Here is a 288358-nt window from a genome sequence, read left to right as displayed (position 1 = left end):
TGTGAGTTGTCACGGGTGCTCATTCTTCTGTATACATGCATCCAGGAAGTATTTACTCAGCGATGCTTCATTTTTCCACATTTTATGAATACATTTATTTACCCCCCAAAATTCTTCACACAACACCCCATAATCATGGAAAAAGTGACCAAAAGTGACCAAACTGCCCTAGGATACATGTGCCAAAAAGACTTTTAAATGAGAAAAGGCTATGAATATTTTGTTTTAAATATTTAATAAAATCTAATAATACATTTAAAGCGGAAGTCAACCCAAGCATATTTTTTTCACAAATATGTTCCCCAGCAGGCCCACTAGTTGAAACACAGCATTCTGATTCATTTTGCGTTTGCGGAATATAAGTTAAGTAGCAAAGTGCGCTTGTTTTTAGCCATCTCCGGGGGTGGCCATTTTGTCTTCTGTCGACTGAAAATGACATCACAACTGTTTACAACGACCAATCACAGCTGACCTGTTCTCTGAATCTGAGCCGTGATTGGTCGTTGTGAGCAGTTGTGATGCCATTTTCAGTCGACAGAAGACAAAATGGCCTCCCCCGGAGATGGCTAAAAACGAGTGGATTAACACAGAATGCCCTGTTTCAACTAGTGGGCTTGCATAAAACATATTCTTGAAAAAAAATATGTTTGCGTTGACTTCAGCTTTAATAAATTGTAAAATTTCCCATAGTCGTTATGGGACGTTGTGTTCAGAATTTTCAGCTGTAACCAAATGTGGAAAAAGCAAAACACCTCGCATATTTTCGGGATACCATGAACGTCCTCAAATTTTAGTGTTGTGTTTTCACGTGATTGAGTTCTGAAAACATTCGATCCACTTCTTGTTATTGCAACTGTTTATTTCACAGCAAATAGAGCCGCTATCTACGTATCAATTTATGTTTTGATTCCCATGCTGCTGTTTGACCTCTGATGTGTTCAAATTTCAACACAGGACCGTTGCCATGAGCACGGTGGACTTGATTCACTGCCAATCTATGCGGCTCCTCTCGTTCCCTTTGAAATCGGCGCGCGAGAGGCCTTGACATGGCGGAAAGAGAACCCGGTGCCGTGCAGGAGGTCGACACACGCAAAGTACGTTTAGAAGAAACTGCAAGCTCAAATCTACTCCCCACCCCTACATTGACACATTTTTAGCTGCTTTGTACAAACACTGCAGCTCTGCTTACCGTTTGGCTTTGACCTGATAGTGTTACCGTGTCATGCAGGCTGCACTTGGAATCTCAAATTCAGACCGTCAAGCTGCCAAGTCATGGGCAAGAAGTCATGTGCGGCTTGAGAGACATTTCGGTTGAATTGCAAACCGTACGACCGTTTGACCAATCATGGCTCAGCTTCAGAAAACAGACCAGCCGCGATTGGTCCTTACCTGATCCCTGAGTAGTTGTGGTGTCATTTTCAGTCAAGTGACAAAATGGCCGCCCCCAGAGATGGCTAAAAGCGGGTGGATTAACTCTTATTCCACAAACGCAATATTTATCAGGATGCCTTGTTTCAATTAGTGGGCTTGCATCGAACATATTCTTGAAAAAAATATGTTTGGGTCGACTCCCCCTTTAAGAAATCTATCTGGATTTAGATGATTATATTTTGTGCAACCACTCGACGAAATGAAATTGAGTAAATTCAACAAAAAGTGTCGAGGTACCACAAACAACGATCCCAAAACACTTTAACATTGTGTCAGATACTGTAAATGGAGGAGATGAATTTGTGATTTGCGAACCGTTCACCGTTCCCAACTTTTCAATTGATCTTGGACGTGCTTAAAATGATGCAACGATTCGAAATAAGCCTTCATGTTTTGCAAAGTCTTTCGCTCGGGAGGCCGGAAATCTCGAAAGGGAGCTGCGATTTTGCCGCTCGCATTCCAAAGGCAAACTTGCTCGATCCGTTCGTTAGTCGACTCTAAATTAGAAACACACAAGTGACATAAATCAGTCCTCTGAGAGAGATAAGACCAAGCATACAGTTGTGGAAATCCGCACAAACAACATTCCATGTTGTCCATGACTCGCACAACACGCGAGGTAACGCGTGGTGGTTCTTTGAAAAAAAAAAAAAAAAAAACACTCGCTGATTGAGATTATTTATTTTCCTCTCGTCTCCTTGCGGGAGACTTTCGACATGTGTTGAATGCCTACAAGTCCTTTCAACACAAGAGTGGAGGGAAAAAGTGATGATAGGATGCGTGCGTTCGCCAAGTGGGGAGGGAGTCTGGAATGCACACTGTAAAAAGTGTTATTTGAAAGTCACACACTACCCACAGTGGAGGGGGCCGTGTAATTATAAAAACTCTCATCTGGACAGCGGATTATGCTTTGATGAGATTGAATTGAGATGTGGGTTGAATTTATATCCAGATCCATATTAAGATTTGAAATAATAAGTGTCTTTGTTGTTGGGTTTTGTAAGCATTTGTGATGCAAATGAGAGCAAAAGAAACTATTTCGAAACTTCAAATTGCCCCACAAGTGTTTTGGAGATTTTGCTGTGGTCCGATGAAACCGAGGTTGAACTTTTCAGACATAATTCCAAAAGGTATGTTTGTGGCAAACACCAAAAGAACACCCCTACACTGCAAAAAAAAAATGATAGTTGAATTTACTCAATTATATTTAGTCAGGTGATTGCACAAAGTAATATAATCTGGATCCAGATACATTTTAAGTAGATGTATAGTCTACTTAAAAAATGGGCCTTGTGTTTCTTCATCTTAGACAACATCCTAGGAATTATGAACAGTTCAAATTAGCAGTTAGTGTTAGCACAGAAAATCAGAGGAAGGAACTTTAAATGCTGTCAGGTGTGTGCCGACTTCCACGTAACATGCGTGTACTGCCACGTGTGTGATTCTGAACACACACATTCCCAATTAAGAGGGTGTGCATACTTGTGCACTTGCTCATATTTACATCCCCTCTCAAAAAGATTTTTACATAAATGTCACTTGAGTTGGACAGGTTACAAGTCACATCGATAGTGGAAAAAGTTTCGATTTTTTTTTTTTCTAGTTCACAAAATCAGCATTTGAACATTGGGTGTGTATTGCAGACTTATATATTTGACATAATTTTCAATGTTTTCAGCTGTAATGGCGGCACGGTAAAGACAAATTCATACCAGAGTTGTTCCTTTTTATTGATTAGTTAGCATAAAAGCGAACACATGAGCAAAAACTAACATGAACATTGTTTTGCAACCTTGTTGCTGTAGTCTGAGTAATAGTAAAATAGAGATAAAATAGTACAATTAAATTAGTACTCAAACATAATTGAACTTGCAATATATATATATTTTTTGTTTTTCTTGAAATAAAATGGTCAACAATTGGAGCCTAAATAGTGCCCCAGTTCTGGAAAGATCAATAAACTACATGACACAGCTCCTGTATTGAGTCTCGGTACTCATTTTGGGGGCGTGCTTGTGGATTTTTTTTTTTTTTTTTTTTTTTTTTTTTTACAGCGCGTCAACCTTAACGCTCTCCCGGTGTGAAATATGATTCGGGTTGGGAGGCTCCACAGCTTCAGAAGCACAGAAGCAGCTCGGCGGTCTCCCGTCTCTCTCCTCGCCGCTCTCCACAGCACCTTATACGGATCGCCGGGACACGCAACCCTCCTATACCGAGGCACCCTCACGCCCTCCCACAATGCCCCGCGGCTGAGCCGACGAGCACCCTCGGACCCCTCAGTCCCACTCAGACGATGGGCAGCTCCGGCAGCAACGGCAGCGTCCTCCAGAACGGCTCGGACCCGTTCGCGCGCAACGAGGAGGTCGCCCAGATGGAGATCCTGGTCCTGAGCGTCACCTTCGTGGTGGCCGTCGTGGGCAACGTGAGCGTCCTGCTGGCCATGCACAACACCAAGAGGAAGATGTCGCGCATGCACCTCTTCATCCGCCACTTGAGCTTGGCCGACCTGGTGGTGGCTTTCTTCCAGGTGCTGCCTCAGCTGTGCTGGGACATCACGTTCCGCTTCTACGGGCCGGACTTCCTGTGCCGGATCGTCAAGCACCTGCAGGTGACCGGCATGTTCGCCTCCACTTACATGATGGTGATGATGACCGTGGACCGCTACATCGCCATCTGCCACCCGCTCAAGACGCTGCAGCAGCCCACGCGGCGCTCGTGCGTTATGATCGTGTCGACGTGGACGTGCAGCCTGGTGCTGAGCGTGCCGCAGGTGTTCATCTTCTCCCTGAGCGAGATCCAGAACGGTACCGGCGTGGAGGACTGCTGGGCGCACTTCGTCAAGCCGTGGGGCGCGCGCGCCTACATCACCTGGATCACCGCGGGCATCTTCCTGGTGCCCGTGGTCATCCTGGTGGTGTGCTACGGCTTCATCTGCCACAGCATCTGGAAGAACATCAAGTATAAGAAGAGGAAGAGCGCGGGAAACAAGGACGGGCTCATCGGTAAGAACTCTGTGAGCAGCATCACCACCATCTCCAGGGCCAAGCTGAGAACCGTCAAGATGACGTTCGTCATCGTCTTGGCCTACATCGTGTGCTGGGCGCCCTTCTTCACCGTGCAGATGTGGTCCGTGTGGGATGACAAGTTCCAGTTCACCGGTGAGCGAGCGCCTCGTTTTTGTTTTGATTGGATTTTTTTTCATCTTTAGGCCTCTCGGCGTGCGTTGGAGGCAGTCGTGCATGCGCGCTTTGGCTTACGCGCGGCTTTTACGCGTCTGCGTGTAGTTTCAGAAGAGCGCCCAAAGTGCACAAACCACAAAGTGTCATCATTTGTCACACGAGTTCAACGACAATCTACATTCCAAATGCGCTCATTTCGATGAAAAGGAACAAAATGTAGATTGATAGCACGTACGCACGACTAAAACCATAATCTGAGGATGTCTAAATTAGAATAAAAAAATACATAAAAAAAAAAACTATACGGCTGTTCATGTTCCCTGATCTTTCCATAAGTTACAATTGATTTGGAGGTGAATGGAAAACAAGCAGGATGTGTTTTTATGATGAAAAGCAAAACTCGAGTTACGCATATTTTCAAAGCGTTTCACCAAAATCAAATATTGGTTGAAATTACATACATATTTGGCAAAGAGATTATTTTGAAATATAGATTAATGATGTTCACTAATGTTATGGTTGTTTTTTTTAAACAGATTTTTACATTTTTATGACAATCAATGCTGTGAATATCCTGACCTAAAAATTAAAGGGGGACTAAAAACCTGATTTAACATTTGCATTTCAAGCAGCGTCACACAAATGTACTTTGTACAAATTAGGCCAGGGCTTCTCAATTATGTTCTCTTATACCCCCAACAAAGAAGAAAATATTTTACACCCCCCAACTCTCCGCCACGACTATACTGATAGTATCATTTGTCTAAAAAATTGTTATAAGTACACCTCTGCACAACAACGTATCCTAGTTATTAAAGAAAGCCAAAAAGAGAAATATACAGTCGTTGAACTTACACAAAGAATAACCTTACTAACAGTGTTTTTTAGTCTCTCCACCTTTCTTTACATCCCTTATAATATTGACTGTCACTGAAATGTTTGTTCACTGCACTTCATATCTGCTACTCTGTGCTGTGTGTGTGTGTGAAAAAAAAAATGCAATTCAAGATAATAGTCCCTGCGCACACTGACAATGAGAGTGCCACTACCACCTACTGTGGTGGATGTGCAATTACACTTTATTCTAGTCCAAAAAAAAAAATCATGTTCCCTGTGGTCACTCGTGCCCGCCTGGCTTTGCACTATATGAGCAGAGCCGAATTAGGCTAATCGTGGATCATCAGTGGGGTGTCAAACTAGCAGAGTACAATCATGTAAATGTTCAATATTATGTCAACAATTTCTTTTCTTCCAGATTCCGAGAACACGGCGGTGACGCTGACGGCGCTGCTGGCCTGCCTGAACAGCTGCTGCAACCCCTGGATCTACATGATCTTCAGCGGCCACCTCCTGCACGACTTTGTGCACTGCCTGCCCTGCTGCCAGCGAATGAAGGCCGACTTCCGCAAGGAGGACTCGGACAGCAGCCTGCGCAGGACCACGCTGCTCACCAAAACCACCAACCGGAGCCCCACCGGCAGCTCCGGCAACTGTAGGGAGTTGGACAACTACCCCAAATCTTCCGCTCACGCCGAATGAACGCGCTGCCTGGCAACTGTTTACTGGCCTGTGGAATGGAAAATGGAAGGTACACAAACATTGTAAGCACACCCAACCAACGGGAGTGGAAATAAGGACGCTCTATAAAAAAAAAAAAAAAATGATGTTCCGGCTGGATTGTGTGTGCTTACATTTGTCTCAAAGGATTTTTGAGGCAATCGTGTGGGGGGGGTGGGGGGGGGGAATTATACGAAAGGCAGATGAGTGACTATTGTACCGAGGTGACAGACTGAATCTTCACAGGGCTGTCACTTTTTACATTGTTCCGCTGAATCTGTTTGTGTCACATGAAAGTTCGAGGGCGCGTGTTAGAAAACGGAGTCAGCGCCTCGGCGTTGGGGGAACGCCGCGAATGATCGGCACTCCCAGTCATGTTGTTGTGTGTGAAAAGAAACGGAATTTTCTTATTTTGGGCCGAATGCTGAGAGATGTCAACCCCCGCGGACTGAGTGAAAATTGTCTGTAGTTGACACCCGCACCCAAAAGGGGTTGGCAACTGTCTATAGATGCCACAAGATAGCGGCAGAGCACTTCAAGTGGAGAGGATCATAAAACATCAACGCCATGCTTCTTGCAACGTTACATAAACAACTGTCTTCAATCAAATGATTCATCGCATACAAACCACCTCCGCGTGAATAACGGAGCACAAAGTGACATGACACCACACGTGGGCAAACAAATATGCACACTAGAAGTTTACATAGACAGAATGACGTCTTTAAAGTCATCCTTTTGGAATTCATACACAATAGTAAATGTTGGAGGATACAGGCGGATTGTCGGTAAAGTAGACGACACGGGCTAGTGGCTGTATTAGAAAATAGGTGGTGCTGTCAAGCGATTCAAATTGCTTAACTAATTAATCACCAGCATTTCCATAATTGATCGCGGTTCATCTATTTTTCAACTACAATTTTTTTGTTTATTTACGAAGCTTGGAACGGTTGTTTACTTGAGTAAAATCTTGGAATTCAAATAAATGTGGAAGAAAATATATATTTCCATTCAAAGACTGTTCCAATAGCTTCCTTTGATCCTTGAACACGATTCTTTTCTCGTAGAATGCAACAGTTGAACAATACGCCAAAGACGTTCAACTAATATGGCATTTGAATTTGGCGTTGCAAAGCGCGCAAATTATTTGGGATTTCTCCAATGATCCGTCGAGCAACTTTTCGACACATGCAAAACTATGTAAAAGTCCGTCTTTGTGACTTTCCTCTAAATTTGGCTGCACAGTGAGCAGAGGTCGGCTGCCACAGGAAGCAAAAAAAACGGAGTTAACTGAGTTATTTTTTTTTTTTTTGTGTGTTATTGAATTTAAATTCATTTCCATAGTTAATGCTTTAGCTCTGACAGCCCTAAAAATAAGTCAATCATCCTGTCAGTTTCACTTTTCACTAAAACGGATGGAAAGTGAATTAAACCTAACCGTAACACCAAGATTCCACCAGGTGGTGGCGCCAAATCATTTTTTACACAATAAGTAGCTATAATGCTAAGCGCTAACCGTTTTACCTTCCATCCGTCCATTTCTACTTCCGCTTATGCTCGTTAAGATTGCGAAGTGAGCTGAAGCCTATCCCAGCTGACTTTGGAGACAACACACGCAAGCAGAGACAACATTCAAAATCTACGAAGGAAAGCCGCAGGCGAGATTCGAACGCGCAACCTTAGAACTGTGAAGAAGCCGTGCGAAGCCTGAGTTACTTAATGACGTAGTTGTTGCTATTTATCAGATTTTTTTTATTATTGAAGTGACGTGGATTTAAAGTAGTGATGGGAAAATGAAGCTTCAAATTTGCTTCATGAACCAGTTGTTCCAGTATTTTTTTGACTCCTCTAGATGGCACTGTCGGTTCGAATAAAGGAGTTTAAGAAATGGAAAATCGGTGTACTTTCAGCTTAATGTTGAACAGAGAGCGCCATCTAGAGGAGTCAAAAAAGTGCAACAACTGGTTCATGAAGCAAATTTAAAGCTTCGTTTCCCCATCACTAGTTTAAAGTCAGTCAAGCAAGAACATTTGTGGTTTGTTCCAATCCATGTGTCATTTGTTCCCCATGTTCAGAGAAATTCCGGACATTTTCGAACTGATGTGTTTGTGCTGAGTAAACAAATAGCTCACATGTTCCACCAAAATATGTGTCATTCGCTCTTAACATTTTCATGTGGTGATTGAAAATCAAAAGATGACAAAAGTCACACATTTGTTTTTTAAGCCAATTCTTCATAATTCAAGTTTAGGCTCAGGTCAAAAATAGAAAAATATTCAAACGGCACAATGGGCTGGTTTGCATTTTTGACCTGGACTTTTCAAAACGAGCCCTCAGTGATTAGCTTGTTACCCGCTGGTCACTTTTTCAATTTTTGACTTTCAAATGCCACGTGAAACTGGAAACAATGAACGATACGCCGATTTGTTCCGAACGTGCGAGATAATACATGACTTGGCCCAAACACGTTGTTGTTGTTGTTGCGATTTTCAACTTGCCCCCCCCTGTAGTGACCACAGTGAGTCACTCTCATGATTTGTTTGGCACAGCTATTCAGTATCATGCAAAAACATTTTTTTTTTCTTCTTTATCTCACTCACTGCCAAGGACATATTTATTTGTCTTTTCACAGTCCAGCCATTCAATCCCAGGAATTTATTTAAATATTTTACAATATTTTTCAAACGTTAAACGGTAAAAGAGGGCCTGGCGCCCGAATGAGTTAATAAGATTAAAGGTGAGATTGTGTCAAGGCAGTGGCAATGATGTCATGGCATCACTTGAAGCACTTTGGCACTCGCAGATTGCTTCGTTTGGCGATTTAGCTCTGTGACATCATCTCAGCATTCACACGCGACTTCCGAGAGGATAGCATACTCTGTTTTTCTTGTAGATAGTTGAATTCCAATGATTTCTTTAGGTGGTGATGATTATTTCTCAAAGCAGTGCAGGGCAACCCAACCCCCTTTTTTTCCTGTCAAAGTGTTTACAAAGATAAAACCTCCACGCCGGCACGAGTTGTTGAAAAAGAACATTTGGACTTTGCGGCCAAAAAGCCGTCCTCTTTTTATTTTTGTTTTTTTTTTGTTTTTCTGTTTAAGTCCAGCATATGAAGACATCCCCTTTGACTGATGTCGGCTTTTGATCTACACTCGGGCCACATTTTTGGACATTTGCTCAAGGTCCCGTTTCATGTTGCGCGGTGGGGGCACTCGTTTGCGCGGCTCCCGCAACGACGGTTCTCATCTGGCTTCAAGCGTCTGGAAGCCCTTTGAAAATGGCCAACGTTTGTCAAGATGATTTGATGCGCGGAGATGGGCCGTCGTTCGGAGGAGCCGGCACACCTCCTGACCCCCGCGCATCCCTCCCGTGGCCTCCTCGGTACAGGCTCGCACATTCCTCGCACACCACGTCAGCTTTATTCTCTTCTGGCATCCTGCGCTGATGAGTGGCTGAGTGTTGGGAAAGGAGGGGGGGGGGGGGCGGGGGGGGGGGGGGGTGTACCCAATTTCCTGTGGCCTGTAACGCTGTATATATGCCGAGCGTTGGGATACTTTTCGACATGTGTACAGTACTGTGCAAAAGTCTTAAGAGCATAATTAGCTGTGCTATTTTTTTCAGTGTTATAATGATTAATTAATTCTGCTCAATGTGCTCACCCTCGCCTCGGCGTTTGAGACAAATAACAATTCCCACGCACATACACGACTATGGGAATTCAGATTCTTCAATTATCAGTACCGATAGAAAAGAGGCGCAAGCATGTGGAGGAAGTGAGATTCAAAGTCAATCGGGAGGAGTGGCCGACAAGATTACATTTGTATAGAATAGCGACGAATGTTATTCGTTTGTTTTCACAATACAGTCCCGAGTTTTGATTTTGATTTTTGAGCTCTGTACAATAAATGTGCTGAAAATTGCTGAACAGTAGATCTCATCTTTTTTTTTTTTTAATCAATTTAGCTTTGCTAAAGGATCATACAACCTATTCAGAAATGCTACATTTGAAAAAAACAAGTTTGAAATTGCCCCTACTGAAAATATTGTGAAAATAACAAAGAAAAATACAGTTTGCTGCTATTCATGATGTGAATTTAAGAAATAAAAAATGACGATTATATAGAAAAGGAAACCAATTGTTCGATTGCTTTATTGTGATATTTTTATTGTTTAATAAAACCCTTGGGGTTAAATGACCTGCTAAAAATTGCTCCTCAAAATTAGAAAGCTGCTCCTCAAACGAAAGCATTGATTCACAAAAGTGCTCAACCCTAACCCTAACCCTAACCCTAACCCCTAACCCTAACCCACAAAATAAAACACATTGTATTAACTAAACAATGATAGCTATTATTAATCTATACCTTTTAATCATGAGTGACTCACAGTCTACATCTTCACTTCGACACCAGCCAAGTACTTTTGTTCACAAACGTTTGTAAATAACGACTCTGGCTGTGGGATCATTAAAAACAAATTAAGAGACCTACACTGAAATAAAACCAGTAACCGCGCTAAATGTTAAGCAACATATATTCTCAGTAACCGTGTATCTACGGTCAGACTATTCCATCGTTGCCATAGTGATCAAAGCAAAGCCTGCATCCGCACCTTTGTATATAGGTCATCACAAAGTGGAACGATTTGAATATTTTGGGACCAACCTGTCACTCTCTTGCCATTTGCTGTATGTCAAAAAAGCTGCTTTTGGCGACACAAGACTTATACACGCCACTGTCCACACCCGTTGCATGAATCGCACTTGTTGAAACTGTAAATAGCAGTAATATATGTAAATATATGCCTCTGTAATGCACACGCAAATATCTCGCAAATATATGTCAAACACACACAGACGGCCCGGCCTCTTGCTTTCACATTCGAGTCGCGGACGGCAATCGTGGCGCAAATTTCTCGGCGCCTCTGAGCAAGTCCCAAATGTTAACTCTGGCTAGTGAGCGCATAATCAACGGCGGTATGTTATTATGACACACTTTGACCTTTGAGTGCACATTGTTGCGGAAGGCACTGGAGACTGGAGAGGCTGGACATGCTGGTAGTTTTCAACAAGTGCGCTCTCATTTGTTAAAACGGACCGTCACTGCTGTCTTGGGCAATAATGACACGGTGATATTTTTCCCCAAGTGGATTGACGATTGCCAAACACCGTACCGTGTCACAATGGTGTAACGTGAGAGCACATTAGGTGGGGGATTGTCCAATTTCACTCATTTTACTTCAAATTACGTATACTTCAGTATACTACGGAGCCCCTAAGGTGACATGGAAGTTAAAAAAAATAATAATAATGATAGTTTGCGTTCCCTCGCAAAAATTGCGAGATAACGCACATTTTTTTTTTTTTTTTGCGAGGGAAGGCATTTTTCATTAAATGCGTGTTTATGTACTTACGGGTCATTTTCCCGGTAAACATAAGCAACAAGGGGAGCGTTTTCAGCCGTGGGCGTGTTTAATTGAATTGCTTTGAAATTCGCTTGAAAGGAGCGTTCCAAGTCCTCCTCCATTATTCTTGCCGGCCGTCTACGACGTACTGTCGTCCCTCAAACAGCCGTGCATTCGAGGCTAGGCTAGGCTAGCTGCCAAACTGACCCGGAAGTACATAAACACGCATTTAAAACAAAATGCGTTCCCTCGCAAAAAACTTTGCGTTATCTCGCAAGTTTTGCAAGGGAACGCAACGTTTTTTTTTGTTGTTTTTTTTTTACCTCCATGTCACCTTAGGGGCTCCGTAGTACACAGTGTATGAGGCGTTTGTGTTTTGCTATGACATGAGATAATGTTAAATATGTTGGTAAACGCTATCAATGGCACGCAATTGCCTTTCTATATTCTAACACGCTCGGTAGTTTGGTAGCTGAGGTTTGCAGGCTCGTCCAATGTCGTGGGGGAAGTGGGTGTTACGCCTGTTGCCTAGCAACACCCCCCCAACAGTTTTCATCAAAGCATTCATCGGGAAGCTTTACACGTCTTGATGACTTACTCTGTGGACAAGTTGTGCTTATCCCTGAGTATTGATTCGCAGCCTTGACGCTAAGCTAAAGCGGGGTACGCGCAAAACGACAATCGGGCCCAATTGGAGCATTTTCGACCCAAGTAGCGAGAGTCTCAGCGAGCACGTAGATGATCATTTTTTTTTTTTTTTCCATTTCAATTGGTTTCATGTGATTTCATGTTTAAAAATCAGTTAAAATATTCAATATGATGTGTTTACCTGAACATAACTTTTGGGTCTTGGTCTTGTGAATGTTATTCAGTCATTCCCCACAGGGTAAAATGCACACTATGAATACATAAATATTTATTGTCATACGCTGGCCATAGACTAAATTGTTTTTCCTGCCATTTTCTTGCAGCGGATTGAGGCACCGCAAAAACAAAAAGCACAACAGGTAGGACAACGTGAAAACGTTTGTTTTTCTTTGATTTGGAGGATATACGTACCTGTTTTCTTTGCCTAATAGAAATGTGACTCTAAGTAATAATACTGTCTGCGTGTGGTGGCAAAAACTTTTCTTTTTTTTTCAAATGCATCTATCCTGGTGAAAATGTATATATTTTAGGGGTCACCAACTCGACTCACTCAGTAGGCAGACCCCCATTTTGTGTGCGTGTTGTTTTTTTCACTTTTGGGCTACCAGAGCTCAGACTCGTGACATCTTTCAGTGAAACGTAATTCTGAAGTGACAGCAAGTGGAAATAAAAGATATCCTGTCATCCAGTCTCAGTCACTTTCTTTTCCAAAACTTGCCGTGAAGAGAAAGGTTGGTGATGAGAACAGCCAATTTCAAGAGTAACAGGAACCAGAATGCTTTTTTTTTTTTTTTTTTTTTTTTTTTTTTTGGAACGCCACCATTCAATTGCAGGGCACATACACACAAACAAGATTTACACTGAGGCCCCTATTTTCTTGCACAACACAAGTCTTGCACACAGGGTCAGGGGTTGAGTTTTCTTTCTTTCTTTTGGTATTTTCGCATTTGAGCACAGTTGGAAATGGGCCTTTGCGCCGTTGTGGGTGTGACCACAGCCGACTAGGAAGGTAGTACTTGGTATTTTTACAAGTTGGGGTCCCTGGTTCACCGTGTTCTCATTTGCAAATGCAGACTTTCAGACGCAAATGTTGCCTTGTTGTTTTGAGCAGTCATTCCCAACCACTCTTTCACTTAACGCCTCCAAAAATGACCATTCATTTACTACAAATGGACCTTGATTCAACTCTCTATGTTAGCGACATAGTGACCGACAAAACAATGAAATGTTTTTCCACTATTTGACATTTAATCTGTGTATCCACCTGTTGCCATTCATACAACAGAATAACCCGCTTGAATTTTAGACTGATTACGTACATTTCTGAGCAAAGCGAAACAAAGCCATTAATGCTGTTTACTCTGTATCCCTTTGGTGACATGCGGAGATTTTTCTCAAGTAAAGGCTTGGCTCAATAAAAGCTGGGAAGCACTGGGCTAAGCTCTGCTCCAGACCTTCAAGCAACCCATCAGTTCCTCACTAAAAACAGACCATTTCTGCTAAATAGCATCATGGCACATCAGTTTGCTGCAATCAATTTGCTCTTGGCGGGTCGCGCAGCACTTTCATCGCCTCTGATCCTCATCTTCAGCCATCTGGCTGCACAACACACGGCGAGAGCCTGCCGAGTGCGCCGCACGAGCGCCGCGGGGGTAGCCCTATAGGGGATGAGGATTCAATCTTCAGAAGGAAGGGGAACATTACGAGCCTCCCGGTAAGCAAAAGTGCTCATTGAGAGCTGTAAAACAATCACCGGGCCTGCTATCGGGGATCATGTGGCTACTCCGGGCATTAGGGAAGGCGGGTGTCTGGAAGCTTGATGGACATATCTGGAATTCCCAGCCTAGCGGGCGCTGAGCATCTCGTTTGGCATGCTAGTCATTAAGTAGGAGCGCGCCGGCCGCGCTAACGTGATGCGGGCTCAGGTCATCAGTCAACGTCTAGACTGAGCTAATAACTCAGAAATCCGCAATGGAGCTCCTCCGCAGGGGAAATAACAGTGAGTCCTCGGGGGGACGCTTGGAAAAATATACAAGGAAGCCATAATAGTGTTGCGTTTACTCGAGGTGTTAAGTACAGAGCTCTCTGGCTAGTGCTGCGCTAACACCAGTGTTTACCAACCTTTGAGTCAAGGCTATTACTTTCGAAAGATAGCACATCTACCCGCCAAACAAAAATCTCACATTAAGTGCATCTAGACTGAAATAGTGAAAGAACGAGAGCACGTATACATGCTACCAAAATGGCTGAGAAGCTAGGTGGGTAACTCCGGAATTGAGCCGCTGCTCCTCTGGATCGAGCACTCTAAAAACAGTTGGGTTAAAAATAACACCATTTGGGGTCACAAATTGGGTCAATTTGACCCACCTTCTTGCGTTGTTTTGTACAAAACAGACCAGTTTGTGGGGTTGTTTTGTGCAAAACTACCCAATTTCGCGGTTGGTTTAGAAAGTTGGGTCAAATTGACCCAAGTAGTGGATTGGTCCTTTTTTGACCCCAAATTGTGTTATTTTTAACTCAACTGTTTTTAGAGTGAGATGAGGTGGTTCGGGCATCTGGTTCGGATGCTTCATGGACATCTGCCTTGTGAGGTGTTCTGCGCACGACTCAATGGGAGGAGCCACGGGGATGTTCTAGAGACACTTGAGAGATTGTGTCTCCGTGCTAGCCTGGGAACGTCTCGGCATGCTGGCCAGGAAGAGCCGAATGAAGTGGCTGGGGGGCAGGGTCATTGTGGGCTTTCTTTGCGACCCGACTCTGAATAAGTGAAAGAAAATGGATGGATGATGATGATCTCGTCTTAAAGTGTGTCAAGAGGCATCAAGGCCACATTTTGGACCCACCGGCTGACACAACATAAATAGAGCAATCAAATTTATTGAATTAAGGGAGCGATGAGAAACAAGAGGAACCAAACTACAGTTCATGATCGTAAATGAATGACGAGAAAAAAGGTCGACGTGAACAAACAACTGTCAGAACACAAAGCTGAACTCAAAAAAAAAAATGAAATTGGCCAAATTGTGACAGCTGATATGTCGAATGGATGAACAAATGGGAAGCGCGACCTGTCCAACACAAGACTGACAAAGTACCAAAATCAGGAAAGGATACGAAAACGACAAAACAAGTGAGGATGATGAGCGATACAATTGCCGACTCCGCCCACCAATGCTTACTCGTCAGAAAGTGCATCCGGCGACTGTGGCTCTCCTTGCCCACTTTCGAGGGCATTGCGATACTTTAATAGTGACATTTTCTTTTTTTTTCATTTCATTCGAACGTATCCGAAGCTGGCTGAAACTTTCGGCTCAAAAAAGTGACACTCACAACTCCAAAAATGTAATCAAGGCACCGCTTTATCCACATGTATTGTGGTCACAATTAAAAACAGGTTTCTGTTTTTGTTTGTTTGTTGTTGTTTTTTTGCTTGGTGTCCTAAAAACTCCCCGCCGCTTTCCTCGTCTCTTTCTATTTTTGTACCTTGACTGAATCCCTGCATAGCAGGCCAAATCAATCCCGCACAGGCAAGACGCGGCCCAGAAGAGGAAACGTGTCGCCGTCCTCGTCTGCCGAGAGCTCCCTGCTTGTTCTGATCTCGCTGAGTGTTTTTCTCTCCATGCCGAGGGGGGGCGGGGAGAGGACGCGGAGGGCTTGAACAAAGACGCACAATTGATCCAAAGTCAGCGAACAGCATGTGAACAAGAGCGCGGGGCGGCTCAGGCAAATAAAGATGTCTTCCTTCGTAGCGTTTGGTCTCGACAAAACGCCCCGCTGGGCAACATACGCTCACTAAAAAAGAATTTGACGAGTTTTACATCGAATGCTGCAGACAAAATAAATAGGGAGGTGGGTACCCGTTGGGATGGGTGCCAAACGTTGGGGGTGCCTTGGAGCAGGATACTGAACACTGTTTATGCTCTCTAAACATCTCACTGAGACTCAATGTGGTTTTGTTACCTCTGCCAAGCACAAAAGCAACAGGGTTTGATTTGATCGCCATTTGGGAGTTATTTATTTGCAAAGATTTTTTTTTTTCCCCAGTTTTTGGGGGAGGGCGATGGGGTGTAAGACCCCGTTTATTTGGGTCTGAAACGCACATTGGAGTTTTATGCCCGTTTTTTTGGGAAGATTTTGGGGGAGGTTGAAAAATAATGTTTTTTTCATTTTCCCCCCAATGCAGTTCAATGCGAGTCAATTAGATTTTTATGATGATTAAAACTAAAATCCGCACGCCGATTCCAAAATTGCAGTCGTTTTTTTTCTCCACCGCTTACCCTCCAGATAAGCAAAATTGCACTGCTTAGCTGTCGTAAGACTGTTGTAAGAACAGCTGATCCATTATGATTGGACTCGTCTACAGATACGTGGCAACTTGTTTGCGCAGTCACAATTAAGACGGTGAGAGGTGTGTGCGGCTCCCAAGTACGGTAGCATAGTAGGAATTTAGAGGATTAGCTCCCTTTTCTAGCCCTTTTCTCTTAAACTTGCAACCACGGGCATTATAAGTTTCGTTTTGTGCATTTTTTTTTGTTTTTAAATCTTATAACTATTCCATATTAGTGTTTTATTTGCATCCGGAAAAAAAAAACAAATACAAAAACGGGGATGCTATAGCTCAAATCTTGACGTGATTGAGAAAGACTGAGATCAGGTTGGGATTGTGCAACCCCAAAATTTGTTAAAAACTGTCAGACCTAGGTCAACAAAAAAAGTGTGTTCCCCAACTGTTTGATCCGTTCAACTGATGATGTAGACCAGGGATGGCAAAAATTAAGATTTAGAGCCAATGTTAATAATTAAGAATACCAGAAAATTACCGTAACTTCATGCTTTCGATTTTTAAAAGGTTTTATTATTATTGTTCTTACTCAAAGTGATAGTAGTTGCGTGTTGTTGTCGGTTTCAAATAATCCTCCCCTCTTAAACGGGTGCCAGACTGCTGAGCGAGGCGTGGCAGAATCAACAAATAACAAAAACAAGAGCACTTAAAGAACTTCCCTGTATTTCCTCACGGGAAGTTCGGACAATTGTGGCTGCAGCTGGCACTCCTTGACCGTCTGTTCTTCATACGTTCTGTTCTTTGGCTAAGCTGTGTGTTGTTTTTATTAGACTAAATAAGACTAATCGCTTCTGTGGAGTCACTACATGTGGAAGTCATTTTTTAGCAGATGAGGATTGAATGTGCTGCTCCATGACATGCAACCCCCCCCCCCTTTTCCTTCCCCCGCCATTGTTCTCTTCTCACGTTCCAATCAGCAGACATTTCTTTGTAACTATTGAATAACTGTCGGATAAAAGTACAAAAAGGAGTACATTTGCTTAATTAATCAAATGGGAATCATCGTGTAGTTTGCAACCTTGTGATGTTTTAAAATGGGGATCCCGTTTTGAAATTCCTCATTCCGATTCCAAATGTGAAAATGTCAAGAGATTACTGAAATAACCACAGCGTACATAACAAATAAATCATTTAAATAAATTCAAATGAAAAAAAAAAAAAATCCTTACCATGAATATTCCATCATAAAGCCGATTTGTCAAATTGAAAATCTAAATCTAAAAGCAAAACATAAACAGTAAATTTACTTTTGCCATTGTATGTGGGACATTTCATGTAAGTAGATGATCAGCTTCTGTCTTCGTTTTGGATAAAAGTCTTTTTTTTTGTTTTTTGGTCTCCAGTGGCAAAATTAAGATTTGTGCCATAACAATGAAACTAGGACGAAGAAAAACTACGTATCAGACATGTGGCAATGACTCTATGTAGCTACCCCTGACAACCCAGGCTAAACTTAGCTCCTCCCCAACATACCAAGATGTCAGTCTCAGTTGAGATGTATCACTTTGAAATACTTCCTTGACATCCATTACTACTTTCCTACCAGCCAGTACTTTGACACCATTTTTTGGACATCTTACAGCAGGGATGAATAAATGAAGAGGGGGGTGGGGGAGGGGGATCATTGTAGGGCACATTTTTTCATCAATGAAAAAGGGGTCCACGTAGAGGTGGACCAAACACTTCTTAACCAAGATGTATGAGAAAAATGCCATTTGAAAAATGGCCCGCGAACAGCAAAAAAATTAGCATATAATTTGACACTCACTGAAATGCATATGAGGGGGGCGACTACAAATGAACATTTTTGCAAAGTTCTGTATCAGTAGGCCTTTATAGCATAAGTAAGTGTCGCATTGTCAATAAAGTACACTTAAATTATAATAAAGGGTCATTCTTCAATTTTACGTATCCCTCATTATGTTGTGGAATGCTAACGTGAGACAAGCCGTCGCTGTTACCGTTCAGCTCAATTTCGCGTTGATCGGTTGATCGGGAAGGTGGACGTAAGGGCTGCAGCTTTATCCTGATCATGTAACGGAGTGCCACTCGCCTCTGTTGGTGATGATAGCGCAACATTATCCATCCTTCAAAGAAAACGTAAAAAGGGCATAGATTAAAATGCTGGACTAGCATCCCGTGCCTGGGGAAGCTCATTTCCTTAGATGTTCAGCCACAACGACGTTTGATTTACGGGCTTTTGCCACGCTTTATAAAAGATTAAACGTCACATCAAAACATAATAAATCACGCATTTGCTTTGCCTTTGCTGGGTGATGTCATGCTGTGAACAGATGATAGATTCTCGGAAAGTGTAGCCTACGAATCAGGTGTGTCTCGGAGGAAGAGGCGAGCTGGGGCGTTTGTTTATGTCAGTATTCCTCCTATGGAAAGCAAGCACATCAAAAAGGTTAGCTCTGTAGATACGTTTGTTTATAATTCAACAACACATTCCGTGGGAGGGGGAAGCAAAAGCAATTAGGGGTCCACCAGGGCTCTATTTTAGGAGCATTATCTTTAGCCAGCGAGCGCATGTTTACATATGCCTACAAGTGAGGGAAACCATACAACCAAATCATATTTTCTTCCACTGATTTCCAAACTCTGCCCACATACTGTATTGCGACGTAATATGTATTAATCACGATCCGTGTTCGTGCTTATCTGGTAAATGTCTTTAGTTTTCTTTTCAGCCCGTTGCCGAGGAGTACTTTTATAAGTGTCCTCCTTAGCCTTACATTTGTTCAAACTGCAATTAATTGCCCAGTCTTTGACTGCACATTATTAACGTGGGGAATTCCACTGGATCGGTGCCATTTTGCTTGTTGTTCTACTCCCCCAAAAATACATTTATATTCCTGTCTTTTTTTCAACTCTAACTCTGAAAATGTATGTATTGAATTTCTCAAATTTGGAACCAGCCCATCATAGGCAAGCTCTAATTTTGTCATCATTTTATTTTGCTGAAACTTCTCGTTTGAGGAACAGGACTGAAAGTGACAGGAGTGAGTTTTTAGCACAGAAGTAGACGGTGAGTCGGCAACAACAACAAAATCAATCTTGAAAATAAACAAATAACAAGTAAATAATAATAATTCAGGTAAAAGGACTGTGTCACGATTTGAACCTCTCTCCCGAGTCACCGTTGAAATACCTTTACATGTATAGAAAAGTAAACGAGTGGAATTTTCCAAAGAACCAGCTCATTTTTTAATGTTACGTTGGTGACGATATTTCTGCCACGCCGCCTCCTTTTCCGAACATTCATGTCTCAATGCGAGACTGCCATTGTGTCCGATTTGTTGGAAAAGAAAGGAGCCACTTCCATCGGCGATGAATCGAGCCGGCTGTGTTCACGCCCACGCCGGCGCAAACCGCCCTTTTTACGTACGCTGGTTTGCACACGTCCGCGCAAGTCCAGCACGCCTCCGTGCATATTGACGCCGCTCACCGCGCCGAAATTGAGGCAGGGCGACGAGTCCAAGCTCAGCCGGGATAGGCTCCAACTGAACCACGACCCTAAAGAGGTCAAGCTCTGTATAGAAAATCCAATGGATGGCTTATTTTTTACTTTGGCTTTGCACAAGTTGAATTGTTTGTTTGAAGGCAGGGATACAACTTTAGCCCCCCTTTTATCCACTTCAGTTACCATTGGTAGATGCATTTGTCAACAGCTTCCAATAACGCTGGTCCTCCACTGATTCGTTTGGTTTTTCAACACAGAATTTGTCCCATAGGAAATAATGGAAACGGCATGATGGAGTCGACCACACTGGCAAGATTTGATAAATATATATATCTATTTTTTTTTGTATTATTAGACTACAAGATACAGAAGTAAAGGTGCGGGTTTAAATTGTTTTATCTTTTTGAGATTATAGTTGTAATATTATGGGAATAATGAGATATTTTTGCAAGGGAAAGTGAAGTAGTGGTTTTAGAGGAGTAGTTGATTGCCTGGTTAAAAACAAAAAAGTTAAAAATACTTGGGAGGGAAATGAAATAATTAGTTCTCATTTTAAATTGTACTATCACTAACTTTATAATTACACGTATTCAATATAATCATTGAATACAACTTGTATAGAAAATGTAAAAATGTTTATTTTGCAAATGTTTTTGTTTGATTTTAATTATTTGCAAAAAGAAATGAATTGGCAGCATTTATCAGGAGATAAATCAGAAAAGGATAAAAAAAATAAAAATTGCCAAAGAAACTCAGTAAATATCAATGGAGCCTTGACGAGATTAAAAAATACAGCTGGCCATGCATTGCCCACATTTACTTTAGATGTTCCCCTGTATATTATCGTATTGATATATCTAGTTATTTTCTTCAACTCAAAGAGTTTACTGATAAAACGTGTACTTTGAATCAGAACGATTTATTCGCAGTGCATATTTTTAATATTTCAGTGCAACCAAGCACAGCCACAAAAAAAAAAAAAAAAAGAGGTCACAGTAGCACCTGTTGCCTGGAAACCAAGCACAAGTTACCTTTCCTCCGTGGGCAATCATTAATCACACTTCCCGTAATTGTTTACCCCTTTCATCTCTGCATCAAGCAAAATTAACCCTTTCAAAATAAGACGCGCTAATTTGAGGCTACCCGCCCCTCGCTATCAAGGGCCGAGGGCGTTTTAATCCACGCCGCCTGCTTTGTTCTGGCATCTCACAGCTGTTACCGTCTAAAATATGTAAATGAGCCCTTACATATGAGGCTTATTGTACGCTGATATGATTAAATGTCAAGCCCAAAAGTGTTAGCTTCGTATGACATTGTGCTGTGCATGGGAAGAACAGAACACACATGTCAAGTAGACCACCACCAGAGCCTCTGTAAGGTCCTCTCTGTCAGCCTAAACACTATCACAAGCGCCAACTGAAATGCTAATATTTGTTTCATCACTTCCCCACAGACTATTCTCTTCATTTTGTAGTGTTCCTTTTTTTTTTTTTTTTTTTTTTTTTTGGTCCAATCTGATTTCAGTTTCTATGTCCCGAGATGTCAAGCTAATCCGCGAACAACCTTTCCGATTACAAATGCTGGCCGGTTCGTTCGGATTTCAAATTCGGCCTCACAGGACCAAAGCGCCGGCCCTTGATGATGTCAGCATTTTTCTGTCCTCTGATTGGTTGCTCAGAGCAAAACTTGCTACGGCCAACTTTTGACAAGCAGAACACGCCTGTGGTGATGTGCACGCATTATTGAACGATTAGCAACACTGGTGAGTATGATATATTTTATTTAAATGATTACCACGTTAGTAGATCACTGCATGCTGCTCTTTTTTTTTTTCTAAGACTCCCTCCCCAGCAAGAAGAAAATATTTTGCGCCCCCCGAACTCTCCATGGCAACTGTACAGTAAATAGTATCATTTGTCTATAAAATTGTTGTAAGTACACCTCTACGGAGGAGCAAATGCACCTGCACACTCTGACAATGAGAGCGACACGTTTTTATGTTCAAAGGAAAAGTTCAAATCAATAAAAAAAGCATATGCACAAATAAAGGCCTGCTCCACCAATAGATATCTCTCCCATCTGCAGTAAATAAACAGCCCCGACTTCTATGCGGAAGAACAATCATAAATCATTTTTATTCAATAAAATGAATAGCAAAGACAATCAGAGTTCCAATCACAACTTTAGAACTTTATTTTTAAACTGTGCATGTCAAACCCTTCCACTGTTTTTATGGACACCTACTGTATATGACTGTGACTGAGTGTGCAGATGCAAGACTTTTTGTCTGCCCTTTTTGCAGGGAGAGCCCTCAATAAAGTTTATGGGGATGAAGGTGTTGTGTGCTACAAAATCCGGAAGAGGCAATAGCAAAGACAAACGGCGGGCGCCGGCTTGCTTCTGTGGAGCAGCAGACCAACATGGACCAGCCCAGCGCGAACCTTCTGACGGGACCCTTCAGCACCTGTATTTGAACAGGCGTGTCTATGGCACCTAAGTATTCAACACTTATGCATATTTTGTTACTTTACAGGCTTTTTCTAAAATGGATCAAATTGGGGGTGTTGTGTTGTTGGTGGTTGATCATCCACATTTGGGTCAGTAATACTATATGTCTTTTTTTGTTGTATTTTGGGGAAAATAGAATATCTAAAAATAAGTTCTTTCATTTTGGCATACAGAGGTGACGTTACCATATCAAAATGTGGAGGATGTGGAAGCAGTACATGCCTTTTTATTTTTTCTGTGTACACGGATGACACCTGCTGGTCAAAATATAAATGACAACTCAGCACACCACAGCAGGTCCTCGCTTTGCGTGGTTACGAACACGTCTTACCAAAACTCCCGAACGGCTGCGCTTTGAAGAAGAATTCGTCGTCACGTGGCACAATAAGGCACGCTCAGTGACCGTCGTTCTTACGGGTTTTCGTTTGTTTGACATTTATGACCTAGAAGTGATTTTCATACAAATATTTACAAATTGTGTTTATGGCCTATAGTGCTTTCCGACTTACGTGCGCGTTCATCTAGTGTTGTGCCTCATGTGCACTACTCTTAAGACTCTCACTGGAATTCTTTAGCAACAGATGCATTCCAGGACACACACAGACACGCACGCGCACACACACTAGCTTTTTGGTAATTAGGTCAGTAGAGCCCTGGCTAAGCCATGAATTATTGATTAGACACGCTGTTGTCTGCCAGTTTGGAATTTCCTCATTCACACATTCCCACTGCGAGTGCAAGTGAAAATGACAATATTCATTAGTTTTAATTACTTATTAAGACAAAAATATGAAATATGAATAATTTTCCTTTTTTTTGTTCCTGTTTTAACTGATTTGGTTACGTTAAACTGCTCGGTACTGTTTCCATTATACATTTTTAGGCGAGAAGATGTCTACAATTTACCACATTTACAGTTGTTCATATTATTTTGTCATTCCCAGTCGCACATGAAGGCAACATGAGAGCAGGGAGACGCTTATAATGAGATTCAACAACAAAAAGCTACTTCCAAATTCAAAGGCCAGTGTCACAGGAAAATACACACCTCTACTAAGGAAAACAAGTGACGCACCTTGTGCTTATTTTTTTGTCAGCATGCAGACTACTTCCTTGATCATCAAGGACAAACAGACAAACAAACAAACTACCTACCTACCTACCTACCTACCTACCTACCTACCTACCTAACTAACTAACTAACTAACTGACTAACTAACTACTCTAGCTTAATTTTTGTTCATGTATTTCTGCCTGTGACAGGGACAAGCAGAACAGTTACATGCTCTTCCTCTAGATGGCAGAAGATACAATTAAGTTGTATACTCACCAGTCGCCATTCATCGAACATAATATTCAGTAATAACAGCTTTGTTTCAACTAAATTGCCCCATATTTAATATTATGTACATTTGTGAGTAAATTGAAACTATAATCATTATCATTTCACAATCTAAATTTGGGGGGTTGACATTTTTGTATGGTGGCATGCAGTGAGATGTTCCTAATGTAAGATATGTGACATGGCCCAATAAAGTGGGTGCAGTGTGTACATTTTTATATATTTATTATAGAAAATCCCGACGAGTGAGTGAAAAAAAAACCAGGATCATCATATTATTTCCACAACACACAGCCCTCGATCAATATTCAACTTTGACCCCCCTAAAGCATCCCGCCTTTTCGAAGACAGCGCGTGTGAGTAGCCGGTTGGTCACGTGACCTGACTCTGTGCGCGGGCTTGTACGAATACGTGCGCGCGCGCGCGAAAGTGTGCGTGCGCCTAGTGAAATGTATTTCCGGGTTCGGTGAGGCGAGCCCACACGGCGTGAAGTGTGTTGTCCGTGTTGCGACATCTCTCCCCTACTCAACGCCCACGGACACACTCACCACGACCCTCGCCGCGGCGGACCCACGCTGCCCAGCCGCCATGCTCACTCGGGTGAAATCGGCAGTGGCCACCTTTATGGGGGGCGTGATAACCTCCGGCAGCGGCGGTGGCGGCGGCGGCGGCGGCGACCGCGACCGCGACCCATCCGGCGCCTCTGAGGTGGCTCCCAAATTTCCGTATGGTAGACCGGAGTTCCTGGCACTGTCGCCGGACGAGATGGAGTCCTCGGCGGATCACTCGGCGAGGCCCATCGTCATGGTGAAGGAGAGCAAGCGGCTGCCCTGGTCTACCGGCTATGCGGAGTGAGTAACCTGTTTGCTCCATCTTTCGCTTTCCTCTTCATCTTTTATTGGGTGAATGCTGAAGAGTGTTTTACTCATTCCCACGTTTCTCAACTGATTCAAATGTTCAAATACTGACAAAATGCAGGCCATTTGCGGAACTGTTGTCCAAATTCCCATTTTCCCAACAATTCTGCATGTTCCACACAAATAAGTCCAATTTAAGCGAATTAAATGCGCAACGTCAAAGTTCCTCATTGTTCATATTTTTACTTCATCTTATTCAGGATTCAGCTCTTGGGGACTCTTTTACATTCCCCAAATTCCCCCAAGTTTTCAATACATTCATATTGATTATTTACACATTATTCGCATTTTCCATTTCCGTGACATTACAAAATGAACACTGATATTTTAAATATTTATACCCACTTTCCACATTTGATGACCTGTCCAAACATTACCATTTTAAATCTGTTCTGCTCACATCAAGACATCTTGGGAACTATTTTTCACCCCAACTTTTCACCTTTCCCCACATTTTCCATGACAATATTCCAAAATGAATGAGGACATTTTAAACATTCACCTCCTCCCTCAAATTTCTCGATGTACTCAAACCATTTCAACTTCAGACTTTTCAGCTCGTTCAGGAAATCTCGGGGACTATTTTTCACATGACCACATTTCCGTGACAGCGTTCCCACCAAATTTCCACATTTTCAAACAATTCCAACATTAGAGATTTTACACATTTACCCCCTTCCGCAATTCTTGACTGATCCAAACCATTCATCCTCAGCTCTTCGGCATTCGAATGCACTTTGAACAGAAATTGCGTTCTCTAATTATTCTAGTATTTTTTTTTTTTTTTTTCATCCGCTTCACAATTTATGATGCTGCAATTAAGGAAAGTGGCTCGTTTCATTTAAATTCCACAATATTAAAATAGGATAGTCCTTCGAGTAGATACGGTACAACTGAGGTCCAATACAAGACTTGTATCAACAACGATTAAGTGCAAAAATAGTGGCAAGTCAAAACTCGGCGGCATTGTCTTAATTGACAAATGTTATATTGGATCTACCCTAATACTGTGGCTGGTGAGTTGTTGTCATATAGTCAACAGTGAATGTGACCTCCAAAGTTACGTAATCCTCATTTAGTCCATGAGGCCAGCCATCAAATCCAGAGGAGCGAGTTTGGAATGTTTGCTCATTCAATGTTTACTTTGTCACTCGCTCTCCTCATGCTGGTTCTCTTTAAAAAAAAAAAAAAAAAAAAAAAAAAATCATCTGCTGCACTCCTGGTGTCATTTCTTATTGCGCAAATGTTGTGGCCTGTGTTGTGGATACCATCGCTCCTGCAGATAAGTAAGAAGTGTGTGCACTATCTGCAACAGTCTGAAGAAGTGCCAGCGAGGGAAAGACTGCGGTCACGCTAATGAGTCCTTGAGGCAATCCTTCCACACTCGACAACGCAGCACATTATCAAGTCACAAAGAGAGGCTCGTCCTTTGCGTCATTCGCCGTGACACCGAGTCTTATCTTCCTGCTAGTGGTAGGGACTATTTGCCGAAGCGACGTTGTTTCACGGTACAGCAACACTCAAGTGACAAAAGTTGCCACTTTTTGTCACATTCTTGTAACGGGGCACTCTTTTCATAATTTTAAAATCGTTTTGCTTTCGGTGTTGCTGTGTTACTCCGTTGCGGTTCATTTTAGTGACATTAATCCGCCACCCGATAGTTGGACGTTATCTAGGGGAATTACAATTAATTAGCTTGCTTGTTTCGCCGCATGAAAAAAAAAAAAAAGTACTGATTTCGTTAGATAATAAAAATGTCATTTCTTAAGCCTGTTAAATATCGCAATAATATAAATATCGCGATAGTCAACAACCATATCGCATATCGTACGTTTTTCCCAGCCGACGCTACACTCTCATTGGCTTACGACCATGTCACTCACCAGGTTTGCCCCCACCTTTTTAAAACCATCCATCCGTCCGTCCATTATCCAAACCGCTCAAACTCACGAGGGTCCAAACACACACAAAGTCACGGTCATTATAATGTGCAACGTGAAAATGGCGACCCCAAGTGGACAACGGTAACGATTCCTCCTCAACCGCATATTTTGTTCTTTAGCAATGCAACATCCGTTTTCCTTTATTTCCTATGCAAAGATTGTTCGGGTCAGAACTCGACCAGCAAGTAAATAACACTAATGAGGAGTCAAACATGCATGCTGCCGAGCTGACCGTCTGGCAGAGTAGTTAATCCCTACTAGATTTGAGGACAGCGTCTCTTGGCCGAATCACAATTTTCTGGGGTCACGAATCAAGTGCGGCTATAAGGGAATTTTGGTCAAGATTAGATACAAATGCTCCAAATATTTCAACACGACGATGACGTTTGTGGAAAGTAGTAATAGAAGATCGCAAGGGACCGAGGGGATGACAAAAAGTGTGCGATCACACGGGATGAAGCGCACAGCTGTACTCTGCGGGAGACTTTTTCGCCTGTCTGCTTAAACAAGTAAGCAAGTAGGCCGCGCCGATCCCAGCGGGGACGGGACCAGCGGTTCAGCTTCACCAGGAGGATTTTTCAGAGATCTCTCCGAATGGACCAGTGAGTCTTGCTCCTTCAAGACATCTTTCATTGAAAGTCGCATCCTACATGAACAGATGAGAGTTTTCATCAACAACTTGACTGTTTTTGGAATGTGAGAGGAACCCAAAGTGGAGAGTATTCAAACGCCACACGGGAACGATAGAGTCAAGATTCAAACCCAGAACCTTACAACTGCGAGTCAGATGTGCTCACCGCTAGCTTACCGTGCTACTGCATAATCAATTCACCAAAGATTTTGTGGCGAAATCCCCCTTTTCAACTTTTGAAAGTTTGGATGATAATCGGATGTCCCCGTCCGATCACGTTATCGAAATCGGTGTCGATGACCTTATTTTTAGCCTAACCAGGTAAAAAGATTCCGTTTTTTTTCATTTTAGGAAATGTATCTGCACTCTAAAAACAGTTGGGTTAAAAATAGAGATGGGCCGATATGTTTTTTTCAGCACCGATGACGATTATTAGTAGTCAATAACCGATATTTGGAGCCGATATTCATTTTCGGTAAAAAGGAAAATGTTGGCATCAAAAAATAAAACAAATTAAAACTCTTAACTTTGTTGAAATGCCTTTACGCATGTTTGTTGAAATTTTTTTTTCAGATTTGCATAATGTTGATGTTTTTTATTATCATACATTTTTGGCAATATGCATCTTTGTGGTAAAATTCTAACAAAGTCCAGGGAGCTCCCAGGCTCATCAGCACGTCTTCAAAAGTTGCATGAAAACTCAAACAATAGCTCCCTATAGTTTTCGACAACATTTCAAAATGACAGAAATGTTAAAATTTCACTTATCTTTGTTTTGATATCAAACAAAACCAAAAGGTGCCGAGTGTTCCCAGGGTCAGTACAATCTCTAATAAAGTTTACTGAAAATTTACACAAACAGTTTTAAGTTGATTTATTATCAGCCATCAGACTTTTAAAAAAAGGCCGATACCGATATATCAAAATGCCGAATATTGGCGCCGATAATCGGCCCGGCCGGTAATCGGTCTATCCCTAGTTAAAAATAACACAATTTTGAGTCAAAAATGGACCAATCCGCAAATTGGGTCAATTTGACTCCCCTTCTTGCGTTGTTCTGTACAAAACAGTCCAGTTTTTGAAGTTGTTTTGTACAAAACGAGCCGTTTTTGTGGTTGTTTTTGCAGAAAAAAAAACAGACATAAACCAGACATAATCGTGATGCGCTTTCTCTGAGGAAGAAGCATTTAATGCGCACATGCCGCCTCAGTACTAGATCCCAACGTGAATGAAGCGTGTGTGCTTCTGCGTATGTCGGCTCGCCGTGACGCAGGAAAGTACGTCACGCTATCTGTTCAGCGTTTGCCACGCAGCGTGTAAGAGGTGCTTGTCGGAACAACGGCGGTCACGCACTGCGGCTATCACATCACCGAATCGTCCGCAAGGTCTCCGTTGGGCTGTGAGAAATTTGATATTGCAGCAGCAGCGTTCTGTTGCACAATAACTGGGAAGAGAAAAAAAAAGGCAACAATAAAGCAAAACATTACAGCGGAACCTCCAATGGTAAAGACCATGTACATTTCTTAACCCGTTGCGGTTACATCGATTCTACTATTCGTTGTGGATTTTTTCTTTTTCTTTTTTTTTTTTTTTACACAATAAAAAATTACAGGCAAACTGTAACGATAAAGTGGATTTCAAGTACCGCCAAAAAGTTAACCAGTGTTAGAGCCAAGTACTGCACTGAAGCAGGACAATATTAATAGGGGTCAAACTATAAAACGCTTTCATGCAGAATGAGGATGGTGTCACGGAATCGATCTTGCGGATACTCATTTGACGTTTTTTTTTTTTTTTTTTTTAACATCCCGTTTAAAATTCAGTAAATCACAACAAATGGAACGGAGCGTTTTTGTCACTTCCTATTGGCCGAGACGTCTGTGCGTTAAATAGGCAATGTGCAAAAAATAAAGAGCGTGAACATGAATGTCACACAGAAAATGAGTGAAAAGAAATGAAAGGCATGAAGGGAAAGTGACGTATTTTTCCTTTTTTTTTTTTTTTTTTTTTTTTTCTTTTGTTCCCGTCGCTGTGATTTGGAGTATCTCATGTCACACTTGAAGCCTCTGACAGGGTAATTTGGGCCACGTCATTGTCCCGAATGTGAAAGGAGGTAAGCGAATATGACAGCCTGGGTGTTAGAGGCTGTCGTCGCTGTAGGGCAACAAGTACTGTAACGCTAAAACCCTCCTGGCCCTTTTCTCCTACTTTGAAAAGACTGGAAAGGCCAAGCGTCATTGTAGTAGTGAAATTGCACGCTCAAACAACTGCTGTCACACACGATTACAAAGTTGGCATGATCGTAAAAAAACGATGATTAATATTCATTCATCGCCAATGCACTCTGTTTACACAAGGAAATCATGCTTGAATGTCTATATTTATTTATTTGTCTTGATATTTTTTACATTAAACATTGTCTTGTTTTGTACCCCAAAATAATTGATCGTTTGAATAATCGTGATTAGGGATGGACCGATTATTATCGGACGGGCCGATTATTGGCACCGATATTTGGCTTCTTGACGAATATCGGCATCGGCCTTTTTTAAAACACTGCTGGCCGATAATAAATCAATTTAAAACTGGAAATCAAAACGAGGATATGTGAAAGTTGAACATTTCTGTCATTTTGAAATTTAGAAATGTTCATTTACTGTAGAAAACTGCATGGAGCTATTGTTTAAGTTTTCATTTATCCTTTTTAAGACATGCTGACAACCCTGGGTGTTCCCTGAACTTTTTGTTACAATTTTATAACAGAGATGTACACTGTCAAAAAATTTCTTGTAATAATGATTTTTTTTTTTTTTTTTTTAAATCAACATTATGCAAACCTGAAACATTGATCAATAAACATCCCTAAAGACGTTACAACAAAGTTAAGAGTAAATTTTTCTTTAGATTTTGAAGCCAATATTTTCCTTTGTACAGAAGATTAATATCGGCTCCAAATATCGGTTATCGGCCTCCTTGCCTACTAATAATCGTATCAGTAGCGAAAGTAAATCCAAAATGACTTGGACGGTTATTTTTATGAGGTCTAACAGATATCCAATTTGATGTGATTGCGTAATCGGGAGTGAATGGGTCGTGTGTTGTTTGCGCGGTACTCGCTCATTTGTGTTGGCATTTGTATGAAGATCAGCTTTCCGTCACGCTCTTTAACACAAGTGGGTTTGTGGGGCCTGCAACAGTCATAAGGACGTCACATGGTCGCACAAGATGCATGCGTCTGAACGATGGCATTTGATCTGCTTGAAATAATTATTTCCCAAGGCTTTTTTTTTTCTTTCTTTTTTTTAATCGTACATGTCTTAAAAGTGTCTTCTGCCTTCCTGTTTTTGTCCCGCTGTCTTTTTTTTTTTTTACAGGGTGATCAATGCAGGAAAGAGCACTTTGAATGAGGATCAGGCCTGCTGTGAGGTGCTGGTGGTCAAGCGAAAACTGCCAGGAAGCTCCGCCCCTTCCAACTGGGGCCCCGTGGCCCGAAGGAGGTCGTCCCTGCCGAACGGGGAGGGACTGGGCCTGAGGGACAACCCGGTATGAGCCGACCATCGTGCTTCTTTAATCCTTGCATGTGGTTCATTCTCAATGCACACATAGTAAAGGTGTAACGGTACAGTAAATCGCATTTCGGTTCGGTTGTTTTTTTTGGAAACTTCGGTTCGGTATATTTTCGGTACAAAAAAATGTTTGTTTTTTTTTGTTTTTTTTTAAGATATGTTTATTTCGAAAAGATGACAAGTAAATGGTACATTTTTCTGAAAAAAATAAAATAAAAGCGAACCATTCGGGTGATATTCTAAGGAATTACACCAGAATAAAGATCTCTTAATTTTGTACAATTTTCAAGACACTGAAATCATTAAATACTCAGCAGAAACCGCCAGTTGTCATTACAGTACATATATAGATTTTTGTGATGGAAAAAAAAAAATAAAAATACATACAAGAACAGTTACAATTATTGCTAACTATATTAAAACTCTTTTTATAATGAAAAAAAAAATACAGTAATTTTAAAACGTCTTTCTGAAATTGTATACACTTTTTAGACATTGAAATCTTTGAGTGTTCAACAGCATATTGGAATGAATTGGGTTAGCTGCGTTGCGGTCGGATTTGTGTGTTGCTGAGTTGCGATGTTTCCGAGGTTCACGAATGCACCGTACGGCAAGCGCGAGCAGTTGTACTTGGATGAATGAAAACGTGATCATTAAACTACATCTGACGGCGCGTTCCTGGAAGTCGCTTCAATATCATTTAATGTGGACCGAACCGAACATGCCACACCGAAACGTATTAATACACCCGTGTAACGTTGCACCCCTAACACATAGTATTTTTTAAAAGGCGCCACGTAGCCCCAAGGACAACTTGAATAGCCTGTGGGACATTGCGATTTTCTAGGAATGCTATATACATTTTTTTTTTTCCAAACCCCTACTGTGCCCCTCCCTTATAGGAGCATAGTTTGGGACTCGTTTGTTTTCCTCTCCACCTTCTATAGGTTTGTCTTTTCCCATCTAAGAAAACCGGGGTGCCGTCCGGCGTCCCGACAGGCTTGCCGTCATCTGTCGGTCATTTTTTTTTTTTGTCTCTCGGACGGGTTGTAACTGCTCGGTGAATTTCATTGCTCTGTACCCAGGACACGTGCAATGAAAATAAAGTCAGTTCCATTTGAAAATGTAAACAATGGAAGCGATTTATAGAATTAACGTGTTGCATATTGGTATTTATCGATTTCCTAATTGTGTGAAATAACGATCATGATCGGTGTCATAAATGAATGTCATTAGGAACTAGGGCTGTCACCAACAAATCTTTTTGGAAGGATCATATCGATTATTCCGTCAAGTACTCGGCTAATCGCCCCGCCTCTTGTTTCAAGGCAGAATGTTTTTTTTTGTTTGTTTGTTTTTGTTGGTCATCTCATAATAATCTGTGATTAAACGTAATTCGAGCAAATCTGTTATTTCAGACGCGTACATCAAACTGGTAAGCCTTGGCCCAAATCTGCTGCCAAAAAGTAGACCCGCAAATCTATGGCTTACACGAGCTGATAAATCTAAAATCCATTTTAGTAGGAACAACATTTCAAGTCATTCATTTCATTTCGGGGTCACTTTTTTGGAAAAAATTAATGATGTTAAGGGTTCGTTGATTGCCCGTCAAAACAGGTCAATTTGGAGCCAAACATTATGTAAGAGTTCAAGATTACGTTATCAAGGTATTGACGTTACAGCAGAAAAGAACAAAGTATGAACAGATAGCTAGCCCAGCTGATAACCAAATAGCGTAAGAGTTGAAATAGGCTCGACGCTGTTGATTTTTTAGCTAACAAGTCGGTGAAAAATAACGTCTTGCTTTGAGCCGCTCTTAACACGTTCCTTGTCTCGTTCTTTCTAATGTTAGACGTGGCTCTCAGCAACATGTCTTGAAATTGTTGATAAGTGAGCACGAATCGGCTTGGCAGCAAGTGCGGTCGGCCGTTTGTGTCGTGGCAAATGTAAGCCGCTCTAAAGTTGTGCTAACATGCTGCATTAGTTCCTCTTTGGTTTGCTGAAGATGCCACACACAGACGCGGGGATTGATTTGTTTTTTTTCCCCCAAACATACTCAAGAAAACCTTTTTTTTTCCACACTCATATTCATCAGAGATGCGGGTGAACTGAGCCCCATTTAAAAAAAAAAAAAAATAAAATAAAAAAAAAAGATTAAAAAAATAAAAACTGTTTTTAAAGCAGCACGGGGCGGGCATTTATTGTTTTTATTGGCACTAAGCAACTTTGAGGAGGATGGGAGCTACCCTGGCACACAAAAAAAATACAAATGTCCCAAATTGCTTTACGACATACTCACTTCCTCCTTTCGCTATAAGGACGGAAGTCGATTCGAACGTCTACGCGCAATTACTGCTGCCATGGCAGAAGCCCTAAAACAAAAGTAGCGTTTAAACAAAATTAGATTCCTAACAACATTCGTAGCAAAGTTACCCAAAAAAGAAGAAAATAATTTTACACAAAAATTCAAGTCAAGAAGCCATTTTAATCCACGTTTAGTTTTTGGATTTGGGAAAAAAAAGTGCTGATAAAGGAATTTGTTTCCACTTGCCAGCATACCTCAGCACTGCAAGGAGAACTGTGATCAGCGGTACATTGCTACCACCTAGTGGACACAGCTCCGCACTGCACTTTTACAAAATGGACGACTGTACACAAATGTGTTTGTTCGTGTACTAGGCCAACTCCGACGACCTGACTTTCCACTACTGGGGCCTGTTCGACGGTCACGCCGGCTGCGGGGCGGCCGTGGTGGCGTCGCGTCTCCTCCAGCACCACATCGCGCTGCACCTTCAGGAGGTGATGGACATCCTGTGCACGCCGGACCTCCAGCCGCCCACCTGCCTGAGCGAGGAGCCCGTCCGCTGGCACCAGCAGCACCTCAATCCGACAGCCAACTCTCGCGCCGTCACCAGGGCCGCGTCCCTGCGGGGGGCCGCCGGCGCCCCCGCCTCGCCGAGCGCCCCGCCCACGCGCTTCTTCGCGGAGAAGAGAGTGTCGCACGAGAGCCTGGTCGTCGGCGCCATCGAGAACGCGTTCAAAGACATGGTAATCCTGCCGCTTGTTGTCTGGTTTGTTCCTTCCAGCTTGTCTCCCTCTTACTGCAGCGGTTCTCAAACTTTTCACACCACGTGCCCTCTAATAATATAATAAATAAATAGTTGGCTCTCCTCAAAATAAAGATTCATTTAAATTATATGCACATAAAATACATTTTAAAAAACGCACCGAATGAAAGTTCAAAAACAAACTTTTTTTTAACGATTAAAAAATTGAAATACTTAACTAAACTGTATTTAGAAAATTATTATTTTATGTACCACTTAGGAGGAGCTCTCGTACCAGCAGGACGTTGGCATGAGAACCACAGTCATCGATAATCGGGACAGAGACCTGTCGCAAATAGCGAAAAACTGCGAGTCAATGACGCCCCGCATGAAAATGTTTACAACTGACTAGATTCGTAGTTTACACTTGGGGTGTCGAAACTTTCAAAAGTCAAACAGTTTGGGTTTTTTTCCCAACATATTCATGAGAACAGCAAAATCCTGGTTGAAAAGACTGCAATGAATATTGAACATTTTAATACAAAATAATCAAATGATATTCAACTTTGTTGATTAGTAAGATAATTGCACAGACATATATTTAAGAATTTTTTTGCATAGAGTTGAGTGTCGATAAATTGCTCAATAAAAAAGAATATACAGTGTTCCCTCACTTTTCGCAGGTGATGCATTGCTTTCGGTAACACATTTTAATCATTTAATGTTTAGAATTTCAGAACTTCTTGTGCCACGGCATGATACTACAGTAACAAAACGCGACATTTCAGTCGTAAAAATTGACAGTCAACTGAAGGAATAAGATGTGTAGGCATCTTGTAGCCTCTCTTCTTGAGCACTAGGTGGCAGCATTTAACCAAACTGGATTGTCAAGGAATTTTCATGAATATTTTTTTTCCCTTTTCATAGTGGCCTAGCAACTGTACGTGTTAAAAACGCAACTATTGTTTTTTTTAAAAATATTTATTTATTTAATAAATGACTAAAATGGATTGTCCATTTTATTTATTTATTTATTTTTTAAAGGGTGTTATGACAACGTCGGCAACACAAGCCTGTGCATCCATTCGAGCGGTACCTTTAATTTCAGCCAAGGAAGCCACTTGTCATTTTAAATTACTTAATAGCAGTGTGTGAACAATAAAGGAATATTGGTAGGTTTAATTGCTGCGTTCATCAACATTGTCCCACTGATCAGACGCTGTTAGATATATGTATACATTTTAAAATTGCTAGATTTATGTCTCTGTGGGGTGTATGGTTTTTCTACAGCTGGAGTCTTCCCGGTGGAGCTGGGGAGGAAGAAGGTGTGGATGATGTTTATGCAGATCTTTCCATTATTAAAGACTTTGCCTGCGGGATGTGGCTCATGCAGCCAGGATAAATATGTATGGCGGGCTAAGGTTTTCATAATTCATCCAGGGCGAAGGACACATTTACACATCCTCCCCCTGGCATAAAGAGCACACAGAAGCTAGACCAGCATCCATCATCTTGACTCCTTCCACAAAGAAAAGAACACGATTATCTTTGCAGGGGCAGCTTTTTGATACATTGCGTTAGCGTTTACCAACCTTGATTGACTGCTTAATTTTGCCAAGGCACAGCACACAACTAAACAAAAATGCCACAGAGTACATTTCCTCCAGTAATGATGATCTTGTCTCAATTTTCTGACAAAATTAACTCTGCATGATCTTAATATCACTGTAAGTCGCTTGCAGGGAAAGATGAACGAAGATAATTTGTTGTGTACATAATCTTCACACCTCTTACGTGAAATTGGATCATTGTAACGGCACAGTGGTTAGGTGAGGGCCGGGGTACCTAATGAAATGGACAGTGGGTGGATGCAACGTTGAGTGCAGAAAAATCTCACAGATTTAACAGAGCAACACCCAGAGACTATCACTGAGTTAAACCGCATGTTTCTGATATTTTTTTTTAATCAATTCATTGACAGCTTAATTACTATTGTAATTAAAGAACATGTAGCCAGAGTATTTTTTGGGGGGTTTAATTAGCACCAAATGAATCTAGGCTAATTAACTGGCAGTAATAGCCAGCGTCCTATCCGAACTTCCAGCGCCATCCCGATGGTTTGATTCTATTTTATTCCTCCTTGATGAATGGACTCATTGTGGTGCTATAATTATAATTCTTAATGGCATCGTAGTGTTTTTTGGGGGGTGCTGTCCGTCTGCTAATGTAGCTACTTTTTTGATAGCAGGATCGCTAGCTACATAGCACGCTGAGTATGTAGCTAGCGAGTCAAAGATCGATAGATAGAGCGATAGCGAATTTCAAGCATTTTTTTTTTTTTATAGCGAGTTGACTATCTTAACGGCAGTTATGATGGATGTCGTTAACATTTTTTGTTAGTAATTCTAACATGTAACCGCCTAGCGCCGTGACAGTCGGCTAAGGGTGGGAAGGCTAAACGCATTACTACTGTAATGCCAAAACAATATCAGAAGCACTGAATTACATTGACAACCTAAATTCGAATAGTTTATCCATCAATATGGTTTTGTTTTTGTTCCTTTTTTAGGATGTCCAAATAGAAAAGGAGCGGGCGGTCTACAACACGTCCGGAGGCTGCACCGCTTTGGTGGTGCTCTACATGCTCGGGAAGCTCTACGTGGGCAACGCCGGCGACAGCAGGTGACGCAAGGCGCACTCTCGATATACATAAATACATTTAATTATCTTCTAATGTTCTAATGTTATTGGTTCTTTTGCATTAAAAAAAAAAAGTTAGTATTTAACACACACTGATACAAGCTGGTCTCAACTCAACTTGCATTTAGCAGGGACTCGACCTGACTTGCTTGCCTTTTGCCATGGTAACTTGGGACTTTGCTTCAAACCTGAAGGTTACCTTAGGACTTATTCTTGTTAAAATGTCTTTCTGATAACAGACGGGCACTAGAATCTGCCGTCCTGTCCTGGTTAGAATGAGCCCAAGATGCCATGTCTGCTCTCCCCCTCAGAGCTGTCATCGTCCGGGGAGGCGAGGTCATCCCAATGTCAAGAGAGTTCACGCCGGAGTCGGAGAGGCAGCGACTGCAGTTCCTGGTAGGAAGTGCAATCCCCCCCCCCCCCCCCCCCCCCCCCTAGCACAGCTGTCACGTATTCGCATCGCTGACCTCTCCTCTCCTCTCCTCTCCCCTGTTGACGCGCCGCTTCGTCTCTCCGCACCATATTATTATTATTGTTATACGATGATGTTGTTGTTGTTTTTTTTCTTTTCTCACCAAAGGCCTACATGCAGCCTCACTTATTAGGAAATGAGTTTACGCATCTGGAGTTCCCGAGGAGAGTGCAGAGGAAGGAGGTTGGGAAGCGGATGCTGTACCGCGACTTCACTATGTCAGGATGGTGGGTTTAATCTGCTCAGTCACTTTTTTGCCCATTACTCATATTTGGAAGTACCAGGCCCCGCCTGTTACAGGCATATCGCTAACACACAAATACTCAAATACTATACATTTTATGTCTATTATATGTTTGCTATCATATGGACTCTTGATAACGCAAATTTTTGCCTATTGCGTTTGGTATTTCAAGTGGAAATCGACCCAAACATAGTTTTTTCAAGAATATGTTCTATGCACGCCCACTAGTTGAAACAAGGCATTCTGATAAATATTGCCTTTGTGGAATACGAGTTAATCCACTCGGTTTTTAGCCGTCTCTGGGGGCCGGCCATTTTGTCACTTCTGTCGCCTGAAAATGACATCACAACTACCCATCAAGTAACAACCAATCACGGCTCAGCTTTAGAAAACAGTCATGCTGTGATTGGTCGTTCCCTAAGCCCTAGTTGTGATGTCATTTTCAGTCGACAGAAATGACAAAATGGCCGCCCCCAGAGATGGCTATAAACGAGTGGATTTACTCTCATTCCACAAACGCAATATTCCGTGTTTCAACTACTGTGCCTGCTGGGAAAATATTCTTGGACAAAAATATGTTTGGGTTGATTTCCCTTGTAAAGAAAATATGCAGCTTTTCTACTCTTCTGGGAAAACTTTCGACGACGTGTCTGAAAGCGCCTGTTAGTGTGAATGTAAATCTTCCAAAGGAGGATCTTGGATCCACGAGGTGATCTCAGGTCAGGGTTTTAATCTCAGGCAATGTGGCGGTACGACTTGACGTCATGATGTACGGTTCGATGCGGGCGGGCGCGTTATCGGCGCCACAGCTTCCTGTCTGTGCGTGCGTGGGCGTGCGCAAGCATCCCACTCCCCTCAAAGGCATCCACGATCAAGGCCACGCTGCACTGAGTGAGTACAAGCCTGGAGCCCACCTCTCGCTGTTTCCATCCCTCCGCCATTCCCCGTCGGACGACGAGTGCGAGCTTGCTTTGAATGCTGATTGCAGTCAGTGGTTGGGCAATGTGCCGTCTTGTCGAGCCAAACGTCCCGAGAGCCCCGGCAGCTAGCTCAAGGCCAAGCCTGAGCCCGAGAGCGCCATCGCAATATTCAGATTGAGAAATAGCAGGCACTGGGGATGTGACGATTCATCGAAAATCTATTTAAAATGCCATTCGCCCCGACTAATCAATTCGATTAATCGCAAAAATCCAGTTGATTAGATTAATCTAGAAAATGATGTCTTGAAACGTTTTTTTTTTTTTATTCCGGATGCATAGCACATTTTGAACGTGTAGATCAAATTATGCTTTTGCGGCAAACATCATTGCGTATTGCGTTTGGGGATGGCTGCAGAACCACACGAGTGCACAGAGACAACCATGGTAGCAATTTTTAAAAAATCGAATCGAAAATTGGGAGCTGAAAATTGAAAATCGAATCAAATCAGGGCTTGAGTGAATCGTTACTTCCCAGGCACTCAAATGGTTTGACCTTAGGACCTGTCTGACCTGCATAAAAATGACACGCAAAGTAGGGACACGGGACCATGAGAATCAATTTGTGAAAAAAATGAATTTGACCTATTTGGACTTCAGAGAGAGAGAGAGAAATAATAACAAAACATACATCAATTAAAAACGATTTTAAAATTAAAAACAAATGTGGAAATAAATATAAACTTAACTATATATCAATAATTAAAGATCAATTTATTAAATTTTTTCAATTATATATTTTTTACATTTGTTTTTATTTTCACTTATTTTTGATTTTGTCAGTTTTGGTCCTCCATATGCCCCCCGCCGTCTGTCTGTTTGTTTCTCCACCTACCTACGAGTGTGTCTGCCTTTGGCGTCCATGCCTCTTGGGCTTTTTGCCTCGAAGACCGACTGTATGACTCCAGCCATGATTGCCTCTTGCCCCCCCCCCCCCCCCCCCCCAAACAACCCCCCACCAAATGCTGAAATGTGACCATGCTCAGTGTGTTTATCGCCTGTCTTCCATTGTACGTGCCATTTCCCCAAAGTGAAGAACAGGTACCCTAACCGGATTAGAGCGCATGTAAGTCACTCCGCTGTTATCGCTGGTCTGACAGGCCCGTAAAAAAAAAACAAAAAAAACTGCCAGTCTGGAATTAGAGTGCCCGGGACAGCTAACCCTGGGGATGTCTTGGAATTAATGACAGAGAAGCTTCATGCTGTAAACATTTATAGCCAAATGTCTTGAATTTGCTTCGCTTTGAACAGATAGGATTCAATTAGTGCTCTTTTTCCAAACTTTATTCAACCTCTTCATGGGCAGAAAAGGTGGTGAAAAATACCGCATGGTTTGACACGTATTCAACGCATACTACGGTGTATTCCTCACGCTGCAGCTGCTCTGAAGACGCTCAATTATTCATCAGTTGGGCGCACTGTGGAGTACTTCTGCATCTTATTCAGACTGCACACCTCTTCGTCAATTAAACGTCGGGCAACATGCCTAAATCCCTCCTGACTCTTAAAATCTTCTAGAAGCTTCTCAAACAAGACCATACAAGGGATTGGTTACCTGCTATTGCACCATTTTTTTTGTGTGGTTTTTTTTTTTTTTTTAACTGACAAAAATGCACTGGAATTTATCATCGTCTGTAAATTAGCATTTAGCGCGAGACCTGTTAACGTGTCATGTCTGCTATTTACAGGGCTTATAAAACCATTGAGGACGACGACCTGAAGTTTCCTCTCATCTACGGCGAAGGCAAAAAGGTAAGTGAGACTTTTAGTTCGGTGGGTCGCACATGTTGCCTGTCCAAAAAAATCAATTAAAAAAAAACAATGTTCTCCATGACGTACGAAAACTCGAGGCTGCCCGAAGCCTGTTTTTTAGTGGAAATTTACAGTGTTTTTTCCCCCATCGAAAAAAATAATAATTATAAGTCAATTTATAATTACATTAAATTTTTAAAAAATTAAAATGAGATTCAAGTGTTTTGGGATCATATGTGTGGTTATATTAACTACTGTATTAAGTCAAACCATTTTTTGGTCAATTACTCAGGACTCACTCTCCCCCGGGAATTTGCTGCAGTGTCGTGTGAAGTGCAGTTTTTAGATATCGGTGGTGCCGCTCCCACGTTTTGACACGTGAGCGCGTCCAGTGATTGCACGTGCGCTGCCTAAATTGCCGGCGGCCACAACACGCCCAGTACCGATCCACGATCGGTACTGTCATGTGTTGTCTTTCCTCGTGTCACACTTGAGCAAATTCAATCAAGCCCGCTCTGTGCCAGCAGGCGTTTTTTTTTTTCCCACGGGCCTCGAAGCGAACCGATTCAGCAGTTTAAAAAATGAGCACGTGTAGCCGGGGCGGGGGTGGGGTGGGGGGGGGGGGATGGTCGTTAAGCAGCGCGCGCCCCAAGGCAGAAGGTGCTGACGCTGAGATTGCGTGTTGATTTGCCTAAATGCCGCTCATCCATCCACATGAAGACCAAACGGCAGTGGAAGGCTACGAACCCGTCGTGCCGGATATTCTAAAAGCCTCGAAATTCAGCATACTGAACGGAACATTGACCTTTTTATTTTGTATCTCAAAATCATCTACCGAAATGAATGGAAATGCCATTAATCTGTTTCAGCCTTACGGAAAAGAAGTTGTAATGTGTTTAGGGGTGAAAGGTAACACTCTATAATATTTTAATTCGTGAAGTAATATATCGTCGCTGTCCTGTGAAAAACACGCATGTCCATTTTTTTTTTTCTTCTCATTTGTCTTATTTTTACGTGAATGGCGTTTCCATTACATCGCATTAATGTGAGGATTAAAACAATTTCCAAAATTGGACATGCGTGTTTTCACAGGACAGCGACGATATGCAAAAATGAACCAATTTATGCTGCAATTGAGGGGTCATTGTGATGTTCCTTCTGTGTGTGTGAACCTTGGCCACCAAAATGGCCCACTAGCTGCCAAACTGCTACTTGTTGTGAAGTGAATTGAGTTCACTGCCACTGTGCGGCGCTCGTATACGGTGGCGCGTATACGTATACGGTGGCGCGTATACGTGTACGGTGGCGCGTATACGTGTACGGTGGCGCGTATACGTATACGGTGGCGCGTATACGTATACGGTGGCGCGTATACGTATACGGTGGCGCGTATACGTATACGGTGGCGCGTATACGTATACGGTGGCGCGTATACGTATACGGTGGCCCGTATCTTAAGGTTGGATCACTTGCATTTCGAGGCACCGCATATTAGTAGAGGGTGAAATACGGTATTTGGCAGTTTCCGCTTGTTTATTTCTTTAATGATCTCCTCAGGCTCGTGTGCTAGCGACCATCGGCGTCACCAGAGGTCTCGGTGACCACAATCTCAAAGTGCACGACTCCAACATCTACATCAAGCCTTTCCTCTCCTGCTGTCCTGAGGTACGGAGCATCTAAACAACCCCACCAGGATTTCACTTCCTTTTTTTTTTTTTTTTTTTTTTTTTTTTTTTTGTGGTTCTTGTGGCTTAAACTGCCTGAATTGTGACATCTTATCGCCCCCCTTCAAAAAAAACTATGATTCCCCTTGCACTTGGAAGTCTTCATTTTGGGGGATCCTCATACTATGTAACGATCTTGGTCATCAGGTCAAAGTTTACCCGTTGGTGGAGTACGAACACGGCGCAGATGACGTCCTGGTCGTGGGAACCGACGGCCTGTGGGACGTCCTCTCCAACCAGGAAATGGCGGAGGCCGTCACCTGCTTCCTGGCCAACTGCGACCCCGACGACCAGCACAGGCCAGTGGAACTTTCCATCACATCCAGCCTGCTTTTTCTAAACCTAAATTTAGTTTTTGACACGCTAGCTTTAGCAAGTTAGCATATTAACCTAATTACTAAGCTAACAACTTGAAAGCCAGAATTGAAACAAGTTAGCATATTAGCATTAGCATGCACACACTCGGATTAAACGGCCACTATAAGAAAAAGATGCTTAAATGTCCACGATGATTCATTTGAAAAGGCGTAAAAAGAGTTTCTGTGTTGACTGTGTTTGTGTTTGCGTGATGTCAGGTACACTCTGGCTGCCCAGGACTTGGTCATGCGTGCTCGCGGCGTGCTCAAGGATGGAAGCTGGAGGATCTCCGGGGACAGGCTGGGCTCCGGAGACGACATTTCCGCCTACGTCATCCCTCTGGCACACCGCGACGCCCTCTACTAGTGAGCGCAAAGCACGTCAAGCCACCATGATGTGACCGTGACATGACAGGAGTTTTGGACTTCATCCGAGGTTTTGCACCACACTTTTTTGCCAGACTGTTTTAATAATTCTTGGAAGCGATTATGAACTGAACAGGTGAAAATGTATGTGGACTCTCATACAATTGAGATTGTCTTTGAGGGTTTGATAGTTTTTCCAGAAACTTGTACAGTGGAATCGAGCCAATAGTTCCATTTCTTTTATTTTTTATTTTTTTATTAATATAATTTCTTAAACAAGAAGCACAGCTGGACCTTGAAGGTCAACCCCCACAACAATAGAAGACATCGGTTCCATGTGTTTTGACTGGACAGACAATTTTTTTTTTTTGCTGTTTATTTGGTTTCCTGAAAAGGGGTGGTGTGACACCTCCGGTAGGTTAACTGAAGGGGGAAGAAATGTACACTGTCCAATTTGCTAAAACTGCTTTCAAGGTCAAAGTGTATTTTTGAATGAATATTATGTTTGTAGAACGGACTGTGAACACTAAATTTGTTAAAATGATGTACATGTATTACTAATTTCTGGTTTTCCATCACTTTCATTTTCTACCTAGCATTTTTCATGCCATGTAAATAATAGTTGAGAACGTCTTTATGTAACTGTGAATTTTGTACGTCAATTTTATTTGTAAGGGGTGAGTTTTCCCCCATTTTCCAAGAATGACAAATGTTGCTCTTTCTGACCTTGTGACATTTTAATCGTAATTGACAAACAGGTAGGCCAGTTTCCAAGCAGGGCAGGTTTGCATCTTGATTTAGTCTAAAATGCTGGAGACCGCTTATTCAAAGGTGTTTAAAAAAAGGTTTGTTTCAAAAGAGTCCATTTGAACATAAACTGGCCGCTTCATTCTGCATACCTGCATAATCTATCCTTTTTCTGTTTCGTCCTTTGAAAAGCATCCGTTTCATAATCTAACATGCGTATTTTTGGAATGTTGGGGTAAATTGAAGTATTTGAACAAAATAATTTTTAAAAAATCCACAAAAGCACAATAACATTCTAATCCGTATTGGAGGTCAGACAATTCAAACCCTGAGCCTCAGAACTATGAAGCAGAGGTGCTAGTCCACTTTGCATCCCAAAAAAAGTACGAACAAAATTGTGCCTTTATCAAGATTTTGTTGATATTTAATGTTTGGTTACCTGTTGAATCTTTTTTTTTTTTAATGTTTATGAGAACTTGAGAACCAACAAGGGCCAAAAATAAATTCAATTGTCATCACAAGGTCTAATGGTTGTCTGTTGTAACACGTTTGTGTGTTTTTTCCCCCCCTTAACAGGCGGGAAGGATTCGACAATCCACAATGTGCAGCAGGCCAATGAGATGTGGTATCGTTGCTCGGGCCGTAATAACGCAGACTGGAATTGGCCATAAAAGAGGAAATTCCGCACCTGCGGTGTACTTGTCAGTATCAGCCATAGCGACACCCCACGACTTGGAGTAGAACTGCAACACATTTTCAAAACGACGTGTGTAGGTTGCGCGCGAGTTTATAAAGGCAAACCGCGCGGCATTGCAGCAGTGAGGTGTTCGCAGACGTTGCCGTTGGAGTACAAAGAAGCCTATCAAAACTTGTTGCCATTGCTAACATTGTGAAAAATGCTCAAATGAGCAATTGACTACTGAAAACGCAAGTCAAAAATGTTTTGACAAAGTAAGGAGTAGAAAGAGGAAGAACTGAGAGGAACTTAATCAGAAAAATACTAAAAAAAAATAATAATAATAATAATAATGAATCTACTTAAGTAAATATCTGCTCGGCAACATTTTGAGTTTTTTTTATTTATTTGCACTACCTTATTTAGCTCAATGACAAGGTCAAAATATTGTGAACAGCTCCCAGTATGTTGCAGCAGGACAGCTGTTGCAAGCATAACAATCTATGTATTGTTCCACGTACGCGACGAGACATGGCGCGGCCATGTCAAGCAAGTGTTGTGCAGGGCTACCAAATCAAGTGATCATGATGATGGCGTGTTCCTTCGCGGGAGCTGGAGGGCCATCTGGTCGCTGCACGTCGCCACCGCGTCCACCTCCGGTCACGTCAGTGCTTGGTCGGCCCCGACGCGCCTCCTCTTCTTTCCTCTGCACGTGTGGTCCAGATTGGACGACGATGATGATGATGATGATGATGATGACATGGCGTCAACCCCCGTGGGCGGCCGATTGCTTCCAAGGTCACAGCAAGTGGGTGGATGAAGTGACTACTGAGTACCACTGCTTAATAGCGTGCGACTTTGCAGAACAAGTCGACCGGGTTACGAGCCTACACTTGAGCATTTTTTGTCTTGTGTTGCGAGACAAAAATTCAAGATACGGAAAAATCTTATTTTGAGGGATTTTTGGGGGGGGGGAATTAAAATCTGAAAGCCATTCAGGATCATATTTTGTGGTTAAAAAAAACAACAGGGGATAGCAATTAGACCGCCCAGTTGCTTTGCATGCCCTGAAATAATTGTAATTTAAAATTCAAAATTTAACAAACATTTCGTGGATGGATGTGCCACTCACATTTGGCAATTTAGGGATATTTTTTTGTCAGGAACTGCTTCAGTAATTAAATCTTAACAGCAATTTCTTTACAATTTTACCCTTGTGTGTGGGAAGTCAAATGCTTTTTTTATTTCAAATTTCCGCTTGTATCATCCCTCAGCTGATTATTTCCAACAACCATTTTGGACGTTAACATTGAAAATCTCCACTAGACATAAACGCCATGTATTAAACTCTTTGTGCATTAGCCTATTGATGCTACAAGATGGAAGAAAAAGCACTTCTATTAGACAAAGCTACGACCCAAATGGCACAATTAGCAATTTTTAAGAGGGCATAGGGAACCACACCCCGAAAACAGGCCAATTACAAAAAGTTATTTTTTAAATAAACACTCTACAGTATTATACTTCATAAAAACTCCAATGAACAAAGAATGAAAGTTTGTGCAACATCATTCAATGGGCATTGTACCGCTCATTCTGGTGTGTGATTTGACCACCAGGGGGAAGTGTAGGTTGGAGGAACAGAAAACCAGCTCATCTAAGCTGCATTATCGGTAGTAATATTTTTCCCACAGAGGATAAATAATATATGTCTGATTGTAGTTTTATGCGCCATCAAATATAAATATAGTCGTTTGAATGCTTAGTAGAGATGTCAAGATTAATCGAAAATCGCTTTAAACTGCTTAAAATATCAATGAAAAAAAATATATATATATAGAATAATCGATCCAAGTCACGCAAAATGTTGCGTTTATGAATTCTGACATCTTAGCACTCACAAGCCCTAAACAGCAACACCTAACAAAAGACATGACATACCTTAGGTCTGTTTGATGTAAACAGAGTGATAAAAAAGTATGTCCTACTACTATTTACATTTTTTCCATTGCAGAAGCGTGCCACATTTTGAACGTGTAGATCAAATTATGGGCCCGCCAAATATCGTTGAATATTGCGTTTGTGCATGGCTGCAGTGCCACTAGCGCAGACACAATCAGGGTAGCATTTAAAAAAAAAAAAAAAAAAGAATAAAATCAAAAATCAGGAAGTGAAAACCGAATCGAAGCTTGAGTGAATGGCTAGCCCATCTATGCCACTTTGTACAGAGATTTAGCATCAAGCTAGCAGACTTTCATGAAACAGTTAATGTGCTTTTGTTAAAATGCTCATGTACAAAAAACAGCATATTGTGACAAACAGCTTGAGGCAAACATTTGGTCTCTTGAAGAATTGTCCGCTAGCTGCCAAGCGACGGCTTAAAAAGGCGCTACTGTAACTGGTTCACTAAAAACTGTCCTTCTCAAAGTAATCTTTAAAAAAAAAAAAGGAGTGCCAAACCGCAAACGCACGAGCGTCCCCCCTTCCCGTGCGTCAAGCATTCTTAACGCGAGTACTCTTGCCTCTTATCAGCCCAAATTTTGCGCTATCAGCACAGACGTCCGCGGCTCTCTCGGCACACTCAAGCGTGCGAAACATTCCACATCAATCTCGTGGGAAGGTCAAACGCGCCATCCAGTTTGGAGTGAGCGGCGTGCTCTCATCTGAGGGGGTGGGAAGAGCTCATCATCCATTCCGCGGACCGCCCATATGACTGCGCCGTGAGATTGCCAGATGCTGGCGGGCCGGCCGGCGGAAGGAACGAAGGAAGGAAGGACGCATTCCAACACACCTGGCAACCTCCGTCACGGCCTCGAGTGGGGACGCGGCGGGCCGCGGCAGCGTCGCGCGCCTCGTTCGGCCAAGCGCTAGCGTCGAGGCGGTCCAGATTTAACATAATAATCGGATGATTACGACAACAGCTGCACGCATGCTCCGTCTGGCGGTCTGCCCTTGCTTGACTGCAGCGAGAGGTTGCGTGAGGAATCGCCAACTCATTGCCCTCTCACCGTATCGGGATTTTTTTTATTTTTTTATTTTGGCGTCGGACATATACAGTCAGTGCACTCAGTCGTTGGAAAGATGGCGTTAATTACATCGCCGCTGTTGTATATGTTACAAAAATATCTAATTTATTACACAAATGTTTTGGTTTTATAGGTTAGGGGTACACTAGAATCAAGGCAAATGAACCCTGAATTCATAAGAAAGAGTTAAATTACTGGACAATTTCGACTTTCATTTCTCATTTATTTGCTTTAATAATAACAAATACACAAAAGGAAAACATTTCATGTGTACAAGAAGCCAAATAGCCCACATGCATCAACAAAAGGTGATCAAGCAAAAGATTTGCAAAAAAAAAAAAAAAAAGTTCACAAGGACAACTTGACAAAATTCTACCAAACAAGTTTAGCGTAAACAGAAGTCAGTAAATCACAAATCAGATTCCAAAATAAAGAAAACAAATTAGTGGCTTTATCACATCAACTTTTTATGTTTCATGACAATGATTATATAAACATGAACTCTTAAGCACGAAACATATATAGACACTATATAAATAAATATATAAAACCCATATTTGTTGTTCTTATAACATACCGGACCAAAACCAATTCATTGGTTAAGGACAGTTCAGTTGTCTTTAACTTTAAGCAAAATGCATCTGCACTTAATCTTTAAAAAATGCCTTCAAACTTTTTTTTTTTTTTAATTCAATTTAACTTAATTCTATTTTCCACTACAGTGGTGCCTTCAGGTATGAGTTTCATTGGTTACGTGCCCACGCTTGTAATTCAAAACACTTGTATCTGAAATCTTTCTCCATTAAAATAAACGGAAATGGAGTAAACGCCACTCTTTAATATGATGCAGTTTTGTGCTCACACCTACTATAAATGACTCAGTAATCTGTGGTCAAAGGGACAGGATAGAGATTATGCCTGTAAGCATTGTTAAAGTCTGTACAGATGTGTTGCTTCACCCTTTATGTTCAAATGTCCGCTCCTCAAAGCTTTCTCACATCACCCCAGAGATGCTACTTGTTAGCTTGCCTGTGACCTTTCCCATCATGTGTTAGCGTATACGCTTCAGGAGTTCAAACGAAAAGCTATGATCTTATGTTTCAATAAACATGCAATTCTTTGTTTTATATTTAGTTTAATAGTTAACTTCAACTACGAGTTGCTTGAAACCTCTTTTTTGAAGACACGATCACAGGACCAAACTCCCGCTTGCTGTAACATGAGCTGTGCCCCGACGACCACACAAGACGCATCTCAAACGTCGGCCAAATGACAGTTCGTATCCCACAAACTTGCTAAGTCGGGTAACTCGCATCTCAAGACACCACTGACAAACACTTAGGCCTACTACATTACTGTACTTTCATGTTGGTCATTATGGTGGTACTTTGAGAGCAAAGTATTTTTTTTTTTTCCAGGTGGTAAAAACCTGATATTACACATTCAAAGCACTGCATGCAATATGGCAACGTGATTGAGGTGGGATTTTGAACATGACCCGCGTGTAAGTGAGGCACGACATGGATGAAAGGACGCGAAGCAGGTCCGTGAAGGCAGCAAGCTGTAACGTGGGATACCTTTGTGGGCAGCGGGAGCCACGTCACTCGTCTCCACATAGCAACAGCGCCGTTGACCTACATGCCTTCTGCCACGCTAGACACACTGTGGCGTGTTGCATAAATTACACACACGCCACTCGAGACCCCCCCCCCCCATTGGTACAGCACTTTTTTCCCCCTTACAACACGAGCCACATTTTAAGGGTCTGACAGTTCTGAAGCAAACACGGAAGTAGTTATTTTTCCCACGGTCAGTGAACTACTTTATTTCGTCAAACGTGATACAGTGCCATTTCGTACTAAAATACAAAAGGCGAAGAGTCATTTCGGATTCAAGTGAAATCCTAACACAATACATAAATATCTTAGCAAAAGAGAAGTTTACATTTTTGAATATGCATTTACCTGGAAATGGCGTCAAAAGGCGGCGAGGAAGGGCACGCGGCGGCTTCTTTCCCCGGCGAGGAGCGCGAGGCTAGCACTAGCAAGGCAGTAGCTTGCGCAGTCATCTCCATAGCGGGCACAGTCACAACCCAAACAACAGCACAAACTACTACCTCAGCCAGTACACGGCCAACAACACGAGAAAAGAAAAACACACACAAGAGAAGGCGCGTGGGGAACGGTGGCGTCAAAGTAGACAAAAGGAGCGCAGCAGGCTCCATTTTGTCCTTCCGCCGCGATGTAGCGCGCCTGTGGGGCTTTCGCGCTCGTGCGTGGACTTGAAATAAAAGAGCGAAGCCCCGCCCACGCGTAGCTGCTCCCTCCCCGCCCTCCCCCCGTCCACCTCGTATGACCCACACTTCAGGGTGCGCGCGCAATGATGCTGAAGTGGGTTGATAGTTGGACACAGAAATAGACAGATGGACGAATACATGCATGAAAAGATGGCTGAATAAATAGAAAGGGAGACTTTGTAAATAGAAAGCAAAATGAACGGAAGGACGGACAGCTGGCTAGATGGATGAATAGTCTGGGGACACTTCAAATCCCCAGCAAATCAATAAATGCGGTTTTTACAGAATAAAGCAAACCTTGCAGATCAGATTATCGTGCGACTAACAATCTATTCACAAAATCACATATCCTTAAACTCTACGGCGTGGTGGATTTAAATAAAACTGCTCAGTTTATAAAATATGATCATTTGCGTTCAGAGGCTCTTCTGTCAGCTAGTCTGAACTGAGAGCAACATTTAGGTTTAAACGTTATTAAAAGCAGAACAATGTTTAACAGTGAGTAGCTCAGTTAAAAGGAGTCAACCAGTGGAATAATTCTGATTGTAAAATGAAACTGTAACTCAAGATTTTCATAGTTATATTAAAAATATATGTATTCATATAAGTATTGCAAAATTAAGGACACAAATTATTTGTTTATATATGTACATCTACCGTTACATATGTGAAGCTATACACAGTACTATGCACACAATCATGACAATATGATGGTTTGATATGTTAAAAAGTAGACAATATGCTGTCAGCGCTGGCTTCAGTCTACTCCTTTTATTAATTCTTTTATGTGAAACATGCAGAAAAAAAAAAGCCACAAATATCCCATCCTGAAACACCGAGTACTGCCAGTCAAAAAAGCAGTGGGGTTAAGTTAAAGCATATGATAGATACCGCATTTGGCTAGAATGGATGGCAGAGAATTGATGGCTAGATTGACTGATGGATAGCTGACAGAGAAGAAATATATGGATGGATGAATGGCTCGACCAATGGAGGTGGATGATTAATGATGGATGGGTACCAGGGTGACTACTGATAGATGGATGACTGACAAGTAGATGGATGGATACATTGGATAGAAAATGGAGGATAGGTGGGTGGATACACAGAGATGGACGAATGTATGTGGGATAGATGGAATAACAGAAGGACAAATCAGACAGATGGATAAACATATTGGTGATAATGTCGTTGGGTTTGACAGAAGAATAAATAAATATGTAGGCAAGATAGAGTAGTAGATGGATGGATGATAGATTAAAACGATGGCGATAGACAGCTCTTTTTCTTTTTTTTTCCTGGTCTTTGGCAGCTTGTTGCCAGGCAGATTTCAGCAGGCTCAGGCATACTGTACCTGGCAACTGCCCCACTGGCCAATTAAAAAAAAAAGAGCGCTGGGAATTATGAACCATGCATTCTTCCTTATGACTGATTTGTTCTGATCTTCTTAGAATTATACAGGTATATTGTTCAAATGAATCTTTTTTTTTTTTTTTTTTTTTTAGTGGCTTCACTTTACAGTCCTTCTGTAAAAACCCAAGGCAGAAAGAGAGGGCGAGGCACACTGATTGTAGAACTGTCTCATTTATTCTCAGTACATATGTCCCTTCACAGATGGCTGGCGAAAAAATGACATGGAATGTTGCAGCTCGGATGTGTTTTCCTTGCATAAAATCGTCACTGCTGCAAAACACAAAGTCTTCATTTTCAGACCAACAAGGCCCAATTTTCTCACCTCCTTTTCCTCAGCAACCTCACGCTGTACATCGAGTGTGGTCAGACTGTTTATGAGAATGGAAAGAGGAGGATACCGGGACAGCCACTGACCAATCATCTACTTTGGCCTCTCGGGTCACTTTGGGTCGCCTCACATCACTGTGGATGCGGCTCGAGTGGACTTTGTGTGTGTGTGCACTTATAAAGCACCTGGATCAAGAAGACACATTCAAGATTTCTTCATTGTTTAAAAAAAAAAAAAAAAAAGAAAGTCAGGAGTCTCCGTTGTGGACTCTGGAGATGGGGGGCTGCATGAAGTCCTTAAAGGGCCCCAGGGCCTCCTTCAAGGCCGAGCTGACCTCCGAGGAGGAGCACGTGATGCACTCCACCAAAGTGGGGTACAAGGCGATCACCTGAGCCCAAGTGTTGTCGTCCACTGCGGGGGGAGGAGGGGAAAACACACACGCAAATTAGTCGTGAAGGAAAGTAATCGAAGAACTCATCCCCACAGGCACATGGAAATGAGTTGAGCTCAAAATGAAGGCCGACAAACATCTTGAAGGGCGTCTCAAGAACACAATTTTGAAAAGTGTCTCAAATTAATCTGCTGAGATGGTTAAAAAAAAAAAAAGAAAAGAAAAAAAAGCAAAAGAGAAGAATTTCCTGTTTATTGACCTTGCTGGGAACAAACTAGGCAGATTGGAGTTGCAAGTCATTTGACAGATTGGTCCCAATTGCACTTTTGACATATTTAATTCAAAGGACTAAAAAGATGGTGGTATTGAGGAGCTTTTCATATTCAAAGTGTGATGCACACCGTTTTCGGGCTGGGTCTTCTTCAACGAGTCCATCAAAGTACTGATGGCCTTCAGGACAAAGATAATCTCAGTCACTTGTTGCCTGGAAAGAAACACAGAAAAATAATGATTACAAAAACCCAGTACATCTGAGATTGTGCAATTTGGAATTTGATCACATTTTAGGTGAAGCTATTTTGTATAAGAAGAATGTGAAGTGGTATACATATATATTTTAACTTTAAGCCTCCGTTTTTAAAGATAAGAATGGGTGTTAATAATGTTTTCATAGGAACAGTGGTTAGCTTCTTTTTACACTTACTTGACACGTACATTTTGTGAGTTTTTTGCTAATTGTAAAAATATATGTAAAAAAAAATCCATATTTTTGACAAAAATGTAAAAAAAATATATATATACAGATAACATTAAATACATGCAACAACAAATTGTATGAGAGTTAAGGATGCTAAAATGTTACAACAAATGCTTGTATACTTAATAATAATAATAACTTTGCAATATACTGCCAATACGCAAGATACTGCGTAAGGTTGCGCAACATTAACCATTTTTGTCCAACTCCCCAGTTTAACCAACAGAAAATATCAAGTCTTCGCAGTGCACATGTATGCTCTTGTATTGTTTATGAACGTCTCAAAATACAGTATTGAGACTTGATATCAGCAAATAAGGTGACTCAAATGCAAAAAAAAAATATTGAATGGCTATTCCCTATCAAATACGTTTACAATGTGCTTAAAAAAAATAATTGAACGGGTTTGCTGTTGGGATTTTCGGCTTGTCCCATCAGCTGGAGGAAGGGCAGGAAATTGTATTCGGGGGGTGCTTGCGTGTGTGTACCTGGGCAGGGGGCAACGTCCACTCAAGCGCTCGTCCTCCACGTAGCGCTGCAGGACGTCTTGGGACCTTTTGAGGAGCACGGAGAGAGCCATGCGCGAGATGAAGCCCTCCTGCGGCGTGGACGCCTTGTTGCTGAAAGAAAACTGCAGCAGCGTCTCAAAGCACACCTTGGAAAACTCCTCCCTCATGCGCACGTCAATCTCGGCTTCTGTCCATAGACACACAGAGAGAGCGAGAGTGAGACACACGCACACACAGTGAAGACTTGTGAAGGATCTGCTGCTTCAGAGTCATAAAAGATGGCAGGGCTAAACGATTACAAATGTTTATTGATTAATTAAAAAACAACAAAATGTTTTTTGTGGATTTAGTACTTTTAAGCAGTGTAGTGTTGTAATGGTACCGGTCAATATGTAATCCATATGTCATTTTACTGACTGGTTGAAAACATTTTTATTTCCTATTTATAACATACACAAGTAGCAGCTCATTCAAACAAAACAATTTAATGTTTTATATAAATGTAGTCAAAGGAATACGGGGCACAATTTGTTGGCACGGCCCTTGTTCCAATTTCTCACATGGCCCCTTTGGAAAATTAATTGCCCACCCTGGTTTCAGATGTTCAATTATTAAAACTCATGTTTGCAAACATGTTTTGACAAAAAAAAAAAAAAAAAAAATCCAAGGAGGAGCCACGTGCTTTCACATTATCTACAAAATATACATCTTTCTGAAGTTGATGTTAATTTAAATTAAAAAAAACAAAAAAAAAAAAACAAAGCTTGTTTGGTATCAGGAGGAATTTAGCAAATTCCAGAAGGGGAAAACAAAAAAGCAAAACTAGTTTTAAATGTCAGTCATTTTGTAAGCGAGAAAATGAATTACAATTTGCGAAGAAGATTTGATTCCAAGGCCGTGTCACCCAGCCCTCACCTGTGAATGAAGGCGACTGTGAGTGGATGGAGCCTTTGTTGAGCATCGCCATGATCTGACCCACAAAGTCTTTGGGGATGAAATTGGCAAAAGGTAAAATCTCCGTGCTGATCAGCTGGACCACCTAATGGTCGAAGAAAACAATAGACGCTGTCACAAACAAAGACCGGTCTTCACAAGTGACACATTGTGCATTGGTATTCGGATTTAAATGTCCTACCTCCACATCAATGGCTTCATTCTTTTGAAATTCCTGAATGGACAAGTTATCTGGAGGTGAGCTGTGGTGAGAGCACATAAACATCTCATTAGTGCTGGGATGAAAACATTGATAGGGACGAGCCAGATTCGGATAAAGTCATCAATGAAGATCAATACTTTATCGGTATCTTGGAAATAGAGCGGTAAATTATCAAATTTTTTGTAGCACACGTCACACTTTGAAGCACCCACTTTCAGTTCAAAGTGTGACATTGCGCTGCATGCTTTGAATGCGGAAAAGGAGCGCCATCCCGTGGTCAAGACCGTAAATGAGATGTGCCCTATGTCACATATCCTGTAGCTTCAGGACAACACATTAAGTCGCGATTCGCAAGACAAATCAAACAGAGCTCCAGAAATTTAAGGATTTCAGTTTTATTTTCTAGCTTATATTTTTAAATGAAAATCCATTTACCTCAAGTTTCACACAGAAAATACATACTTCCGAGTAGTGCAATAAAAAAACAGTTTTCCTTTCATATGAAGAATAACTAATTACAAGATGCATCAAAATAATCATGAGTATTATTTAGGCCATAATCGTGCAGCCCTGCTTCAAAGTTGAATACAACTGAACTGTAGTTAGGCGGGGTGATTCTTTCACATACCACTAGAGGGACCCCAAATACCACATTTGAGAACCCACTGCTGTAGATAAATAATAATTAAAAAAAAAAAAAAATCTTTTTACTGTACCTTTTGGTAAAAAGAAAGTCTTCAAAGGCGTTGGCCAGCTCGGGCCACATGGTGTCAAACTTCCCAGAGGGGGAGTGCTGGCGGGCCACTGGCAGCCCGATGGACAGAACCTTGAGCAAGGAAGAGACGGCCAGCTTCCACGTGCTCTCGGATGGACACGCGTACTTCAAACCCAGAGGCATTCTCAGCGTCTGGAGGAGGATGGGGGGAGACACGAACGGGTTATGAGACTGAGGCCATGTCGCCAGTAATGCGGAGATTTGAGGGGGAAAAAAAAAAAAAACAACTTCTTTTTCCATGCGTTTTGTCTACACAAAATGTAAGCTTTTTTTTTTTTTTTACAATATGTTATACGCAGCCCAACAAGTCAAAAGACGGCATTCTGATCGAGGAGTGTGTTTGTCTAATATGAGTTAAGCGGCAAAATTCACCCGTTTTTGTCCATCTCAGGGGGCGGTCATTTTGTCACTGCTGTCGACTGAAAATGACATCACAGGGCTCAGATGACAACCGATGATTGTCCCTGAGATGGACAAAAAAACGGGTGGATTTTGCCGCTTAACTCATATTCCACAAATTCCATATTAATCAGAATGCCGTGTTTAGACTAGAGGAGGCGCATAGAACATATTATTGGAAAGAAAATTTTGGGGTCGTGACTTGCTCTTTTAAGGTGATTCTGCCATTTTGAAAATTCCAATATAAACCATTTTAAAGCTACTCAATAGGGAACATGTGCTGCGGGTAGCTGAAATTTCATTCATTACCAAACAACCAAAATGTGTATTTCTTGGCAGTCGTCTTTTCAGGGGACCAGCTGGCCGTTTTGTTATGGAGATAAATAGGGTTGTGCTTGACATTTACGTCCATCCGCGGGGAACCTTTTTTTTTTTTTTTTTTTTTTTCCCCCCACAATTTCTTGGCAAATTAACTCCGAAAAGAAAAAGATTTGCTGCTGAAAGCGGAAAGCGTCCAACCTCTGCGCATGAAATGACTATGATTTGTTTATAAGAGCTTTCGGAGCAACCCGACGCGACAAGGCCAAAGTTGGCATTTTGCTTATGTCAGCAGATGGAAAACACCTGCTTTGACTTTGCGAATGGAGAACGTCGTCATTTAGCAAGACGCGAGTGTGCTCGCCCAACGGTTCCCCACTCTGCGCCATTCCGACAAAACCGTAACCGAACAAAAGTGTAGAGTCAAGTGAAAGTTGCCAGAAATAGAAGCAAAGTACAGATTTTGCAAAAATACTAGTAGAGTAATGATATATTTGTACTGTTACACTACGAAACTTGAGGCCACTTAAGAGACGATGGCCAACATAGCAACTGTAAAACGACAAGTCCAATTGCGTCTTCGCACCCCCTTGCCCTTAACAGCCAATGCTAACGGCCCACCTTAACGATGCTCTGCAGGACCTTCTCGTTGATGACCGCCTTGTGGCACGCCGTTTTATGGTAGAGCTCCACCAGCACTTCCAGGGAGCGCTCGGCAAAGGGAACGTAGTTTAAGGCAACCCACTCCGCCTGCAGGGGTCGGTGGCGGAATAAATGGAAGAAACACACACACAAAAACTGCGGCATTAGCAACCAATCTTCAAATGCCGGCCACAATTCATATCTAACACGTATTAAAGCATAGAAATGAACGTGTGAGTGCTTAAGAAGACATTTCCGTATGGGCACGAGTTTCACGCGCACGTTTGTGCGATATAAAAGTAACCATCAACGAACTCATGTACCATTTCATGTGACGAGATATTAAGGCTCAGCTTTGATTGACATTGTCGGGGAGGCATCAGTTCAACACGGTTTTATGATTGTGGTCCAATGAAAGTCACCAACATATATACGGTTACGGAAATACCGTTAATACCTCAATGACACTGTCACTCAAAACAGAGCTGTGCATTTTAGGCTGTGCAGGCGGGACCAGTGAGTGCACAGTGTATAGTAGAATGTAGTAGGTGGAGTCATGCGGCCATCACCACCAGATACTGCTCCCACAGACAAAGCAAACAAGAGCAAGGAATAGCAACAAAAAAATAAATAAACAAAGAATTAAATGAGATGGGGGCGGGGTGGGGGGTGGGGCTCTTGAAAAAGCTAGTGTCCCTTTCATTTTAAAATACACGACAATTTAAAGAGAACCCAAACTTTTTTTCCCCCCAAGAGAATATGTTTTATGCAGGCCCACTAGTTGAAAAAAACGCATTGCGATTAATTTTGCGTTTGTGGAATAGGAATTAAGCAGCAAAATACACCCGTTTGTAGCCATCTCAGGGGCGGCCATTTTGTCATTTCTGTGGACTGAAAATGGCATCGCAGTTGCTTTGGGCTCAGATAACGACCGATGATTGTGATGTCATTTTCAGTAGACAGCAGTGACAAAATGGCCGCCAACCTGAGATGGCTACAAACGGGTGGATTTTGCTGCTTACCTCTTATTCCACAAACACAATATTAATCCGAATGCTGTGTTTCAACTGGTAAGCCGGCATTTCTGAAAAAAAAAAAAAAAAGTTTGGGTTGACTTCCACTTTAACTCATTCACTGCCAGACATTTTCAGACCCTATTTTACCCCAACGTTTGAAAAAAATAAATAAATTCCCGGGATTGAATGGCTGGGCCGTGAAAAGGCGAGTACATTTGTCAATGGCAGTGAATGAGTTAAGTTCAATGCAAAAAAAAAGGAAACTTGTTGAAGTCAACCTATAGGTGTTCAAACTGTCCATTTTATTTTAATAGAAATTAAGAATTGAACATTTGGATTATTATTGTTATCTCCTCTCTGATTTCTGTTACTCTTCAAAAGGTGCAAATAGTGCCCACCACACCACAACCAACAGGTGGCGCTGTTATTGGGGACATTCACACACATTTTTATCAGTTTGGAAATTTAATGGCTAAAACAAACATTGTTACCCACGCAAATGTGACCAAGATGAAAATAATCCAAACAATTCGACGTTACAATTTTTGCTGTCCGTCAAATTTGTAGCCAATGTGTTTTTTCTTCCTTTTGAATACAAAAACATCACACCACCGCTTCCAGTCCAGCCCGCACATGGTTGGAAAACAGATTTTTACATCTCAGTGAGTTTCTTTCTACGAAATGAAGCAAAAATAATCACCAGCGTAAAATGGGTTGAAACGAGCTCAAGCTCAGTCGAGGCTAACAAAGGGACGCCTTTAAGAACCACACAGACGACAACCAAAACACAAACACTGGGAGGAGATGACACTGCATGGGAAGTTAGTGGCAGGCAGAACGTGGAGTGAGCGAGAAGCTCTCATGCAGCGTGATCGCTCATCCCGCCCACCCAGGAGAAGCTGCAATACACCAGCGGTAGTACGGTACGGCAACGGCAGATTACAAATACAGGGAATGGATGACGGAACTCACCGGCGCAAAGAGCTGGATCTAAAACCGTTATCCAGTCAGTGAGTGGTCCCCAAAAACAGAACCAGAAGAGAATGGAATTGAAGTTTCAGCGTTCATATTTGTTTGTGGTCTCAAATGAGGTTAAGTCATCCAGACAGATTTATGTGGAAACATTCAGTCTGACCGGCGAGCGGACAACGTTGGATGAGAGCGGTAAAGACCACCCGCAACATCTATGCGGCCGGGGGCAGGAATTTAGATTGACCGTCTTACTTAAACAATTTCAAGACAGATTGAAATCAGCGGGTGGTTGAGTGTCTGGCATTAGGCAGAATTGGGGTTAGTGCTGGAAATGTTCACAAGCGTGATTGTCTCAGGCCTGACAGTGTAAAAATGACATGCTGGATTTGAAAACTTAAGTGGAACTTCCAAAGTTGAACAGATTTTTTTTTTAACATTCAATGAAAATCAAATGAACCTGCTCCCATCTCCAACGGTCTGCAAAAAAAAAACAAAAAACAAAAAAAAAACAAAAAACAAAAAAAAAACAATGTTTATTTTCACTTACGGGTGTAGTCACTTTTGTTGCGAGCAGTTTAGCCATGAATGGCTATTGAGGGGACAGTAAAAAAGACGCCGTAAAGCAAGCTGTACACTGACTACCGAACAGTGTAGCAACGTGTCAATTCATAAGATAAAAACATCTATAAATGTGTCAAACCTTTTTAACGAGTCAGTAATGTACTTCGGACGTTCCACCGTAAAGACAAAGCGTGAGCCAGACTTGTATACAAAATGTTTGCTCAATATCACGATGGATATTTTTATGCCTTCAAGCTGGGTTAGAGCAATGAGGATTATGGTTCAAAGATTGCAAATGGGTGGATTTATGATGAAGGGCAGATGAGCCCCCCGAGAAAAAAAAAAAAAAAAAAGGGGGGGGGGGGGGGCATCACAGTTGTTGATTAAAGTTTACCTGGTTGTATTTGGCATTGGCCACGTGTTTGGTTTCCATCCTGCCATACTGCGGCGGCTTGCAGGAGAACTCCACGAAGAGCAGCAGCTGTTCAAAGATGGCCGGGTACATGACCTGCAGGTTCTCTGGGCCCACGCAGATGGCCTGCGGCGGGGAGGCAAGCGAGAAACAAACACTGCTGACATCCTCCGAGGAGACGGCAACATTCAGCGTGCATCGTTCGGCGAGGCCCGCGCGTGGACGGACGGAATGCCACGCAGAATTGGAAGCTGCTGAAATCACAACTTCATTGTTTGTGTTGACGTTTTTGACGGCTTTCTGTATCTTTCAAGAGGCTACATCGTCTTTGGGAATTGGAAGACCTCCCCCGTTAATCTTGGGGGGGGGGGGGGGTTGCAGGCAGTTCTCACAGCGCTACTGGAAAGTGCTCAAGAAAACATGACTTTTAAAGCGTTGTTGTTTACACGCTGTGTAATTGCAATAAAGATTGTGATTCTAAATAAGTGCCCGAATAGTTCAGTAGCTGGTCCCAGCATCTTGTGCTCAAGACACCGTATTCCCACTTAGCTTTTCTGGTCAGTTGATTTCCACAACTGCAGTGACGTGGAGGCATCTATTCGGGGACAACTTGTACCGGTCCATGTTTGTGTTCTTATCATTTTTTATGGACACGACTTGGTTGTGTTCATCCCACATGAAGTAACTGCTAAAAGTGACTCTCCCACGCACTTTTGCTTTAATCATCACCATAGACATCAGCTTTACAGATGCCACACTATGATAAGAGGCCTGCACATTTTTTAAGGTTGAAAACTTTACATGGGAAATTTGGGGAATAAATGAGTAAATTAAAGGTTGGCTCTAAATAGAATATTTAAATCGAGTACAGCGGCGCGCTGACTTATGAGTGCCACTTTCGCGTTTGTGGGGTTCGAGTGAGTAATGAGATCTCCCGCAACATGTAAAAGCGAGGCATCTTTTGGAGGTGCGGATCTTGGTTATTGTCTCAAGAGAAAAAGGAATGTTGACAAAACGCAGTTGACCAAACGGCAATGCTCGAAGGCGGAACTGTATAAAATCGCAGCCAGCCCAACTATTTGCGGTAGTCGACAGCATTTTGTTAGAAACGCTATCTGCTGGTCAATGCTACGCTCCCGAAGAAAAAAAAAATGGGAAAATTGAAGTTCCAGCTAACCAGGGAACTGCTGCCGAGCTTTTCGTAAGAACAGTTTTTTCTTTTTTTCTTTTTTTTTTCTTTCAGATGAGGTCATTCCTTGTCAATGGATTGTTGCCTTTCGCAAGGACAACTTTACATAACACCAGCTGTCATTAAAATAAAAAAAATAAAAAAAACATACTGTCCCTATCTTGTTCAAGTAGAAAAACGACTCCCTCTCTCCTTCACAATCAGGTATGAGGGAGAGAAAACCAAGACTGCCTTCTGAGGAAAAGAAGACATCACAGACACATCTGACCAGACAGATGTCTTTATGGGCCACAACTCTGCCGCCAGTTCTGGGAAAAAAACCCCCCAAAAAAACAAAAAAAACCCTGCAATTCTCCCAAAGAAAACCAGCCAGCTGAGACCGCAGGTCGAGAACCTGACATTGCGTGCTCGGAAAAATACTCACGCTCCAACGATAACGCGGGTCATTTCGTTGATGCACTGAACGCATTTCAATTTACCTTCTGCAAAACATCCAGAGCAGTCAGCACAGCTTCCTGCAGGCTGGTGAGCACGGCCTCGGTGTAGGAGGGCAGGATGAAGGGGGAGGCGTCGCTGCTGATGGGCACCGACACGGCGCCGTGGAGGATGACCCCCAGCTTCTTCAGGTCGTCCATGCTGAAGTTGCCCTTGATGTGCTGGTACAGCGCTGGGAAAATTTGGACGAGCGCCGTGAGGAAGGGCTGGCTGGGGATGAAGGAGAGCTTCTCCGTCTGGCCGCTCGGCGGCCTGGTGCTATCCGTTCCCGTCCGGTACCACGTATTCCACGCCGACCACCACAAGGCCAAGTCCTCCAGGGCCGACTCCTCCCCCGGCGGAGGGGCCTGCAGCTCGGCGCCGTTGTAGCACGTCAGCCGCTCCACAAGCGAATCGGAGCGCACCAGCGGTCTGCCCGGGCCGGACGCCGAGAGGGGATCGATGAGGACCGGCGGGACCCCCATGGCGGCGAAGGCGTCGCCCGCTTTGTCCGAGTCTTTCACCGCCGTAACAATCTGTAGGATCTCTTGAAAGCTCTTGAGGGCAGCCAGGGACACTTCGTTGTTCTTGCTGAGCGCGGCAGACTGGATGTGGGTCAGGAGAACCTCCCAGGCCTCGAAGAAGTCACCTGCAGTAAACAAGGGTGAAAAGAGCTTTGTTGTTTATAATTGTTTAGTTTCGCGCTTTTATGCTTTACTCATTAGCAAAGTCAACACGTCAATTGCCGTTGCATATGTTGCAATGTCATTCTATTGTAAGACTTTCAATTCTACATGAGAAGAAAGTACAAGTCCAACTCTTTGTTTTTAATTTTTGTTATTGTTCCAAAATATGTCTCAATCTTTGGTTAGAGGGCAATTCTCCTTTCCTGAGACAATCCATTCGCGGCGCATCAAGACAGCATGTTGTTGTTGCACAGGTGTGTCTCAAGCCCCTAATTAAAAGCTGCTCCAACATGCGCAATTTTACTGTATTAGCAGGTACGGGGTTGGATCAGAAAACCAGCTCGTATCCGGTGTGACCGCCATTTTCCTCACACACTGCAATCTACTGCAAAGGTGTGCTTTAGGGCTGCAGACAACAAACGGCTCACTGTAAAATGTGCCGTAATGCAAATAAAACTGGGATCACAATAACTGCAATCATGGAAAAATATATCTTAAAAAAAAAACAACAACATATAGTTGTATCAACCAACGCTAAAGCATCATATTTTTTTTTAAATGCTTCGTGACTTAGAAGCTATTTCAAAAGACAATCACTCTTTGAGGCCTACTCATTAATAACCACAAGTAAGACTCGACATGAGGCATAATATGATATGCATCTAGATTGTGCTGATGCACACACTGTTGCCGGTGCATAGTGAATATACGCATGACCATTTCTGGATGAGAGTCCAAAGAGGGATGTGGATAAGCAGTGATTTACTCCTTATGTCGCCTCCTAGGCCATGAGGGAAAATACAGTGACGAAAAAGGTACTTGCCCACGTTAGCTTGCCTTGGTTGACATTTTTTGGTGTGCAAACGCATCGTGCTTGACTCACCCAACTTTTGGAGGAGGTAGCGCCTGGTGTTGAAAATGCGGGCAACCCCAGCCAAAGTCAGCACCCAAGTCTCGGCCCATTGTTTCTCCGCTGTGTCACGCGAGTGGTGAATAAGGATGTTGCCGCCGCCGGACTCGATCTTCTCCTTGTCCGCCGTGGTGGACGACGTCCTGACGCAGTTCAGCAAGTGGAACAACACCTGGTGGCACAAAGTTGAGCAAAAAAATGGATTTTGAAAAGCTCTTTTTTTTGTCCCAAAAAAAAAACCATGAGGTGGAACGTATGTTTCCTCTATTTGATTAAAATGACATAACCGTTGGACGCTACCTTCCAGACCACAATATGCCACGTTGGCTGGTGCAGCAAGGTCCCATGCGCAGCGATGGTGGAAAACAACGTTTGGCCGGCACTTTTACGCACAGCGGGCCTTGGATCCACGCACAGCTCGCCTAACTTGGCATACAGGCACAGCCACAGGCAGTCGAAGGGAGGGGCCGGATGGAAGGGCCGGTTTAGGGTCTCTCCTTTCTCCCGGGCCTGCTTTTGCTGGGCCTCCTCTTCTCTCTCCAACTCCTTTGTGATGGCTTCACCCCTTTGGAAGAAGTAATCTGAAATGTTCCACTGATGGGCGGGCGGGGGGGGGGGGGGGGGGGGGGGGGGGGGGGGGAACGGCAGTTAACGGACTGGGAGCAGTATGTTGCAATACAAATAAAATATTTACAGTGCATTAAATGAACTCTTTATATAAGCAAGTAAGCTTGCTTTGTGCACTAGAAACAGAAAAGGGCCTTCCCTTAATTGTTAAAAAAAAAAAAATACAAATGCCCCAAAACGTCTTGCTGGGATGAAGGACGAAATAGTCTGTTCCCAAATAGTAGCCGCTATTCGTGAGGACAGAGATCAAGTCCTGCCACAGAGAGCGAAAAGCTGCGAGTAACTGATGCCACCCAAGAGATTTGTTATTACCTGGAGGTGGCAAAAGATGGTGGCAACGCACTTAAAGGGAAGTCAACCCAAAGGAATTATTTGTCTTATGTTTTATGCGCCTTCACTAGTCCAAACATGGAATTGTCATTATTATTGCGTTTGTAGAGAATGAGTTAAGCAGCAAAATGCACCCGTTTTTAGCCATCTCAAGGGGTGGCCATTTTGTCACTTCTGTCATCTGAAAATGACATCACAACTCCGCAGGGCTCGGGTAAGGACCAATCACGGCTCAGCTGTTTACTGAAGCGGTTCAGTCGCTGAGCCATGATTGGTCGTTACCTGAGCCCTGAGCAACTGTGATGTCATTTTCAGTCGACAGAAAGTGACAAAATGGCCGCTCCGAAATGGCTTTAAAAAAAACCCGGTGAATTTCCTGCTTAACTCATATTCCACAAACGCAATATTAATCAGAAAGTTATATTTGGACTAATTGGCCCGCAGGTAACATATTATTGAAAAGAACATTTTCATCGCTAGCGTTAGCCGTCCAACGAAGCTAAACAACACACAACGATGCTGTAACTCGGGCCGTCGGAGAAGGATACCACGAGTGACGTCTCACCAGTAGGCCGATAGAGGTGAGACTGATGTTGAGCTCCTGGTTCTGTAGGCCGAAACTTCCGGCTACATCCACTACAATCTGGAGGCACGTGCAAGGCATGGTGGGTAGGAAGTCTGTCACCACCAACTGCAGGCACTGGAAGGCTGTTCGGATCAACGACTCACTGAGGGCACACCGAAGGCGTTGGTCACGGCGCACCTCGCATCAAGGTGACAATAAAGAGATACGGGTAAATGAAAGTGACACCTCACGTACGCGCTTACCCTTGATCATTGCGGATAGCTCCTATGACACCTAAGACGAGGGGCCAGCCGGGGCCCAGACTGTCCCCCTGGCTCTGGAGGATTTGCAGAACGCTTTCCAGCTGCTTCTGTCGGATGTCTGCGTGCAGCACGTTGGACAACTCCTTCAGGGGGTTTAGCAGCAGAAGCTGCAGTCGCTTGGAGAAAACACAGAACAGTTTGGTTTCACTTTTGGGACTAGCTTTTGTTTCTGTCGCGTTTGAAATTTTGAAATGGGGGGCGGGGGGGGGGGGGGGGGGGGGGCTGCTGCATGGCATGCAGACACGCAATACAGTAGATAAGAGTGTGCGGATAAGAATATTCCCCGCATTGTGATCGCTGTTTCTTTGTTATGAAAATACGATAAAAGCTGATTTGGGCACTCGTGAAAACGAGTTGCCGCAACCCCACATGGCTTCGCTACCTGATTCTGGCCGAGGGGCGGCTCGTGCTTATAGTCCAGGCCGGCTTTGATGAGGGCCGTCAACGCCTCAGCTCCCCACTCTCTCATCCTGGAGTTTGGGTGCTGGCAGACCTGCGGGACACATCACATATACGCACAAATGCAAACACGGATGCACAGACGGGAGCAAAGCATAAAGCGCCTGTGTGTTTGTGGACGCGTGGGTGGATTTGTGTGCGTTTTTCATCGCCGCTGCATCAGCTCTGATTGCAGGGGAGGTTGAGGGAGAAAAAAAAAAAAAAAAAAAAGCAGTCAGTTTCCCAGCAGATTTCAGCGTAGGCGTGTGCGTAAAGCAATCGGATGATCAAATAGAGAAGTTTGCGACACAAGTGAAATCAATCACGTTTGTATAGGCACACAAGGAGATTCCAGGCTCATGAAAATGGTGCCATGTCCACACAGACAAAGGTATAAAAAAAATAAAATAAAAAAAGGGGCATTTTCTATTCATTTTGGTCCTAATTTTAGGCCACAAACACCAAATTTTACCACGCATGAATGCTTTTTGTTCAAGTCACTTTTTTGCTAGCTAAAAACATCCTGACAGATTGGTGTCAGAGTGCCATCTGAAAGTTTGGCACGCACATTACAGTTCATGTGAATTACAATTTCCACGACTGGTGTGGACAGAGAACTTAAAAAAAAAATAGTTGTGTACGTGTGGACATGGCCTGGCTTCATGTTGAGTCACAAAAAAACAAAAAAAAAAAAACAATTGGTAGTGATAAAAATGGTAATAGCATTAGGACATGTCACTCGCGTATAGAATATTGTTGGCCTAATAACATAATTGCCTAAGCCATTTTTACTGTCACTGTGCTGACTAAAAATCTAGATTTTTTTTTTTTGTTTAATAATCAAGGTCATGGTACTCTAAAGGTTGAATCGAAGCAACCGGGCTTTCCAAACTTGGGCAATTATGCTGTTATGCTAACGATATGTACAGTATGTCTTCATTAATTGGGTCAAATTGATCATTTACATATCTTCCTTCAAATATCTGTCTGGTTTTCTATTTGAAAGCAATCGAGTGGGACACAAAAAAATAAACAATGGCAGGTTCTGCTTTGGCGACAAATCCAATTTCCAAATGAAGACTGTAAGCACAGTGGGCGCAATACATCTGCAGCAACTTAACTCCCAACATGTCGACAGGGAGGCGATAAGGGCTTGGGTGAGAGAGCAACAAAACGGACAAAGAATGAAAAGGCCAAAGAAGTTTGGATGAGGGTATCGCCGCTTACCTTCTGCAAAACAGACAGGAATGCAAAAGAGAGGGGGGAGATAAGAAGGAAAATGTGAAAAAAACAACAACTTTAAAGACTTTTTTTCACTAGGGGAGTCTCCTCTCCCTGGTAAGAATTGTCCAAGCATCACTCTTAAATCATTTTGGCACTTGCACGAAAAACAGCAAAGGGGGCAAATATTGTGTTACCTCTAGTAAGTGTCCCGTCAGAGGCCTCCACAGAATTTCGATGCGATCCATGTTGACCAGGCCCGTCTCCAGCAGCTTGGCCACGGCAAACAGGGACGGCTCCTACATGCAAACAATACCAGCGGAGCTTGGGTTAATTTTTGGGGGGGTGCTTTTTCCTGAGCCCACATCTTGAGTAACAAGTGATCTTAGAACAAGTGACTTCCCCAACCACCGATAAATTAAAAAAATTGTCAAAATAAAAAATGTGCAGCTTTCCCGTGTAATAGCTGACGCGGAGCTAAATCTGACCTATAATGGGCGTTATCACCCGGGCAGGAATGTTCATCAGACGGACAGTCCGCAAAATACTGGACGGACCTTGAACCGGTTCGTGGCGGGAAAAAAAAGAAAAAGAAAAAAAAAAAAAAAGATTGGCACACATCCAACACACCTTGTTGGTCCCGTAGGCCATCTCCATAGCTTCCAGCGAGAGAGAACATAAAGCGTTGATCAAGTGATGAAGGGAAACATCATCCAGGTACCTAGATCACACAATACATACAAACATGACATTTGGGTCGCGAGAGCATTATTCAATACCATCGGGATTAGTTTCGACTTGTACTCGTGGTGTGTAGCACAAACAGTCTGCTGCATGAAAACAGACTTTCCCTCGCTAACTGCGATATAAAAAGCGAAAGGGTTTAACCGGTCCTCACTGGGAGCTCTCGAAAAGCCTGGACAGAATGTTGGAGATGACGGGCAGGTCCGTCATCACAGCCGTGGTCAGCACCTGATGGGGACGGAGGTCAAATGTCGGCGAATGCAGCATCGTAGTCGTATAACGGCGCGATGCAGGCAAGCGTACCGTACTGGGTCCCTCCACGGCTCTGCCGGGCTTGAGGGCGCCACCCACGCTTGGCTTCAGTCCTAGGATCCACACTAAGTGCTGGGATCAGAAAAACATTGATGTATTTGTGAAGAATATTCAAGTTTTCCCAAAGAAGCAATCGCACAGCCTTACGTTACGCATTGTTTGGATTCTTGTGTTTTCACACTTGGTCCCTGTCAGCTGTCCTATCAAACTTGTCTAGCATATGAACTTTAAAGCGGAAGTCAACGCAAACATATTTTTTTCAAGAATATGCTTTATGCAGAGACCACTAGTTGAAACAGGGCATTCTGATAAATATTGCGTTTGTGGAATAAGTGTTAATCCACTCGTTTTCGGCCATCTCTGGCGGCGGCCATTTTGTCTTCTGTCGATTGAAAATGACATCACAAACTGCTCACAACGACCAATCGCGGCTCAGATTCAGAGAACAGGTCAGCCGTGATTGGTCGTTGTAAGCAGTTGTGATGTCATTTTCAGTCGACAGAAGACAAAATGGCCGCCCCCACGTGCATTTTGCTGCTTAATTTTTATTCCACAAATGCAAAATTTATCAGAATGCCCTGTTTCAACTAGTGGGCCTGCTGGGGACATATTCTTGAAAAAAATATGCTTGGGTTGACTTCCGCTTTAAATAAACAAGTTGAAAAATATATTTTTTTATTCTGAATAAAAATCTGTGTTCTCTTTTTAAAAAGGACTAGGAACTTTAAATTAAGATTGCTTTTACAGAAGGACCAGGCGCAGAAACAAAACACCCTAAAATTAACATCAAAATAGGGGAGGCTGTATTATTATTCTTTTTTTTTTTTCTTCTTCCGGTCTAGAACCCGTGGGTGGTTGTACCTGCAGTGTGGCCAGAACCAGCTGCCAGGAGGTGCCCAGCACGGCGCCGTGGCAGTGGGCCAGGTTCAACAGGGTCCGCATGCACTGAATGTTCTTGGCCGTCAGCTTGACAGAGAGACACACAGTAAGAATTCAGAGCAATGCACACGTAGTCCATTACATAGGAACAAAGACCCGTTCAAGGGAGGGGAAGACAGATTTTCAATTTGGGATGCACCGACGCCACTTGCTTCAGACTGAGCATAAGTACTTACATTTGAGTATTCACCGATAGAGAGTACCTATACTTGATAATGCCATGACACATTGCAATTTTGATGAAATGTGGTTTATTTAAATCAAATACAATGGTATCTCTACTTGCGAAATTAATTGGTTCTGGAAGAAATGTCTTAAGTAGAAAACTTGTTAAGTAGAGATGTGTTTGCCATGTAAATGCCCTAATCTGTTCATGTTCTCTCTCAGAAGTGTTATTTTGCCTGGCGTTTTGTAAAGAACTGATTTAATAACGTACTTTACGGTCATATTCTTTGGCGGGATTGAGCAAACGCATCCCTTTTTCATACCTTTCTATTATCTCTTGCTTTGTTTGTATGGACAAAAAAAAAATGATTTTCTCCATTTTTTCTTTTCCTCGTTTCTAATTCACGTAAAACTATCGGAACACCTCATGGCCCGAGGGGCAAATGACGAGGACGCTGCAAAGACATATCTATCATATATACAGTTTATCTATCTACGTGTCTATCTACGCACATAGACACATACGGTAGAGGTCCCTCTTAGCCAATGGGATGCCAGGAAGATGCTAGGTAATAGCCAATGGCAGAGCAGCTATGAGTATGATGCGTTCAGGAAACTCCGGAGCTGCGAGTAGCAGCCCATACTGTATTTTTACCTTTCGTATCTTGAAATTTCTTTCGGAACAAGAGGCAATATTTTCCTGTTGAGGCGTTTCGTAACTTGAAAATTTCACATGAAGAGACGTTCGTAAGTAGAGGTACCACTGTACTAACCTTTCTCGAACACAGTAAATGTGGCGACTTAGTCTGAACACTAGGGGCCACGTTGCAAAAGTACAATCACGACTAAACTCAACTTTATGAATAGCGCACTCTAAAAACAACCACGGCTGCACATAAAAAATCAGACATACAAAAACAAAGACAGCCAAAAACAATCTATTCATTTATCACACCATCGCTTCCTTCTCCTTTCTCTACGTGCCTCCAGGCAGTGTGTCATCTGCCACGACTGCGTGACAGCACCGCGGATGGATAGAAGTATCTCCACAAGGCAAACGCGGCTCCTATTCCTCCTGTCCGAAAGTTACGTCAGGCCGGTAAAGCGGCGTGAGTGTCATGGCATCGGAGTATCCGAGTGCAGACGGCGTTGTGATGATCGGCATTGGTGCATCCCTAATATCAATCGATTATCAATCCTTGCATCTGCCCGCCGACAATCATGGTACTGTATTTTCCTACCACAACCGTTCCTTGGGGCTGGGCGCTGAGCGGCTGCCCGACGGCCACCACCTGCTGATGGGACTCGCTAGACGGGCTGATGATCTGCACATTCTGGCCCTGAATCGAATAGGCTGCCGAGAGAAAAAAAAAAAAATAAACATGTTGGGCCGTGTGTGCGTCTGGGATTTGTAACAAACACCCCGAGCCGGCAGGAGAAGCTCTTTTAATCAACTCAACATGCACAGACCAATTAGCCAGCTTTATCTATACACGCTAATATGCAAATGGGGAATGTCTAAGGGGAGCTTTTTGGAGAGAAGCTGCGTGCGCACGTTTTAACACTCCCCAGGCACGTTCTTAATTAGAAGTCACGTTATGGATTACTGCAATAAGAGACGGACGGGCGCTGGGGAGAAGCGGAGTGCCGAGAGTTTACACGATAAACTCGGGTGAGCAGCGCGCGCTTCAAACCACCAGGAAAAGAAAAACTCATTAATTTAACATCAATACACATGGCTGCAGGCACAACAATGAAGCACATATTTAATCCAACATAAGGTTCGCAAAGGGCTGGGAAATGCCCGGTAAATTTCCATGGGAAGCTTGGTAATGTTCCAAACTTTCCATGAGAATTATTGGAATTGACCGGGAATTGTGGGTAACTTCGTGAAAATTATTATCGAGCATAAATATTAATATTTCGTTTTGTCGTAATCAGAAACATCACGTACATTACAGTACCTGAATTACTCCATTACTTTTAACTTCAACCCAACGCTAGCTCATAAATCAGATTTTGGGCTCACAGAAAAAAAAAAAAAAAAAGAAGAAAGAAAACAAGGACCGGCTCACAATTCCCTATCTATTCAACTCCCCGGAATTTTGCAGGCTGATCAAACAAGTTACATTCAAACGTATTCTGTTTTATTCGGACAAGGCACGACAGCGTTTTGTGAAAAATCCTCACGAAAACGCCGTCACTGGATGCCAATGCCACGTGACGCCATTTCAGGCTGCTGGGGCGCTACCTTTGCTGGACAAGTTGGCGGCGTTGCTGCTGAGCAGGGTGAGGGCGTAGTGCGGCGGTAGGGAAGCCTTGCAGATGGCCGTGATGAAGGCGTCGCGCGGGGTCACCAGGCCCAAGCGGCCGCAGAGCGAGGCCATGGTCAGCTCGGCCTTCAGGATGTTCTCTGTGGCCGTCTCGTCGGTGCTGCAAACACACAGACGTGCTTGAGTGGCTTTAAGGGTTAAATCCAGCCTGTGACCGATTCATCGTTGCACAGTGAGTACAATACAAAACAAGAGCAATATGTAGGAAGCTGACAAAGTAACAACATTATCTTCATTCATCCAAGTTAGCACCGTAATAGGAATTTTGCCGCTATTTTAGTTTATAGAGATTTTTTTTTTTTTTTTTTTTGCATATTGAGGAAAGCTCTTTATAAAAAAACAATGTATTATTATTTGCAGCATTGCAAGCATGGAAGATGTGGGTGTCACAACCCTCACACTTTGACACCCACACTGCCCCGCCCCTTTAAAAAAGGGTTCATGCTGCAGGCTGTAAATGAACCCCAGGCCATAGGTTGGACACCTCTTAACTCGGGACACATAATGGAATTATTGCATCGACTCTTGACAACCTTTTCAAGGTTGGAATCATACTCGATTCAAAGGAGAACATGATGCTGTCAGTTCCCCCTGGACTGCATTTGCTACACCTGCATTAAGACAGTTCAACAGGGTTCAGGTATTTGGATGTGATTCAAGTGCAAAGAACATTGTCTAAGAGAGAGAGAGAGAGAGAGAGAGAGTGAAAAAACCCCCAAAAAAACCCATCCTGGCAAAGAAACTCCCCTAGTCTGCCGGCAAAGCATACTCAGCACAGACGCGTGTGAAGTGTGTCATGGGGCTGTTTGATAAAGGTGTCTCCATGTTTGTGACAACAAAGTCTAGCTGGACTCAAACGTATGAGCACTTTCAAAGCCGATCAGAACAGCAGTGGTTTAAGGGAGACGGTGGAAGATTGACATTGGAAGGGCCTGAAAAATGTGTTTGAAAAAGAGAACATATGAGTGAAGACGTAGACAAATATGAAAGCTTCTCAGACTAGTTGTTTGCTTGATAACTACCGAGCGGCAACAGACAAAACAAATCCCGGCACTTTTCCTGAAAACACGGTAACCCGACGTCTCTATAAACATATTTTCAGCGACTACCCTGTGATGTGGTGAGAATCGGTACTTCCTTCCAAATTCAGCTTGGCAGAGCCACTGACTTCATTGTTCCGTCATCTTCCATTTTTCGTCTTGACCCAAAATTCACAGGACGCAACTGTAGTACACCCTTGAAGGTAGCGCTAGTTTATTCACCTGGCGTCAAGCAACAGGGACAAAGCGGCGAGCAGGCCGCACCAGCAGGCATTGACCATCTCCTCCCACACCAGATGAGCGCCTGAGACGCACAAGGCTTTCCATTAGGCAGAGTAGCATCATGATGAGCCATCGAACCAAAAAAATCACATCTCACCAGGCGGTGGCCGCCGGTCGTGGCCAGGCTGAGCCTCCCTGGACTCAGCGGCCGCCTCCTCCTCCTCCTCCTCCTCCTCCAAGGCCAGCTCCCTTTCAATCATGGTGGTGATGCCTCGGACCAGGTCGAGCAGGCCGCTGAAGGCAACCGACATGGCGTAGCCCTCGGGGATGGACGGCGGCTCCACTTTGTCCAGCATTTCCAGGCTAGCAAAAAATGCCAATGTTAGGTTACGCGCGGCAAATGCCCGATGGGTTCGCGGACAACACAGTGGCGGCGGGGCCTTACTAGGTGGCCTTGGCGCTGCCCTGGGCGCTGACGGTCATCAGGGGGATCCAGGTGCCGCGGTATTCAAACGCAGCCTGGGTGGTCAAGGTCCCGCTGGCGCCTCCCGGGCCTGGACCGCCCTGAGCCGCGCCCTGGGGTCCTGATCCCGAGCCACCTTCACAAGTTTAACAAACCAAAAAAAAAAAAAAAAGGTTAGCAACTGACTTAATGTAGGGCTTGGCAGTTAATCAATTATATTAGCCTTTTCGATAAGCAAAGTACTTAAAAAAAAATGTATACAAATTATATTTTGAGGCCTTTAACGCGCCCCGCCCGTACTTAATGTAGAAGAATTCCATGTTTTTTGTGCAACCTGATATCCGTGAAGGTACGGCATCAGTCATTTGTACAATGGCGAGGTCTCAAAAGGACTCAAAATCGTACCAGCTGGTGCGCTGACAGCTGAAGCATTGCCCACATTAGGAACGATGAAGAGGGACTGGATAAAGGAGCCCAGGGCATTGACGATGTCTCTGAACACCTTGGTGGAGTGCTGCTTCATGTCATACGATTGGCAGAATGAACTAGAGCAAGATAAAAAGGAAAACCAAAATTAAAAATTGAAAAAAAAAAAAAAATGCCTTCTGCATAGAAGTTTAAGGAACTAACTATAAATTACTCATCCTTTTTGATGTACTTTACAACCAGTAAGGGTCGCATGCCTTGAGATTCAATTCAAGTCGAGTCGACTAGTTGCTCGTGACATCTTCAATACAGTACATCATACAATTATTAAAAAAAAAAAAAGAAAGAAAGAAAGAAAATCAAAGAAGGATGTCACGCTTTCCAATAATCTATATTCATCGACAATGAGATGGCTTACACACCAAATTTATGCAGAACATACAGAAGACAAGAGCATCAACATGGAGATTGGGAAAGCCAAGTAACATTTGCACGGACTTGGCCGAACAAGGAAACCTGCCCTTGTTCTGGACCCACCGCAGAAGCGGGTTTAGCATGGTGGAAATTTGCGTTCTGTGCAAATAATTATAGACCTCTTAATGTGCAGTGGAATAATTCCGCGCTCTCCTTCCGCTTTTACAGAGCGGGCCAAAAAGTTGGTTCAAAATCCCGCTTGAACCTGACTTTTTTTTTTTTTTTCTTCCCCCCCTTACGGATTTTCACTAACTTACCAAAGCTGCGCATTCAGAGAATTGAAATCAAAGGAGGTTACGGACTAAATTTATTCAGTGAAACTCATCTGTTCCTGCAAGTGGCTCTGCTTCGTGTGCCAAAAACACACGACTAGTCAAGCAACTAACTAGTCAACATCTCGTTGTAAATATCATTGGAAAGTGGACCAGTCGACTAGTCTGTAAAACCCTTAATTACCGTTAGCCTACTAACTCAATGCTTAGCTTTCTTAAGAAATCTTCCTTCACCTTTCTTTTTTTTTTTTTTTTTTCTTTTTTAAAAGAATAACAATCGTTGAAGCAAAAATTGAGTAATGACTTGAAATTGAAAGCTCAACACCCTGCTTACCGTAATAAATGTGGCTGCACGCACAGCCTGTGTACCGACTCCACAGCCACGGCCCTGAGCCACTGAGGCTTTTCCCCATCCAGAAACTTCACCAGCAGAGACAGGAAGATCTCACACTCTGTCACCTGGTAGAAATAGACATAAGTCAGTCAAGTCAGGAAGAGGGAAGAAAAACAACGTCAAATACACCAAGCTGCAAAATGTGAGTAGTCTCTCGAAAAGCCCCGATGAGAACTAATCGCCCGTACCAGCAGACTGTAGAAGTGCTTGATGAGCACCGAGACCACGCGCAGCAGCCGCATGCAGATGGGGAAGTAGGGCTTCTCCACGGGGGCCGGTGAGGCCGCGCTGCTGCTCCCCTGCCGGAACTTGATGTTGGGGGAGAAGAGCTTGATGACGAGCGGGCAAACGCGCTCCTTCAACAGGAAGCTGAACTCTTGGTGCTGTGGGCCAAGAACGACAAGAAAAGTTCAATTTAAGTCCTAAATAAATGTTGGAAGACTAACGGTTCTTAAATATTAAATGTAGATGCAGCAGAAGTTAAAAGCTGGATACAACTCAACTGCACTTTGGGCTTCTTTCATACAACCAGTAGTACGTGAACGGCGCATTCAGAGTAACTGCTCGATGCAATGTGCGTTTTACATAATTTCATGAAAAATTGTTAATGCACAAAGGCCGTATCCCGATCATCCGTATTACCATTTTTTTTTTTTCCCTTCCATGTTAAATTTCCAGCAATGGCTGGATCGTGTTATATTCTTTCTTTCAATATATGATTATTGCACAATCACTGAATAACGCCATGTTATCATTAGCACAAAACTGCAATTTTCAGTGACAGTGTCATCTTTCGTAGTTATTTAGTATTCCGACTGTCACACAAATGCTGTATCATAATATTCTAGTGATTTTCTTGCAAAAGATGTTCATTCTGCATTTTTTTTACACCGGTTTAGCACAATCGCTGCTAGGGTTACTATTACATACCACCCAATCTCTGTATATCATCATTATTGTCTTTACAGTCATTTTGAGTCCCTTGACGTCACAAACGCTTACCAAACGAAATGTCAACATATGATCCATGTTCTATTCTGCTGCGACAGGAGCAGCAGAAAGTAAAAAACCGACTGCCCCTCTCGGGATCCAATCATTACAAACCCTTGATATGCATCGGAGGCACCTGTAGGAAAACGCCGGGGAAATCATTGAGGACCGACTCCAGCAGCTCCAGGCCAAACGTCCGCGTCATCTCTGTCATCCCCACCAGCCAATAGGGGGCATCTGCATTCACCAGCTGGCACAGGTCCTGCACAGGAGCATGGCAACTCTGCACTTTTTCCATCTTCTTCATAGCAATTAAAGCAATGACTGCGGGTAGCTGCTGTGTCGCTGCACTAATAGAAACATAGCTGCACGAGATTAAGAACGATCGAGAGCGATGTCAATAGTGCGTACAGCTGTGAAGGAGGCTGCCGCCCCCATGTGGACATACCTGGAAGAGCATGTATGCATCTTTGGCACTGGGCCTCAGGGTGGTGACAGACCGCCTGTTGGTATTACCCTGGACAGGAGGAGGCTGCTCCACGATGCCTAGGAGGGAAATAGAATATCAAATCAAATAAATGAGTCGTGACTTGAATCTGCTCTGAGTTAATGGAATGTCTCAAAAAAAAAACAACAAAAAAAAAAACACAACAAGAACTTAAGAGCCTCAGGCCCCGTTGCCCGGCCTCGAGCTGCAACCTTTGAAACGCTCGTCCTCGGCCACCATCCTCTCGAAGACCACGGTGACAACCTGCCGGACGGTGGCGGCCGCCGTGTTGTTGGTGATGTTGTCTTTGGTGAAGTGGAGCCGGAAACACAGCACAATGGCCTGGACGAGCACACACCACAAGCAGCATGCAAATATTGATTTAATGTCACGCTAGTGTAAAGAGGAACAGCATTTGGTCCTCTCCAGTGCTTCAGTGGCACACTGAATGACGCTCGGAGGTTAAGCGTGGGAACCGCAAAAGTCGAAACGCGCTTCATTCGGTTGGACTGCGCGGGACTTCAGCGCCGTGATCCTCGAATGCCGGTGGTACATGTGGCACATTCTGTTTTTGTAAGCCAACATACCAACAATTTTACATGATCAAGAATCCTGAAACATTTGTTGCATTCATTTTGAAGTCCCCCCCCCCGCCAAAAAAATGTATTAACTAAAATTTATTCATTTTCCATTCAATTAACTCAATTGGTTTAATGTAAATAGGAAAATAAAAAGATGATTATCTAGAAAATAACCATTGTTTTTGCATACAATTAATTCTTTCAATGTATTAAATAATTATAGTTAAATTAATAACACTTAACACTTTGAAGTAAGCATGAGTTATTACATTATCAGAATATACAATTTTATTTATCAAATTAACTAATACACGTTTCCTAAAAACAGCCTAATTGAAATGTAATGTCTTATTTACATTTACTAATGTAATGAGATAACACTGTTGAATGGACTTATTGTGAATTATAAAATTTAAAAAATGTAAAATAAAATTTTTACATATGCAGTACATTTAGCATTTTTATGAAATGTCATCATTATAAATAACAAAATAATGAAAGATATTACATTTCTTTTTAAATTAATCACCCGGCGCTACTCTGTAGTTGGTAACCATTTTACGATGGAGACAGATTGACTCTGGATTCGATTATTTCAATCCCTCCAATTTATCACGTAGTCAAATAAAAAAACGATTTCAACAGAGTAATATCCACAACATAACATGCCTCCACGCTCCACTGCATCTGTGACTTTTAGCGCGTGTGGCTTTAACATGCAGGGTCTGGACTGGTGAGTGACATGGGTGCCAGCGGATGAGAGTGCATAGCTGGCAGGCTGTTAAACCAGCAAAGGCGTGTTACACACGACACAGCTTGCGTTGTGGCCATCGGCGGCTCGCATACGAACGTGCTCATGACGCGATTGTTTTCGATTGCGTCAACTTATTTCGACGGGCCTCTACCTTGGAAAGTACTTCATCGTGGACCACCGTGTTGGTGGTCAGCAGCACCAGCACCGTCTGTAGAAGCTTCAGCTCCTCCAAACCGTTCTCCATCAGCTGCCACAGCATGTTGATGATGTTGCCCGCCGCCGCCTGCAACGACAAACGCCACTACGGTTTTTTTTCTTCACCGTCCATAAAGCGTACGGAAGGACCAGATGATGCTGCTCGCTTCAGGGTCAAAAAAACATCAGTAAAAGGACATTTCAAAGCCTATTTAAGTGATGTTGACACTTGTGACGCTGTGCTTTCATGGGTGTCACAGCTGCTTACGCAATCCCTCAAAAGTCGGCAGCTGTTGCTTTTCGAAGGCCGCCGGTGTGATTTTTAACCTTGCAGTTAGCTCAATGTAGAATGTACAAAGTAGAGACAAATGGCTCTGTCCTTGTAAAAGTGTTTGCGCCCTTACTGAGTTCTGACTTCTTTGCACATTTATCGCACTTATTTAATATCGCACAAAGACCAACCCAAGTGAATACAAAATACAGTTTTGAAATGATGTTTTTTTTTTTATCCAAAACTATCCGGGCCCCATGTGATGAAGTAATAGCCAAAGGCTCATCTCACATTTGACAAAACAAACGTCGTGCCAAGAGTCAAACGTGCAGGCGGCAGAGCGATGGCCAGGTGGCTGCTTTCCTGCTTCGTTACCTGGACGACTTGCAAAAGATTAACGACGCAATGAAGTCTGCCGTCTTCCAGGAAATTCGGAACAGAAATCAAGAAGGGCACTCGTAAGCTCACTGGCCACAACATTAGGAACACCTGTACAAGACAACACACACACACAAGAGCTGTGTGTGTGTGTGTGCGTGTGTCCTTGAGCGAATCTGGATGGCACAAATAAACGATGACGGAACGTCCTTGGGCCAGATAGTCTTTATGGCCTTTATGACCCCGGCGGGCATTAGCCTCGCTGTGTTGTATGCATTTACGTGAATACAGTGGCCTGGGCAAGTGATACTCAACCAGTGTGCCGTGAGAGCTCTTTAGGTGCGCCGCAGGAAAAATTTCACTTAACATATTCACTGCCAGATATTTTCAGACCCTCTTTTACCTTAACGTTTGGAAAAAAAAAAAAAAAAAAAATAATGGGAAAAAATATATAAATAAATTCCTGGGATTGAATGGCTGGACTGTGAAAAGACAAATTTGTCAATGGCAGTGAATGAGTTAATTGGCTAAAAGAGTATTTAAAAAAAAAACATATCGTTGTTGTCCTGTGAAAAACACTTACCGGTATGTCCAATTTTGGAAACATTTTTAATTTTCATGTTAATGCAATGTCTAACGCGGAAACAGCGTTCACGTGAAAATAAGAAAATTGAAAAAAAAACGGACATAGGTGTTTTTCACAGCACAGCATCGACATCTTTGTTGATCCATCTATGCCAGTGACTTTTAGTGACGGACAGAACGAATAAATGATCTACCACAAGATGGCAGAAAGTATGTCATGATACTTTTGTTCCGCGGCGTGCCGTGACATTTTTCGGACCGAAAATATGTGCCTTGGCTCAATAAAGGTTGGGAATCGCTGGCCTAGCCAACGCCCTCGTTCGCACCTCAGAGACCACCTCGTGGGACATGAGCCTCTGGATGGCAGCCAGACACAGTTGGGTGATTTTGGGCTCTTTGGTGCCGCAGCCCATCAGGAAAGGCTGCACCACTTCAGAGCTATTCTCCTTGAGAGCTGCAGAAGAAGAAAAACATGATATTATAGTCATATTTTGGGACTATTATATTTACAGCAATGCTACCAACAACAACAACAAAAAAGTGTGACTGGTTGCCCCTCCCCCCCCAAAAAAAACAACAGACTATATTACAAGGTTCAACAATAAATACACCCGAAATTATAGGTAAAGTATGATGTCAAAACAGTTTAATATCATTTCAAACTCATCTTACTAAATATATGGCCTATAGCTGATATGATTTTACAAAGATGTACCCAAATTGCAAGACTGTAAAAACTGCACGTGGCTATCCTGTTTGGGCCTTGTTGTTTCGGTGTTGTTTCAGTCTTTCGGCTGAAAACCGAAAATGTACTTTTGGGCCATTTTCGGTGACTGAATTTTTAGATGCACCTGAAAAAAAACGTTTTGTTTTTTTTGGGGGGGGGGGGGGGGGGGCTGGAACGGATTAATGGGATTTCCATTCATTTCAAGGGCGAAAGATGATTTGAGAGTGTTTTGGATTATTTTGAGCATCGTCACAGAACAAATTGTAAATCCAGTGGCCAATGTACTAGTTTCCTATTAGCCACAGCTTTGGCGCCATCTTGTGGTTTCAGAAAATCCAGATTAAAAAAAAAAAAAAAAAGTGCATTTGCGATTAAGTGAGAGGTAACCAACTGTATTATGATACAGAGGGGACTACAACTTGTTCGATTAAAAGTTCTGCTTTTAAGGGAGAGCAGAAATAGCTGTGAATTTGAAAGCGCCTCAGATCTTAAGCCAGGAGGGTCCTTGTGCTTGAAATGTCACAACAAAGAACATTTACGTGTTCTGCTCTATTTGCTTCCACTCTGCAAGACCCCCTTTGATCCATTTACAGTCATCCAAGCTGCCAGCTAGCGAGGTCTTGTGACGTCTTCATCACTGCTTAAGCAAGTGTACACATAACATCAACAATTGGCAGTCAACAATTGGCCAAATTTGTACATTTTCCCTTCCTTGCCATCAAAGTCAGCAAAATTTTGAAAACAGGTAAATGCCGACACAATGCAAGGAGTGAATGACGAATATATAAAAAAAGCCTGATCGCTCGACTTAAGCCGTGCGGCGAGCCAGCGTCCCTCATGGCGTGTTTGTTTGGGCCGCCGCACACTTTGCGATCCTTCTGAATTCAACTAGGACCCGCCCATCACAAACAAATGACAGTTGGCCAATCACGCCCTGTAAAATGGGCGATTTAACATAAATGCTCATTTGTCGTCTGTGCGCGTTCTGAGGCTCAGCATACAATATGCTGCACCATATCACCTTTTCTAAGCCATGAAAAAGATGGAAAAAGATGAAAAAAGATCTGTCAAGGACGAAGTAGATTGCGACAAAGAAGACATGGGCGAGAAAAGAGATGAAAAAAAAAAAAAAAAAAAAAATCGGGGATATATTGAAAGACGGCTGGCATTCATTCGAATTCAACCTGCGTGGTACGAACGTCGCTGGCATATATATTTTTACCACAACCTTTGCTATTTTCCCCACAGGTACACATGAAAGCATAAATATGGTTAAGCATTTTTATAAAACACAATCTGTGTACTGTATTTCCATCGCTTGGCGGGCGCGTTGCGGGCGGCTGTGCCCTGCTCGCTTATAAACGCGCATTTTTGGATGCATCGATGAATGGAGTTTTGTAGGGCCTTGACGGATCGGGGAAAATGCTGTAAAACGTCTTGACAATAAGAGGAACTCGGCTTTGGAATACGGACGGCTGTGAATGCGTTCCAGCTGGGTTAAGATGTCCAAAATTGCTGTACGGCTTAAAAAGCAAGAGAGGCCCTGCAAGCAAGAGTGAGCGATTTGACCGCATTTCACTCACCAGCCAGTATGTCGCTATGCCTCGCTGCAATTGTCTTAATCTTCACAATGCCAGACTCGGCGGCCTAAGGGGAAAAGAGAAAGAAAGCAATTGGGTTAAAGTGCAATAAAAGTGTCGTACAGAGAAAGACTATAGAGATGGACAGACGCCTCTGAAAACAACAAATCTTGTAGTTCAAACCGTGATGGCTCCAACGAGATGTAACGTGTGGAAATTTACTGCTGGACTAAGAAAAGCAACGCGATTAACGCTGAGCAAAAATGTGCAAGGTGTCGACCAGAAACGGCAAACAAGGTGCACGCTGCCATTTTATTCCACAATAATTATACAATTATAATTGTTTCATTGTTTGTAAATTAATATGCCATTTGTATTCCGGGATAGCACTTTGTTTCAGCTGAGATAGTTTTTGGGTTGTTTTCAAGTCGAGTTGCTTTAAAACGGCAGTTTGACACTCCACCTCAGTGACGAAAAGCTTGAAGCAAGCACGTTTGGTCTCTTCGCTGGCTGTGCCACTTTTAGAACTACTGGCAGTAGAGGACATAAGACTGTATTATTTTTGACTGAGTTATCACTTTACACAGTCTTTTTTTTTTAGTTCCGATACATTGTTCGTCATAACTCTTCAAAATGTAATTATTTTATACAATATTGATTAAAAAGTTACACATTCAATTATGTTTAACATCGCAAGGTAGTGGAAGCGTTAGCATAGCCACGTTTACCTAATTGGGCAGGACAATATGTCCTCTTCAAATGGCTCGCGCTCAAAAGAAGAAGTGATTTTTTTTTTTCACAGAAGCCTGGTGGAAAACTTTTGGATGCAACACTCACTATTTCCCCGGAGAAAGTGCCGTTTGAAGCTTTCCTCGCAGCGCCACAAAAAAACCCGTAACCGTGTCGACAACTGCCTTTTAAGCGCTTTTAACTTGCTGCTGATGACCCGCAAGAGCCTCTGTGTAGTGTGTACGCGTCAAACTAGTTTGTGGAAAAAAGCTACAAGGATACTCAAGAGTCCTCAGGATTATTCATAACAATATGAGCGCATTTGGGAAAGAATTAAAAAAGCAGAAGCGATTCCCGTCTGCTCATCTATTTGACAAGCAAGTTCCACGCAGACACTGATGCGAGTCTCCAAATTCAGCAAATTCCAGGAATGCTGACAAGCCGTGTTATTTTTAACCCTTGGAGCAGTGGCGCATGATACTGAAGGACATTTCTAATATTTTGGTTTCACTATCAAATACCATACGCCGTGTCGGCGTGACGCAGTGCAGTCGGGCTTCCTGCAACAATATTGTTTACATAAAAGTTTCACTCAAACAACTTTTTTTTTGGGTGGGGAAGTAATTTGAAGTTTTCATTCCTTCATTCATTCGTGTTGGCATTTTTAAAAATCAAATGCACACAGCGAAGCATTCAAATGGGTACTCGGACCTGCCCTGCCCTGCACCCCCTCATCATGCCAAAAAATGCAGCGCAAGCCAGTCCAATGCTGACATTGTGTTGTGCTCCTTTCAACAGCAAATAGTTGAGGCGGAATGACCAGTGCCTCTGCTGGTTGCAGCCAAGTCGTGCGCTCCATTTCTCAATTGCTTACTGCTCAATTTCACAACAATTGACACAATGCTCAATGAACATATGCGCCCTATTTTAGACATACTGATTGTCTACTTAATTATGCAATTTGAGGTAAAGGAAGTCAAGACGGAGGTTTTTTTTTAGGCCACTCTGATCAAACGTGAGACATTCTGTTTCCTAATTTGACCACTAGGTTCTCGATCGATCTATTTCACAATTTAGAAAAAAGTGTGATAGTTTTTTTTTTTTTTTTTTTTTTAACTTCAGGTAATGATTATGAAACAAAAAGGCTGTGCGGTGACCCTTAACTCATTCACTACCATTGACAAATTTATTTCTTTTCACAGTCCAGCCATGCAATACCAGCAGCTTTATTTCGATTTTTTTTCCCCCCAAACATTAGGGTAAAAGAGGGTCTGAAAATGCCCGGCAGTGAATGAGTTAAAAGTGCAAATGATTTTTCAAGCATCCTTGTGTCGTGATACACGCAGAGCAACAAATGATAGAGGATTTGTGTTTGTTGAGGGGCTTTGCCAAGTCATAAAGGCTGGCTTGTCTGCTGTGTGACTCACAACAATCACAACAACAACACACACACACCAAGTGGAGGAATGGCACAAAAGAACAGAACAACCCCCCCCCACCCCAAAATATGAATAGCTATAGAAAAGATATTCTTTTATTCTTGATGACAGTTTTTAGTTCTCATGACTGTAATGAGGACAAGCAGTGTAGACAACAGGTTGGACATCACGTCTGGATTTTTTTTGTTTTGGACAAAATTATCATTTGACAACAAAAGCACATTCCTGTTTCGGGTTCAGTGTTCATAAAATATCCATTCCTCCATTTTCCATCACGTTTGTCCTCATTATGGAGACATATATTCCTGATAGGTCGCCATATAGAGACAGATAACAGTTGACACTCATTTTCATATCACAACTGAAATCAAATTACCCGTGAGGAGGTCAGGCGAGTGAACCACTGGACCACCACTCTTACCGAGTTTTACTAAGGCAAGGCAAAGCAGCTTTATTTACAGAGCACGTTCCATAAACGAGTTAACTCAATACGCGTCACGCAATTAAAAGTACATTTAAAAGCATGATCAAACAAAAGAGTTAAAAGACATTTCCGGATTTAAAGACATTTACACTCGGGGCTGACTTCATGTCTCGTTTACTTTCGACGCAAAACGGCCTTGCCTACATAGCAAGCAGCAAACCAGGCATGGAATTTTTTTTCCCCACAAATCGATTCAAATGGTCCGTCCCTACCTCGTCCGTAATTTTTATGCAATTCTAGCCAGATTAAAGTGGTGAAAAAAGCAAGTACTCAAATTAAGCACGATATCACGGCTGCTCTTGAACGCAACTTGTGTGTGTGTGTGTGTGCGGAATGTGGAAGCTATGTGGCGTTACGGCCGCCCTTATTTACCGTCCAGCAGTGTTTTGTTTTTCCTTTTATTGGGCCAATAACGAGTGAAAATAGTAAGGTTCGCTGAATTACTTTGTCTTGTTTGTTAATATGGATCGATGAGATGCTTCGTTGCAAAAACAACCCCCTCAATCGTGTGTCGCGGGAGAAGTCTGTTTCATTTTAATATGCGCTTTATAGACACGGTTAGGGACGAATAGACTAACATCAGATGTTAAAAAGTGTTTGCGGCTCCCAGTGTTTTCTTTTCTGCGGAAACCGGGTCGAAATGGCTCTGTGTGTTAAATGTAGCCGACCCCCTGGTATAGAGTATGCATCACAGTAGGTGACATGATCAAAAGAAAAGATAACGTGGTTCATGGAGTGAATGTGAAACACCACATAAAAAAGCCGATTGCTTTAAACTCGAGCCAAGCAGTCAGCAAGTCTCACTGCACGTTTCTTGATTGTAAATGATTTAGAATTTTTCCATGTAAAGCCTTTTCATAATTTGTCTTTCCTTAATACTTAGAGGTCTCCAAACTATGGGACGCGGGCCATTTGCAGCCCACCGTCCATTTTCTAGCAGTCCTCAGCATATATAAAAAATATAACTTTTGACATAGTGCTGAAAAAGCGCAAGGGGGATGTTGTGACGCCCACATCACTGATGGCTGCGAAGCATCTGACAACTACTACTACTAATAAATTACACCTTTAGCGCTTTCTGGTTATACAACAAAACTATTGACGAATAAAATAGTAACATTTGCCTCATGAATTAAGATACTCCACTTTCTGCTGTGTACTCAAGGTCTGATTCGTAAACACTATATCACATCACATTAACGAATAAGATCCTCAATAAGCGCTGCTTTAAAAATGTTAATATTATTAATTAATTACTCTTGCTTTGGTTCGGAATTCGGAGAGCTGCTCAGGGCATGGACCTGCGTTTCTGGTGAAACCAACCAATGTTCTACTGCTGATCATTAAGGAATGTGAAGAAGTTCGAAACAAACCTTTTGTTATGGTGAAAGGCGGCCGGCAGTGAATGAATTAAACATCCACTTATTGTCAGACAGGCTATTAATACATTTTGGAAAGATCCACAGTCTATAATTTGGTTAATTAATTATAATAAGGATAATCTTAAAATCATATTTGACATGGATTATACTATGTGTGCATGGAAAATAAACACTATGCAAATTAGAAGAAAAAAAAAAAGAGTTTGAGAAGCCCGCCCCTTACTTAACGTTCCTAATGTTGTGTCCGCTGTGTGACGTGGCATGGAGCCCACTTGTATCAACAAGCAGCTTATTCATTAAGGACTAGGGCCGAACTTTTTCACGAACCCGTCCAGTAGGAGGCCCGCTGGTGGTGATGGTGGTTAGGTTACACGTGTGGGGGGGGGGAAACAGAGGCTTATTATGCTATGCTAAGAAAGCTCGCAAACTGACCTCTTTAACTGGGGGGAATTTCTTCTTGCACTCCATGGAGAGCGAGCGCAGGTCGGTCTGCATGTTCTCCAGCAGTTTCTTCACCGCCTCGGGACTGCTGGTCGACATCTTTAAACCCAAGGAGAGTGTTCGGCAGACGTTAGTGGGGAGGGAATAAATAAAAAATAAACAGGAGTCAGGCGACGCGGAGCACGGCAGCGCAGACGTCGTCGTCGTCACCGCCGCCACCCATTCACTCCTTCCTTGCTCGATAATCCGCCGCGACTTTTTTTTTTTTTATTTGCCTCCGCTGGAAAAGAGCACGGAAACGCCGCGGTGCATCCACACGGGAGCCCCCGTCTCGTTCGCTTGGAGCGCCGGTGCGCAGGAGAGCAGCGACGACGCCGACATTAAGTCCGCTTCCATCAAACGGGCGCGTACATTAAACGTGCTCAAAATGCCATGTCACCCTTTCCAGTGTAGCCTCGTTCATCTACTGTACTTGTCAAACAGCGTTCGAGGGCTGCCCAAGTGGCATCGGCCGCCGTTAGCTTGGCTTCTTTACCCACAATGCATCAGGGCTTTGTGGGCGACACGTCATTCCTACTTCCGTAAACACTAAGCCATTCGTCATCGTGACCACAGCGACCCCTGCCGAAAGAATCTTGTATAAAGCCGTCAGCAACAATGTTCTTAAGTAACATTTCTAATCAGAAAAATAGTATTCTGCAGTATTGTAGTGTTGAAAACACATAGTAAGAATAAAATAGAATGTAATGAATCAAACACCGTGCATCATTATTTTATGCTTCAATGCTAGGATGTGCTTATCCCGACCACATGATCGCAAATCGGGCCGACCATGTCATTTTCAGCTGATCGGAATCTGGCGGTTAAAGATTGGGTTTTTATTTATTCAATGTCTTATTGATTTTTGTTGTAGCTTCGAAAATGAAATATAAAATGCAAACTTATTTATATTTTTGTTTTATTGCATTGGCATTAAACAAATACAGTATATTGTAAATACAACTGATTTTTATTTCCAATTAAGTTTAAAGACAGGTTGCATGCTCTTTTACTCTAAAAAGGTGCACATATATTGCAATAATTATTTTAATCACCTTACTGTGGTAGTATTCTTTATTTATTATTTTTTTACATATCACATTGTTCATTTGTCATTGAAAGGATCAGGCACAAAATGAATGTGATGGCATGTAAATACAAATCTCATCCATCATAAATGTATTTCCTAGTCAACAGCTTTTTAATGAGTAATAAAAATCAATCATCATTAAAACAGTACACATATGCAAGTGTACACTTATGTATAAAAAAGGGGAAAAAAACAATCTGACTATATGAGGACAATAATCGTTGTATTTTTAACACTGTCACAGTAATGGCCAGATGTGACCCTGCATATGTATATTTGTATATGCATACTGTATATCCAAATAGAATATGCCAAATATGCATGAGCACCAGATCAGCAGTGTCTAGTCAGCCAATCAGGTGACTCGCACGATTCCGTAGCCCTGATGAGGTATGCCATGAAGTGTTTGGGTGGGTCACAGAACTTTGACCCTGCAGTCTAGCAATTGGACTCCACTTGGTGGACGGGCGAGTAGCCGTCCTTGCTCGGAGGCGCCTTCTGATAGAGGCCGTCGGAAAAAAGGTTCTCCCGCTGGCGTTTGGGTAAATCGGCGCAAGGGGCAGTCAGGAGAGTGAAGCGCTGGGTGAGGAGAAATCAGAATCAGAATTCATGACAAAAAAAAATGGGAAAAGACCCAATACAAGAGCTGGATCCCCCAAAAATCTGTGGTGAGAAGTAAGGAAGCAAAATTATCAAGAGTCAAGATACGAGCAGTCGTTCGTGCGACTTTTTTTTTTTTTTTGCTTTGACTACTGAATGCAGTTTGGCAGATTGTAAAGAAATATTAAAAAGCTTCAATCTGTTTAATGCTACTCCCAGTAGTTTACTATCAAACTAAACATAAAACAAAGAGAACTACAAGTTCTGAATCTTATACAACTTTGTAGATAGATACAGAGCTGGGCATTTTACAAAAATTTCCCAGTCCGTTTTTTTGCCTTCCTCCTGCAGCCGGGGGTACGCTTCCGTCGTTCATTTATCCACTTTTTTTGCCTGGCCGGAACAAATACTATCGCCTAAAGGCCGGCGAGGCAATCATTCTAAACGAATGAAATCCATGAACGTTTGTAGCATTTTCCCATGTCCCTGGGCAACTTTAAACTGCTTTTTTAAAAAAAAACCATATTTTCCGCGTGTGTGTGTGTGTGTGTGTGTGTGTGTGTCATACCTGTCGTAGTGTCCCAGATGTGGAATGGAGTTTAATTGCCACCCAAAGAGGAATACACAGCATGGAGGACAGGGCAAGGATCCAGCCGATTCCGTAGCCCCACCATGGGTACACATATTCATTGTTGTATTTTAATGGGGAGTATTTGATCAAGGCAAAGGCAAATGTTCCCTAAAATGGAAAACCCAGAAAATAATAACCCATCATTGAACATCATTCGACCACCAGATGGTGCTCTCCTCTCAACAGAATAACAATGAACTGCGCATGAAGACGTCAAACCCACAAAGCAGGTCGCAGGGGTGAAAAAGAGCCAGCAGTATTTAATGACAGGGCTCGGACGATAGCCGATCATGTCCTCTATGTTGTCATAGAAATTGTCTGCACCTGTAATTGGAGGAATTTAAAAAGCGTCGATACAAGAACACCATAAAAAAAAAAAAATGCAGTCTCATTACCAATGCAGCATCCCGAAAACACACTCACCGTAAACCCATGCGATGCAAACCGTCTCGAAAATGGCCACAAAGAGCAGACACAGCCCGCTGGCTGCGTAATAGTCAAAAAGCTGGAAGATGTACATTCCTCCCTGTGGGCGACATACAGTAAGTATAATTGTTTAGTACTCAAATAATCTAAAAATAATAATCATTTGAAAAATAACATTTTCTGTTTCCAGGAATTTCCAAAAGAAACACCTGTAGTCAGTACAAAATGTTGCGGCAAGACTCGTGAATCCCAATCTCATATACAGGTATTGGATTTTTTTTTGTTTTCTTAAATATCAAACTTGTAGAAAATATACATAAAACTGAATGATCTATATTTGTATCAACCTCACAAAAATGTAAGAATTTTTTTAGTCATTTAAGATATGTTGATTTTACATATCGCTGGCGTCGGGCCAAAACCTTGTCACTTCTCAGGAGACCCCAAAACTGGCAAGTTTGTTCAATTAATAGCATTGCATCGTGAAAGAGAGCAAGCCATTTTCAACACTTTAGATTGGTCAATAATGTGTCAAAATAACACCAACGCGTGTGTACTGACCATTAGTATAGATTTTTGAAAAAATATGAAATTCACCAAATTGTGACTTGTGAGGTTTTGGCCTGACGCCAGCAAATAATACAGCACAATTGTAATATGGGAGGGCTTAATTTCATAAGCTTTGCTTCTGCCCTTTCATTTTCAACCTATACACATTTTAATTTAAAAAAAAAAAAAAGTTTATATTTTTAAATTTCCATGTGTATGACGACTGAAATAAAATGTCTTCTTCCTTCTTTTCTTGCCCTGCCGCACCCTCCGCCCTCTGGATTTTGGCCTGTTTTACTGCCGCTTCTCCTGCGTTTTCCTGTTGCCGTAAGGGTCCTGCATCCGCCGACCGGGTCAGGTTCTGGGCTCAACCACTTCCCCGGTGACGTCTAGACCAGGGGAGGTCTGAGTTTCGTGAACTTTGTGAACTTTGAACCCGCGAAGCCACTTGGAGACTCTTTATTACGGGCTATCTATCTAGATACACTTAACTTGAAACCCGAAAGTAACATTGAGTGAAGGAAATGCCCGCTGCATACAGTAATAATAGCATCTGACTGACCTCGGTGAGCATGATTAAGCCCATGAGGAAGGAGAGCACGGCCACGCCGAGGATGAAGAGCTCCCTGCGGTGTTTGCGTCGGAAGGTGGACGGATACATGTCCACCATGGCCGTCACCAGGCTTTCCACACACACAAACTGCAGCAGACATTCCAGAAATGTCAAGTAGGAAAGACAGGCGGACGCAGTGTGTCCATTTAATTCGTTGTGCGGCTCTCACTTGACTATCCAGTCCCAAAAAGACAATCATGACGAAGAAGCAACAGGCCCACAGAGGCGAGAAAGGCATCATGGACACAGCGCGTGGATAGGCGATGAAGGCCAAACCCGGACCTGCATTTTACACACACACACGTTCGTCACGTCCAAGCTGAGCTGGGAGGGCTCATGCGAAGCAGTGTTTAGCAGTTTTGACGACGGGTGAGAAACACTCACCGCATTCGGCTTTGGGAGCCTTCAAGATGACATAAAGCCCACGTTTTGGATTCCAAACGCTCATTTGAAACCGGGACCATTCTTTGAAACCCAAATTTAGGTTTGGAACTGTAGTTTGAAATCCTAGCCTTGGCTTGAAATCCCAATTTGAAAACTTAATTTATGTTTGAAACCATAAAATAGGCTTAAAAACCCCTAACAATGGCATGAAAGCCTAATTTGAGACCTAAACTTTGTTTGAAACCAACATTGGGTTTAAACCTAAATTTAAATCCTGACTGTCGTTTGAAACCCTAATACAGGCTTTGAACTGTAATTTGAAACTTAAAGCTTTGCTTGAAACCGTGATTTGAAACCCCAACCTAGGTTTGAAACACTAATGCAGGCTTGAAACCTTAATATTAGGCTTCAAACCCTGATTTGAAACCTGACCTTTATCTGAATACCCCAAGCTAGGCTTGCAACCGTAATTTGAAACCTCGACTTCAAATTGTATTTTTATCTTTATTTGAAAGCCTAAACTAGAGTAAAAGCGGAATTTAAATCCTTAATTTGAACCCTTATCTTAATTTCAAACCCAAATTTGAAATCTTAACTACTGTTTGAAACAATAGTGCAAAATTAAACCTGAATTAGAAAGCCCAAACTAGGTTTTCAACCCTACTCCTTGTTTGAAACCCTACACCAGATTTTAAACACTAGCTTTGAACCTTGGCTTGAAACGACAGTTTGAAACCCCGCGGCCACTGATCGCAACCCTTACCTTGGTTATAAACCCTCATTTCAAACCCTAACCTTTGTTGGGTTGCCTATCCTAGGCTTGAAAGCCCACATGTGGATGATTTGGCTAGATGAGGAGCTCCTAGGGAGGCACGAAGGGAACCACTGACCGGACTCGGCCACCTCCGAGATGGGAACGTCCTGTTCATACGACATGAAGCCCAAAATGGAGAAAATGGCGAAGCCTGCGACAAAACTAGTGCCGCTGTTCAGGAAGCACAGAGACAAACAATCCCTGAAAATCAAACAAAGCAACATTTGATTAAAAAAAATAATCTAAAAGCAGGGTTGCTCAGTTTTTTTTTTTTTAACTCTAACCATTATTTGAAATCCAATGTTGAAACCTTAACTCTGGCTTGAAAAACCCATTTGAGACCTCAATTTTGGATTCAAACGGTAATTTGAAACCGTAACTTTGGCTTTTAACCTGACCTTTGTTTGAAACTGTGATTTAGGTTTGAAACTCTAATTTGAAACCCTAACCTGGGTTTCGAACACCATCTCATGCTAGAAACCCTAATTCTAAAACACTAACCTTTGCTTGAATCCCTTACATTGACTTCAAACCCTAATTTGAATCCCTAAACTTTGTTTGAAACCCTACTTTGAAACTTTAACTGAAAACATTTCTTAAAACCCCAATCTGAAACCCTAAAATTGGCTTCAAACCCCAATCCGAAACTTTAATATGAAACCCTAACCTTCTATTGAAACCCCAATTTGAAACAAAAACCTTGGCTTCAAAACCTGACTTGAAACCAGTGCACTTGCATTCTGAAACTCACACCTTTTATATAATACCCTAACCTAGTCTTGAAACCAGATTTTAAAAACTTAACCTTCACTTGAAACCATAACCTAGCTTCAAACCCTATTTGAAACTGTAACCTAGGAGAAAACCCCCAATTTAAAGCCCTAACCTTGGTTTCAGACCCCAAATTTAACACTCAGCCTTGTTTGAAACTGTAATTTTTAAATCTATAACCTGTTTTTTTTAAACTCTACACTTTGCTTGAGGCCCTAATATAAATATAAATATATATATATATATATATATATATATATATATATATATATATATATATATATATATATATATATATATATATATATATATATATATATATATATATATATATATATATATATATATATATATATATATATATATATATATATATATATATATATATATATATATATATATATATATATATATATATATATATATATAAGATCGGACTTGAATCCCTGATTTCAAATCTTCATTTCAAACCCCTAACCCAGGCTACAAACCCAGACTTGGAAAGCCAGAACCCAGTCCAAAGTCCATCCAAACTTGGAGTAAGTGCCATGCTCACCTATAGCAGTTGTTGTTATACTTGTTATAACTTCCCAGTGCAGTGAGGCAACCCAGGCAGATGGCGTAGGAGAAGAAGATTTGAGTGCCGGCGTCCATCCACACCTTTTAGCACACCGAACAAACAAACACATGGTCAGAAGAAAACAGTTTCAATACAGGACATCCGTATTAAGTAAGTCATTTTTAAACCATTTTCTTTCATCACAGTCATATTTTCAAATTGAATTATTCGGGTTCGATCGATTAATCCGCTGGGTAGATTTAATAGGCTTGTTTTAGTTCCTTCAAATAAATGCTGTTTTTCCAAAAATGTTAGTGTCTAAATGATCCTCCTATTTTGGAATTTCCCATCCAATTGCACTGTAAGTCTCAGAATACCAACCTGTGGGTCAGAAAGCCGCCCCAGATCAGGGTAGAGGTAGAAGTGGATGCCCCGCGACGCTCCGGGCAGGGTGACCCCTCGGATCAACAGGATCACCAACATCACATATGGGAACGTGGCTGTAAAGTAAACCACCTGTGAAGGAATAACAATCAGTACACTCTTACAACTGCTGGAACCCAAAATGGGGCCAAGCAAATGCTGGGTTATTTAAATTGAGGATTTAAATTGAACAGGTCGGACCAAGATTTTGATCCACCAAGGGGTTAAAAGCTTCCAATACCAGAAAGTCACTCACATGGCGTGTTTGGATACGCAAGGTGTCCGTGCTCACCTTGCCAGTGGACTTGACTCCCTTCCAGATGCAGAAGTAGCAGATGATCCAGGCGACGGCCAGACAGATCACCAGGTCCCAGTTCAAAGAGCCGATGTGATCGATACCCGAGGAAATTCGCAGCACCCGGCGTCTGAAGCACACGCAAGTTGCTCCAGTCACTACTTCTCCTTACATGTCAGAGCCGTTGAAAATGGTAACCAAAAACATCTAAAACAGGGATTATCAAAATGGGGTGTGCTGGATTCTTCTGGTGGTCAATAACAGCGTTTAGTTGTATTTAACTTTACGTGCAATACAGCTTAGTGGTTTCGTCGTACAGTACAGGGACAGTTTTTATGTTCAGATTGGGCTTAAAGTTAAAAATTGTGTACTTTCGAGAACCAAAAACCTCCTTTTTGATGTGTTTTGAGACCTACTCTATTTAAATGTTAGTCACCAGAGGTGGGCATTTTACTACATTTTGCTGGTCCGTCATCCGTCAGTCCGACATTTTTCGAGACAAAACGAATTGTATTGTCAGTCCGTCAGTTAAGTCCGACGAACTCCCCACTCCAAAAAAAAAAAAAAAAAAAAACATCAGCACTTACTCCCAGAATTCGATAACCGGAGAGGTAGCGTTCTCCGGGAGGGTGACGGAGCTGTTCCTCCTCTGGAACGTCACACAGGAACCTTGAATTACAAAAGGATTCAAACGTGTCACTCCTGACAACACATTACCGGCTTGCGTTGTCCGACTGTGTCGCACGAAATGGGGGATCGCACCCGTGTTCCAGGTGTTGTTGCACGAGGCCCACGGCAGGTCCCAGGTGAAGGAGTTGGACAGGTAGAAGATGGCCCACGCTAACACGATGACGTAGTAGATGTTCAGCAGGGCCACAATCACTTGAGTGGCATAGCCCACTCCTGCAAAAAGCACACCATGCTAACCATTAGTGCTTGGACTGGTTTAAAGCGCAAGTCGACCCAAATATATAAATATTTTTTAAGAATACGTTCTATGTAGGCCCACTAGTTGAAACAAGGCAATAATTAATATGAAATATGAGTTAAGCAGCAAACTCCACCCGTTTTTAGCCATCTCAGGGTGCGGCCATTTTGTCACCTCCGTCGACTGAAAATGACATCGAAGTTGCTCAGGGCTCAGATAACGACCAATCATAGCTCAGCTTCACAAAACAGGTGAGCCATGATTGGTCCTTATCTGACAGCTGTGATGTCATTTTCAGTCGACAGAGGTGACAAAATGGCCGCCCGCTGAGATGGCTAAAAACAGGTGGATTTTGCTGCTTAACTCGTACTTCATATTAATCATATTGCCTTTTTTTTGTTTTCCTTCGTTTTATTTCTAACATATAAGGAAAAAAACAAGAAAATATAATAAGAAAAAAAAGACAACAACAACAAAAAAAGAGTCATTTAAGTGTATAAAAAAAAAGACAGACATACATTACATGTTCGAAAATGTCCTTGTTTCAACTAGTGGGCCTGCATAGAACATATTCTTGAAACATTTTTTTGCATTGACTTCCTATTTAAGAACACACCAGAACTTTTTCCCCATAGAAAGTAATCTAAAGTGACTAATTTAGCCATCCATTTTCTACAGAGGTTGTTCTCATTTTAGCCGTACGTGAGCTGGAGCCGACAGTATATCGGCAGACGTCAGTGTTTGACTTGTGTTTCCTTCTCCAGATGGATTGTTACTTGTGGGCCAATCTGTCTGGTTCCTAATGTTGATATTCAGAATGCCTTCCATTGGAAAACCAGTGGTTACCTTCAAACAAAGGGCAGATCTTCCTCCAAGAGGTGATGCCGCCTTCACTGGTGTACTGCCCCAGCGCCGTCTCCAGGAAGAAGACGGGGATGCCACAAGTAAACAGGAAGATGAGATACGGGATGAAGAAAGCACCTGGTGTGGAGCACAGCAACGTTTAAAAGACACATAGTATTAGAAATCGGCTTCTTTTTAATGCCTTTTTTTTTTTTTGTTCAGACGTCTTTGAAGTGCCCGCCCACTCGTGAAGTGTGAAATTCAACAAGTAAATCTCATTTATTGGCCCATTTCTGAGAATGCGTCTGAGTGAGCTGTTTCATACCTTCCTTACCACTCTTTCATTAAGATAATTAATTAACATCACCACCCCAACACTGACTTTCTTCACCAATAAGTTGACAGATAGTCCGGCAAAAGATCCAGAGTAAAAGAACCACTTTGCAGTGTCCACGTGAAAGGCAAAATGTAAGCAGAGCTGCAGTGATTAGATCAGCCAGGTTTACATGGAGATTTTTTTTTGTGTTTGTTTTGTTATTATGATTAAAATGATTCAGAATGAGCATCTGTGGTCACCTATGCAGACGTGCAGATCAATGTAAGCAATCACGTGATTTTATCAAGATGGAGTTCGTTAGTCTATCCGGCACAGTGGTTACGATTGTTTTCACACTTTTATCAAAGCAACAGTTTGATAAAAACAACTTACAAGTACTTTAAAACAAGCTCACGCCTAGTGTGCCCATTCTCTGTACCACTTGTCACCATTGCAAGAAATATGCTCGAAAAATATGTCTATAATTCTAGATCGTAGAGGCGTTCGATTAGAAAGACCGCAGACCACCATCTCACCTCCTCCGTTCTTGTAACAAAGATAGGGGAAACGCCACACGTTTCCCAGGCCGATAATTTCCCCGGCCACAGATAGGATAAACTCCAGCTTGCTGGCCCATTGACCCCTTTCTGTCATGTCCTCCTCTGGGCTGACCGCGATGTCAGGGGGTGTGCCGTGTCCGTTGGAGGCCTCCACCTTGATCTGCTGCGTCGTGTCACCTGGAGGAGGTAACGAGGGACAAAATTTAGCGGCACATTTGTGGCGCCGTGCTTCACTTAAAGTTGAAGTCAACCCAAACATGTTTTTTTTTTTACAAGAATATGTTCTATGCAAGCCCACTAGTTGAAACAAGGCATTCTGATAAATATCGCGTTTGTGGACTAAGAGTTGACCCACCCGTTTTTAGCCATCTCATTTTGTCACTTCTGTCGACCGAAAATGACATCACAACTGCTCAGGTCATGACCAATCACGGCTGACCTGTTTTCGGAAGCTGAGCTATGATTGGTCGTTATCTGAGCCCTGAGGGTGTGTGATGTCATGTTCACTCGACAGAAGTGACAAAATGGCCGCCCCTTGAAATGGATAAAAAAACGGGCGGATTTTGCAGCTTAGCTCATATTCCACAAACGCAATATTAATCAGAATGCTGAAAAAAAAATACAACATATTTTTGAAAAAAAAAATAGGTTTGGGTTGACTTGCGCTTTAATCAAATCAATTTGTACACGGAAGAGCCAAAAACATTCATGCTTTATCTTACTTGAATTATGAAGCTACTATAGCCCACCCTTAGATAACGGCTAAGCTAATGCTTAACTGTTTATGTAACAACCTGTATGTCACCAGAATGTACATAATTTTTGATGTTACTAATTGGTCATGCTCATTTCTGAGTTTCTAATACTTTACAGCACACACATGAAAAGTGCAGTCATGATATTGGCTTAATTGACAGTGTCCTTAATAAAAATGAGGGGATGCTTCATGAAGTATTGAGGGTAAAATATGACATAACTACTGAAATTACTACAAAAAAAACCTAACCTGGTTTGGTCATACCAAAAATATACAGCAATGACTTAAATTGAGCCCAGCAGCAATGTCTATATTCATTCTAAAATTGATTATAAGACAATTTTTAAACACGAACCAAAAGACACACTTATGATCAAGTTTCCTGACATCTTAGGCACTTACCTTTCATGACGTTGCACAAAAGGAAGCCAAAAATGAAAGGTTCAGGTTTCACTATGCAACATGCATTGAGGGGCGGGCAGCCTGAAATGAGAGTTTTTTTCCCCCTACAGCACCACAATTGGAACCAAGTCCCAAACCTTCAGTACAGCCCCTCTCGCTCCCAGTTTATCCAATTCTGCAGCACACTGGAGGTCTGTGCTGTCCCAGTGTGCGGCGCTGATTGCGTAACCTTTTGACGGACACACACGCACACGCACACACACACACACACACACACGCTGCTCCCCCCTCGGGCCTTTGTCATCTCGGAAGGATGGAGCAAAGGTTGCTCACGTTTGGCTGCTGGCAAGCCCGTGATGTATGCATTGTGTGTCAAAGCTCCACTTGGTCAATTGAAAGCCTGTGCAATTGTGTTTTCCATATTTAACCCTTACGTCACAGGTGTCAAACTCGAGGCCCGGGGGCCTTGATCTGGCCCGCCGCATCATTTTGTGTGGTCCGCGAAAGCAAATCAACTTCCACGATGCTTGCTAAAATTTGTTCCAAATTTTCAAATACGTAATAAAGAATAATGTTGAGGTGCTGCAAGCATTTTCTTGTGTTATCACAGTAACTTGAACAATAGTTGGACAAACGATTATTCTTGACTTCTGATTTCGAAATTAGTTATCCAACAAATTTTTGTGCACTGTATATGTAATAATACAAGATGATTAATCAATTATGATGCTTTCACAGTCATAAAATCCCTCCGAGGGAAACTGCAGTTACCCCGTTTGCCCTACATGGTAATGGTTGGAATCTTAAAACTGTACATGGCATAAATGGGACAGTGGTGATGGTCTTCAAGGGGGAACTCGAAACTGTCGGGAACTGTCGTGTCGCCAACACATTTGTACAGGATCTGGCAGAAACATGCATCTGTTGGTCTTCAAAAGACCCCGAGCGAATATTGAAACAGGAAGCCCGACAGTTTATACTGGTCAGCTTGAAAAGCCCCAGAGAACTGTCTGTGTTAGCGCCACATTTGCAAACATTCCTGCAGAAACAAGGTCTCGGGCTATTGATCTTTAACTCATTCACTGCCAGACATTTTCAGACCCTCTTTTACCCTATCGTTTGAAAAAAAAAAAAAAAAATAAAAAATATAATTACGTTCCTGGGATTGAATGGCTGGACTATGAAAATACATATAAATTCGTCAATGGGAGTGAATGATTTAAAGGGTCACGCAAAATCTTGAAACAGCGAAAGAGTGAAAACATAAGCAACTGATTGATTAAACTTGAATTAATAGTATATGTTATTATCCCAAAAAATGAGTGATTCATAACACTTTCCATTTTCTTAAAACATTAACAATAAATCATCCATTGACAGACAGGCTATTGATATGTTTTGAAAAGCTCCGTAGTTCGTAATTTGATGCAGACAATCATTATGAGCATTTTCTTGGCCCAGAAAGACTCAGAAAACCATCTAGTAGATTTGCATGGAAAATAAACAGTATGGAAGGGTTAAACAGTCTTTTCCCCAACTGAATTTCAGTCAAATATCCACTATAGTGAAACAACACATGATGGAGCCTCTAAAGGGAACAGAAAAAAAAGGGTTTCTTTTCCCTCAACCAAATTCCTTCCTCACAGACCATTCAGAATGTTTTTTTCCCACCACGGGGGTCCAGAATGGTGGGCTTCATGGCATTTGTCACCCACCCAAAGGTCTGTTTGGAGGTGAGGAGAATGGGTCGAGGCCGTGTGGTAGGGGTGGGCGAAATCTACACTTGCTTCACAGAACAATTATGGATAGACAGCGTTTGTGAACAAGAGCTCTTGTTTGTATTATCAATTGCTTAATACAAAACATAACGATGTTCTATGGCAATATTTAACAATGAAGACCTAAAAATTATGTCTAGACTTCTATTGATTTTTGGTAATATTTATGTCATTTAAATGTCTCCTACTATTCCATAATGATATGACATATGACATTTTGAGCTGCAATAAGTACTGGTGTACCACTGCCAACTACTAGAGCGATCAGAATGAGAAAAGGGTGTTAACTACATCAACCACAATGGGAAATCAATTTATTTGATATGTGATACACAAGTGTCACACGGCGAGAGAGAAAAAACAAGATGTCGTCATGACAACACCCATTCTCATACATTGGACACCGTATTCAGAATAAAATTGAATAACAAAGCTGCAACTTACCGAATAGTGCATATTCCCATTTGTTCATCACTGTGATATGTAGACTTGTGACTTTATTCATGTTTGGGTGTATCCTGGCGTCACACTAATAAGCCGTCGTAGTTTGTGCAACAACATGCCTCGGGAATACAGGCTAGTTATGAATGATGCGGACTACAAGCGTGTAAAATGAATGTTAACCGAACATCCAGGCTGTCACGTTTGACTTGCTCGCTGCGTGCGCGTGCGTTCATATTTGTTGGTTCAACTCGGCGACTGTTTTCTGAGTGTGTGTTCAAGCTTTTGTTGAGCGTGCTTGCGCGGTCGCCAAGTTTTCCTCGTAATCCATATGGCTCGTGGTGCAACAGAGTTGCTCTTCACGGTGACCGTTTCGGCACATCTAACAATGTTATTCCCACCGACGTCAGTCTTGTCAAGCTCAAACCATTTACAGACTACGGACGACGTGGACTCGCACGTTACTATGAATCCCCGCTGGACACTCCTCCATACTTGAGCGGACAGAGTCACGTGACTTGGTCCTATCCGCTGATTCGGCGAATGATTATCACTTCCTCCTCCTCTGCCGTCAATGCACCCTGATTTTCAGCATTTCCTCATACTTTGCGGCCATCGACTGACTCGATGCTTTTCGAGGCAGTATTAATACTCGATAATATAATATTACACATCGGTGTGAAAGCAAGATTGACGATGATATCGACAACGATCGCCCACCCCTACCGTGTGGTTCTGTTTGCAACCCCCACCTAAAATCAAATTATAATTCCAGACACAGTCACGTTTGCTTTCAGATGCAATGGGGTCTGATTTAAAAATCTGAATCACTGGTTTTGGCCCAATCATTCGATTTTAGACTCTGGGGGCGCTGTAGTGACTGGCAGCATTTGTTTTGGTACCTTGCTAGGTTTGAAAACACACACTAATTTATTTACACCACTTAACATACATACAGAACAACATACACAGTAACTGGGGCCGGACCTGGTGTGTGATGTCGACGAGTTCGCGTGAGTGCCTGTGAGAACAGCAGCTCACATTAGAAGTTGGAATGCCATAGGAAATGACTTAATTAGTCTTTATTTACAACAATAAATAATGTACATATTTATGGCAATGATGTATTGAAGCTCTTCCGCTCGATGGCAGAAGGTACATATTTCACCTGATTGTCAGTTGCCACTCATTCAACAGAAGAAGTCATGGCAAGCCCAAATTGAGTACATTTTTAGGAATGTCTATTTAGTAGCGTGCTGTGATGTTTTCTAATGTAAAACATGCTCAGTAAAGGATGAGGCAATCTGCCCTAGTTTTCAGACCCTTTTTTTTTAATCCTTACCACGTGAATTAAAAAAATATATATGTATAAATACTATGGGCATGTGAAGCCCTTTGAGGCTTTCCTGTGATTAAGCGCTATAGATATAAATTTGACTTGACTTAATAGTCTTTTTCTTAAAACGTCCCTTGAATGATCTTGCAAACTATTATATTCATGCTTACAGTCAGAGCTGGGAATCACCTCACCGTCACCGAGTTCCCGTCTACATATTCAAACGACCCACGTTGTCCCCAGTCCGTCTCTCGTCAGCGACGGCCAATGGGCATCCAGAGTGTAATCTTCACGTCACACGCAGGCGCCGCACGAGCAGACACGCCGCCAAACAAAAACAACTGACAAACACACACGCATAGCGTGGTGATCCGTGAAATAAAAACAATATGGGGCACGTCATGGCGTCCGTGGGACCGCAAGATACACAACACTGTTTTATTGATTTATTTTTTTTCTTACTCGGCCGCGTGTCAGGAGTGCGCCACCTGCGTGTGACCGGTTAAGTTCCTTCTCGACGCCGTTTGGCTGACTCGGACTGACTGGGACTCACAGACATTTTCAGACCCTTTTTTACCCTAACGTTTGAAAGAACTTGAAAAAAAATTTATAAATAAATTCCTGGGATTGAATGGCTGGACTGTGAAAGGATAATTAAATTTGTCAATGGCAGTGAATGAGTTAAATATGCAGACGGGAAACTCGGTGGTGGTTAGGCTCAGCTCAGCTCTGCTTACCAGTTATAATTGGAGATACATAGTCTGTGAAATTGACGTTTGGATACACGAGGGCAATTAGTGACCCCCAGTGGTTATTATAAACATATGCTTGACAGCCACTTTAATAGGTACACCTGCCATGAGATCTAATATGAGAACTGTATCCCAAATTCTCTGTAATGCCCACTTTTGATTGTCAGAGAGGCATTCATTTGTCTAATTCATTGACAAGCTGTATTTAGCTATAAAGCATCCCGACTTGCACCGGCTCTCACTCGAGATTGTGTCCGCCATCACGTCACAGTGCCAAGAAGTCATCGCCCGGAGTCCATTGTTTTTATTTCCAACTGAGCCACATTACTTACAATAAGTGATAAGTTAGTATTCATCATGAAACGGGTACTCCGGATGGTCGCTCCACCTGTGTCAGGACAGGACAAGAGCATGTTACTCCGCACAATGAAAGAGTAGACGGCAAAGTTAATGTTTCTTACATGAGCAGCTCCACAAAGCGAATGTTCTTGTTCAGCCCTTCAATGGCTTTCATTTCGTCTTCGGTGAGTGAAAAGTCAAATATCTGTCATGAGAAAGTTGAAATGCACAGTCCTCAATGTAGTCCGCCTTCCAATTGGTGATGATTACGTTTATTTAGGTAGCGGTAGTGTATGTTTCGGTCTCGAGTAACGCCGCGACATGCGCACTGGCCTGGAAGTTGTGTTTGATGCGCCGTGGGTTGAAGCTCTTGGGAATGACCACCACTCCCCTTTGCACGTTGAAGCGCAGAGCCACCTGTGCACTGCTCTTGTTGTACTTCTTCCCGATGGACACGAGCAGCTCGTCCTCCAACATGGGAGGACATTTGACATTGACCCTGTTTATGAGAATAAAGCTCACCGTTGATGTGGGATCGGTTGGAAACAACGACGTGAGAGATGTTGAGGTCTGTAGTGCAATGCGCGTAAACGACATGGGCCAAGTCTAATGCCTAGCCGTTTGGACCAGGGTAAATAATAGTTTTGGATTGTTCAGAATCGCTCTTGTGAAAATTACATCACGGTGCCGAAGAGCTCAGGTAACCTGTTTTCTGGGTTTGGCCATGTGACATTCGCAAGCTAAGCCCTTCGGCACTGTGTTGTCATTTGGAGTTGACAACAAGTGGCAAAATGGCCGCTCCCGCAGATGGATAAAAGCGGGTGGATTTTTACTGCTTGATTCATATTCCACAAATGCAATATATTAATCAGAATGCTGTGTTTAGACCAGGGGGGCACAGAGAACATATAACGAACATATAAAGAAAATGTTTGGCTTGACTTGCGCTTTAAATCCAAAGAGTTTAACATACTTTTTTTTTTTCCTACTTGGGTGAGGTTAATATGGAACATTCCTGAAATGGTTCAGGTCCTACTTGGAGGAAAGGAGTTACTTTGTGGACTGTTGGAAGTTTTGAATATGATCGAATGGCTTTGACATGTGGAGTCCCTCAAGGGTCAGTCCTTGGACCCCTTTTGTTCACTTTGAATATGCCACCTTTAGGGGCAAACGTGTCAGAACGCTAATGTTGGCTATCATGATTATGAAGATGACACACAGCCATATTCATCAATGTCCCCAAAACGACAGCAGTTCAATCATCATATCGTGTCACTGTCCAAAGCGAATTCACAACTGGATGAACCGTAACTTTCTTCAGCCAAACCGAAAAACGTTAACTGTTGTGTTTGTACAAGCCTGTAAGTGTTGTTTCCTTCCTTGTGTTAAACACATAGAATTGCCTTGTGTATGAAATGTGCTATGAATAAAGCTGCCTTGCCTTTTTCTTGCAACTGTATATAAGCTAGCAATAAAACGTCTCTGCACATACCAGGATGCATCTCTGGAGGAACCGAGCGGGCAGTAGCCGACAATAACAATGCCATTTTGACGGCAATAGTCCAAAAGTTTGAGCTGTGTGAAGTAAGGATGACATTCCACCTGGCCAACAAGACACAACACTATGTTACTGAGCTATCGTAATTTTTTTTTTTCTGAATGACACACACACCCAAAAAATATTCAGACTTTATGAGTACGAAACAGAAAAAAAGACATTTTTTGTGGCACCTGGTTGGATACGGGCTTGTGTCTGAGGCCGGGTTTGTTGAGTATCAGTTCAAGTTGTCTGCGGTTGAAGTTGGACACTCCCAGAGACTTGACAAGGCCTGCGTCGACACATGCCTCTAAAGCCTAAACAAGAAATTATAATTACCAATTGCTACGACTTCTGAAGAAGAAAAAGGGGGAATTACACGTTGCGTAAACAAGATTCAAGACACACAAAAAGCTAACAATCAACTAAAAGGCGATCTGTGCGTGGGGGCTCGATTGAAGAAGGTTCCATACCTCCCATGTTGCACAGAGGTCTGTGTGGTGGTAGATGTATTTCCCATTCTGGTCTTGAGGGTAGAATTCATTCCCTGGCTGAAAAGCAAGCACAATTCACATCAGTCATTTAAAATAAAGAGTCGCGCAAAAATACATACTGAAGCGCGGAGAAGTTATTTGATGCGGAGCAGTTTCACTCCACCGCAAACTACAACCATAATAATAAAAACAGACAGTCATTTTTATCACAACTTTTATATTGGCTGTCCTTATATTGTGGATGTGCACCTAATGCTGTGAGATTAGGCATGTATTTAAAGCCCAAATGTGAAGTCATTTCAGAAAATGCCAAATGAAATCGAAGTAATGAAACATTCAAAAACTAAAGCCTGAAAAAAAATCATTTCGATTTCGTATATTTGACAAAATCAGCGGTTTTTTTCCCGAAGTGACGAGCTGGAAACCGGAAGTGCGACGTCATTGTATGAACGGCGATGGCAGCGCTCAATGGGGAAAGTGGACAAAGCCCCTCAGAAAGCGATTATTTCAAACTTATCTGAGGGGATTCAGGTATTTGAAGAGGCGCAGCAAGAGGAGGTTGTTGGCATAATACGTGTTGGACCGTATACATATGAGCAAGATGCTGCAGGATGACGAAAATGTTGCGCCCCAACGACCGGACATGGAGTGGAGACTAGACCCACCTACATTGGAAGAATCGTAAGCTAAATAGGCTACGATTATTAGCCTAGCATTATTGTTTGAAATTCGATGCCGTGCCGTGCTGGAAATTATGCAGGACGAGATAACCTATTTGTTCCATATGGTCCCTAGCACTGAGATCCACGCGTCAAAGGCAAAGGACGTGGCATGTTCATTCATTAACAAAGTCACGCCAGCTCACGCGTTGAGCGTTGGCTCCCTCCGGTGGCCGGATTATTTTTTTTTTCTTTCCCCCCCCCCAATTGTGTCACGGGTTGAAATACCGCTCTCTACCTGCCGGTCGGGAGTTGTGGATGAGACGTTTTGTTTCAAGTGTTTATTGCTGAATTGAACGGGTATGCAGTTGAACGGTTTCGATGTTGCTTGTGACGAATCTGCGGACATGAAAAACAAAATTGCTCGAACGGCCACGGATGTAATCGGGAGCTAGTTAATGTGGAAGCCAGTTGAACTGTGACACAACCTGGTCCATTTACGTGCCCTATTCTTATCTTTTGGCCACTTTAACCGTTGGCCTGAACGTGAACAATGCATCGGCACACGCCGCTGAGGCATTTCGCCGAAAAACGTGATGGGACTGGCAGGAAAGAGCAGCAAACGTGACAGTAAACAATGCAGTACAATGGGTGACTGGCGACTCGATGCCTTCTAGTGACGTCACTCGGTGAAGATTATCAGACGTTGCTGATCATTTGCATTTTCGTTGTTAAGCGCGTTGCTCTGGGTCTCATTTTCAATCTGGGTGGCTTGCGTCATTAAAAAGAAAAACAAAAGTAGGCTTAACTCATTCATCGCCAGACATTTTCAGACCCTCTTTTACCCTAAGGGTTGGAAAAAAAAATTGGAAAAAATCGAAATAATTTCCTGGGATTGAATGACTGCACTGTGAAAAGACATATAAATTCGTCTTTGGCAGTGAATGAGTTCAAATAGTTTTAGCCGTCAATAGATGGTTGGCCAAGTTTACTTCACACTAGGTCTTTAAAGGATAGAGTGAGTGTGCTGGCAACCTTAAAGGCCATCGGAAGTTCGATGATATAGAGATCCACGTAGTCCAGTTTGAGTGCCTGCAGGCTCCTCTCCAAGGTCGGTCTCACTAGCTCTGGTGGATGGAAGGTATTCCAGAGCTGGAGAATTACATTGCACCACACGTTTTGATCACGAATGCGTCAAAGTCAAACGAAAACAACGGACTAAAATGACCTTCCCGCAGTAAAAGATGTCCTCTCTTCTCACAGTTCCATCAGCAATCTTCTCCCCGATGGCTTGACCCACCTCGTGCTCGTTGAAATACACCAAAGCGCCATCGAAGTGCCTGTAGCCCACATCGATGGCCTGCTTGACACATTCCAAAGCTGTACCCTTTGGTGTCTACGAGGTGAGGGCGAGGGAGGGCAAAAAAAAAAAACATAAATAATTTAAAAAAAAAGCACATTTGAGTCCTTTCTGGCTTGTTATCAAAAATCCAAACACTCGGGTGTCCTTCCGCTCACCGTTCGAGGGTCTCCATATGTGCCCAATCCCAGCAGTGGCATTTGGTTGCCATCCCTCAGGGGGATCCTGTGGTTCCCTGCGGTCGGGTTCATTGCCTTGCTTGCTGCTGAGGATCCATTAACGCGTGCGCTTTCATAACCCCTCGTAGTTGATTGAGTGCGGGCGGACGGACCTTGAACCTAACCTTGAACCCCCCCCCCCATGTGTTTATTTGCACACACGATAAGGTTGAACTTTAATGGCGCTTGCGTCGTAAAAAAAGGCCGCATGGCAGCATAACGATGGCAGAAATATCGGGAAAATGCGGCCCCCGGTGGCTGTGAGGACTGTGTGGATTACACACCCTCACCGTAGAATATAATTTTACAGGTTTGATGTCTTTCAAGAATTAGTATTGGATCACTGCGCAGTTGAGACCTCAAAGTAAAAGCAGCGAAGATGCGGCCAACACTCGCTGAGACACTTTTTGATCACGTCTCCCCGTTCAGGTTGTTTAGTCTAGTTCAGAGTGTGTTTTTGTTCCGACTCAAAGGATAACGCTGACGTGGATCCAAAACATTGTTTGACAGTATAAATAAAGATGGGACCAAGCTGTTACAACTGTATGAAGCAACTGACGAACATCGCCATAGCAACAATGCGGCTCGCCTTTTAAACTCATTTCAGTGAGATATGCCTTATCCAGCCACCTGATAAAACTTTTGGTTGATCTGCACAACCCACTGAAATCCACCGCAAGAGCTGTATGAAAAACTTAAACACGGTTTGTCCCTGGTGGTAAATTATTACCTTGATGGCAGTGTTAAAAAAAAAGAAAAAAAAGAAAAAAAAAAAGGATTATTTGTTAGTTTTGATACAGATCTTGTATCGGATCTCATCTGTGTTGTCTTTTACCAGCGGAAACTTTCCGACCAAATTTACCTCGCTGTTGTCTGCCACAATTTGCAGTTCTATGACGAAAAGGGGTGGGGGAAAAAAAAAAAATCAAAGCAGTACCGTCTGCCTGTGAAGTTTCTTGTATTCTCTCCCCCATTCTAAATACTGGAGCTAAGTGACAATAAGAGGCTAGTTTCTAAAAAGGGAACTCATCAGCTTTTGGCAAAGATGAATTGGTTGGATGTGCGCTGCCACAGCACCGCAGTGGTAGACATCAGGGTCATATTTGGTAAGTGCGCAGTACAACAATAACGTCCTACTTTTAGTTACTTGTGCAACAATCGTTCAAGTCTGATAAGCGCATCCCAGTGGAATGCATGCACTTATCGTTCTTTGAACGCAGTAACATTTTGAATTTCAGCGAATCTGGACGAAAATACCAGGAAACTTTATCAGCGACACAAACAAGGCAGAGAAACTTGTCGGCCATTTTTACCAGATTACTGGTGACGCTTTCAAGTTCCCACTAAATGAATAAACAACTTTGGTCACACTTTGCATCACTTTAATGGCCACTTGGAGGTAGTATAAGATGAAGAACGCACATGGAGACGGTCACAGCTCCTCACTACGGCACTAATACTAGACATTTTTTGCAGAGGATAAAGAATATATAACTGTACATTGTCTGTCTACATGTGTTGCTACACTGTTTCGTGTTCAATTATCAGTTACTTAAAGGCTTTGAACACAGAAACATATCCGCTAGCCCCACAGTTTCCTATTGTGTTCGTATTAAGCTAGCGGGGGTATTTCTAAGGCAAAATTATGAGGTTGTTTTAAATACCAAACATGGAATTATTTTTGCTTTAGAGTTAGTTGAACAGTTAACGTCAACTGGGAGTGGCAATAAACATCTTGATGGCTCTTTTGGGAATGATAATGTGAACTTTTGCACTTTTAACTCCCCTCTGCCGTCCTGTGATGCGATTGTCCCCCTTTAACAGAAAGTTAGGATGCCAATTATGTTCCGGCGGGATGCCGTGTCACTGTGTGAAAGACTTGGCATTGTCCTGCTTTGCTGCCTTTTGTGTGAAAAGCAAAGACGGACAAATCTCTCTGTGTGAAAGAGGTTACAACAGACTCGAGGTGGACGGCAACAATTGTATTTGTTTCAAGCCAGTATCATCAAAAGAATTTGAATAATATTACCACATAGATACACTTCAGACCTTTCAGAACAATAACACCAGCTATCCAAACACCCCAAATCTGGCAAAAGTTCATTCTACGTCCAAGTCTGCTTTGTCAACAGCAACTTAACGTCTTGTTCCCTTTCCAACAACTTCCTGCAAGTGCTTGCGCAACATGACCGGGGGGTCTTCGCTTTGGGCCGACTGACACAGACGTGGCAAGACAAGGTACGCTGAGCTTCAAAGCAATGGCGGCGCACCCCCGCTGGCAAGATTGACGCTGTTTGAATGTGACCTCGGCCACTCCAATTTCCTCCGGCCAGGAGCTCGGAGGTCAGCCCCCGAACGCCCCCCCCTGCTGATTTCTGGCTAGATTGCGAGCTAACACGCACGAGAATCTGCTCCAGACGAGGGAGCCTGGCACTGGGCTACATCTCATTTACACGACTGATGTGCGGCACTTGAGCGACTCTCTAAAAGCCTCTCGAGGAAAAGATAAGATGATATCGGGATGGTCTTTGTTGTTGAGATCACACAAGGTCCATCAAATCCATTGGGACGACTCTGTGAGCGTTTTTACCCTCTTTTTTTTTTCACTCTGTTCCCGGCGGCCACGTGATTCAATGTGATTGCTGTGGATGCCCGTGGAGATCTTTACAATGTGAAAACATTTGCCAGCCGTAGTAAAATGGGGTGAGCACAATTAAACCTGGTAGAACTGATGGATTATAACCAGATGCGGGCATTTTACAAAATGTTGCTGGTCCGTCAGTCGTCATCCGTCAGTGGCTAGGCTGGGGTACCCATCCGTCATTGGTCGGGCCGTCATATTTCGTGACGAACCGAATTTTAACCATTAGTCGGTCAGTCCGTCGGTTAAGTCTGTCAAAAACCGGCATCCGTTACTGACGACTGACAACCCGTCACTGACGATTGACGGACCGTTACTGACGGACACGGTTAGTGACGATTACACTGACGGATGCAAAACCCACCCCCGTCATACATACGTGTGACAAATTAATTTATTCGCCGGCATCTCACATTTGCCACCGACAACTCTCTTCTTAAACTAAGCCGGGAGGTTGGCTGCTTGAAAAGTAGATCTGGGGTCAAAAAAGGCTTATTTTTTCATTTATATATATTTTGGTAAACAACAGCAATAAGGATCCATTTAGATGAAGACGTGACTTGTCGCACGCCACGAGCTGAAAAAGTGGATGTGCTTGTTTATAGCCGCCATAGTTTTGCGGCCTTGCCTGTGTGTTTTGCGGTGTCCCGATATCAAACCCTGAGTGAAATGTCGAGCGGCGGCGGCAGAGACATGTGGCTGTGATTAGACGATCGCCCAGCCTCTCGCTGTCACAGTTCCCAGAGCTAGTAAAGCTGATCGAATTTGCAGAGGGCCTGTAGTTGGTACAAAATGCTTAAAACGCGGCCGAGCAATTATTTCTCCCCCGGCTGCCAGATCCTCGTGTGCGTGTGCGAGAGAGCATGTGCACATCAAATCGCCATCTTTTGGCCTGACAGTGTGTTACATCTGTGCCACATTTACTTTGGTACAGCTGCAGATTTCAAGTAAAAAAGAAGGAAAAGTGAGCACAGCTGACGCTCCACAGGATCAGGCAACTACTTGCTGATACTACTGTTGTGCCACTATTCGTTTTTTTTTTTTTTTTTTTTTTTAGAAGAGAGTGAGGAGAAAAACAAAAATCGAACACTGCGACAAAGTGGACATTGTGCAGTATTTGCAAATCTAAAGCTAAGCTGCAATCACCTTATGTTAATGTTAGCATGTACTGTATGATTATTCTTGTTATTCAAAGTTTTATCCCAGGGAAGACTGAGGGCAGCAATAAATTGGACCCGTACGTAAAATTGGACACAGGAGTATTAGCATGGCCGCAAAATAAGCTACTTTTAGCATCTGTGTTTATTTGGGTCTTTTTTTTTTTTTTATTGGAGATGAGACGAATGATGGAAAGAAAAGGGACCGTGGTAGCAAAGTAGAGGCTGTGGAATATTTAGCACAAAGCGCTAAGATGCTGCTGTAACGCAAGCATGTGTTAGCACGTGTGCTTATTTTTGTCATTCCAACTTTTATTCGGGAGGGAACTGAATACAAAAGGAAAACGGATCGGTGCAAAAAAAAAAAAGGAGACTGTAGTGTATTTATCGTCCAAAGCTAAGGCACAGCAGCAGGATAAACTAATGTTAGCATTAGGGCCCGACCGTTATGGATATTTTGCAGACGATGCCTGTTACTATATTTGTCAGAATAAAATTGTGCTAATTGATAAATGGCCCGATTTATTTTAAGTCTAAAATGAATTAAATAACTTCTTTACAACACAGATAAATCAGCCGATTTTAGCCCAATTCTCTATTTTTGTGGTGGTGGTGGGGCGGGGGGGCTAGGGTTACTGAATAAGGAGTGTTTGAATGTCATTATCTTTGTCTTATGAGGTAATGTGTAAATGTGTGAAAACAACAACAACAAAAACATTAAATAAATAAAAAAGAGATAATATCGGCCGATTAAATCGTCCAGTCAATTTGTCGGTCAGGCCTGAGTTAGCATGCTTCGTTTATTTTTGTCATTTGCTAACACCGTGTAATCTTACCAGTAAATGTTACACAATGACGATTGATTTGTTCAACCAATGAGTGACTAGCCGTGGTCATCGACCTGGTACTAGAAATAGGACCGCAATGTTTTTTTGGGGTTTTTTTTATATTTATATATTATATGTTTGTCACTTTTAGATAATTGTTGGTTGTAGACATTTGTATAATGTTCATACAAACGATGTTTGCTACTAAGTCAATAAATAATGGCCACATTTGTAAAGCATATAGAAAAAAGTGAAAATTGAATTTCTCCAGTGGGATAATATTGGTATCAAATATGCACTTGCATCAGTGATGATTATTGTTAGTAAATATATCAGTAACTTGAAAAAAAAAAGTGTTTGAGAACAGTAGGGGGAGCCCTAGATGAAGCAAAAGCCTCATTTTTTTTTTTATTATTGAAACTGACTCCAGTGAAAAGAGGGCTTTACCTAAGTAAGTAGAGTTTCAGATATATGTACTTGAGTATTTTTTTTTTTTTTATTCATCATGAGGTAATTTAGCATTTTAGCAATGTTGTTTTGCTCAAGCAGGTCCTGCTATCAGCTAACCTGACTGACCTGCCACAATTGAGTTTATAGCAAAGCTTTGCCCAGTGATTTTTTTTTTTCATCTCAATACTGTGCAAATTAACAAAAGAGGGAAACTCTTTTGTGTGTGGAAACGTTTTTCAAGATATCACAACAGGTATTACATAACACAGTCTGGATAAGACCATCACCTTTCATTAAAATAAATAAATAAATAAATAAATAAATAAATTCCCAAACTAAGAATCTACTTCCAGTCCCAGACTAGCTCCACATGTTGACTACATCAGAATGAGTAGACATCAATTACTCACATTAATACATTAATGGATGCAGTCATAGCATTGCAATGTTACGCTGCAGTTTCAAGGTTGGTGCAGCAGAAGTACTTTTGAAGGGGAGAGGAGAGGAGAGGAGAGGAGAGGAGAGGAGTGGAGTGGGTGTTTGGGTCCAGCCCGCCTGTGACGGTTCATTTTGGTAGACGCTCACTCCTGCAGACAGACACCGCTGCACTGCATCACTCCTCTGCTGCCCTCTCAGAGCCGCTGAGTCTTTTTTCATTGTGAAGGAGCACGACCATTTGTTTTTTTTTTCAAAGTTTAACTCAACACTTTTAACCTCTCGAATATCTCTTTGTGTGGCTTGTTGATTCTCACCTCATGGGGCTGTGGATTGTTGTGCTTACTTCATTGCTGGGAGTCGTCCTCAGTCAAGGTAAGTTTCATTGAAAGTGTCCGGCTCAAGCAGAATTGATGCTTCACTTTGTCTCTCCAATATGGTCGAATACTTTCCTGCTGGTTTGTTTTACAACACGGTGACAGTTTTATGAAAGAATGTTCAGGGATGGCAAGCAAGTTCCATCCATCCATTTTCTATAGCGCTTATACCTATTGTTAAAGTATATTTTCACATTTATAGTAGTATATGACCGTTATTTTTTGTTAAACATTTTTCCATCGTTGCATGTGCTGAATCCGACCAATAGAATGTCTAAATTTATTTTTCAAAGTAAGAAAATGTCAGCATCAGTATTGTATATGCTCTATACATTTTTCACACGAACTTTATAGCATGGATACACGAAACACATTCCCATTTTATCACTAAAACCTTTAAAATGAAAACAACTTCAGTCCTTGCATCCCTGTATCATCAAAACCTGACGTAGAGTGCCTGAATATCCTTTCAAGTGCGACACAGGTGCACATATTATTGTTGGGACAGTCCTCTCCACTTGAAATTTTGATTACATTTGTAAGAACACGCTGAATGTCATTCACGGCCTTGATTTAAACTACTTATATTTTCCTCAACTCAACTGTAGCTGCATACAACGTGCTTTACAAAAAGAGCAAATGAGACAAAAGTAAAGACGGTAAATACAATAATAAATAATTGTAAATATTTCAGACATTTTTTTATTCGTCTGTTTCAAATGGGACTTCAGTACGATTGCGGCCATAGGCAGAATTCCCGTGTGCCTATATTCTTCATTTCACCTTATATACAGTAACGTAAGCTCAATTGAGCATCTCGTTGCTCAAAGTCAAATGCCTGACGCCTTGGTATGCCGGGGACACCTCAGTCAAGGATGCGAAGCTCACACTGACAGAGGAGTGCGATTGATACGGGAGGTTCATCACGGCATGAAACCTCTCGCAAAGGCGTGCGCGGGGGGCCAGGCTTTTTGCAACGGCACAACAAACTTGCAGCTCTGCCCCCCCCAGTTCTGCCGGTGTGTATTCTGGGAATCACAAGGAAATGTGAGACGAGCGCTCTTGTGGCTTGATGGGACACCGTGAGCTCTTAAAGGTTAAGTTGGGCCTTGACTATTTAGTGCGTTGGGAAGGATTTTACATTGGCATTCAATTGTAATCAATTTGTGCAGTGAAGCTGCTACAGGAGAATAACAATCTCCTAGTTTTAGTCTGGCAGCAACAATAAACTAGATAAACTGGATGTTTTGGGTACTGCAAGTTACAGCTAGATAAAGATGGCAGGGGAGGCAGGTAGGTAGACGCTATGAATAGCTAATTATGCATGTTCATCCATTATATGACTACAGTTTAGTCGATACTGTAGTTGTGTGAAGGCGTTCACACGCAATTTCTCCAGAAAGTGCATTCTCTAGTTAGTGTAGTTAGTTATGGCCGGTGGTGAGTTTTTGGACCTGGGCCTTAATTAGTCACAATATGACGTCGCCAAATAATGGACAAAAATGCTACGTAACTATGCGCTACATGAGGATGAATATCGTTATTAGTAAAGCAAGAAACACAATTACCTTTATCTTCCAATACACATCGCCCCCAAACATCTACACTACAATATTGCAGTTCACAATCAATATTTATCATTACAAAAACATCGTAAAAAAACCCCGTCAAACTCAAGGCCCGGGGGCCAGATCCGGACCGTGACATCATTTTTTGTGGTCCGCGCAGGCAGATCATGTGTGTAAACTAAACATGTTTCTTTGAGATTGTCTTCACTGTTAACACAACATATTGTCGCTGTCCTGTGAAAAACACTTATGTCCAATTTTAGATTTTTTTTTTTTTTTGTTAACGTTAATGCGATGTCTGCAACGCGGAAACACCATTCACGTAAAAATAAGAAAATTGAAAAAAACTGACATACAGTAAGTGTTTTTCACAGGACAGCAACAATATGAGATATTGCAAGTATTTGTTACCAATCCCTTCTTTAAAATACATTGAAAAATAGTTGAACAAACTATTTACTGGCTTCTGATTTCAAAACGAGTTATTTGTCAATTTGTTGTGTATATGTGATAATATAAGGTGATCATACATTTATATGGGTTCACAGTCGTAACGGCCCTCCGAGGGACACCATAACTATAATGCGGCCAGCGACAAAAAATGAGTTTGACACCCCCGGTGTAAGATAACTGTTACGCTCATAAATACCTGTACTGCTCTGAAAATGCCCCCAAAAACTAATTGCTGGGTTGAAACAAGCCCTCCAGCAACTGTGCTGATTGACCAAGCCTCTTGAAGTCCAATTTTTTAAGTGGGCTTTGACAATGACTTTTTAGTCATGTCCAACATCGTAATCACCTGTAAATCGATATTTGGTGTGAATTTTAAGGTCAACCAATCATAGGGATAATCACAAACGAACCAATCGGTGGAGGGTAAAATGCTAGTCTCATTGAGGTTTAGAGAGGTTGCAGAGTGGGGAAATTATAATGTGATTGGTTAAAAAAAAATAGACAATTTCAATGGTATGTGTGTGTGTGTGTGGGGGGGGGGGGGGGTTGTGTGTTCAAGGCCAGCACTTGGGATTCTGAAGGCGTTGGGCAAATAATATACAGTCATGGAAAAACTTAAGAGACCAGCCTTGTTTCGTCAGTTTCCTGTTCATTTTAAATGACAAGTACAACTAAAGGTACATTTGTTTGGTCCAATATATTGATGGCAACAAAATCAGCTCATAAGAGTTGAATTTAAGAGCTGATCGAGACATTTTCCAAAGGTTTTATTGATAATAACCTAAATCACGTCACCAGTTCTTACTTTAGTTATGGCATCGGACAGCCAAAAATTGTGCTTTTAGGCATTTCAGGTTTTCTTTTGTCTCGGTTAGTCCCTTGACACACTTTTAGTGGCACCAGACATTAAAATGAACAAGAAATTGAAGAAAACATGGCAATCTCTTAATTTTTTTCCATGGCTGTATACATGGCAACACATGGAAGCTGAAATCTGATTGGTGGGGGTTTGGGGGGAGAACCCACAAATGACTGCAAGCTGCAAAGCACGCTATGAAATTAAGAAAAAAGACTGTTGGAAATAAATTAATACCATGTCATAGTTTTTGGGCCCCACAGTGAGAATATTCTATTTAGATTTACATCATATTTGGTCAAAATTTGTATCACAATAGTCATATCTGATGACTACTGTCTGTGTCAAGACCATCACAGAAGACGACACATGACAATGTCGATATATTGCCCTACCCCTAGTAAGAAGGTAGATAAACAGGTAGATACTGTATGTTAACTCATTCACTGCCTAACATTTTCAGACCCTCTTTTACCCTAATGTTTGAAAAGAATTGATACAAAATAAATTCCTGGGACTGAACGGCTGGACTGTGAAAAGACAAGTAAATTCGTCAATGGCAGTGAATGAGTTAAACGTCAAATGGTTGGTAAATACTTGGTTATCTAAAAGCCAAAATATTGATATGCGGCGACTATGTCTCCCTACTTTGTTAACAAAAAACGTTATGAAACATTGCAACATCGATATTTAGCCACATCCCTACTAGGTAGAAGGGTAGGTCGAAACGTTAAATCCAAATACACTGTAGGTGCAGAGATGACCTATGGGCAGATATTTAGCAAGATATAGTCATCCCTCGTCATATCGTGGTTCACAGTTTGTCTTCTCACTGTATCGCCTAATTTTAAATCGCACATATCTAATTAATATTGCAGATTTTTTTTGCTATATTTCACGCTTGAAAAGAAACGTGTGCACTTCAAAGCAGAACTGGTTTACACAATTGCATGTACACTGTAAAGTCAATATTGTTAGCTAATTTATTATATAGCCTACCACCTCTACTTAGAAGGAATTGTAAGCCGTATACACGTTCAATCGCGTTATTGAACCGGCGGTAAGAAAAGCAACAGCACATGTATCCACGCACTGTTGATGGCCACAAAAACTAGCCCCACAAACCAGCTAACAGGTTAGGCAAGTTGACAGCCCAGCCAACTCGACGCTCACATTCGCAGACTCCCACAACAGTCAAAAGGCCAGGTCAGGTCAGCCCGTGCATTTAAGGCCACACACATTCAAAGTCACAAATACTACAGAACGGAACGTGAGGATGGAAACCCCCCCAGTGGCCAACAATAATCCACCTCTCAGGCCTATTTTGTATTGGTATTATGCATAAAGCTTTAAAATATATATCGAAAAAAAATAAACATCACGTGGAGTTCTGGGACTAACGTGCTATGAAAAGCTATAGTTATACGGATGGACAAGTAGGACAATAAATTGTAATGGATAAACAGACAAAATATCACCTTTTAAATATATCGAATTGATTTTTGTTATGATAATAATATACAGGTGCAATTGCGTCATATAGGGATATCATGGCAGTCTGCTGTCAAAGTATGCAGACTTTAAGACTGACAATTACATTAAAAAAAAAATATACATTTGTCATGCTAAACAGAAGGTTGTTTTCTGATTATCGCGCAATTGTTGTATGATGACACTATCAATGTTGGTATCAAATTGGTATCATATTGGGAGCTGCTGTTCGATTCCACCCCTAATCGCTGTATGGACGGCTTGCGACGTCTGTCTCTCGAGTGTTGGATGTTGGTGCTGCAGCGGTCTCATTAAGTCTTGTTTACACGAGGCGTCTAGACGAAGTCGAGTCCTGCCAAAAGAAAAGAGAACAGCCCCCACATCGCTCATCTGATCCAAGATGGGAATCAGCAGACAATACATCACAACAGCGGCGCGTCTGCTTTGCCTCGTTCTTGTAAAAAAAAAAAAAAAAAAAAAAAAAAAAAAAAAAAAAGGAAAAAACAAAAGAGCCACTTCTGTTCTTTCAATTTCGGGTTTTAAGCGTCCGAGACAGCGGTGGTCTTGGAATGCCAACTATGACTATAATTTGGAAAACACTTCCAGTGGTCCCTGGTGGGAAAGATAATTGGATTACTTTTTTCTCTTCTTCTAGTCAGCATAATTTTGCCCCTCCTCTTTGGATGTCAACTCTGAATGGAAATCATCTTAATTACCATTTGATAGTTTAGCTTAGGATTTCACAAAACTACTACACTACCTTTTTTTTCATGGACCTTATGTTTTGTCTGCTGTCATGTTTAGTTTAGTGGAAAGAGTATAATGGGATGTGCCAAACACAGAAATGATGAAACATATTCGATGAATATAAAACATTTCATTATAGGAGGCACATTCCCTTTCGGACAAATTGTTGGGCGCTCCAATGATTGCACAATCGGTGCCATGCTGGATGGCGGGACATAAGTACGACCCTTATGGCTCATTTTCGTTATGAAGTCGATACTTTTACTTTTATTCTGCGGGAAACAATATCATTTCAATTATTTACTACAAATAATTTATCTACACCAGCCATATATGTTGACAGGCAGAACAATCAAATGCTCTTTCATTACATGGCAGAAGGTTAATTCTCTTATTATTGATTTCTCACAATAATCATCAATGATTTAACAAGGTGAGAAACAGATAAATATGCAACACTTCCTTCCTACAAAAACACTGCAATCGTCCGTATTTCCTAGTGAATCGCAATGTCCCATCGTTAGTGTGCTACAGCGGTTGTAGAACAGGCCTGCGGGCTGCTCCTCGGGGGCTATGACCCCCGGTCCACAAGTTCAACCCTCAGCTGTGCGACGCCGACAAAGCATCGAGCAATCACTGCGAGGTTTTAACAGCAATCGTGCAACAAGAAATCGAACAAGCAAAAAGGGTACAAAATTCAAGTGAGTGCACTACCAGGTAAACTGTGGATTTAAAGAGCTTTTACGGCCATGTTACAAGTCATTGTTCAGCTTTGCTAATGTAATGTTTGGTTGACGCTTTATTGCTCCGTATGACATTTATAGGACTATAAAGTCACTGTTGTCAGAGTAAAAGCAGTGTTCGGCACTGAATGACATCGTGAGAGGTCAGAAAGGGCCATCATTACAACAAACGGGGTCAGAGGTGGCGAACGGGATCGACCCTGCTACTGTTGTTGTGCGCGGCGCCAGAAATGTTTCCTCACAGCCCCTAGGGTCCCAAGGCAACAAAGACCACGGAGCCCCCCGACCCCAAATGGATAAAACGGACCAATATCAACCATCTCTTGGGGTCCCCAATTAGCCACCGATAGGGGTCCTCCGTGGGGGGTTTATGACACGTTGTCATTGTAGTGTCGGAAGCAGTTTTGTCATTGATATGTGCCGATATCAGATGACTCGAGCGGCACCTTCCAGCTTGGGGGCCTCGGCAATTGCCTGAGTTGCCTGTCGCAACGTCTTTGCACAATGCTAGCTGGCCACAGATGGGGGAGCCGCCGTATGCTTGTCACATGTAAAAAAAAAAAAAAAAAAATAAAAAAGTCGATTGCTTAATGTGTCTGTCTGTGAATGTTTTGAGTTACAAGAAGCACCGAACCTACGTGTAATGATGGATCTTTATCTTTAGCTGGACACTTAACTGTAGCTTACATTGAGTGGCTGGCCAATCACCAGCTACCTTGCATCATCTTTCGAAATGTTTATCATTAAATCTGTATATGCAGTCAACGGTATAAATTTGGCCTACAATATACGTATATGAGGACTTTACTGACCAATTATGATTACTCTTGTTAATGACGTCATCGTATCTGCTTCAGAGTAAAAGTGGTTTCAAGCGCCTCCGACCACAGGGCTGGTGGAGCTGCTGTTGGTCTACGTCTAAGTATTCTCCCTGATTTCCTGTTTGCTGGAAACTCATGTGTGAATGTCAAAACATGTAAATGTATAAAAGCAAAACAGCAGAATAAGCGCTTACGGAGTATAGTGCACTTTTAACAGAAGTCTGTCTGGGACTGTGTTACGCTTGAAGAGTAATCAACCACTAACTTTTGAGTTTTTCAGTGAATGTTAGGTTCTAGAGCAAAATAAAAAAAATTTAAAAAAATGAAGCGTGAATTGCTAATAGTTGGGCTCCACTCACCGTATTTGTCATGCTGAGTCATGCTCAAATCGAAATGCTCTTTTAGGTCCAATCTACCTGAAGCTCAGCATGATACCACAATTGTTAAAAGCTCATTTTGATGAATGCACACACACACACACACGCGCACACACACACACACATTCACCCCGCCCCCTCCTCGAGACAAAGCTTTAAATCCACAAAAAAACAGAGTGTTGCTCTTCCAGACACTTGACGTCCTCCCTACCTCACCTAACTTATTATCTGTGACTAGACATCATAAAGCACTCATCAACATACTCCAACAGATGAACTCTTTCACAGCGGATTTCACAAGCACTATTCCTGGAATTTCAACACGTGCAAGCACCCTCGCAATAGCTCTTGCCTTAGCATTAGAGAGTAAGACATTTTTTGGGGCTCTCTTGGGGGGCTTATTGTTTAATGATTTGGTGCACTGGTCAGTGTTTAAAGCAGCAGACAGGAGGAGTATGTCGAGTCAGTCTGCCAAAAGGTGGAATAGTTTTGGCGGAGCAGCTCCACACACTTATGCAATTATGCGAACTGCGAGCGATCACGACGGATGATTGTTGACTGAACTGCAGGATGACGATAGCGGCTAGAAAAAAAAAAAAAAAAAACATTCTGGTGCAATTTTCTTCAAACCCTTGTTCAATCCCCGAGGAAAATGGTTGATTAAAAGGCTGTTTGTTGGAAAAAAAAAAAAAAAAAAAAAAAATATATATATATATATATATATATATATATACATATATATATATGTACACATACATACATACATATATATATATATATATATATACATACATACATATATATATATACATATATATATACATACATATATATATACATATATACATATATACATATATACACATATATATATACATATATATACACACATATACATACACATATATATACATATGTATATATATATACATATACACATATATATATACATATACACGTATATATATACACATATATATACACACACACATATATATATATATATATATACACATACATATATACACATACATATATACATATAGACATACATATACTTATATACACACATATATTATATATATAAAGACCACCTTCCACTGCAATTGTTCTAGTCTGTGTGTGTGTCCCCCAACCCCGCCCCTCCACAGCTTTGCTGCAGCCAGCGGGATAAAACATTGCGTTGACTAGTTGCGACCATTAAGATGTGTTTCAGCAACAAAGCAACTACTACTACTTCGCGTCGTCGACAATGTCAACTAAACTAGGTCGCGCCGACAACCTACTTTTATAGGCTGTACCCCGCCTTTCGAGCTCAGTAAGATGAGATGAAAATGAATGAACGTCAGATCATCCATACGAATAAATCGGTCTGTTCTCATGTGCAGGAGTGGAGCCGATCTCAATAGAAGACTGCTGCAAAGATGGCCAGAGCCGCGCCAACGATAACCAGGCCTGTTCCACCGTCCCGCTCATCTCCGAGTCCCCGATGTGCAGGTAAAAGTGAGCTCCGCTGCGCCCTCTGACCTTACACGCCGCACCGTCTTCTCAATACCATATGGTATTATCCACGGGAAACTGCCCGCTGCCTTTCAAAATCAAATTGTTTTGCCTTTCTCTCGTAAAGCCGGAGTCACATTGCTTCCTTCCCGCAAGCTAATAATGACGAGTTAATGACACGTAACCTGAGGAGGACACGCCACTTTTGAGTGATCCCAACATTTATCTAAATTATAGTACGGGAGGAAAGAAGCAGAGGTTTGTGAGGGGGGGAGGAGGCGGCACGATAATGGGAGAGAGGGACGAGGGGGTGATTACAACATCAGGAAATACCTTGGAGGTGAAACCCAACGTTGACAGAGGATGGAGTAAAAGGAACTCAGAGGTGAACAAAGGGTGAGGACATATTGTTGTGCCCTTAAAAGGCAGTCGATGTGGAGGTGAATTTGTGTGCAAAGAGGCTTCTGGTAAGACTATATTCAGAGAGGAGAAAGGCGCGTGGGCGGTTAAGCTCCTTTTTCTTGTAAACGCCCACATAGACCCACAAGCGCAGTTCACTTATCACACCGATATAGTCTGATAACCTGCGAGGGAGGAAGACAAGACTTTTGACGCTCTCGGTATTTCCACTATAGGCAAAAAAAATAAAATAATGGGACACCTGGTCATTACATTTACAGAAAGTTCCCGTGCACCAAAACAATGTTTGTATGGATCTTGTTGGAAGACAAATTGTTTCCACGAAGTTGAAAGCATTCTTTTTTCCTTTTCGGCTTCAGCCTGTTCGGCGGTCACGGCAGCGAATCGTCTTCTTCCATCTCTCCCTGTCCTTTGCTTCCTCTGCTCCAACTTCAGCTATCTCTCCTCAGCGCATCCATAAATCTCCTCTTTTGGTCTTCCTCCTTGCTTCTGACCTGCTGTCTCTGTTTCCAGCAGCCTTATAGCCACAAAGTTGGATGAGGAGAACTGTCCTAAATTGCCTTTGTAAGACTCATGGGCAAGGAATGCCAATTTTCAACTGCGCAGTATACCTGCTCGACTCTTCTTTTTTCCGACTCCAAACTTTTTTTTTTTTCTCAAGAATACGTTCTATGCAGGCCTACCAGTTGAAACAAGGCATTCTGATTAATATTGTGTTTGTAGAATATGAGTTCAGCTGCAAAATCCAAATGCTTTTGGCCATCTCAGGGGGCGGCCATTTTGCCACTTGCTGTCGACTGAAAATGACATCACAGTTGCTCAGGGCTCAGGTAACGGCCAATCATCGCTCAGCTTCAGAAAACAGGTGAGACGTGATTGGTCGTTACCTGAGCCCTGATGTCGACAGAAGTGACAAAATGTCCGCCCCCTAAAATAGCTAAAAACGAGTGAATTTTGCTTCTTAACTCATATTTCATATTAATCAGAATGCTTTGTTTCAACTAATTGGGCTGCATAGAACATATGCCATGATAACCTGAGCCCTGAGCAACTGTGGTGTCATTTTCAGTTGACAGAAGTGACAAAATGGCCGCCCCCTAAAATAGCTAAAAACGAGTGAATTTTGCTGCTTAGTAACTCATATTTCACAAACGCAATATTAATCAGAATGCCATGTTTAGACTAGGGAAGGCGCATGGAACATATTATTGCAAAGATAAAATTGTATTGTATTGAATTTGTCGGAGTAGACTTCCCCTTTTGTTCAGAAATAGGCTAACACTACAAGACTGCAAAAAGGTGGTGAACTTCCAGTAACTTGCCCCTAGGAAGTCGGGATGAATTTTACACTTCAGCCACAACTACAATTACTGTACCCATTCCCCCATATATTGCTTTTAATTTCAATGGAAAGTTTCCCTAATCATCATACCACTTTTGCTCAAGTGATGTAACTGGCTCCAATCTTTTATGCGTTGGAAACTGTTAGTCACCCCATCCAATGACTTGCAGGAAGAAACAATGTTTATGTGGAAGTGGTTTGCTTGCGTTTGCTGTTATAACAAGACGGATGCTTCTAAAAAGCCACGATGAGTAAGGACATGCAGAGGTGAATTCCGGAAATTATCCAAAGCAAAAAAAAAAAACCAGCAACAAGGCATGTTAATGTTGATGACGTTGTGAGTGAGCAATTTTCATTGATACCTTTTGATACGACCGACGGTGTCGCTCTTTTGACAGGACCGTGCAAGAGCAGTGCTGCGTTGCAGTGCTTGAAGACAACATGTGCACTACCGGAATTACGGTTGCCAAAGACCAAGGGGCGTGTGATTCCTTGTTCTCCAACACATGTGAGACCAAGACCACCAAGGTTTGTGCAATTTGGGTTTCAAAAGTGATTGCCGCCATTATCTCATTCACTCCCAGGCACTTATTTATATATTTTTTCCAAATTTGTTCAAATGTTGTATGTGTAAAAGAGGGTCTGAAAATGTCTGGCAGTGAATGAGTAAAGAGACAATGGTATCAGGGGGAAATGCCTGGCCTGACGTCAGTATATCGCCGAGACATGTTCAGTGAGCATCAAAGAAACCTCAACCTTCTTTTTTTTTTTTTTTTTTTTTTTTTTTACGGTTATACAAAGTCTACTCCAAGTATTCGCATGAGGCGCCCTACAGCGGGACCTCCATAGTACAACAAAACCCGCTGTCCAAATTACAGCGAACGTACATATTCAAACAGCTAGCAGGTTTAAAGTGACGATGGCATTGTCCGTCCTCTGATTGGCTAACCCAAATAATCTTAGATATGTACCCCACGGATTGGTTGACATAATCTCACCCCACTTCATGTGCACCAAGGGTTGGGCGAGGGGGTGCTATAGCCCCTCAAAGAAATCAGTGTAGCCCCAGTTTAGCCCCTCCAGTACAAGGCACCCTTGTTTTGAATGCAGACAGCGTGCGTCACATCTGCACTGTAAAAAAAACCAAAACAAAAAACACAGCAATTTAAATAAACCCCCAAAACCCCGACACTAGTGACCAGACTTCGAATGACTCATGAATTGAGCTTCAACCAGAAAGAATGATCTCAACTCATCTCGACTTAACGTTGGTCTGTCTGGCACATCAGTTTGCTGTCTCTGTCCTCTCATGTGATCGATGGATGGCCGCCTGTCTGACAAACAAAGTGGGAAGCAATGACATTCAACCCTTTTTGCTTTCCCACTGTACATCCAAAAAGTCCCGTACACTAGAAGAAGAGGCATTGGGAAGCACGTTCTGCGGCTATGAGTCGCATCATGCTCATTTTTCTCCGGTGTCTGGCGTCTATGGGTCTTGAGCAAGTATGTACCTGTTGTGTTTGACTGTCAGATGTGCTGCGACTGCTGCCTCCTGGGGAAGACGGGCCAGGAGCAGGGGCTTCCATGCGACCACAGCCTGTCTTTGGGCTACCAGTGCGGCCTGGTGTACCGTGCCTGCTGCGTGGACGGAGTGCCCGACAATCAGACGGCGCCCACGGGGCAGACTGAGCGTGGGTACAAGAAAAATTGCATGTCACTTGGTGGTAGGAAGTTAGAATGACAGAAGCCACGGTCCTCTTGATGAAACCAAAGCCCACACTGCTCTCTAGTGGATGTAAAGGGTTATTGCTGTGAGGTATTTTTTATGATCCGCTTGATGCAGGAGCTTCCATCTTGACTGGGAATGGTTATCAGGTATTCTGGACAATTAAATAATATGCTAATAAGTACACGCTTTTGTTGATATAGTTCATTTCATAGTTTAAGCATATTTCATAGTTTAAGCATATTTTATCATCCACTGGACCATGAAAAGAATATTGTAAATCTTGTTTTATGCTAGTATATAAAAAAAAAAAAAATAGTCACCACTGGTTGAGGTACTTTCCATTTTTTTTTTTGTTTGGTCTTGTTGGAATTAATATATTCTAGATTACTATTATTTTGCATCTTTGGATATTACAAAAGTAATCCAAAGTGCTCAACATTTCAATTGCAGTCCAATGAAAAGTCATATTGAACCGTTTTTTTGCATTAATTATAATTACAGTTTTGGAGTTCGGAGGAGTTCCAGATTTGGGCTGATAAGGATTCTTAAAACAGTTTCAAAGAAACTCAATGTACATTCCTCTAGTATTGGGCACATTTTATTGGTTGTCGTCAAATGAAGAGGATGTCCTCCATTTTAATTGAAGAAATTAGTTTACAATAAAAACGATCACAACTGGATATGATTACGTTTTATTGTACTTAAAGGGGAAGTCAATCGAAACACATTTTTTTCAAGTTCTATGCAAGCCCACTAGTTGAAACAAGGCATTCTTATAAATATTGCATTTGTGGAATTTTAATCCACCCACTTTTGGCCATCTCTAGGGGCGGCCATTTTGTCACTTCTGTCGACTGAAAGGCCATTGCACAGTATTAAAGTATTTTTTTCTGTGTTATTTAGATTTTTGCAGCTGGGAATAGTTTCACAATTAGCTTGACAAGGGCTTCCAAAAAGGTACAAACTAAAAAAAAAATGCTTTATCTCTCGCAGTGCCAAACAAAGACGAAACCACGGACACCGGAGACAACTCAGTATTAAGTGATCAGTGCAACGGTGAAGTATAATCCTCTCCCTTTTTTTTTAAATAACTGGATGAACTAAATCACCAACAGGTTTTCAATATTTTTTCAGGTAAATGTGCTCACAATTGTGTGAGTAATGATACCTGCGGCTGCTTCAAAGGCTACAAACTGAAGCCAGATGGAAACAACTGTGAGGGTAAGAAACGTGATAGACAAAAGTATTGGGTCACACTTCTTAATGAGTCAATCAATCAATCAATCATTGGACTAGACTCCTCAATCTTCATCATCCCAAGATATTTGTTGACAGTGAACTGCCCTGCCACAAAACGTGAAAATCTGCAAGTAATTGACCCATCCAAAAAGTTATGTAATTGCCTATAAATGCCACAAAATGGCAGCAAAGCATATCTATTTTTTAACATTAGACAAAGCAATGGCCAGACTAAGTAAAGGTATTCCTCTCAGCTCAATATAAGTGCCAACATGATGCCAGCAGTGGCAGCAAAAGAAAAAAAAAATGCCATTAGGCATGGCTTTGGCTTGAACACAAAAACGCAACCAGGCAGGCTTTTCAGCAAATAGTTTCCCAACCAAAAAAATCTCAGAAATAGAAGAATTTTCAAATGACCATCTGCAAATATGTGGGGTTTCACTGTGTTGATTTTAGCATTTGTGTCATTTTAAAAGGAGAACTCACTCGGTTCCGGCCTTCCTGTGTGGAGTTTGCATGTTCTCCCTATGCGATGCTTGTCCCCTTTTTTCCATGACTTAATCGGGGTTTTAAAGTTCCTCCTTTTGTAATCACACAGACATTAACGAGTGTTTGCTGGGCGCCAGCAACTGCCGGGTTGGCGAGCGCTGCATCAACACCGAGGGTTCGTACCGCTGCCAGAGAGAGGTCAGCTGCGGAACCGGCTACGAATTGACGGACACCAACAACTGCAAAGGTCCGTCATGGCAACAGGGTTATTATTATTATTTTTTGTGTGCGTGCGGGCGGCCGTGTGTACTAAATATTTATATCTTCAGATATTGACGAGTGCGAGACCGGCATCCATAACTGTGGCCCAGAGTTTGAATGCCAAAACACCCAGGGCTCATTCCGTTGTCTCCCCAAAGTCAAATGCGGTGCTGGTTTTATTCAGGACGCACTGGGAAACTGCATCGGTGAGTGTTAAATTTAATTGAATTATAGAAATGATAATAAGACAGGCAAGCAACCTGGTGTGATCATAGTTAATTGGGACAAAAATGATTAGAACGTACGTTGACAACAATTAAACACGTTAACTGAAAACTTTCAAAACATTCAAAAGTAAAGAAATAAAAGTGGGTTTCTAAAATATTTTGAAAAATATATTTAATTTTTTTTTTTTAATATATCACAAAAAAGGTTCATAAAAGCATGATTTTATGAGTCTGGTGTGGAACTAGCGTTTGTAATGAGCAAGAACCCCACCATCCTCACAGACCACACTTCACAATTTCCATAATTTCGTGACATTAGTGTCGTGCGTGTGTGTGTCTACGTCGCAGATATCAATGAATGTGTTAGCCAGACGGGTCCATGCCAAAGGGGGCAGCTGTGCATCAACACAGTGGGCTCGTACAACTGCCAGAGGAACTCCGTCAACTGCGGAAGGGGCTACCACCTCAATGACGACGGCACACGCTGCATTGGTATGACCGTTACTGCGCAGCCTGTAATTAACGATGGGCTGAGTTGGGCTTTATTTGTCCGGCAGTAGTTTAGCCACTTCCGTACTCCACACTGATGTGCACTAAGAGGAGCAAAACTCGTTTTGAATAATGTCAATGTTCTTTGCCCTTTCTCTACGGTAGAAAAAAAGAAACGATTAAAACAAAGAAGATTTTATTTGAAGGCTGCATCGCCCAGTCTTCAGTCTTACAAAACATGTTGTTTTCTATGTTTACCGTGGAAATTAACCCAAACATATTTTTTTTCAAGTATATGTTGACAGCAGGCCCACAAGTTGAAACATGGCATTCGGATTAATATTGCATTTGTGCAATATGAGTTAAGCAGTAAAGTCCACCCCTTTCTAGCCATCTCAGGGGGCGGCCATTTTGTCACTTCTGTCGACTGAAAATGACATCACAACTGCTCAGGGCTCAGATGATGACCAATCACGGCTGAGCTTCAGAAAAAAAGGTCATTTTCAGTCGACAGAAGTGACAAAATGGCCGCCCCCGGAGATGGACAAAATCTGGTGGATTAATTATTATTCCACAATCGCAATATTTATCAGAATGACTTGTTTCAACTATGGGCTTGCGTAGAACATATTCTTGAAAAAAATATGTTTGGGTCTACTTCCTCTTGAAGACATTGATGAGTGCAAAGGCCCCGAAACGGTGTGCTCGGGTCACGGCTGCATCAACACAATGGGCTCCTACCACTGCCAGTGTGACAACGGCTACAACTTCAACAGCATCACTCGCCTCTGTGAGGGTAAGCAGGAAGAGAAGCCGGGGATGTACGACGCCGGCCAATGGCACACGTGACTGCCATAATGTACGTGTGTTGTGTTGTAGATCTCAACGAATGCAGGCACTACCCCGGACGCCTCTGTGCGCACAAGTGTGACAACACGCCAGGGTCCTACAAGTGCAGCTGCACCACTGGCTTCAAGCTGTCCCGGGATGGCAGGAACTGTGATGGTAATCGGAACCATTCATGGTTATGCTAATTAGAAGACCGGGCTAAGCATTACTACGCTACTTTATTCAAGCTGGGGTTCCTTTTGAGATTTGTGACATAGTTGTGATTTTAAAAGAATCATCCAATTTGACATTATGAACACATAACTATTGATTTGTTTAAAATGTGGTTTGGATTGGAAATTTAAATGAATAACAATATAAGAAACGTGTTTTTCTCACAAAGTTGTACATTTTCTGTCTCTTTCGCCTCTGATAGGCTATTTCTTGTCATGGCACGGTGTGTTTTCAAATAATTGAAATAAAATAAAGAGGCATAAGGTTGGTCCAGAGAGGGAAGGTCATTCAAATAATATTCTACTGTCATGTCATAGAGACACTTTCAACGTACATGGCAAAAAGTGATTTTGTTTTTAAAAGGCAAATTTCCCCTTCAGTATAATATAGTTTATACATTCTTTAATATTTCCCCCCATTAATTTGATCATTATGTCCATATTTTTAAACTGTTGTTCAATAGGTTGATAGGGTTACCAAATTGATTATTTTTTACAAATATTTTATACAAAGGGCAGCTACGTAAAGGCCACTTTGTGTCTTTTCCACACGTATGCATTCCTAACATCGGCATCTTTGTCCGTGTAGATTTAAACGAATGTGAAAGTAACCCGTGCAGTCAAGAATGCGCCAACGTGTACGGCTCGTATCAGTGCTACTGTCGCCGTGGTTACCAGCTCAGTGACACTGACGGGGTGACGTGCGAAGGTAAAAAAGATCCACGCGCAAGCAACACCTGCCATAATCAGAGCATTTAAAACGTTCTAAAAATACCCTTTTTTAATTGTTTTTTGTTGTTGTTGTTGTTTACATGTAGACATCGACGAATGCGCCCTGCCTACCGGAGGCCACATCTGCTCCTACCGCTGCCACAACACCCCCGGAAGCTTCCACTGTTCCTGCCCCGTTAGCGGCTACACCTTAGCACCCAACGGACGCAGCTGCCAAGGTCATTCAAACAAACGTGCAGCATAACGCTTCAATGTTCTCGGTGGACCATGCCAATGATTTCATTGGGACTACCCATTTTCAATTTTAATATATATATATATATTTGTTTTCATTTTTCTCCTAGATATTGATGAATGCGTAGCAGGGACGCACACATGTGCAGAGAACCAGAGTTGCTTCAACGTGCAGGGTGGATTCCGTTGCCTGTCCTTTGATTGTCCCAACAACTACCGCAGGGTCGGGGAAACGTAAGTGTACAAATTTGGACTTTCATTTGATACCTTCAAGGACGGGTCGCCAACTCCGGTGATCAGGATCGTTATCAGGCTTTTGCAGAGCCTGACGATCGCCTGCCCATGAGCTGATCATTTCAATCAGGTGTGTTGGAGGATGGGGAGATGGAAAACATGCAGGAAAGCGGCCCTCGAAAACTGGAGTTGGTGACCCCTTTACACTTTTGCAAGAATGAAGTCATACGATGAGAAAAAGTTGCAAGTTTGTGAGAAGTCCAATGGCACCATGCCCGGTGGCTAAGGCGTAACAGATATGGTTCAGAGACCAATTTTGCTCATGTGTGTTTCAAAACTGCATTTTCCTTTCATTTGTGTCATAAAATGTCCTCTTAAACTTAATTTCAATGAGGTGCATGAACACGAAAGAGACTTGCAGTACTGCCACCGGTGCAACCGAGTGAGTTATGAGTTATCAATTCGTCACCAATTTTGATATTAAAATATTAAAAAGCACACTTTTTCTGCTTTTAAGGATTTGATGTTAGAAATTAAAACTCCACATAATTATGACTATCAACAGTGGTGTTTTAGGAGTACTGAGATTAAATTTAAAGGGGTCAAAATGTTCCCAAGCACATGATGTTAGAGCAGGTGTGATCACACTTTTTCAGCATACTTATAAAATGACCAACTCAAAATGATCTACCTTCCGGTTAGAGTATGTTTTGCATATTTGTAGTGGGTAGGTCCTGCCCACTAGAAAAATGCAAAACATGTATCTATTTTCAAATATATTACCTTTGCAATCGACTGGTAGATCGCGATCGACGTATTGAGCACCCCTGTGCTAGAGGCTCTGCCTTAAAGACTGATGTTTTTTTTTTCAAGACCGATACTAATACCGATTATTAGACCTCAAGGAGGCGAGGAGATTTAAAAGGAGTAGATTTAAGAAAAGACTGACGGCGATATGCGTTAAAATGCCAAATATCGGTGCTGATAATCGGCCCGGACGAGAATCGGTCCATCCCTACTTTGCATGTTTCGTTTGCTGATTGCTGAGGTCATTGCATTTGTTCTCTCCATTACCTGAAGCACTTATCCTCACGAGGGTCAATCTTCTAAAACAGTGATTCTCCAAATGATACGCAGGCTCCCCCTAGTGGTATGTGAAAGAATCACTACAGTACAGTTCCGCTGCATCGCAATACGTTTGCAATGAATGGAAACGTGGCATACTTTGAGAATCGCTGTTCTAGAATGATGACGTGTGTAAGCTCAAATCCAGTTGAGGCTGTTGTCCCAGTCCGAAGCCTGCATGAGCCCACCTTGAGCCCCCTCTCAGGTGCGAGGCTGCCCTCCACTGCATGCCATGCACGGCACATTGAATTCACATGGTCTCTTTCTCTCTCTCTCTCTCTCTGCTTGTTTTGTTCTATCCTTCCCTGTGCCCCCACTACCCAACCACCCTGTCCCACCCGTCTCTCTCTCTTCGCAGTCGATGTGAACGCTTGCTTTGCAATGAGTCTGTCGAGTGCCTGGCCATGCCGCTGAGAATAACCTACTACCACCTCACCTTCCCCACCAACATCCCCGTCTTGACCAACATCTTCCGCATGGGCCCCTCCCACACGGTGCCGGGCGACGACATCCGCATCGCCATCACATCGGGCAACGAGGGCGGCTTCTTCAAGGCGGAGCAAGTCGCCGGCGGCGGCGTCATGTCCGTGGCGAGGCTCTTCGACGGCCCGCGGGACTTTGAGCTTTCCGTGGAGCTGGGGCTGCGTCGCTACGGCGCGCTCAGCACGTACTTGGCCAAAGTGCTGGTGTTCGTCACCGAGGACGAGCCCCGCGTCGTTTACAACCCGCTGCTCGAATGAGGACAACGGTTCGCTCGCGATGTCTTATCTTTTCTGTGCTGTAATGAGAATGAATTCGTTTTCCCGGAATATGAATTCTTTATCAGTTGAACTATAACTAGTATAAAGTCGGAATTTGAAGAGACATACCGCAGTCTTAATTTGAAAATAGGGTCGTGATATTATAAAAAAAAAAAGTTGTTTTAGGAGAATTTAAAAATTTTTAAATTTTAAGAGAATGGTTGTAATTTGCCAAGCAAAAAGTTTTTATTTTCCAAGAATAAAGAGAAAAAAAGTTAGTTTTGCTTGAGTGAAGTTGCTATTTCACAGTGGAAAAAATTCAAATATGACATTAGAGCCATCATTTTATGCAATAAAAGAACAATAAAGAACGAAGAAGTCATCTTTACATGTATAGTTGTCATGTGATGAGAAAAAGTTGTCATTTAGCAAGAAAAAAAGTCATTTATTTACAAGAATACATTTTTAATATTTACAAGAATAAAGCCGGAACATGATGAGAGCCTGTTGTGATTTTGCGAGGCTAACGTCTGAACTGCAGTTTTGCGAGAATAAAGTTGTAATTTTATGAGACTAAAGGTTGCTGCCTATATATATATTTTTTTTTAATTAAACCAGGTCCACTTGAATATATCATGTGGCAGGGCACAGAGATAGCAGCTAGGTGGCGCACTAGGTTAGGGTAAAATCCTAAAACCAGTTGGCCGGTCTAGTCTACAGCATGGAGTGCTTTGACTACTGGTTGCATGTTAAAAGTCTGATGATTTATAGTACTTGATGGTTTATGCGTTGGCTGAGCAGTTTTTTAATAAAAGAGAAATAAGGCAAGTAAGGCGCGCTCCTTTGTGACGACGTCAGATTAAATCAAACACAGCCAAGTGGAGCAAGGAGGCCAAATCACACAGACATCATTCATCATTTAAAAATACATAAACATACATATCTATATTACCAGGTAAGCATATGAGCAAGGTAACCGTTCTGAAAATAAAACACTCTTTAAACTGAATGGACAAATTAGGATTGGTAAACAACAAGGCACATTTTTAACAGTCACCCAAGTTTAACGTGAAATCAATTACTAAAGTAAACATGAAATCGTGTCACGCCTACAAAAACTCTACCTTGTGATCAAAAGTGGCAAGTACAAAGGCGGACATCTAGTGGCTAGTGTGATAAGCTAACGCGGTAGTCTACAGCTTCAGCCTGCTCAAACCTTACAAAAAAAATGATGGGCAGCTCTTTTTCACAAAAAGCAGATCGATACCGCCTCCATCTGAGAGGCCTATCAAACCAATTTGGGAATAAGAAGTAAAAACCCACCAGAACATTGTTTAAGATCATCGCCATCTCTTACTACTATGACTCTGAAACACTTTGTTACACTGGACAAAAGTACAGCGGCCTGTGAGAATTTATATTCCAATAGCCACCGCTTAAAGGGATTCATACTGTAACTACCGTAACATCGCTAGCTTTATTAGTCCGCCTACAGCCGTTTTGCATCGTAGGTTAGCATTAACTAGAGGACTTTTATAAGACAAAGTTGTGTTGTTTGATTAAATACACAGCATGCCATTAGCTTTACATTTAGCTAGCTTCACAGTAAACAAATCAACTGGGAGTGGCATTGAACAGCTTGAAGCTTATTTTTTTAAGAATTGTTCACGGTCTGTCGAACTGCCGCTTGTTTTGAAGTTTGCCGCCATCATCTTGTTTGCTCGCAACTTAAAACGAAGAATCGTCAGAGCACCGTGGCATAAAAAAAGCATGTCTAAGTTAGCCTCATCATAAGTCAAGGTATGTCTTTTGACATTGCCAAAGATGCAGTGGTAATCATTTAACGGTGGTTGAAATTAGCCCTAGTGAGATGCTGATGTCACTTTGGGCGGTTCAATGTGCAAAACGTGTACGTGTAAGGCATATTTTTCAGAAAATATTTTTGGTCACAAACTAAAATTTACAAGCTAGAAGACGCTGGACTTCAAAATAGCTTTTCATATATAGTTAATGTGGTTTACAAAAAGTGTGAATTCAGATGCCGTCACGCATCATGTCCTTGTTTCCGAACAGGAGCGGGGGATATCCTAAAAATAAGAACCTAGTGGTGCACAGGACATTTTTTTTTTTTTTATGTCTTCCGCTTTGACTTTTGAGTTATAGGACTCTGGGATCTGGACAATTTGCGGTCCAGCAACATCGTCGCGCTCCAAATGAATGATGCCCTGCCGTGTTTGTGTTGGGACGTTATCAACTTAGCAGCTATAAATAATAATTACCAAAAATAATAAAAAAGGCCCGAGGCTTGACCAGAGGAGCTCCATCCAAGAAAGTCTTGTTTTTCTTTCTGGTTTGCAAGTATCGGGGGGTTTTCCACGTAAGGATCGGAAACACACAGACACACTCATACAAAAGCATGTTAGCATCTGCATGCGGACAAACAGATGTAAAGTCGTTAAAAAGACGCTGTAATTAGCCTGCTAGCCTGGCTTTGACCGTGCATGCGTAAAAGGGCGGTTCATCCTTGGTCATTATCTTCTCATCAATTCATCTCGCCACCTCAAAAGAGCTTCCACCCCATCCTCCAGAGAGCCTTGCTTGGGTCTCGCTGCAGCTCAGGCCGTGCTGGTGTAAAAAGCAGGAGAACATTTTGTGGGTTTGGCCCACGGTATAGCAAAACTTGGAACAAGCCGCTAATTGCTAATTACAAGCCCCTACCCGCTGGTGGCTGGCTGTCTTGTCCGGGGGCTTTTACGTCAAGTTCGCCATGAAAAAACAGTCCAACCCAGTCCAGACCAACCTGAACTGGCTTAAACCTACAGGCCATAGGTTCCCAAAGGAGAATCCCACATTCACGGACCAGTAGTCACTGTAGAGCTAGAACTTCACCTAACACTGCAAATTGGTTGTTTTTACAAGTCAATATGCAGTGGTTACGCACTAGATCCAATGCCCTAAACTTTAAGGCTTAAAGCTTGTAAGACTTTTGAGTTTGGACAAAAATGTCAGGAAAAATATCTAATCAATACTAACACCGATGGACAATTTAGAATGTTCAATGAACCTAAAATGCACGATTTCTGAATGTGTAAGGAAGCCGGAGTACATGGATAAAGCCACGCAAGAATGGGGAGAACATCTGGTCACAAAGTCCACACAGGAAGGCCAAATCTGAGATTCGAACCCCAATCCACAGAACTGTGAGGCAGAAATGCAAACCTGTTGAACACCATGCTGCCGCTGTTATCACAAATAATTACTAAATCAATATTACACTGTTTTACAAGTACAGTATATCTACAACTTCCACAGCCTATTTAAGTGGCACTAGTTCCTGTCTAGTTAATGGGATTCACGGCAAACACCTTTATTGGTCTACATGAATGGAGGGCTAACATAGCTAGCTGCTAGTTCAACACATTAAGAGCACTAGGAAGGATTAATGTCATGATATAATCTTTGGAACAAGATAGCAAATACACAATATGCACAAACTAAATGCGCTACAGATAAATATAAAACTACCGGTAGATGTATTTGAGACCACACTTTTTGCCTTGATTAAGCGTTAGCATGAGCCGTGCAACATTTTTAGTAATTTACCTTATATAACAACCGTCTATACATACAACTTGCCTTAAACGTGGTCCAAATGTTCATGTCATTCACTGAGTGGAAACGGTATGCATTTGCACTTTTTAAACGCATACTCGTGATAGAACGGGATTGCTCTAAGTAGCATATCAGTGACATTGTCGAACAAGTCGCCACACTCTTACTGCAGTACTACGCTAACTAGCTTAATAGAGTTCACGTTTACCTTTTCAAATTACGATTTAAAAAACAACATTTTGGCTCTGTTTCAATATTTTTTTTTCCACACAAAGATATCCCCAGCACTACTTCAGGTGGCATTAGCTTTGGGGCACTCCATTCCAATCTGACCTGTCACTGATTAGGCTGTGGAATAAACAAACCTTTAAATAATAGGATGAGAGCTGCATTTGGAGAGCGGCCGGGGAGATGTCTGTCACAATTTGGGAGGCTTTCGAAACACTCCCTTGGCCCATAAATCTTCCCCGAGAGATTATAGGGATGTGAAGTCGGGGATGCCCCCAAGATTCCAAATATTCTTGTGGATCATTCTTTGTGAGTGTCATCATTCATCTCCCGCTCGAGTGCGTCAACGGCAGCATGAGTCTCCGCGAGCTGAAGGGTGTACTTCCTGCACGAGCCTTTGTTGTTTTCCTTCCTAATCGGCCAGATTTGAAATGTGTTTTTTCATATTTGATGCTGTATCAACTAACCTTATTGGAACGTAGTCATTTGGAGGAAGTTTGTACGATGGAACTTAGAATATCAAACAGAATACATTCTGGGAAGCTACGGATGGATTTGTTTGTATTTACAATATATATTTTTACGAAAGAAAAAACTAAGATAAACTGATATGGTTAAATAACTAGCAATCGACCATATTTGCCAGTCAGAAGTGTGTCAACTTCCATTAAAAATAAAGATCCACAGAAGATAATGTGTGTCTGGTCTGTGGGCCTTGAATGTGAGACCAGCGCGTAAGATGCTCACTGAACTGTTTGTTTTGTTTGTTTGTTTCGCCCCCCAGATCGTCACGACTTGAACGCGCCGACCCAATACGATGCCTCAAGGCATGCCAGCCCAACGACGTCGCCTGCATCTTGGATGACACGCACTCTGTGTCCCACACCTTCATCTCTCTGCCCACCTTCAGAGAGTTTACGAGGCCCGAGGGTACGTACTGCTCCCACTTTTAATCATTGGTTTAAGGCTCGCCACACACCGAGCGATGCAGCCTAACGTGACTGAACTGTCGCGCAGCCTGCAGGGTTTTGCAACTAGTTTCCACGAGTAGATTCAGATTGAGATGATTCTACACGGTGTAAAAAAAAAGTTTAAAAATGATTGTTAAATGTCGCTTAGGGTTCTTTTTATTTTAGTGTTAGTGTACATCCGTATAGAAGGTCAAACAGTATTTTGAAAATTGTAGTTTACTTAGTGACCTTTTTTTTTTTTATCTTGCACTCGACAAAAACTCCATGTAATATAAAAACCTAGAAACTCTAACTAGTATAAAGTCAGAATAGAAACTAATACTAAAACTGAACTCAAACGAAGGATGGAAACTAACACAGTCTAAAAAACAATTAAAACTAACTATCCACAATTGTGCAAGATGTTCTTGGTAATCAACGGCTGATCACAATAAGTAACAAAGAAAACATGCTTTTGTGATCTTGTTACTCGGCATACTATCATAGCGATTTTAACATTTTAAACCAACACAAAGCTTGTGTCACTGTCATCAGGACTAATATTATTTATGTATTTATTCATTTATTTTGTCCCTGACCGCCAATCATGAAAGCACTTTGCTCCAAAGTCATTGCTTCATAATGCTTGGGCATGCGTAGTTGCGTTCCATGCCATCTTGGCTTGAAAAAAGTCACCAATGCAATCACTGGCATAGCAAGTCAGCCAGCAATTGGCCCGCATGTGGACTCTGTTTATGAGTATGTTAACATGAGAGGGAGACTTGTCATTGCTCATAAAGCACAAGTGGGGCTGTGCTGGCGGCCTTTCGAGCCTTCTTGTGACCTTTCAGTAATAGACCAAAATGCTTTTTTTTTTTATTTTTTGCACATGTGTGTGTTTTCTGGCCACAGAGATCGTTTTCCTAAGAACCACTGTGCCGGCTTATGGCTCCTACCGCTTGGGCAGCTACGACGTCAAGTTCAACATCCTGGACGGCAACGTGGACAACGCCTTTGACATTATCAAGCGTGTGGAGAATGGACTTTATGTGGGTGAGTGACACATTTTGGATGCACTCGCGTTGGCTTGTATGCATTTACAGGCGAATTGCCAAAGTGGAACACAATGAGGTAGGTGTGTGACTTCTAAATTGTTCTGGTTTCAAAACATTTTTCCCATGGAAATAAACATGGCGTAATAAAAGCAGTGATCTCCCATACTAATCTCCCCGTACTCGAGTGTTACTATTCAGCTATTCACATTTCTCCAGAGGAACCTATCCCCCAGCTGCCATTTGCTGAAAAACTGATGATACTGAGCAGTTTTGGAATCTTAGTCTATCATTCATTGAAAATTTAAATCATTATTACAGAATAGCCTTAAACTCACCGTACACTTCCTTTTTCTATTTCTTTCAAGTATCGTTCAGACTGAAATAAGGCAATTGGCATTTAACAGCTTAGGCGCTCGTTTTTCTTGGATCAGGTTTGCGAATTGCCGCCTGGAGAGGTTTTCCTGCAGTTCAGCACCAGTTTCAGAAGCTTTTTGGCCATCACACTGCTCCAACACAAAAGTGATTTAAACTGAATTTGGTACGGGTGTAAGGCATTACTACGCTCTGAAGTATCCACTGAAATGAGCTTTTGTTGATGTTGAGTTCCAGTTGCAACCCTTTGGATAGACTTTCCCTGGCTTTGCACAAACACCTGCGCCAGGGGTTTGGTGTTTTCATCAGTGTTGGCAGGTATCAGGTCTTCGGCTGCTCGGTTTGCTCAAGAACAGATCCCGTTTAAAGAAACGTGCCATTGAAAGTGTAACTGTCCTTTGCGATGGAGCAGTGTGACAGCCATCAAGCTTCTCAAACTGGTGCTGAACTGCAGTCGGGAAGAGAAAAATTTGTTGGCGTGTCAACTGACGGGCCATGGGCATGGAAATGATATGCTTACCACGAAAAAGCCAAAGAAGCAAAACAATTTATTTACTCTCCTTACTTACTCCTAAGTCCTTTAGTTGCTGTAGTTTACGGCTCGAAGATTGGACCTCTTTTGGAATGTTTCCAGTGTATTTTCTTGAAACCAAAGTATCGTATGCTTATTGAGAAGGGACAAAAGCAAACTTGACTTGAAGTACATGTGACAGCGGTCATTACGGTCGCCGCAGTACGCCGGCATCATGCAACTGTCATCATGGTCGCGTGGCCATCGGAGACTTGTCCTCATGGCTGGCGGAGCGAGTAAAAGGCCCCTTTCTGTGTCTCACCAAATACTTAGCATAACAGCCCCGTGGTTAGAATGGAGCAAGATTTAATGTAGTTCATCATTCCTCACCATTTTGCAAAACTATTCCTTAAACCATATAAATACGTACTGGGATAATGTATTGTATTGCACATTTGATATTCATTTTAGATGCGCTTTAAGGATGTTGTGTTGGTGGAGAAAGCGCTCATTCTTTCTTTTGCCATCTGTTAAAGCGAGCCGTGGCCTCTTAAGGACGAAGTTGCTGCGAGGCCAAGGATGACACATTGCTAGGAACATTGTTTGTTTTGCTTTGTGCGCTCAGTTGCAGGCCCTGGGTAGTGGAAGGCCTTCCTCCCCTTGATGGATGGATGGAGGGATGGCCTGTCAGCATGCACATCTGTCTTGAGAGAATGTGACTGGTTCAGGCTCTATTGTGGCTGCACACAACTATGTATGTGTCTTGTACACTTGTGAAGAAACAGATGTGCGCTAACTGGCTCAAGACAGAGCCCCGTATTACCAGCGTTGAAGTACGTTTCGCTCCACGGCTCCCCCTGCAGTCATTGTGATGAACTCTGTGATCCTTTAGGGCCACCGTACATTAAGCTGAACGTTTGGCAACGCAGACGTGAGCCACATGAACTTTTAATTGTGCCCACGTAGATATGTGATATAAGCGGTCAGTCTGAGAATGGAAAAGAAAAAGAAAAAAAAAAAACAGCTTCCATCCCAACCTAAAACCTGTGAGCTACTGTATGCCGCCGCCTACAGATTTAAGTATTGTTTACAAGCCTATGAAATTTGAATGATTAAAAAAATAATCACCTAGTATATAAATTGACGCTTCAAAATGGTGAAAAATCCATCCGTTCCCTGCTCTTAGAAGCTGCGGGCATGTCCACTGAATGCGCTGAAACCTTGCCCTGCTCAAATGTCACCTGTCAATCAAATTCTACTCATCTTTTTAATGCCGACACATCCTTACATGTTTGAGCCGCAAAAATATTTCCACATAAAAGCCTCTGGTGACTGGATTATATCCAACTGTGTCATTGCGCGGCTTTTTTATCTTGCTACGAGAAGCGCTATCTAGCGGCTAGCTCACGGGCTAACGGGCCTCCACGTCGTCCAATAGGCTGTCACCACCTCACTCGTGTGTTGTGTCGGTCTTAACACGATAGAGATATTTCAGTGAAAATAACATCTTACTAAACACAACAGCACGTACGGCTCGTGTTATGGCTCACACTCACAGCTCACAGACATTGTAACACATACTTCCTGCAATATAACCCCCGCAATACTTTGGGTTTCGACATATTCCTCAAGCCCGAATAGCACAAAAAATACTTAATACCTGGGAAGTGAAATAGCGACACCGATGTATTCTGTACATCGTGGCATCCAGGGAAGATGCATGTTAGAGTATAAGCATAGCTAGCTAGCTATAACATACAGCGGTGGTAGAAATGAGCCAAATAATTACAACTAAGCAACTGGCAATTTTTGATCCAAGTGCATTACGAGGCCATGCCCCCCCCCAAAAAAATCTGGAAAACTGAAATGGTGCCCGCTATCAAGTTCTACAGTCGGCCTTTGCACATTTTTGCATCAATTATCTTCAAATATGTATAACATACATTCAAAGTAAATCTCTGATTTCACTTAGAATCTTAAACCCGATGGCTTTCGCTACTTCCAAGTTGTGTTTTTCCTCAAAATATTGGGTAACATTCTAAATATGATAACTTTGGGTCATTTCACTTTAGAAGTTCCACTGTTTGTTCAAACAAGAGCTGCAAGTCTCTTGAAGGCATTGCCTCTTGGGGATGTGATCATCCCTGCTGGTGGTTTACATTTGTTGCAACGCGAAAGATTCCTATTCAGTGGAGAAAAAAGAAATGTGCAAAAGAAGTAATCCTGGGCACTTAGCTTCATGTGGTTGGATGTATTGTTCAGTTTCCCCCAGGCGAGGCCTCAGCGTCTCGCCGAACATTAGAGCCCTTAAAGTGACGACCACATGAAAGGCCTGTTTGTGCGGGGGCCCCTGTCGGACGCTTATTGGACGCAGCTCTCGCATGTTGACAACAGTTGCCCATCACGAAAAATCGAATGGATGTTGCTTTGATTTTGCGAGCTGGCACTTTGGAGCGCAGATGTTGCGGGGTTACGTAAGCAGAGTATGAGACTCATTGGCGTGTCACTTAAGGAAGCTCAGTTTCCACTATCTCCTGTGTCTCGTTGGGATGCGGAGCGTTGCAGACATTGAGGCTCCACTAATGAACAAGTGCATGAAATCAAGCTCACTTTGACCGTTATTTTTGGATCCTTCTTTGTTTCTAAACGGGACAAAGGAGGCAATTAGGAATTGCCAGGATTCATTGCTAACATAAAACGCAGCTTTTCAAAGGCTTCGATTGGCTGTCGGTCTTTTCTGTTCTGCTCGCTTGCTTAAAACAAGTCAGCTGCACGCAGGCGTTGGGATGTCAGCGCTGCAGCGGCGCTCTTTCTGAGCTCGCCGTCATCCATCACTGGCTCTCCCGGCGCTGTCGCTTTGGGATGACGACACTGACATCTGTACAAACACAAAAGGCCCTTCAGCTTTTAGAAACACTTACCGACCCCCATGACGACCGCGGTCTAGGAGTCGACCACACAAAAACCATTCAGGTGAACACAATGTTTATCCACCTAAAAAGAACTGCAATGTAGGCTACTGTATGTGAGGTTACTTTAGGTGAATTGCAATATACAGTAGCGGGGGAACGCTGGATTAGCGGGATTATGTCAAGCAACGATGTTATTTTCTTTGCGTGAGGCAGGTGGATATTTATCGATCTTTTTTTTTATTTCTTTTTAACTTCAGCGGGACAATTGGATAAAGTCAGCAAAGGCCTGATGATCAGATGTAAAAGGTTAAACTGAGAGATTATTTTACGATGTGGGGTACGTTAAAATCATTGCTCCTCCCCGATCTGTTTGGAAAAGAGTCAAGGTTGAATTTTGCTGAATATTTACAATTGCGAAATCGTATTTGTGTGGTCAACACCAAGTTGGGCCGAGACGCGGACTCCATGATTTGGAAATGGAACGATGGCCAATTTACGTAGTGAGACCAGAAGGTTTGTGCTGTCGCCGGACACAAATAGAGGAGCATCTGATTGTGATGTACGTTTGTAAAAGTCGTCTCCGAAGAGAACGACCGTTAGCAGTTAGCCTAGCTTCTTCTACTACTATAATTGTATCGTCATTGTATCTTCCAGCAGTCTGGATGTCCTGTGGCACAATGCTGCCTCTCACAGGTCAGTCTTGGTAATACAACCTATTATAGATGGAGATACATATGTGGTGCGGTGTGTTGGTCACCTTTAGTGCACCACACCCCACAAGAGCCCTTTCCTTGTCTTAAAAATCAGTTAAGATGTAAAAATGTTTGTACCGTGAATCATTTACTATGGATGGTCAAATCAACGCAATACTCCAAAAAAAACCCCACAATTTTCTTTTCACTTCTGTTAAATCATTTGGCCTCGATCGAGGTCTGACCTGTTAGCTGTCGCTTTTACGCTCCGCTATTGCCTTGTTTCTACGCTCATCTATTCCGGTCTGTAAGATCATTCCTACTGCCAAGATCCCTGGCTTGTCATACTTGGAAAGAGAAACAGTGAAGGAAGGCATTATTCATACTAACAGTGGATTAGGAGCATGTTTGCACAGAGTTGATGATGGGATGATTGACAGTAAGTGGTTAGCCACCCTTGACCTCCCCGTGAGGCCCCCTACAATAACTCTGTGAGGGGCCTTCGTAGCTCACAGAGAGGGCAGTAAACCACACAGACACACCTGAGCTCCCACTAATCCTACCCTCATTGGGACCAGTTGCTCCAGTTGCCGAGTAAAAATAGAAGCCAAGGAGCCCCCCACAGAGCAGTATTTGGACACACTGTACAGCATAAGCACATATTTAAGCACTGCCTGCAAGATACGCATAACAATAGTCAGGATGTTACGCTGCCTGAGAACGACAGTATTTAATACTCAACTGTGCAGATGGAGGGCTTATACGCGTAGACGGCGCAGCAGCGCTCGAGCGTAAAAAACGGGCGCATCCTGATTTGCGTGCCCGTGGCGAGCCTTGTTTCGTCTCTTTGGGAATTTGGCAGACCGCGCCTGACAATTTGGTGGTTGAAATATTATGCCTGCTGGAGCCACGTCTAACTATTGACACATATAGTCTAACACAACTTTGGTGAATTTGATCGGGACAAAGGCAGAATGATTCTGAGCTCTGCTGACATGTATTTATATGTTTTTACTAGTGCTGTCAAATGATTAAAAAAGTGTAACTAATTAATCACAAAATGTTTCCTTAATCACGATTAATCATATTTTTCAACTACAGATTTTTACAAAGCTTGGAACCGATATTTGCGTGACTAAAATCTTGGAATTAATATGGAAACAAATTAAAAGTATATTTTGATTCAAAGACTGTTCTGACTGTTATCAAATTTAAATGAATCTCCACAGTTAACACTTTAACTTTGACAGCCCTGATTTTTACATATATTTTTTGAATAAGTTGCTCTCCGCTACTTTTACACCTGTCGCCAGCAGCGTGCACAACTAGCAATATAGTGAACGCAATTTGGAAACTTAGTAAAAGATCGCAATTTCAGTAAATCAGGCCCACCAACAGCACGTGCAATCTGTTAGCATGAACGCGCAATTTAGTGCGGCTATTTGGGATCTTCGTAAGTCAGGCCCTCGGTGTTCATTCTTCATTTCAGGATTGGGCCATTGAGCCTCTTTCCCTCAGAGAATTGGCTCCCTAAGTGGAGTCCCGCGGCACCCAGCTGTCATGTATGATGGTTTAGTGTCTTACACAGAATGTCTTACATACATTTTGGGGATCAGTGTCCCTCTCAAGTTCCGGCCAAGTATTCTTTCAGCTAGATTTTATCCATCAATCAAAGTTTTGTGGAGGGTCATTTGCACAGGACAAGTCCATTTTCATCCTCTTCATCATGCGTGAACTTAAGCAAAGCCAAACAGGGGGGTTTAGTCATCTCTGGAATGACTCCTCTTCATGAGTAATTATTTGTAATGGAAGGGCTTGTACGTCTCATTACTCAACCGCTGTCTTTTATTTATTTTTATTTTTTTTAAATGCAGGACATTTCAAATCTTGGAAGAGACAATGCAACGTTTGTCCTCCTCTGGGGCAAAAACGGCACTGCACATTTATCAAGCCACAGCAAAATTCCCTTCATTTTTGCAACGCAAGTGGGAACGTACAAGTGCGGTTTTCGTACGCTATGCAGAGATGAAACGGGGTTAGCCATGCGGCGGCGGCGCTGGCGGCCAGCAAAACGGACAGTGAGGCGAATGAAAGGGGAGGCGGACAGTTTGTCTCTGTGCAGGTAGTCGGCAGCGTCCGGTGGAATGTGAGCCTCCTGTGTGAGACATGACTACTTCAGAGCGGCTGGAAATTGCGGCGCAGACTCGCGGCCGCTCCGATGAGGAGTCGAGGACAGCCGCGGAGATAAGGCGCAGTAACTCGAGCCCTGGGGGATGTCATTTTGGCATGAATCGTGACAAGGAAGCGGCCGGCCCACCAGAGAGCGCCAAGCTATTAAGGAATAACCTGTCTGCCTAAATGGAGATTAGCACTGGGCCCTATCGTCCCAACAAGGCAGCCTTTAAGAACAAGACAAGGCCTCTCTTGGGTGGTCCCCTGACTTCAGTGTATAGATGAAGTGATAAAGCAGATACTTGCATTCAATGTAGTCTTTTAAAGGGACACATCATTCACAGCATGGGTAACTTATCAGGTGCGTTTTTCTTATTTATTTCACACTCTTTGTAAATCCATTCTTTGGCACAGAAGTCAAACTATTCAAGTTATAGTAAATGACTAACACCGCTGTTTCTTCTATTGTAAGCAGTGGCACACTTTATTAGAGTTATTCTAATAAGAGCCAATATGAGAAATTTAAGAAAAAAAATCGCTTTGCATTGATGTACAGATAATGTGAGAAAACGTTAATTTGTTTATGAAACCACGTCCGAGTTTTGGTGTAGGTGGTCTTAACGCGATTTTGGTGAATTTGATCAGGGCACAGGCAGACAAATTCTGATTCCGTGTGGTCATTGACCCACGATTGGGCGGAAAGCAGTCTCCGTGTGATCACTTCATTATATCTGTGATCAACCAAACCAATTTTACATCATCCGTCTGTGGAGGTCTACTTACAGTTCCTTAGAAACGTACTTTGCTTGCGTCAACCTGCTATTTTGACTATGAAAACTCCTAACACTATGAAACTATTATTATTTGGATATGGGGGCAACAATATACTCTTTTGTATGTTTGCGAATGTTCAATTTTCTTTGTCGAGTCGTAATGCATGACACGTCTCTTGTACTAGATCTAATCAGATGGTGCTATTGTAGCTTATATTGAGGCCAGTCAAGCGTGTACATTTCTGGGGACATAGTAGAGGCATTGATGATATAAGGATTGAACCATGCAGTTAAGTCAAATTTTCACCTCATCACCACGTTGTCGAGTCTATTTTTGCTCTTCACTTGAGGGTCTTTGCTTTTCCAAAGGTCACTTGCAGTGGTACAAAAGTTGCGGTCAAACATAATGATGCGTGTTTTATCATCTCAGCTGCTGCAGCCCACAAGTGCCAAGAAAAGAAGCGAGCGATTCCCCACTCGGCTACGTTTGGGTGACGTCATTCCCTAGTGAGCAATGCTGTCCAAAAGTGACACACGGGCCATTTGAGAGATCTGTAACTCTGACTCACGTTCAATTGAGCTGAAAATATCACACCGCATACACCAGCCTTTCAAAATAAAAAAAAATAATAATAAAAAAATCCCGCCTCCTCTTTGGAGTGGTCGTGTTTGGCCAGCTTGACCTTCCAGTCTGTCCATGTAGTAATTGACTGCACTACGAACCCATCCCTAAGGGCTTACTATGCTAAGCCTTCCATTGCTTTGACATCTTGACTGCTGCACAGGAGTAGTCCAAAATACATCCCGGTTCGGTTGTGGCTGAAGAACGGCCCAAAGAACGCTCCCCGTTGCTGTATCTGCATTCCAGAAACTTGTATACCACTTGGATGCCCTTCGATTGTTCCCTCACAGTGAACAAGCACTTGCACCTTGACCAGAAGCCAAAGTATCTGGAAACGAACATGTTCATCGGGAATTCGTTACGGTGCTTTACATTGGCCCCATTTTTCTGTCATTCGAACATCACAATGTTAAAAAACTAACAATACTAAACCTGAACCGTGACCCTACCATGAACACGAAGACTCAAACCCTAAGCATCAACCTAACTCACCCCACTTTGGCACTTTTACTAACCCGAAACCCTAACTTCAACACCTATTTCCTATGGGCTAGGGTGCACCCGAATTGCAACTCCCGAACTCTAACCCTAACCCCGATCCCATTCACCTTTACAACATGACAATTCACAGTATCCTTTTAACTAACCCCTAACCTTAAGTCTCATACCTAACACTACACCTCAACTAGAATCTTTTCTGCCAATATTAAATCCTAACTTGAACCACCTTTAATGCACTGTACTTCACTAAAAATATTATCTTAATTTTGTAAAATCAATTTTAGAGAGCGTCTTCTTTGTTTTTGTGTATTAGTGGAAGACGCAGCAGCTCATTTCAGTGAAGCTTTAAGGACTTGAGTAGGGGTCCATAAGGACACCGACCCTAGACTACAAAAAAGCAGAAAAGTATTTTAGGACAACTGTTCATTATGCGATGTGGCCTAACGCGACTGGACTGTTGTTCAGCGTGCGGGGTTCAGCAACTTGTTTTTATGAGTAGCCGACTGTTGGTAACAAGTTTGGCCGCAATTTGAAATTTCAGAATAGCAGATGAACAGATGTAATGGCCAATCAAAAATGCCATGTGGTAACACATGCACAGATATACAGCCATGGAAAAATATTAAGAGACTGCCATGTTTCCTTCAATTTCTTGTTCATTTTAATGTCTGGCGCCACGAAAAGTGTATCAAGTGACGCAAAAGAAAACATGGAATGCCTAAAAGCACAATTTTTGGCAGTCCAATGCCGTATCTATTGATGCAAGAACTTGTGAAGTGATTTTGGTTATTATCAAGAAAACCTTAGGAAAAGGTCTTGATCAGCTCTGAAATTCAACTCAGTGTTGTAAGTTCAGTGGCATTTGTTAGAGTCACTCTGTGTGCAGCGGGCCTTAGTCTTATGGATTGCTTATGGGGTTTTGCAGTTTTGTCGTAAGGGAGTAAGGCCTTGAAGCTGTGTTTAGACCACACACACAAGCCGCATTTGTAGAACATTTACCAAATATGAATGCAGTTGGAAATTTACGGAAAGAATATTACTCGATTGAAATGAGACTTGAGGGGCATCTTCATTAAGTGCTTTCTGCACAGACTCTTCCCAACCATGACATTGCGTGCCTCGAGCGGCTTACATGGCTGACAATTTTCTGGATCACCATTTGATATCTTATTCCATGTCGGTGGAAGTTTTTTTGAAATGTATTTATTTCTTTTTTTTCACAAATGGTGCTGACGCTTTGGAAACAACAAAATCTCAGTCCTGCTCCACTCGCGCCACTGTCACCACGGCAACGTCATCCCAAAACAGCAAAACACGGGGGCAACCCTGGTAGGAATTGGCCCCATTCCACACGCCTCACACAGCTTATCATGACAATCTTCTGCAACCTTCTGAGTGCCCACGGACCGCCCCCCCCCCCCCCCCCCACCTACCCCAAAAGGACCAGTGAGCGAAAGTGACAGAGTGGTAGAGACAGCAGTTCCGCTAGCTTTCCCTCTCTTCCAGTTCAAGATGGATCCCCGGAGGAGTGCCTCCGCAGCTGTATCGCATGACTGCGACCGCTCCCCTCCGTCACACACACATGGGACTCATTTACCCTGGTGGGCCACAGAGATGCTGCCCCCCTCGGGAAGAGAAGAGAGGGGAAGAGGAGAAGGGAGGAGAATTAGTGTGTGATGGCTTCTGCTGTCATGCCGCGCCAGTCACATCATATTACGATGCTTTGTGGTACAGTAATACAGTAATCCCCGCATAATTGTGATTCACTTTTTTTCCCCCTGTAGTACCTATCCACATCTATGGGTGGAAAAACTCTCTTATTGGTGTCTTTCGTGCTCTAAGATGCCACAAGATAGTGCCAAAGCCTTGTCTTGACGGGAAAGTAGTAGGGCTCAGGAAACGACCAATCATGGCTCAGCTTCAGAAAACAGGTGAGCCGTGATTGGTCGTTACCTTAGCCCAGAGCAACTGTGATGTCATTTTCAGTTGACAGAAAGTGGCAAAATGGCCGCCCCCTGAGATGGCTACAAACGGGTGGATTGACTAGGGTAGGCGCATAGAACATATTGTAAAGAAAATTTGGGGGTTGACTTCCCCTTTAAAAACAAAAATGCAACTATCGCAAAAATGTGCTCGGGAAAAAAAAATGTAAAGACATTTTTTAAATCAGCTGACAAAATATGTTTAGGGTGTCCCTAAAAGTCATTAAAAAAAAAGTGATGTACTGTTACCCACCCCCCCCCCCCCCGACTCCTCAGTCCCAACACCACCCACGTTGCCTTTCCTTCTCTTTTCCTCGTGGCCTGGAAGCTCCATTTTCAGCATGGATGGTCCAAACCACGTCAGTCTCGCCCACACTTACTTGCTCTCCAAACTCCAATCCAGGGAAAAATCAAATAAATCAAGATGGCTTCCCCAGTCGACACTTGTCATCGACATTTGAAATGCGTGAAATACGAGTCTTCCAAAGCAAAGTAGCGCAACCTCTTCCCTCCATAAACAACAACACAGCTTCTTTGAAGGTCCATTTAATTCATTGGTACCACCTACTTTGTCAGAACACCTCCACCATTGTAATGTTTAACTACTATGCAAGTACATTTTGTAACATTGCAAGATTATATTTGGAATACTATAACCTTTGACGATATTGCAAATGTATTCTCACAACCTTACGACATGCATTGTCCTTTGTTCTCGAGAAATTGTTTTCTCTCGTAACAATGCAACTTTATTCTTCTATGATTCTAGTTGTATTTAGGTAACTGCAACCTTTTTCTTGTAACTTACTTTATTCTTATAACATTGCATTTTTTTTTCTCACATTATTCCGACTTTATTTTCGTGCTTTTACAACTAGTTGCTTCATGTTTAAACACAATGCAAAACAGCATAACGGGCTAATGAAATTAGCATTGCAGTAGTTTTAACCCTTCAAGCAGTAGTTGTAACCATCTTAGTGTATTTGTTTTGTATGTTATGTTGCTAACGGGTGTTGCTAATTGGCACTCGCTACAAGCACTGCGATGCTTGAATGGGACGCCTGTTTTCATTTGTTGTTTTTTGTTTCTATCAGTCCGTATACATTTGTATACAGTATATAGCCATATTTACAGTTGGTGTGTGTGCATGTGTGTATGTATTTATTATACTGCCACTTGGTGACCAAGCCGCACACACTAAAAGGAGAGGCATAATTCCAACTCACTTATCAGGGTCCAAAAATATTATATTCTGTACAATGTGTTTAATTGTTATTGTTGAAGTACAATACTGCAGACAATGCTACTTATCTCATTAGAAATGTTTTTTGGGGGGCTGCAATTTATTAATGGCTGTTCAATCCAATCAATAGGGAAAGATGATGATGGTGTCACCGGAACAAGTTATACTTTTAAGTCAAGTATATACTTCTTGGAATATTTTTGTTTGGTGATGTTTGTCTAACATAAAATATGTGCCTTTGTTCAATTAACGTTGGGATAACACTGCTCTACAAAATGTGATATTATGGTAAGACTTCCCATCTGTGTTTTACCTTTTTTTTTTTTTTTAACCTGTATTTGTCTGTTCTAGGTGTCGTCCGGCAGGTGAAGCCGCTGATTGGCCCGTTGACGACCATACTGAAACTGACCATGCGCAACTTGACAGCCCAGGGCGACTCGGGTCAGAACATCATCAATGTTTATGTCTTTGTGTCAGAGTTCTGGTTCTGAGAGCTCCCCTCCCTCAGTTGATTTGCTGTCAACACTGAATACATTGCTAATGCTAAACGTATCAATGCTTAGGTCAGTGTTGGAGCGGAAGGGAGTTTCAAGCTTTTCATTGCTTGTGACAGTTTCTGAGTTGAAAAGCTACCAGAAGCCACGCTTTGGTTTGATGACACGCTCAGCCTGAGTCGCACTTCTGTGTTACATCTGGCAAAACTGAGCAACAGAAGATGAAAGTTTATGCTATCAAAATGAAATGAGAGTCTTGACGAGTGAGAGATCCAGAACTTTAAAAAAACCAACACAATGTGCATGTTTTTGGAACGCTGTTAATGTTACATGATACGCTTTGTTTTTCCTAACATTCACATTCCCTTTTGATGCAATTTTTTTTCTACAGAATAAACACTATTTTACATACAGTTTTGCCTCTATTATTAATCAATCGCGTTGCTGTTCAGATTTCAAAACTTAAGATTAGATTTCAAATGGGGATGTCCCGATCACGCTTTTTTGGCACCCGAGTCCGAGTCTTTTGTTTTAAGTATCTGCCGATACTGAGTCCCAATCCAAAACCTCAACAATGCATTAAGAAAAAGAGAAGAGCGTGCGTTAAGAAAAAAAAGAGCAAGCATCCAATTTTTTTCAAATAAATATAGAACTATACACACATCTTGTATTATATGGACCATTCCACCAAATCAGAGCCAGTTTCTTTTTGGAATACTCTCAAAATGAACTCAAAGTTCTATATTTTTTTCCTCTTTTTTTAAGCACAATATTTGATGATACACATATTGAACAACTTACTGTGGATTGGTTCATCTCAGAACTTGTTTTATGTCAGTTTTTTTGTCTTGAAACTCTTATTGGGTTTTAGCCATAACATTTACGCTAATTGAATGCTAACTTTAACCTTTAACTTTTACCACACTACAACATGCATGTTAGAGCAAATTGAAGAATCAAAATTGTCTATACTGTATGTGTGAATGGTTGTTGACCTGCGATTGGTTGGCAAACATTTTAGAATTGATCCCGACTTTTTCCCCAAAGTCAGCGGGGAAAGGATCCAGCTCACTCGCAACTGATAACGAAAAGGGGTAGAAAATGGATGGAGGGATGTACTGTGAAATTCTTCCACGAAAATACCACTCTCTTGGCGATATGTTGCACACACTTCAAGGTCTTCGTTATTACTTCCATCCTTCTTCTTCTCTTACAAGAAGAATTCTAGTTTCAAACGAATAATACGAACAAATCCGTGTGGTGCCTTGGGAATGGCTTAACATTTGAGAACTTTACAGCTTGTGCAATAGTCAGAATTACGACAACAGGAAACTTGATTACGATCGTTCAGACGTGTCAATATTAGCCAACAAACAGAAACATGCAAACAGTGCTATCTCGGGCCCAGTTGGCTTTTTATTTCCAGCGGTCTGCGGAACGTCAGTTTCCATGGTGACATTTGGAACATTCTGTTTGCTTTGGCACCAAGTGATATCTGCCCACCACTGAAGAGGTGGCTCAACAGCTTGGCCTCCGAACGCCCTCGCCGTGGCCGTAAGAAGCATCCGGACGAGATAGTCGAAGCGTGCATGCGGATTCAAACCCCGAACCTCACAACCGTGAAGCAGATCATGCTAACAGCTTTTCCGGGTAAGGCTTTTTTTGCGAGGGATGAGAAACGAGGTGGCTGCAGATGTAGCGGGAAAGCACATTTCTAATTACGCTGATCAGTGAAGCGGAAGTCCTTTTCTAGCCGTCGAAGATCAGACGCAGCAGCCTAATGACGAGGGCTGTAATCATTACTGCGGCCAAAGCTTGCCCACGCTTCAAAGACAATAGAGGGGAGGCGCGTGCATCCCGACCTGCGCGGCCATCAGCTGTGATGGATTTTAGGACTCTTCTGAAGAGGCTTAGCCTCCTCGAAGGAAATGGGAGGGCGACGGGTCAGCTCTGTGGTCTCTACATGAAAGAGGGTCTGAAAAGCCGCATTATTTGATACTGTATGTTGCGACGATCCGAAGACGGAAACGAGGAAAAGACACTTGAGTTAACTTCAAGTGTAAATCCATAAACTAAACTTCTTTTAATGAACTCCAATTAGGCTTAATCCTTTTCTATTGCTTCTGCTAATTTACAAGCGACGGGGTTTTACAAATTTTGCCACAATGCTTGTTTGTTGTGTTTACTTTATAAACTACAGAGATTTTTATTTTGCTTTATTCCAATTGTGGTGTACACCCTGGTCGTCAGCCAATTGCAGCCCACAAGCAGTTCAAGTAAGCATTCGCACTCACATTTGGATAATTTAGAGCCTCTGGAGAAAATTCATGCAAGCATGGGTAGAACAGGAAGTCACAGATGAGATTCAAACCCTGAACCTCCCAACTGTGAAGCAGACATGCTAACAGCTAGCTCTCCATGCCGCACCGAGTTGACATCATAACCTCTTCATTTATTAGTTGCAATCGAAGAATAGCTTACAATGGGCATCAAGGGGGAAATTCCAGTTTTACTGGAGAAAAGCGTACCGTAGCAACACACTACAACGATACCATCAAGAATGAACACTAAAAATTAAAAATATCTATGCGCATATTTAAAACACAGTGACAGCGTGAGGAGAAGTACTGTATGTCACAAACTGTACGTACGGTATGTATTCATACCATATATAAAGATAAGTTGAGGACAGTATGTATTACAGTCTACAGTTACATTTTTCATTTTCTGCAAATAAATGCTTTAAAATACAGATTTGTATAGTGGAGTTATGTTGTCAGTAGTTTATAGAAAACAAACAAAAATGTTAATTTACGCAAACATACAAAACATATACACTACCTATAAAAAGCAAAAGCGGAGAAACTGATAATTTTGCTGAGTCTCTTAAATATTCCTATAGTGCAGAATGCGAAGCATTTCATAATGCAACAATACAGAGAATGCTGGCAGCTTTTTTTTGTTCTATGATGACAGTTAGCGGCTGCAGTTGACTATCGCCCAGTCTACGTGGGGTAAAACTGAGCAAGCTCGGATTCTGGATGGATTCGACCGAGGGGGGTTCAATCCTGAGTGAGCAAACATCTCCAGTCGGATATTTCATCCCGAGCCAGGAGCGAGCTGGTCTGCTCTAACTCAACTCCAATTGGGCCTGATGAGTCGTTCTATGGCTGGAGGAACGGCCCTTGTTTGCAATGGTGGTCAGGCCTCCTGGTACTGAGGATCTGGGGGCTGACGGTCGTCCTCCCCCAGCCATGGCCCCAAGACTGACGACCTCCTGACTCCTATTTCCTGGCTTCCTACTCCTAGTTTCACCACAACACGGCACAGAAAACAAGCAGCCCTTATAATGTGTTACGAGTTTCTTCCCATCCCTTCGATCCTTCTACTGGGTTAACGCTGGGTAATTACGATTTAGACCAGGTGTCCGTTTAGTTTAAGTTTCATGTGGCTATAAGAGATGATAATAAGTATTATTATCATAATTATTGTGCATTTTTTAAAGTTTGATACAATAGCGGGTTACTTATGTAGTGACTGCAATAGTTGCAGATCAACCCATATGTCGTTTTGCAGTATGGCGCCGAGGTTTCTTCCACTTACTTTCATGTTGTTGTTTTTTTTTCAACATTTAACCAAGTGGAAATACTGACGTTTCCTCAGACAATTTACAGTACTATTTACGGAACCCTGACACATCCACACATGCACAACTACAGGCTGGTACTAAAACCTGCCAGTTCTATCCACCTCCCAGTTGTTGCTGTTGTTTTTTTTATATTATTTATACGTCATTAAAATAATCCAATGAGGTCACATCCAATCTGTCTAATTTATATCCTTTTATTTTCTTTCATGCAGTTTACTTACAATCTGAAAACTGTAGACGTGAGATTTATCAGTTTGACCGGTTCGCACTAAATTCTCCAAAGCAGCAACAGCAACGAGGCTTCCCGCAAACGGAGAATTAGATGTGGGACAGCGTCAGCGCAAGCTAGTGACAACTGCGTTTAACACAACATGATGGGAGAAGCAAGTCTTGTGAGTTAAACTTCCAGTTGGTCACAGTTTTCAGCTAATCCCGTTTACAAACGGCTCTCAAAATTCAGGCCTTCATAGGTCCACTTCTACACTTGAGCAATCCTCTTTCCAACAACAGGGAAATTAGATTTTGATGCTTTACCATGGCCTACTTTGGATCTGATATTTTTGATTTGGTATTTTCGTTCAATCACATATAGCTGAACGAGTAAAACAAAACATTTAACCTGAAAAGTACAAATCAAGCCTTATTTGTATTGTGTACACTATTCCACTGAAAAGCAATTTACCAAAAAGTTTACAAAGTGACATTTTGCTCGAGTCCAACAGATGGCAGACCTATACAGCACAATTCAATACCAACCAGCACCTTGAACAATGCCTTCTTCCGAGCTGCTACCTCGTGAATACTACTATACTGTAACAAAAGGTTGCCAAAACATCTAAACAAGGACAACTTCATTTCTGAGGCAAAAACTAACCTCCCAAATGTTCCAACCAGAATCAGACAGTAAAATCTGAATTTATTAAGATAGCTTTCCAAAATAGCACCACATCTCATAAGATGGGAACTCAAGAATTTGTAGAAAAAAAAGAAAAAAGAAAAAGTCTGTTTGACATAAATGCTGCCGTGATCCAGGGGTTCTAAACTGCCTGTATGATGCAGAACCCTTGTTGAGGTTTAGGTTGACAGACACCAAAAGGAGGGAGGGGAAAAAAACACACAAAGCACACAAGTGTGTCCTCCCATAACTTATACATTTGAAAAGTAACCATTTACAGTCATTACTGAGTGAGCTCAGCCTCTTGCCAGAGTACACAGTGGATCAGTCCTACTCGGTAATATGGAGCTGAGGTGTACTCATGAAAATTCAGTGTGCAGTGGCTCCGTTTGTAATGCTCATATGGATGCATACCACGGCGAAACACATCCAACCACATGTCACACAACATGATGGGCACCTAAATCGCTGTATGGCCATTCACTTGTCACTATTTGGGTCCTCAAGGAAGAAAAGCATATTGTTTATTCAGGGGGGGTGCGGGTGGGGGGGACGACACATGCAATGAGTCACCGTCAAATTAAAATATGGCCGCATAAAAAACTTCAATAAAAAGCAATGTTTGTTGGAAAAGAGAGGCTAGCCATTTTTGAATGTTTATCATGATTTTGTTTTGACTTTTTTATTGCCACATGTTCCCTATTTAATGCATTTCAAAACGGCATTAAAGCAACAATGTGTGGGAATTTGACCTTAAAATAACAGACTTGAAATGATGTGACACTTCACTGGCTTGTAATAAGGAAAATTCTGTGTCATTACGTTGGCGATCTCAGATCACCTTTTGCACTCGGTTATGGTACTGGCGGACCAGCCAGGACACCTTTGAGGTTAGTGTCTGTTTTAATCACTTGCCTGATGCAAACAACACTCATTACTTATAGTCACTGCAAAGTGAAAACAAATGTCTTTAAATTTTACACTGCAGAGAATAGTGTTGTTAACAACCCTTCCAAATTTGAATGACTAAAAAAAATCAGGTAGCAAAAACGAGGCTTCCAAATAAGGGAGGGGAAAAAACGAATCAAGCCATTCTCTCTTCTGTCAAAAAATGTCAACTGTCAATCAAATACCAGTCCAACAACCTGGAAAACGGATGCTACTTTGTCTAGCATCTTCCTCATATTTACACATAACTACATGTTTGAGCTGTGAAAATCCGTCTTTGGAATTACCCTCGAAAACCGGACGTTTTTGCAGAAATTCAACACCTACAAAATAATTAATCTCAGCCCACAAAGACGGTTTTCCTTACATAACTAACCCCCAACACACCATTTGCGCTTTCATTGTTCCGGCATTTGCTGTGTCTGCAAAGTGAGCACACATAACGTCACGATCACCCCTCAGCGTGGACACCTTGAGCACAATTGTTTTGACTTCTCTAAGCAGTCTAATAAGGAGATCTAAAAAGCTCATTTTTATTATACACCTCTGCAAATAGATTAGCACCTTGCATGCACACCTTACGTTGAACTTTCTCCATATCAGTGGATGTATTTTCTAATTGCTCACTCTAGTTTCTGCCTTTGTCGGAGCAATACATCAAGGTGTCACTTGCCATCGTATTAGCAGGGTAACACAAAGTGGGGATTGGTTAATGGTTACCATAGCGATGCCACTTACATGTGTTGACTTTAGCAGCCTCCTTTGAGAGCATAAACCTAGTGGGTCCACTCCAAGAACACATGGCTCGCATTGTCCATAGAAAAAAACCCAAAACAATTTCATTATGACTTCTCCCGTGTGTATGAAATATTTTTCTGAGGAACCCCCTTGTAATCCGAACACATTTAAAGTTCTTGTAAAATGAAATAACTTCCAAATTTGACACAAAACAGAGAAGCGTTTTGTTAACACTGTTTCGAGGCGCTCTAAAAAAGACATTCCCGTGCGGAATCCTGATCCACGGTAGGGTTTTTTGCTCCTTGCTTTTTTGCCGTTCTCTCTGTGACGTGAGCGCACTTACAGTTGACATTGAGGTGCTCTAATGCGGCCACGTCAATGCAAAACCCCGGTCCACAAGCTGGCTGTCACTTTAAGTACGTATCATTTTTGATCATCGATTAATAATTGAGATGTAGTCTAATTTTAAATTCTCCAAATCGTCAGTTTCAGCCTCTCATCAGTAATTTTTCAACGATCGCTGTAGTCCTCTAAGCATACTTATCTTTTTGTTGAAATAAATCATGTGTAAACGTTTTCTTTTCCAATATCGACATTTTTAACTTTTTAAGGACCAAACCAACAACTGAATCTTTCTGCGCTATCAATTTGGTGAAAATGATAAATGATACGACATAATAAAAATTTGCTCAGCTCGCAGATCCCTGGGGATTCCACGGACCCAAGTTTGAGAACCACTGCACTAACTAGATCAAGACATCTCGATGTTCGTCCTATTAGTGTGACGTTCATAGGGACTCCTGCTGTGTCTTACCAGCTTGTTGCGGTAAGGATCCAAGCAGATGCTTCCGATAAGACGGTTAAGCCGGGTGAGGCTCTGGAAGCCATTGATCTTTGGGCTCCAACTTGACAAAGGGGTTACGCTCTTTCCCTTCACCCTCCTTCCTTGTTTCGCCTTTGTTGTGGTCACAGGGACAATCGGTCACAGCCTTGTCCCTTGATTCAAAACGCTATTAAAGGCAGGATCCAGTTACTGAGAGTGGAGGGAAGGGCATCTATAGGGGAAATTGACTTCAGAAAATATTTTCATATACATTGTCCCAATCACTTACAACACTGCAGAGACTGTGAAGAAATTAGCTGTAACTTGATGATGGCACCTTAGATCACTTCCAGATAATATTTGGCAACTGGGCCTTCAATAAAGATTCGTCAGACTTAAGCCACTTTTGAATTCCACTAACAGAATGGAGTTACTCTATAAAAGGTTTAGGGACCATCAATTCTATACAAAAATGCAACATAAGAGCACGTACTGTGGCCATGTATTTCATCTGGAGCAATACAGAATCACCTAATAATGTGGCAAAAAACTAAATAAAATAAACCATACTCAACAGAGATGTTTATTATAAATTTAGATAATGTGTGCAGATTACTGCAGACTTGTTTTGTTAGTCAAACTTGACACTCAACCTGACTCTTATGGCCAACATGCATGTTTATGGAGTATAGGCGGACGCCGGGAATACCGGGTGGAAACCCACACAAGCACAGGTAGAACATTTTAACTCCACACAGGAAATCCTGAGATATTCGAACTCCGATCTTCAAAATTTTGAGGCAGATGTGCCAACCACTAATCTACCATATTGCCCCAGGTGGATGATATTTCTTTCTCACACGACTCATTCCTGTGAACTGCTGTCATTCCCCTCCGATTAAAAAATATGCATCTGCCGCAATTGTTTGCGCTGTAATAAAACTCAGGCCTTTTGGTATTTCTTGGATTCCTGAGTGATGACGCCGCACTTTGCTTTTTAGAGCTTGCGGCTGTCCGCCGTGGAAAATGTAGCTCGCCGAAAAACTACCGTAGCTGTTTTTCGTTCGGGTGTCTGCGGGATGAAATGAAGAATAATAGGAGTCTCGCCGATGATGTTCGCCTTGCCACAATTAGGAGCAGACCCGCTGCGTCCTGGGGAAGGCGCAAGATGGAGAGAAGCAGCCTCTGCCATCGCCTATGAGACGTGACAATGAGAGCGAAGGATTCCAGCCCAGAAAATGTCATTTTAATGGCCTATATTGTTCTGTCTCATTCATCATACACATTCTTTCTTTATTGTAGTAGATCCATTAGATCCAGTTGCCCCTCTTCACCCTTTCTGCATTTGTCCACAGCTCACACTGCACTATACTCAACCATGCTGAAGTGCATACAGTTAAGCCTTCTCAATATTGCGCTTCAGGGATTTTTTTTTTTTTTGGAAATTCTTTTTTGGAAGGCACCTATCTGCACAACAATACATTTTTCATGGATTTTTACACCTTTCTAAATGAATGTAAATACTGTACAATTGTGGTTGACAAACTTATAAACCGAGCACTACCTCATAAAACACTTCCCTCTCCATCTACCACCATTCGGACCAACGTTAAAATAAAGTAGTGTAGTAGTTTTCTTCAAATCGGCACACAGGTTTTATTCCTCAAAAGTACATACCATGCTTGGTTGTTTTTAGGTTCATAACTATTATCCATGCTAAAATTGCTACTTTATTACTTTATACATTAGCTGGAAAGGTACTTAAAAGTTGTATGATAGCTAAACTTTGAGGGATGCATTCATTCTGCATCCATAATTTCTTAAGTGGAAAAAATTAATTAGTATGAATTGGTGGTCGACTGGTTAGCACGTCCGCCTCACAGTTCAGAGGTCGTGGGTTCGATCCCGGCCCCGGCCTCCCGGTGTGGAGTTTGCATGTTCTCCCCGTGCCGAGGTCGATTAGACACTCTAAATTGCCCCTAGGTGTGAGTGTGGATGTTTGCTTGTCTCTGTGTGCCCTGCGATTGGCTGGCAACCAATTCAGGGTGTTACCCGCCTACTGCCCGAAGACAGCTGGGATAGGCTCCAGCACGCCCCGCGACCCTTGTGAGGATAAGCGGTATCGATAATGGATGGATGGATGGATGAATTGGTGGAATGGATTGCGCACATTTCACCCATGGATAAGTCTCAAATATGGTTCTTTGAACAATAGACGCCTACGTCGCCATCATATTTATGCTAGCAAGGCAGCCATATTGTGATAGGAACGGTCGTCCGTCATTTCAAGCTCGTGAAACTAATCAGACGTTGACATGGATGGCTATGGTTGGCTTCAATTGCACAAGGAGCTCCACATGTGCCTGTGATCTCATCCCACCAGACTGTCAAAGTTGTGCGTTTAATTAATCACTTAAGCTTGGGCACTGCATGCAATGCAGCCAATGGGTTATTCCTTTCATGCTTCCCGACCGGCCACAGGGGTGATGAGGCTAAAAGTAATTCATGTCACAGAGCATCCCTGTAATACCGCTTGGAAAGCATCAGCGCACATTCCACATTAGCACCAGTGTGGGAAGTAACCAAGTAAAATCATTTTATTACTGAACTTGAGGATGTTTTTCAATTATTTGAGTATTTTCCTGAGAACATTTTACTTTTACTCCCTACATTTGAAAATAGAGCTGTACTCTACTCCTTTCTTTGTCAAAATAAGCTTGTTATTTTTTTCAAAGCCATAAATTGAGAGAAGTAAAGTCAACCGCAGTCGAGATGATGATTGATGGAGGTCTTGGGGCTTTACAAGGCAGGAACAAAAAAATCAGGGGCAGCAGCAACATGGTGGGATGTGAGCCAGGGAGCATTCATGACTGTTGATGTCCCTCAACTCATTGAACAAGCCAGACATTTTCAGACGGGGCTACACAGTTGCAGATTGGTATCATCAGACAGCATGTGCAGTCATCTAACACCATGAAAATGAAGTACAAATGAACAAAATATCAGTCTCAAGATTGGAATGAAATGCAGTGAAGCATACACCTGTCTTTTTACAAGCACAAAGAAAATGACCTTGTTACGCTTGCCAAGGGAGCTAATCTAAGATTCCTGACTCCAGATCCATTTCTTCTCTCTGTAGATTTGGCATGGCTTGTTTTGTGATTCAGGGCTTGTGTTTTTTTCTGTTTGGTGTCTGGAACCTCTTTCTGGAGTTTTAGTCTGTCTGAAATATTGTGAACGGACTATTGTCTTGAGATTCAGGACTCATTTTTCCTCTGCTTTGCATCCTGAAGAGCTTTCTGGAGCGTTGGTTTGTCTTGGACAGTGTCTTGAGATTCAGGACTTTGGTTTCATTGTTGTCTGTCCTGAGGCTTTACCTGGGGTTTTGGGCTATTGTCTTGAGATTCAGGACGAATGTTTCACTGCTTTGTGTGCTGAAGATCTTTCTGTAGCGTTAGTCTGCCCTGGACATTGTCTTGAGAGTCAGGACTAATGTTTCTCTGCTTTGTGTCCCGAAGCTGTCTCTGTAATTTTGGTCTGTCCCCGACATTGTCTTGAGTCAGGACTAATGTTTTTCTGCTTTGTGTTCTGAAGCACTTTCTGGAGCATCGGTCTCTCCTGGACAGTATTATGAGATACAGGGCTAATGATTATCTGCTTTTGTGTCTGAAATTGTTTCTGGTACTTTGGTCTGTCCTGGAAATTATCTTGAGATTCAGGATTTATGTGTGTGTCCATTTCGTTCCGAAACTCTTCTTTCCAAAATCTCAAAGAGAACAGTTACTCTGAGACATTTCACTCCAATTCTATGAGTCACTGCCTTGAAAAAGTATGTAATTTAAAAGGTGTGTTACATGAAGTATGTTATTTAGGATGACAAAACATTTGTAGAAGCAAGATATTTCCCATTCAAAGTGATAATAGAATTGCTTGAAGTTGTCGGGTACAAGAACGAGTCATATGAAGAGTGTTGTGTCTTGTGCCAGCCTGAAACCAACTAACTTCTTGGATTTTAAAAAAAATCTAATCACTAATGTAAATCTAAACTCAAACCTAAAAAAAAAGCTTTTTTTTTTCCTAATTGCTTCAGAATTCTGTCCAATCTATGGGAACATGATGTTTTGATTGCATAAAGTCTGATTTAATATTGCTTAGCAAGTTTTTTTCTTGTCCCGAGTTATCAAAATGGATATTGCATATAATTGACAGTAAAAAATAATTTTAACATTTGTATTGAAGTACATTTTAGAGTCTGTACTTCACTACTTTTACTTAAGTAAAGGAACTTTTACACTAGTATCTGTACTTCCTAAATGCAGAGTGCAAGTATGGTTGCCACCTCTGATTAAGACACACTTGCAGTGTTAAGCGGTCTCTAACTGTGTGATGACTTTAGCATACTACACCACACTTGTGGCTTTTTTTTTTTTTAAACACAATTTTCACTTATGACTATCCCGGGCCTCACTTGGCACATTGATATCTTTACAGCTCTGCTCCACCAGTGCGGCTAATATGGCCCCATTTGGCCCCATGGATTAAAATCATTTGATTTATCTCTATTGTTGTACAATACTTCCAAATTATACACCCCAGTCTTCAACGATTATCCTCACTGTCTTATTCAGGTTATCAGACAGCAATCAGAAGTTGCTGAATGACATCTGCAGTGTGACCTCGCCGAATGCTTGGCGATTCATTCTAGTGTAGAGAAGAATACATCAATTTAATGGTGCTGACACCTTCCACTCAAAAGCTGAAGGCGGGCCCACTTTAACACTGCGCTGTCTTTTGGCAAGTCGTGGATGTGTAAAAGAACTTGGCGTATTTCCCCATACAGAGGCCTAGGATGTGATTTTTTTTTTATTGGGCATCTGTGGGAGGGCAGACATTTATATAAACCAAAAATGCAATTTTGGTAATCATCCATCTTTTGTAGTACTTGTCCTCATTAGGGTCTATCCCAGCTGACTTTGGGCGAGTGGCACGGCACACATACAGAAACAACCATTGCAACTAACAATCACACCCATGGACAATTTAGAGGAACATGCATGTTTTTAGAACTGAGCCAAGACTCGAACCCAGGTACCTCCGGAATGTGAGGCAGATGACCTAATCACCACGCTCCAAACAAAGATGCATGATTAAAATATAACATTTTAGAATGTACATATCTGTGGTAAGATGTTGTCGTATCTTTATTCTACCACGATAAGTTTTACGGATCTGTCACAGTAAAAGGTATCTAGAGGGGAAATTGGGGTGTGGTGTCTATTTATTCAATTGGTTGTTGAGAGACAGTGATTAATTGTGGTGTTCAGTCAACTCCAAATTATGATTTTTTTTTTTTTTTATATTTACAGGGGAGTTATTACTTTTTGAAAGCAAACTGTGTTAAATAAGTTGTTCTTGCACCTTCGAGCCAATAAACATTGCCGACTTGCCAACTGAGGACCGTGCAATTTTGTGATCTGATTAGACAATCAAGCGCAAGCTGGGGAGCATCGTAGGAGGAAAGCGGTAAGAATGAGAAGACGCTCCAGTCACAGGAATCACAATTTCTTTCTTTTTTTTTTTTTTTTTTGTCTGCTGCTGCTGTGAAACACAGCGTAGCTAATTGTACAGTGGTCACCCACCGAGTCTAAATAGGGTGCGAGACCACACAGTGGGCCCGCTGCAGGAAAAGGCAAATTGTGAGCTCTCTTAACTGATTGTTTTACTTTCGGGTGATCCATCTGCTCTAGGGTCTTAAAATACACCCGTTTCCATTTATTTTTTGTCTTTGCCATGGCTGGGTTAATGAGAACTGACAGTACGGTGCCGTGTTTCAAAGGCGTCATCTGAGAAACTGTACTAAATGACTGGTGCACAATACATGTTTAAATTAACAGCGATGCCCAGCATCAAAGCAGGATCTTTATTGAATTTGAACGACACAAGGTGCGTTGAAATCTTATTATTAAGTACACTACGGAACCATTTTCAAACACTAAAGATTTTCAATGTTATTTGATTGCCTGGCAAGCTGAGAACATTCACTGAGAACATTCACACCCATTGCTGTTTTAAAAATTTTTTTTTTTTTTATAATGTACAGTATCAAATGGCCCCCGGATCGGGACCGGGTCATCTGAGTCACATATACAACCCCCATTTTGACACAAACAGCCTACCTAAAATGTAGTGTTTCGTTTCCAATTTCATTTTATTTGTCACCCCTTGGGGGAAAACAAGTCAAATTCGAAACATTTTAAGGAAGAAGTAATGTAAAACTGATCAATTTTCCAACATTCACAAATAAATTGTTTCCTTTTTTCCTTTTCTTTTTTTTGGGTTTGTTTGTGTCTGTGGTTAAACATGCAGTGGGTCACGTTGACCTCGCAACATTTTTGGTGTACCAATGAAATAAAAATGCAGTGTTGTTAATCGCTGTATCTGGATGTCATTAAATAACTCTGAATCCCTCTTGGGGATTTCCTTCATAACTCTTGAATTCTGCTCTGATCCAACTGAGCAAGTGTCAGGCGTCGTAAAGACTTTGGGTAACAAGAGTATCAGTACAAGTGATGAGGTTTAACAAAGTGATTAGTCATCGGTTTAGCTTTTTTTCTATTTGCCCCCGTGCTCATCCCAGATTTAGATTAGCTGTGGCTAGTAGGGCTTCATGTCAAATACACAAGTACATTCACACAAATTCTTCTCCCCACCTCACTCTCTCTCCGGTCTGGCCCAGGAAAACCGCATGCCGGGGTCACTGCGCTCTCCCCCTGCCAAACCAGAGCCATAATTTTGCTTTTGTTTCAGACGTAAGCCTCAAAGCCTGAAATATAGAGACCCGGGCCGGGCTGGGAAATCAGCTCGTAGAGGGGAAGGAGTGGACCGTCCCACCGAACCTTTTGGTTTGTGTTACGCTCCTTGCCTGAATGTTGACGCGTGATTTGTTTATTAGGCAACGTCAAGGGAAACTGTACGTCCCAACACCGCGCTCCCAGTAAGGCTTCTCCAAATGTACACACATCTGACATTTACAATACGTGGGCCTTGGCGAAACACACTTTCTGCCAATCACCACCTTGTGTTAAAAACAAAAGCACACACACACACACACGCGGGATCCTTAAGGCTACTATTGTAACAAACAGAGAGGAGTGGAGGTGGCGTGGGAGTGTTGGACCAAAACCCCAAAACCTCAACCTCCTTTTAAGCCAAACAAAGGCGTTTTTATTTGAAAGCCCACTAGCGCAATATTCTGCCTTGACCTCAGGAAGTTTTGCCTTTCGCTCCACTTATACACACTGTTCCACCATCGGGGGAATCATGACACATCGGATGGCCAAAGTGCAGTGCGGCCACCGGCCCTGACCACCTTGTTTCACAGGAAGCCGGATGCTTGAATGGAAAAATGATTTTTGGAGGTTCCATTGTGGTTGTGTGATGCATTCTGCGAGGGTAACAAATGACATTTACTCGGGGTAAAACCGTACAGCGGTGCCTTAAATACTCTTCAAGTGAATTGGCTTACGGCATTTTTGAGATGATTTCTTTGCTTTGACCTACTACAGCAGACTTGAGATACGAGCATGGTACGGTGGCAGTGAAGTCAATGCAACACACTTTACAGAAAGCAGCACTTACAACACAATTTTATTTATATAGCGCATTTCATAACAGCTAGAGCTGTAACAAAGCACTTTGCAAACAGTAGACAATAAAGACAATAAAAGGCCGTAGTACATAAGTATTAATAAATATAGATATAAATAATATATAAATAGTGAACAAGTTTTCAAAAAGGAGGATTCAAGCTCTTTATTGCTACTCCCAGTTGAAGTTTACTGTCAAACTAAACATAAAACAAGTGTTTAGTTAAAACAACTGAATAAATAAAGGCCCAGCTATCTTAATGCTCATTTCAATAAATATAAGAAATGTCCAAGTGTTTAGATTTTCAAATGAATATTTCTACAACATTACTAGGAAGTCACAATGTCCAATCACTGGCCCGCGGGCACGGCGTTGATGACACCTGTTATAGAGTGCCACTTTTCTTCATTAAAATACACATTACAACATTTTTTGTTGTTTTGGAGGAAAGGCTGGAACGGATTAGTGGCAGTTCCATTCATTTCAATGGGAAAGGATGATTTGAGATACATGTTTTGATTTGTTAGCCTGTTCATAGTACAAATTAAACTCATCTCAAGGCACCACTATATGTCTTTAGTGATACCATTCCTAGAAGTTTTTTGACAACTAATATTGCGACACTGTCATCACATTTCACATTTAGGGCTCGATTTTCGTGCCCAGCTCAGGTCTAGCGCAAGGCGCGATCTAAATCGGCCCAGAGGCGGGTTAGACCTTGTGTTTGTGTTTTCACACACACGTACAGTATCAGCGAGCGTTGTTATCGTTGTGGATTTTAAAATGGGTGCTTTGTGCCATTTTTGGCAGAAACACAGCAGACTTTATTTGCCGCCAATCAAAGCAGCTCCTATCAGAGATGTGCTAAACGTCCTTGACATAACAAAAGAAGAAACTGATTTGCTCGAGTCCTGTGGCAGGTTGAGGAGCACAATGTACTTTTACCAGCAAGTGCAAGCAGACCTCCACGAGTGGAGGATGTAAAGGTAGATCACAGATCTCTGTAGTGAGCACTTGGAGACTGCATTACACACAGACCCTTGGCGTCCGTGTGTAAAAATAATAACATGTTCAACTGAGGATGGGCGGTATAGACAATGGATGGATGGATGGATGGATGGATTAATATCAATGATTCAAAGGGTTCGATGGGCACGCTGTTGTCATACAGTATTAATGAATGAAATACGATGACACCCACTGCACGTCAGCGGAGTCAACCAAAATCTGTCTGCCTGTGCCCCGATCAAATTTAACAAGATCGTGTTTGATTACTAAAGCTAACGTTACTATTACATATTTACTGCAGCTGATCTTCAGTATCTTTGTATCTTCTCTTAAACGTACAGTGACAGGATGAACAATTAATTGCTCTTCCACTAGATATCAGAAGGTACAATGCACTTGTTTCCTTCTACCTGCTGCTGTTCATACCACAGCCTAAAAGATTTGTGTTCAACCAAAAAGACATCCGATTTCAAACTGAGTACAACTGTAAGTAAATTTACACCAGATCATCAGTATGTCACTTCTTGAAACATTTTGTTTGGTGGTGTGCCGTGAGATTGTCCTGATGCAAAATATGCAGCTTGGCTCAAAGTTTGGGAAACTGCTAAACCATCAAAGTCGACCATCTTTTTAGCTATCCCTCAGTTTCGTGCTGCGCATTAAGTTCATCATGACTCTAAAGTTGTGCGGCTAATCCGACCTCAGCCATCAGAGTACCACAGACTAAAAGCACTTGTCCAGCCCTTTTTCTTTTTGATGGATCGAGTTCCTCGAAGGATGACATGTGGAAGCCTTTATTTTCACTTGACTTTCATCCTGACTATTTACTCTCGGTGACCACTGGCGAGTCTGATCTTGTCATTTTTGATTAGGATCCGTCTCGGAGAGTCAGCAGCGAAGAGCGCATAACATAAGGTTTTGTAATCCAAACTGAATTGACAGTAAGCAATGAGTTTGCCGTCTCTTAACATAACGCATGAAAAACACACACGGCCGAGGTTTTATGCAAGGTCAATTGAAACAGACGTATTATAGTAACATAACGTGCTCTGATTTAGTGCATTGCAATGTAAACACCGAGCGCAGTTAGAAGGATTCAACCTTGACGTAGGTTGTTGCTGCTACCTGTTTATTTCTCAGAGGAAACCGCACAAAAGCATCACATCAACATCTACATTTATCCGCATTGGGATTCCTTTTGATAGCTTACAGTAAACACAGCGAAAACGCTTTGATTTTACATTTCACACAAGCCATTTGAACAATCGTGTTATTACGCGAGCGTAAATATACCCAGGTGGGACTTGAGGAATGTTGATGACGTGTAAGATGACACTAAGCTCAAATCTATGGAAGCCCGGAGGGCCCTGTGATCGATGGCTGGTGTTTATGCAAGCCAATCATTACAAAATGCTCAATCAGACTGCATCAGTGTCACGAAGGATTGACTAAAAATGGACAGGATGGAATTGGAAGTTCACATTACAGAGAGGCTTGCCATAGAAGCAGCTTTATCATGAAACCATCCCATTATGAATAACACTGAATGAATGATCAAACACATGCTTTAAACACATTTAACACATTTTGATATGTGCCTTAAAGTGGAAGTCAACGCAAACAGATTATTTTCAAGAATATGTTCTATGTAAGCCCACTAGTTGAAACAGGGCATTCTGATAAATATTGCGTTTGTGGAATAAGAGTTAATCCACCTGTTTTTAGCCATCTTTGTCTTCTATCGACTGAAAATGACATCGCAACTGCTCACAACGACCAATCGCGGCTCAGATTCAGAGAACAGGTCAGCTGTGATTGGTCGCTGTAAGCAGTTGTGATGTCATTTTCAGTCGACAGAAGACAAAATGGCCGCCCCCAGAGACGGCTAAAAACGAGTGCATTTTGCTGCTTAACTTATATTCCACAAACGCAAAATGAATCAGAATGCCGTGTTTTAACTGGTGAGCCTGCTGGGAACATATTCTTGAAAAAAAAAATGTTTGTGTTGACTCCCGCTTTAAAGAGACAGGGGCCAGATAGGATGGCAAGTGACATAAGCAAGTCTGCTTGCGAGCGTTTGGCTGTTAGCTGTGGCCCACAGCAGCGTTATGTCTACAAGATGTCCTGAGGCTGCTGTATATGAACCACGATATAGTGGACAAGCACTGTTTCAGGTGTCACAAAAGTCTTGAAATGAGGTCCGACGAGGTGTTCTGAATATATGCGTGATACGAAGACATTATGAACTGCAAAATTTAAGATGATCATTTTTTGTGTGCGTTCCAACTAGAAATTGCCGGGGTGGTTACAAACACAACATGCACAAACAGATGACAGCGTGTGCTTATTTTGGTGCCTTGACAAAGCTTTTAGCGCTGCAGTAGTGATGTGGCCAACAAATCATAGGCCCTCCTGAAACAACAGCAAGTGGGATTGCCTTGAGTTATAATCTGCGGTGCGTTCCAGTGCCACATTTACAATAACTTCAATCACCCTTGTGTGAAACTATCCAGAACATGATAAATTGTCGACATACTTCAATAATTGCGCTTCACAGAGGTTAGCTGGAGGGCTCAGATATTGTCAAGTAGAGCACGGGTACCAAGCAAAGCCGCAGACCTTTTTTTTTTTAAGCAATCCACATAGTTGACTCAAGCTACATCGCTCTTCTTCCAGTTTCGCGGCCTTGTGGACGCCCCACTCCAGAAGCTTCAATGCGATGAACTCCTCCAAGTTGTCCCTGTGTCGTTCTTTGTTTTATGCACTTCGTCCCAGACAGAAATTAGTAACAGAAGCTACGACGAGGTCATAGCCACGCATACCGAGGCACTTTTCCCACCAGTATTGCAGTCTATCCGTTTCAAACTAAACATTGTTGGGTTTTCAAGAGCAGTGAAGGTGTACCTGAAGGTCGACCGCAGTGTCAGGATGTCAGGATGAGGCTTGGAAAGGAAGCAGAGCTGCTGTGTTGGTGTAAGCACTTAGCATGCATGCACGCTCCCGTTAGTGTCTGTGTGTAAATTATCATGTGTGTCCAGGTGTGTGCGCGCATGTGTGTGTGTGTGTGGTCCGGGTATTTTGGACTTTTACTTAAATATTGTCTTTTCCTTCCATTTGCCAATGACTGTATTTAGAATCCAAGCTGGATTTTACGCTGATGTGATGCTCACAGGGAGGGAGCGGATAAGGGATGTTCGCACCAAAGCAACAACGCAGCGTTATCAAATCTCATCACTAAAATGTGCACAGCCACTAGGGGGCATATTTGCATTGAATGACATGGGAACTGATCCCATGTCAGCTCAAGTCGTCTACTGTATGTGAACAACTATAACATCAATGGCAGCATCGCTGGACTGAAAACATTTACATTAAAGTTTCAGATGTATCCTGCTAAATGAGGTGCTTGGGTCATAGTTCCAAAGAAATTGGAAATGTTGTTTCCCATAATGAACCGAGATAAATGCAGGATCAGCATAAAGCTAAGCAATTGTCCACGTAGTCATTTGAATCCCTCAAATATTGACACTTTTGTCTGCTCCAAGGCAAGCAATGTGCGAAATAAAACTACGCAGTTGTGAGCTTTTGAATTAAAATTCTAAAGCCTGAGGCCTAGGCTAGCTTTGTTCCCCCGAGTGCAACACTTATGTTTCTTGTGAATGTTTGTATTGGTAAATTGAGTGCTAACCAACTTTATAGAAGTGTTTCTCCTTAATACAGAAAGTCCTCGATTTATGAGCGAGTTCCGTTCCTACACTGGTGATGTAACCCGATTTCACCGTTAAAGTCGAAATATACGTCAAAATACTTAGTATAAAAGACAAAAATTCATTAAAATAAAAACATAAGATGCTGTACTTAGCATTACTGCTGAGAGGTGGATGGAGAAGAAGGAGGGGAAGGCGAAAAAGGCAAAGATACTGCCGGCGCGCAAATAGACACGATCGAGACACTCTGCGCATGCTCAGCCGCAAGAAATCCTGGTCTTTGTAGTACAGGAAGTGCTTGTATGCAGAAGTGCGGTGCTTGGCGCGCAACCCACCGCAAATACACAGGCAGAGGTAAACAAGCTCAGAGACGGACCACAAAAGCACACTTTTGGAGCGAGGAGGAAACCGGCTGCTTCATTCCTGTGGTGAGTGACATGAATATCAAGTGCCTTTTTGACAGACAGTTGAAAGTAACAAGCAGAAGTGACGTTCGTTTGAGTCACGACGCCGTTCAGTGGGTTATTCAAATGCCGGAGCAACTCTGTCCGCTCAATCATGTAAACGGGTTATTCCAAATGTTTCGGGATTCAGAATTTTGACCTTAACCCGAATATTGACTGCAGGTAAACGTAGTCACTATGGTGCTGGGGACAAAATCGCGGAAGAGGCAGGGGCGTCGTAAAGTCGAAAGGTCGTAGGTCGCGGACATCATAGTTCGAGGACTTCCTCTACTGTTGTCCCCTATTACTTTTTGCTTTTGAATGACTGCAATAGTAAATAGAGAGCTACCTCAGTGACTGGTCAGTTTCTTGTGTCATTGTAGTTGTAGCTACAGGCTAGCAGTGTACAGTAGTATTCCATGAATAGGAATGAGAACCAAGCACTGCCTTGAACAGCAACAAACGCTGAGTAAGGTTTGTAATTCCCTATATTAATAGTTTAAACTATAAATACTGGATACCAAAAACCAAGATCTAAAAACAGTTTAATACAATTCAGAACTCATTTTACAGTATTACCCTTAACTCATTCACTGCCATTGATGAATTTAATTGTCTTTTCACAGTTCAGCCATTCTACCGCAGGAACTTATTTAGATTTTTTTCAAATTCTTTCAAACGATAGTGTAAAAAAGGGTCTGAAAATGTCTGGCAAATGGCTTGCAGATGTTTTGATAAATAAAAAAAAAACAAGCACCCAAAGTCTGTGTGTCAATGCAGTAACGATTCATAGCTTCTTTAACCTCCTAGGCCACAGATATCAAACAGAAGGCCTGGGGGCTGGATCCGGGCCGCCAAATCATTTTATGGGGCCTGCTAAAGCAAATCATGTACTGCTAAAAGCCGCAGCTAAACTGAAGAGTGGCTTCACTTTAACCAACATTGAGATCTTGCAAACATTTTTTGCGACCAACCCCCGTTTGAGAAAAAAAAAAATCCAACAACTGGTGGAAAAAAAAATTTTCCTTGACTTTTGGTTTCAAAATATAACCATAATGTGGCAACATACTGGCTTGGCACCAAGATGCTACAACATGCCGAATACCCATCTAAGAAAGTGAGACTACTTTTCTATTAGATGTGGCCTTAGGGGCCACCTTGTGGTATTTTAGGGCATTTCAGAAATTGCAGAAAATATAACGGAGGATACAACCCACCGCACCCAGCACCCAAAAAAAAAAAAATTGAGAATAGGTGATTTTGCAAGAAGTGAACAGCATATAGGACGGGGAACACTGTAGTTCCCAACCGGCGTCTATTCCCAAACATCACTAGGATTTTTGCAATACGTCGGATTAAATGCGGCTCCATTCACATTCTTCGTCCACATGTTCGTCAGGGCCCGGAGCAACATGGTTGTCGCCAGCAAACAGATTTATAGCTACAATAGAACAATGTGTGCTGTGAAACAATCGGAACACATAATTTCTTTAGAATGTTGCGCGGCTTCAAAGGGCTCTAAGATTTTATTCGCAGCCCCGCACAATGGCTTGCAGATGTGACAGATGTCACCATGTTAGAGGATCACACAAAGTGCTGTGTCATTCACTTCGTCCAACGTCCCCACGGCACAGTGGGAAAATTTGCCAGTCGCCGGCTGACACTTAATATGCTGCCCATGACATTTCGCTTCCACGCCAGTGCTGATGTTTTCATGTGCGCAGATGCGGCAGCGCGGTCCAGTTTCTGTAAATATTGTTTTTTCAACAAGTAGTCATTTATGAAGCCAGACTGTTTTCCCAAGTGTTTAAAGTATACCACACCTTCACAACTGTGCTGAAAAGTCATAAAACACTTCGTTCCAGAAGTCACAGAGCAGGTGAGACGACAATGCTGGCGACCTACTACCTGTGGAAACCGGAGGAACTGGCAGGCCGTGCATTTGGTATCGGTATATGGGTCATGGGTGAGCTAGAGCCAATCACAGCTGAATTTGGGCAAGAGGTGGGGTACACTCTGGACTTGTAGCCAGGCAATAATGGGACACTACAGCTCACAACCAGAGGCATGAGGATGGGATGACAATGAAGGGGCCTTGGTGGGATTCTTGCACTGCAATACAGAGACCAACGACGAATCAAGCCTAAGGGCAAGTTTGAGTCTTCAATGAACCTAACATCCATGTTTTTGTAATGTAGGAGGAAGCCAGAGTAAACCCAAGCAAGTATACTGGAAAAACATGCAAATGACACATGGGAAGCCCAGAGTGGAGAATCGAACTCCAAACCTCAAATATGCTTGCGTCGGTATATCCTCCATATGTTTTTGGTCTAATCAGCCCATGCCCATATCTTTGTATTCTACTTGTATTCAGATGCCCATATATTTGTATCCAACTTGTATTCAGATGCCCATATATTTGTATTCGACTTAAATACCATGTCCTGTTAATGTGGTGATGGCCAGATCATTTTTGGCAATGGTTCTTGCTCTTGAGAATGTCTTTTATTTGGTTTTATGTGCATCAAAGTCTGTGTAATGTAAAAACAAACTTGTCATCTAAATTTGACAAGCCACAGAGAAGAGTCTCGCTAACAAGCCTGCCAAGTTCAAATGACTTAAAAAAAAAGAAGAAAAAAAAATCGGCAAGTATAAAAGATAATAAGTCCCAATCTGGAATCACCAATTTTTTGTAAGTCGTGTATATAGCATCAGCAGCTGAGAATTTGCAAGCTGTGCAAAAGTCAAGACTCAAAATGTCGATGTCTGGCGAACCCACTTCCAATGAATTCTCAGGGTCCTCCATTCCAGCTCGTCTCTCAGCACTGACACTCTTCCCAAAACGCTTCCCTCCGCCAGAAGCACACCTGAGCGCCTTCCTTCCGTCCTCAGGTATTTCTGTTGAAAGCCATAATAAATCATTTGTCTTTTGTGTCTGCGCTTGTGTGTTCCACCTCTTCTGTCCGTGTTTTAACGCTAAAGAAGGTGCAGGTTTCACTTTTTGCACGTGATCTCTTCTCCTTGTCATCACTCCGATGCCCCATTTGCGCAAGCTGAATGGTGCAGAAAGCTTGTAGCCAGAGACATGAGGACGGGAAGACAAAGAAAACGGCCTCGGTCAAAATCAAGTAATGTGATTTTGGTCGCTTCACATGTGTTCCTTATATCACATGTCAGTGATTTCGGTTGCGGTGAAGTGACACTGCGGGGAGGAAAAGCAAAGTGTTTATTCAAAGGGAAGAATGTGACATTTTGACCAAGATTCAGCAGCGTGGTGGGCCGTGCAAATATGAAAAGCATTCGGAGTGATAAGAGTTTCCAAAGAATATATGATCTGCGGGGAGATCACAGTCGGGGAGGGGAAGCGGTCCCGTCATCCGTCTGCAAAGTCAGGAACAATCGTTGGAATCTTCTGGTCAGAGCTTTTTGTGTGTTTGAGCCCAAGTCTTCCTGACAACCCCTTTCCTCCCTGTGTCATCCCGCCGTCCAAGCTCAGTGGCTTGGAGCACAGGCAAAAAGTTTCTAAATCCGTTGCCTTTCTGCATTCTGGGTCGGTGGGAGTGGACTTCCTGAAAACAATGGTGCGGGCTAATCTGCGGGATTTGTCGGTGGATTTGATAAAGGCCCGTGTTCTTAGCCAAAGTTTCTCTGACCTCTTGTTCTAAACTTCTCATCTCACCGTGGCCGACCTCCCCTCCCTCGCCCCCTGGGATGAATGGAGCGAGAGTGGATTACCAGAGGTGCTGTATCTCTAATTAAACTCTACTCCCCCTTACACCCCTCCATCTTCAATGGCCGCATTCTCCCTTTTCTTTGGCGTTGCGGCGAGGCCTTTAGTCGTAATGAAAGGGCCCACGCTGATGACTCCCCCGAGGAAAGCACAGTGGTGTCAGGGTCACGAGTCAAAGGTCAATCCTCAGAGGTTAGGCGGAGGGTAATAAGGTGTTTTGTCACTTGAAGAAATGTCTAATCTCCCTGAGACTCAAAAGGACGAGTCCATCCCCCCAAAACACACTTTCATTGTCCTCTTTCGAGGCGCTTCCTCTTTGTAGACCATCGACTGTTGTCGACAATGAATTTACGCATGTACTGTGGGAATTAAGCCCTATTCTGAGTCGGAGGATTCCATTTTTGAATGATTTTAAGACTGGTTTCGAGTCATTCGGTGATGAGGAATGATGGGTAGCCCGCCAGTAGTCGTACGCCAAAAATTGGTGGCATATCATATTTTCTATGTCATGCTACCAAGGGTGTGTATAAGAGGCCAGATTGACTCATAATATCAATCGATCAAGGATTGATTGATAGTGATCAAAACCAGTTTAATGAGATACTTTAGTTACAGTTTCTCACTTGTATGCACAACTGCACATTGTTTAAATACAGGCTTTGAACTTAAGGGTTTGAGAGTGTTCATTAACACTTTACTGTATTTTCTCATTTCGCATTGTATTAATAAAAACATGAATTGTGATCATTAAGTATTTAGTATTTACCTACAGTATAAACATTGCCCAAATTCTTTTGCTTTATTGCCCCCCTGGCAAACTTAATCTTGGACATCAGTGATGCAGCTGCAACCAGTATACATGGTGTGGGTTTCAACTAATTAATAAAAGGAAAACCCACCCAGAAAATGCTAAAGGATAGCTTTTGTAATTTGATGATACATCCGATTTATCCATTCATCCACTATCCGAACTGATTATCCTCACGAGTGTCGCGGGCGTGCTGGAGCCTAGCCCAGCTGTCTTCGGGCAGTAGGCGGGGTACACCCTGAACTGGTTGCCAGCCAATCACAGGGCACACAGAGACAAACAACCTTTCACATTCACAAGCCCACCTAGGAACAATTCGAGTGTTCCATTAACCTACCATGCATGTTTTGGGAATGTGGGAGGAAACCGGAGTACAAGGAGAAAACCCACACAGGTACGGGGAGAACACTCCACACAGGAAGGCCAGAGCCTAGACTCAAACCCTGGACCTCTGCACTGTGAGGCACACGTGCTAACCAGTTGTCCACCATGCCTCCCGCATCTGACTTATATCACTAAAAAGATATTGCTATTGATATCAAAGCTACTGACCCCTTGTCAACTTGGTATTGTTTTATGCATTAGCATTCCTTGTCCATAGAAAGTTGGAAATTCCTTCTTGGTTTGTTCTGTTAGCAACCAACACCTACAGATCTTGAGATCCAATAGGTGATAGGTTCAGCAGAAAAAAAACAAAAGCACGAAAAGGTGAATTTGACTATTTGGGAGATTACTGTCCAGTGGGTACCTTGACATTAATTGTAATGCCATCAATCCATTCCAAACACGTTCTTTACATTTCGAATAAATGTGCACTTTGCATTACTGTAAAGCGCATAACAACACAAAAAAAGAGAATGTAATGCAAAAAACTGGCTCATAAAGTGCAACTGTAGTGCATACCGTCGTATTCGTGTGTTGGGTGTGTGCTTTTAATAGGTGTGGGACTGACGTCAGCATCTGGAGGCGGAGTTGCTCCTTGCGAGCGTGGTCATTTTGAATTTGTGTGTTTGACCCCTTCAGTAAATGATTTAAAGTACATCAGTGACTGTGGCTCTCCTTGCCCACTTGCAAGGGCCTTACAGTACACTAATTGGTCGCGCATATTCAAATTTTGGCTCACACACAAAGCAAAATATCAACAGAGACTCCCCAAAAAATCTCAAGTTGGTACACTCATCAGTCAAAGTACCACTGTACTTGTAAAGTCGTGCAAATGACTGCAAGGCTGTGCTCATGGTCGTCTTTCAAAGCCAGCCGGCTTCAATAGCAAGCTCGCTGATTTCCGTGGAACAATTAAAATTCCAGTCTTTGGCCGGCTGCACTGCGACGGCTGGAACTCGCTCGGCCGCAAACGCATCTCCGCTGACAGGAGTGCACTTGATGAGGGTATTATTTTAATGGAAAAGAGATGCCTATTCATTATGTGCACGCGGCTGTCACAGAGACACAAAGAGCAGATAATGACAGGAAGCGAAGGGTGGCAGCAGGCCAGGTCCACCAAGAACATTGCCCGCTTACCAGCTGCAGGCAATAACATGGTCACACACATCTCGTTTACATACATACACTGTCAAACATTTTATTTGTTACTTAGTTGACTACATCACACAACTTATATTCCATTTCCAGGAGCAGGGCTGGATTTGTCTTTCAGCTGCTTGACGGCTTTGCCCAGGACTAGACACTGGTGCGCTCGCCGGAGCTGAAACTGCAGAACACATTTAGTCTCCTGACGCCCAGGTTTCCTGTTTACTGTGTTCTTTTCTGCTTACTTCCTTATGGGTGGGCACTCTTATCTTTAGATAGATTTTTGCGTGCATGAACGTTCCGGCATATGTGCCCTCACTTGAAATTGATCTCGACACCCACCGGGAGCCATGCGTACACTGGCACACACACACACATGCAAATATGCTCAGAGCGACTTCAACGCGACGGAGGTTTATGTGAACGCTGGCGAATGTGTGTTTGTGAAATATGGTTGGCGACTCTTGAGGAAAGCCACAACACAAGTCAAGGCCATGTGGTGCGCTGTGCCTTGTGACGGCAAGGAATGTGACATATTGAGGGCTAACAGGCTTTTCCACAAACAACAATATGGGGAAATCCCACATTCGTGTCCTTAACGTGTTTGTGAAAGAGTCACTCTGTTATTGTCTGCTGTCAAAGTGAATTACAGTCTTGTGCGAAGACGCTTTGGTCTTGCGTATAGCTCAATGGCATCCCCAGACACTGTTGAACTTTACAAGGGCGACCGTCATTTTGTGGAAGCAGAAAAGCTTTGAGAATGAACTGTTTTACATTCGACCTAGGACACCTCAGTCACATCAGATCTTTGAACTCTTTCTAACCTAGAATAAAAAGTCCTTGCTTGAACACTGAAGATCATCTTTTAGAACCACTGAGGGTGGAGTGGGGAGGTTCGAATCCCCTTTTCCATTGACTTGCTTTAGACTTGCTTGTGTGTTTGGTAATGTAAAATTGCCAAAAGCATTTTTCTTCTAGTGGTGGCTGTTGATTCTAGGCAATATAACAATGCTTTTGAGTTCCTTGTAAGGAAGCATCCCAAAAATCCATCCATTCATTCTCTACTCCGTTTATTGTTCAGGGTTCTGGTGGGCCAGAGACTATCACAGTTGACTTCAGGCAAAAGGTGGACACACTCCTTTACTGGCTACCAGTCAATCACAGGGCATGTACATATGATGCTGCAATATCTGAACATACGAAAAACCATCAGACCCCCTTTTCTCAGTGTTTTTGGAAAGACTCCTGGTTAGCTTCTCCCGAAAGTGGAATCCTTGAAATGTATGTTTCCCTTCCAAATACACAGTGACAATTTGGCAAAGCCACGGTTTACAACAAACCTACTACTTTAATATCATTCAGGAAACCACCAGTTGTAAAATGCTCTGACAGTTGCAGTGGGTGAATCTTCTGTTGTGCTGTTAAGTTTGAGAACGAAAAAGAAGGTTGTGCACCACTGCCATTTTCAGCCTGTTACTTCATTTCAACGGCGGGCCACAGCTGCGTTACTCTGGCCTTGGCTCCCCTCTTGCACGTCTTGCGGTTTGGTAGCACCCAAAGGTGTCTGATGCATTTGGCTGTCGTGCTCGGGTGGCCTGCCCTGCGGTCGCCCTTTGTTTGTCTTTCTGCTTCACGCTCAGATTAGTAGCTATCTCCTCCAGGCTCTGGCTTTTCCTGGAAGCAAGCTCGCTCGTCGGATATTTGCTTATATTTCGGTGCTAACTGGCCCGCTCGCCCGTGTTCCAGACCGTGCCAAGATATCATTGTGGACCTGATTGATTTACAGTTCAAGCCACAGACAGTAGAGCCATCTTAGCCTGCCTCTCACCTCTTTGGGCCAATTGACTGTCTCCGCTTGTACCATCATTGTACAATTTTGCAAGTACACCAAGGATGATGTGGAACGCCAGGCTCAGAGCGTCGACCCTGATGAAGTCATCAAGCTGCCAGAGTGGTGGTAGTGATACCGCCGCACAACTCAAATATGATCTATCCTAACGGAGCTTAGTGCCATCTTTCCTCATCATGTGTTGAGCTAAGAAGGACTCTGTGCTTGTAATGAGTGCAAATCCTTGCCAAAATGTTGCAGAGATGATTTGATTATGGTGCCTTTTTTAAACTCAAACTATATCTGCTAATGAGTTTTCCCATTCTCTCTGATTCATGTACCCGCTATGTCTGTGCCGGGTGGGAACGCATCATTGTCATTCCGACATAAATAAACCTCCTGAGACATGCCAAGAGCTCGTTCCCAGAAGTTAAGCAAAAGGACGTCGCAGCATCTCTTGCCCACTTGTTGCTTTCATTGTGCCTATTTGCATTCAGCATCAGTCTCGGTCCATTTCAAGTGTGGCCTCATCCCTGTGGAATGAGTCCAGGGTCTTTGTTGGGTTTCTTACAATATCTTTGAGCCATTAGCATGCCTCTTCTTCCTGTGTGATTCAGGGTGTAACGGTATGCTAAATATCATCGTTGGGTTTGTACCTTGGTTTCAAGTTAGAATTCTGACCGCTTATCTTTTGTGTAAACAGGAACCGATGTAATGACATCTCACACTGATATATTTTTTCAAAGCATTGCTATTCTTATTTGCGTGAGGCTGTTTCCAAAGACTTGACAAGTTTGACCTACTTCCACCAGCATAGTTAGCCAGAGGATGAGCTACAATGTGCGTTTACGGCGGAGTAGACGTTTGGCTTGGAGTATGCGGCAGTTACACTTCCTGTCCTTTGACTAACATTCAATTTTTTCATTGAATCAACTTGTGTTTGAAAATGAAAAAACTATAAAAATCGACCTCATTCAATGAATGGGAAAATGAAGAAAAGACAGTCATTGAATCATTACCATAAAATGATTTTTTGATTTTGATAAAGATAAATGGCAATTGCAAAATACAAAGGGAAGGTCAACCTATATTTATTCAGCACAGCCAAAATGAAAATAAAAAGCTGAATGACACAAAATGCATCTCAGATCCCTTAAGGTTTAAATATATAATCTACAGCAGCCTACACGAGTAATAATAAATTACTAAACTTCCCTCATTCATTACAGCTCCCGCTTTGTGTAAATCTGCTCGATATTGGCAAAGACGTGTTTATTTAAGCAAGCCGTTGGCGAGCATTTTGTCAATCCTGTGCGTCAAAGTCGTCATTGAAAAGCGTAATAAACGTTTCTCGGCTTGTCCAAACAGCCCCGCTTTCATTTATTGTCTCAGATGCCACAAATCAGCCACCTCCATGGGCAAAAACAAATATTATATATTTTCAACATTGTTTGACCTAAGAGTCTGCTCCAGAGGAAGAGTGGCTACAGCAGCAGGGCTATATTTACCGCACCGTTCCAGCTGAGAGCGTTTTAGAAAGGAACCAGGTCCTACGCCACAGGAAAGGGGTCACGGTTTAGCAAGGTGCGGGCACAGCACATTCCTGGCATGGCGGGCTAACCCGCGGGTGGAAGCCACCCTGCTGCCGGCCCTCATGAATGGAGGTAAACAGAATGTGTGACTCATGGCTCATCCAGACGAATGCCACCCGAGTCCAGACAGATAATTCTGCCGTGTAGATGATGTAAGACCGCTGTCCTACCACCGCTGTCCACTTTTGTCAATTGCCTTTTTTTTTCTCACAGGTCAGGTCAAACCAGTGAGCCCATTTACTTCCTGTTGCCATATCAGGGGTTTTCCCCCAGAATTTCAGCTTTTCCAATATATGAGCTGTCGTTTTTTTGCCGATTTTCTGCACTGACTTGCGAACAAAAATTTGAGACACAAGCAGTGGCAGCGAGTTCAGCTCAACTCACTGCATATAATAAGCAGCAGTTTAAGTTTACGGTCAAACGAAACATAAAACAAAGACAGAACATAATGTAGCTTTTCCTTAAAAATGCCCATTTAGCTTGACGCTAACAAATAATGCAAAACGACAAGCTAACAAATAGCACTGTTGTTGCGGTGTTGTAACTATTTAAGCAAGAGATATTTAAACAGAAACGGTGACATGTAGACAGGTAATATACCAATAATCAAAGGCATACAGTACATTACAGTGATCGACAGGGTTTTCATTTTCATCAGAGATAGCTTTATGTGTACCTTTTGAAGCAGTTTTCAAAAATGTTTATTTTTTCCCTTGCACATCAGTTTTTTTGTTTTTTTTTTAAGTTTGACCTGTAAAAGCTTGAGCTACACAGGTTTTACCATGCATTGTAAATTATAGCTACGATGTTTTAGAAAAAAATTCCACCTGTTGCTGAAGCTAACCCTGAGTATAAGTATTACACTTGCACATTTTATCTTTCCCAGACGGAGTGATGCCGATGTGCCAATAGCCCTGGCGTAATGCATGTCACGCAAGTATTCAATATTACATACGCGCCATTCATCAGGTAGCTCAGGTACACGAGGAGGCATGATTCATGGAGCTCCCGGCTCAGTTATGACAGCACCACCATGCCCACAAGCGTAAACAGTGAAAAGCAAATGGGAGGGGAACGGGAACATGCTCCTTAAATTCCCACGAGATAAAATCAAGTGAGAGGAGTGAAACTCTCTTGGGATGTCCGCAAGTTTATTGTAGTAAACGGAAAGTAACGAAATACCTAAAACTAAAATTGAAAAGTAACATTTTCATGAACAAAATAAAATAAAAAAATAAAATAAAATGCTTTTAAAAAAAATTAAAAGTAACTGAAACTAACTATAGTTAGAGCGAAAATAGTCTTTATGTTCATCTTTGTCAATGTCATACTTAAGCTTTCAAAATCCATTTTAGTACGGAAAAAGGAAGATCAAACAGTTGTTTGAGAATTACACATTCCACATTACATAATTATTACACAATATATATATATATTTTTTTAAATCCTGCGCTGGACAAATACTCCATACATTAAAAAACTGAAAATAATACTAAAACCAATAAAAACAACTAAAATGAAGCATTTTCAAAAGAATAAAAACAAAAACATAAAAAGCTCTAAAAACTAAAAGTAACTGAATTCAAAACATAAGGGAAAACAAAATAAAAAACAACTATAATTAATACTATTAATTCACATCCAAGGCCACCGTCATTGTGCCAAAAATGATCAAAATGGGGATTTCATAACTGACAGTAAAGGAAAATGCTTTTTGCTTTAGTACTGCAGCACATTTTAGAAGTCTGTGTTTTTTCTTTTTCACTTGTGTGATATTTGTGTTTTTACATGCTAGTGATAATCTTAATTGACACACACCTACTGTATGCTGAAGTATGTACAGTATGTGTGCAGCACAGTGCCAGCAACACTTGCAGCGATGCAGTGAGAGTGCGTCTAAAGGGCGTTGGGAAGCGGTGACAGCTGGTTCTTGTGTGGGCTACCACGGGGGAGCTCTCAACACCAGAGCAGGATCCTGGAATTTACACGCATAATTATTATCACTATCTGCTCCACGGGCCACATTTGTGAGCATGACGGAACATGTCGTGTGTGGCTTTGGGAACACGATTGTGTTTCAACTGTATCTGCATGCCTCCCCTTGTTGCTAATTCAGTTTTTTTTTTTTGACAAGTGGACGTGGGAGACATCCAGAGGGCGCTATACAGTTGCCTATACTACGGGGATGCATCATTTGCAAATGACGGGTTTTGGTCTCAGAAGCAGAGTTAGTAAAAGTAGAAATCTTAGATGTATGTATGTATTTAAACGGGCAGACTGTGAAGTATACTGTTGGTTAAATGAAACTTCAAATGTGCTTCATGAACCAGTTGTATTTTTTTGACTACACTGGATGGAACTGTTGGTTTAAATAAAGGGGTTAAAGGAATGGCAAGTCAGTGTGCTTTCAGCCCATTGTTGCACAGAAGGTGCCATCTTAGAGGAGTCAAGAAATACAACTGATCCATGAAGCAAATTTGAAGCTTCATTTGCCCATCACTATTGACGTCCAAATTAATTGTAATTTTACATTATATATAATAAGTTAACACAGCAATGGGACCTGGCAGCCCAAGGTCCGCAAACACTCAGAGTGGCCCTCGGTTAAGTTTTGAAACTAAACATGTATAACCGAACAGTTAAGTTGTAATAACAGTGCTCGCTACTAGGTGGCAGACATTGCATACCGCTGGTGTCGGGCCACAACTTTGTACCTCCAAAATAGTAACTTTTCAGGAAACGCTAAAAACTGCAAGTTTGTTCAATTAATAGCATTGCATCGTGAAAGAGAGCAAACCGTTTTCAACACTTTAAATTGGTCAATAATGTGTAAAAGTAACACCCACATGCGTGGACTGACCGATAGTATTGATTTTTGAAAAAATATGAAATTCACCAAACTGTGACTTATGTGGTTTTGGACCGGTGATGGCTTAGAGAACCTGCTGTTATGACAGATGGCAGACCCAAAAATATTGTGGCCCCTTGACTATCTAACATCTGGTATTGACTAGTCTGCTTCCCAACTACTGTTGCGGTTTCCTTGAGCAAGGCATCTGCCCCACCCTACAGCTCAAGAGGTGCAGAACTGTCTGCGCTCACCTTTCACACTGACATTTCCTCTTGCATGCCTGGATGTGTGTGAGATCTGATTCTCTGTGGTGTACAACACAAACAAATTGCAGTGTACGTTGATTTTTTTTCCCCTTTGTGAGAGATTACAGTATGTATAATTGATTAGAAAAAATAGGGAGGCAGATTGATTAGGATTTTACATCTTGGTCTGTGGTCAGATACAGTTACTATCTGGTTGCTACTAAAACAGAAAATGTATTTAACTATGATGGAAAACTAGCCAACAGTTGTAAGCTAACATACCGTGTAGCAATATAGGAACAAGAGTAGAGCGCATGCTAAGGCAGATTGCTACGGATTTCACATGCTGTCTGGTTGAAACGATAATCAAACATGCTATCAGATGGTCCGTCTACTTCCCACTGAACTTTTGTACTCTCTCAATAGAAAAAAAAATAAAATCATAGCTTTATAAGCATAACATACATACTCATAACTCTGTGTGTCCAATATCTGTCTCTGAAACAACTACAGAACAATGAAGAAATAATAATGAAACACTCAATAAAAAGCATCACATGTCAAAAGAATGCGGTCTCACAGCTGAAAGTCGCTTTCAGTATGTGTTGTTGCATTTTCAGGCTCCATAAAAGACAACCTCCACGAGACAGTGCATTTGGTAATGTGCTGTTAAAAGTTAATCATTACATAATGAATGGATGAAGCGCTCATGTCGGGATGTCTAATGACAGGCCTGTGTGTGATAAGGAGGTCCCACCAGCAGGAATAAGGAAGACGACAGTTTATTTACACACCAGACCGACCTCATCAAAGCTAAAACGCAACTTTGGTTTCATCCTTGACTGCGCCCACTTCGTCCTGAGCGACTCCAGCGTGGCGGGATTTTCCCTCCACTGTACATGTTGTGCTGTGTTGGTTTGTTTCTTTTTTGGCTTTTGTTGTGACACCATTCATGTTGGTTTACCTTGAGGGATGCGGCCTCCAATTGGCCATTCTCCATATCCACTCCAGGCTCCTTGCGAGTGTTTCAATTTGTGCTAATTTTAATGCTAATATGTTAATTGTGTTCTACAACCAGTTGAGTGATTCATGAAAATTCGGTCATATTTATTGGAAATAATAAACAAAACAATGCTAACCAAATAGCAACATGCTACGATTGATCATTTGTGCCAGGAAAAAGAACAGTTCCGATAAAACTGGAATGGCACTACGGGTGCAATAAAACCCATATTGAATCGAAAAATCAATTTTGATTTAATTGAACGAATGGAATTGTGACATTTTAAAATGTCCAGTCCCTGTTTCAGATTGCACCCCATGTATCGAGATATGTATTGAATGTTTTTTATTGTTAATTGAACCCTTCTTTGTTGTTCACAAGTTTGCCACTGTGTGTACATTTTGCCGATGTGAGGTCACACAATTTTCACTACATCGAGGAGGAGAGGGATGTGCCGTTGCCATGGATACAAAGAACCAGGCACACATAAACACATACAGCAAAGTTGAGGGCCGACCTCTAATCTGAAGAATCGCAAATACCCTCCCTGAGTTGTCATTGTGTGCTTATGTATCGAGAAGCATTGCTCAGTGCCCTCACGGAGGAAGTTGCAAGATTATGCCTTGGACCAATTAAGAAAAGATTAATTTTGGAACAAGTGGCCTATAATCTGTGATTTTGCAGGGTTTACTGCGAGTGTGTTCAGGTATAGGATGGCATTGGTGTAAATATGGTTCCAAGTGCATTTGAGTTGAAATTAGAGGTGCAACGACGAACAACTAATTGATTATCATATAAATCAATCACTGCGGCTGGCTGGCGACCAGTTCGGGGTGTGGTCTGCCTTCGCCCATTGACGGCTGGGATAGGCTCCAGCAACTCCCCGCGACCCTGTATAGGATAAGCGGTTTGGAAGATGACATGACATGACATAAATCAATCACTATTTTTGATAAACTATGCATTGTTTACATTTTCTTTAAATGTATAATTGTCCAAATGCTCGGAATTTCAGTTTCTCAGTGGTGTTTTCTGTAGTCCTCCATGAAACTGGACTGATTACACTGGTCAACACACATTTTGATACCAAGAAAGTTTCAAGGTTTTCGGGTATTTTGATCCCGCCAAATCTGAAAATGGCATTGTTTTACCGGATTGGCTGTTTTTTTTATTTTTATAGATATTTCATGTTTTTGATTAATAAAAGTACTAAGCATATGCAAGTTACGACACTGGTATTAACTTTTTTAATTTATTTTGATGAGATACCGTGAAAGACAACAATCGTTATCATAAACAGATTTTTTTAATGCATAAACAGGTGACGTGAACAGTACAAACAGTACTTTTAGTAATGATCAAACTACATTTCGTAAACTGTCAAAGCAGATTAATTATCAGTCAATTCATGTAAAAAATATTGACATTAAAAATAATGACCTCAAAAACTAGAGCCAATTCAAAGGAACGGATGTCATTTTTGGACTCAGCAGCCCATAATTACTCAGAAACTATTAAAATATCTTGCGAGAAAAAAAACTAATGTTGGCTTGTGTCATCGTTGCTTTGAATCAAAACAAAATAATAGCTTTTACTTTGGAAAACAATGGTCAACATTTTTGCCTTTTTTATGACATGGTACGGACCAAACCAGAAACTGTGCACTGTCAATTTGAAATAATGTCCTACCGTATTTTTGAATAAAACGATGGAAATGTAAACATGTTTTTAAAAAATCGGATTCATCAATTAATCCCAAAAAATATTTGACAGATTAGTTGTTTGGTGAAAAGAAAACATTGGCATTTTTGCTGAGTCAGAGGCGCAAGCAACCCATCATGCTAAATGCTACCATGAGTTGCTGCAGCTACATCACTTGATGAAAAAAACAGTTGGCTGGTGTTTACATCAGCCCCACAGGCACGCTTACCACAGCTGTACTGATTCCGTTGCATTCTCGCTATGCTACCTATACGCTGCTAACACGCGGGCTAATTACTGCCGAATGACTTAATGCGCGTTGCCGTTTCCACTCAGCAGGAAGCAACTGTTCTGTTTTGCATCCAGTAGCGTGCTGCCACAGCATGACTCACCCCCGGTTGGCCCCGCACTCCTTTGGCTCAGTGCATGCTGGGAGATGAGCGCTAAGGCTCCCGTGGCTTTTTCTATGCGGCCGAGATGCATCAAGAGGCATGTTATTGAGAGTGAGATAAAGCACAGGCCTTTTTGAACAGAAACATATGTTTTATGAAATGAGGCGTGCAAATGTATTTGATATCTGTTTAATAGTCTGTACTCCGTTTATGGTTCACGAACAATGCAAATTCCTGTGTTTAACGGAGATTAACCGTACAAGATGTTTTCTTCATCAAGGGGAGTCTTACACTGTTGTTGCAGCTTGACCTCTCGGCTAAAAATGTCATCTTTTTGACTTAAACTTCAGCAACATTGTCTGTTTCTTCACAAAAGTCAGAGGCAGAAAAATGTACTAAAGTACAGATACTGTGGTGCCTTGGGACACAAGTTTAATTTGTCCCGTGACCACGCCCAGAATTCAAATCGACTTTTCACATTGAACACGAGTTTCGGCATTTCCCCCAAAAGGCAACAACAATTGTTGTAATATACATCTGAATGTAATTTTAATGTAAAAACACAAAACAATTATATATTTAAAAATAATTAAACAGGTTTTGTCACACTGCATCAGTGCCAGTGGACAGAGTTCATTAGTCAGTACGGCACTAACACTAGTCGTTTGTTGCAGAGAATGAATAATGACAGTGAGTGCTTGTTATATTGTCTTTCTGCATGTGCTACTCTACTGTTTGGGTTCCGACATTGCTTAAGGGTGCAACGGATGCTAATCAGCGTTAGCATTAAGCTAGCAGATAGAATGAGTCAGCCAAGTTGTTGCTTTAAATAAATGTCAACTTGTTTCAAGGTGTAATTGCTCTTTGTAGAGTTAATTTTTACAGTGAACTTCAACTGAGAGAGAACTCAAACAGCCTTTTTTGAAGAACTGTTCAATATTTGCCAAAGTGATGTATATTGTGTACTGTAGTGAGTTGAGATTAATTCACTGCCACCATACAGCGCTGGTATCTCAAATCTGCACACGCAAGTAAAGGCAAAAAAAAATAAAAAATAGAAAATAAAATAAAAATAGAAAATAAAAAATCAGACAAGTGATGGTTCGAATCTAAAAAAAAAAAAAAAAAAAACTCCATTCTAAATAAAGGCCCTTTATCTCAAGACAACATTTTCTATTTTGACACAGTAAGGAGTAAAACATAGATTTCAAATTATGGCATGAAAGTAAAAATTGTCAGTAAAATAAATAAAAGGTAACAGATATTTGAAAAATCTAATGATGTACAGTCATAAAGTATCCATCTGCTAACAATAAGTTCCAGAACTTTAGAAAACCTAGTTGCTGTCAATCAAATGCACCTCCTCCGTCATTCGGTGAGGCAATGTTTAGCCTCCAAGATTGTATAATCCTTCTTTAATGTTGGCTCACTCTTGCAACTCAATGTCCGCAGCTAAGCCGACAAGATGGAAGCACTGACATGAATCCGCTGCTAAAGGCCTGCCGGTTCCACTGTGTAATTCCCAGCCAGGCCAGCTGGCTTCTGCAAATACTAGACCACCCGAACCCGCTGAAGTAGGTGGATTAGAGGTCCGCACTGTAATGAGCCTGCGGTCACTTTGAATAGTGTGCTTGCTAGGATGCAGTACATTACACAAAATGTGGAAAAAACATGTACTTGCAAAATATATTTCATGTAAAGTATTATTAGCAATCTTTTAGTCAGTCTCGATAGAAATCCAGAAATGGTATACGACAACTGATCTTCAACCTTCAGGTATTATTTGATTTTTTTTCTTTTTTATCTTGGTCAGACATAGGGGTTGATTTGTTAAATGGTTCACACGTGCAAAATGGTAAGATTTTCATGCCTGAGTGTTTTGTGTCATTTTCACACAATTAATTTAGAGCTACTGCAAGTTTGAAAAATACACTTAAAACTGATCTGAACATTGGATTCTTGCTGTCAATAGGCAGGTGGCATACACCTATTTTCAGTCAAATTTTCAAGAATTCCAAAAATAAACATGAATGGAAACGCCGGCCATTTAAAAAAGACCTAAAATTAGTAAAATAAAATAAATAAATAAATAAATAAATAAATAACAATGACCCCTTATGATGAGAAAAATTAATGGACCACGTTTTCCCTCGCCCGGACGCGGGTCACCGGGGCCCCCTTCTGGAGCCAGGCCTGGAGGTGGGGCTCGACGGCGAGCGCCTGGTGGCCGGGCCTGCACCCATGGGGCCCGGCCGGGCTCAGCCCGAAAAGGATACGTGGGTCCCCCTTCCCATGGGCTCACCACTGGTGGGAGGGGCCAAAGGGGTCGGGTGCCGTGTGAGCTGGGCGGCGGCGGAAGACGGGGACCTTGGCGGTCCGATCCCCGGCAGCAAAAACTAGCTCTTGGGACATGGAATGTCACCTCTCTGGCAGGGAAGGAGCCTGAGCTGGTGTGTGAGGCTGAGAGGTTCCGATTAGATATAGTCGGGCTCACCTCCACGCACAGCTTGGGTTCTGGTCCCAGTCCTCTCGAGAGGGGTTGGACACTCTTCCACTCTGGAGTTGCCCAGGGTGAGAGGCGCCGAGCAGGTGTGGGCATACTTATTGCCCCCCGGCTTGGCGCCTGTACATTGGGGTTTACCCCGGTGGACGAGAGGGTAGCCTCCCTCCGCCTGAGGGTGGGGGGACGGGTCCTGACTGTTGTTTGTGCTTATGCACCAAACGGCAGCGCAGAGTACCCACCCTTTTTGGAGTCCTTGGAGGGTGTGCTGGAGGGCGCTCCACCTGGGGACTCCATCGTTCTGCTGGGGGACTTCAATGCTCACGTGGGCAATGACAGTGAGACCTGGAGAGGTGTGATTGGGAGGAACGGCCCCCCCGATCTGAACCCGAGCGGTGTTCGGTTACTGGACTTCTGTGCTCATCACGGATTGTCCATAACGAACACCATGTTCAAGCATAAGGGTGTCCATATGTGCACTTGGCACCAGGATACCCTAGGCCGCAGTTCGATGATCGACTTTGTAGTCGTATCATCGGACTTGCGGCCGCATGTTTTGGACACTCGGGTGAAGAGAGGGGCGGAGCTGTCAACTGATCACCATCTGGTGGTGAGTTGGCTCCGATGGTGGGGGAAGATGCCGGTCCGACCTGGCAGACCCAAACGTATTGTGAGGGTTTGCTGGGAACGTCTGGCAGAATCCCCTGTCAGAAGGAGTTTCAACTCCCACCTCCGGCAGAACTTTTCCCACGTCCCGGGGGAGGCGGGGGACATCGAGTCCGAGTGGACCATGTTTCGTGCCTCCATTGTTGAGGCGGCCGATCGGAGCTTCGGCCGCAAGGTGGTCGGTGCCTGTCGTGGCGGCAATCCCCGAACCAAGCTGGTGGACACCAGCGGTAAGGGATGCTGTCCAGCTGAAGAAGGAGTCCTATCGGGCCTTTTTGGCCTGCGGGACCCCGGAGGCAGCTGACGGGTACCGGCAGGCCAAGCGGAATGCGGCTCTGGCGGTTGCTGAGGCAAAAACCCGGGTGTGGGAGGAGTTCGGGGAGGCCATGGAAAATGACTTCCGGACGGCTTCGAGGAAATTCTGGTCCACCATCCGGCGTCTCAGGAGGGGGAAGCAGTGCACCATTAACACTGTTTATAGTGGAGATGGGGTGCTGCTGACCTCAACTCGGGACGTTGTGGGTCGGTGGGGAGAGTACTTCGAAGACCTCCTCAATTCCACCGACACGCCTTCCACTGAGGAAGCAGAGCCTGGAGACTCTGAGGTGGGCTCTCCTATCTCTGGGGTTGAAGTCACCGAGGTAGTCAAAAAGCTCCTCGGTGGCAAAGCCCCGGGGGTGGATGAGATCCGCCCGGAGTTCATAAAGGCTCTGGATGTTGAGGGGCTGTCATGGTTGACACGTCTCTTCAACATCGCGTGGACATCGGGGACAGTGCCTCTGGATTGGCAGACCGGGGTGGTGGTCCCCCTTTTTAAGAAGGGGGACCGGAGGGTGTGCTCCAATTACAGAGGGATCACACTCCTCAGCCTCCCCGGCAAGGTCTATTCAGGGGTGCTGGAGAGGAGGGTCCGTCGGAAGGTCGAATCCCGGATTCAGGAGGAGCAATGTGGTTTTCGTCCTGGCCGTGGAACAGTGGACCAGCTCTACACCCTCAGCAGGGTCCTCGAGGGTGCATGGGAGTTTGCCCAACCGGTCTACATGTGTTTTGTGGACTTGGAGAAGGCGTTCGACCGTGTCCCTCGGGGAGTTCTGTGGGGGGTGCTTCGGGAGTACGGGGTACCGAGCCCCCTGATAAGGGCTGTCCGGTCCCTGTACCACCGATGCCAGAGTTTGGTCCGAATTGCCGGCAGTAAGTCGGATTCGTTTCCTGTGGGCGTTGGACTCCGCCAAGGCTGCCCTTTGTCACCGATTCTGTTCATAACCTTTATGGACAGAATTTCTAGGCGCAGCCGAGGTGTCGAGGGGGTCCGGTTTGGTGGCCTCAGTATTGCATCTCTGCTTTTTGCAGATGATGTAGTACTGTTGGCTTCTTCAAGCCGCGATCTCCAACTCTCGCTGGAGCGGTTCGCAGCCGAGTGTGAAACGGTCGGAATGAAGATCAGCACCTCCAAATCTGAGACCATGGTCCTCAGTCGGAAAAGGGTGGCGTGCCCTCTCCAGGTCGGGGATGAGATTCTGCCCCAAGTGGAGGAGTTCAAGTATCTTGGGGTCTTGTTCACGAGTGAGGGTAAGATGGAACGGGAGATCGACAGGCGGATCGGTGCAGCGTCTGCTGTGATGCGGACCCTGTATCGGTCTGTCGTGGTGAAGAAGGAGCTTAGCCGAAAGGCGAAGCTCTCAATTTACCGGTCGATCTACGTTCCTACTCTCACCTATGGTCATGAGCTGTGGGTCATGACCGAAAGAACAAGATCTCGGATACAAGCGGCCGAAATGGGTTTCCTTCGCAGGGTGTCTGGGCTCTCCCTTAGAGATAGGGTGAGAAGTTCGGCCATCCGGGAGGGACTCAGAGTCGAGCCGCTGCTCCTCCGCGTCGAGAGGAGCCAGTTGAGGTGGCTCGGGCATCTGATTAGGATGCCTCCTGGACGCCTCCCTGGTGAGGTGTTCCGGGCATGTCCCACCGGCAGGAGACCCCGAGGACGACCCAGAACACGCTGGAGAGACTATGTCTCCCGGCTTGCCTGGGAACGCCTTGGGATCCTTCCGGAAGAGCTGGAGGATGTTGCTGGGGAGAGGGAAGTCTGGGCTTCCCTGCTGAAGCTGCTGCCTCCGCGACCCGACTTCGGATAAGCGGGAGATAATGGATGGATGGATGGATAAATAACAATGTTTTTTTACGCTTGGAGGATTTTTCAGTGTATCAATAAAAGGAAAATGCGCATTTTGGCAATGGAAACAGGCTTAGTGAATAAACGATGACAGGACCGAATTCCATGTCACACGTTTTGATCGGATATATCACATGTAAAACTCTGACTGTGGATGGTATGATAAACAATGACTTCTCGGTTACAAAGGATTTTACCCCTCATTGAGGAGTTGCGTCACTCCGGCCACCCCACTGTGAAAATTTCTGGCTATGCCGCTGAATGCAACGTAGTGGTTATCATGTATAATTTACCAAAACATGTCAATACTATGACCAATGGTGCTGAAGAATGGCCCACCTAGTCCAAGCTTAATAGGAGAGGGAAGCAAGCACGCTAACAGTCAGACTAGCCAAATGTACCGGACTTCAGGCATCAAGCAGTTCTCAAGGGCAGCACGGTTTGCCTAGTGTGAGTACGCCTGAAGACGCGTCCATCAACGATGTGCCTGTGTGTATGTGAGTAAGCTGCTCTCAGTCAGTGAGAGTGTTTTTGGATGTGGGGGGGCCACTAGGGCGCATCCAGTGTGCTGGATGAGGAGGAGGCCCACCTCCAGTCTCGCCAGATCGCTCTCTCATCACTTGCAGCAAGACAAACACACTCTCTGCTCATGTCGCCACAGGTTTTGTTGGGGTGATGGTGGTGGGGGGGCGCAATTCCCTTTTGGAATTCTGCTCCTCTGTCTTGGTGCAGAAGATTCCTTTCATTTTTGTCACCTTTATGAAAAGGGAAAAAAATACCTGCGTTTCAGATCTGCAATTGGTTTCCAAACGGGTGTAAAATTTCCAATAACCTTCACTTGAAGTTCTAGTAAATTTCGATAGGAACTGGACTGTGAAAAGACAAATAAATATGTCTTTGGCAGTGAATGAGTTAAAACGCATTAAAAAAATGTTTGTCATTCTGTTCATTTCTGTTGTTTGAAGTGGCAGTGTCATGAGGTAAGCAGAATCCACCTGCGCTTAATGAATAACGATGCACCAAAACAACGATGTCTCACCACTGTGACAAATAAACGCATCTAAAAAGCTTTTCACGGCTTGAGTGTACACAAAATGCCATCTCGCATGCCATTTTATTTATGATGTGGCTTCATGTGAGGCTTCTTTTATGGATTCATGTGCTCGTCATGCCTGTGGCCGTGCACTCTGCGTGCACTCGAGCCATCTTCAGCAGGCTGCGAGCAACTGTTGCGCTCTTGGCTGACAAAGCCAAACGCGATTTTGTTTTCTGGGGACATTTGCGAGCGAGAACGACAGACAATCCAAGCAAATGCTCTTAATTTGGCTGGAATATGATCAAAACATGGTAGGCTAATCAGACACACATGTCAGTCTTAATGTGCAAGCTGGATTGTGTTAAAAAAAAAAACGATGCACTTCTTAAAAGCCCGGCAAAGTCTTTCAACTGTAACAAGCAAACATGTTGTCAATTAGTGGCGAATGCCAACTTAAGTCACCTTTGACCCTGAGCGTGCCCACCCCCTTGATGATGGCACTGCCTTTTCCTGCATCTGTCTGTGCTTGTGTGGGTGTACAAAGTGGTGGCTGCTCATTCATCTTCTTGTGGTCGCTGTGAGGATATTGGAGGCTGTCAAGCAGACATGCATGGGAACGGCCTCCAGCGGTTGTCCAAGCTAGCACTTGGTTGTTTGGTAAACATCGTTATCCTTTTCAAAACACTTTTAATGTGATGAAAATATATTGTCATGCCCGCTCGTCAATCACACTGGAGCACAGACATCCGCCAAACAAACAGTAAATGTCAAATTTTTCAACATAGATAGATGCGGCTTATTACCTGGTGCGGCTTACATATCGTTTTTTGCATTAGATTTTTTAAAAATAGAGTGGATGTGGCTTAGGGCAGCACGGTGGTCGACTGGTTAGCACATCCGCCTCACAGTTCAGAGGTCGTGGGTTCGATCCCGGCTCCGGCCTCCCTGTGTGGAGTTTGCATGTTCTCCCCGTGCCTGCGTGGGTTTTCTCCGGGTACTCCGGTTTCCTCCCACATTCCAAAAACATGCACGGTAAGTTGATTGGACTCTCTAAATTGCCCCCAGGTGTGATTGTGAGTGTGGATGTTTGTCTCTGTGTGCCCTGCGATTGGCTGGCAACCAATTCAGGGTGTCCCCCGCCTACTGCCCGAAGACAGCTGGGATAGGCTCCAGCACGTCCCGCGACCCTTGTGAGGATAAGCGGTATCGATAATGGATGGATGCGGCTTGTATAAAGATGCGGCTTATAGTCCATAAAATACGGTATAAACAGAGCTGGACATTCTACTACAAATTGAGCATCCGTCATTCGTCATCTGTCAGCAGCGTGGGTATCCTTTCGTTTTCGAGAGGAAAAAAATAGTACTCATTTATAGGCCGGTCCACCTCTAATTTTAAAAGGGCTCACACATATACATATACAGTATATTATTAAATATTGCATGGCTTAGCACCTTTCCATCTCATTGACCTAGTGGTACCATATGTTCCGTCCCGAAACCTTCGTTCACAAAATGCTGGTCTTTTAGTGATCCCGAGAGCCAAAAAGAAGTCCGCAGGTTCTAGTGCATTTTCTATACGGGCGTCTATTATTTTTTCTGTCCCTTCTTCCCCGGCTTGGGAATTAAGTGATGATGACCAAATTGGAAATCACTGTTTGGATTCCACAGCAACTGACTGGTACAAGATCGGAGGTTGACCACATCTTCGGAGGCGTTGCTATGGAGATTTCTGCATTGACCAAGTGGGCAGGGACCCACTTCACTGAAGTCGTCTTCCTGCAGCACTGCATTTGATTGACTCACATTATTTCAACTAACATTGTATAGCATCATAATATGTAATAAATAAATTGCACATTCGGCATCCATTGCAGCCTGATCATCCTGGAAGGGGAATTCCCCTATCTGTGGTCCCTTCTCAAGGTTTCTCATTTTTCCCCAGATTGGTATTTTTGAGTTTTTCCTTGCCCTGCTAGAGGTTAATAAAATCAGAGGACGTTGTTAATATTTGTCAACTGTGGGCAGGTGAAGCCCTTTGAGAATTGATTCAGATTTAGGACTATATAAATAAATTTAACTTGACATATGCACATTTAGCTTAGGCAAAAAAAAATCAAAATCAAATAAAGCTAAAAAAATATACCACTGCATGTTTAACATGTGAGAAATGTTCCGATGGTCGTTAAACTGTGCAAACGAACTATGCCTAAACAATTTTGGTTCCGTTACTTAAGCCTTAAATGAGCTTTTATTTACGTTTGTGCGCTCTGCTTTCGAATTGCATACACAAATACCCTTTTCTTCCATTGCTTCACCCCACTTGTAATGTTTAACTAGAGTTCTGACCCACTAACGTGAAGAGCTGGGATGCAAATACACACACATGCACACCCCCACACACGCATACGCACACATTTACACGGGCATTGAGAGATCAGTGAAGGCCTCTTGGCAAGCGGCCTTCTTTCTAGCACCACTTATGGACAGAGCACCATATTGCAGGGATTTCTTGTTCAATTCATATCTCAATAGCAAACGCTGCTTTAGTTTCATGAGAAACCCGTTCCGGTGTTTTGTTTTTTTTTGCCTCCCCTGTCAGCAGTCGCCATGGCAGCGCTGAAAGTGAAAAGAAGCGCACCCCTGGAGGACAATATTGAGTGTGTGGAGTGTCTGCAGGATTAGGACCACAGGGTGATTTTTCATTTCACCTTCTGAACAAGAGAATAATATTGGAGTGGCGCTTCTCCCGCAGCAGCTAATCTCCCGTCGGCACTTGGGGCCAAGTAGCAGAGTGGGAGGAAAGTGTGTGTGTGTGTGTTTGAGGGAGATGATGATGCATGCTAACAAGTGGAATATTCATCACAGTCTTGGGAGTCACGGATCTTGGCTGAAGAAAGCATCAGCATTCATGGCATGGCTGCAAAAACTGTTTTTCTTACTCATCTCCTTACATTAGCGTCTCCTCATCTCTGAGGTTTTTAGGAAACTCTTTTAGCACTACAAGGGGAATCCTGGACCGGCTCTCCCCAGCCAGATCCAGAGCTCGGTTTCCACCACGCAGTACGATTGACCTTTCCTAGAACCGCGCACCCCAAAACGCAGACTGGCCAATCACAGCGATGCACAGAACAGAGGTCCGACACTTTCCTGGCGGTGCTCTGTTGAATTCAATGATACAAGTTTTGGATGTATTTTTGCTCTTTTAAGAGGTAATTATGGTTAAACGATGTGCTTGGGGCAAGTAAATGCTGGCTCTGGATAAAACTATGTGGCCATCACTTTTGTAAAATGATCTGTAAAATAACGGTACGCCGTTGTTAGCTTGTTAACCACAATGGTAACATTATGCTACTCGTACGAGGCCTAGGTGCAATCCATATGAGGCTCTGGATAAAGTTACGCTGACATTCAGTGTCATTTTTGCAAAATTGTAAAATAATGGCATGCTGTTGTTAGCTTTTTAGTCACAATGGTAAAGTTATGCTCCTAATGTGGTGCCTAATTACTATACTTATGCCTCGTTTCACTGATTCCACTATGTCGTGCAGGAATGGTGTAGCCAAGCTAAAATCGAGGCAAAACAAGTTAAATTGAAGAGCTTGGAGGATCGTATAAAAATCTTAATTTATAATACTCATAAATATATGAGCTAGACCCAAAAGTGTCACTTATGGAAATGGGCAGCTGAATATGCACCTGATTTCAATGGCAAGGGGGATGCTATGTTTTGCTGTTTGGCAAGAAACGATGCTGCATGATGTCTCTTTTGCCTACGTACTTCTGTGATGTCGCAAGATAAACTGAGGCTTACTATTGCAAAATGCATTGTGAGAAGCTGAACTGAACTACATGGAGAAACTAAAAATTAAGTAAAAAATATGCTCATATTATACATATTACATATTATGTATTACATATAAGTATTTACTTATGTCCTTTTTTTCTTCATTTTTTTACATATTTAGATGGATGGGGTTCCCGCATTACAGACATCCAATTAACGTGAATATATATATATTTTTATATTAGATTTTTTTCACGGGACAGCAATGATTTGGACGCAACACTACATGGGGTTTCTTATGTCTTACTACCTGAAATGGATTGGTGGGTTCCACTGATGTCATACTGCTAAGATTTGACACTAGTTATATAACTCATTTTGGCAACAAAAAAAACAACAACAAAAAATCAAGGGTGACCATTCCAAAATGTATTGTGACAAACTAAACAGAAGAAGGAGCAAACAGTACATTTTGAATAGCGTACAGGTCGGTTCACAAAAAAGACGATCGCTCTCTAAGCACAAGCCCCATTTGCTATTTGTCTGGAAGTGTTGATCAACAATGTTGCTGGCGTTGGTGTTTTCCAACACTGGGAATGTCGTGCGATGGCACTTTTTGGGGGCGCATTGGGCTTATGTGTGACCTGTCAGACGTCCAAGTGAAATGGAATATGTTGCCGAGGTGGAGTTATGAGCAGGATTTAAATCAGATCCCCCAGATTTGATGAGATCACAAAAAAGTGGGCATGATTTAGCACACAGACTGCCACATTGTTGGAAAATGGCAGCAAGTTTTTTTCCATGTTTCACTAAAATGTTGCAGAGGCCGCCATACAAGTGTGATGTCCACTGAATCCAAAGCGCTGCTTTGTCATCCATACCAATAGCAAACATCCTAGTTCTTTTTTTTAAGCTGGCAGAGATCAAAATTTGTTTCAGTAGATGTAATGTCCATGTTCCATCATGATTTTCAATGGGCCCTCTTCAAAGTTACGTTCAATGTGAGCCCTTACAAACAGTTTGTACAGTTTGAGTATAATTCAGAGAGTGGAAAATCGACCCCTGGACCGTAGAACCGTGAGGCAGACATGCCAACCACCACAAGCCCACTGTGTGGCTCCGAGGTAGATATCAACTACTTCTCTTGAATTTTGTTTTACCTTTCGTGTTCACGTTGGAGCATGAAGCCACGTGAATTTGTACATATGAAATGTATCATGTAATTTGCCGTCGAGTCAAACAGACTCCCAAAAGTGGAGGTTATATAAAAACACTAAACCAAAAGCTGCTGTTTTACAAAGGCTGATAAATGTCAATGGGAAAAATCTGTGTGATGTCATCAAGTAGAAAAGTGCAGCCCGAGGTGAAGGTCCCGACACTAAGTAGCACTTTCTACCGGGTCGTACCTGAAGGCAGGCAGGTGGGCTGAGTGCTTAGCTTACCTAACAGACATATTGTTTAATGGTGTCCACAGGGAGCAGCCAATCCCTTTCTGTCCTAATCTACCAGCACAATGCTATTAAATCCATCCATGGTACTGTGCCTGTATATGTACGGTTTGTCTCTTTTGATACCCAATAACACTCGAGCAAGAGCATTGTTTCCATTCATTGTCATTCTTGGCAGTTAGCACAAGGTTTGTTATGGTGACAATTTGAGAAAAGATACAAGAGAGAAAAGGTGAAACAGGCTCTTGATGGGCAGGAGGGGATTCCAGAAGGCTGAATAAGCCAAGGAGAACATAGAGACAGGCAGCACACTACTTGGTGTGTCTTCTGACAGGAAAGGGGAGAAGGAGATTTGGTGGTGGAACCTTAAAGTGCCGGAAAGCATACAAGGTAAGAGGTTAGCTAAGTAAAAGTGGGACACTGTGAGGACTGAGGTGAGGAGACAAGAACACAAGGAGAAGCCACATGAGGCAAAGCCAGAGGTGGAAAAGGCCAAACAAGAAGCCTTGTATGTTAGATTGGACAGTAAAGACGGAGAGAAAGATCGATACAGATTGGCCAGACAGAGAGCGAGAGATAGAATGGATGTGCAGCAGGTCAGGTTGATTAAGGACAGAGATGGGAATGTGTTGACTTGTGCCAGTAGTGTGCTGGATGGATTGAAGGAATATTTTGAGGAGTTGATGAATGAGCAATTGGAAGACCAGGAAGTGCTAATGATTAGCAACGGAGTCTTCCATCCATCCATTATCTGTACCGCTTCTCCTCACAAGGGTCGCGGGGCGTGCTGGAGCCTATCCCAGCTGTTATCGGGCAGTAGGCGGGGGACACCCTGAATTGGTTGCCAGCCAATCGCAGGGCACACAAAGACAAACATCCGCACTCACAATCACACCTTGGGGCAATTTAGAGAGTCCAATCAATTTACCATGCATGTTTTTGGAATGTGGGAGGAAACCGGAGTACCCGGAGAAAATCCACGCAGGCACGGGGAGAACATGCAAACTCCACACGGGGAGGCTGGGGCCGGGATCGAACCCACGACCTCTGAACTGTGAGGCGGACGTGCAACGGAGACTTTAGAAAGGCAATTTCTTTTAGGGAGCACCCTGGTTAGATGGGATTAGGTTTTGACGACAACGTTCGAGAAACCGGATTTTGATAGTTTGGGCACATCCAGAGGAGAGATGGGGAGTATCGTGGTAGAAAGATGAGGAGGGTGCAGCGGCTAGGCAAGAGAGATCTACTTTAGCAGAAGGTTAATAGATGTAGTGAAGGAATACAGGAAGGCAGTTGGTGTTAGATAGGATGATGCAGAAGATAGGCTTGGATGGTAAAGGGTGAGCCGCTGCGATGGCCCCTAACAGGACAAACCGAAGGGAAATCAGTTTTGTAATGTTTTGGACATCAAAACAAAACCAACTTCCAACAATAGACAATGAAACACAGTTACAATTGTTAAAATGTCACTTAAAATATTGCTGATAAAGTGAAGTTTTTATGATGGTAACACATATTCCTATTTTCCTTGTTTCCTATGTAAAAAACGGATTATTGAGGATAAGCGGTTCAAAAAAATGGATGGATTTTTTTGGGGGCGAACGATGTTCCGTGGGTCATTGGCGTGAAACGAAGAACGGTGCCACAGATGACAGGATGACTTTCATCCGTGCTTTTAAGAGCAACACAGGCACACGTTTAACATGAGCGTCCTTGCACATTTTGCGTGGACATCAATGAAGACGATCGTCTGTGTGCGGAATACACAGAGTCAGATGTTTGCGGTTTGTCCTTTGGGGAAGAAGACGGAGAGCGACATTGAATACTTCCCCTTGGCCCTTTAATAAATGCGTCTGGTCCTCCATGACAAGCCGAGTGCCGATGTCACAAACAGCCATTGTTATTTCACATCTGCTCTTTTTTGTCTTCTCCTGCCAGCTGTTTGTCATCTCACACTGAGTGCATTTGTGTCAGGAAACACTTGAAATACAAGAGGGGCCTAATTTTTTATCCCTCTGGTCCTTGTCCGCAGCACGTGAGGTTGGGTTTTGATCATAGTAAATGTCCACGTCACATCAACATATTTTTTTATATAGAAAAATAATCCACAGAAGATACAGTAACTTCTGAGTAATGTATTACTGTAGCCTAGTGTTTGAAATCCATTCATCCAACAATTTTCTACAGCACTTAACTTCATCAGGGTCACCGGTAAACTGGAACCTAACCCTGCAGACTTTGGATGAGAGATGGGGTACACCCTAAAGTGACCGCTAGCCAATCGGAGGAAACATGTAGCACCTAAGGACTTGACCTGATGTTTTTTGTTTTGTTTGTTTTTCTAACATAGGAGGTTCCGGAGTAGCTGGAGAAACTGAACACACCACTGACAACAGTGAAAACTAGAGCTGTGCACGAATCTGTGGTGATTCGAATAGTGAAACAAAGTGGCCGTTAAAAACGAACGCTGAATGATATTTTTGGATTGGAGTCATTAAATTCAACTCTTAAGCAGTCAGTCAATAAAAAGCCCAGCTAGAGAATATATCAACGCCTGTGTTTGCTCGCTGTTGGCCTCTCACAGCGTGTCCTTGCAAGGAAGACAAAATAAGAAAATACCCCAGTTAGCTTAACGGATTTAAAATGAGTCCAAAAGAACACCCTGGGTTCTGCCGTTGGTTAGTAAGGCGAGGGAGCGTGAGTTTAAAGTAAGTTATTTTAAACTAAAAAAGGAACCCTTCGATGGATTGACGTGGCTGAGTTAGTGCATACGTGTTTTTAGATAAGTGAATAATGAGGCTTGGTAAAGCACTTGGTATGGTGTTGCGCTACCTAATTGCACTGCATTTACAATTATGATTAACTTGGATTTAACATTTTTTGGACTATCAAAAGTACAATTGGTAATGAATTCGAGTTGATTAATCCATATAGTGAAGCAAGCGGTTGAATGGCTTTTTGTAGCAGTAATGCTGTGTGTTTTCCAAGTGGGGACGTGGAGGGCCTTTCAGAGGAGCAAAACACGCTGATGACTGTATTGTCAAACGCCTTTTGATTCCTCCCCGGCTGCTTTAATGCCACCAGGCACACAACAGTGTCTCCCTGTCTCCATGCATTTCCATTGAGTCTCTGAGGAGACTTGTATTACAAGTGAGTGAGTTTTAATTGTGAGCCCGATGGCTTATTAATGAGCCAGCTAAATTTGGAGCCTGGCCTCCACCTTTCTTTCCCGTGCATGGTGCCACACAGTTTGTCAGGGATGAATGCCGGCTCCGCCACTATAGAGCTCTTTCTTCTCCCTCCTCTTCCCCTGCATATTTCTCCTTCCCTTTTTTTCCAGTGGCTTCCAGGGAATGCAATTAAAAAACAGGGAGAATTTGCTGGGAGGCCAGTAAGGCTATTGTCTGTCCTAACTGAATCCATGGAGCCCAACCTTGTCTTGACCCTGAAAAACATTTTGGTCTCATGAATAACATTTTTGAACTTTTTAAAAAATGATCAATCAACTGTTGTATGCGTGGAAATGTTGAATGGATTGGGGTGTCACCTCTAATTTAGAGTATTTGATTCCAAGGGCTCTATTTTCATCACAGGCGCAAATCCGGCGTGGCGGGCTGCATAAATCTGCGCTTAGGCGTATTTGACCGGGTAATGGAAATTTGTCAGGCTTGTGCAAGCCAATATATTTTAAACCGAGCGGTTTGCGTCGTTGTGGGTGTGAACGTAGCTGACTCCATTCGCTGCTGATCAAAGCAGCTCTTGTCTTTCCCATTAAATGTGATGTACTCACATGTCGCATGGAGATATCTCTGTGCAGAAAAGTCTGCAAAGATCCGGCATGACCGGAGAGTTCTCTCTGCTCCAAGGTGGTGTTGCAACAAACAACGTAAGCGGGTACCCACATTAAATGAGCTGGTGATATCCATGACCGTGGATATATGACCGTGGACCTCATGCATCTGTCCCCAACACCAATAGTTCAAGCGAGCCTTGCTTCTGCACGAAAATCAGGATCCAGAATACAGCATGGATATTTTAATATTTATATATCTCATAAATAACGTTAACACTTTAAAAACAGTTGGGTCAAAAATAACCCAATGTAGTGTATGTAATATTAATTTAGTATTATTAAATCAAACTCTTACATTTACCACTACAACTGCAATGAAGTCCTTTTGAAAGGGTCATCAATGATAAAAGTAGAATTAAAAAGAATCATGTTAAATGCTGCAAAGTGAGATTGTGTTGCTCAGAGGAAATCCATCACACGTGACACAAGCATTTTGGTGCCGAACTCCCGTCCAGCACTCTATTTAAATTCCTCGCCATCCCGCTGCCGAGTTGTCCATCAGAGGACAAAAGTGGATGAGGACGTCCTGGGCAGAGTCACTCATGAGCTGAGTGCCAGTTTGGACGCATCGAGCCTCTTTAAAATGGGGCAAGGCGTGGGAGTAGAGTTGAAGTGGGAGTTTGGATGGAGGAATGGCGAGGGGGCGGGGGGTTTGAAGGTATGAACCCATCCATCAGTCTTTGTCTCAATGACTATTGTTTTTGTTGCTTTCATTAGTCATTATTATCATCATTAACAATAAAACTTAAGTCATGAGTGGCCAATTGTATTTTTTTAACTGAGAGCTACTTCTTGTGTACTAATTAATACGAAAGACTACCGGTTTGATATAGACTTCGTTTCAATTTTCACAAATGACCTTTAATTATTACTAATAATAATATTCACCAATGTGAAGACAATGATCATGCTAAAAGTTTCTCAAAATTAAGTCAACATTGATTCAACAATGTTTGAAACCGATGCCAAGGCTTTATTTCTATAGATCTCTGCAAGTGTTTATAATGGGCCCTACGAAGAATAGTCTTCCCCAATAAACTTAAAATATTTTCAAATGATCAGTACAAAGGCATTCCAAGGAAATTACAATGTCCCATCATCGGTTAGCTGTTTTTAGAACATGCCTGCGTTCTACTAATGTGGTCTTTTGGGGGCACCCTTTTGGTGACTCCTGACTTAAATACTTAACCCTACCTTAATTGAATAACAATTGATGATTAGAAAAATGTCCAACAATTCATGATGATGATGATCATCATCATCAGTAGTAGTAGAAGTGGTGGTTGAAATAATATTATTAAAGAAAATGTATGTTATGGCAATGAAATACTAATTATGAATTGATCTTGTCTCTTACTCTGTTATTGTGCATACATATTACAGAAGAAATGCAAATTCGCGTAAATTAAATGATACTTTCCCATTTCTATACAAATATTCACAATAATAATGTGATTGTATTATACAGTGTATTATTATAATATAAACATTAATTAAAAACAATTACAAAATATAAATAAATTTTGCACAGAAGCCTACTGTACTAAACCTATTCCGGGCCACTGTCAACTCGTGCTGCGACACTTTAGCAAAGTTGTTTTGCAGTCCCTTTTAGTGGCTCATACTTTCCTTCCCCTGTCACCCCTGCCTGTGACACACCGAGGCCCCGTGAAAAACAAAAAAATACAACACAAAAAAAAAAAAGGTTGCGTCTTACGCATTCTCACCGCGCGCATATCAGGAAAAATCGTTACTCTGTGGCTACGGAGGTTTGAAAAACAGACTATATTGGGCTGCGTGCTGAGAGGCGAGAGAAGGGAGCCGTGTGTGAACGATAACCTTGCCACACTTTCTGCAGGGCTAAGACTTTCCAGCATGGGCGGGTGAAGAAAGAGGATGAGCGGCAAAGGGAGCGGTGGAAGATGCTTCCTGCCTCGCAGGACGGCTGACGGCGGTGGAAGAAGTGATGAAAGACTGTAGAGAAAAGCTGCTATTGTTTTGGTCTCTCGAAAAGATTTTTTTCTTTGTTTTTACCAAAGCTGCATTTATGTTTGCGGGGAAATGTATTTTTACTCTGCCGCGGAGGGGGGAAATCTATGTGACAAAGTGATAGAGCCAAGGGAGAAGGTCAGGGTGGACGCGGCAGTGGAACATCGTCACCAAAAGACCACTGTTTGATTCCGCTTTCCCAGCACAGGGTAAAGATAGAGCTCGCTGTGTAAACACGTCCATGCTTTCCAAGTGTGGAGGTGTATCTTCAAAACAGGATCAACCCTCAGCCTCGCCCCAGTTATTATCACTGTTACCACGGCAGCGTAACGCAGTCTTTCCAAACCCTTAGCTGGGACGCGCGTTATTTCGTCAAAACGGATCACTGACTCAAGTCTCTATAGTGTCTTTGACGTAGGTATTATGAAAACAAACGTGAGTTTTGTTGAAAATGATAGGCCTTCGATATTGAAGAAAAGACACGCTAAGTTCACTGGAGAGAAAAGTGCCTTTAACAAAAACATGTTAGTGACGATGCAAAGTGATTTTTAATGTTGACAAAAAAAAAAGCACAATACGTGCTTGCAATGAAGAACATGGTTAACAAAAACTAACGAGATAAAACTCAAATTGAAAACACACGTTTGGTTTATTGGAACTAAATTCCTTCCACTTTGATTGACAGGCAATCTATTCAGGCAAGGCTCCACACCTTTGATGGCATGATTGGATGAGTACGGTCTGGTGTCGTTTCGGGGGACTGGTTTTCGTTATATTAAGATGCAATACATTTACAAGAAAATGAACGAAAACACATTACATAAACACTAAAAGAATATTAATTTTCATAGGAAATGTTGACTTCCCTGTTATTTGGAAATAATTAGAATCTGTCCTGCTTCTGACAGCATTTAAGTGATTCCAAGTGCGAGTGTCAGCGTGAGCCAGCAGTGATCTACTTGACTCCACAAGTAAACACATGTCCAAATGCTGCGTTTAGGTGTCGAGAGATTGCATGCAGATGACTGTTAAGTTTGCTAAACGAATGCCAGGTTGCTTTCGGCGATTTTTCTTCTAGGTTAAATATGTTGAGGTTTTTTCTTTTGTTTTTTTTTTTTACATTACCGCTCTGCAGGGTCCAGAAAAATTATCTTAAATTGCTGTCATGTTTGACTTTCAGATCAGCTTCTGTGCTGAGGTGGAGATATATGATTTTGGAAGATTTTGGGAGTAAGTCATATATAGGGATGGGAATGAAAACCTAAGAACTGGAATTGGATTGCTAAGCAATATTGAGAATGAAATCAAAATCACTAAATTCTTATCAATTCCCATCCCTAGTCATATATGTGGGAGTCATTAACAAGTATCAATTATTAAACTTTCCATGATGCTTGCTTCACGAGGTGGCCTCTGCATTCCGCATCATAGAATACTTGTGGATTGGCAGGTTACCAAACTTGTGGGTAACTTTTCTTTCAAAAACAAAACAAATGGTACACTAACCTGAGAATGCGGATTTGTAATGTTAACAGTAGGGGTGAAGCGAAAATGTATTTGAATTAAAAAAAAAAAAACTGTTTTGACTGAAAATATATGTGTGCATACCAGTTTAAAATGTACTGTCCTTGAACCATATCGCACCCCATAAATCAAGATACATATCAAACAGTATTTTTTTTTTGTAGAGATGTACACCCCTATTAAACAGGCAAGACTTGTCATATAATTCAGGTCTACACCAACTTGAGTCTTTCAGAAGTTATTTTTTTTCTAGAATAGAATTTTGTCACTGACACAGGAACAATGAAATGATGCTTTAGTCAAGTACCAGGTGCAAAAATTGGTGACTTAAGTCTGGCTGGAGCCAAGTTATGTGACTCAAGTCCCTCCATCTCTGATTTTGAAGAAAGCGAGAGGAAAAAACTACAGCCACTGTCATCTTCAGACCTCAGTTGTGTGCAGGAAAGGGAGGCCACACATTACAGATTATACGTTGTCTTATACATGTTGGGACAGCACCACTGATACGACAGCAGCATTTCCCTCTGGGAGGTCCTGACCTGAGGCTAAGCGCGCTCTTTTTCCTGTATAGGGGAGAGCGGCTGTGACATGTTCAACGAAAATAGAGAAGAATCTATTTCAGGTGAGTCAAGGTCTTAACTATTTTGTTGTAATATAAAGAATAGGACATTTTCTGCATTATAGGGTACATGCTTCATATCTGGTTCATTTCAAATCAACACAGCCCTGTATGATTCTGTTTCGGATTCTTTAAGTCGACACCTTCAATGTCATTTGGACAGTACACCAGCTTCATGGGAAAATAGTGTTCCTGCTGTGACTAGTCAAAGGCCATGTAAATGCGTGCAATAACCAGAATTTGCTCTTATTCTGTTTTTTAAAACCCTTAATAAGACCTATGGGATTCTCCTTTTCTATCCCGAATATTGGGTCATGTAAACGTGATCGGGTTACCAACCTGGAACGGGGCATTGGTCTTTGTAGTACAGGAAGTACTGTATGCGTGAAGTACTGTATTTCGCCGTAGAGAGCCAAACATAAATACATTGATTTCTCAACAACACTTTCACGATTTCTGTCTCTACGGCGAAAATGACACAGTGTGTATATAGACACACATTTAGCCTGTATAGGTCCGTACATCAAGTGTGCAACGCTGGAAATACACGAGCAAATGTTAACAATCATGGCGAAATTCAGAGACATAGCACAGCAGCACACTTTTGGGGCGTGGAGGAAAGCGACTGCTTTATTCCTGTGGTGAGTGATATGAATATGTGTTTTAGTGACGGTAGAAAGTAACCCCATCCGTGCGTCACCGTTTCAATCGGGATATTCAAATGCGGCAGTAACTGTCCGCTCACGCATGTTAACGGGTTTTCCCTAATGTTCCAGAAATCCGAATTTTGACCTTAACCCGAATATTGACTGCATGTAAACACGGTCACTGTTTAGTTTGAAGTGGAATTATTCGATTCGGTTCGGATGAGTGGGATTACGCAGGTTCAACGATTCTATAACATCTTTGACATTTACAAAAAAGTACAGTTCTAGGCTCATTGAAGACTCTAAACTCTCTTTGATTATTGAAAAACAGTGCATTCAAATCCTTAAAAGTAAATGAATATTTTCAAGCTTGGTCATTGAAGACTCTAAATTGGCTTTGAAGGTTACTGCATGCTAGATTCCATTGACAACGCTTCGAGAACCGTGTTTGATTTTAATCAAACGATGTAAGTTAATGTTAATTGAAGACTAGAACTTTCTTTTGATTTTTTTAACACAAACGCATGCGTTCGGATTACTGAAGACTAAACCGTCGTTGTTGATTACAAAAACATGTACGCTAGGTTCATTCAAGAGTTATTTATTGAAATTACCTTTGATGTTGGCGAAAACACTTTTTGAACCCTCTAAATTGCTTGTTGACGTGAATGAATAAGTGTTTAAAAGCCTACTTTAAAGTGACTCACTCTGAGTCAAGCGGGCAACAAGGTCATCTTATTGAAAGTTGAAGGCTCGGAGAGGGGAAAAAAACATGTAAGTGAATACAAATTTGAATATTAATGTGATGAGCTGCAACCAGAGCACATTAATCAACAGTGGTGTCAACTGGTCGAAATGGTCGGGTTCCCATCCTCTGGAAGGACACGTGGCATTATTTTCAAATCGGTCACACATCATTTGTCAGTGAGCGCATCATTTGCAAACAATAATCCAGTGACAGAGATGAGTTGGCTGGAGTAGCTTACAGAAGGGTGGGGGTTTGGGGTCTTACCCCAACCCTGACCTCCACTGCATGTGTATTCTCATCTGGGGCGAATGTGCGTAGCCATTGTAACACTTAAGAAGGCCCTTTCGAAGGCTTCCAGATCGAACATTTGAGGAGTCAGATTGACAGCTTTTTGGTACGTGATTGTTTTTCTTGCGCATCTGTCTTTCCCTCTCGCCGACCTCGAATGCGGCGAGGAAATGGCGTACACATTGCGTGAGACCTCGTCATTCTCCGGTGTCTGTGACAGCACTCATCAGCGCGCCATTAATTAGGGCCTAAATAACAAAGCACAAACAATAAACATTGGGCCGCGAAAGCCACAGTCGCGGTGAAGCACTTGAGGAGCTCGCCAAAGAAAGTAAATAGAATAATTCTTTCAAGATTGAACAGGCCGGGGGAGGGAAATATAGTGGATAGCAGTGCACGGATGTCATTAATTGGAGTGTCTAATGAGGTCGTATTTCACATGGCTGCACATGTGCAACTTGGCACATTGTGTCATTCCTAAAATAACCTGTTTTGGAGAGCTGGTCCATGCCGGACTTTTTGCCCATTGGAACGGATTTCTACGTGTTTATGGAGAAGTGTGTTTTAACCGTCCTTCCTGCAAGTGTGTGTGTGTATGTGGTTGAATGGGGAGCAAGTGAGTGCGTGCAGCAGGGGGAGGGCTGAGGGGACAGCTGTAAGGCAATCACTTCATAAGTGAAATACCACTCCCTGTACAATAGCCAACCGCAAACCAGAGCTGTGGCGCAAATGTTTTTCCAACCTGGCATGGATCTGTCCCTACACACTGAGATTTATAAAGAATACGTACATACACAATATGTACAGTATATCTATATTTTTAAAAATGCACTTTTCACTTCCTTCAAAAATGGTTTCGACAGGCACGCTCCAATGCATTTCAAACATTTCAAAACTCTCACTTCCTTTATTAGGGTGGGTTCTGACCTTAGGATCTCGTTTTACCAAAGAGAGTCAGGGAGTGTTTGTAGAGCTTGGCACCGCCAAATAATAATCGAAAGTACAATGATTAACAAGTATCATCACATCATACAAGTCGGAATTGCCACCACAATCTTTCTGAGAAAAATGTGCATCAAAACCCACTCAACAACTGCCGCCATGCATGCCAAGATGTTAGTATATAGACAGGGTGCACATAAGCTGCGCGAGACGTACTGACAATATTCATGTGCGCGCCAGATTCGATTGTGTCACTGGGCATCTGCGTTCTGAGCATACTGCAGCTCAGTCAGCGTGACTGCGGTCAGGCCAGCATCAAGTCAAAGTCAAGTTAATTGCTTCTGAGGGCCAACGGTCATCTCGGTGTTGCTGCGACACAGCTTCCACGAGCCGTCAAAATATGTGAAAGCGCTCCGTGGTAGAAAAAAAATGATTGGGCACCGGACCATTGCCTTGAAAGAACTGAACTAAATCAGCTAGCTGATAACAGGGTCCCATACTGCAAATCAGGGTTGGGCAATTAATTTTTCGAAGGGGCCATGCTAGAAACTGAAACAGCTGTCAAGTGCCACACCAACATGCTAACTTAGTGTATTTTTACAAAACAGTCAATTGTATTGTTTTAAACTAAACTAAAATTGTAAACTGCCACTTGTAAATCATTGGTATATGTTGATATAATTAGGAAGTAAAATAAAAATTGATGAGAAAAAAAGTAAAATCAGTCACTTCAAAATGACATGTCTACACACATAAAATAAAATCCGTATTCAGTCAACATTAACAAAAATACATCTACTGTGTCCATATATATGTTGATATATTTTAATTCCGCCAAATGCATTTGTTCTGCATAGACTGATGGTCTCAAAGCTATTTTGCGTCTGCCTCAGGAGTAACAATTCAATAGTCTGTCTACCTGAATGTGTAAAATGCCCTTATTGAGGGGATTGAGGGGAAGAAATTCATTCCGGAGGCCTGCTGGGAAAAACCAAGATGGCCATGCTTTGTTGGCGGCCAAGGTGGCCATCCGGGTGTCACGACAGGTTAGCACTAATAATGCCGGACGTGGCGGGACAAGCGGTCGTGGGAGGAGGGGGAAGGGACCTCGTGATTCAAACGCACCATGACCAGCCACTGACAGATTAACATTCCGCATGCTTAACCCTTACAAACTGCTCAGGTCAAATTTGACCTGTTTTAACAATTGCAGCAATAAATGTCATCCATGTTTTCATTTGAAATTTCAAGAATTCTTCTAAAGTGGCCCAAAACACACAAAATGTTATTCTTGTATACAGGTGCTACGAATTTTGTTTGTTCGGTTATTCAGTGTGGTCCCAAAAAAAAACCAGAGTACCGGAACCAAGCTCTGCCTCCCGCAGCACGTGATGACGACAAAAACCCTCATCCTTCATTACTACGTTAAATTGTTTTCTTTTTAATTTAAAATTGCTTACCTTAACCAGAATCCTGCGTCGAATTGTAGCGTGGGTTAATGCGTCTTTTAGGGCAGTAAATCCTTGTTGTGGGAACCAAAAATTTGTTCCCGTTGCTACCGTTCTCCTACTTCTTCTCCTAAATGGAAGACAAAGAACATCCACCTAAAGTACAAGGATTTACAGCATCGTTATTTATTCTTCATTTTGCATTTTAACGGTTAAATGTATCATGTCTAACAAGTGCTTAGAAGGTGTAAACCCCACCCTCCCAAAAACAAGTCAATCTCATGGAATTTTACCTATCACGGAGGATCGTGGCACGTGTCACCCGCGAAAAGTGAGGGAACACTGTACTTTATATCGTTCTGCTACTGTAAATCTAAACACGGCAAAATTAATTACACATATTTTACATTTAACCCATATCGCCCGCTAAAAATTCTGACACACAAACCAGTACATATCGAGTTCGGCTGCCTCAACGCCATTGCAAAACAAATACTGTACCTCAAACTTGATTTTTATTTTAAATGGTAGTATGTAAGTTTAGCTGGATTTAATACGCCCTTAATCTGACATAACTTTAAATCCCCCTCATGAAAACATATTTTCCTTTTCAAAACTCTATTTATTTAGTTTAGGGTTTTTTTTATTAAGTAGCGACCCAAATGAAATTGCTTCTCATTCGGCTTCACTCTCAAACTCATCGTCGCCGTCATTCCCTTCAAATTTCTCCACTCTGACCAGCTGTGCTTACCTGTCAACTCTTTTGTAGTTTTTTCATTTTTTGTTTTTCCAAAGCGTCCATCGTCATTCCTCGGCTTCCATGAAGCAGTACTACCCAATTATTATTATTTTTTCTTCCACGGGGCCTGCATTTCTTTTTGAGTCGTCTTCTCTCCAAACATTCGTGAGCCTGCTTCTTTCTGGCGCTAAAATAACATAGCTCTTCTTCGTTGGTGTTCTCGGCTCATTCAGCTCATGTACCATACAGTATATTACAGTACTGTATTTTATCTGTATGTGTGCACCACACTGCCCTAAGAGGCTAACGCGTGAACAGCCGCACACACGCACACACTCGTGTAGTCCAAAGCCAATGAAGGTTCGTGTTCAAAAATGAGCTGACAAAGGGAAACTCACGTTAATGCGAGAATAATGCATTATATTTTTACACCCGTATTTTAATGTCATTTTATGTTCTTGTATGTAAAACTATTCTCTATAAAATATATGTTTTGATCATTTTGTTGGGTGTGTGAAACTGATTCATTGGATTAAAATGACTTCCTATGGAAATTTGGTATGTGTGGTTTTAGACAGGCTTTCTGGAATGGATTGATCATGAAATGATTCATGAATCTGTAGGTGGTTTTTTTTTAGTGTAAAACAAAAATACACTTGACCTTTTCTTTGAAACATTAATTGTACACCCAACAAAAATATAAACGCAACAATTTTGATTTTGCTCCCATTTTTTTATGAGATGAACTCAAAGGTCTAAAACTTTTTCCACATACACAGCATCACCATTTCTCTCAAATATTGTTCACAAACCAGTCTAAATCTGTGACAGTGAGCACTTCTACTTTGCCGACATAATCCATCCCACCTCACAGGTGTGTCATGTCAAGATGCTGATTAGACACCATAATTAGTTCACAGGTGTGCCTTAGACTGTCCGCAATAAAAGGCAACTCTGACAGGTGCAGTTATGTTTTAATGGGGGATCGGGGGGGTCTGGGGACTCAGAAAACCACATGCCACACACGCTGTCTGCCATTTGCCCTGAACAGTGTAAACTGGGATTTATCCATGAAGAGAACACCTCTCCAACGTGCCAGACGCCATCAAATGTGAGCATTTGCGTACTCAGGTCGGTTACAACGACGAACTGGAGTCAGGTCGAGACCCCAATGAGGAAGACGAGCTTCCCTCAGACAGTTTCTGACAGTTTGTGCAGAAATTCTTTGGTTTTGCAAACCAATTGTTTCAGCAGCTGTCCGAGCGGCTGGTCTCAGACGATCTTGGAGGTGAACATTCTGGATGTGGAGGTCCTGGGCCGGTGTGGTTAGACGTGGTCTGTGGTTGTAAGGCTGGTTGGATGTACTGCCAAATTCTCTGAAACGCCTTTGGAGACGGCTTATGGTAGAGAAATTAACATTGAATACACGAGCAATAGCTCTGGTTGAGATTCCCGCTATCAGCATGCCAATCAGATGCTCCCTCAAATCTTGCGACATCTGTGGTATCGTGTTGTGTGATAAAACTACGCCTTTCAGAGTGGCCTTTTATTGTGGGCAGTCTAAGGCACACCTGTGCACGAAACATGGTGTCTAATCAGCATTTTGATATGGCGCACCTGTGAGGTGGGATGGATTATCTTGGCAAAGACAAAGTGCTCACTATCACAGATTTAGACTTGTTTGGGAACAATATTTGAAAGAATTGGTGATATTGTGTATGTGGAAGCAGTTTTAAACCTTTGAATTCCTCTCAAAAAAAATGGGAGCAAAAACAAAAGTGTTGCATTTATATTTTTGTTGAGTGTATTCATTATCTACTGGCTAAGAATACATTTTGGAATAATTTGATACAGAAATTGAAATTGACCTGCAAAAAACTGTCATAGATGAACAGTTTTTAAGGGTTAATTTATGACTTTGAAGAACCAAGTGCTGGAAAACTCCTGGATGGCACTGCATGACCTTTTAGCCCCGCAGCTCTTGGCAATGTGAACCTGACAGAACGGCGGCATCGGAATGTCCCAGTTGGAATTCCTCAGGGTGGCCGTTTGACCTGACTGGTCACTTGATGTCAGCACAGTCAGTGATGAACAAGTGGACCATGGACACCATTGACCAATTATCTTACAAGTGTTGCACAACCTTTTTTTTTTTTTTTTTTTGGATCCTCATGTTACTATCATGCCATTTTGGGAGTAGTGGCTCACACGTATGATGCACAGCTCTGAGGGTGGGGGTTCGAATCCATACTCTCCTCATGCTTGTGTTGAAAAACCCCTAACTTGAAACCTTTACCCTGGCAACAACCTAGAGTTTGAAAGACTAACTTAGACTTAAACTTAAACGCTTGTTTGAAAATCGAATGCAAGCTTGTAACCCGAATTTGAAACCCCATCCTTAATTTGAAATTTACTTCCAGGACAATAAACCTTCGAAATAATTGGGGTTTAATTTTATGACTGTTAAGTCAATTGACCTCATTGAAGTTGTGTGAATGCAATGTGAACACACTCCCCTCTAATGCTCGATTTCCGAACATTTCCTTGGACAATGTAAGTGAGTGACCTTTGAAAATCTTTCTCGCTCACGTTACAGCTCATTTGCCTCGGTGCTGAAACCCAATCAGAACATATTAGGAATTGCTGGTCACGCTGGAGGGCCTGGCAGCGTTCACACACACGCCAGAACGACGGAACTTGACACAGAGTCAGTGGCAAAAAAGTCATGGAAATATGCAAAGCGAATTCTGCGCCGCTTTGATGACTCAGATGCAAACGTAACAAACTCCATGTGTTCAAATACAAAGCGACGATTAATATTGACCGCTATAAGTCGTGAGCGTGCCACAAATGTATGCCTCACATCCCTGCGCTCTCATCTTTCAAAGTCAAAAAGGCCCAAAATAAAAGCACTTTACGCAAGTGGTTTTCTCTGAAGTGATCCAAATAGATTAGCGGGCTGGATTAAAGCAGTTGTCTCAATAATAAAGTACACTTTAAAAAAAAAAAAAGAAAAAAAAAATACTTGCTTTTCGTTTGCAAATGATTCAAATGTGTTCAACTAACACATATCATTTGTTACTTCTTGAGGAAAACATGGGAAAATTACAGCGGCTTACCACATTTCAATCATGTGCAACCGATGTACATTCAAATAAAGTAAATACAAAGGATCTTTTTTTTTTCAGTGTAGATACCACACAGAACTTTCAGTTATTTTGGTGCAAAATTTGGATTAAGGCAGAAGCAGACGAGTTGACAAGGAGACTCAAATCACGAGTGGAATATCTGAAATGGAGAAATTATTTATTTGAGTAAGCATTTCTTTTGTTGTCTTTGTTTTAGGTGCAAAGCAAAAACATGAAGCTTGTTTGCTATTTTTAGGCTATGTGTGTACACAGCATCCTAGGTCACTGTACACTCTAAAAACTGTCCAAAATAATCCAATACGGGTCAAAAAGGGACTGACCTAACTTTTGGGCGTTGTCATTTAACCCAAAAAGTTGTCTCAAAATGAATCGCTCACAAAACAACCCAATTCTTTGGATTGTTTTTACAAAACCCCCAATGACCCCAAAATGGCCAACCCCTGACATGGCTAAAAACGGATGGATTTTGCTGCTTAACTTTTCCACTATTCCACAAACGCAATATTAATCAGAATGCCGTGTTTTAACTAGTGGGGCTGCATAGAACATATTCTTGAAAAAATATATCTTTGGGTTGACTTCCACTTTAACTTTTTTATACTTTTTGATTAAAAAAAAAAAATTGTAATATATTCCAATATTATACAATTTACTTGTAATCTGCCAAGGGCCATGTTTTTAACTAGGGGGCCAGTTACAAACTTGGAACAGACCGCAAAAGACCCCTTGGCCAGACTTTGGACACCTGTGACCTAAATAGTACGGCTTTCCTCTCCTACTTCTACTCATGATTTGCCCCTAATGCAAAAATGAACGGTTAACTTCCACACACACCACCATTGTCCAGTCGCCTGTCATTTTCCGAGCAGCATCCATAAGCTTTCTTTTGCCACTAACCCCTTATTAATGTGTCACATTAGAAAAGACGTCCAACTTCATTTGATATTCTATCAGTTTACGACGACTGCGAACATCTGCGCGGGCCTTAACCAAGGAAGCAGCTGGCCTGAGTTGTGCATGGACTGCGCCGCAATGACCACATGAGGCTCTCCTATAGCTCGTCTGGCGCAGGCGCTCACCAGCAGGCCCGCCGCTGCGATCCAACAAGGTCTTCATGTGGATTGTGAACCACGGTGGGTTGAAGCGCTACTTTTTTCCAATGCAGGTGCACCTGTTTGTTCCAGTAAATGAACTATGACTACGCTGAAAAAAAATAGTGTGTTGAATCCACTCAATTGAAGTGGTTGCACAAAACAAAATCCTCTGGAATAAATTCAACAAACATTTTTGTTCAGTGTAGTGAGGAAACACAGTACAGCACTTTGTCTTTTCCAAAGAAATGGTGGAAATTGAGGCCGATTTTTTTTTTTTTTTTTTTTTCCCTCCGCCACGTTGGTGTTTGCTCGATATCGGATCGCGGATTCCGTCATAATTAGAAAATATCTCCTTCGGATCTTCCGCACCAGCGGCATCGGAAAGTCACGTCAAAACAAAGAGCGTTAATAATTGTTGTAATAACACAGTCACTTTGAAAAAATGTACGAGTGATCACTTTCGCCGTGTATTTTGTCTCCGAGCAGCCGCATTAGCATAGCCAGCCCTTTCCAGGGCCAAACCATCACATAACTTACATACAGCATGTGACCGAATGTTAGCCAGCTGCCACGGCAACCCCGAACAAAAACCACGTCCCCGCCGGCGGAGGGGTGGGGGTGGGGCTGCAAATTAGGGCCGATAATGCCTCACGCCACCCACAAACGGCTGCAGGGGGAGCGATGGGAAAGGCGAGAAGAGCGGGACCGATGCGGGGGTCCGTTTTCCTTTCCAGGCCAGGGTTGGAGGAACCTGTGAAAGAGAAGAAAGGAGCCTCTCATGGCCCATTGTGCATGAGAGCAGCAACCTCCAGACCTGTCTCCCTCCTGACTCATTACCCAGGATGGCCGGCAGGAATGTGGCTGTTTGTTTGGGAACCTCCGCCGCCTCCAAATTGACACTTCACACATGTCAAAAGTCCACTTGAAGGTGAAACATGGCCTCGTTCTGACAGGCATGAGAAGCATGAAGCGACATTGGGGACGCTCAGTGGGAATGTAAACAAGCAGCACCTTGACTTAAAAGCCGAGCCCTGGGTTGAAACTCTAATTTGAAATCGGATCTTGGAACCCTAACGCTAATTTGAAAACCTAAACCGAATTTGAAACTCGAAGCCACAATTTGAAACCTAACTTTGACTTTAAAGGGAAAGTCCACCAAAAATGTTCATAACAATAATATATTCTATGCAGCCCCACCAGTCTAAACACGGCATTCTGATTGATATTGTGTTTGTGGAATATGAGTTAAGTAGTCAACTCCACCCAATTTTAACCATCGCAGAGGCGGCCATTTAGTCACTTGCTGTCGACTGACAATCGAACAACTCGAAGCCAAAACCCTAACTCGAACGCTTGATTTGAAACAACCTTGTCTCAAAGCCCTAATTTGAAACCCTATCTTTCAAACCCTAACACAGTCTTGAAACCCCAATCTGAAAGTCTAACCCTGTCTTAAAACCCCAATTTGAAACCATAACTCGAAGCCAAAACCCTAACTTGAAATCTTTATTTGAAACCCTAATCCTGTTGTAAAACCCTAATTTGAAACCTCGACTTTGTCTTCGAACCCTAACTTGAACTCTGAACCCTTGTTTGAAACTCCAGTTTAAAACCCTAATGCTTGTTTCACACCCAGTGAAACCCCTAGTTGAAACCCTACCCTTGGCTTCAAATCCTAAATTCAAACCACAGCACAGGTTTGAAACCTTACTTTGAAATCTTTCCCTTGGCTTGGAACCCTTCTTTCAAACCTTTGCGCGGACTTGAAACCCTACCTCCAAGCCCTAATATGAACCCCCAACTCATGTTTCAAACCCTAAGCTAGTGAACTATCATAAAGTGATAAAACCAGTTCATATATCGAAATAAAAATTATTTGCCACGAGTTTGTTTGGCGGTTGTTTTCATTGGCACCGGCGCATCATATGAAAGTCATTGCGGTTTAAAAGAAAAGTTGAATAGTGCATTAATGTTCGGATCACCTTACCAGGCATCGGGATATGTTCTATCAATTAGTGGGCTTGGGCAGTAAGCACAGGAAAGATGAATATGTTGCTAAATCTGAAAATCATGGTTTCTACATATGGACCGCTATATCGTCCTTCCAAAGAAAACGTCTACCCTTACATTTCTATGTGTTTTTGAGCCCAATCGCAATAAAACGAAATCCACAAATACATACGTGAAGGCATCGGAGCTCACTGCTAAGCACTATTAAGTCTGTCAGTTCCATTTTTAACTCCCTGACAGTTGGCTGGCCTGCAACCTGCACTTCAATCTCTCATCGCTTGGCCCCTTCGGACCTCCTGGTGTAAGAACTGACGAGGCCACGCGCCGCTCGCGTCACGCCGCCGCCGACACCCGCTCGGCCCTTTGCCGACTTTTTCCGACTGCAGTCAGAGCAGCTGTCAGACGGCGGCGGTCGGCGGGGGCGTGGTGGACAAGAACACTCCGTCGACCCCAAAGTCCGACCGCTGGACGCATCTGTGGTCGCCGAGATCCGCGGCGGTGCGGATTAGCTGGACTTCCTGGGTGTGCATCAGGAGTCCGTCCCGCACCCACCCCCGAGACGACGTCTGGGATGATTTTACATGAATCCTTCTGGGTTTTTGTCTTTGAAACATTGACTAAGCGACTTTGCAGCTAAACAAACTGATTTATGACTCACACTAATTCCATTGTTGGGTCACATCCCTTCTTTCCGCCTTCCCAAAATATACTACTCGAAGATCCCAAACAGATCTACGAGTCTCCCTGAAGAATAAATTAGCAGCTGGAGGCAGGCTGGGGTTGATGGATGTCTATCGCCATGGCAACCGCTCTCATGTCTCTCATCTCGAGCGCTGTTCTGTGGCGGTGTTGAAAATGTGTTGGGTATTACAAGGGTGTGGTTAAGGTATAAATCTTGCAGACTGGACGCAAATTGTACGTGCTGAACAAGCCGCGAGAAGAAGTGGGATGCCTAAACTAAACCCAGTGAGAAGACATTCGTGTCTTTCTACTTGCTTTTGTTTTGCCATGTGATGGTTTCTGCCAAACGTTCGAGAGGAGTCCCAGTAAGGAAAGAGCCCATTTCATGCTTGTGACAATTCAGATAAAAATAAAAAAAAAATGAGTCACATTGTGTTTCAAGGCAGGGTTAGGTTCTATACTGTAAACATTTTCCACAATAATTCATTAGAATACAGTTAGGGTTTCGAATGACGTTTTCAAGACTGGTTAGGGTTTTAAATGAGGAGTTCAAGCCTGTGGGGTTTGAAATTAGGATTTACAGACAAGGGTAGGGTTTGAAAGTTATGGCTTCACTGTAGGGTTGGGCTTTCGAACTAGGATTTCATGCCTGCTTTGAATTTCAAACTAGGGCTTGCAGCCAAAGTTAGGGTTTTGAATTAGGGCTTTAAGTCAGAGTTAGGGTTCCTAATTAGGATTTCGAGTCAGATTTTGGTTTGATGTTGTGGTTTCAAATGATGGTTTCAAACTAGGGTTAGGGTTTCTAAATGAGTGTTGGGGTTTCAAATGATTGTTTTGAACCATTGACCAACCTGTACGGCCGCACATAACTCACACGCCAGAAACCGTCAATGCATTCCATGGGATGCTTCCGATATACAGTGCCAACTTAATCTCGATCCATTAAAAGCCAAATCGGTATCACTGAAGGCCTTCATAACTGTGGCGGGGCGTTTATAGAACCAGCCGAGCCAGGAAGGGGGACCGTGTTGGCCTTAAACAAAGACATGTGTTACGAAAGGGACGTCAGCCCCCCTTGCGTCTTTGCACTGTGTAACTAAATCTCCCCACGGAGGGGAGCAGGGCCGGTGGGGGGGGGGGACGACGTAGGGGGTCGGCCGTTCGGAAGGAAGGGTTAATCAAATGTTGATCAAAGGGAGCTCGGAACTGCTCCGGAGCGTCAGTGCGACCCTCTTGCATCCGACAACCTTTACGAGTGATTGAGGTCGGTGTTGGGGGGGGCGGTGAGGACACGAGCGTCTTTGGGCGTGCGGTCGATGGGGCGCCGGGAGTAAGGCCTACTGGATTAGAACCCGAAGCAGCCTGTAACTAGTCCCAAACCGCATGGAGCTGCCATCCACAGTACGTGTAGCCTGTCACGCACTTGAACACAGACAGAAATGAACAATCTGGGTTCTCTTCATATCGACACATTCACATGACAAAATAGGCCACAATTTCCAATGTGATGTCATCATATCACACCAGCCGGTGCATCTCGCTATTAGGGTTTCAAGGCTGTGTTTGGGCTTTCAAGTCTGATTCTTATTAGTTTCTAATTAGGGTCTCAAGGCATGGTAGGGGTTCAAATTAGGGTTTCAACCATGAGTTAGGCTTGAAATGAGGGTTTTAGGACTGGGTTAGGATTTCTAACAAGGATTAGGGTTTCAAACAATGGTTTGGTGTTTCAAATTTGGGGTAGGGTTTCAAATTAAGCCCTCTAAAAACAGTCGGGTCAAAATCAGGCCGATTATGGGCTACAACCACTATGAGTCCCCAATCGGTCCCCATAATTGGGTTATTTTTGACCCAGCTGTTTTCAATTTGACTCAGTTTTGTTTACTTTTGTTGGTGTACAAAACAATCCATTTTTGGGTTGTTTTATGGGGGGGCGGGGGGGAAATGGTGGTTAAATTAACGCTAGTAGCAATCAGTTTTTAAACCAACGGTTTTTAAAGTGTGGTTTCAAACATGGGTTATGGTTTCATATTTAGGCTTTCAAGGCTCATTTCTAGGGTCTCAAGTGTGGTGTCAAGGTATCAAGTACAAATGTAAGTTTAAAAAGTGGGTATCAAACCTGGGTTAGAGTTTTATGTAAAGGTTAAGGTTTTGAGCCTGGGTTACCGTTTCAAACAAGGTCAGCTTTTCAAATTAGGGCTTCACTGAGTGCTAGAGTTTGGAATTAGGTTTTCAAGCTTTGGTTAGTGTTTCAAAGAGTTGTTCAGTCTTCAAATTTAGATTTGAAGGGGTTAGGGCTTCAAGTTAAGTATTCAAATTAGGGTTTTGAGCCAGGTGTAGGGATTCATGTTTCACTCTTAAAACAATTGGGTAAAAAAACCCAACCCAATTTGGATCAAAAAGGGACCGACAGGCCAAGCCCATTTTGGGGTTGTTTTGTACAAAATGACCCAAAACGTTGGGTCAAATTGACCCAAGTAGTGGATGGGTCCCTTTTTGACCCGAAAAGACCATTCATGCAAAATGAGGTGTCGACCCGTCCTCAATTGTCAGTAAAAAAAAAAAAAGAGTCTTTTTAGCACAATAGTTAAGTTTGGGTTGTCTCTGATTAAATTGAATCATGTTAAAATGTTACTTAAAATATTTTCTGCATGGTAAACAAAGGTTTTACAACGGAACAGATTCCCCCAAATATATTCATTCATTTCAATGGGAAACAAATTGGAGGTGATCCAAGGTGATGTGCATGTTCCACTTTGAAGGAAACGCCAAATTTCATCTTGTATGTCCTTGGCAGAGGGCTGAGTTCTAACGACTGCTATTCAGGTTCTGAAATGTTTGCCCTAAGCCTGCCCTCAAATATGAGGGTGAGGGGTAAAGAAGTAAGAAAAGGACCTTAACGGCTCTTGTTGGTTTCCTCGTGGTGGAGTCTGCTTTTAGAACCCCGACCTTTCTCGCTTCTTGCAAACAAAACACGGGGCGAAAAATAGCCTCAAGGAGAAGCCCGAGCGGCTCACGTGTGGGCTCTGCGCAACAACGAAACACCACTTCCTGTCTCTCACCTGCACACACACTTTTGCATTAGGCCGGTAGCACACAGGGGGGAAACTTTCAGTGGAAATACGTCAGTTCCTGGTGTCGGGCCCGTCCTTCGTCCTCAGACTGCTGATGTTGTCCTCGCTGGGGATTTGAGGCCCGAGGGCGTCGACCGCGCAAAAATTAACCTCACTCATATTTTACAAGCACTACTTAGTGGGCCAGGCCAACATAAACAGGTGTGCACGCCAACTTCCCCAGGCTATGGCTTGTCTGCTTATACGCCAAATATAAATATCTATAGCTTCTGTAAAGAATCTATTTACAACAGATAAAGAATAGGAGAGAAAGTGGGTTGGTCCCAGAGTGGGAAAATGATGGTTTTACAGCAACACCGTGGACAGTCATATGTATATAGTAGTCAGCTTTAGAATAGTTTGGGGATTTTTCATTATAGTTTTTTTTTTTTTTTTTATCTTATTGGTTTTCATTTTTGGGGAAAATGCTTTGTTTTGTTGTAGTTTTTGTTAGTTTTAGTATTGGTTTTAGTATTGTAATATATGGAGTATTTGTCCAGTGCAACATTTAAAAAATTAAAAAGGTCACCAAGTATTGTGTAATTAAATAAACTACAGTTCCTAAATGACTGTTTAATCTTCCTTCTTCTGTATGCATGTCCAGCAATAAAAGAAATAAATTTGAAATGAACACCGGAAGCTCACGTACGATATTATTTGACAAAGATGTGTGAATGAAAGGCCTTTTCGCTATAATTATAGCTAGTTTTAGTTAGTTTAAATAAAAGTAAGAGGTGATTTCAGTTAGATGTCTTTTTTTTTTCAAATGAATTTTCATTTATTTCATTAAGGAAAATATTTTTTCAATTTTAGCTCCTCAGTTTTTTTAAAACTATAATAACCCCTAAGAGCAGTAAAATCAAAGAATAAGAAAAGATACGTACAACGTCACCATCAACAGATGAGATATTTCGACGGGCAAAATTCAAATGAAAAAATCCTATCTGACAGAGGTGTCAAATTCAGGTCTAGAAGGTAAACCCTGGCACAGTTTGCCTTGAGCCACAAGTGCTCGTTTACCTGCCGGTTGAGTAGAAGCACCTTTGGCTAAAGACAAACTGCGCCAGGGTTTACCTTCTGGACTTGGATTTGATACCTCTGTCAGGTTGGAGGTTTTGCATTCTGGCCTTCGATTTTCAGAAATGCAACTTAAAAGTAGCAGCAACAGTCAGCAGCAATGTACGTGATAGCTGTTGAATTGATCAGCTCATCAGCAAGGTTTGCAAAAGCCTGATAACGATCCTAATGATTTGAATCAGGCACGTTGCCTTAGGGATACATATGAAACAGGCTGACTAGGGGCTCTAGAGGGCACCCCTGATCTAAACCAATCTAGAGGGCAAAAATAAATGTGAGCAACAACAAGTCAGGAATATCAATGAATAGTTTAGATATAACCAGTTGTGTATACAAAGGAAACTAAATAGATACTATAAATGCATATCGTCACTGTCCTGTGAAAAACCCTTATGCCAATTTTTTTTTCAATTTTCTTGTTTTTACGTTAATGGTGTTTCTGCGTTACAGACATGGCATTAAAATGAAGATTTCATTTTTTCCAAAATTGGACATAAGTGTTTTTCACAGGACAATGACGATATGTGAATGTGAACAAAAAAGCAGCCGCAATGGTCAGCAATATTGTATGTGACATTGTAGGTCGACAGTAGTTTTTTATTTCATAGTCGTTAGTACATTATATATACAATACAGTCGCAGATGTTTCCATGAAAAAGTCAGGTAGCATTCAGAGCACTGGACCCCGAGGGGGGTTCTCGACGATGCCCCCGCTCGTCCTTGTGGTCTATGATGTCACACGTGGCCCTGGATGCCTTTGAGTGGCCATGTGTTCCTCACCACTAATATCAAACAGATGATGTGAACCCTGCAAACGATGCAGCCGTCAAAACAACGTTAAAGGAACGCGCAAAACACCGCTCATAGTCTTAATTGCGCCAGGCTGCGTGTCACATTCCTCCTTTTGTTGACAATTAGGACAAAGCCTTCATAAATCCCGTTTTTCCACGTGATGTTTTGAAGCCGTGGTTCATTTTATGATTTCCTATCACCTCCACATCCTGAAATAGCACTTAAAAGGTTTGACCCAGAATAATCAATCATCCACCGGTCTATTAAAAAGGAGTTTCCTGGACCTGAAGACACAGACAAGGCTGTAATTGAAGAGCGGCTTCTGGAAGACTTCCTCACAAGGGATCTGGCTAATCTCAGGCGTCAGCTCACACGACCTCTGACTTGTTTGATTTCCATCACTTCATGTAGGTCATTTATTAGTCAAAGACGTGTAAAAAAAAAAGGCAATATTTTCAAGATTACTGACCTCGACAACGCCGAGGTTATGATTTAGTAAGATCTTCGTCCTGTATGTGGGCATACGGTACGTGATTTACTAAGATTGGGATGTTTTGCTAGTATCCCGAATAGCGGGTACTAAATTCACTCAGTCTCGTGTAATGCGCGTGCTTTTATTGAAACACTGTCATACACTGCTGAAACACTCACACACTGCTGAAATATCGTCATACGCGCTATTGAAAACTCATATAACAACTGAAATGCTTTTGCTCCCGAGAATGTTTGATGACAGCGTTTCACTAGTGTGAATGAAAGCATTTCAAAGTCAGTAGTCGGTGTGAGAGCATTCCAGTGATCTTTTGTAAGTTTACATTCTGTGTGAGCGAAAAAAAAAATAGCAGTAGTACACGTGAGAGTAGTTTGCATTAATGTGTTTCAGTACTGTGTGTAAGAGTGCTTCAGCAGTGGGTGTGAGAGGATTTCAGTCTAGCCTATAAAAGAGTTTTAGTAGTGTGAATGAGAGCGTTTTAATTATATGTGAGAGTTGCCACGTGAGCAAAAAATGTCAATAGTGTGCCTGTCAGTGTTTCAGCAGTGGGTCTGAGAGTATTCTTGTAGTTACAATGAGAGCACTTCATTAGTGAATGTGAGCAAAACAAATATCAGTTGTGTGTATGAGAGCATTTTAGTAAACCGCGTGAGAGCTTTTCAGTAGTTTGTGTGAGAATGTTTCCATAGTGGCTGCGAAAGTCTGGCAGTAGTGTGTGTGAGAACACTTCAATGTGTGAGTGAGACCGTTTCAGCAGTTGATTGGAGCAAAGCAAATGTCAGTACTGTGAGTGGGAGCTTTTCAGTAGTGTGTGTTTGGGTGTGAAAGCATTTCAGTGTTGTGTGAGAATGTTTCATTAATTAGCATGGGAGCCTTTCAGTAGTGCATGTGAGAACATTTAAGTCGTGGGTGTAAAGGCCTTTCAGAAAGCCTTTTTGTGAGAGTGTTTCAGTAGTGTGTGAGATCATCTTTAATTATGTCGCTAATTATTGTTAGCACATGTCTGCAGACACGCATGTATGATTCTTGATAGGTTGACGACTTGGGGAAAAAAAAAAAAAAAAAAAAATGAAGCCCAGCAATCTACCCACACTACCTGCGCGATCAACCGGTAGATCGCAATCATTGCCACGAGCGCTGAAAAACGGGAGCCAGATGAGGATTTTGCCTTCCAAACCAACTTGGGTCGCGTAGCACTGAATTGTACCGCTTGAATGAAATGCGGCTGGCGTATACGTCAGCGACTATATGAGCCATTTAACTGCAGAGTGAAGGATCCCGGTCGGATTTATTGCCTGATCCCTTACGAGCGAGCGGGCCCGACGGTGATTGTCTTACGCCTGTTTTCTGCATATGATGACTTCAAGCCTCTTGGACTCTGGTGGCTCTTTTCGACTCGGCTTCGCTGCCGTGTTGTGACGTGACTCGTCAGTGAACTGTGTGACATGCGGGGATCATGTGACGGTCGTGGATTTGCATAAAGTCGCCGCTTGGCCTCATGTCAGCGGTCACGTCGCCGCGTCCTTCCAACTCTCACTCTTGGACTTAGCATGAGCCAACACTACCCTATCTATTTCTCTCTTGCGCTTTGTGGCACTCGTATGACTCCTTCAGTAATTCGGATACCTCAAATTATTTTTAAAAAAATGAGAGCGGATTTTTTTTTCCGGCCTCCGGTAATCGTTAATTTAGCATGTGCGCACGAGGCATGTCAAGGAAGCTGCAAACATACTCATAGTGGGACCTGACGCTAACACAAAGGCTGACTTCAAAATGAAAGCTTACCAAAATAATACATTACAATAGCCTTTGTAGGCCTTTATTTTGAAGTGGACGCGTGTCGGCTATATTGACTTAAACCTCTCGACATTTTGGCTTACATTATCACAGTTTTAATGCCATTATATAGTTGCTGCTAACGCCAACCCGAAATAATATTCAATCGATTTAGGACGCCAAGAAACAGCAAGTTACTTATTCTGTGTCATAGTCTGTCTTTTGGGTTTGATTTTTGACTTTAGTTTCATGTTTTTCCATGTGTTCCTTTGTCTGTCTCTCGTTAGGTTATTGAGTCCACCTGTGCTTGTCATCTCGGTCACTGGTGTTAGCCAATTAGCTCCCTCCTACCCTCTGTCCAGGTGTTCCTCGTTGTATCGTCAACTCTTCTGTATTTAGTTCCCCGCTTTCTCTCAGTTCTGGTTGGTTTGTTGTCATTTGTCCATGGTCGTTAATCTGTTGTCAAAGTCAACTCAAGTCCCGTCCTATTGTTTGTTTAGTCTCTTTTTGATCCTTGCTGTTTTGGAATTATTACAGTTCATTGTTGGCGTTTTTGTTTTCTTTTAAATACTTTGGAATGCACTTGATTTTTGCCTCCTCCTTTTGGGTCCCCCGCCACATATTTTGTGACAATTCTGTATGTTGGAACACCCCTTCTCACAAGCACAACAAACAAAGCCCAATTATTGTTTATTCAGCTAAGAGAAATGTTGCTTATAAACCAATTTAGTTGTGCGCACCACTGAGAGTAAACTCGCACACCTCTTAAGTCTGGAAATCCTAGCTTTGAAGCATGGTAGAGAAAAGTTTTCGATCAGTGTCCATTTTAGTGTTAATGATGTTGGCTACATCCTGACAGAAAGCACACTGCTTCTCATGCCGACACACAGCCTAAATGTAAGTAAAAAAAAAACGGAGCCCATTTGAAAGCTAAATTACTGAACATTTTAGTTTTCATCGTTGCATGTGGGCGAAGCGTGGCAACGACACTTGATGACTTGCCATGAAACCAAACGTGAATAACCCATCCACACGGCAGTCATGTGTAATAGAGGTCCCAAAATGTGAGGACACAAATGGATTTTTTTTTTCTTCCTTTTTTACACCATCCATGGCACAGTATGGCAGATCTTATGCAGTTCCGGTCCCAAGGCATTCAGACACACTAACAAAACCCATCTTACTTCTGCTCTACTGGCTGTCCACAATGCTGTTCACATGCAGCAGTAGGATGAAGTGCCGCGGCACCGTGCTATAAGAAAATATTTCTACAGGCATTTTGTGTCAATTCAACAAGATAAATACAAGAAGGGTGTCGACCAAAGAAGGCAAATGACCTCACCTCATATGTGTTTTTACGTCTTATATGCATTGCCGTAATAGCTGCACTACATTTAACTTTGGCAGATTAACAAGGTTAGTTTTGCGACGCCAAAACTACACAACTTCTGTTTAATCGCAGACATACAACATTTGAAATAATAGTACCTGGAATTTTGCTCTGAAGTGGTGTCCCCTCAACATACTGTAACTAAAACATTTTTAGCCGTTTCGAGGAAGAGGGCAAAAAAGTGAGCTACATGACTCTGCAGAAATGACATCCTCATGCTAATTGCTCTCGTCACTTCAAAATTTCAATGATTTCAACTGTAATGTGGTGTTTCACTCAGAACAAAACATCCCTGCTGTTTGTATTCTCAGAAAAAGACATACTGTTGTGCCAAGTTCTTTTCCTTTTTAATTATGTAGCTAAGTTTGTTCTTGACCAGGTAGCATAGTAGCTAACACGGGAAGCATGTACGCTACTCTTGAGCAAAAAGTCTCAACGTTAGCATTAATTTTGCAAATTTAGTATTTAAATAAAAATAAACATTTTTTTTTTCAACAATATATGTTTTTCAGGTGCCAGAGTGTATGTCACGGTTGTGCCAAACAGAAAATATATGACAGCTTATTACCTGTTTCAATTGAAAACACAAATACTTTTCGACTAAATGGTCCATTTTTCAAAAATGTTGGTGCAAGATTGTCTTCCATTTATTGTACTAAATGTGAGGGTAGCTGACACCATTTAGTGACCAGTGGTCGGTACCGCCGCATTAATGGTACCCTTACATTGTAGATTCTGTATTTGTGTGTCACGTTTTTGTTTGTCATAGTTGCTTGTTGATGCAATACTAGTGTAGCTCATACTACCAGATACAAATTCCTTGTGTGTTTTTACATACTTGGCCAATAAAGATGATTCCGATTCTGAAAATTGGGCGCACGACTGCTCATAAATTTGCTCACTTATAAGGTACCACTGTAATGGCTAATAATTGCTATCTACTGCATCATTATTGTCACAGACCACCCAGCTGATTGAGGAATCTTCACAACCTCATTTCATTGTACTTTTGCTTTTCAGTCAACATAGGAGAGACGCACAAATGAACCCAGCAAGGTTTTTTTTGCAGGTTGGTACAATGGAAGAATCCATTCAAGACTATGCCTTGGTGGAGTTCTGAGCTCCCTGAGTGAGTCTCAATAGTCTTTTCGAACAGTATTTTAGCATTAGCATGCCTCGCACACGGTTGATTCTGCAGCTGAATCCGCTCTCTTTGCCAATTCCTCTCAATTAGCTCCTTCTCCCGCTCATAACGAGAGCCTCTTTCACACTTTTCCGGCCTACACATGCACGTCCTTGTTTCCGTCGAGCCATCCCGTCCATCTCAACAAGAACTGTTTGTCTGTCCTGTGTGTCTGAAAACAAAAGCGACACTGAGCTGCTTTCTTCTTCGTTTTTAAAGCTCATTTGCATGACACTCTTCAACACTCTCCAACTCCGCTCAGCTCTGCCAATGGAGCAAGTGCATGCGATAGTGTGATTTGGCGCCCTTCAGATATCCTTTATGGATCATTAGAAATATGTTCTGTTAGAATGTAATCTTATTTATTATTATTATATTTGGATGGGACTAAATCCACAATGCTAAACAAGACAAGAGCAGTCCGATGAGCTCAAAGTTGCACCAAGGCCAACATAAGTATTTTCCAAATGAAAAATTTGGGGGGGTTCAGTTATCATAAAGAATAATCAACCTTTGTTATCACTTAGTTCTCAATGGGTTCCACACAATTATAGTTCCAAGGCGAAACACAGCAAAAAAAATAAATATTTTTTGGGGTTGAACAAAACAGCTAAAAATGAAAATACTTGAACATGTGTTATATAAATCCACAGCTTCTTCACTCCGCGAGAGCCTTGCATCATTATGTCACCTCAAAACTGTAAGTCTAGATGTTTTTAGACAATATTAAGTGAATAGATTAGATGCATTTGAGTAGGACTGTTTTGTTAAAAATCAATCTTCTCATGAGCGATTTAGATCTTACTTGGCAGGTAGAACTTTTTATGTTAGCCTTATTTGATCTGAGTCCTACTGCCTCACTGTCATATAGTGTTCCACAGGGTTCAATTCTGGGGCCCCTGCTGTTTTCATTTTATTTGCTAACCCAGGGTTCCAATTTAAGAAAGCATGGTATTTTCTTTCACTGTTATGTGGATGACAGTCAAATCCACGTGCCGCTAAGGAAAATGGACACTTTCTTCTTTAGGTTACTTTTGTCCTGCCTGTAAGAAATCAAAGCCTGGATGAGATTTTGTGATGTTTGATGTTTTTATTTTATTTATTTTTTTAAAGTCCACTAAAAATAAGGTTGAACTGAGTTGGGCGCGCCAGCCACAAAGGTAAATTTGCTCTTCTGATTACACTACTTAGTAGCCAATATTTCAGTACCTTTATTTCCCTCATAAAAATAAAATACTTACTAATCTTACTAAGTTTTCTCAGTCACCAAAGCAAATAATCATGCAAAGTGAAGCAATGAGGTAAAGCGCTGCGGTGTCCCAAACCGCCCAAAACACACGTCCCCAATTAGTGTGGCTAAAAGGAAAAAAAAAAAAAAAGATCCAACTTGATGAATAATGAAATATTCTGGGGAATTTCTAATGCAGGGGGTGCTGGTGCACACTGAAATGGTCATGAAATGGAATTTGGCCGCTGCTCCCATGTCAAATGTGTGGTGGAAGCTCCTGAGAGAGGTCATGGACTCGTGTTGCATACACGCCACAATGAAGACACACGACCGCAGCGCATTACCAGCATGTCCAAGTCAGCACACGGCTTGATTTATTTATCATTCATTTTTAATGATTTATACCTCCAAACAAAACTGCCAGCTGCTGTATTAAGCCTTATTGGAATGCCGAATAACAGACGTTGACATGACGTTTGGCTCAAGGCGCACACACGCACACACGCACGCACACGCACACACACGTATACACACACAGTGATGACCAGATTTTAATGTGTGCGCTTTTCCTCGAAGGGGAGAGGATTTATGGAAATAATAGGCTTGGTTATGTGCGGGGCCACTCGACAGAGCAGGAACATTCTTGTAGTAACATGCTTTTAGCCGTAAAATGAAAAATGCGGATTCCTGACTTTGGGTTCAAGGACATGTTGTCCTGTTTTGTTTTGCTGCAAAAATGTTTCACTTTATTGAAAAACAGTATCTCTGTCACAGTTCACTGTACAGTGAAATACATGTATCACTGAATTAAATATATTAAAAAAACACGTTTGAGTAAAAAAAAAAAAAAATATATATATATATATATATATATATATATATAAATATATATTGGTTATGAAATGATGAAAAGCAGGTATTAGCATTGATTTCTTCACCCATAATGATTTATTTCAAAATAAGGCTGAATTTATGAAGTACTTTAAATTAATCTTCATTGAAAACATATCTCCAAATGTCCTGAGTTGTTTGTATTACCCCCCAAAAAAATGCATGCATTTTGGATTAAACCTAATAGAAAATGTGGGTGCTTTGGTTTCTTTTCACCCAAAACACAGATTTTCATTTATTTAGAATCAGACTCTTGTTTATTTTCACTGTCCTTTGAAAAATGAGTGTGTCCAGATTTTGTGTTTTTTGTTTTGATCCAAAACACAAAGTTATCTCCTTTTGATGATAATAATAATAATAATAATAATAATAACATCATGAACGTATTTTGATTGAAAACAAACATGCAGAAGCTTTTGGAAATACATGGCTGTCAAATGTAAAGCACGCATGTCCACATTTTCCTCTCACCCAAAACACACACAAACACATGCATGCACGCAAAGACATGAACACACAAGAAGAAAATCTTCTTAATTTTTACGATAGTAACAAAACACTGGGATGCTTTTCTTTGGCAGTCAAATGAACCTTCAATGTTTCCTTTTCATTTTGTCGATCGATCACAAAAGTTTTATTATGCTCTGTTCACTAACTGAGAATTTTTATTTATTTATTATCATTTTTTTTTAGTTCCAGTCGATTGTTCTGCGTATAACCCCACATAAAAATATATAGAGAGTGATCATTGTTTAGGGAGTTTTAAAAAAAATAAATTTTATTGGTAGTAGACAGTAGCGTTGCACGCTGATATCGTCATGAATGAATGTCATTGATTTGTGGTTTGTTTGAAACCTTCCTGGTGTTTTGAACGTCGGTGTAAAGATTACTGATGAAACTCTTGAGAGACATGCGCTATAAGAAACCAGATACAGTAGAACCTCTGAGGTGGACCTTGGTCGATCGTCAAAGTCACCTCTGTTGTACTAGCTGACATTTACTTTCCTACTCTGTGAATTATTTTGAGTCGTTGGAGTGTTTCATGCCAGAGAACCCACTTTAAATGGGTAAATGCTATTGTAACGTAAGGTCAAGTGAGTGCGTGGAGGCAACCAAAAGGTCAGCGAGGACATAAATAAACATGTGCCTTTGCGAGTACTTTCCAAATGGGGACTTTTATTTAGCACGACTGAAGAGAAAGTATCAGTGCAGCACTCGACAACAACATCCAGCTTCCAGGAACATTCCCGCCGCTCCAACATCCAACAAGACGTCAGTGCGCGCCAGCAACGGAGCATGAAAAAAACAAACGACGCAACACTTAAATAGAACCAAGGCGTTGGGAATGTGAGACACGTTTTAGCGATGCTCTTTTGAACAAGAGAAGATGTGGTGTTTAAGGGTCAGATGGGGCGTTTTCTTATAGACATACAGCTTCAGTCAGAGCTCCTAAAGTACTTTCTTTACACTTAGTACAAAAAAAAAAAAAAAAGACATCTCTACCCGTTAGTGCTTTGTTTTTGTTTTTTTAAGATACTATTACATAAATAAACAATTTATTTTTCAGTGTTCAGAACAGACAGTTCCAGTGTGACTGGAAGACTAACATTAACTCCACCATATTCCAGTTGGCAGCAGAGGCTTCCACAGACTTCTCTGCTCATTATATATATATATATATATATATATATATATATATATATAATTTTTTTTTTACATTTTTTATTTTTTGGTACACCTCAACGCACCTCGCTTACAAAAATGTGTCCCAACGCGTGCCCCAGGGTCGTCCATGTCCACTTCAGCGCTCAAAAAAAAAAAACAAAAAAAAACCCCACCAAGGTTTTCGCTCATTGACAAATGCCACGTTGCCAATCGCGAGAGGCTCTTGTGGGTCTCAAAATCCCCCACAGCGCACTCCGCACCTGGGGCGCGGGGCCCCGTCCGACATTTTACGGTCGCTGCGTACATCCTTGCGTGAAGTCGCCAACTGGTAGTTTGCATTTTACTCGGTGAAAAGCAATTGAAAGATTCTTGTGTGCAAAACGATGCCGTGAAGAGCCGATAGTGTCAACGGCAAAAAAAAAAAAAAAAAAAAAAATTCTCTCAATGGTCCTTATCCGGCCTCTCTGGTCCCCTACTTGCAGGTGAACACCTCCGTCCGCTCGCTGCACGTGTTGCACTTGACGAAGCAGCACCACTGGAACTTGCAGTTGCACTGCCACACTTTGGTATATTGGTGCGTGTTGTAGCCCCGCCCGCAGCACATGAGGTCGCAGCCGTCCGTGTGCGGCGAGGTGCGGTTGCACAGGCGGCCCTGGGTGCCCACGCTGCCCGTGGCCGCGTCCTCCTCGCAGTAGTTGGGCGACCTCTCGATGTAGACGAGGTCCGTGTCCATGGGCTTGCGGTAGCCCTGAGTCTGCTTCACCTTCAGGTGGCTGGGCTGTCGCAGGCGGTTCGCCCGCATCACCTCCACGTGCACGGCTTCGTTGTACTTGTCCTTGAGCACGTAGCCGATCTCCCGGAACTTGGGGAGCGTTGTCCAACACGTCTTGGTGGTGCAGGAGCCTGAGACGCCGTGGCACTTGCACTCCAGCTTCATCCTTTCTTCTAGAACCTGTCGAGTGGAAGACATTTGGGATTAAACCCGAGTCTAGACATATGAAACATACAAGGCTAGACTGATATTGGGTTTTTTTTCAGATTAGGAGTAGTGAAAAGAGACCGATAACTGATATTTGGAGCGGATATCCGTTTTCAGTCAAAGGCAAAATTTTGGCATCAAAATTTGAAAAAATACAAACTCTACCTCTTAATTTTGTCGAAATGTCTTTAAGCGTATTTTTATCGAACAACTTTTCAGATTTGCAAAATGTTGATCTTTTTTAAGGTTCAAATCTTAGGCAATGGCAAATAACAAAAAAGTTCAGGGAACTCCCACGGCCATCAGCATGACTTACATCAACTGAAATAAATAGTTCTAAAAAAGGTTTTCCAAAATTTCAAAATAACTTTTATGTTAAACTTTAGTCTTGTCTTTGTTCTAATTTCAAACAAAAACAAATAGTGCAGTGAGTTTCCAGGATCAGCAGCATCTCTAATCAAGTTAACTGAAAATGTAAATAAATAAATTGGCTGTCCGATTTTAAAAAAAAGGCAGATAATCGGTCCATCCCTAACGTGGGGTGTCAGAAAAGAGCCAGGACTGGATGGACTCCATGTGATTTTTTTTTTTTTTACTATGATCACAGTGACCCCTAAATTAAAAATCAGATAATCAGCAAGGTCTGCAGAAGCTGGATAATGATCCTGATCATTTGAATCAGGTGTGTTGCAGCAGGGAGAGACGGAAAAACAGGCAGGACAGCGGACCTCGAGTAAAAGGATTTAAACCCCGTTTGGATATCGTTTGAACTTTTCAATGAGGGCGTTTGCTAAATTTGCCGAGGGCCGATGTGAGAATTGAAAGGCTGCTTGTTAGCTTGGGTTAGGGGACGCTTTATCGGATGGGAGTGCATAGCACTTGTGCTTTTTTTTACATTTGTGGATAGGCTTGCATATTTTGTGATCGTTGTTGTAAAACACTGTCACACACTTGAGGCACTGCTGCTAATTCACTGTGTGGACTGCGTGTTTAATCGACCTCAAGCTAAAATTGTCAGTGTGGAGTGATAAAGTCGAGACACTGACTAGTCGACTAGTTGACTAGTCAGTGCAATGACATCACCATATGAGCAATATGTGCATGATATTCAATTTCACCGTTGAAAAAAAAAACGACAACAAAGCTTTAATCATTTCAAAGGCAAACGGATGAAAAATGGAAGTTGAGGATTGACTAAAGATGACTTGTTTCATAATGTGTCCGTTTGTTTGACAGCGTGTTTTTTTTTGTTTTTTTTTTTCCTCCAGAGTGGATTTTTTTTCTCGACCACCTCATTATCCCTATCAAACAAGCGCATGACGCGGGAGTTGTTCGCTGATTCTCCGCGCGGTGACGACTCCCAAAAAACGTAAAGAGGGAAAAGCCGCAAGGAATGCAGCACGCTGAAGTTCCTGACAAATAGATGGAAATGTCTACTTGCAGCGTGTCCGTCAAAGCGCACACACTCCACACATCGCATGCAACGGGGACGGCTGATTTACACGCTTTTGAGAGCTTTTTATAACAGTCCGCTCACAGTCAAAGATCCTTTTTATCAGCTCATTCGTCTTGATTTTATGACTGCGCAGAGCCTTTTTATATGGAATTTCTTGGCTTGCGCACACACGTGGAGGAATATACAATGATGGACGACAGTCCACCGGGAAGATGCTTTTGAGTGAGTAACATACAGTTTGGGAGTTGTTTTATTGGAAGTCCCACTGCAAAGACTACGGCGGTAGAGGTCCGTTATTGCAGATGGCAAGTGCATCACAATCCATCCATTTTGCGGAAAAACTTTTCAAAATGTTCGCAAAGGTTAGGCACCAGGGTACTTGTGCCGACGTGAAATGAAAATGATGACAAAGATGTGTTGTGTTTGGTAGAGAAGAAGCCATAGAAGCAGCACTGTTGGCCTCAACCCGACACAGTAAATTTGCAATGACGTGTTACGTTCTGGCACGCCGCTGCAGAAGCATCCCGCCGTGGACTCCGCTTTCCAAAAAAAAAAAAAAAAAAAAAATTCCATGTAGATCCATTTGTCAGAATAGAGTCACTTCATTTTGTTCTTCACACTCACTTGTCAGCCGGATTGACTAACAGAAGAGCAGAGTTTCTTTCCATTCGTACAATCCGTACAATGGAAAGAAACGGCAGCACAGAAATGTGACCGGAGCCAAACAAGAGCGTGATGGATCAATCAGCACATCATGAGTCTCACGCTACTCTTACGTCCGAGCGTCCACGCGCGTGGACACGCACGCGAGTACGAGTCCATGCCAGAACTGTTTGGCTGTTCTGAATAAAATCCGACAATCTGGGGCACGTCCTAGCATTGACGTAAAATGAGAGATTAGCTTGGATGTCAACATAACACACGTTTTAGCAGAACCGGAGAGTAATTATTTAGGAAAAAGAGAAAACTAGCACTAAGTATGTTTTGTGAAATACTCCTTAAAGTAGGATGTCAACCCAAACGTATATATTTTTTAATAATATGTTCTATGCAGGCCCACTAGTTGAAACAAGGCATTCTGATTAATATTGCGTTTGTGGAGTAAGAGTTAATACACCCGTTTTTAGCCGTCTCTGGGGGCGGCCATTTTGTCACTTCTGTCGACTGAAAATGACATCACAACTACCCAGGGCTCAGGTAACAACCAATCACAGCTCACCTGTTTTCTGAAGTTGAGCCGTGATTGGTCGTTACCTGAGCCCTGAGTAGTTATGATGTCATTTTCAGTCGACAGAAGTGACAAAATGGCCGCCCCCGTGGATGGTTAAAAACGGGTGGATTATCTCTTATTCCACAAATGCAATATTTATCAGAATGCTTCGTTTCAACTCAAGGGCCTGCATGGAACATATTCTTGAAAAAAATATGTTTGGGTTGACTTCCCTTTTAATGATTCAACTAGGGAGTGGCCTCCATGAAAAAATACCTTTCTCCCCGCCTCATTGTTGTGCAGGTTCATCAGGCGACGTGGGGTCTTCTTAATCTCCCGGGCGTCGACGAACCGGCGGGAGAACTCGATGCCGTATTTGATGTCGGCCGAGCACCCGCCCCACTTCCAGCCCTCCTCCTGATTGTAGTAGCCCTGCTTCTCCCGGTCGCAGCCGCACTGGCTCAGGTTGCCCTGGCTGCACGCCGCCGTGATGGCGTGCGCCACGCCCGCTGCCGTGATGGCGTAGGTGAACGCCGCTTCCCGGCTGCCTGGAAGAGGGGAAAGAGATGGTTTCTTTCGGAAGTTTGAGGACGCGGCTGATGAAAAAAGATGTATCAAAATATTATTTGGTCAACCCAAACATATTTTTTTCAAGAATATGTTCCCAGCAGGCCCACTAGTTGAAACACGGCATTCTGATTAATTTTGAGTTTTTGGAATATAAATTAAGCAGCAAAATGCACTCGTTTTTAGCCATCTCTGGGGGCGGCCATTTTGTCTTCTGTCGACTGAAAATGACAGTCTCACTTTGGGCTCACAACGACCAATCACGGCTGACCTGTTTTCCGAATCTGAGCCGTGATTGGTCGTTGTGAGTATTTATGATCTCATTTTCAGTCGACAGAAGACAAAATGGCCGCCGCCAGAGATGGCTAAAAACGAGTGGATTAAAACTTATTCCACAAATGCAATATTTATCAGAATGCCCTGTTTCAACTAGTGGGCTTGCATAGAACATATTCCTAAAAAAAAAAATTTTTTAAAATGTTTGCGTTGCCTCTCTCTTTAATCATGGTTACTTTGGTAATAATTGAAATCACAATTATTCAAACGATCATTTATTTTGGGGTACAAAAGAAAAGTTTTAAATAAATGTTAGTAAGCTCCTTTTGGACCAAATTCAATTTATAAAATGAATTTATAAAATAAAAAAAGGCGCAAATGTGAAAATTCAAGTATGATTTCCTTGTGTATATGTAAATGAATATTAATCATCGTTCTTTTTACGATTATGCCAATTTTGTAATCGTGGAGTGTAGTAATCGTAATTGTAACTGAATTCCGATTAATTGCACAGCGCTAACATTGGGAATCCAATTGCACTTTTATTTATTGCACGAATTTCGAGCGGGAAATGTCTCCTCCGAAAATCAAAGGCTGTCAGTGCCACTTTGTATGTATACACTGCAACTCCAGGACAGAGGGTGACCGAGAAGTTGACCTAAACACCTTGTGGTGGTGAAAGTGCCACCCTGAGCATATTCATAGGCACCCCATACTGGCAGAACTCTGTACTCAAAACCTCATCACATCCTCCGTCTGTTCAACACTGCTGACAGATTTCGAGTTGGCTGCTGTAAAACCGGAATTTTCCCATTGCAGGACTAATATAGACTGATTATTTTATAGCGCACACTACGCACAATCTCTGTTAGGTCACTCAACGCTTGTTGTAATTTAATAACAAAGAAGTCCAAATTTACACCTTGATAAGACAATAAATGCCCTTTCCTGTTGCCTCCTGCACCTTGGTTGGAATGCGGTCCCATTTCTGACCACAAAGCATTCCAGACCCCGCTTTTGTGCGGTGAGAGCTGGTCTAGGTGCTGTCCAAAGTGCTGAATTCCTCAACGGTAGCACCTTGTGTGCAGCAACCCCGAACTGCAAACGACCGCCATGTTTGAGTCCCGCTGCCTCACTGGCAACAATCAAGTGTCGCCTTTCGTTCGTTTCGGAAATTCTTCATCCCTGCCAGCTTCTGACCTTGCGAGGCAGCCGCATTGCCGTCATCTCACAATTAAAATGTTGCCAAGCGTCAAGACGATGCAATGAGTTGGCTATCGGTGTGACAGAAGGAATGGGAAGCCGATAGCAGCAAGTCTTCAGGCCTGGGCAAAAACTGATGTTATCCTTAATATTTTGTCGCACAACCTTTCATTGCAATCCATTTTTTTTTTCTATCTTTCAATGAGACATTCAGACCTCTCAGCGGGTATTTTTCAGCCCACTCTTCATGAGAAAACTGCTCCAGTTATCTCAGGTTTGAATGGTGCTTTATCCAGAAGGCATATTTCAGCTCCTTCCACAGATGTTCAAAAGGACTGAAATCAAGACTCATAGAAGTAGTCATAGTCCAATGTTTTGCTGTGAGCAATTCTTGGATTTTTTTTTTTTTTGTTTTTTTTTTTTTAGACCAAGTTTTCTGACACTGGACAGCACATGTCTCTAGAATAACTTGATAGTCTTGAGATTTTATTGTACCCCGTACAAATTAAAGACACCTTGTGCCAGATGTAGCAAAGCAGCCAGAGAACATAACAGAGCCTCCTCCAATGTTTCATAGTAAGGAAAATGTTCTTGTATTAAAAAAAAAAATAAATTGCTTTTTAATCTCCCGAAATAACGCTCTCCTTCGCTTCCTCCTGTTCATGTTAAGTGTGATAGCCCAGAGTCCTCAGCTAGTCCCCTAATGGCCACAAAGGCCTCTTGTCTAAAAAGGCCTCTTCAAGTCAAAAACAGACCGAGGGCTATGACGGCACCCGGCCCCCCTTCAAATCATTCATTCAGCCGGGCGGCTCAGAGCGGCAGAAACAATGACCACCGCAAAGCGTTTCAAGGCGTCTTTTGATGTATGTTGCGTAATACACTCACTTGCAAATATTTGGCTCGCCTGCATTTGCTCATAGAAGCCCATCAAGTCACGTCGGCTTCCATGGTAACACGGACAGGAGGAGGTTCATTTGCTTAGTGTGCCTGCCCGGCTGTTTTCCATGTCATGTCTCTTGTTGTAACTCTCAAAGGCATCCCAAAATAAAATAAAATAAAATATTTGCTGTCCAGTGGGACTAATAGCGCAACTGCGGGCTTGCGCGGTTGGAGACTGGCGCACCACCCAGTCGACAAATTATGGACGAACGCACGCAAACTGAGTCGACGAACAGTGATTTTTTTTTTTTTCATGTTACAACACTAAAGATAAGCCACTTTGCTATCAAGTAAAGTAGCCAGCGTACATCTTGTAAACCTGTGTCCCGCTCAGTACAACTCAACATACAGCCATTAATGTCCAAACCGCTGGCAACAAAAGCGAGCACACCTCGCGAAGCGAAAATGTCCAAATTGGGCCCAAAGCATCAATATTTTGAGCGATGATATTATTTCCCAGCACTGCCTTAACGCTTAAAACGATATAGGCTGGGACCATTGCATCATAGAAAAACTCATCCACTTCCTCATTCGCAAAAATGAAGATTGAGTCTGAGGTGAGCAGATGGTTCCGTTGCAACTGAAAAAAAAAAAGTTGGCAAGCCACTTACTGATTTATGGAAAATGATGTAGGATGTTCAATGTAAATAACACTTGCATCATACTCAATTAAAAAGATTTTTTTTTAATGTGGGAAAACTAAAAAAAAAAATTTGCTTGCAGGCTACTTCCTGGTTAACAGTGGATGATGTTAGACCATTGCATTCTGGGTACAAGGTGATTGGTCCCATCGTAATGCAAACACATTCTCCAAAAAAAAAAAAAAAACCTCTGAATGTGTTTGTCTCTATTTTTGTGAATTAGCAGGCTCAATTAGCCGGTTCAAAAAGAAGGATGGACCCTACCATGTGCATTCTGGGTGGAGGGGGGCGGGGGATGACTCAATCCACGATGACTCACAAAGAGTGCCCTGGAGCACAGACCTCCACCAAGGTTGATCAGTTGTGAAAAGTGGCGTGGGCTCATTTATATTTTAAAAGGCCACTTCCTGGATAAAAGGTTCGATTTGAGTCTTCCGCGCAGGCATTGGGTTGATTGTGACTCAACGTGTAAAAATGGCAGCGCACCATATTTGCCTTCCATTTATTCATCCATTGTGTAAAAAAAAAAAAAAAAAAAACTTTTATGTTTGGACTTTTTGCATTGCCGAGGAGGGGCATTCCAAGATTTAAACTCCAAAACAATGTTTTTAGTTTGATTCCATTGTTATTACGTTGACAATATTTTTTATTTTCTATCCGTTTTGTGGCTCAGCGTCAGAAAACAGCTGAGCCATGATCGGTCGTTATCTGAGCCCTGAGCAACTGTGATGTCATTTTCAGTCGACAAAATGGCCGCCCCCTGAGATGGCTAAAAGTGGGTGCATTTTGCTGCTTAACTTATATTCAAAAAATGCAATATTAATCAGAATTTCAACTAGTGGGCCTGCATAGAACATATTCTGGAAAAAAGTATGTTTGGGTTGACTTTCACTTCCACTTTCAGGCTTAAATGCTGACTAAATATAAAGCCAGTAGGGGACATCTGCCGACTTGGCTCAATTAGTGGAGACCAGAGTTCAAACTAAACATGGTGAAGCTGCATTGAGCAATTTAGCTGCACACAAATGGAATAAGCTGCCGATAAAAGTCAAGACAGGCCCGAGTGACAATGTTTAAAAACGTAGCTTTTTTTTCCCCCATACCTTTGATTCAGGTCCGCTAAACAATCTAAAATCATCTTTCTTTGAGTTATTTTAGAAACCTACTTTTATTTATTTACTTTTAAAGTTTCTGTTAATGTGTTTGAATGGTGTCAATGTACATTTGGGTCATTTTTATCAGCTACTTTTCTTTTCTCTGCGTTGCTTCCGAATGTCGTTAACTGTTTGTGTTTGTAAAATTCTTTCTTTGCTTGTGTGAAGCACATTGAGTTGCCTTGTGAATGAAATGCGCTCTAGAAAATAAAACACCACTTGAAAACTGATGAGTTGTTATTTGTCATTCCTTGGGTGCTGCCTCGTCAATCACAACACAAATCGGAGTTGTTCCGCCCAAATCGATGCAGAGTTATGGAAGACCTCAATCCTGAGTTCAGAATTTGCTGTTTTCGCCGCCAAACACAAGGGTGGGGTGGTGAAAAATCCAACCACAACACTCGGTTTCGTAACAGCAATGCGCCTTTCCCCGTGCTGATGTGCGTGCAAGTGTACTCGCCGTGCCCTTAGCGGAGGAAGGGCCTTCTTTTGGCAGGGAAGCCGCTGCGGAGAAAAAGGCACCCGTATAGCTCTCAAGAGGCTGGCCCCAGTTGTCCTGAAAGCCCTCCAGGAGGAACCACCCTGGGGTTGCCTCGCTTGCTGCCAGTGGAAAATTGGAGTGACCAGAAAAACCTCAGTGAACTTGGAAACGAGCGAGAGGGAAGAATGGCGGAATATTAAAACAGATGTCTAATGGAGTTTCGAGGCAAGTGTCTGTTACGCTAAGCAAATAAGGGGGGGGGGGGGGGGGGGGGTTGTGTTGAAAGCAGATGAAACGAGGCGTCATTCTTAGCAGGTACATGTGGCCGTAATGGGGTTGAAGATTTGGGGGAATTTTCAAAGGTGGAAATTTCTATGGGAATAAATTGGGAATACAGTAAGACACCTTCCCTGCGATTTATTTTTATTATTTTTTTGCACTGTTTGGTCTAACTGTCGTCAATTGTGAGTGTAATTAATTCCACTGTCAACCACTAGATGGCACACTATTTAGTTTGGGATGGTGCATATTTGAAAGAAGAAGAGCAAAAAACAGTGTTTCAAATATTTCAGCAGAGCCTAGTTTTTGTTGAAAATGATTGGATGTTGTCCTCTGTAATCCTGCTTTTTATGCCTACAGAAAGCGACGGCTGTATGTTAATTTTATAATGCACTTCTTTGGGCATGATTATTGACGTATATTGTCAGATGATAAGTTAAGTTGGTCAATTTATTTCATTCATTTATTTCAGGCAGCGGTCAACATAAACATGACAACCAAAACAAAATATTCAAGACTTAATTAAGACCTAGCCTGAAAAGGAGTGGGAAGGAAATTTGTGGAAAAATGGGATTTGTTTACTGCACATTGCGGGATCGGTACACTATTCTACTTTGTACATTGCTCTGACTCTCTCTCAATATATTATCTGTTGAACTGTGTTAGTATTATTTTAATTGTGTGTTAAAAACAACTGTGCCATTAATCTGGGCAAGTAAAGCTCACTATTTTGCACGGATTTCTCCTTATGACATTACGAAATGTTTGTATTCATGCTTTGGAACGTTTCCAAAAATCCTCAGCCTTACTTCCGATGGAAATTTATTTGAAAGATTTTCACCACTTTGCAACCGTAGTCATGATGCCAGGATAAAACTCACGTCCAAAATGTAAGTGACTAACCCTGATGGAAGCCTCCATATGTGCTGACCACAGCACATTGGACACCTGCCTGCCTATGCGGCGATGCCCGTGACGTCAGTGAGGGGGGCGGGGGGGGACGCAAAAAGATGTCGCGGCTTGCCACTGGAGCTCCAGTCTGGTTTTTTTGGAGCGGGAGGCGGGCGCGCCGCAGGGACAAATTTCTCATGACACGGCACGGGAAGATTTACGAGCGTCGACACTTGTATCGGCGGCTGGAAGCAGCGGGGCCAGCTGACCTCAGTCGGCCTCGCTGGCCTCGCCGCCTGCGGGGCACGGTCAAGTCAGGGCTGCTGACACAAGGGGCAAAGAAAGGCACACAGAGCGAGAAGAATGAACTCCACGCTGCTGTTTTGCCAGCTAAAATCTAGCAGAGGTGGCAAAAGTACTCTCAGTGTACGCTTCAAGTGCAGTTACTTGTGTCACAAAAGACGCTAATGGTAGAAGCACTGATTCGACTCCTTTATTTTAGGAAAAGCGTACAGACTCTGAGATATATTTAAGTACAAAAAGTAAAAATGATGTTTTCTTGTCAAACATATGAAGTATATCAAATTAAACACCAACATTGTTTATGGTACGTGTTTTGAATACATTGAATTAGTCCTGTATATAAAAACATTATGACTCATGATAGACGAGCCCGTAAGTCAAACAACACGAGCGTGTATGTTAGGCTAATTGAAGCTGTCGACTCTTTTCCTATTTTCCTGGTAATTTAGCGGTTACGTTCCACTGTAACGTGGTTTCCAGTTGACTTCACTCATTGAATTCCCGCCTTCTCTGCTAGCCTCCGAGCTACTATCAGCTAGCGGATACGGGAGCTAGCTGTTAGCCGCTCCTTTCCAAGTGAGCAGCATATGGGTGAAAACAACCATCCAGGGGGGACCTGACACCAACAACCACAGTCCGAGTGGAACCTCGCTATACATCTGTTCGATGACTCCACTCATCCAACGCTGCGGGCCCACCAGTACACATGCTGAATTGCTAGCTACACCGCTACCGTACATAGCACTGAGTCACTAAATTCAAGTCTGTGTGCTTTGATGGTTGATAATAGACACTACTATCGTTAACAGATATCATAACAGATTATAATTGTCCGCAAGTAATACTGTATCAAAATACACTCACTGATCACTTCATTAAGTAAGCCTGGACCACGTAATGAATTTCAATATTTGAGCTGTTCACGCAATCGTTCGAGCTGTGGCAAAAATTCCGTCTTTATAAAGACAATTGAGCTCACTTTGGATTGATTGGCACACGTTATTGTGGCTGCAGGCTGTGCTGCATTATCATGACGGCTGTTCCTAATATTTTGCCGCTTTCCATCAGGTCACCAAAACGTACAAAATATCTATAGCGCTGACGATGAATGAAATGTAGCGAGGAAAAGGGGGCGAGAAAAGCCAGTAGGGTGTATGAAAACGGCCCAGAGGAGATTTGGTTAGACTGCAGTGCTGTGCAAACACAAACACACACACGCAATACACACACACACACACACACACACACACACACACACTAACAGCAGAGCCCAACAGTGCTGCTGAATGGCCTCCCTGCCTGTTGATGGAGCCGTGAAGGGGAAAGCTTTTTAAAGACCATCCCGGACATGCACTCACGACCTCAACACACACACACACACACACACACACACACACACACAGCAACGAACTGGGAGTTTGTGCGGCTCAGAAAGCACATGCGGAGCAAACAAAAAGCACTGCAGTGAACAAAGGGAAAAGTGTCACCTGCTGGTGGTCGGGAGTCTCTACACCTGAGCTGACTAAACATGGAAGCATGAGGGCAAACGTGTCCATAATGGTGCTAAAAAGTATTGGGCCACCATTAGCTTTGTTGTTTTGAATGACACTTTTCACAAGGGGTCCGGATCCTATTGCCATAGTGCACACTTGGCACTTGATCCGAAAGAACTGGGCAACCTATGCAAGCATTTTTAATCTGGCTCGATGCAATTTTGGCTTGAAAGCATTCTTTGGGGGAGAAAAAGAGTACACACATATTGACATAAATAGACATTCATCTTTTTTTTATGTCAAGCTTGTCCTCCTCATTAGGGTCGCGGGCAAGCTGGGGTGTGTCCCACCTGACATTGAGCGAGAGGCGGGGCCGCACCCTGGACTGGTCACCGGCCAATAGTAGTTGAAAAAGACATTCACAATCAAATTCAAACATACGGCGGCCATAATTTAACATAACATGAGCCACTTTTTTTGGGCAATTTTAAGGACATAGTTGTTGTGTTAATTTGAAAATGTTCAAAAAGATACCCAAAAGTGAACCAACACAATTCTAGCTCTTTCTGCTTTCACACTGAAATTTCATTGGTTGGCTGGAACCAATTGGGCTTTGATTACTTTTTTTCTGGTCCAGTTTGTTTGCTTAAATGACAACTACCTGTATGTTAGGTTAATTATTTTTGTAATATTATTTTCTTATTATGTATTTTTTTCCAAGAATATGTTCTATGCAGGCCCACTATCAATATGAGATATGAGTCAAGCATCAAAATCCACCCATTTTTAGCCATCTCAGGGGGCGGCCATTTTGTTACTTCTGTCGATTAAAAATGACATCGCAGGCCCTCAGGGCTTAGATAACGACCAATCACGGTTCACCTCTTTTCTGAAGCTGAGCTATGATTGGTCGTTATCTGAGCCGGTGATCAGTCCAAGGTCCGGTGAGATCGGCCCCATTTTACCCACAACCCGAATGAGCTCAAGTGTTCTAGAAAATAGTTTGAGGAAAACAACTCCAATTTCAGTAGGACACCTCTGATTTCGAGTCTTTTCCTAAACAGCAAATCTAATAGTAAAAAAGAAAAAAAAAAAAAAAAAAAAAGTCTTCAGACTGAAATCCCTATTTTTATAACATCCCACCTAAAAGCAACGGACAATGTATTGGAAACGACATTTTTAAAAAGTCAACATCATTGACTTCAGTTTCCACATTTTGCATTAGAATAAACAGTCCCGATGCGGCCGTGCCAGCGCTGACACTGTGTCTCCACGTCTGAGAGGCCCCGGTCGAAAAAAAAAAAAAAGGGGGGACGGCAGGAAAGTCGGAGGAAAACCCCTCGTTTTGTGTACCGATGGTCTGCTACTGTTTTCCGTTCCGCGCACTCCGTCCGGTTGCTATGAACCGACGGGACGCTCCCAGCAAATTACAGACAAAGATGCGGTCCGTGAGGTTTGCAGCTTGAATTATTAGCTCAGCCTTGTTTCTGGTACAATAAAAATAATATTGTTTTGCCAGAAACATCAGTCGTCCCACGTTCCGCTTGCGGGGACGTGACACGCTCGTGGCCCGGCGACACACACCGCAGGCACCTCTACGCTAGACTGGCGGAATAGCGCTGAAGCTAAGGCAATTATTCCCAATGGAACGGTGAGAAGTGAGCCGCCTCCCAGGCAAAGAGGATTGAGCTGGCAGTAAGCATCTGCTCAACTCTCCCCGAGGTGGAGATGGAGCAGTTGGACTTGTTTAAACAGGCACAGGAAACTCCATCCTTCGGGTTTCTATCCTAAAAATGAGCCTGAAGCACGACCTCACCTTCCCAGAGCTGGAAATGTACTGGGGACATTATAGTGCTTCTACTTTTATACGACTATGCTACCAATGACCTGTTTTTCAAACACTGCAGACAATATTTCATCGTGAATATTTTAGACATCTGGAATTAACATAGAACTGTCTGTGGATGTAACTTTGAGTGGACAACGACCCCACGCCAGCTGCACTAATGTCCATTATGTGAACCACCACATTAGCAGGTAAATATTTTGTGAACATTGAAGGCAATTTCCAGTCGTCAATAAAGTTAGATACGTGGACTAAACAACGGATTGCCCAAGGGTGATCCCACGTCAGCGGTATTTAACGTTACCATGTGAACCACTACACTACTACGGTCTGTTTTGTAAATATTGAAGACTAAAATTTAGAGTTGTCAATAAGCCTTAGTTACATGGATGTTAACACAGACTGTGAATGGGGGAACAGTACAATACTTTCCCGCACCATTGGTATTTAAGACTACTATGTGAACCACTGCACTACTGTGGCCTATTTTGTAGAGACTGAAGGTTAAATGTTAGTCATCAATGAGTATTAGATACATTGACTCCACCCTGGACTGTTTACCCTTCCCACAGTGGGCAATGAGTGGAATACTATCCCACGCCGGCAGTATTTAAGTCTACGATGTGAACCACTACACTACTATGGTCTATTTTGTGAACACTGAAGATTAAAATTTGGAGTCATCAATGAGCCTTAGATACGTGGACTGCAACCTGGACCAGATTTGTGAATGGGGCAATGAGTGGCAAATAATCCCATACTGTCTTCATGAAACCCTGCTACTTGAACCACTACACTAGAAATGATTCATTTTGTAAACATGGAAGACAACTTAAAGGGGAAGTCAACACAAACATATTTTTTTTCAAAAATACGGCCTGCTAATTGAAACAAGGCAATATGATTAATGGGAAATATGAGTTAAGCAGCAAAATCCACCGTTTTTAGCCATCTCAGGGGGCGGCCATTTTGTCACTGTCACTTCTGTCGAGTGGAAATGACATCACAGACCGTCAGGGCTCAGGTAGCAACCAATCACGGCTCACCCGTTTTCTGAAGCCGAGCCATGATTGGTTGTTACCTGAGCAGTTTTGATGACATTTTCAGTCAGACCGAAGTGACAAAATGGGTGTCAGATGACTAAAAATGGGTGGATTTTGTTGCTTAACTCATATTCCACAAACGTAATATTAATCAGAATGCCGTGTTTCAACGAGTGGGCCTGCATAGAACATATTCTTGAAAAAAAATAGGTTTGGGTTGATTTCGCCTTGCGCGAACCTAAAATACATGTTCATGGACTGTTGAAGGAAGCCGGAGTACCTTGGGAAAACCATCCCTGGACAGATTCTAACCCACAACCTTCTGGCTGTAAGGCAGCTCAACGACCAACTCAACCACTGTTCCACACTTGGTCCCCGCTTGACCCCCCCCCCCTGTGCAGCCCATCACCTAAGTGGCCCAGTAGCAGTGTGATTGTTGGCACATGTAAATGTCCAGCGCGTAGAGAATACAGTGATTGTGCGGAACAAAGCGTGCGCTGAGATTACAGTTGATCCTCTCGCATCCTGCTTCCTCCAGCGTCTAGCGGCGCTGGCAGACACAGACGGACGCAGATCCCACCGATAACGCAGCGCCGCAGGGTACGGGGGGGCTTTGAGGGGAGGAGGGGGGCGCCCACTGAGCAACCCGAGCAACTCCCGACTCACCCGACTCACGTTGAGAGCGAGCTAATGAATGAACAACGACCGCAGCGTTTGGAAGCAGGGGAAGGGAAGGGGGGGGGGGGGGGATCGGACGGAGGTCCCGCCCTCGATACGGACACACGTCGTGGGATGCGGGAGGCGACCTTTGGCCAGCCCGCGCAGCGGGTAACAAAGAAGCGATCCCGCTGCGCTATCCGACGCGGTGAAAGGAAAGACTGCACGCACACGCACACACACACACACACACACACACACACGAGCGCGCCGTGTTTTCTCTGGCCTGCGCGCCGAGGATGGTCAGACAGGATCGCGGGCGACCGCATGATGATGGGCTGAAAAACGGGCCTCCATCCATCCATCCACCGCCGCCGCCGCCGCCACTCTTCCACCTCTGCACAATGCACGCATCATTAGCACGCGTTCAGCCACACGCTATCGGACAACTGAGTCTGCATCGGTTCTCACAGCACGGCGCTGTAATGCTAACCTGACCCGTGAATCACGCGTCATAAATGTCGGGGGGAACAACGCCGGGGAACCGGGGCCGACAGAAGCCGAACAGGAAGTGGCCTTCGGTGCGCTGCGTTCAAATTGTCGCCCGGTTTTGATCAAACCGACGCCATGGCAACCAACCATCGATCCATTTTCTATCCCTTTCATCCGGGTCAGGGCCAAGCTGACTAGCTACGAAGTGTTTGGCCCACTAGTTGAAACGCGACATTCTGATTAATATTGCGTTTGTGAAATAAGCGTTAATCCACCTGTTTTTAGCCATCTCTGGGGGCGGCCATTTTGTCACTTCTGTCGACCTGTTTTTTGAAGCTGCCTGAGCCCTGAGCGGTTGTGATGTCATTTTCAGTCGACAGAAGTGACAAAATGGCCGCCCCGGAGATGGCTAAAAAGGGATAGACTTTGCTGCTTAAAAAGGAAGTCAACGCATACATATTTTTTTTCAAGAATATGTTCTATGAAAGACCACTAGTTGAAACAGGGCATTCTGATAAATATTGCGTTTGTGGAATAAGAGTTAATCCACCTGTTTTTAGCCATCTTTGTCTTCTGTCGACTGAAAATGACATCACAACTGCTCACAACGAGCAATCGCGGCTCAGATTCAGAAAACAGGTCAGCCGTGATTGGTCGCTGTGAGCAGTTGTGATGTCATTTTCAGTCGACCGAAGTGACAAAATGGCCGGCCCCGGAGATGGCTAAAAACGAGTGCATTTTGCTACTTAACTCATATTCCACAAACCCAAAATTAATCAGAATGCCGTTTTTCAACTAGTGAGCCTGCTGGGAACCTATTTTTGAAAAAAATAGTGTTTGGGTTGATTTCCACTTTCAGTTTTATACATCAAGCAGACTGTAACGTCGACTTCAATCCAATCTCCCTGGATGTGTTTTCAACAGTGTCAACCAGTCTAACTCAATACTTCAACTCTCATTTCCTTTTCCTTTGTCAGGCCGAGGAAATAAAGCATGAATGGAACATAGCGGTCATTTAAATACATTTCACGTCCCGTTGCCAGTTCATTATTAGCTTTCGGTCGGACCGCACTTGTCATACATGCGAGGGTATGATTTCACCACAAACGGCCATCAAGTGATTCCGAGAAGAGGGCGGGCGCTCACTTAATGCATTTAAAATGTGCGAGCATTGTGTCGCGCTCGTGACCACAACTCACAATTAATGGCTACTCCCATAACAATAGAGCGGCAATTACTCGGAGAGTAATTGCGTGTCTTTCATTTAGCGTGACGAGGAAATTCTTTTTTTTTTTTTTTTCACTCACTGCGGTGCATGTCAGCCCTTGGGGCCTAAACTCCCTAAACAAGAGGCGAGGCAAATAACAAGTTAGCACGCCGCATCCGGAATGAATCCAGTCTGTTTTTTGCACTGATCGTCCTGCTCCTGTCTCAGTCTTTCTGCACTGACCCCCCCCCCCCCCCCCCGATCTCCAGCAGCTCTTTCCACACAAGTGCTTTTCAATGAAGGCGCTGACGTAAACATCCTTTATCTGACTGGACGCACTTTTTTTTTTTTGTCAGGCCCCTTGGCAGGTGGATTCGCCCACTGGCTTGCGGATGGTGGAGGTGGATGAAAGACAAGGGGGCTGCCGGGGAGTCACGCCAATCGTGGGAGGATGGGGAAAATACAGACATGGATACGCCCGCTATTGTCCGGTCACTCTCCCATTTGAGCGCCCACATTCCACGATTGTTCTATTTGTTTTGGCTAATTATTATGATCGGGCAAATCTCCAGTGTTGTAATTTATTCAAATGAAGGTGTCATAATAAACTCTATAACTTTTGGCGTCAAAAAATAACCCCAATTAGGGCAAAAATGGACTGATCCCCTACATGGGTCTGTTTGACCCAATACCCTGGGTCATTTTGCACAAAACAACCCAGAAAGTTGGGTCAAATTGACCCAAGTAGTGGATCGGTTATTTCTGATGTTTTTAGAGTATGATAACTTTTTTTTGTAAAGTTTACTGCAGCGGTGGTTTCCACCGAGTAATAGATAAATAAATAAAATATTTTTATAACATTTTGGTGTTGCAGCACATAATAATGAAAACAAATTTGCTCTTAAATGTCCCTTTTTAAATAAACTAAGTAAAAGATGAAAAATATATTATCAGAAGTTCCACTTTGTACTGTAATGTAATAAAGATCTTCAATGGGAAATGCATCACTTTTAATTTGATAATTTTACCAAATTTGATGTTTTTCACCCATTACCAATCAACTGAAAAGAACGTCAAATACGTGACACGTCACAATAATAATAAAACCGTTCATTTTGGCCCAAAAGTTAAGGCATCGTTTGGTTTTATATGTTTATTTTACCGGCACCCTGGCCACATATCGTCGCTGTCCTGTGAAAAACACTTATGTCCAATTTTGGAACAAAATGTCATTTTCACATTAATGCGATGTCGGTAACACGGAAACACCCTTCATGTAAAAATAAGAAAATTGAAAAAAATTGGACACACCGGTAAGTTTTTTTCACGTGACAGTGACGATATGTAGCTATGCAGCTGTTTTTTTTTGTTTTTTTTTAAATGATACGACAATAATTCAAATTATTGGGTGGATTTTAAGCTCATGTATCTTCCGTGTGTTTGCATTCTAGGAGAACCAGCAAAACACACAACAGCCATCCCTCAGCAAAGCGAGCTGACCTGCACAAGTGCAACCGCATCCATTCCTTTCTTTGCTGACAGCGACATCAAACTCGTGTAATAGCTCACCACCGGCGCAACAAAACAAAGCGCTTTCAAGCTAGGCAAAGCCCGAGTGAGGCCGGTGACAAACTGGCTGGAAAGTCAAACAGAGGGTAACCGGAGCGCTCCGTTTTATGACGCCGATCTTTGATGCAGAGTGTAGCCGCTGAAAGGTGTCCATTTTCAAGCCCCAGTCACCAACATCAAGTGCATTGCTATTTGAAAGAGAGCAAATAGGTCAAAATGTTCCTTTCAAGAAGGAAGTTTAAAGGGCCACAACTTGAGTGCAAAACTGCCCGACTGTTGAATAAATGCAACAGGAGTGCTTTTTGAACAACGGGTGAGGCCAAATACTGCCCACCCGACATTTCTAAAAACAAATACCGTGTGGGCTCCAGTCATGAGACTTATGTATAGCACGGCCAATCATACCATTTTAGTTCAAGATAGGGCTGTGCAATTAATTGCGATTCAATTACAATTACGATTATTACACTGTGACTCCACAATTACAAAATTGGCATAATCGTGAAAAAAAACAAAAACGATTATTAGTAATGCATTTATATCCAAGGAAATCATACTTGAATTTATACGTTTGCATCTTTTTTTATTTTATAAATAACAAATTTGATACATTTTGTTTGGTCCAAAAGGAATTTATTTAAACATTTAACGTTTAAACATTTTCTTGTTATGTACCAAAAAAAAACAAATGATCGTTTGAATAATCGTGATTTCAATTATTACCAAAATAATCACGATTATTATTTTTTTTATTATTATTCATTATTTATTCATTATTTCTTTATTTTTTTCATAATGGGGCAGCCCTATAAAAAGTCACAATTTGCTAAATCAAATGTGTCTGAGTGTGGCCACGGCATATTATCAGGTGTGCCGCAGGAAATGATCCAATTCCGCTTCATCAGTGAGAAAATTGCTACGACTGCTATGGGGGAAACAAGAGACGCGCTTTTAACTGGCGGTTTCAGATCTCACTTTTGCTTGGGGCTGTCGTTGTCCAATTTGTCACTTGCAGCGCAACAGAGGAGCCCAAACTCTTTGCAAAATGCTAGTTTGGCCTTTCAAAGTGAATCGCCTGTGGTGAATATACAGTAGGACATCAACACAGATCGGGTTCCCCAGCGCTAATAACGTGTGCTCTCGCGGCGGTGATATTCGGCTCCTTGCTCGCAGTCCCAAAGTAAGACGGGATCACGCTGTCGAGGGAAAGGTTTAGTGTTCATCATCGGAGGGATTTGAGTTTAGAACTTAAATGGGAACGGAACCGCTTTTCCCTTGCATTTAATTACGATGATGATGGTTTTGGGGACGGAATTGGAACGTTTTTTTGTTTCTTTTGCAGAGGTGTGTTCCATGATTTCATATGTGCCGCTAAAGAATTCCATAACATACTCCACTTGGACAATTTGAGGTAACACGACAAATACTGGAAAAAGAGCACAGGCGAAGATGTTGATGGCAGGTGTTTAAAGTGTACACGTTTTTTTTTTTTCCACAGTGTCTATAACTGACAAGGGAATTCTTCGCTCACGTCTGTGGTCTCCCACGGCGACCGAGTGGGAAGCTGAAAAAAATGCTGCCAAAAGCGAATGCGTAGCCTTCATGTCTACTGCACCAGAGAGCTTCTTCATCGCTCGTTGGATTCCACTGAAATACCCCATCAACAACTATAAACACGCATAGCCGCCACGTCAGGTCAGTCAGCGTGATTAAGACTCTTCGTTGGCTCAATGCTAGAGCTGTGGATATAGAGGGAGAACGATGAACCGTGTCATAGCGGTATTAATAATGTTCTTATTAGGACGAAGGCAAACTCTGAGGAGAAGCAGGGTCAGAAGGGTCAGGGCAACATTTTGGGCCCAATCTGGATATTTTCATTTCGGGGTGGACTCACTTTTGTTGCCTGTGGTTAAGACGGCGACAAAAATGACTGAAATCAAAGTAAAAGGCACGGCAGGGTAGGCGTAAATGATACTTGGGTAAAAAGACGAGTCCGCCGGATGTGTAGTCGAAAAATACAATGCACACCGGAGATCAAAGATACAAAGTCTGCGAAAGCACAGTGATTCTCCGCCACCATTTTTTTTTTTGCGACCCATTATCTGAACCGCTTTTCCTCACAAATGTCGCATTGTCAAATCTACGTCATTGGGTTCCAAAAATACTGATGTAGCCGTAAGACGCGTAGACAACGGGCTGAATTTGAGTATCTTTCTTCTCTTCCGATCAAAGTCAGCAAAGGCCTGATTGATTTATCTTGTGGATAAAGCAGTTGTGATGTCATTTTCAGTCGACAGAAGTGACAAAATGGCCGCCTCCGAGATGGCTAAAAACAGGTGGATTAACTCTTATCCCACAAACGCAATATTTATCAGAAGGCCTTGTTTTAACTAGTGGGCTTGCATTAGAGCATATTCTTGAAAAAAATATATTTGGCTTGACTTGAATAACAAACTTCCTCCAAACAGCATGGCTACCACCTGTTAGCAACATTTCCTCTGAAAAAAAACCCATATAAAAAAAAAAACTGGATAGCAAGGCTGACCCAGGAAGTGAATGACAGGAAGCTGGAAGTCAAAATAGGGGAAGGAGCTAAAGGTGTCACACCTGTCTTGGGGTAAAACAGATTAAAGATGACTTGGAAGGAAGACAAACCAGAAGTATGAAAAGTGAAAAAAACATCTAAGGATTTATATGTTGGATATTTAATGGTCCCAGTAAGCCTATTCCATGAAGGATGTTTTATGTCATTTTTCTTTCCTTGGACATGCAGCTGGATCTGTTGTCTGCCTGGATTTGAAGCAACAAAATAAGCTAAGTGATAACGTGCATGCGCACACGCACGCAAACACACGCGCACCGCCACAGCTTTGAGCTACTTATTTTTTCTGGTTGGCGGCCATTTTGACTAACCATAGCATCCTTCTGTACAAACAACCCATTGACCTCAACTTTACGACTCTCAACCAATCCAACATTTTGCTCGACTTTGCTCCACTATTACTTCAACTGTAATCTGCTTGTTCAACAAGCCGTGCTGAGTGATGCTTGCAGTGCTGTGTTGATATAAAGCTGGTGTGCCCCGTTTGAAGGAAGTTGTTTGGCCTTTTTTTTTTTTTTTTTTTTTCAAGTTTGGTGAGTCTTCTTTTGTGTTTCAAAAGTCACCCTTTTTCTATTTTGTTGTATCATTTGGATTGACTTGAGGCCATTATTATCAGACAGGTTAGCTTTGACCATTTTGCATTGTGTTGCATTGAAAACGCAACCATGTCAAAGCTTTCGCTAAGCAGAGCTGCCGTGTTGGATGCAAAGAAAGCTTGGGTGGTGATTACGTTTTTTGACAAACTGGCATTTGTCGTCATTAAAGCGGAAGTCAACCCAAACATATTTTTTTCAAGAATACGTTCCCAACAGGCCCACTAGTCGAAACACGGCATTCTGATTAATTTTGCGTTTGTGGAATAGAAGTTAAGCAGCAAAATGCACTCGTTTTTAGCCATCCCCGGGGGCGGCCATTTTGTCGACTGAAAATGACATCGCAACTGCTCGCGACAACCAATCACGGCTGACCTGTTTTCTGAATCTGAGCCGTGATTGATGCAGCAGTTGTGATGTCAATTTCAGTCGACAGAAGACAAAATGGCCGCCCCCGGAGATGGCTAAAAACAAGTGCATTTTGCTGCTTAACCTATATTCCACAAACGCAAAATGAATCAGAATGCAGTGTTTCAACGAGTGGGCCTGCATAGAACATATTCTTGAAAAAAAAATCCGCTTTAAGTCATCTATTTGAAACACCTGTTACATTCGATCATAAGTCATTGTACAGTTACGATCCCTTTGACTGCTGCCGTCACTATTTGGCTAAAAGCTCTGCTCTGGTACGCTTGACACATGACTTTTGTGTGTTTTTTTTTTATTTTTTTTTTTTTTTTTTTTTAGGAGAATACCTGCACATTTTCTTCCCTTGAAAACATTCAAACCATTCTCAGAGTCTAATTATCGGTCCCTTGGGATAAATTTGTGACTTAACAGTATTTAGCCCTGACTGTAGCCCATTATTCAACAATATATGATGCCGTCAACAAGATAAGGTAAGATAACCTTTAACAGTCCCACAAAGTACCCGGAGCTAAACGCTGGTGGAGATTTAGGTGGAATTGCGGCCGCACTTCCACATCACTAATATCAATCAACACAGATACACCAGAAGCATCAAAAGGACAGAAAGCAGGCATGCCGAATGTTTTTCCTCAAATCAACATGTACTGATGGAAATGATGAGAATTTGGGAGCCGTGTCGAACGCTCACAAGAGCGCCACCGAAACAAAAAGCAGCACATTCACAACAAAGACGAAATGATTTGAAACAGAACCACCGGCCTGAATGGCCGCAACATAACGGCCACAAAGTAAGATGACAGATATTGTAAAACAAAAACAATGCACACAAGCATGTTGTTTTTTTTTGTTTTTTTTTTTCATAAATGTCTGCTTCACATCTTTTCTCTGCGCTCGTGAAGAAGCACAGCAACAGACTGAACCCGATTAAAAACAGATGTGTCCAACCAGTTGGCTTACAACGCCACCATTAGCCGTCCTCTCATCCGCAATATCATTTTTCAAATTTTAGCAGGGCTTCGCTCGTCGCTGCAAACCGAGCGACCCGTCGCACTTGAGGACTGGGAAGGGCCGGAATCGGTAGACGTGTGAAGATGCGATGAGTGGAGTCAAAACGGTAATACGATAGCGCGTCAAAGAGTGCGTTGTGCGTTGCTGGTTTGAGTTTCGGAGCGTGTGGTGGTCGCAGCTTGGGTTTGACCTATGAAGAGCCACATTTCATACACCGCAGAGGGACTGGTACCACCAGTTTCCTGCGCCTCAAAGCGAGACAATAGGATGGCTCCAGACGTGATGGAAAGTCTGAGCTTTCAATAGCAAAACAACAGGATCGGATCGCTAGCTCTGAACTCGAAGCTAAAGCTATGCTAACGCAGTCATATTATTGTCAGTCGTGTACATTATCCAGTCCAAACTTGCGATACACCTGTTTTTTTTTTTTTTTCTGAGATAAAGATGTGTAGCCAACTGTTAAAATAGGTCATTTATTTGTCCATCCGTATTTTAGCAGAACATTTTAGCATGACAATAGGATCATATCATTTTTGATGTACGATTGGGGAACAATGGCACCATGGCAAAAATTCAAAATCAATCCCTGGAGGATTGCGTTTGTCTGTCGTGGTGTTACGCTAGCAGACTACTTTCAGGTTTTCTGAGAAAGACCTAAGACAGGGGCGTCCAACCCCGGTGCTCGAGGCTCCCTTATCCAGCATGTTTTAGATGCCTCCCTCCTCCAACACATCTGATTCAAATGATCAGGATTTTTATCTGGCTTCTCGGAGCTTTCTGATGAGCTGGTTATTTGAATCAGGTGTGTTGGAGGAGGGAGACATTTAAAACAGGCTGGATAGCGGCTCTCAAGAACCGGACTCGGGCTCCCCTGATGTATAAAAAAAATGTTTGAACAGATGGACAGGACTCGGCCTTTCACATTTCGGGTGAGGGGGAATGGTTCCGTTATGATTCGGGTGACAAAGGAGGGGATGTATTGCTTTTAACCATGGAACACCACATTTGTCTACGGTATTTATTTTGGTTAGGCTACTTTCTGGTTGATGGAGAACACAACCGGACTGTTGGACTCTGCCATTTGCATTCTTGGTTAGCCGTAACGCTTGCGTTGAGACTGAAATGGTCATGTGAAAAAATGATGTAATGAAAGTGGGAAAACGATATTTGTCTAAACAATTTGAGTTAGGCTACTTCCTCCCGTAGCGAGCCTAACTTGAATACATTCTTGAATATATTGATTCCTCTGTGGCATTTTCACATTGTTTTCTGTCTCTATGGCAAAAATGACACAGCTTGTATATAGACGTATAAATACGTGGGTATCAGTCCGTATGTCTGGCGCAACTCGCCGGAAATACTCAAGCAGAGGTAAACAATCATGGCGAAACTCAGAGATACGACACAGGGGCACACTTTTGGAATGCGGAGTAAACCGACTGCTTTATTCCTGTGGTGTGTGACATGAATATCATTTATATTTAGTTTAATTGAGTAGCAAGCGGAAATGACGTCCGTGCGTCGCTGTTTCAACCGGGTTATTCAAATGCGATAGTCCCGCTGTCCGCTCACGCATGTAAACGTGTTTTTCCGAATATTTCAGAAACCCGAATATCGACTGCATGTAATTGTAGTCACCGCTTCATGTAAAATGACATTGGACGGTTCAGTTTGTATAGTCAGGACCGTACCCTTTGCATTCTGGGTAGAGGGCAATGTGTTGGCTGTGAAATTTTTGAGTAATCCTGCTCACTAACAAGCCAACCAAACAGCTCGAAAATTCCAACTGAGAAAAATTAAGATGCATCACATGAACGCTAACTAGCTAGCTAGCTTGCTAGCTCGAATAGAGAAATCATTTCCAGGTTTGATAGAACACACTCAAATAAAGCTAACCACGTTTTTCACAAAACTAAAAACAGCGCAGCCTTTTGCAATAGAAGCCAGACTAACCTACACGCAGCTCCTGACCGAAGACCGTCCTCTCCCCCAGCGCCGAACAGTTCCAGCGTCCGTAGCGGAACTGATATTGACATTCATTGATGCCCATCTGGGCGCCCTCGCCCACAACAATGATGGCGTCCGGGCGGCTCTGGCAGATGGCCCGCTGACGTGGCGCCAGCCCGGGAATCTTGTTGCAGATGATGTTGGCACCCAGAGCCACCACTGAGGACAGGGCCCTGCCAAAAGGGAGAGAGAGAGAGAGAGAGACAAAAGCGTCACACAAGAATATTGTACGCGAACGCACGCACACTGTGCCTGAAACTGTTTGAATTTCCTTCCAAAAGAAGGCTCACTTACTCTCGTGTGAGGTTCTCCACAGTATGATTCATTTCAACCACTGATTGATGCACCTTCCATAGTAAAGTGAAAGCCTTTTAAGGCTTTAATCCAGGCCAGCTACACGTTTGTTTTATTGGCCCGTTGCATATCCTCATAATAAATTAAAGCCATAGCCCGCAAACGTTATGAGGAAAAAAGTTATTGAAATGTATTAGTTAGCTGCTTTGCACATGTTGGCCTACATGACACTGGTTTTGGTTTTAGAAGTTTCGCTAGCACAAGAAGGCCGCTCATCTTCGTTATTCTGAATGCGGCACTTAGTGGAAAACGTTTGGACACACTTGCTTTAGCGGTTAGCTTTTTCCCATTATATGCACTTTGTACGTTTTTATGACATACCTCTTTTAACTTTGGACACTCGTCATCACGCAATATGCTTTGGAGCTCCTGATCCAAAACCTTCACTGTCTATCAAGTTCAAGCTAAATATTATGGTGCCTTCCAGTTAGAATTGGAATTAAGGCTATGTTCAAACTTTGGATCAGTTCTTTTTTTATTTATTTATTTATTTTTTTTTTTTTTTGCCATATGTGACACTTATAAGATTTTTTTTCATGCAGTGTGAATTCCGATTTTTTTTTTTTTTTTTTTTGTCAAATCCAAACCAAGCTTCTTCCGTATATGGATATAAATCGGATATGTAGCATCTGTGCACATTCGACCTATACGTCAACAAAGTATGCGCCCAATATGCAGGAAGGAGACTACTGTCTAATCATCTGTGAATCTGCAACGTTGGTTTGACTAACAGCTGTCGTTCCATTTCTCTTGTGTTTTAATCCCACTTAAAACATTAAGCGTAAAGTTGACATATGTGGTGGTGGTAGTAGTAATTCTGCCACGCAGTAGGTTCATTTATTACACGCGGCAATGATGTCATCGTTAGTAAGACGTCTCCATGAAATAAGGACCTTGAGGAGCCCCGCCTCATACCTCCAAAATATTTCATCAAAAGGTCGGAGCGAACAAAAAATTCAGAGTAGCCTTAAATAGACTTTTGATGTCATCATTCATTGCCAGTTAGTCACTGTAACAGGCATCTTGCATAACATTAATACAGCTCAAAATAATCCGTAAAGTAAAAAATACAACAAAAAAATCAAAAGAAGTCAAAGGTAAGGTAAGTGCAATGTAAAGAACATGTAATAAAATCAATAAATTGATTCCACTGCCATGCACTATAGAAATACAGAGAGGAGGAATAATCCACAGAGTTAAAACAACAAAGTCCATGGCCATAACTCGGTTCTCTTGAGTTATTCCAAATAACTGGCACCTCGCACGACAGAAATAAATAACAAGAAATAATCCGCAAATTTTAAAAAGGTTCTTTCCTCATTTGGTCTCACAGAAACACGGGCAAATGTATGTGCCGTGTCATTAATGCGATTACTTGCTCCTCTTGCCAATTATTCATCATAACCACCTTGCATAATAGAAAAAAAAACGCGATGACCAGAAATAATCCAGAGTAAAAAAAAAAAATAAAAAAAAAAGTCCAAAGTACACTGTCTCATACGATACAATGTACACATTATTAGTGCTGTCAAGCGATTCAATGTTTTGAACTAATTATTCATCGCAACATTTTCCACATAATTAATGGCGATTAATCGTACTTTTCAACTACAATTTTTTACAAAGCTTGGAACCGATATTTACTTGAGTCAAATGTTGGGATTAATATGGAAAAAATTCAGAGTATATTTTGATTCACAGACTGTTCTAATAGATTTCTTTGATCCATGAATACAATTCTTTTCCTGTAAAATACGACTGTTGAACGATACACCAAAGACGCACAATATTTTGGGATTTCTCCGATGAGCCGTCGAGCAACTTTTTAAAGTAAAGCTACGTAAAAGTCCGTCTTTGTGACAGTGACTCTCCTCTAAATCTGGCTACAAAGTGAATAGAGGGAAGCTGCCACAGGAAGCAAATAAAACTGAGTTAATTGAGTTAATTTTTTTTAATGCATTATAAGATTTTGATTAATCTCCATAGTTAATGCATTATAAGATTTTGATTAATCTCCATAGTTAATGCTTTAACTTTGACAGCCTTAATGTTTATATGATCTCTTCTCTTGGCAATTAATGATAACCACTACCTTGCACATTAGAAGGACTTGAAATAATCCACAATATGATGGGTCATGCACCGGCACGCACAAAAGGTACATTTCCTATGACTGTTATCTCAGCAGTTATTCATGAAAACCACCACATTTCACAATAGAAGAAAACAGACAAACTCGAAATAAAAAATAAAATAAAAAATAGCTATGGCATGGGTCACACACAGACCCATACAAAGTATACATGTTATGATATAGAAATAATACACAGATTAAAATGAATGTCCAATTGCAATTTGAGACGAGGAAATAATCCACAGACGCGTGTCCCACTGCCTTTGTCCGATTACTTTATGAATGACAACATAACTGCAGTGTAATCGAGCAAGTGAAGTCGACCGCATCATCCACATATGCTCTTATTTAAAACGCGCTCAATGGATGGCTCATCAATGTCCATGGAAACCTCGCAAGTGTCGAAAACAGCTCCGGGAGGAGCCCAATAAATTATATAACCCCCCCCAAACGCTTCTTCGCCGCTGGTGATGATTCGTATTGCCAGGCGGCATCGTCGCGCGTGAGATGTCGATGATGATGCAGACTTGAGCTTATAGCCAATTATCGTAAAACGACGACAAAAAAAAAAAAAAAAGAAAAAATGTTTTAAATGACTCCTCATGATTTGCCGCCCACGTTTTCACGTTAACGACAAGCACATGGGGCGCATTATCAACACTTCATCTCAAGGTGACCAAATGCCGCTTATGAGATGACAGCCTTCCTTCCCACGCTCACGTCGGTGCGACAACATCCACGCAGGCGTTCGCAGCCAAACAGATTAGCAACAAACATCATTGTTGCCCACCCTGCGACTGTTTAAAGCCTTTCGCAAACCACACGGGTGCAAACTTTCGGAAGGGGGGGGGGGGGGGGGGGGGTGGGGGCACCGAGTCAAGTATGACATCACCGACTCAGAGCTTGGTTGACACAACGAAGGCGATGCATGGAGAGGGATCATGACACCAGACTTATTCCAGAGGGGATTTGAGCTCTCACACACATTTAAAAAACAACAACAAAAAAAAAAAAAACAACTTTTGGTCGGAGATTAAGAGCCAAAACATTTGATGGATGGCGAGAACCCGCTTTCTGACAACGGCTTTTTTTTTTCCACCCAGACAGAGAAAGCAAATGAAACCCAACTGCAGCTGTTACCAAAGTCACGTTGCCCGGCTGCCCTCGGTCTGAGCGAAGGCCCGCCATGCAAAAAAAATACTCGCTTCCTGTTGGAATTTAATTCTCCGAATATTGACCAGAACTCAGAATTTGCACGACAGAAGAAATTGCTCGTAAAAAAAAAAAATAAAATAAAATTTAAAAAAAAGTCCTTCTTGTTAGCTTGTATGCGTCATTCACCTCGTTGCCCTCTTGCTGCTCCGCTGACCCCGACGTGACCTCTTTGCAGTATATGCGGTCGCCCACGGCAACCGCGACATCCCATCCATACAAACTAGACTCATTGTGTTCGATGCCCGGCTACGACCACGAAGAAGGACTCGGCCGTCGCGGCGGTTTGTGCAATGGGCCACGTGGAACGTGACAAAATGTCCTGGATTGATCGTGGACTGTTCTGAACTCCTGTTTTCATTCCCGCATTGTATTGAGCAGTGTCTGTTTTCTGTTTTCGTCAGCTTCGTGCACAGAATTAATCAACAATCCACACAATTGACCAAATTCGCAACTCGCTCTACTTAGTTTTTTTTTCTTCAATAAAATAAAGTATTTTTTGGACAGTTTTTTGGGGGCAGCTGCCCCGTTTTTTTGTTTTTTTTTTGTAGAAAATGCTTATTGGCAATGTAGTTCCGCTTATGCAGGAATTTTTGGGGCTTAGAAAATGATAGATTCATTTTCATAATTTGTGGGCCGGCCCAGTCGCTAATCCCAGCGAATAACAGGAGTTCAGCGTATGAGGTTTGGCGATCAGCAGGCTGCGCTCAAGGCAGGAGCGCTCGCCAATTGGGGAAAACTGCGATGTGATAGGAGATCTAACCCCTTTTAATGTTCTGAACTCCTGTTTCCATTCCAGTGTTGTATCGAGTGAAATAATGTTGCTCGCAGGCGTTGTCATTCCAGCGGCCCAATCAATTCCCATGATTGACCGAAAATAATAGTAATCTGTAATCGTAGACTGTAAAAAAACACAACTTGTATTTTTTGGGGGGGCCTAAAACAGTCCTTTCAGTTGGAAAAAAAATAAAAATAGCGTTTTAACGTACGTCTTTAATTGGAAGTTCAACAAAAGGGGACAGCCGTTCTGTAAACTCTTCTTTGTTGTGACATGCAGTAAAGGCAATTTTCACACCAGCAAAACTTAAAACATGTAGTTGTATTGCCCAACTTAAAATATTTTGAAAGTTTGTTGCCTTGAAATTTTTAGCTCACTCAAGAATTTTTTTTTTACAGTGTAGAAGTTTCTGCAATCAGCACTGTGGGCCCGAACAATAATGAGGCAGTAGATGTTTTATTGAAAATAAAAATGTTCATAGTGTGGATGCACTTTAACTCAAAAAGACAATCCTATAATCGAAAATCAGTTGGGTTAAAAATAACAAAATTTTGGGTCAAAAATGGACTGATCCACTATTGGGTCAATTTGACCCGACTTCAAAAAATGGGTAGTTTAGTACAAAACAACCCCCAAAATTGGGCTGTTTTTTACAAAGGTGGGTCAAATTGAACCAATTAGTGGACCGGTCCATTTTTGACCCCAAATTGTGTTATTTTTAATGAACCCAACTGTTTTTAGAGTGTAACGCGATACAAGGAAGATGACGACGTACATCAGGACCGTACCATTTTGCAAACATTGTATGATATTGTGATCTAAACCACAGTTCTGAGGTTGGGGGTTCCAATCTGGGTTCGGGTGAACCGATATACATTCACGGAGGACAAAACTTTTAGCACACCTGGTCCACAACTCTCTCTCTCTCTCTTTTTTTTTTTCCAAGTGTTGGGTGTTAGGGAGGGAGCTAAAACACATTTTTTGTGGGGAAAAAAGGCATACTTGAGGTTTATCTGTCTTTTAAAAAAATATTTTGGGGGCTTTTAAATGTTTTTTTTCTCCCCCCTTTTACCCAATGCACTTCAATGGACGTCAGATATATGCAGATTTTCACTATTTGTTGGCTAGCCTGGTCCCTATCCCCGTGAATATTGGGGGTCCATGGTACTCCTTTTACATAGTGCCCCCTAGTGTTCGGACTGAGACATCATATAACTCCAATAGCTTGTGCTACAGGCTATATTAAAGTGAACTGCGAGGCAAGACGGTTTGTTTTCAACTGAAGGTGCTTGTTTGATTACAACTAAACACATTTACATCACAAATATTGATATTCGATGTCTGTCAGTACTCAAATGTCGTCGGTCTGAAAAAAAGTGACATCCCTGACGGCGAACCTAAAGGGGGCAGGCGGCATAAAAATTGCTGGATTATTATGTCCACAGTCCGTGAAACTATTCAATATTCTCGGTATGATGCAGTGCAGTTGCGCATCACTGCAAACGTCAGCCACACCTGCGCCTTACTATCTTTGGAAGGCAGAATTTTTAATCGAGAGCGGCTGGGAACTCCGCTTCCGTTCCCGAGTGACTCAGAGTGGAAACCCACATTCCGCCGAACATCTTTGCCAACGTGACCTGACAAGTACAACCCAAAAAAAAAAAAAAGTGGGGGTGGGGGGGGGCGGCTGTGGGGGACAACCGTCTTAGCGAGAGGCTCTTACATCACTGTGTCGTGTGGCCTTGAGACAAAGTGGTCGGCCGACGTCACGGCAGACGTATTTGCGCAGCCACCTACTCCCGTCGTCACATGGAGCGCTGTGTGAGTCGTACTGACACAGCTTCAGCTCCCAGGCATGAATCTTACAGAGGAATGCACTCACAAAAATCATGGCTGGGACACATTTTAACTTAGATGGACGACTCCTTCCTCCCCCCACCCTAAGAGCAGGAAATGGTGCGCTTGAGGGCTGAATGGGATGCGCTCTCTCCACTCACCATGGATGGATGGGCGGATGCATGCAATTCCCCAAGTCTCCCGAAAAAAAAAAAAAAAAAAAAAAATGGGGCCTTGAGATACGAGTGACCCGACTGACAAGTTTTTCAAAATACAAGGATGCGATTTTATTTTTATTTATTTTTTTGCTTTGACGTGCTCCACTCAATTCACAATAAGCCGTAGTTAGACAGATATTGAACAACTGTTTAAAAAAATTAAAAAAGAGGCTTCAAACTGTTTAATGCCACTCCCATTTGATGTTTACTGTCAAACTAAACATAAAACAAAGAGAATTACACTTATTTGAAACAACTGAACGACAACCAAAGAAAGACTGCGGTAGCTTAATTCTGACATACAATGGAAAACGCTGCTGACTAGTTGCGGGTTTAAAACCCTTTAAGCAATGGATATGTGAACAGAAACGATGGAGCAACACATGTAGACAAATAATACAGCAATACTCAGAGGCATGCATTCTTTATCACCTTTGAAAAATATCACAGGATCTTACTCGGTCACTAACAGTGATTGTGAAACTCTGTTTCTGTCTGCATGACTGTATTATAGTGGCCCCTGGTGGCCAAGGCGAGCACACCAGAAGGAGCAGCACGATTAAGCGAATTTGCAGCATTAAATCATGACGCAAAAACGGTGGAATTCATTACATTTACATTTTGAGCTGTTATTACATTTTTTTATTTGGGAGTCTGGAATGGATTGATGGCATTGCCATTCATTTCAATGGGGAACGATGATTTGAGATATGAACACAGAATGAATTCAACTCTCTCCAGGCACCAATGTATTGTCAAATGAGCACAGGGTAAATCCAGAGATGTTTTTTGTCACCGGTGTTCGACGGGAAACTTCCATCCATCCATTTTCTATGTAGCGCGTGTCTTCAACCAACTTGCGCATTTGGCAAAACAAGACAAAGCACGAACGAAAAAATTGAAAAAATCTATAAATTCCTGGGATTTAATTATAATTGGACTGTGAAAAGACAAATATATATACGTCAATGGCAGTGAATGAGTTAACACTCATTTTATCGACTGATGGCGAACTCGGGGGGGTTCGATGTCTTGCTCAAGGACGGTTTGACATGGTCACAAGGGTTGAGGGTTGAACCCACAACCCTCAGGTTGGGAGAGGAGTACTCAACTACCTGAGCCATGCCACCCCTAAAAAGGGACAGAGCGAACTTTTTGAGTTCGTCATTTAACCCAAAAGGTTAGGTCAAGAATAACCCACAAAACAACCCCAAATAAATAAATAAATCTTTTTTTTTTTTTTACAAGACGCCTCAAAATTGGGTTGTTACAACCCTAAGAATTGTGTACCCCCCAAAAAATCCGGTTGTTTTTACTAAACACAAGGGACAACAGTTTATTTTGTTGAATTGCCCAAATTAGAATTTCATCGAAATTTGTTGCCTTGAAATTTTAGAGTTCACTCAACTTTTCTTTTTTTTTTTTTTTTTTTAATACAGCGTGTCGATAGCCAACAACAAGCGGCTAATGTTATCTGATAGACTAAGACCTAAAACGTGTTGCTCTCCTCCGACGTTCCGTTCGAGCAAGCTAACGATAACTTGATCTCAACTCATCTCATCTGCGTACACTGGAAGTCCGCCGACCTGCTTTCCGGTTTGCTCAGGTGATGGTTCTCCCATTTGACTCGCATAAGTGAGCCGGTGCACCCAAAATCGGTCGCCTGCCAATCACGGGGCTCATCTCGATAACCAACCATTTAAATTCCCGTTCGCATCTGTACAATTCAAAGTCTTCAATGAACTATAACGTGCATGTATTTGGAACAAACAAAAATCCCACGCAAGCATGCGGAGAACTTACACATATCAAGGTAGATTCGAACCTCAGAACCGTGAGCCAGACGTGCCAACCACTTTTCCCACCGCGTCGCCCCAACAGGAAACTTGCATAATCCAAATAAACAACACGTTTATAGCTTTAATGTACAAGCCATGACTTGGGCTGCGTGTGCGCATGCAGCGGAGCCCACTTTTAACTTTGGAGGGGAAAGAAGAAGAAGAAGAAGAAAAAAAAAAAAAAAAAAACACCAAAAACCGCACATCTATTTTAGCAGCAGGTTTGGGGTCTCCGGGCAGCAGAGGAAGCGGGCAGAAAGCGAGAAAACAAGAGAAAGGGCGAAAGAATGGCTTAGTAATTAGTTTGCGAGTCCGGATCCTGCAGGGATAATTGGCGTTTAATTAAAAGCCGCGGGGAATTTAGGGTGTCCATCAAGTGATGAATGGACTCGATGGGACGGTGAGGTCATATGATAACACCAATCGACTTTTCTCTCCAATTCGTCAGCGTGCTTCATTTGTTCTTGAACATCTCTGCCACTCTGTGGCCAAAACGAAGCCGGCATGCAGAAAGAAGTTAGCCAAAATGCTCCAGTCGACTTTCACTCAATGCGTTGAATGATGGTCGAAATGTCACACGCTGGTGCAACTTTAATGACTTAATTGACTTTGTGAAGCGGCCGGTTAATTGGCGCCAACTTACAGGTAGCTGCCGCTGGTGAGGATGAGGAAGATCTGCGGGTAGTAGACTGACAGCAGCACACTGCGCGACGAGAACAAGATCATGATGACATGGAGGAGCCAAAGCGGCTCAGGCGCCTCACACACGGATGAGCAAGATGGGCAAATACACTTTCACAATAAAAATCAAAAATAATCAAATCAATAGGAAAAAAAAAATCTCCTTTTCTTTTAATTCCCAGTTCTCTCTTTTTTAAAAAAAATAAAAAAAATAAAAATAAATCCAGCTCCCGAGTCACGCCGCTCCGAGCTGCCGTGGCCGAGTGAGCGGGGCCGGGGCCGGGGTGGGCTCTGACATGTCTCCGCGGAGGCTGCGTTGGTGGTGGGTGATGCGTTCAGGGACCTCGCATGGCAGAAAAGTGCCTGTGCGAGCTCGGCTCTACACTCGCGGCTGCCATTGGGCGGCCGGAGACGACTGCAGTCCGCCCACTTTGCCACGGCGGGACAATAGGAAGAGGTTGAGGGGGGGGTGGGGGCGCGGGGTTGGGGGGGGGGGGTGACACTGATCCGAGCTTTCATTCATCATCAACCCACCGCACTCCTCTCTCTACACCCCCCCCCCCCCTCTCCCCTCAAATCCCTCCCAAACATCAACAAACAACGTCATCGCAGCTCCTTGCGCGCAAAAAGAGGAGGGGTCAAATCAGCAAATTTTTTTTTTTTTTTTTTTTTTTTGGCACGATGAGTCAGTCTGCATCCACAAGTTGGTGTTATATGCAAGCTTTGGGCTGGACTACGACAAATGTTCCCGTACCGACACTGTCTAGGCAGCTAAAATAGCACAAAGTTGCATTATCCTGCTAAAAAAACTCCTTGAAAAGACCCTCTATATGAGTGGTGGGAAAAGTATGGCCCGTGGACCACACACGGCCCACATTGTACTTGAATCCGGCCAACTGAGCATTTTCATTATCAAGAAACCTGGAACATTTGTTGTTAATTTGGCCATTTTCCCTGACATTAGTTAATTCAAATGTCATTGTTACTTCTTATTTGTTGATTTATTGTGCATATAATCAAATGAAAAAATATACAGTTCACATTTTTATTCAATAATCATAACTTTTTTTTTTTTTTTAACATTATCTACAATTGACCCAGCCCATCCATCCAATGTAAAAATCAGATGTGGCCCTTCGGCATAAAAGCTTCCCCCGTCTTGCATCTATATTATACTAGAGTACAGTGATTCTCAATTGTTTTTAAACCATCCAACCAACCACTTAAAAAAAAAAAAAAAATTGGCGCTCTATGACCAACCTAAATTAGGAAAAAAAAACTTGAATAACAATTCAATTACGATTTGTCGATGTAAAACTGAAATATTTTCTTTACCTACATAAATGTTTGGAAACTGTTTGCCAAGATGAAATGCAAAGTATTTTCATTTCAAAGTTAAATACAACTGAACTGTACTTGACAAAAGAACTTTACTGGATTGGGAGAACAAAACTTTTGAAGCACATAAACAAAATGTTTGCACATTTAATTCAGTAATTCTCGCCTACCACAAGTCCGCATACCAAGCTTGGTACTTCACTGCTTTATTGTGTCGGGTCGTCGGCGATGCTACAACATAAATGCTCAAAGGATGCACTCCTGTCAAGATGTTTCAGGACTCAGGCGGGGAAATGAAATAGCTTGACAGATTTTAGCCTGTGTGCGTTGTGCGCAATTGTGTGCGTGTGTCGCTACGGGCCTGTCAGTCAACACCTGCAGGCTCCAGTCGTCGTAAATGAAGAGGGTACAATGAAAGATTTAGTGAAAGTAAAGAGATGGAAGGAATGAGCTAAATGGTCGGGTTTGGTAAACATAGTAAGAGCACCCCACGCACACACGCACGCACACACGGCATATTGGAAGTACACTGTCATGTGATATGAGCATCTGTGGAGCTTGAAGTGTGTTTCACGCTCCACTCCACATGAGCTTCTTCTTCTCCTCCTCCCTACTTATGTATTTATCCTACTATCTTTCTAGACACTCGCAACCAGCCACAACATGTGGTACACCTGCACAAACAAACAATTGAAGGATGCCCAGCGGGGTATTATTATAAGCGTACGTCCACTCGTCTAGCAATGTTGATATTGTGCAACGCAAGGCAAAATAGTGCTGTGTGGCAGGTGGATTTCTGCTCACATTTCATTCCAATAGACAAGAATAGGAGTGAAAAGTGGTTTGTATGACAGCGAGTGGGTTTTTTTTTTTTTTTTTACACATTGTAAAACAGGAAATGAAATACAAACTGTCAATATGTGTGAATAGAATTGTAGATTTGATGCCAGAAAGTGCACCATCGAACAGTGAAAATAGTTGGGTCGAAAATAATAACCCAATTAGTGTCAAATATGGGCCGATCCACCACGTTTCTGGGTTGTTAACCACATTTTGGGGTTGGTTTGTACAAAAATTTGGGGGTTATTTTTGGGCGTTGTTTTGTGCAAAACAACCCAGAAACTTGGGTCAAATTGATCCAAGTAGGGGATTGGTCCATTTTTCTTTTAACCCCAAATTGGGTTATTTTTGAACCAACAGTTGTTAGAGTGAATGAAACTATTTTGCAGCGGCATACACGGTGCAAAATAATGACAGCTAAAATATTAATCTATTAGATTATCTTGCACATTGGGGAAAAAATATCCCAAATTGTGTCAAAACAGGATCAACCTTTTTGGGGTCAAATAAATATCCCACAAAACAACCGATTTGTCCCAAAAAATAAATACATAAAGGGAGTTCATTTATTTGATTTGTACAAAACAACCACCCAAATTAAGTTGTTTTATGGTTTATTCACTTGAAACCAGTTTTTGGGGTTGCTTTTTAACCCCAAATGTTGGGTCGGTCCTGTTTTGACCCAATTTGGGTTATTTTTTCCACCCAACTGTTTTTAGAGTGTACAGAAAGTGCACATTTGGACATTTTTTTTCATCTTTTACATTAAGATTATTGCTCCCTAAGGTTAGAGTGCATTCTCCCGGGTTTGGTACCCTTTGGGAGCATACCTGCGTAATTATTTTGGGCCAAAATTAGGACCAGGCTCACTTTTGTATCATGTGCTTTTATGTTTTTAGTGTGTCATGCTTTATTACCATATACCTCACCACGTTCTTTAACATAAGAAGTTTTGCTCTTAAAGTGCAACAATCTAGCCTCTTATTAAAGCACATTAGTGTAAATTGTTCAGTGATACCTCACACTGCTTGTGTGCGCGTGTGGTTGTGTCTTCTTGTGTGTTCTTCTAAGTGAGCGGAGGCGGTGAGGGGAGGGATGAGGAGAGTTAAAGCTAAACAGGTAAAAACTCAGTCTGGGCCAATGGAATGTGGAAATACAACTCTGGCGTGGTGCTATTAAAGAAAAAAAAAAAGGTATGCATGGCTGCAGACAGCAACTGGAATGGTTGGGAATGACAGTGAAGCACTACTTACAGCTTCGTAACCAATGTGCTTCATTATGTTGAGCAGAGCAGCTTCACAAGTGGATAAGCTTGGTCCAGTTTATTTACGTGTTTTTTTTGTTGTTGTTGTTGTTGTTGTTTTTTTTTAATGGCTGTGTTCCACGCAAGTTAAACTCACCCGAGCCTGAGGTAGATGATGCCCAAACACAGGAACACGGGATACAGGGTCCAGGTTCGGAGGGGCTTGTGCATGGTCGTTGCCACTCCGTCCGTGGGCCATGCACTGTACGTAATGGATGCGTAACCACGAAGCGACTTGCTCCCTAACCCCCCCCCCCCCGCCCCCCGCGACCCCCACAATGTAGGCCTACTTAACTAAGTCACGAAGAAAATAACTTAACCCTTCCACATGCACGCATGGCGACTCTATCCCGCGGCGCCGAGCTCGTGTGGAACCGTCCCCATGGGAGTGCAGTCCATGATCCGGTCCGGTCCAACAAAAAGTAGCAGCAGGTGAGATGAGCTGGTGGACGTCTCCAAAATTAGATTGGGTTACTTGTTCCGTCCTGTCCCCTTTGCTCTAATTAAGTATTCCCTTGAGCACCTTTCTTTAAATTAACTCCATAGTGTCCTGACGCCAGACAGGTAAGGAGAGCCTTGGGGAGAGGTGCACGCCTTCTTCGCCTCCTCCTCCTCCTTCTTCCTCCTCCTCCCTCCTCCTTCCACGCGTGGATATGCAGATAATAATGGGGCCGGGCTTTACTTCCACGCTCGCCTTGTTGCAACACAACAAAGTGATGATGCGAAATGATGCCTTTTATATGCACACAAAGAGAGAGAGAGGGGCCCCTTTTTGTCGCTTTGCGAAGTTTTTGCGGCTTTTTTTTTTTTTTTTTTTTTTCGCCACAACAGCACGCCCCACAAACCTAAAGGCGCAAGTGGAATGTCTCTTCCACAAAGCAGCAGCGTGACTAATAATAACAATAATGACTAATAATAATAAGGAGAAGAACGCAGAATTGGCGTCAGAGATGCGGGAGAAGTCATTCAGGATGTGTCAGTCACGCTGATGGGCGATAAATTACGCGCAAAGACACATAAATTACATTTAAGACGAGGAAAAAAAAAAACGTTCCCATCACTCGGGCTTGATTGTGGTTTGAATTCTGAGCAGATGTGCACCAAGTCTGTGAGCGCGTGTGTACGTCACAAGACTCCCCCTGCTGTCAAAGCGTGGGAAGCACTCTTCAAAGGCCAAGTGGAACCTTTTACTCTCCACTCCAAAGCAAGATGCAAACATGATTTTATTGGGTTTGCATGCAATAACAATCGCTGTCTTGTGTTTAGCCAGTCTGCCTCAATTGAGAGGTTCTGCGTTCAAATGTGCGGTTATACTCGAGCTTCCTCCTTCATACGCTGTAAAAAAAAAAAAACCAACAAAAAAAAAACACAACTTGTATTCTCTCTCTAAAACAGTAATTTAAGTTGGAACCACTTTAAAATGTGAATCGTCAACTTGATCTACGGCAGCAATGTTTTTTAGCACAACAAAGCAAGCTCCAAAACAATTTGCTGAGTTGTTTTTCTTTATATCTTCAAGTTGGGGGCAATGCAAGGGAAAACGGTTCTGGAAATCCTTGTTACCTTGTTGTGAAATGCGGGGACTCCAATTTTCTTAAAATACCTCGTTGAATTGCCCAACTAAAATTTTTCTAATTTTTTTATTTGTGGATAAAGCAGTTGTGATGTCATTTTCAGTCGACAGAAGACAAAATGGCCGCCCCCGGAGATGGCTAAAAATTGGTGGATAAACACTTATTCCACAAACGCAATATTTATCAGACTGCCTGCTGGGAACACATTCTTGAAAAAAAAAAAATTTGGGGTTGACTTCTACTTCAAAATATCTCATTGAATTGCCCAACTAAAATTTGTTGTGATTTTTTTTATTTTTGGTAATTACTAACGGTGTAGCCCTTAATCACAAAATGTGCCTTCCCCTGATCTCAAGAGATTTCAATACAGGAGCCGCTTTAATCATTCTGAGTCACGTGGCTAAACGAGGCCACCAAAATATGAGAAACAGCTCTCGCGGTAATGCAAAGCAGTTCTGCACCAGGACAAACCGCCGTAATTAACGTGGCTCTAAATGAATAACTCTCCGACTGTTTATGGCCTTTGCGTGACATGTAAATAGGACGGCACGTGTGCCTAATATTGTGGTTGACCTGTGCACAAACCGCTCTCCGCGTGTATAGAGGCGCAATTTTGGTTAAGAATCTGCATTCTGGTGTCAGTAATATGATTCTCGGGTTTCCACACGCACCTCAAAAGTATCCGTTAAGAAAATAATAGTAATGTGAAGAATCTTTATTTTCCCTAGACCAGTAATAGTCTACCGCTCATCTGGCTTCTTTCCTCATCTGCCTGGCAAGGGAAAAAAAAAAATGTTTTAAGCGAGCCCACCCCCGCCCTCACCCTACTCCCAGCCTCAACTAAATTTTATTATGCTAGCATGGTCCTTTGAAGTCACGAGCGCCGCATGTTTCCAAGAAAGAAAGTGTATGTGAAAAAAAAAAAAAAAAAAAAAAAGTGTGTGTGTTGGGGGGGGGGGGGGGGTGCTAGCATGCTGTAATAGTGACGACGTAAACTACAATTACAGACGCGAGCTATCTGTGCGCGGGGACCACGAGAAACAGACACGACCGCAGGGGCCTTTTGTTTCAAAGCATTGTGGTTGTCAAGGCCTCTCCCTTCGAAACACGCCCCATCAAAATTCCAGACGGATTTTTTTTTGCAAAGTAATCAAAGTCAACATGCAGGTCTGATGGCGACGCGTGTTTGATGTCTGGCCTTTAAAAACGGCGACCTTGTTTGTCTTCATGTGAGCCTTTCGGTTTGTTTAATGAACTGCCTGAAAGCAGTGATTCTCAACGTGCGCCCCACCCACTAATTAAACGTGAGGAATCACTGAATAAAGTGGTCAAACTGTGCATATAATGCCAAAGTGGCTTAAATTATTTTTTTTGTTTTGTTGATCCAGTACAGTATATTTGTTACATACTGTTCAGTTGTATTTAACTTTAAAGTACAATACAGTTGCGTTTAACCTTTCATAACTGTCTTCATCAATTTGTTTTTTTAACATTTCTTGTTTAACCCATGTACACTACATCATACATGTCAACTTATACGTTTTCCCCGTATTTTATACGTTTTTTTGATCATTTCAAATAGTGTACGCCGTATAACAATTTTTGTACGGGGGAAAAAAAAAATTCAAAACTCGTTTTTTGTTAGACCGATCTCGTCTTGCCCATTTCGGCTGTAAACCGGAGCGTCCGTGAGCGATTCCGACTGCAAACTTCGGCCGACTTTCACGAGCAAAGCTCCCCCGGATCCACATCCCCCAACCCGCCCGTTGAGCGATAAACACTGTGTAAGATTCTATACAGAAATGTACGGGCAAATGACAACTTTTGTAACACTCAACACAGCCCGGGGTTGAGAGGTATGCTACATTTTAATTCAATCATTATTTAAAGTGAAAATAGTCTTCTAAATTTGACACACCACTTAGAACAGGGGCCGGGCCGTGGCAACCCGCCCCCCGGAAGGCGAGTTGTCGCCGTCGCTTAACACTCAAATTAAATGCACAAGTTAGCATCTCCGTCGCTTAATGCTAATATTAAATGCACAAGCTAGCAAATGAGTAAAACAAACAGACGTATAGGGCAACCCCCCCCGCCCCCACACCGCCCACTGACGGTGAATAGTTAGGGGGCCGGGCCGCGATACGGTATGTATAAACCGGTCCGTGGCAGAAAGAAGGTTGTGGGGCACTGACTTAGAAGAAAGATTAACAGCCATGCCGAATTTGAATGAGTAACAAAAAAACAAACAAAAAAAAAATCAGCGAGTAAATAAATTGAGGCTTCAAAATGTTGAAAAATCAAGCCGCTGTCTTCATTCTCGAACGCCGCGGGCGCTGAAACCACGCTTCGCTGAAAAATGGATGCGAAAAGTGCTAGCCGCCAGCTAGCTTGCGGGGTAACCTGCCTCCTGGGCCCCTCTTGGTCAGTGGACGGGCGTTGGGCTCACCCGCGGCTTCAACCTCTTGCTTGGCATTTTAAATACCGACAGCAAAGCCTTCCATAAATGGTGGCGTCGAGGGAAAATGCATTTTTAGGGTGTAGGCATTTGCTAGCTAGCTAACCGTAATAATTGAAGAACTCACTGGAAAAGCACTGATATGAACAAAGGCCCTCAAGTTAGTAGAGGAGGGGACACCGGGCAAACCGTGTATGTTACTCTGCGCCATTTTAGCGGTTTAATCCGGTTTTATCCTCGCAATCGAGTGCTGCGCGACTCTCAGTCTTTAAGAATAATAAGAATAAGAATGCCTTTATTGATCCCACAGTGGGGAAATTTTCATTGTTACAGTAGCAAAGATATAGGTCACACAGGGGCGGCGGCATAATGTGGCCATTAATGTATAACATTGACGGCAAACATTTAGAATCAAACCTATGTAGATATACGCAGTAACATGTGTATATACACATGTGTATACACACCAACCTACATCTACATAAAAAATATGAGGAACACTCATTTCGGCCTGTACATAGTACAGAGGAAAAAATACTCTAAGTGACAGTGCTGCAGTGCTGTAGTGAAATGTAAGGAACAGCATTGGATAAAAATAAAACTAGACTAACAGTAGTGGGGAATGTTGAGTATTGCACGGAATTACAGTAGTGGGGAATATTGGGTATTGCACGATATGAGCTCAGGTGCAGGACTGCACAATTGCACTAATGTCCGCCAGTTTGTAGAGACTACACAATGTTCTTGTTAAAGAGTCTGACAGCAGCAGGCAAGAAGGAACGGCGGAATCTCTCCTTTGCACAGCGAGGGTGTAACAGTCTGTCACTGAAGGTGCTGTGGAGTGCTGTTAGGGTGCCCTGGAGGGGGTGGTCCGGGTTGCCCAGCATTGATGACAGCTTGGCCAACATCCTCCTGTCCCCCACCGAGTCCACAGAGTCCAGGGAGCAGCCCAGGACAGAGCCGGCCCTCTTGACCAGTTTGTCCAGCCGCTTCTTGTCCCGGGCCGAGACGCCGCCTGCCCAGGTGACCACTCCCTGGAAGATGACCGATGCAACCACCGAGTCATAAAAGTTCCTGAGGAGTGTCCCCTGAACCCCAAAAGACCTCAGTCTCCTGAGTAGGAAGAGTCTGCTCTGACTCTTCCTATAGAGGGCGTCTGTGTTGTCGCACCAGTCCAGTTTATTGTTCAGATGAACACCCAGGTACTTGTAAGTTGAGACTCTCTCAACATCTGTTCCCCGGATATTCACTGGTGCAGGTGAAGAGTGCTGGCGCCTACCGAAATCCACCACCATTTCACACGTTGGTTTTTTTGCACACGTCTTCAGAAATGACCTTCAATCCCGTCAAATGCATTCAGAAACAAATGTCTAAATTCACTCCTCAGAATCTTAAAACGTTTGTCAATACTTGGGAGTATTTTTCAAGGTACTACTTGATGTAGAAAGTGAACAGTTTGAGAGACACTGTGTTAAATGGCGAGTTTTTTTTTTTGTTTTTTTTTTCTTTCACGGGAGCAGCATCGACACGACAGGGTTTGGTGCGCGTCAGCATTATGTCACTCACTATTGGCACTGCTGTCTTACTGTCCTCACACACACAAACATAAAGACGGTTTATGCACGCCTAGCCGGCCCACGAATGCGACGCGCACGCACAAAGTCACAAATCAAAGTGAGGCGCGAACACACACGGTGACACCCCCACACCCCCCCCCCACACACACACACACACACTTCCACTGGAGCGCTTGGGTGGTGCGCAGAGGATCCTGTGACATGCTGTTTATTTAATTTTAAAAAGCTGTGGCAGGGATGAGAGCATCTGGGTCAGGAAGGACATATCGGTCCAGGCGAGTCAGACGCCACATCGCCGCTCGCGTCTCACGCCGCCACCCCGCGGGGCCTTTGTGCCCGGAATATCTGGAAAGGAGGTTGCCAGATATTGATTGGGATTGCCAAACGTTGTTTTACCCACTGCTCCACGTTTCTACCAAACGCTACGCTTCACCGTGGTATCTCTAACGCCACCGTTTGGGCAGCCTTGAGTGGTATGAACCTGAAAATATACAAGTGGCAAAGCAATTCAAGCATTTTCCACCTTGTATCTGTTGCGTCAGCCTTTTTGCCTGGAGCCAGTTGGAATAGGCTTGGATTAAGCCGTATGGAAAATGGATGGATGGATGTCGTTGCATCAGATTCCGTATAGCTCGGAACGATAAATCCGATCCGGCTCGTGTTTCCACCGTGGGGCGTGTAGGCAGGATGGCAATAGCTGAGTGTTGTCATAGAAATCTTCTGATTGTGGGCCAACCAACCGACAAACTGCGGCGTACCTCGATTATGACCGGCTTACACCTCGCGATATGAGAAAGTCCGAAGAAAGTTTTCGAGTTTTACCCAATTCATCATCTCAATTTGTCTGACACAACCAACAACCAATAGAAGAGTTCGGACGAAACTCGGATTTGTCCGAGGCGAGGTTGCTTGTCTTCAAATGTGAGAAAGTGTGAGGTGATAGCTTCCCAAGGGTATTTTACAAATCTTCTCAAAGTCTTCTGATCTACGTGTAGCATCACACAGCTGTGCCAAGAAGAGTACCGATACCAATAGAAAGGCAAAAAAATGTAAATCGTCGGTGCCTTGACTCACAATTTGAAGTTGTTTCGCAACAACACTCGTGTCTCTCAAATCACTTTTCCCCATTGAAAATTTTACTTTGTAAAAACATACAGTACTAACAATTAAATAGAATGTAAAGAATTCAACAGTTTGCGCATCCTGATTTTATGCTTCAATTGGGCTCCTTCTGGTGTGTGTGCATTGGCCACCAGGGGGCAGCATCATATGCATTATAAAAGTTTCACAAGCTGCTGTAATATTAGCCATTTTTCACAGAGGATAAAGAATATATGCCTGGGAGTCGTGCATCTACCGGATGCGTTGATGCTAGTTTGAATAGCCTGCCTGTATTGTTTTGCATTATGTGTTAGCATCAAGCTAACCTCACAAGAAGCCTTGCTTGCCTGTTTCGACTATCAGCTGGTCCTCTCCTTCCAGGGTGACTCAGAAGGAGCTGGACGGATGGATGTCAGATGAGGTCCAAAGCAAGGAGAGAAGCGTGGAGATATTAATGCAAACCTCCATGTGTACTCGGTGCAAACAGTAGCGAACGCTAACCGGTGTACAGTCGTCGCGTCAGTTGTTTTCATGTTGCATTTCTAGACTACAAATCATGTAATTATTGCCACTTAATCGTGTGAGTGAGAGAGTCACTCTGTGAAAGTGAAACAAGTTTCATTTGTTTCATTCTTTTTTTTTTTTTAGCAAAAGTGACAAAGTGTTTTGTTAGCATGTAGTGCTAACTGCAGCTAACACCACTGTTTGCTTCTATTTGTGTTGACGGGGCTGAATAATGGATAAAACAAACAAACAAACAAACAAAAAAAACCACCATCATTTGTTGTCGCTTATTATTGTTAACTAATAAATGGCGCTTGCTGTTTGAATAAAACCAAAGTCGTCACCCTCATAAAATAAAGCCCAAGTCATTTTTAAAAAAAAAATTTCAGAAAACATGACAAACGGAACCAAATACTGGTTTGTCCATTTATCCATCCATTTGCTAAACCGCTTATCAATCAATCAATCAATCAAATTTGATTTATATAACACTCATCCTCAGTGAAGTAATAATAATAATTACATTTCAGGGTTAGAGTTGAATCATCGCCGATTTTAGTACAGGTGGCGAGCATTCCGCTGAGTTGTTTAAGGCAAGATCATAAAACATCACTCCACCTTGTTTGATTTTGCCGAATTCATATGTTTAAGCAGTGTTTCCCAACCTTTATTGAGCCAAGGAACATATTCAACGTTAGCAAACTGTCACGGCATACCACCAAACAAAAACAGAGGAAAAGCGGCAGTAAAACAGTCCAAAATCCAGACATAAAAGACTGGTTGCGTATCGTTTGCGGTTTAACCAAATGTGAGCGTGTCGAAATAAGTCTTAATTGAGATTTAAACATTTCTACAGGTCGAGCCGTTCAAATGTTCGTGATGATGGCAGTCCAGAGCACTGGCGCCCGAAAGGGAGAACGACTTTTTTCCCAGTTTTGTTTTGTCGTAGTTAGTTTTCAGGTTTCGTTTTGAATGATGCCTGGAAATCCAAATCCATCCACTCTGTTTTCAAACGCTCTCCCACAGGCCCGTTTTCTTCATTGAACAACTCCACGCACCATCGCGTATCTGCTCCTTTTTTCGTTTTTTACCACGCATTCCTCCCAAACGGAGGAAAAGGAGGAGGGGGGAAAAGAACATCTCGGCGGGGATCGTCTCGTATTTTGGCCCGCTCGAGCCGATGTGTCGCGCTGTCGTTTGAAATGTTATGAGGCGCTCTTGACCGACGGCGAAACAAGCCACGCCAGCCGTTTGCCCGCGTGTTTGCATGGGAGCCGCTTCAGCTGGAAACAGTGAGATGACTGAAACGCGCCGCTTGCCAAAACCATGGAGTGGCGTCTGGGGCTGGGTCCACCAAATCCACAAAGGGCCCCCAGGCAGAGGGGGTGGTGCTGGGGGGTGCGGGTGACGAGAGGGGGAAGAAGTGGGGATAGTACTGTATGTACTCCCAACGCCCCCTCCTCTTTCTCCCCCCCCCCCAACCCCCCCCCCCCGCCCCCTCCCGCCTCCATTCCATCAACTCCTCTGCCTGCATTCCCCTCATCTTCCCTCACGCAACCAAGCAAAGTTCAATGCAGCCATGGAGGGGAAAGTCAACTCTGACCTGGATGCCACGTGACCTTACATATATCTAACCGTGAGGTCAGAGGTTAAAACAACTCTGCTGGTCCTCCCGTGCTGACCAATGGGTTTGACCTTTTGCTTGCTCCTCACCCCTCATGACTTTGGGGGGAGCAATGGGGTGGAGATGAATTCCTCACTGATGCACCAGGCCCCTCATAGCTCATTGCCGTGCAAGCGTGTGAACGTTGTAACAATTTGCCTTAAAATGTCGCATAGAACCACACACTTCCTAATCAGATCAGAACATCCCCCCAAAAAAAGATTTTTTTAAAATATGGACAACATATGTTCTCTTAATATATTTTTGATAATACGTACAACATAACCACATTGCATTTTTTTTTAAAAATACCATTCAAGGACGGCACAAAACTCCCTGAACAAGACACCAACATCAAGTGCAAGAACGCATTTTTTACATTTTGTTGCAAAATTCAACTCACTCAAAATTGTAATATTATTGAGGTACTATATTTGTCCAGCAAAATCTGCAAAAAAATTATTAGGCCGCACGGTGGAGCATAGGGCACTCCGCTGTAAGCGCAACTCATTAAACATGTTTGCCATCTAGTGGTTTTTGGTGTTATTGCAACTTAAAACAGTCAACCCCTGCACATTTGCGGCTTTTTGACAGAATTTCCGGGGTTTATATAAATAAATCAATAATAATACTAATAATCCCCTCCCCCCAAAAATAAAATTGATAATGAAATAATGTTCAGGGACACATAAATCTATCTCCGATTAAAATTTGCTGTTGGCCAGTGTCATTAATTAATTTGTTGATTACTTTATCGATTAATTGATTAATCGGATTAAAAAACTAATTTCCATGCATTTAATAAAAACCTGAATATATATAATATATATATATATATATATATATATATATATATATATATATATATATATATATATATATATATCGGTAATAATTCCTTGTATGTAACTTTTTTCATACTTGGCCAATAAAGATGATTCTGATTATGCTCATAGCGAATCTATAGCAGCCAGGTCAATCCACTTCATGTTGTTTGAGGTTCAACAGGGTTGCAGTTTTTCCATTGTACTGAATTGGTATGCGTGTGAGGGTCAGTCGACAGGTGTGGGTTCGAGTCGCCGACTGCAATTTGTTTGCCGTTGTCCAGCCCAGTCGCACGCGGCCGTGTCGTTCAGCTTGCGGCGGGTTTGAAATAATTCCGGACTGGGGAGAATAGACAAACTCCACGCAGAAAGGCCAAAGCTGCGATTCGAACCCAGAATTCCTCAACTGTGGCGCAGACGTGCTGCTAACCACTAGGCCCACCGTGACTAATTGAATTGCGCAGCGTGCCTCTCGCTTCAGCAGGACTGCGAAAGAATTGCAGCACAATTAGCCATTAACTTTCGTCCCCTTTCAAGCAAACTTTGCGGATACATCAAATGCATTTCTTTGACATTGAAGTTGACATACTTGTGAAAGCTCAACAGAGAGCGTTGACTCAAGGCGTGGAAGCCACCCCCCCGCCCCCCTCGTATTTGCACCTGACCACGGCCGCGCACCGGCCCGCGGACACTTGCGCAGACACACAAACACAACCCGGCTGGGACCAGCTGGGAGTGTTTGCCGTGCGAGCGGCTCTCACATTTGTACGCTCCGCCTCGGCCCTCGCACAATGGGCCCTGTGCGGCTGTCTGTGTTTGCACTGCGCCTACCTCAAACAGCTCGCGTTTCCGTCGCCCCCCCCACCCCCACCCCTTCCCCCCGCCCGCCCTCGCTCCGATGCTGGCGTTTGTCACAAACCACCAAAGCTTGGCCTCGGGTCGCGACGGGGGGAAAAAAACAAGCGGGGCCAAGTTCATTGAGAAATCAGCTAGAATTTGAGCAATGCGACCGAGTACATTCGGTGGCCGTGTTTTGTTTTGATAATTTTTTTTGTTTTTTTTTTTCTCCACCGGCATTCCGATAAAGGTCACGCAGATATTGGTTCCTGCAGTTTTTCATAGCGTGCACAATGGCGGTCACGAAGACAAACCCGCTGGTGGGAAACGGCTGGTCGGGCCGAGGTCAGCGGCAGTCACCAGATGAGATTGACGGATGTAAAACGTGCTCATTGCACGAGGAATGATGAGATACGCTGCCAAAACAGAAGAGGTGGCTTATAGAAGTACATGTACTTGTGTAAAAAAAACCCTGAAACAAAACAACAACAAAAAATGTGTTGAATTTACTCAACATGTTTTAAGTACATTTATAGTCTACTTAAAAAATTGTAAGGACGCAAAGCGCTAACATATTGACCAACCTTGCCATGGTCAACCGAGCTCATTAGCTCGCTAGCTCGCGGGCTAGCTAGCAAAAAAAAAAAAAACTGCTAACTTTCTTAAGTGGATCTGTTGTGTGCATCTATGTGCGCATGGAGCGAGGCTGTGGAATAATGGACGTACCCAATGCCAGCCCCCGAGCCCACTAGCGGCTAATAGGCTACTAGCCGCTAGCAGCACACTAATTCAAAGTGGGGGCCGTCCAGCTTGCCGTCGGTTCGCATTTTAAGGGAGTTGTAGGCATAGCTAGATGGCTAACTGCACACTGCAGTGGTAAAAATGGACCACGCTATCATTATGAAATAACTCGCAGTTGCGACGGCCGGCCACAGATGAAATTATGTCTTATAAAAGTCAGCGAGGGCCGACTCATGCCAGGACCCCAAATGGGCCCTGTTTGAGCCACGGTCAAAAAAAAATGCGGACAACTGAGAAGGTGAAAAAGGGTTTAACATTATATGTTTGAACAATTCAGTTCAAAATTGTTTTCATTCTTTGTGACAGGTTTTCAGCACTTCAAACATTTTTAATGTTTAGAAGCAGGGTCTTTGAAACTAAAATGGGTTTTTTTTGTCTTCTCTGGCCTAATCGCAATCGTTTTTTATGAAATTCTTGTCTTCATTATTCACACAATACTGTACATTGTTTAAATATAACAGCATTGCTTCTCAGCATTCCCACTTTACAAAAAAAAAAAGTATAATAATACTTATAAAGTGGCTCTGCTATTATTAACTTAATATTCCCGGGACATTGTAACTCATCGGGCCTCGCCATAAATCACGGGTGACGATCACACATGTCGAAATCGTTCCCAAAGTGTTTGGCAGTTCACGTCTCTGCGCATTGAATCAGTCCATAGTGTTTATCCTCACCACTGAAGCTTTTTCGATTCTACCCGAGCATGTTTTGCATGTAAGCATGCGGTTTCCCTCGCATGTTTTGGCACCGGCCGGCGCGCGCTCTTCCTATACCATCCGCATATCAAACCGAGCAATGTTATAAAGGCTGCCCATGTCTCGACGTCGTAAATGATACTGGAGCGGCACGAATAAAAACGGTCACCAGAATGTTTCCTCTGGGTGCTGCTCTTTTTCAGGCTGACATTAAGCGATTTTCAGGCTCGATTTGCTGTTGATATAAGGGAGCAATTAGCTCAAGCGATGATCCAGCTAATCATATTTACATACATGCCAGGATTTTAATGGAATCCAATGCTTGTGTTAGCTCTCTGGAGTGTCCGGCGGTAGCATATAGATATTAAAAATGATGAAAATCTTAAATTGTATTCCAGGCCTGCTCTCATTGGCCGCATTCTGGAATTTGGCAAAGGGAAGCTAAGAACGTAATATGGATAGCGGTATGTAGATCGGGATCTATGGTCAATAATCAACTAGACTGAAGTCCCGACTGTACTGTACTGTATGTCTTTATGAAATTTCACTTGTTACCGTTTCTAACCGAGCGACGGTCACAGCGGTGTAATTGTAATAATATGACAAAATTAATCAATCTAGATATAATAATACATCATACTCACGAAGGATGCTGTTTATTAAATGCGTTAAAAGTTGTATGCGCCTCCACTAGTCTCAACACGTTTGTGGAATATGAGTTAAGCAGCAAAATCCACCCCTTTTTAGCCATCTCAGGGGGCAGCCATTTTGTCATTTCTGTCGACTGAAAATGACATCACAAATGCTCAGGGCTCAGGGAACGACCAATCACGGCTCAGCTTCAGAAAACAGGTCAGTCGTGATTGGTCGTTATCTGAGCGCTGAGGGTCTTTGATGTCATTTTCAGTCGGCAGAAGTGACAAAATGGCCGCCATCAAAGATGGCTAAAAACGAGTGGATTAACTCTTATTCCACAAATGCAATATTTATCAGAATGCCTTGTTTCAACTAGTGGGCTTGCAGAGAACATATTCTTGAAAAAAATATGTTTGGGTTGACTTCCTCGTTAAGCAGCAAAATCCACCCATCTCAGAGGGCGGCCATTTTGTCACTTCTGACGTATGAAAATGACATCAGAGTTGCTCGGGGCTCAGGTAACAATTAATCACGGCTCGCCTGTTTTCTGAAGCTGACCCCTGATTGGTCATTACCTGAGCCCTGAGCAACTGTGATGTCATTTTCAGTTGGGAGCAAGTGACAAAATGGCCGCCCCCTGTGATGGTTAAAAACAGCTGAATTCTGCTGTTTAACTCATATTGGACATACGCAAAATTAATCAGAATACTCCAGATTATAAGAACGCAACTGCTGAAGAACGTTAATCGCTTTTATCGCCGTGAAACAAATGAATTCACTTTGCGATTCCTTTTTGCACTGAGCAAAATCAACCAGGAACACTTTTCAGCAAACCTTCAACTTCAACTTTCACCATCACGTACCGTGACGGAGTGGCCATCATTTTCTGTGGAAAAGCCCTGAGCGTCATTGCATGTTCATGTGGTCTCAAGTTGAAGGTCTTTTTTTCCACCGGACTTACCTGGGAGTCTCAGGTTGGGGCAAACACTGCTTCTCTTTGTTGTGTCAGCCACACATTGAACCTTGCCGAGGCCTCACACTCACAAAGGATGGATCTGTTACAAAGACACACACACACACACACACGGTGCTTGTTTGCCTGTCTGACTGCGCGACACTAAGCTGACATCTCCAATCAGGTCAGGGAGGTTCTTGAAGTGCTCGTAGGCTCGGCTAAGGATGACAAAGCAACCGGACCTTTGGCCTCAACCGCCTCCAGCGCCTGAGATCAAATGTCATTCAACACCAATAGGATTCTTGCGCCAATATAGAATAGAAAGCAGAACCTGAAACGTTGAGAAAATGATCAACCTTTTCAGGGGAAGTCAACCCAAACTGTTTCTTGACAGCAATATGTTGATGCGCCCCCACTAAGTCTAAAGTCATGGCATTCTGATTACAATCGCGTCTGTGGAATATGAGTTAAGTAGCAAAATTCAACCTTTTTATCCATCTCAGGGGGCGGCCATTTTGTCACTTGCTGTCGACTGAAAAAGGCATCGCAGTTGCTCGGGTGACAACTAATCACGGCTGACCTGTTTTTTGAAGCTGAGCCCTGAGCAACTGTGATGTCATTTTTAGTCGACAGAAGTGACATAATGGCCGTCCCCCGAGAAGGATAAAAACAGGTGGATTTTTCTGCTTAATTCGTATTCCACAAACACAATATTAATCAAAATGTGAAGTTTAGACATACAGAACATATTATTATCAGGAAAAATGTTTTGGTTGACGTCCACTTGAACTCTGGCCTTTCCTTTCGTGGCCACGTTAGCATTGTAAACAAATAGGACTCTCATTTTACCAAGATTTGCCAACAAAACAAACGTTCATTGTGGTACCAACTTGACATCACCGACCTTGGCTCTTTGTTGGAGGTCAGTCAGTCCTGACCACACTCAAAATCATCGGCTCGGAACTCAGAACAGTCATAAACCAGGAGAGCTTGAACAATGAAGACGTCCAGTCACGTGAGTGTACATTACTGGCATTTTTGTTATTCGTCGTAATTGTTAAAAAATAAATAGAATAATCAGGTCAGCTATGTGAACCTTGACATCCGGGTAAGGGTGCAGATTACAGGAATTCTTTTTTGCCATTAAGACTCACTACATCTTTTCCCCTCTTTGCCATCACTGGGAATCTTGAAACTGTACATGTCATAAATGTGTGTGTCTTTTATGGCACAGCGGTAACAGTCTTCAAGGGGGAGCTTGAATCTGTCCTGAGAACTGTCTGCGTTGCCACCACATTTGCAGAGGTTCCCGCAGAAACATGCACCTGCCGGCCTTGCAGTACAGTGATTGAGTAAAACAACGCAAATTTGGTCCTGAAAATTTCCATTTCATATTTTTTCCCCAAATCGATGCTACTATTCACTCCTAATATAGGTATGTTATTTTTATTAAATGATTAATCAATCTGAAGTGCTGAAAATTGCTTGAGAAGTTCAGTGATAGAGTGTTTAATAACTTGGATTTTTTTTTTCTTCTTTCCATTTCCTGGAAAAGAATGACACAGGCTCAAAATATGCACCTGCAAAAATACACTTTCCCTTTTTTCTAAAACTTTGATTAAGGATTAAATCAGCGTTATAAGTGCCAGACAGGCTGGTAATGCATTTTAAAATAGTTCATAATTTGATATAGACATTTATAAGGATATTCTTGGCCCAGGTCAAACTTAACCTGGAACATATTGTGTGTGGAATGGAAATGAACATTAGGTTTAAAGCTGGAGTATGGGGGAAAAAAATTGTTTAAAAAAAAAAAAAAAAAAAGGAATTTTCACCCACCATCATTCGGTATTTTTAAATAATTTATCTTTTATATTTGGTGTCCATCCACTACACACACAAACACTCTCCAACTTTCTGTTATGAGTGTGACTATTCCACTATAGGGGGCGACAAAACTTGCTCACTCCAGCTTTAATCAATTGCAAAGAAAGAAAAAAACTGCACCACCTGGTGGCTATGTTGGGGCACTGCCTCCCCTGCCCTGACTGTGAAGTCACCGCAGGTGCATGTTTTTGCTTGGTCATTGCTTTTTGTTCCACTTGTTTCTCCATCTCACCAATGGAGGCCATTCTCATGATGTCACTTTGTCCACACACACTGGCGCACACTCCATTTCAACTCTAGGCCCGCGCTTGGCCTCCCGTTAACCCCCGCGTGTGTGTGTGTGTATGGGCGTAAAAGCCCACTTTGTTGTGTCTGAGCGCTGAAGCATCCCAGTGAGCAATGGCTTCCTGTGCAAAGTGACTGTTATTTCAACTCCCCGGCGCTGGACTGGCTGCGGTTTGTCGGCCTGCGCGTTCCCCTGCCACTCACGGAGGAAGGAGATGTTTCCGAAAGTCGAGCAGCGCCGAGCTCCCCCCCCCCGCCCCCCCGCCAGGTCGGATGCGCTTCCGAGTAACTGGGTTCATCTGGTCACCAGCTATCGGCAGCTCCTGGCAGGGCATATTATTACAGTACTGTTGGTGCTGGTGACACCAGCAAATCAAGCATGAAAACACAACAACAAAACAACAAAGCCATGCTGGTTTATTCTTGTCTTTTTTTTTTTTTTTTTTTTTCGGGGTTGTTGAAATCAGTCTTTCCCAAACCTTTGAGCCAGGGCACATATTTTACATGGGGAAAAATGATAACTCTTACAGTACTGCTGGTGCTGGTGACACCAGTAAGTCCAGCATGAAAACACAACAAAAACATGCTGGTCTATTCTTGTTTTTTTTTAATTTTTTTTAGCGTAGTTGCGTTTTTTTTTTTTCTCCTTTTTTTTTTTAGGGTAGTTGAAATCAGTCTTTACCAAATCTTTGAGCCAGGATACATATTTTACATGGGGAAACGGAAAACTCTTAAAGTATTGCTGGTGCTGGTGACACCAGCATGAAAACACAAAAAAACATGCTGGTCTATTCTTGTTTTTTTTGTTTGTTTTTTTTAGCGTGGTTAAAATCAGTCTTTACCAAACCTTTGAGCCAAGGCACATCATTTACATGGGAAAAATGAAAACTGAAAACACAACAAAACCATGCTGGTCCATGCTGGATTTTTTTTTGTTAACATAAAAACATCCATTCACACTTAGATTTACCAGTGGACAATTTTGAGTCTTCAAGGAACCTCACATCTGTCTTTGGAATGTGGGAGGAAGTCGGAGTACCCGGAGAAAACCCAGGACGGCCGCAGTCGAGATTCGAGCCTGTGCTAGCGGCACCGATCGCCATCTTGGAAAAATCTTTGCGGTACGTCTTCGGAGACAAAACACATCATTCACGTCTTCGTGATGGTCCAAGTGGCGTTTGCAGTACAACTTCCATTGCACATTTAGTTCCATGTGCGTTTTGGCTAGCGACAGCGGTGCCAGCAGCTGGTGAGAAGCATCCGCCATCATGCTTTCTTTGGGTCGCGCCATTACCTCAGCACGACAGTGATATTTTCCGCTGTTGCAAACCAAAAGCGAAAAAGACATAAAAGCCGTCCAAGCAAGTTTCATCATGCTGTGGTGCAACACGTTATTTACCCTTTATTTATTTTACTGCATGCTTTGCCTAAATTAAAAGGAGGCCTCTTTGTGTTTGGACCGAATATAAAAGGCGCCATCTGCATACGATGAGAGGCCATTGTAAGTGTGGAATGTCATTAATTGTCATAAAAGACGTTTATTGTGGGGATGTTTGAAGGAGGCGCGATTTTCCCAGCTCACAACTGCCACTTGTAATCAACGAACGCACAAATATGATTCGCTTCAATGCAACAAACAAAAAGGAGTCCAAATTCTCACAGCGGCGTATTTACAACATCAGGCAATGAACGCGATGAGCAGCACCGAATGCGGCAACTGTGTACACAAACAATTACTATAAGTGCACAAGTGAATGGCAAACTGTACATGAGAAAACACTATAAATAGAGAAGTGAACAGCAGTGACGATAGTCAGCAGCAATATATGTGGCAATTGTATCCGTAAACAATTGAATACTAATGAAAAACTACCTGAATAAAGAGATACTACAGATGTAGAAATTAATTTGATCGGTGGCAGTGGCATTAGTCAGTAGCAATGCTTGCGGCAACTGCATATACTGTACTGCTGTGAATGGCAAACAGTGCATGAAAAGGTAAATACGAAAAATACAGACGTGAATGTGAACAGCAGCGACGATAGTCAGCAGCAATGTATGCGGCAACTGTGTATGAATAATAAGTGCCATATGAGCAGATTTGAAAGCTGACGTTACAGTACATACACTATATAAATAATCAATAGGCCTACAGTAGGGACAGATGTGAACAACAGCGACAATAGTCAGCAGAAATGTTTAGAAAATGTGTAGGAATGATTTATGCTATATACGGAAATATGTACGGCAAACTGTACATGAATAAGGAGATGCGAGTGAACATGAGCAGCAGTGACAATAGTCAGCAGCAATGTATGTGGCAACTGTATATAATAATAATGTTGAATCTTGTTGGTGTGAATGGCGAACTGTGCATGAATAAATAGATGCTATAAATACAGAAGTAGATCAGTTGATCAGCAGCGACAATAGTCAGCAACGATGTACTAATATGTGACAACCGTAGATGATTATCAAATATTATATATCATCGCTTTCCTGTGAAAAACACCTATGTCCATTTTTTTTCATTTTTTGTTAGTTTTATGTGATTGGTGTTTCCGCGTTACAGACACCGCATTAACGTGAAACTTTTTAAAAATTCAAAAATTGGATGTACGTGTTTTTCACGGGACAGCGATGACTATGCTAATGTGAATGGCAGACCGTTCATGGACAAGGAAGTGAAGATGAACAGCGGCGACAACAGTCAGCAGCAATACACAGCATTGCATCGTCAAAGAGAACAAGCCATTTTCAACACATTAGACTACTCAATAATTTGTCAAATAAATAAATAAAACAATACCAGACTGGCCAATAGCTTATATTTGTGAAGAAAAAGTATGAAATGTACCAATTTATGACATATTAGGTTTTAGCTGGACGCCAGCATGACAGTATGCAGCAATTGTGTATGAATAATAGATTTTATACTTGCAGATATATCTGGCAATATAGGCTGTACGGTACATTGAGCAGCAGTAAGAATAGTCAGCGGCATTACTACGCATGCAGTGGCCAAATCCGGTTGTCACAAAACTGAGAGTAACTGTAAGAAAACAGACGACCCAATGTTCTTGGGTTCCCTTTGGACTCTTCATTTTTTTTCCCAGCCCATCACACAATTTATTTGTTTTAGGTCAAAGTCATCCACCTCCGTATCTCCAGTAGGCAATTTCACGCTCGGTAGTGGTCGGCCTATGAGTGGATTAAGACTTTTCCATTGACCGCCGCAATTGCGGAGGTTATAATCTTGCACCCCCGAAGACAGACTTCCCGTTAAGGCCAGGAAAGTTGTCAGACTCCGCTTACTGGAATCCCGTGGAATTTGCAGCAAATGCTTGTTGGCAAATGCGGACAATGCATTGTGTTCAGTGAGTGGTGTCGGTGCGTCTTTGTCTTGAATAATGGTTCCCGAGCGTGCGCGGCCCTGGCGCCGTTTGCCGGCGCGCAGATAAATCAACGGTAACTGAGCGATTCATGCCAGCGAGGGATACGATGATGACGATGGCGGTTAATGCGCTATCGGAGTTTGGCACCCGCGGCCGCTATTCAAACTCACACTTGACTGATGTCATCAAGAGGCCATGGCTGTGATGATATGTGTGGGAATGTCGGAATGTCAGCGCGTGGGCCGGGATGAATGAGGGGCGCTTCGGCTTGCTGCTGGTAGTTTCTCGAAGTTGGTAGTCGGAAATGCTAATGGTAGGCCGTTTAAAAATGATAGTCGGACTGGCCTATAGGCGATTACTATTTGGTCCGACCAGACACAATGGCGGATAAACGGACGGCGGAAGGGTATCCCGGCTGTAGAAGGAAGGCGATAAATGGGCTGCAATTTTTTTGGTAAAATGCCATGCTCTGCCTACTACAGTGAAGCATCCAAGGTGGTGGCACCGTCGGTACTCTGTATTAGTGAGTAGTCAGAGTCAATACTCGTACTGGCATCGGTCTGAAAAAATGAAGTGGTATCGAACATGCCTGCAAATAATGGAATGGAAATAAGGGAGAAGGAAATGCCTACTGGAACAGCTGAACTTTATTAGGGTTAAACAGAGGCAGTTTAAATGGTGCCAAGGTGTGTGCTGACTCACGTTAAAAAAATTTGAATGTGACAGCCTCAGCCTGGTTATGAGGTTGGGCACACTTTTTTAACCGCATTATTTCAGTTTAGTTTTTTATTTTTACTTCCCCTATAGAAAAGATTCAAAAAGAGTAATGTAAAAAAAAAAACCAAAAAAAAAACCGATGGTTTCTACTGCTTACTTTGTCAAAAATATTTTTTTCAAACGTAGGGAGCCAAAGAAAAAAATCATCAGAAAATACAGCAAGAACAAATACTCGAAAATTTCGACTGTACTTGTATTTGTACTTTGTTTATACTTTCAACCATTGATTTGTTACAGCAGTCTCCGTTAGATGGCAACAGAGTCTAGCACAAACCACTTTTTTTTTTTAATGGTGCCACAAAAAACAGAAAGAAAGAAAAAAGTGCAGGATGACTTGATTTTCCTTGCGTTTAGCGCTATTAAATCTCTCACAAGTAATGGGAGAAAAGAAAAAAAGAAGAAAAGTGCAGCTCTGATATGGCCACGTGTACTTTGTTTTGACGCTGAAAGTCTCACAAGATAAACCCAGTGCAAGCAGCTTCATGCCAGCAAGGGGCGCTGTTGCACAAGTAACTTGTATAAGACCCCAGTTCCAAATGAAGAAAAATAAACCCACCGCAATGCTTCGCTGTAGGCACGGCGTTCTTTTGATATTGAGCAATTTTTGTGCCCCTACTCTCAATTTATGTTGCTTTTGTAGTAGTTCAAAGTAAGATAGTATTTGCGTTATAGTCTGTATAATAGATAGTAGTGTAACAGCAACTTCAGTAGTTTTTATATCATTATTATAGTTTTTGTTGTTGTTATTGTTATTATTATTAAGATAGGCTGTATCCAAATTTCCGGGTTGCGTTTCAAAAATGAAGCTGATTAAGACTTCGCTCCGCTCATCATTGTCACAAGAGCGCTTAAGCGGCTTTGTGGTCATAAGAGCATCAATTATGCACGGCCTTTGTCATATAAATGACCAAACTGATGAATCTTTTAATTTATTCGTGACAACAACCTAAAGTAACAGGCAAAACTATAAAATGTTCTTCCACTAGATGACAGACGGTACATAATGACCCCGTATAGCCACTTTTGTGAGTCGTTTTGTTAAGTGGTGTGCCGTGAGATTTTTTTTCCCCATGTAAAATATGTGCCTTGGCTCAATAAAGGTTGAGAAACACTGCTCTACTGTACAGGCCACAACATCACACAAAACATGAGGTACATCTGCAAGCTGTTATTGAAATGAATGGAAACAGTAATTAAGCAGTTGCAAAAAAAAGGTTGTTTTAGCAAAATTCGTTCTTAAGATGGAAGTTAACCCAAACAATTTTTTTTCAAGAATATGTTCTATGCAGGCACACTAGTTGAAACAAGGCATTATGATAAATATTGCTTTTGTGGAATAAGAGTTAATCCACCCGTTTATAGCCATCTCAGGGCGCGGCCATTTTGTCACTTATGTCTACTGAAATTGAAATCACACTTGCTTAGGGCTCATATAACGGCCAATCACGGCTCAGCTTCAGAAAACAAGTGAACTGTTCTTGGTCGATACCTGACCCCTGAGCAACTGTGATGTCATGTTCAGTCGACAGAAGTGACAAAATGGCCGCCCCTGGAGATGTCTAAAACAGGGTTCATTAACTCTTACTTTACTAACACAATAATCATCAGAATGCCTTGTTTCCAACTAGTGGACCTGCACAGAACAAATGCTTGAAAAAAACGTGTTTGTGTTGGCTTCCTTTTTTACATGGTTTTTCAAAATTTATATTGCACTCAACAGTATTATACTGTACAAAACACACAATAACAACATTTTCTCTCCACATAACCTGCAAACACGGGGAAAACGATTGCAAAAACACAATTGCACCTACTGTATTGTCCTTCTGTGTGATTTATTAGCTTTTGGCTGACGTTGTAAAGTTTGCTGCCGCCATCTAGTGGTGGGAGTCTGAAGCGCACTCGTATCACCAAGGCATCATTGTATACTAACCCCCTGCCCCCCAAAAAAATTAACTTGATGAAAGTTAGACTGTAATAACACACAAGCAAGATTTCAGGAAGTCACCTCATTGGTAGCTCGCAAAATTAAAGTGTGCAGGCCTCTTTGGCCCATTCCTTCTCCATGATAGCTGCCAAAAGTTGAGATCATCCAGCAGCTGGCAAATGGAGGCCTGATGCCTGCACAAATATCACTAATAACTTCATTAGCTCTCCCTGACTGCTGCCAGCATCACATTGGATTAGATTCTACATTCAAATAGCTCCATACAGAGAGAGACTATTGTGTGAGTGTGTGTGCGTGTGTGTGGGGGTGCGCCCGTGTGTGTGTGTGTGTGTGTGTGTTTTTAAGAATCACAGGCTCATATCTCTCTCCAGAGGTCCCCAGAGTGCAACTTTAGACAGGTCCATATATTGTTGTAAATACCGCATGCAAATGCTCCGTTTACGATGTAAATCTGCTGGGTCAAAGTGGGCCGTCACACAGTGTCCTCTGGTACGGTGCCGGGAACTTAGGGGGTGAAAAATGTAGTTGATGGAGCACTAAATGCGTATTTAATGAATAATAATCACAAGTGCTTGTGAGTGTGCGAGCAGTCCCCAGTGAGGAAATGTCATTCACGAGAGTTTTTTTTGTTTTTTTTTGAGGCGGTCGGAAAACGTTTTCAAGCCTTTTTTTGCACCGCAGCAGGCTTACTTATTTATTCATGTCTCTGTTTTCATTTAAAGATCACTCAGTGTGAGGCAAACCGCAATTTCTTATTGAAACTTTGGAGGG

The 288358-nt window shown here is 42.5% G+C and overlaps 7 protein-coding genes across 15 annotated transcripts in view; 3 read left to right on the top strand and 4 right to left on the bottom strand.

Annotated features, from left to right (window-relative positions):
* avpr1aa (arginine vasopressin receptor 1Aa) overlaps positions 1-6293 on the top strand; it is an 8943-nt gene extending 2650 nt beyond the window's left edge. The window contains exons 2-5 of one of the 3 annotated variants that reach the window (XM_086028635.1): positions 955-1094; positions 3486-3853; positions 3959-4589; positions 5866-6293. In XM_086028635.1, the coding sequence (XP_085884761.1) occupies positions 3725-3853; positions 3959-4589; positions 5866-6149 (1044 nt within the window). In that variant the 5' untranslated portion in view covers positions 955-1094; positions 3486-3724 and the 3' untranslated portion in view covers positions 6150-6293. Of the gene's footprint in view, positions 1-954; positions 1095-3485; positions 4590-5865 lie in introns of all 3 variants that reach the window. The other 2 variants (XM_086028633.1, XM_086028634.1) reach the window with 2 other exon arrangements.
* Positions 6294-24294: 18001 nt separating this feature from the next.
* On the top strand, positions 24295-43846 carry ppm1h (protein phosphatase, Mg2+/Mn2+ dependent, 1H). Its single transcript, XM_086028950.1, has 10 exons — positions 24295-24727; positions 30742-30910; positions 33613-33981; positions 36550-36662; positions 36992-37076; positions 37261-37379; positions 40062-40125; positions 41683-41790; positions 41997-42148; positions 42425-43846. The coding sequence occupies exons 1-10, from the start codon at positions 24465-24467 to the stop codon at positions 42570-42572; spliced, it is 1590 nt and encodes a 529-aa protein (XP_085885076.1). The 5' UTR covers positions 24295-24464; the 3' UTR covers positions 42573-43846.
* Positions 43847-50881: 7035 nt separating this feature from the next.
* On the bottom strand, positions 50882-85079 carry mon2 (MON2 homolog, regulator of endosome-to-Golgi trafficking). The gene is made up of 35 exons (XM_086028110.1): positions 84527-85079; positions 80064-80127; positions 78080-78207; positions 76476-76607; positions 75202-75331; positions 74951-75048; positions 74639-74764; positions 73701-73895; positions 73453-73577; positions 72352-72491; positions 71929-72082; positions 71641-71846; positions 71484-71565; positions 70140-70321; positions 69130-69242; positions 67646-67750; positions 66776-66856; positions 66627-66700; positions 66359-66449; positions 65926-66027; positions 64452-64562; positions 64010-64185; positions 63747-63909; positions 62525-62818; positions 62198-62396; positions 60634-61277; positions 58948-59091; positions 57993-58010; positions 55984-56112; positions 54587-54777; positions 53850-53910; positions 53630-53753; positions 52694-52901; positions 51850-51932; positions 50882-51468 (listed from the first exon to the last, which is right to left on the bottom strand). The coding sequence occupies exons 1-35, from the start codon at positions 84632-84634 to the stop codon at positions 51305-51307; spliced, it is 5145 nt and encodes a 1714-aa protein (XP_085884236.1). The 5' UTR covers positions 84635-85079; the 3' UTR covers positions 50882-51304.
* A 551-nt stretch (positions 85080-85630) lies between these two features.
* On the bottom strand, positions 85631-207490 carry slc6a13 (solute carrier family 6 member 13). Of its 5 annotated transcripts, none has more exons than XM_086028116.1 (15): positions 207287-207490; positions 206548-206665; positions 94353-94553; positions 93504-93638; positions 92317-92632; positions 91727-91859; positions 91393-91527; positions 91009-91112; positions 89758-89882; positions 88653-88765; positions 88433-88570; positions 87319-87421; positions 87119-87219; positions 86833-87003; positions 85631-86243 (listed from the first exon to the last, which is right to left on the bottom strand). In XM_086028116.1, the coding sequence occupies exons 3-15, from the start codon at positions 94468-94470 to the stop codon at positions 86103-86105; spliced, it is 1833 nt and encodes a 610-aa protein (XP_085884242.1). In that variant the 5' UTR covers positions 94471-94553; positions 206548-206665; positions 207287-207490; the 3' UTR covers positions 85631-86102. The 5 variants fall into 5 exon arrangements, with proteins under 5 accessions (XP_085884242.1, XP_085884243.1, XP_085884241.1 ...); XM_086028117.1 differs by having other exon boundaries at positions 206548-206662; XM_086028115.1 differs by lacking the exons at positions 206548-206665; positions 207287-207490 and adding an exon at positions 97758-98477 and having other exon boundaries at positions 92317-92398; positions 92492-92632.
* Positions 100124-104558, bottom strand: LOC147149164 (aldo-keto reductase family 1 member D1-like). The gene is made up of 9 exons (XM_086028119.1): positions 104390-104558; positions 104100-104267; positions 103907-104023; positions 102192-102269; positions 101913-102035; positions 101674-101783; positions 100515-100680; positions 100304-100386; positions 100124-100230 (listed from the first exon to the last, which is right to left on the bottom strand). Exons 1-9 carry the CDS (start codon positions 104480-104482, stop codon positions 100188-100190), a joined length of 981 nt encoding a protein of 326 aa, XP_085884245.1. The 5' UTR covers positions 104483-104558; the 3' UTR covers positions 100124-100187.
* Positions 110013-147746, top strand: fbln1 (fibulin 1). Of its 2 annotated transcripts, XM_086028111.1 has the most exons (17): positions 110013-110334; positions 118781-118889; positions 121053-121182; positions 122186-122345; positions 123377-123439; positions 123518-123604; positions 124221-124358; positions 124441-124578; positions 124948-125091; positions 125759-125884; positions 125968-126093; positions 126739-126858; positions 126968-127099; positions 127226-127349; positions 133839-133984; positions 134917-135057; positions 147191-147746. In XM_086028111.1, exons 1-17 carry the CDS (start codon positions 110280-110282, stop codon positions 147328-147330), a joined length of 2079 nt encoding a protein of 692 aa, XP_085884237.1. In that variant the 5' UTR covers positions 110013-110279; the 3' UTR covers positions 147331-147746. The 2 variants fall into 2 exon arrangements, with proteins under 2 accessions (XP_085884237.1, XP_085884238.1); XM_086028112.1 differs by lacking the exons at positions 133839-133984; positions 134917-135057; positions 147191-147746 and adding an exon at positions 128833-129711 and having other exon boundaries at positions 110015-110334.
* Positions 207491-227327: 19837 nt separating the features above from the next.
* wnt7bb (wingless-type MMTV integration site family, member 7Bb) lies at positions 227328-265911 on the bottom strand. Of its 2 annotated transcripts, none has more exons than XM_086028328.1 (4): positions 265768-265911; positions 253085-253311; positions 231735-232006; positions 227328-228765 (listed from the first exon to the last, which is right to left on the bottom strand). In XM_086028328.1, exons 1-4 carry the CDS (start codon positions 265839-265841, stop codon positions 228286-228288), a joined length of 1053 nt encoding a protein of 350 aa, XP_085884454.1. In that variant the 5' UTR covers positions 265842-265911; the 3' UTR covers positions 227328-228285. The 2 variants fall into 2 exon arrangements, with proteins under 2 accessions (XP_085884454.1, XP_085884453.1); XM_086028327.1 differs by lacking the exon at positions 265768-265911 and adding an exon at positions 262152-262592.
* Positions 265912-288358: the final 22447 nt, after the last annotated feature.

This window comes from Filicampus tigris, chromosome 4 (genome assembly GCF_054856515.1).
Source record: "Filicampus tigris isolate MCC_2025a chromosome 4, RoL_Ftig_1.0, whole genome shotgun sequence".
Lineage (NCBI taxonomy): Eukaryota > Metazoa > Chordata > Actinopteri > Syngnathiformes > Syngnathidae > Filicampus > Filicampus tigris.
This window is presented reverse-complemented; position numbering and strand designations above follow the sequence as displayed.

Coding starts and splice junctions, on each gene's coding strand:
- ppm1h (XM_086028950.1), top strand. CDS start 24,465: ATGCTCACTCGGGTGAAATCGGCAGTGGCCACCTTTATGGGGGGCGTG. Junction 30,911..33,612: donor TGGGCCTGAGGGACAACCCG/GTATGAGCCGAC, acceptor TTCGTGTACTAG/GCCAACTCCGACGACCTGAC. Junction 36,663..36,991: donor GGCAACGCCGGCGACAGCAG/GTGACGCAAGGC, acceptor TCTCCCCCTCAG/AGCTGTCATCGTCCGGGGAG.
- mon2 (XM_086028110.1), bottom strand. CDS start 84,634: ATGTCGACCAGCAGTCCCGAGGCGGTGAAGAAACTGCTGGAGAACATG. Junction 66,857..67,645: donor TGGTTCTGGCCACACTGCAG/GTACAACCACCC, acceptor TTCTGATCCCAG/CACTTAGTGTGGATCCTAGG. Junction 62,397..62,524: donor GGCATATTGTGGTCTGGAAG/GTAGCGTCCAAC, acceptor TTGTGCCACCAG/GTGTTGTTCCACTTGCTGAA.
- slc6a13 (XM_086028113.1), bottom strand. CDS start 97,818: ATGAATAAAGTCACAAGTCTACATATCACAGTGATGAACAAATGGGAA. Junction 87,004..87,118: donor TCACCCCTGCGACCTGCTTT/GTGGGTTTGACG, acceptor TTTCCATTTTAG/GGAACATTTGCCTTTGCCTT. Junction 86,244..86,832: donor CATCTGGGACACTACGACAG/GTATGACACACA, acceptor CTCCTCACCCAG/CGCTTCACTCTCCTGACTGC.
- LOC147149164 (XM_086028119.1), bottom strand. CDS start 104,482: ATGAACCCGACCGCAGGGAACCACAGGATCCCCCTGAGGGATGGCAAC. Junction 100,681..101,673: donor TCCTCCAGAGATGCATCCTG/GTATGTGCAGAG, acceptor TCTCATAAACAG/GGTCAATGTCAAATGTCCTC. Junction 100,231..100,303: donor CGCTTTGTGGAGCTGCTCAT/GTAAGAAACATT, acceptor GTCCTGACACAG/GTGGAGCGACCATCCGGAGT.
- fbln1 (XM_086028111.1), top strand. CDS start 110,280: ATGGGGCTGTGGATTGTTGTGCTTACTTCATTGCTGGGAGTCGTCCTC. Junction 122,346..123,376: donor GCCCACGGGGCAGACTGAGC/GTGGGTACAAGA, acceptor TATCTCTCGCAG/TGCCAAACAAAGACGAAACC. Junction 124,359..124,440: donor GGACACCAACAACTGCAAAG/GTCCGTCATGGC, acceptor TTATATCTTCAG/ATATTGACGAGTGCGAGACC.
- wnt7bb (XM_086028327.1), bottom strand. CDS start 262,234: ATGATCTTGTTCTCGTCGCGCAGTGTGCTGCTGTCAGTCTACTACCCG. Junction 253,312..262,151: donor CTCACCAGCGGCAGCTACCT/GTAAGTTGGCGC, acceptor CCCTTTTGGCAG/GGCCCTGTCCTCAGTGGTGG. Junction 228,766..231,734: donor ACAATGAGGCGGGGAGAAAG/GTATTTTTTCAT, acceptor TCCACTCGACAG/GTTCTAGAAGAAAGGATGAA.